The sequence below is a fragment of the Calonectris borealis genome, chromosome 3 (assembly GCF_964195595.1).
Source record: "Calonectris borealis chromosome 3, bCalBor7.hap1.2, whole genome shotgun sequence".
Taxonomy (NCBI): domain Eukaryota; kingdom Metazoa; phylum Chordata; class Aves; order Procellariiformes; family Procellariidae; genus Calonectris; species Calonectris borealis.
The window spans coordinates 106,752,856-106,996,287 of NC_134314.1; the positions used below are offsets into that span (position 1 = coordinate 106,752,856).

Here is a 243,432-nt window from a genome sequence, read left to right on the forward strand (position 1 = left end):
AGAAGAATCTCCTAGAAGCAATTTTCCCAGTTTCCAGATAAGGTTTCAATATTCATCACACTCCCATTAACAATTCATTACTTTTTCTTTACCCCTTTTTTTCTTTGCACCATAGAATGCCATGCTTAACGTTCAAAATTTATTCCCTATTGCTCAAGTCAAAACTGTACATTTCTTTACCTTAAATGGGGACAACAAAAATTGTGACAATTTTTCTTCAGAACAATAGCAGACTAGATTATGCACCACATCTCTCAACTTATACTGGCATGATATGAATAAAGATGCTATACATCACCTGACTAAAGCACACCCAAAGCCTGCTTCTGCTAAGACTGCGTTACAAGCCCTTTCTGTGTTACATGGGCAATATTAAACAGTGCAGAATAACATCGCTCAGCTGCTATGTGGATGAAGCTGCAGAACCGAAGCAATAGAAGACAGGGAGTCACGTACAGCTTCCCACGCAAACGCCAAGAAGGCTGAACCTTTAACTTGATGTTAGTCACAACTGCACCCAATTGTCCTATAAAAACATACAAAATATCCCAGTTTCCTGCACTGTACTCCATCTAGTCATATTTCTAGGAAAGCTATGTTCACACTTCAATTGGCAATTAACTTTTTCCCCCCATTAAAATATCATCATGTGTCTCTTGGAATGCATGTGCCTCGTGTTGAGCAGTATGCAGAGTAACGTCATGCTACAGACACAAGCATTAGCAGTGAACTGGACATCTATGTTACCTTGCCACTTAAAAGACCAGTGTGATCATACCTGGCAAATCAATATGATCACCATGTAGCAAACCATTCCTTTTCTTGATATATATTTTAACATTTGAAGAGTGTAGTTTAACAGAAAACAGCAGAAACCGGTCTTATGAACACATATGACATGCAACCTAACTTTTCCCAGCCCTTCTATGCTTACAACCCATTGGAACTCACTGGAAAATGCTTTATGTTGAAGGCAACCCAATTTCAATATGGAATAAAACTTCAACCATTTGAGATTTTTCTAAAGAATAGAAATTTCCAGTATCTCTTGTTTACAAAAAAAAAATATTATTTTGTCTATGAGAAGTAAAGTGATTAGCCTTTTTTCTCCTTTCTCATCCCATTTCCTCGGAGAACTCCAGAGGAGAGCTACCCCAAACCTAAAGCACTGCCAGAAGCCAAGGTCAGCCTAGTATGGTCTTAGAAGAAATTCTGTTTGCTCCTTTGGAGGGTGAAACCAGAAATACCAAGTGAGAGTTCCCAGCTAAACTGCTGGAAGTCTGGAAGACCCGAACTGTTCTCAAAGCTTTCTGACAAACCCATGCTGGGGAGCACTGTGATGTACCTTAACACCAGTGAAGATCCTGAGGTATCACCCCAGCAATGTAGTCATCTGCTCTGTTTAGGTCCATATCATCCCTATCACTACACACCAAACTCAGCAGTACTCAAAATAAAAAGCCATGTGAAATCTTAAAGTGTTTTACTGTACCTACACCTCATGACTCTAACTACAGATGAAAATCACTGAAAAAAAGTCATAATCGCATACAGAGGTATTTAGAAGTGTAACTTCCAAACCATTCTCCTCCTTCAAAACAATTTTCATCCTCTCAGATGCTTCCAGCTGAGAAAATAAGCTAACTTGGCAACATCAAACTAAATAAATAGCAGATAGTTCATTAAAATCTATTAGGACAGAAATTTGGTTTTGAATTTCCATGCTGAATCTTTGAAGCAGTTGCATTCACAGCTGTCCTTCAAACCTCCACATGTAAAATGTGGAGGTATCGGGAAGTCAGCTAAGATGGTGATGTTATCTCCCCAAAATAACTGAAGTACATGGCATCTTATGCAACTTATGTAGCACAAAACTTTCCAGAAGTTGAAAGAGAAAAGAGACATAAAACTGCTTCCAAGAAACATACTTGCAGTCACCTCAAGCAAACAGATTCTACAACAAAAACGCAACCCACTCTCTAATACAAGTCTACTCATACCAATCATATCCAACCAAATGCATAAAGAGAGCTCACATGATCCAGGGTCTACTTTACAAGTAATATTCAGTATTGTTAACACTTATAATAGTATTTAGACTGTGCCAAAACCAGTAAAAAAAACCAACATGTAATCACTTTAGCACCATAAACATCAAAATGCCCATCACCTTACAGAGTTATGTGTCTGCAGCTGAAGTGTTTCTTAAGTGACCTGGGAATGCTCTCTGCTTCTCTCTTCTGTCAAAGCATAAGTGCAGAATAATGGTCTCCGTGGGCAATAGGCGGAGAGTTACTATATTGTGGTTGTGGGTAGACTTGCAGACTTGAGAGAAAAATATCTATATTCTTACACAAAGACTAAAAATAAGCCCTGGGACTAAGAAGAAATTACCACCTTTGCTCAATCATCAACTGCACTACCACCTTCTGAGCAGCACCTGCTAACTATACAGAAGCTCATTAACACCTTTTTCAATAAAAAGGTTCCTAAGTAGAACCATAGAATGGTTTGGGTTGGAAGGGACCCTTAAGGTCACCTAGTCCAAGCCCCCTGCAATGAGCAGGGACAACTTCCAACTAGATCCGGTTGCTCAGAGCCCCGTCCAACCTGACCTTGAATGTTTCCAGGGATGGGGCATCTACCACCTCTCTGGACAATGTGGTCCAGTGTTTCACCACCCTCATCATAAAAAATTTCTTCCTTATATCTAGTCTGAATCTACCCTCTTTTAGTTTAAAACCATTCCCCCTTGTCCTCTCACTACAGACCCTACTAAAAAGTCTGTCCCCAAGTAAACTAATACAATCACACCCTTAATCAATAGCCTGCTAAGACACTTGCAACCAGTGAAAGTCATCTTCTACATTATGCCTGGCCCCAAAACACAAAGGGGGCGGGGGAGGGACTGTTACACACTTTTGATAATGTCATGTAACACCATGGCATGAATTCCACCTGTTCTCCAGCTCAAGAACTACCACATTCCAAAATATCCTCCTGCCCCTGTGCATTTACAACCCATGCCCGCTCTCCACACTGCTGATCCCCCAGTAAACACTTCCAGCCATCCTATCCAAATTACTTACAGCTTCCACAAGTGTAATTCAACCTATGCTAGTTTTCCAATTCTGTATTCTGCTCTCCAACATTCTCACCCCAGCTGAGAAGAAAAGCAGGCACCCAGTTTTACACTGAGATAGCAAAACAGCAGAATGCTTAATGACCCAAGTAGTTCAATTCACTGATGATTAAATCCTAGCAAGGTTTCCAAGATGAATTGCACGCAGTTTCCCATCACACAAGCTAAATGTGAGGCAGTGAGCTCTATTTTAGAATTAGTGAAAAACTTGCAAGTGTTTGATTTCCTTCAAGGGAAATAGATGTTTTCAACAGACTCTAAGAATGCTTTGTTAAAAATCCTATTAGTCATGCCTTACTCAGCTAAAACTTAGCCCAAATTGAGTCTGTTTCCTGGAGTTCTTTCAGCTACCTACATGGCTCCTCTTCCAGCCTGCTGTTTTCAAATCTGGTTCTTCCAATACCCCATTCATCTGAGTGCTGTGAACCCTTCAAAAACTGGATTGTCACCTGTGCTCAGAAATACATTACAGCTTTTCATCCTCAACCTTGCAAATGAACACTCTTATTCAATGAGAATATTTGCCAAGAGTTCTAAAAGAAAATAATGTGGAACTAAACTGATTGTTGTACTTAAAGCCAGTGCTTCAAAATCCCCACATCAGGTCCACGTTATGACAACCTTGGCAGCATTTGATGTTTATATTGTTGACATGATTTTAGAAGGCAGGGCACAGAGTTTTGTAATTGCCAATGACAAGGTTGCATTGCACTCCTAGTTCACTGCAAGGGTATAACCTATAATTAAAAAAAAAAAAAACAAACAAACCAAAACAACAACCCAATAAAAACTCTAAACAGCAAGGAAACCCTTTGGGTGATGTATTTTGGGGTGGTCTATGGATTCTTTGGGTTGCTGGAGTCAACTGCCTGCCTAAGACTACATCTGAGGCATGTAACAGCACTCCCCTGAAACCCATTGGTCTGTCAGGTCTGATCGCTTAGATGATCTACATAATTGCATAAATTGCTTTCACTTCCTGTACACTATAGACAACTCAAATGTTCAAAGAACAGAGATTGGGCATCATTAGCCTATATACCCTATTCCTTAGTGCAAACATGTCATTATATTAATTAACATATTAATGTTGATTACTTAGGGTTGCATAGTACAGTAGGACAACTAATACTACAGAGGTTTGCAAAAATAGATTGTATAGAAGTCAAATTTTGCAAGTCTTAAGATAAGCAGGCAATGCATTGTAAACTTCACAGATATTCCCTTTACCTGTCCAAGACAGGGCATTAGGCTTTAGTTTCCCTGAATCTGAGTCCCAAATACAGAACTAATTTCTGCAAATGATGCTCACTTCTAAGAAAAATAACAGAGCTACGCACAGACAGCTTCAACAGATGGGTTCAATTCTGCAAGAGTCTGACCCTGTTCCTTCTAGTGAAAATGAAAGTGTTCCTACTGAATTTGCACATTTATTAATAGAACAACCGCATACAGCCAAATACAGACAAAACAATAAGGTCTTCACACACAGCAAAGGAGCCTCTACAAAACCAACAACCTGCTCCACCTGCAAGCCATGTTCTACTTGGAAGAATCACCAAGATGCCCCTGATCAGAGACAGAGAGAAGAGGTCAGCTGTAATCCTGCCCAGCTGTAAGATTCACTGCTGCCTGAACACACATTTTGCTCTCCATGACATGGAGTCTCCTTTTATAGGATTTCTATGAGCAGCTGAATTCCGCACAATCTTTGGAAAAATGGTTCCCATGAAGTACAGTCAAAACAGTCATGAAAAGCCCTTTGCTTCCACTGTGCCTTGGGAAAATCCACAGACTAGGAGAGAAGAAATCCCAACTTTTTGTTAAAAAGCATCTTCTCTACAAAGAGAAGTGAGTGGGGAACTCCACCAGCACCACTCACTGGAACTGCACTCATGAGCCTTACCAGTGTGTTGAAGTCAAAGCTTGATGGAATATTTTAGTATTTCTTTGCAAAACAAGTAGTTTTCCACAGACACTTTTATCTAATGCAAGAATGGTGTGAATAAGTGATCCAAACATTTATTCTATGATGAATACCCAGAAAGAGCTAATGCCCTACATTTCAGTGGCTTCATACTCTTGTCAAGCAAACCATGAACAAGACACACTCCTTTAGTTCAGGCATGATTTAAATCCAAACTAAAATGCCACAAGATAATAGCTTAGTATGTGACATCAAGGAAAGTTACAACTGTTGTCAAAGCTTCAAACATTTCTATTCTGAAGCATTTAATACACAATGCCTAACAGTGGAATTCTCTGTTGTCTGACAAGGACAGAACCAGTTTCACTGCAACTTAAAACCATGTTACTCCCCTCCCTCTTTGAAATTGTTTTATGATTCCAGGCAACACGAGACTCCATAGTGACACCAAGTCATCACTCAGCCTCAGGCTGGTGTCAAGGCATTACCTTTCTTTCCCCTCTTCACCTCTTTTTTCTTCTTTCTTCCTGCCCCCAACACAAGCTAATCTTCATCTAGAGCTTATGTTTTGGGAATATAAAAGTAAAAGCATTGCTATGTTAGCCTCCAAATCAGAGAGACTCAGTCTCACAAGGTAAAGAGGAGACCCTCCAATGACAGAGCACAAGAACATATCTGGAGAATAAAAATATTTGTAGGTTATACATGGAAGCTGCAATATAGATCTAAGGATGGATGCCCTCTACCGAAGCTTCATGGAGCAGCAGCATGGACACGCACAATTCACGAGCAGCACAGCTTATCAGCACAGACCTTCTGTGTAGCCACGCAAAAGGGAATGAAATTGCCACTGTCTGCCTGACTGGTGCATGAACACCTCCTTTTGGGGCCCTGCCTCTTCTTCTCACATTTCAAGAGAAGTCTGAAAACAAACACATTTGAAAATAAAAACATTTGAAACTCTTACCTTGAAAAGAGCTGTTAGTGATGCGGCTGCATGGCTTGGAGAAGAACAGCTCCAGGAGGTCTGCCCTTGGCCAGGCACCCAGCTGGGTTGAAGCAGGATCTTACACTGGGTCAGAACAGGGTGGGTTTTCGTGGCTTGCCTGCTGGAGCAGGCTCTGGTGTTTCCTGGGAGCACCCCAGCGAGTGGGAGGCACAGAGCAGCTGTGGGATGGAGGACCTGGGGAGGGAAACACTGGAGTTAGACACCGGAGAGGATGAAAGGAGATACAGCACAAACCCATACGGAACCAGATTTCAGTAGCATAACTCCTGTCTTTGGCCACCCCTTCTACCAGCAAGCTGAGCAAGGGGCTGGCGACAGGAGCTATGCTCTAATGGTGGCACGGGGTCACCTGGAGGTTTACGCAAAAGTTGTCAGATTTATACTTACACAAGGGAGCACTTCTTGCAACACAGGATTACACTGTTGATCCCACAGGAAAGCGTGGAGTGATACACCACCAGGTCACACAGAGAGGAGCTCGCTGCAGAGGCTGCCATGGGCTATTTTGCAAAGATTTGTCACAGTAGCAGCAACAAGAAAATGTTAATTACAAATTATTTCTTCAAGGCAGCTGAAGACAACTGACACCTCAGACCTCCATCAAACACTGTCTAGGTATCTCCCACATTTCCACACACAAGCAAAACACACAGTGGCTTCAGTACACACCTCTGTGTTAGAGGGGCCAGCAAGCTTGGTCTTTTATGCTTCGCTCTTAACAAGATGTGCTAACTATGAGTAATGATAGTAATGAAAGGCACATGGTATCTCCGGCCCAGAAGCAGGTGGTGCCTGCAATGCTTTTTAGACCACTAAGCCTGACTTTGTTTCTTGGTTGTAAATTGTTTGAATCTCTTGAAAAATCTCTTGAAAAAGATTGAAAAATTAAAAAGTCGTTTCAATAAAATATTTATGCCTTCTCCTTGAAGAAGAAATCACAACAGATTTTTTTTTCCTGAGCATTCAGAAGGTACTTCATAAATATTCAAATCTTTTTCTCTCCCAAGAAAATGATACTTATGGTAATACATAAAACAATCTCATTATTTCAATGAAAAAAAAAAACCTAAATAAAAGTGCTTTAAAGAGTTTTGCAAAAGTCACTTGAATGAGCATTTTGGTGATGTTTACCACTTCTCATGCAATCATTTTAAAATATTTTTTCAATGGTAAAGTTTAAGAAAATGTTGCCGTCTCTCTTTTTTTGTTTCTTTTCTTTTTTTTTCCCAATATCGGGCAATTTTTTCATTCATTCCTTCATTAGGCTTCCTGCATTGCCAAGCAGCAACACCGGTTAATTTTTCAAGTGCCCACTAGAGGACTCGTTTCCATAGGGCTGCAGCTGCACAGAAGGCAAATCTCTTTATAAGCATCCAAATCCCTGTCAGTCAAACCATGCCATTACGAACACCCATACGCCTTTGTGCTGTTGTGGAGTATGAATGATTCAGCAACAGCTCAGTTACCCGATGCATATTTATTGCCTGATTTATGAGAGTGAATTATTCGACTCAGTTCTTCAAACTATTTTACATTTGCAATTAAAATTAACCTCAGAATAAAAGATTGATACAACCCAGCAATGAAGCACAGTTAAATGAGAAAATAAAAAAAGAATAAAAGGTGGGATATAAATATATATGTCTAATGAAATAAATGGAAAGCTTTTCTGACAAAATGAGATTTAGTTAAGATCGAGGGAGGAGTGAAAATTCACTAAACAGGCAGTAGTTCTTCATCTTGTAAAGTTCCCAGTCTTCTTCAAGAATGTAAAACACAAACATTAGTCTCACTGCCTGAGCGTCCATCCCACAAGGGCATAGAGCTGCTGCTTTCTGGAAGTTAAACCGCCCTTAAGGATCTTGTCCGCCTCACCGCCACGCTAATTTGCAACAAATCACACCTGAATCTCACAAGCTCTCAAACTGGCTGCCGCTCGCGTTGACAGGAGACCCCCACGAAAGCCCGGAGCAGGACCGGGTGCCGGCGTTGCAGCAGGCGGCACCGCGCCCTCGGCGCACGCGCCCATCACCCGCCCCACGCAGCTCTGCCGAGGGAGCTGGGCTGGCTTGTGGGCTTGAACAAACTGTAGTGCCGCCGGCAGGCATAAAATCATGGCAAGTCTCATGTCACTGGATGGGATTATTAAGCCACCCACCTGATGAAATCATGGGTGACTTCAGCTTTCATTTGGGAGAAAGGAAGTTTCTAGTGCTCTCGCGGGGGGACAAAAGCAACTGAAAAAGCTGAAGCAAGCATATCCTGGAGGCTAGAGATCCTTTCCGCCTCCCCTGTGACTATGTACCCTTGCCGGTGCCAGGAGGCAATGGTCCTTCTACACAAGTGTTATACATCCCGTGCATCCCTTCGCTGCCTGCAGCCCACCCTGAGAGGTCCCAGGTAGCGGAGGGAGCTGAGAGCCCCTGCTGCCAGCAGCGCAGTTCGTGCAGCTGGGGTCTTCAGCAAAGCACGAGCTCGCTGGGCACCAGTTTCCTCATTCATCCATGGGGTAGAAGCCCTGCCTTTCCCCTCCCCTCCATCTGTTCTCTTTCTAAAGTAAAGTAATGGCCTTTATCCCCTAAGAACCACACTCACAACATGTCCGAACCTGCAACACTCCAAAAAAGCATGAATCATCTCAAAACAAAAAAAAAACTTTAAAAAATGAGATCAATGAAAAAGATACAAAAAAAAAAAAAAACCAAGGCAGATAAAAACTCATGGGTTTTCTCTGAGAGGTGTGAAACACCAGACACTCAAAAAAAAATCTGTAAGCGACTTTGCTATTGTTACTGATTTTTCAGGAACCGTGCTCAGAAGCTTTGGTGGAAAGCAGCTGTAAAATGAGACGAATAGACCAGTTGTGAGGACTGAGACTGACCCTTGAGCAAACGAATTCTTGTTTGTCCGTACAGTGAGAGGTTGATCATATTCAGGGAACTGGGGAATGACACAAACGGGAGGCAGGAGTGGGCTGAGTGGATGCTGCCAGTGCCCCAGAGGTGACCCCTGTCCTAGGAAGATGAAAAGAGCCTGTGGATGCAGATAGCCCAGAGGCTGGTGCCTTCGCTTAAGATGAGCACTGAATGGGCCTTGTTTGCAAAAGCAACGTGTGCACCAAGGACGTACAAGCATTTATAGCATCCAGAGATTAAGAGAGTTCAGAGTAGAAAATTCATCTTTACATACAAAGAACAAATTCTTAAAAGGTTGTTAGCCACCTCGTATGTGAACTCAAACCATAAGGTGAACCCAACAGCTACTAGGAAAGGCTGATAGCAGAGGAGCAAACTCATAGTCACCAGACTGCTCTGATAACTTGCACAAATGGGCTCCAGGATCTGCGTCATCTGAATCTGAAAACTGCTGTGTAGGCAGAGGTTTTGTCATGGTGTCTTGCTATTTGGTAGAAAGCGTCTCATTCTTCCTCTGTTTTATTGCTGTTTTTCAGCAAACAGTAACATTTTTTTTTAAGGAAGACTCTGCAACATCGACTTCTAGCTGCAAATCCCTACACCATATCTCCTGCCTACGGTAAAGTAATTCTCCATCCTTTCTCGGCCTTTATCTATTCAAGTAAGGAATGCTTTCTGCATTGAAACTGGCCCTGATGCCACACTAGAGATATTTCATGTAGGGAAGTGTCCTGCAGTGGCAGGAAGAGGAGCTAAATGATTGACCTCCCAGCCTCCAGGGAAGACTCAGCAGCGTTGGCTCGTCCTGCGATCAGAAGTCGCACATAACTTGTGTCCAGGACATCCCACTCCTTGCAGGGAAAAGAGGCCATATCTTACGTCTGGCCAGCAGTACTGCAACCATCTCCAAAGAAAAACAGGTATGCCCATTGTAGAGGAGAAAGTGCAACGGAAAATTGTTGCCTATTACAGTTGTGAAAGTTATCGGGTTCAAACTGTGTGGATTACCCTAGGTGATCTTTAGTTGCCATATCTCTCACTTTTATTTAAAATGCCTCAAACGTCAAAAATGCGTATGGGTGCCTGCGTCACAGGCATTGCTACCTTTGTGCCAACTGTTGGTAACACGCAACGATGATAACAACTAATCTACTATTTTCTAGTTTACAGAACAGAGAAGAAATAAGGACTGTCATGCACAGTGGGGAAGAAATGGTTAAAAGTTAATTTCAACAGACTGTAAGAAAAGATTTTTGAAGCACCTTTAATTAAAGGGACTGGGTTTGGGGTGGTGGATTGGTCTGGTTTATTTTTTAACTCATAATTGTGTTGGGCCTTCTGAAAAAGCCAAGTTTTCTCCCGGCTCAGAGGTGGACAGTCCAAAAGATGATGATTTCTGTAAAAGTAAAGGTTGTTTCCTGGCTGCTTGTGTTTGCCTTTCATGTAGGACTTCACAAAATATTTCTTGAAAAGCATTAATTGAATTATATTGACAACCCAAAATCTACAGAAGGGTATCATCCCTTCACTGCCACAGGCCTGGGACCAGGGACCAAATAACTTCCCTTTTGAATCCCCAGGTGAAGCACAAAGCTTGACATCGACACCAGCCTGAGCTGGAAGCCAGCCTGAGCACTCCATGAAGAATGGACTCATTAACTTCTTAGTCTCTTTACTAAGCCTAAGCTATTTATAGAACTACTGAAATCAATGAGTTCCCTGATTAAAATATATCTACATGCATAAATCCTGATGTACTAACTCATAACTGGACTCAACATTACTACGTCTGAAGTAAAGACAAAACAACCAAGAAGCAAAAGTTACACATGTAACTACAGCTAGACTGGCTACTCGCACCAAACCCCACTAAAAGCAAAACTCACATCAAAAAAATCCCCAAACTAGCAGGAAGTTTGAGAACTTGGTCTACATCTTAAACTCTTCAGGCTCAGAAGTGCCACTCATTTTATGTTTTTAATACGTCTGGCAAAACAGGGCTCTGACCTTCACCTGTTCTCAGGTGCTCGCCTAATAAAGGAACAATTAGTAATATTAAAAGCAACAAGCTTTAGGACATTTCTATACAGATTAACATTTTTAAACATTTACTCCTTAGTAAATAGTCAAACAAGACTTCAGAGGGTTTCTTTGCAATGCTCAGCTGGGCAAACAAAATTCAGCCTTATTAATACAGTCTTATCATTTAAAGCCTGGAGGGGGAGAGGGGGAGCAGATTAAAAAAAAAAACCTCTGAGAGTTCAGAGGCATTGGTTCAGCCAAGCAAAACAAGCAGCAGTGGTGAGTGTCACAGTGGAGGTTCATGAGGTTCAGTCCCACAGCTCTTGCAATACCCATGGTCTCAGTGAAGGTAGAACCACCAGGCTTTCAAATCAGCAGAACTTCATTTTTAATTAATCAGATTAAAAGGTTAAGTGCCTGGAATCTTTGCTCAAGATCTGTTAGACTTCTTTCCTTAAAAAGCGTAACAGCAGTCAAATTAGTCAGCATTGTTTAATCATTTATACAAGAAAAATTGCTATCTCGAGAGAAATGCCTTGTAATCACTTTTGTAAATACAGTTGTATTAATCTGGTATAGGATAACAGGTTCAAAGTTGTAAACCCTGGAAATCTTTTACCATATGAAATGTTACTATAAGCATTAACTCATAATGTCTGCTTGTTATCATGACAGCAGCAGTTCCCTAGGGGTTAGGAGGTTTATGCTAAAGCACATAGAGCTGAGTAAAGAGCACATATACATCTCTATTGTAACTGAACCCAAAACACTCTCTTTCCTTCCCCGCCCCAAGCAATAAATTGAGAACAAGAGACACACATCCTTATTGTTTTTGTATTCACCCCAAGCTCTCTAAAATGCTTTTGATGTCTTGAGAAAAAACACACATCAGAAGGATGCTCTGGGTTTTTCCGAGTGCTGCTATTAGGAGGCAGCGAACCAAGGTGGCAAAGGCAGAAAGGAACGGGCTGAGCGCCCGGCAGCCTCATGGCAGCCTCGTCCAGCTGCAGCCTAGCCAGCCTGGTCTCAAATAAGACGAAAACCAGGTTTGAAAAAGGGGTGGTTTGTCAGTGCTGCGGATAGGCAGGATCTCAAGGATGGTCTCGAGGATATCTGTGGTCTTTGCCAAAGGGAGAGCACTCAGCGGCTGGAGGGAGCTTTGTCTCAGGAGTCTGAGACCCTGAAGGAGGCTGCGGAAAATGGTCTAGCCAAATTCTTCCCATACCCCTGATTTTACATGGTTTCCCACAAAAGCTTTGAGGGTTGACAAATATTTCCTTAAGTAGCAATATTGCAGGCTATTTTTGTATTTATCCCCTCTCTAAATTGCTTGAAACTAGTCACCACAGCCTTTCCTTTTCATGTTGTTGTTAGTAGTACTAGTATTAAAAAACAATTCTGCTTAGCCACGGTAACTGAGCTGAGTTTTCACCGCTTCAAACTTTCTAACCTCTAACACACGATTTGATAATTTTCAATAAAAGAGAGAAAATTGGCCAGCAGTGTATTTTCAACCTCCAGATCTAGATATAAAATTGAGCAGCAGTTCTGTGAAAAGCAAGTTAGTTTTCAAGCTGGATGCTCTTTCAAGCCCTAGACCTGACTCTGAACACCTCCCTTTTTGATTTTTTCCAGGACTAAGCTAAAGAGGAGTCCAAGAAGGCAGCAAGCGCAAGGTGGCCAGCAGCATGCCGGCGAGGGAGAGATTGGCAGCCCTGGACAGATGGGCAAGGAAGAAAGGAGATTAGGGAGGCGCTGGGTGACAAGGGAGAAAGCATCTGAGAAGAGCAAGTGGAAGGAAAATAATCAAAGGGATCGGAGGGGCCAGAGTTTGGAGCCCCCAGATAGAGTCAGGGTGGAGCAGGACCTGACACGCTTGAGGAGGGGCGATAAGAGCTGGTCAGATTATGGCCGTTGTTGCCACCCAAAAAACACACTGCAGTAGCAACTACCCACTAAACGAAGCAGCAGGAGGACTTTCCCCAGCGCACTGCCTGTATTTGGCCATCCATGCCCTCTTCTTTTCTCCCTGTGCATGTCTAGCTAACTTTTAAAGACCACTTTTGTGCTCCTCTCTGCCCAGATCAACCACAGCAGGGAAAATGAGCCTGAACCTCACAACAAGGAAAGTCGACTTATGCCTCTGCCCTTTACACAACTTCAGTACCTAGCAGAAAGCTGCCTCACACAGCTGGGATCTACACAGCAGTGCTCATTAATGGTGCAGAAAATATATCAAATACACACGAAACCCTGCCGCTAGACGCTGGCAGTTTCTGCCAGGCAGACACACAACTATTTAAAGGGCAACTATGCAATCCTGACATACTGAATTGGTCCAATTTCAAAGTGATAAGCAGGAAGGATATACAAGATAGAAGATATCGGTGATATACAGCAAGCGGTATTTGTATGGCACTGTGACTAAAGCAAAAACTCTCATTTGCTGAATAGTAATAAATATGGCAACATATAATCAGTATCACACACTCATCTATATGTCAGTATGTGTGTGTGTGTGTGTGTACACATGTGTGTGCATGCAAAAATAAATACATGCATTGCATATATATGTGTGTGTGCGTGTGTGTGTTCAGTATAAGACATTTCTCCATTTCATCAGACCCTCTCTGCTGACGGCCTTTCAGGCAGCAGAGCTGCTGCTGGCACTTGCTCTGGAAACAACCTCCATTCTATGAGAGAGACGCGCTCCATCCCTCTCTTCCCTACGGCTCCTTGTCCTGAGGCCACATTTGCCCAGACTCTTTTTTTGCTTTGCGTGTGTGTGCGTCCCCCATACAAATAAGGTCACCCTTACTCACACAGCGGCGGGCATGGGGCTGTACAAGAGATGCTGGATTCAAAGAAGGCACAGGCAAGCTGCCGAACCCTTTGGCCAAGTGAACAGCTACTTTGAAAGAACTCTGTGAGCCAGGCTCTTTTTTGTTCCCCTCGGTCTCTCGTTGCTGCTGCCTCACATGATTACTCTTTGGCCAGGACAGAGAGTGCTTAAGAGAGAAGGAAACGTGTTAGGTGGGGGTTGCAAATATAACATCATTAGCAGAAGCCTTTGACTTCTACCAGAAATAATATATACATATGTAAGGAACAAGCGCCACTGTCAGCAGGAGGGGGGTCATTGCCTTATTGCTCCATGGTCCCTGGAGATCCCCAGTGTAGCCAGAAAAATAAATTTTCATCCCCTTAAGGTGACCGCTGAGTCGCTGTGTTACCCCTCCTTGCTGTGCCGGCAGCCCAGTTCCCTGCCGCGTGGAGAAGAGCAGAGCACAGGGCCAAACTTTCAGCTGGTGAAAATAGCCAGGACTTCCTTCTAGCCAACACACTTGTGCTCACTTCCACCAGCAGATAATCCCGTGTTCCTGCATCAGGAGCTGAATCCCTTCCTTCTTGGGCTGGCAAAGCTGAAAGAACCACAAGGACAGTGATGCTCAGTCTGCTGAAGGCAGGCTTTGGGGATAGCCTTCACGTCAGCCCAACCGCTAACCCAAAACGATCAGTCTGCTTCTTGGAGGAGCAGTACCCTGCCTTACAACCAGGAGGAAGCATAATCCATTTTGTCGTTCATAGAACATTATAGCCCTTAGGAGAACTATACCTTGGGATCTCCACCTTTGCTTTTTGCTTTCTTTTCAGTGCAGATATACAGCGCCAGCATATTAGCATAAAAGACGAGCCAGTGTTACTTGCAGGGGTAGATGGACTTACCGTGACTGTGAATGTCAGGAGCTGGTCGGTTAAGATCAGATTTCGTATTTCAGATACTAAAGCGCAGATGAAAATTAGAGTTACTCCAGACAAGTGAAAAAGCTCACATATGGAGATAATGGGAATTAAGGGAAATTGTAAAAAAGCCTCCACACATTTCCCCTTCACATAAAAAGCATTCAGGAGTAGGAAGCAGAAAGAAGACGAATACACCACTGCCCACCTCTGGATGGCCTCAGCAACTGTGCTTGAAAGCACAGCTGGTACTCAGAGAATGGGGTTCGGGGGCCACCAAGGGAGCTGCACAGGGTTCCACTCTCCCCTCTCCGAAAGCCTCAGCAAATCCTTCCCTGGCAGCCACTGAAGTTGTTTGTCCCGGGGGGTGCACGACGTCCCTTTGCCGCAGCACAGGCACAGGTCTGCTCCACCACAGGTCTTCTCCCCCAGGGCTGGCGTGGCTCTGGAGGAGAAGCAGGACCCTCCTCCTCCTCAGCAAGGGCTGGGGAGCCGCTCCTCTTGGCACCGTGCAAAGGCTCACAATTGTTTTGAGGGCCCTGATTATCTCCCTCTGCTGTGACTTACCAAGCTACACCCAGACGTTTTAAGCCTGACCGAACATCCACTTATACTCTTAGAAATTACACAATGCCAGTTCACAAGTAGAAAGGTGCTCCCCAGATGGCAATGTCCCCAAAATCACTTGAGTGCCAATGTTTGAAGCGTGCACCAGCCAGCACGAGAGCTGCAGGTAGTGCTGGTGGGTGTTTTGTCGCAGGGTAGACCCTGCACACCGCTGGGCTCTTAAGCCCAGCCGTAAGAAAACACTTTCTGTGAACAATTTGGGCAAAGGAAACTGGGGCATGCAGAAAGCTACCATCCCTACTTCATATGGCAATTTTAGAGAGAAATAGCTAACTAAAGCAAGTGCTGTTCTGCAAGATGTCATGGCACTCGTGCTGATTTCCCACTGCCTGTTGTACTTCTGTTTTAAAACTTGAGGGATCGGCTCATCCACATCAGATGCTTTTTACAAGATTGATTTTCAAGGTGTATATTGAAAAAAGGGTTGTTTTCTATCTCTTGCATTATGCAATCCCTTACTTACCAAGCTTTCTGTACGCTAGGCTGTGGACCTACTGTGCCATTTCAATGACTTGTATAATGACTTTATGGGTTCATTTTCCTGTACGTACCCCGAAGCCTCTTGATGTAGTTCTGTTTCCATCTCCTCACAACAGGGTGGTCAGCGAGTGTGACGGACGCACTTGACCCCCTAACCAAACTGGCGGTAGTTTGGTACAGGCTCCAAAAGAGGTAAAGGCCTGAGCCGTAGCCGGGCCGTGAACTCCTCCAGTTCCAATCTGGTCTCTCAAAACCCACAAAGGAATAGAGTGACACGGTGAGCATCGATGCGTATGAGCTTGGATCGCCAATCATGCCATTAACACATGAATAGCGGGTGGCTTTTCCAAGACTCATTTATCAAGGAACAAAGAAAGTTGTGGGTACAAGGAGTCTCATGCATACCTTTTCCATCACATGTAATTTAACGACAAGCCAACCGCTTTGTCCCACAAATATGAAAGCCTAAGAGAGCCTTCTTTGGGTTCTCCCTGCTAGGCAGCCTGGCTGCGTGGCGGTGATCTCCCCTTGAGCTGGGACACCTCTCAAGGTTGCTCCTCGAGGCAGAGAGACCTGTTACCAGTGGCAGATCTTTGGTAAGCAACCGATATTGCGCATAACCTTGTAGTTTGGTAACTTTGATTTTGTCTTGGTAACTTTGATTGCCTGCTGAATTAATGCTAATGAAACATTATGTGAATTTTGTATCTATAATCCCTTAGACATAAAACGTTGACCAAGTCTGAGGCTAGGTTTGGACCTAGCTGCACCTAGACTTCTCTCTGAGGGGGAGTTTGGGAAGCAAGGGGGTCCACTCTGAACCTCGTAACTCAACGGGAGGGTCCTCCTTGCCTTTTTGCATCCCCGGTCTCTCTGTGAATCCTTCCAACTCGAGTGCAACTCAATTTTCCTTTGCATGTTTCTCCCATGCAGTAATTAATAGAGTGAACCTTGCCATCAAACGTTGTTAAGTCGCACTTTTACATCGTCTTAAAACCACTTTTGCTAATACCTTTGACGGTGATTCTTTAAGCGATCTAAATCACTCATCTGTGACAGCAATATGTGGTTAAACAGACACAGAGCTTTATTAAACATGGGTGAACACTGAAAAAAAAAAAAAAAATGTACTAGGACTGGAAGGAGGTAAAGCAAAACGCCATATCGAACGTGCCGCTTGTCTTGCGCCTTTTGTTTCCAGAGCCATGCAAGCAGCCGTGATGATAGCGTTATCTGCTGACCGCACTGCTGATCCAGGCAGCCTTTCCCCTCCCAGCTTGCCCGGCACATAGATACAGAACAGCATAGGTGTGGAAAGAGAGGAACCTTTTCGATCCCAGATTCCAAGAAACGACCACCAGCTTCGTCTCCTTTTCTATCTGCAGGGGCTGTGACCTTGCAAAACAGTGCAGAGGCTCAGAGACCCAGGGCCTCATCAATATTAGCAAATTAAACAGTGCCTGGGGATGAATCATGATCACCTTTATTAGTAAGCTGTTCAAGTATTTCATGGCCTGCGGCAATTACTGGTCCCCAAGCCATTCCCGGGCACAGTCCAAAGTCAAGGACCTAATCTCAATTAGCCATCAGCAGGGAGCCACCCTCTTTTGAAGGGGACAGTATTTTACCAGCATAGATGCAAGCTCTTCTATGCCAGTTGGTCGCTGTGCCCTGAAATATCCCCAGATATATTTAATTTACTAATATAGAAGTAGTCAATAATGCTTCACGGTTATTCAAGAGCCTGCTATCTCTATTGACCAAGACATGTACTTCTTGCATCAGACAACACGCATTTCAGCAAGAAAGAAGAAAATAAACCCATCACAGCAAGGGACCACCCTTTAAAGGCGTTAAACTTTGGCCACGCTTTAGCAGAGATAAGTTCAGCCACAAACCTGCAGGGCTGCTCTAGTGACTTCTCTGGAGAGTTGATGGTAAGCATTGCAGTTATAACCTAACTGTTACTGGTTGTACACGAAAACCATCACAGCAATGCTGCCCAAGTGATCCTGGGATTTATTTTCAAAGAGACAAGGTCATGCTTGGATTAATAAATGTTGAAAAATACCACTATAGGACAAGAAGAAAAACATTTGGAGTGTGCAGTTTTAATCCTGACATTAACAAGCTCACAGGTTAAGAGCAAACTTTACTCATACAAAGGTCTTAAAATTATCCAAACTCACACAAGCTCCCCATTGCTAATATATATCAAGCTCAGAACAAGGGGTTTATTTAAAAATACACTTTATTTACAAGACATTCAAACTTCATTTTGAAAAAAATTTAACTGTACATAAAACTTTAAGTAATTTTTCACTAATAGTTAATAAAACCACAGTGAGATTTTCCATTCATTGATTCAGCAATCATGTAAATTACATTTTGGCACATTATTTAAATCACAAAATGAACAGAAAAAATGGAGGAAACTTTTAAGCAACACAACTCCATAAATGTAACAACTTTATACAGTGACATCCTCATATCAAGGTATCACTGTTCAAATAAAAGTATTTAACATAGAAAGTGCTTCCACTGTACAGCAGAGTAAGTAGTAGAACCTATAGAAATCTTCATAGTGTTTGGATTATCTTTTCAGAAATGTCCCTTTTATCTGCTTTCCAATTAGCAATCCAAGCTTTCTCCTAAGGTATTAATTAATGACTAGTGAACCCTAGTGATTTCATTATACCTTCTCAGGCTTAGAGAAGATATATTTTTTATTCTTTAATAAGTTGGTTCAGGTGGAGGGTTTATAAAGAATTTAAATATACGTAAAAATATATATATATATCTCAGGATGACTGCTTAGACAACACTTTGACACAGCTCACATGACATAAAATAGTCCTTGGAGTAGCCATCCATAGACCTTGGGTGGTGAACTGCACTGCGGGGAAAACCTGGATGCCAGCATATCCCCTTCAAAGTTCAGAATAAAAGGGAGCATTCAGGACAGTAAGTGTTATAATTGGGTAGAGGCGGGGGGAAAGAATAGGAAGAACTAAACAAGATCAAAAAGTGGTTTGCAATGGTAAAGTGTATCATATAGCAAATCCAGAAAGCGAGTGAATTTGAATTAAATGGAATGCAAAAAAAGAGGTATTTCTAAACTGTATTACAGGTCCATCACCATGACCAGAAGGCTAGCAAAACCATACTGCTTTTATTGAAGAGACAAAAGAATAAGAAAAACATTAAGAGGAAAAAAACACAGTTGCACTACAAGTCAAAATAAGTATCGCGAAGAACACAAGGAGAAGGAAGTCGACTGAAAATTTGGCGAAACAAAGGCAATACTCCTAAAAATAGCATCAGTTATTTTTCTTTACATAGAAAAGGCAAGACCTGCATTTAGAGAGTTACAGAAGAAGAAAAAATTAACTATCAAATTGATAAGTTTGGTTAAAGGATAACATATGAAAAGGTGACAAAAAAATTGAATGGACTTTAAGAAAAAGGCCCACGACTGATGAAGGCCAGTAAACTGCTTTTGCATTCAATGCTACGTTAATTTATTCCAGATTTCACTCTTGCTCCAAAATTATCTGCCAAGGCTAGCAAATGTTTCATTGTCATACAACTAGGTCACAGGTATGACTGGTTACGGATCAGAGGGCCACACAAGCTGGACATCCGGTTGAAAATCACCTGTGTTTTAAGCAGATTTCCTTTGCTACAGACAGTGATGGGCAGCCAGGGGCAACCACTGCAAGAGAAACGGAATGCCGTAATGGTGCAATCAGAAGGGAGCGACTGAAGAGGACAGGGTAGCACAATCAACCTGCAATCGTCAGAAATTTTACATTACTGAATTGGAGGGGGGGGAAAGCAAGTAAGCTAAAGAGGCCAGAAAAGAGATTTTTCAACAGTGCAATACGCTACAAAACTGAATTTAGAACAAGTGCACATAGATAAGGGCAAATACTGAAATATACTGTATTTCAAAATGAGGTAAGCTTACTTCAAGAGAATTAGAAGATATATGCCAAGAACTGAAGGGAGATAAGCCAATACAAAATACACACTGATTGGAATGAAGTCGTCTGCAGAAGTAGAGAGGGGCCACCCAGTAGAGCCTAGCTGTGACACGCTTAACACAGAGAAGAAAAATATTTTCTTCCGGGACTCAAAGGAAAACAAGGATACTGGGTCAGAAACCTTAGCTGGATACCCTGAAAGTCCCTACACAGAAAAAACAAGGTTCACCTCATAAATGAAATAGCTCTGTTGGTTTTGCTTGCTTAAGTAATAAAGCAAATTTTAAATCTGCTTGTTTTCTAGACCTGAAGATTTCTACAATCCCTGGTATTTTCCTATTTATTCACAGGCAACAATTACAGTACATTCAACCAGACAAGAAAACGTTTAAGAATGTTACTTCATTGTATTTTCAGGTTACAACACTTTCAAAAACTTAAAAAATAGATAATCACAGTTTTAACAAATACTGGAAGGATAAAGAAAAAGATGGACTATTTTGTCAAACGCCTCAACGTTACACATACTAGTTTTCTCTAATTCCAGAGTAAACAATACTGCCATTCCATCTTTCAACCATTTAATAAAATGTATGTATAAAAAGATTACCTGATTCAAGACACAAATGCATAATTATGAAAGGGTGCATGTTTTAGAGGATATCTGGGAAGCAAGTTCTCCCATAGACTTTGTTATTATTTTGGGAGCTTTCTACTCCAGTTCTCAAAAAACCTATAAATACATTTGTTATTTACATCTAAACCCTGACATTTAAACATCATCATAGATTAAAATAAGGACAAAAAGAACAGAAGAAAGGGCTGTCTTACTTTATGCCACATGCTTTTAAAAGACACAGCAATTCTTAAAATGTTTCCTGATTTACATTAATTCGTGCAATAGCTGCCAAGCAAGATCCTGCTGCTTTCACCTCTGCTGCTGCCAACAGAATCAGACAGACTGGAGGATCAAGCTTTTAATTACACTAACACATAGCTTAATTTATATAATACAAACCTACAATGGAAGGCTATAAAATATATTAATTCACCCAAGAATCTCTTCAAAAGGGGAGACTACAAATCTAGAAATGTGCTATTTAGACTGCAATCACTGCTTCAGTAAATAGCATTTTCCAAGCAGCAAAATAGCCTGCTGTGTGTTTTAATATTCCTTGACTTAATGTAATTGTCCTTATTAATAAGGAGTTGGCTGCTTTCTAGCCAGCCTTACAAGGAGGTCCTGATATTTTCCTAGCCCAGGCAGGAAATCAATTTTCCCTTTCTGTTAAGGTGTCACTGAGGTAAAGACACCACAATTTTATAGAGGCGTCCCCATAAATAAATGAATAAAATAGCCTGCCCAGGCCACACAGACCATTGAAAGGCTGCTTTTGACAGCAAAATGCATTTGAAAGCTTCTGGATCTGGTCTGTATAGCCAGTGAGGCTAAGCACTACACTCAGTGTAGATTAGGTAGTGGGTCTTCTCTCCAAGACACCTGGAGAACAGACCTGACCTAAATCCAGCACTGGTGACAGGGCACGTCATCTTGTTTTCCTTAGAGCACGCTTGCATGCCTTAAAAAAAGGCAAGCAGCAAAAAGATAAAGGAACTGCTTCACTAAATACACTTTGAAATACACCTTTGGGCAGGGGGAGGAAGGGCAGGGCAGAGGGGAGAGATTAGACCTTTAAAATAGATCAGCAAGAAATAATCAAGACTAAACAAGGAGAAATTCCCTGTAAGTGTTTTTAAAGCTTCCTCTAAGCGGTAACACTGCATATAAAACTTTAAAGGGACTTTCTTAATTAATACAATATTAAATTGTGTCTTAAAAATAGAACTGCGGAATTTTAACTATTCATAATAAACACATTAGCTTATTTATTCAGCATGAATAATGACAGACACTCAGTGTTAAAGATACTGCAATCATCCTGCAAAATGATGAATTAAGACCATGGCTATTATAATTTCTGTTGTCAGAAGGGGAAAAAAAAAAAAAAAGACTGAGTTGTACAATCACAAAAATGAACAAAATAAAAGTTAACTGGGTAACTGCCTGCATTTCCATTTACTAGAACCAGTACAGACAACATTAGTAAGTATTTCTTTGCTTTCATGACAAGAAGTCTTTAGCATAATTATCTGTGATCAGGCTAAGACTCCAGTATTACCAGTGGAGAAGCAAGACCAGCTTCTGCTCTGTCCCTAAACACAGGAGTCAATCAAGAAAACAATGCAAATCAAAATTCCTGAGTGCTTCCCCTCCGCCTTAGACACGCTTAATTTCATTCACAAACCCCACTGGCGCGAAGCACAAGCGTTACTGTTAAACATGAACTGTCTATGCACAAACGGGTTTTAAGGATCAGTAAAGCATCTCTACTGAAGTCCTTTATAAATATACAGTACTTCAGCCCAGTACAATCATGAACTGGCCACCAGGCTTTCAGGAAACAGCTCACTTCAGCAGGAAAGGCCAGAGTTTCATTCCCAGTGCCACTGGCCATTAACTGCAAGCATCAGTGCAGACAGCAATACACCCCGTCCACCCTAACAAGAGAAATTCACACGTAGTTTGGTAAGGAACCGGGTTAGGCTGTATCAGAAAAATCTTAGATGAATGCATCACCCTTCGTGGAAATATTAATCCTTATTTCAGATACAAGGGGCTTTTAGGTGTGTTTTGGTTTACAGCTAAAGCACAGAAATCTTTTTGCCACGCCAACTTCAGCTACAACCGCCAATGACCTCCTCGCCAGCCAGGATACGTTTGTTCTACGAAAACATTACGCAGAGTAGAGGGAATTGCCTAAAGTCGTGTACTGCTCAACTGCGATTTGCCATCAGAGACGCCGCAGTTTTTCACATTTTTAATGCTATCCTCTGCCAGTGGGTACTCGATAGAGATTTCAATATCATTTTTACTTGAACCATTGTCTTTAGGCAGTGCAGAAAGGCAACTATCGTTTTTCTCAGTATAGCCATTAGTTTTAGCCAGGGGGGGCTCCCGCTGACTGCAGCACAGGTGAGAGTCACAGGCTTTTGAGATGCAGGGTGAGCTGCAGAGTAGCTGGGAGGTCTTGCAGTCAATGTACTCGGGCTGGATGGTCACAGAATGGATCCCCGCTTCGTGGAAAACCTTCCGTATTTTATAAGCAGCATCTTGGTAATCAGTAGGGGTTTGGCACTTGATATGAAGAGTAGCAATATTCTTCCCACCTGCAAGCTCCCAAACATGCACCTCATGAAGGCTGCTAACCCCTGGTACACGAGCTAGTCTGTCAGCTGGAAGACATAAGAGAAAGATATTAGAGGCTTTGGCATACTGGCTAATTACTAACTTTCCCATTAAGAGCCCTATCCAAAAGCAGCAGTCTCCAAACTATCTTTTTAAAAGAGCTGTACTTCGTAAAATACGTCTACTCCCAGCTGCCTTCGGTTCAGCCTCCAGATGACCACACGAGCAGGCCACCCTTCCTTTTGGGCTCACCCTGTCCCTCAGGCTCCCTAATGGCAATTTACCAGCCATTCATAAAAGCAACGTTAGAGCACCCCTTCCTTGGCCAAGGCCCCACATCTTCTGGTTTCTTTAGCCCTGAGCATGGTGGAATTCCAGAAATAACCCGTGCTATCCCACAATCAGCCAGCGTGAACAACGCCAGAGAGCTACAAAATTAACCAACATTAATGGAAATTTCTAAGCTCTTTTGGAAGCCTTTTGGAAGAAGCCGCTGCAAGGCTGGGAAATACTGTAATTCGGTGTTGTTTCTTTCACAAACACTCCACACAAAGCATTAACAGCTCAAGACCTGGTATTTTTGATGTATTGTTGGAGTACCACATTCTCAAAATGCATGCTTTAACTAATCCAGAGAGATTTGAGTCATGTTGCTAGGACACAGGCATGTGACTGTTTCTCACGGTTCTTGAGAATTTAGAGCTATTATGAGTAAATAATCCAAACATGTCATTCCAGAAATAACATATGCATTGAAATATATCATTAAAATTAATAGCACTTCAACAACAAATTTGACTTACTCAGTAGTTGCATATTAACACCTTTGGGAACCATCTGCAACAAAATAATTGAGGTCTCCTTGATAAGCGGGAATGCAGAAGACAAGATGATGAACACCATAATTATTGTCAGGCTTGGATCGACGTAGCACTGCCAATTACATGGAGCATTCCCCAGAGGAAGTACATGGAAGATTGTAGCAGCAACTACCACGACCACAGATCCAAGTGCATCTCCCATAACATGCAAGAGAACACCTGAAACAAATGGCACAATTTCCTTTAGTGGGGGTTTTTTTTGGAGGGGGGGAGAAGAGTAAAGCTGCACTTTTCAAGTCTGTCCTATTCGACATGGAAAACGCAGTATTCCAAGCACTAACATCATAACCAAAGTTTTCAATAACAGCTTTCAGAACAAAACAGCAAGGGAAATACTGACTCTGAACCACAGCTGCTTAAGTGGGATGCATTATTAAACATGTAGGGTATGCTAGCAACTGCGGTCCAACTGCAATGCCATGGCAACGTCAAATGTGTTTGCTTAAATGCCTGCAGATTATTAAGAGGTCCTGGCACATTAAATCTCAATTCTCAACTAAAAATTGATGACTAAATCTATCTGTTCTACCCTGGAAGCTAAGAGAGCCACAGACTACTCCCAGTAACAGTTATTCTCCTCCATCAGCTCCTATGACACTGTTGAAATCTGAAAAATTACCTAAGTGAAACCTAAGCCCATTCCTATGGCTCCAAATGGCCTCAAACTCCAGTTTTTGGACCAAGCTTGATTACTAGTCATATTAAACCTTGTCCCACCAACAATACTAGCCCTCAGACCCCCCCAAAAAATCAGAATCTGCTTTGAGAATTAGTCACAGGAACACCACGGTTTACTATGTGCCTGGATTACTCTAAATTGAGAGGAACGCTGGGTACCACTTTTTACTTCTATAAATATGTTTTTGCACAAACGGTAAAGACACAAAACAGGCTCTTGTAATAACACATCTTTAGCTGCCCTTTCAACTACAATGACTGAAGTAGTCTTCTTGCTATAAAGTTACAATAATCTAAGAACTCCTTTTTTCATCCTTTTTTTTCACTACTTTACATAATCTTCCTTCTTCCTATCATCGCTCAAATGCACGCCAGTTTTGTCAGTCTTTACTGTTCAGACTCAGATTTCATTCCAACCCATGCCTAGTTCATAACATCTCTAAATATATTAAGTTAATTTCTTTGCCAAATGGACCATCTCCTTTTAATATCCCTATGACAAGCACTTTCAAGAGCTTCACTCCAATTTAATCACTTCCTCTGTCCTGGAGAAGCTGTAAAAAGCTCCCTCTGAAACTCATTAGCAACACAGCGAAGAGTTTTGACTCTTTGGTGATGCTGGACACCAGATTAGACCTAGAGCCGTGCCTGTGCTGCTATTTCTTGCCAGCTCTTTGCATGAACGTTGATCTTCTCTGTGAGAAATGAAGGCAATAACCACTGGAGTTCTTCTAAATCACTTGGGTCAGATAAGAAAGGACAAACTTCCAGCGAGCGCAGCTCTTTCTGCTGGAGTCAGGCGTGTTCTGCCCCATTTGGCAGACTCCCACAGGGCTTCACTCCTCCTAACAGTGTTGCAGTGTTTTCTTTTCATTCACAAATAATCTCGATTCAGCACGGGCTATCGGCTATTGCATGAACAAGAGGGACAGGCAGGATGCAATTGCCAAGGCAACTAACTAGAGAGTACGGCTTAAAAAGAACAGGAAAATGTTTCAGAAAGTCTTCTTTTGAATTAAGAGAAAAAAGTAAGTATGCCAGAATTATGACAAATTATGAATTGAGAATATGGAATTTGGAAAATGTTTATTTTACATTATTAACATTGTTAATATGTACATCTTGGTTACGCACCACATAATGAGGGCCTAGACAGAAATGAACCCATTTCCTCATAGACCCCCAAAAGCTATGGTTATAAAATAGAATCAGAAATGAATTTTTAGTAAATAAAGTCAGTATGGTAAGACCATAGGTAATGAATAGTTTCCAAGTGCTTGTGTTGGAAAGTCTGAACTACTCTGCATATGCTCAAGAAGTAAAAGGAATAATTTTACACTACAATAATTAACCCAGTCAGGCAGAATGTCTGGATTCCTGTTCCACTTTTAAAAATCAAGGAACCAACTCCCCTGCCAATCCATTTTGTCCAGCCATGTTTTTCAGGCAGGCTCTGATTCCATAATGTACAGAATTTTTTGCCAAGTGATTATGAAGTAAGTATAGCTATGTAACTAACTTACAGCAGCAAAGAAAAAACATAGATTTTGCATCAGAATTTTAAAGACACATATCTGTAACACTGGCTAAAGAAGCAAGGAATATTTGTAAGGACAATAAAAATAGATTTTGCAAAAATGACATACTAAAGTTAAAGTAGCACTTAGAGAAAGAGTCTCTTTTTAAAAATCAGAGATGACAGGTATCTTAAAATAAGCGATATAAAACTCCTTATCCTTCAGACATTTTTGAAAGTTTCCAGCATCATTATCCCTAAGCACTGTCGTTCAGGCCAGTAAGGCCCTCTCTAAAATATACTCATCGGTTTCTTATCCTTCTCTCCTCCATGCCTGAAAGTGACGGTTTGCTTTTCCTGCTCCAATAATCTTACCACTATAATTCCATAATATCCAGTAACACCAATTTTTAGACATTCAGGAAAGTGGTGTGGCTCTAGCACATGGTTTGATTTCCAAAGTGTCTTCCCTTGCAGACACATTTCTGTAACTCTGAAAACACTTTTGAAAGACAGGTGGTAGCCAGACACACACCAAAAAGAACCCCAGGTGCCCGACTACTATGTCGACCTCTTTAAGCTGAATTCATGTGACACCAACTTACAAGACTTTGGAAGAATATCTGATGCTAATAGGTGACCGTAAGAAGCCTGAAACTACCATCCTGTTTCAGCCTTCTGACAGCCCTTTACCCTAAGGTAATGAAAACCTTAACATAAATATGTTAAGGGACAAACTCAATGTTCAATATACTCAGATACTTGCTTTTGGCTCTGCTCAGAATAGGTATGTAAACGTGTATGCATATAAACACCTATACAGAGAGGGAGAAAGACATTTGGTTAATTTATTCCTAGAAGTAGCTATACAGTTCCACTCCGCAGATACCCAGAGGCCTGCCGAATCACAACGTAAGAAGGGTTGATACTCTCACAGACTCTCTCAGGGACAGGTTCACAGTTCAAGGACCTGGAAAAACACTGTGCTGAAGGACCAGTTTCAGCACCTTTTTCCTCGTGCTGACTACAAAACACTGTTAACCTCAGGATTTAAAGAAATTCTGTTTCCTGCCCAAAAGCATTTTAAAGTTGAAAACTGCTCAACTACTACAGCAGTGACACTCAAAGAAGCACCTCATAGATACCTGCTTTACCTTCCTATAAGGCCTCTAGTGACTTGAGCTTCGTGCAAGAGGCTTTGTCTCCTTTCCAAAAAGTTCAGCTGCACTATTCTAAAGAATTAAGATCAAAATGTAAACACACTTGGAGCCAAATCAGCATACACTATTTTGTTATTATCTATGCTACTTCATACAACCAAAATCTTTCTGCTAAAGATAACTGAGTCCATATACATAGAAGAGTCCTGGGCTTTTGCTCCATTTCTTACTGACATTTGGGAAAAAAAAAAATCTAGAATGGAAACTAGAAAGTGTTTAAAGTTAATATCGTATTAGCAGTATACTCCCGTGCTGTACCTCTGATGTTCAAGGCTTCAGACTTTCTCTCTTTTTTCTTCTCAAGCCCCTCTTCAGGGCTTTTTTGGTCATTTGGTGAATCACCTGCATTCAAAGAAGAAACGCTGTGTTGTGTATAAGTTCTACAAACAGAAAAAACATCATCCTTCTCAAAACCAACTTATTTCAAAGATGACAAAAAGAAAAAAAAAAAACCCAAGCCAAAACATTTTCCACACAGCGAGGCCTCCCTCCCCCATCCTGAGGGGCCGCCCAGCAGCCCGGTGTAAAGTACAAGGTGAAAGAGGCGGTGGGTGTCTGAGTGAGCTCAGTGAAATTCCCCAGGGCCCACGAGTGGGTTTGGGGCTTCTAAAGGGCCCAGAGGATAGGTCTGGCAGCTCGGTGGGTCCCGAGGACAAACAGGAGGGAGAGAGGGGACGAGGAGGGATGGGGAAGGGTGCGAGGGGTGGGGAGGGGTGGGGGACACGAGGGGAAGGCTGTACAGCGAGGCGAGGCGGCGAGGATGCAGCCGAAAGGCACCTGCTTCATCCGCCTCCCCCGTCGGGGCGCTGCCGGGCACAGCCCGCAGCGTGGTGGCAGCAGGTGGCAGGGCGGGCGGGCGGCGGCGACGGCAGCAAGCGCCCCAATCCTGGAAGACGAGGAGCCCCACGAGGTTGACGGCAAGGCCGAGGGTGCCGACGATGAGCACCAGCTGGGCGTCGTCAATGGGCTCGGGCCGGGCGAGGCGGAGGATGGCCTCCACGAAGATGGTGAAGCACAGGGCGGTGAGGAAGACGGCGTTGCTGAGGGCCCCCACCGCCTCGGCGCGGCTGTAGCCATAGGTGGCGCGGGGGCCCCGGCGGCTGCGTCGGGCGATGCGCCCCGTGGAGAGGCCCACGCAGAGGGAGATGAGGTCCGAGAGCATGTTGAAGGAGTCGGACACCAGCGCGATGGAATTGCCCAGGTAGCCCGACACCAGCTCGGCCACGAAGAAGCCGACGGTGAGCACCAGCATGAAGATGAGGCGGCACGTCTTCCCCGAGTACCGCCCCATGGCGGCGGCGATGATGATGATGATGATGATGATGATAATGATGATGGTGGTGGTGGTGGTGGTGGTGGCGGCGGCGGCGGCGGCGGTGGCCGGTCCCACCGGCGCCCCCCTCTCCGCGCTAGCGCCGGGGCACGCCCAGCCGCCCAGCCGGCAGCCCGCAACAAGTGCGGCCTCCCCGGCCCTTAACGCCGCCGCCCGCCGCGCCAGGCCCCGCCCGCCGCCCTGCCCCGCGGGGAGGGCGCCGCCCGCCCGCACCGCCCCGCCGCCGCCGCCGCCAGCGCCCCGCGCCGCCCCGCGCCGCCCCGCCACCGCCGCCGCCGCCGCCGCCGCCGCCGCCGGCCCGCGCCGCCCCGCACCGCCCTGCCGCCGCCGCCGCCGCCGCCGGCAGCGGCGCCGCGCCCCCTGCCCGCGTCCCCGGGTGGAGGGCTGCGGGGGAGCCCCGCTGCCCGCCCGCCCCTCCGCTGCGCAGCCCCCGGGGCTCACGGGTCGTTAGAAACGGCCGTGGGTTATACGAAATAAATAAAATACGAAATAAACACGAAATAAAACGGCCGTGGGGAGGCGCAAAGCTGGCACGGCGGCTGGAAAAGGTCCCGCTTGGAGGGCAGAGCCATCCGGACAAAACCAAAGGGCTGCCCTGCGCGCTCTCCAGGACACCAGGTACCACCACACTATCCAAATACGGTGAAGTTTCTGTGACGGATCCAATAATTGTACTCCTTTGGTGCTTTATTGTTGGCCTAAGTGCCAAATCAAAGGATAGAGTGCCATTTACTGAACCAGGTAATTTTCTGGCACTAGCCTTCAAAAAGGTACGTCAAAGCGGTACCAAAGTGTGCATGAGCCTATCATCAGCCTGTGAGAAAAATAGTTTCATGCATTTTTTTTACCCTACAGAACAATCTATAAGAACCATAATAAGTAAGTAAACCTCTATCTTGTATTCGAAGATTTTTTTTTTTTTGTTATGACTTGGGAAAGTGGCAAATGGAAAAAGGACAGAGCCGGACTACTAATACATTTCGAGATGATGGGAGCCACTGGATAATCAACGGAGGTGCCGGGAAATTAAGCCATTCTCAAAAACAACTGCTATTGCCACCAGATTTTCAGTGACCCCAGACTGGACTTGGGATCACCATACAATTCTTTTCCATGTTTGACTTCAGAAGTAGGTAAAAGAGAAAATCAGAACTGGGCCCAAGAATATTAAACTTATAAAAGACATAAGACCTAAAGAAAATAATGTCCTTAAAATTGTATCCTGTGAGAGTCTGGAGTATTTCAGTTATGCGAGAGGCATAATTGAGTACCACCAGGGCTGCAGGTACTGCTTCAGCAACTACATTTAACACTGAAGTGTCACATGAAACAGTTCACCACACTTGACAGAGCATACATCGCTATCAGATAATAAACCAGCATGGCCAGGGAACACGGCATCATGTCCCTCCTACCAAAGGTGGTGTTCTCTACAATCAGAAATTCATCAAAGGCCTTGGGAATTTCCTCTTTATTCTGCAGCAATTGCATTGTTACTGCTGTTAATTGAGTTTGATCCCTTGCTTGAATACATCTTTTAAATGAGGCCTCTCAATTCCACCTAAATTATGTGTATGCAACCAAAGCCTTTCTTGCATTTAACTCAAGATGTATCTTAACCTCTGGAGTGGACTTAAATAGCCATTCAGGGGATAACCTCCTGTGTATCTGCAAGATAATTAGAGATTAACTGGAGATTCTTGTGCATGTCCTTCGCACATGCAGTGCCCAAGCAATGAAAGTACCCTGCAATATTCAAATTAAGACATGCATAAAAATAAATGTATTGAAAAGAACCTTACCGTAAAGACAAACACAATAGTGGGAGCAGATAGCATAATTACATCAACGCACATTTCAGCTTTAAAATTTTCTCTCATCTACCAACATATGATGAGAGATTTTAAATAGTAGTGCCAAATAAAAAGCAGTGTGACATAGGTAGAACAAAAAGAAGAAAAGTATGTAAGAGTTATAGGAAGTTTAACTAGTCTATTAGATAAAAACTTTAAAATGACAGACTGTATCTTCCTTACTATAATTAATGATAGAAAATTCTGCCTCTGCCACTTCACTTGCAATCAAAAAAATTCACTGAAGCCCAGCTCATTGCACCTGCACAGAACTGAGAAGAATTTCCAGTGGTTCTTATTATAGGAAGATGTATGATACAGTAGCTGGAACATCATTAATCCTCCTGTGCAAAATATACATTCATTCTCTTTGAAAAAAAAAAACGTGTCATAGCCCTGAACTCACTTCAAAAACATAAAAATATCACAGTTATTTTGAAGAAAAAGTGCTAAAAATATTGTTTTCAGCAAATAAGGCTGTGACTAAGTCCTCGTACACGGAGCACAATTACAGATGACTCACTGAAGAAGTCAGAAGCAGTACGTGTCAGAGCCTCAGCTCTGAAGCTGTGTCTGCTGAGCCACTGATCCTTCCTTCTTCTGCATGTCAAGCTCACCCATCTCGATCTGCTTCTCACGATGCAGCGTCAGTCGGAAAGCCACACGCTGACATAGGAACAGAGCAATGTCTCTGCTGGGTTAGACCAGAGGTCCATCTCTGAATTATTTCCAGTTCCCATCTACATCTTTTGGAGATGAGGGAACCAAACCTGCACAGTCTTCAAAAGACAGGTCAGCCACAGATTCATCCAGAGGCACAGCAAAGGTCCCGACTATCTCCTTTACTCCTTTCCCAGTACCGCCTCATGTTTGATTTACTTTCTGTCTTCTGAGCGTTTAGCAAACGTTTTTATGGACCTGATCATTCTCTCCTGCTTTCTGTTTCTCATTTTCTGATCAGTTATTTATCCACGCAAGGGCCTTTCCCTTCACCTTATGGCTGCTTACAAAGCCTCTCGGAAATCCAAGCTTTTGCTCACCCCACTATGCATACAAGCCTCCTCATCCAGGCACCACTATCACTTCGAGACAAAGGACTCCTAAAACTGTCATCTGGACAAAGCTACACTAATCATTCTTGTTCAGTAAGTTGTCGCTTTCAATAACAAGAATAATTAATTTAGCTCAATCTTCAGAATAAAGTGTGTGTTATCCCCGTAGCTCTTTTGCACCTTGATCTTCTTCCACAGAGTCCAAAAGAAAGTCTTGATCCTGCACACCGGAGGCACCCACCCCGTTACCAGGTTTTTCACTCGGGCTCTTCCCCCTTTGTGGGCACTATGGTTCTGCTTGCACCGATCCACTTGCAGTATCAGAAAGTTTGATCTCAAATCTTTTTAGAAAGGAACTGTGTTTCTGACTGTTGTGCAGTGTGCGTAGCATCCTTGTGTGTTTTACACTGACTGCAGACATTCAACAATATAATGTTACAGTGCCACTTATTCATCCAGTACTGAGATTGCCTGAGTAAGTTATGTACTATTAAACAAAACAATCGACCTAAATATCCCAGTCTCTCTGTTTCTGACTATGCTGAGTTGGACAAATCGCTCTTAGGAGGTTCAGAAAAGGTTGTCCAACACCTTAGTTTTCTGAATTATTTGCCAGCTTTAGTTTCAGCTAAAATACTGCTAGAAAAGCTGTTACTGCAGTTTCCTCATCCTAATCAGGAGCAGGAATTGGTAACATTCTTATGAATTGATAAAATTCTTACGAATGAGACAACTTTCCTTCTGAACCCCGAAGATGCAAAGTACTCCTGTAAGCTTCAAGATTTCTGTGCGCTTTTTAAGGTTGTTAAGTTTTTAAGGTTCTCTACATACCATTTTTTAACACTTTGCCATTAGCAGTCAGACCCTCTAGCCAACAGGCTATCCCCACCTGTGCCATAAGGGGATGCAGGGTAAGTACATACGATACTTTCCCAGAATACTCTTCCATCCTTCAAGTATTTTCAGCTCAAGCGAGTTTCTGAGCTAGGTATCTCTGTATTTAGTAGCTGTCAGTGGATTTCTCTTTCATATACTTGTCCAGCCTTTCACTCACTGATGTAGACTTCAACAGTGCTTGGCAACAAGCTCCACACATCTTCTACCTATGGTGTGAAGAATCACCTCTTTCTCTTTTTTGAACCTGGATCCAGTTAGTTTCCTTTGATACATCCTAGTTCTTGTATTAGAGGACAGAACAAACAGTCAATGACTACTGACCTTCCCTATGCCGCTATTGGTTTTGCAGACTTCCGTCACACCCTCCTTAAGTTATCCATTTTCAAGGTCACAGGTTAAAATCTACTTAGTTGTTCCTTGCAGAGAAGCCATTATCAGCCTTTGAAAATAGGATATCTCTGTATTATGGTGAAATATTAGACAACAGTAACAGCAGTAACAACAGTAATGTTCTTCCAGTGCTGAAGAGTAGGAAGGCCCTGCAGAGGGACCTGGACAGGCTGGATCGATGGGCTGAGGCCAACTGTATGAGGTTCAACAAGGCCAAGTGCCGGGTCCTGCAATTGGGCCTCAACAACCCCATGCAACGCTACAGGCTGGGGGAAGAGTGGCTGGAAAGCTGCCCAGAGGAAAAGGACCTGGGGGTGCTGGTTGACAGCCGGCTGAACACGAGCCGGCAGTGTGCCCAGGTGGCCAAGAAGGCCAACGGCATCCTGGCCTGTATCAGAAATAGTGTGGCCAGCAGGAGCAGGGAGGTGATCGTGCCCCTGTACTCGGCACTGGTGAGGCTGCACCTCGAATCCTGTGTTCAGTTTTGGGCCCCTCACTACAAGAAGGACATGGAGGTGCTGGAGCGTGTCCAGAGAAGGGCAATGAAGCTGGTGAAGGGCCTGGAGCACAAGTCTTATGAGGAGCGGCTGAGGGAACTGGGACTGTTTAGTCTGGAGAAGAGGAGGCTGAGGGGAGACTTCATCGCGCTCTACAACTACCTGAAAGGACGTTGTAGCAAGGTGGGTGTTGGTCTCTTCTCCCAAGTAACTAGCGATAGGACAAGAGGAAATGGCCTCAAGTTGCACCAAGGGAGGTTTAGGCTGGACATTAGGAGAAGTTTCTTTACTGAAAGAGTGGTCAGGCCTTGGAACAGGCTGCCCAGGGAAGTGGTGGAGTCACCATCCCTGGAAGTATTTAAAAGACGTGTAGATGAGGCGCTTAGGGACATGGTTTAGTGGGCATGGGGGTGTTGGGTTGACGGTTGGACTCGATGATCTTAGAGGTCTTTTCCAACCTTAATGATTCTATGATTCTATGATTCTATTCTATGATTCTATGAATGAAGAATGAAAATAAGATCACTCCTAGCCTTGTGGTGCTATAGAATTTGCATAGTAAAAAAATTCTTGAAAATAAAGAACTAATTCTGAACACTATAATTAAGAGAGATCACTCATCATCCTGCTTATCAAGGTCCTGGCAAAGATTACTTTTTAACCCATCATAAAAATTATTTACAAAAGATATTTCAGGAATGATCTAGAGGATGAAAGAAACAAATGCCCACACACGACTGTACGTGATAAAGGAGTCATGCCTCTTTAAGACTGTGGGGTGGAAAATACTACATTTGCACTAAAAAGCTGAGGCTGACCCTAGGCACATTACATTTAAAGGCAGCATCCCTAGCTGTAAGAGCCTGAAATCCAATGGGTGGTGAGAATGGACCTTCAAGCTTGCGTTTCTCTTCTTGTACCGAGCCTAAAACATCTTCATTCCAGCAAGCCCTGGTGACAGCCCTGAAGGCTCTCGTGAGGCTTGTTTCTTTAAATTAGGAAAGCTGGGCCAAATTCATAGCAAACCTAAATTGAAACAATGTGGTTGGCTTCTGCCACAGATAAATTTGACCACAAAACGAGTAAGAAAATAAACGCCAACCAACCGACCTTATTGTGGAAGACGGTTAGTACAAGAGTATACTGTTTGCAGTTGGTTTGTTCCTAGCTGTTTGCTCATTTTATTTATATTTCCTTCTCATTCTGCTCAGAACCATACCTGCAAGAGGAAGATGGGATCTCTTGGCATACGCTGAAAGGCGGGAGGGCTGGGAAATCAGTTCATTAGGTCTGCTTCCATCCAGGGAGCAGAAGCCTAAAAATTAGCTCTTCAGCAAGAGTTCAGCAGTCCGGGTGAAAGTTTTATCAGTGTCCTCGGCAGAGTACAGAGGTGTGTGTCCCTGGCTTTTTTACTCGCAGCTGTGACTCTTCAGGACAGTCCTGGAACTGTCCCAGCGAGAGACCGCGGGCTGGCTGGACAGAGAGAATGGATATTTCATGCCCTTTCAAAGAAGCTTGAATACACTGCTAGGTCAATCTGAAATGATGGACCTGTGGGATTAGTTATTTCCTAGCCTGGAATGTCGTCTTTTTATTCGACGTTTTTTCTATTTTAAGATGGTTATTCAGTTTGTTAGTTACAAACCACCATTCCCTGCTCTTAGTATCTAGCATAAAGAAACCTTTTGCATACTTTAAGACATATCCAGCCAGTATCTGCTCTACTACCTGGATAGTGCGCCCCTGAATATTTCAACTACTTGATAATTCACTTTTAGAAAAGTGTAGTTCTGTTAAGTTTCCGAGAGAGAGAGAGAGAGAGAGAGAGAGCTATATAACTTTTTCCTACCGGGAGGTAGTGCTGCATATTGCAAAGAACACGAAGAGGAGAAAGCCAGTCACTGCTTTCATCATCGTAGATTACATTGAGTCCTCCTGCAAAAGCTTCATTTTCTATCCCAGCAGCATTTCTAGACTGAAGCTGATACCAAACCTGTGCCAGTAGCAAACTCTCTGCAGAACAGCCATCCAAATAAAACAATTGCAGTTAACATATATAACATGTCAGCCTTAAAATCCCCCATTGTATTGAAACTGTTTCTGACTTTGAACTCAGTTATCTTACAGGCCTTTTACTTCCTTACAGCTCACCACAGATACTGCGACATAACTGGGACAGTCTGTCTATGCCTTTACTATGAAATTGGTTCAAGGTTGAGAGCAAACGCAGTTACCCAAAGTTCAGTGGTACTAGGACTGTTGGAATCTAGGTTCAGAAGTTTTGATCTTACCTTTATGCTGTTGCATAAACCACTCAGGGATGCTTTGCTTGCTTTACTTACAGACTTAAAATTTTCATTCCACACTTTTCATTTTGGCCAAAAGGTGGCCCCAAAACCTTTGCTTTTACTTATTTTGATGCAAAATTTTTGCCTTGAAGACAATCAGGGAAAGTAAAATGTCTCCCCCTTACATTAGCTTCTGAGGTTTCTTTTAAGAGAACAAAGCATTAAAAAAAATCTTAAGAAAAATTAGTGAAGCACGTTGCTAAATAGACTTTCACAGTCTCTTCCCATCTGTCTTGTCTTTCTTGAAGACTCTGGATGAGAGCTTCAGCTGATATAAGTTAACACAGATCTGGTTACCTTTGGGGTAGCTGCTCAGAAAAGCTTTGGAAGAATTTGGTGAGGATTATTTGGCAGACTATTACACTAAAGAAGACCTTCAGAAAAGTTACGTGTTCAGTCTTAGGTATCTGATAAACACTTAAAATTACTTTGAGAGTTTCCCTTGGCCTTTTTATTCTGTTTGAGAGGACTACCTCCAGTAATGCTCTAGAAATCAAAGCCAGAAAATCAAAATATTTGGTTAGAGTGGGCTTTGGTTACCTGCATGCCAACACACTAACACCTCTGGGATTTATGGAAATAAATGCATAAGGCATACATCCATTTATACATCCTATGTTGGCAAGCATTTAGGAGTTGGATGCCACACTGCATGACCCAGGCAGCATAAATCCATGAGGATGCACTGTGTGAATGAAGCAACTGTCTGTTGGTAAACTCCTGCGCTGCACGTTCAGCAATCATCTGTCTATCAATGCAGTCAGGGGATGAATTGGCATCAAGTGTTTACTGAAGGGTTGGTGCTTTCAGGGAAAAAATGGTATCAACCTGGTGAAGATATACTCAAAAGAGAGGTAGTAATGCTGATCTTGAGGAAAAGCCTTCAGGCTTTTCAAGTGTGAAAAGCACAGTAAGCCAGAGGTTTGTTGTTACAGGTGTTTCAGCCAGGGTTCCTTCCCATTCCTCAGAAGGGTCCCAAACCCATCAGACTGGCATAGTCTGGCACCCTTTCGGCAGTACATTTGAGAGAGAAACCTGTTCAGACCAGGGAACTTACTTTTCTCTTCTTAAATGCAGGTGAATTAAGTGATCATGAGGTTCTTCACACTGACAGCCTAAGAAACTGCAATCCTCTGTTTGGATCTCTAATCCCCAGAGCACCTTTGTCTCCCGCAGTATAGATTGCTGGCTCTGTTGAAGCCGAGAGCGCCGCTAAAAATACAACTGCTTTTCAATACCTGCACACTTCTGCTCACCAGGTCTCCACCGGGAAGGTCTATGGCATTAAGATACAGGTCAAGCAGCCACTTATCGACTTAGTTTAGCCTATAAATGTTCTCACTTCCCCTGGGATCAGTATGTTTGCAACAATGGAGGTGAAAATTGAGTTCAGAATATTAGAGCAACAAAGCCTTCCCAAGTCACCCAGCCAGTTAAAGCTAGTACCTCTCCTCATCTCACTTCATTCACACACATATACCCCCAACTCTCTCCTCCTTACAAAAGCCTGGAAAAAGAGATATGCCTCCCAGCAAGCCTCATAATAAACAAACTCACTCTGCATAAGGTCCGGGAGGAGAAAGAAGGTATGTTTTCCACTTACATGACTGCTAGCTTACATGCCACCTCTATCCGGGAGGCGGGCTGCTGGTGCAACAGTGAGATAGGAGAATCAAGACCCAACAGTGTTATCACGTAAAAAACTCACACACAGGCCTGTTAAATTGTACCTACCAGAATATAAAAGCAAGCCACTTGGCTGCTAACATAGAACGTGTTTTATTTAATGAGTTGTGAACTGTGTGAAGACCATGAGGTCTCTCATGAGAAGATTAGGGCTGTTTCTCATAGCCCCAGCCATTTTATGGGTGGCTCAGTATCACCCGGGTTGGGCTAGGTGACATCTTCTTCATTTCCTGCTTCCTCCTCGCCTCCCCGTACAGATCACAAGACGACAGGGCAAATGTTTTATCCACGTTAAATCTTTATTCCTTTTCTCAAGACAGACAACAGAGAAGTACTATAATCAGACTAATGTGGTGCTTTTCAAACTGTGGTCCCCCTAACAATTTAAAACTGTATATAAATGAGTAGAAGAGATAACTACACTGAACTACAACAAACAAGAGTAAGCTGCTCTCTGTGCAGTAAGCGGGCTTCTGTATTTTTATGACCGACTATAAAGGGTATGGCCAATATTAAAGTTGTCTGGTATTTATTACAAGAGCCTGGTTTTTTTTTTCTTCAGCTGCTTATTACTTTGCCATATTCTTCATTTTTGTGCCAAAGCTTTCTGTGTAAGATATAAGACCTCAGAATTGTCAGAAAACTCTGGCTAAAGCTGCTCTGTCATTTCCAACAGCAACAGCAAGAAAAGCGTTTTGTGAATGTTAACTTCTGGCAAAAGTTTCTTAGGGAAGCTTTAACATTTCTATCTTTTAACAAAGATATTTCCTGGATTTTAAGTCAAAGCAGTAACTAGTCTGTGCTGCCCTCCACGCTGCTGTGGATAGCCCAGCTGGCCCAAGTGCCTCTACACAGCAGTTCCTTTAGAGAGTGTAGAAATATTTTATACCTGTAATAGCTGCTCTGGGCCAGCATCAAAAGAATGAACACGGGCACGTCTTCCCCATACTCTTGCTGACCTCTCCTCTTAGTGCTAACGTAGCGTGGGGAACTAGACTGCCTGAATCAAGTGCAAAGATGGACCTAGAGGGGCAGAGAGACCTTAATTTAACCTGGTGGGAAGAGATGGGCGCTTACAGCTGGCAGAGGGGACACACGGGAATTTGAACGACGAGGTAGAGAGGGAGGCAAAGGGGGAAGGCAGTAGGTGAAGACTTAGGGAGTCGGACACAGAGCAAAAGGGTAGCAAGAACCAGAAAAAAAGAGAAGGGGGAGGGACAGAAGAGTAAGGGGTGAGAGGCAAAACAAACCCAGCCGATGGGTGGAGGAGGCAAATTGGGTCTGCCTGGGTAAGCAGAGATGGCAACTCGGAAAAACACATTTATACTTGCTCAATAAGAATATTTGTACTAAGATGAGAACCCGAGGCGTGGAGGTTGCAATGAGCTAAATGAGGAGTACAGGAGTAGAACAAGGGAAAAGGATGGAGAGCGGGGTTGGCACCTGTGAACACCAGCCTCTGTGTCCACTGGATCTCAGAGCTGGCTAGCAACACTCGTTGTAGGCATGGCTGCTCTGCCCCTGCTGCCGGCAACGCCCAGGAAACCCACCAGCTCATTTTTCCATCCCTGACAGTAGACCACGCAACAGATGAACGAGATGAACCGTTGGCTCTTGCAATTAATCGTGGCACTGATACACGCAGAAGAATTTGCTTCAGTGGATTTAGATGTTCCCACTGCCCTCAGCACCCACAATACAGCACTAGACGACTGAACCACTCTATTTTTGGCTTTGTTTTTTTCAAAGCGATGCGAACAATCTCATACAAGAGAGAAGAGGACTGCTTAAATTCATTCCCTACTTGGGGAACAGAGATTTGAAGGCAGCTCTCCCACTTCCCAGGAAAGCCTAAGAGGTAGAGGGCTTCTACCTCTACAAACCTTCACCCTCCAGTGAACCGTCACCGGTGTCAGGAGATTGCTCCATGTCACCAAGGGTATTAGCTGGATTGTACCAGCAGGATTCAGAGACCATGTTCATCCACTTGAATTTCTGCTAGTGGCACTAGAAAATTTGCCTTACTTCCATCTCCAGGAAAGAGTATGTTTTCCTCATGCACAGGATCAGAAGAAAGAGAGGTGGAATCCCTCTTTTTCCAGGTTTTTTAATATATACACAAAATATATAGAAAGCATATAAGTATACTTTTCAGAGTACAGCTATTTGGGGAACATTTCTTTTAAAGGAAATGTAATAAAAATCCCACTCAGGTTGAATATAGAGAGAATTAGAGGAAATAAATGTGAAATTTTACCTAAGTGGGGATTATAAAATCAAGTCCAGAAGAAAGGAGCACTCCCTCTACAGTATGAAATGGCATTGTCTCGCCTGTAGGCATTACCGCAAGCAGAGAAGATTCACCGTACCAGAAATAGAGAGGCAAAACCACTGACAAATCCACCACTGTGTTTATGGGATGGTACAAAATTCATCCCTGGCTTATGCAACTGAAATTCAGTTGAAAGCAAAGTGGAGTCGCCAGGTATTTGGGCGTGAGTTTATTGGAGGGAGAGGGATGGCTGAGAGTTGTTAGGAGCAGGATCCTGGAAATTCAGTGAAAATGGCATTTATCTACCCAGCTGCCATTAATTTAAGTTAATTCCCTAATTGCCTGGCACTCTCCACTTTTGGGTTTTAAGTGCTGATGTGTTCCTCCTCCCTGACTGCACCCAGAGGCACAATTTTCTGCTAGGATGAAACGAAGAAGCCGTCACAAACATAGACTAAGACTTTGTCAGGAATTGCTGACAGTTCCTAACATAACAGCCTATTAAATCCCCCTGCTAATTACATATCACCACAACTTTTGTTTAAGAGCAGCTCAAATTTTAAACAGTTGGGTATCTAAACAGGCAGCAAAATAAGTTGTGCATCTGGTTTTAGTGTTATGCTTATAGTGAAGTTAAAGCGTCAATATTGTCTGGAGCTACCTTTAATAATGAACAGAAACATTTTCCACCTTAAGCCCTACAGAAAACCCATTAAACACTGAAATGTAAACTAACAAACTTTTCATTTCTAGCTCCAAAGCCCTGTCCAGCCTGAAAGTCAAATATAAAACTTACCTTACCTCACCTAGAACAGTACCTAACAGCAGCTGCTTTAGTAGACGGGTTCTCTCAGCTTCCCCCCCCAGGGTGGCCAGTTAATGCTTTGCAAATATCTGTTTCCTATCCCAACTGAAGTATTTCTATTTTGAAGAAATATCTTTGTATGTGTGTGTCTATATATATGTACAGAGAGAGAGAGAGAGAGAGAACACGCATGTACCTTATGTCAAATAAAGTGAGATATTTTCTGCAGGAATAAAAATCCAGCCCATATCCCTCCTCCCAAATGTAGAAATTTGAAAATCCTATGCTAAGAAAAATAAACTGAAAGGCTAAACCTCTGTGCACTCAGCAGAACCTCCTGCAAACGATTTATGTAGAGAGTATCACTGTTTCTCCCCTGCCCCTCTCTAAAGCACAGGTTAACAAACATCAGCAAAGAATACTTCAGCTCTCTATTCACAGGATTTTCGATCAGCATTCAAATATTCTCAAAACAGCATTCAAATATTCTCAAACCAAACCAAGGCTGAGACTGTCCTTTTGCCCTTACCTATTCTTTTGTCTCGTACAAACTGCGAATACCTTTCAAAAGATAACCATGTCCTAGCCAAAAATTACAGCAGAGTTACTAAAGCATGGAGAGTTGCTGATTGTGGATGATCGGTATGTCAGGATTGGGTATTTCCTAATAAGTATCTCCTTAGGGTGGTAGTACACCTCGTCCCGTGTTTGGCCAGCCAGTGGATTCGGGAGAAAATTTCTCTCGTAGATCACTGTACTCTCTTTAGAAAGTCAATACATACACTACTTAAACATTATTTACTTAGAAACACCTGTGGTGATAGCTGCCTTGCAGAATAAGCAGGAAACAGGTATGGGTTCAGACATAAAATCCATTACCCCTGCTAACAAAAGGACGAAGAAAACGACAACGTTTTACTCGCCCATCTCAGAGAAGCAGTAAACAGTCTAGAAAGGTCACCAAGCAGAAGCGTAGAGGGCTGGGAACATTGAGCAACTGCGTTAGGTTATTTACCTGTTTCGGCGTCTCCTCGGGGTGCACAGTAACAGCAGTCCATGAAGATAACGTAGTTGAACACATTGAAGAACAGACCTGCAATCCCGACAATGAGGACGAGCAGTGCTTTCTCAGTCTTCTGAGGATTGATAAACCTCTTGATTCCCTCAACGAAGATGCTAAACATCAGAGCAGTGGCAAAAACAGAGTTGCCAAAAGCTCCTAGCACATCTGCCCGGCTGAAGCCGTAAGTGTTAGCCTTGTGCCATCTGATGCGACTGAACCTAACACCGAACAAACCGATGATCATGGAGATCAAGTGCGAGAGAACAGCAAAGGCATCTGAAGCTAAGGAAAGAGAATTGCCAACGTAGGCTACTGAGATCTCAACAGCAAAAAGCACAAGGCTCACTATGCACATGAGGATGAGCCTGCTGCTCCTGCCTGAGTAGCGGCCCATTTCTCTTGCTCTCTTCCCCTTACTCGGAGGTTCTGCGAGACAGAGGTGCGCGAGGAGCAACTCGCTGCCTGTGATTCTGCCCTTCGCCTGTCAGTGCTGCTCACATGTGGGAGCCACTTTTATAGGAAGCAGTAAAGCAATAAATCAGTTTAAAGGGCAGTTTAGCAAGATTCGTCATGCGAGGGCAGCCTGAAGGCTCCAGTCCTGTAGCGGTTCCACCCTCAGGAGGCTTTTTTTTCTACAAAAATAAACCAAGGGAGACTACCAGGAGCACCAGCACTTGCTACTCTACCCAAAAACTGTCCTAAAAAACTGACTAAGGCCCAGACAGGAAAGCATAAGAAGGTGGCTCAGAATTTTAAGCAGTTAGAGAAGGCATTTCTTTTGCATAAAACTTTCCTCCGGTCTGTTTCGGTTATTTCTGTTGCCAGGAACTTTAGTACTGAGAAAATACTACATGCCTGTGGAAGAAGACATTTGAAATCCACATTGGGTTGACATTATTTTTAAGAACACGGTAAACATGAACTGCCTGTGAGGGTAGTTGAACGTGTTGTCCACATGTGCTGGTTTTGGCTGGGATAGAGTTAATTTTCTCCATAGTAGCTACTATGGGGCTGTGTTTTGGATTTGTGCTGGAAACAGTGTTGATAACACAGGGATGTTTTCATTACTGCTGAGCAGTGCTTGCACAGAGTCAAGGCCTTTTCTGCTTCTCACCCCATCCCACCAGCGAGCAGGCTGGGGGTGCACAAGAAGTTGGGAGGGGACACAGCTGGGACAGCTGACCCCAGCTGACCAAAGGGATATTCCATACCATATGACGTCATGCTCAGTGTATACAGCTGGGGGAAGAAGAAGGAAGGGGAGGACATTCGGAGTGATGGCGTTTGTCTTCCCAAGTAACCGTTACATGTGATGGAGCCCTGCTTTCCTGGAGATGGCTGAACACCTGCCTGCCGATGGGAAAGAGTGAATGAATTCCTTGGTTTGCTTTCCCTATTAAACTGTCTTTATCTCAACCCACGAGTTTTCTCACTTTTACTCTTCTGATTCCTCCCCCATCCCACCGGGGGGGGGAGCAAGCAAGCAGCTGCGTGGGTCGTAGTTGCCAGCTGGGGTTAAACCACAACAGTCATTTTTGGCACCCAACACGGGGCTCAAAGGGTTCAAGATAATGACAGGTTTCATTGGAATGTGCTAGATCAAATTTATAGCTGTTAGTGCTGTTTAGCCATTAATTGCCAGGCTCCTGTGCTCGCCATGGGGCTTGCTTGCCTTACTGTATATTAGAGTCTAATGCTCATTAGTGGCTGCTTTTTGCTTACGCTGCTTGCTGTACTGCTTATCATCTTGCTGTGCTGTGCCTGGGAACATTTCGATAACAGCAATGGCGATGCTTCTGGGCTGGCAGAAGGCCAGGGCATCGCTGCTGTTTCTGTGCTGCTGTACCGGATGGGCTGGAACCCCAGTGTGAACTCCAGGTCGAAGGGACTGTGACCTGTGGATGAGTCCACACTGGAGCAGGACACCCCGAAGCGTCTGTGGCTGTGGATGAGTCCACACCAAAGCAGGTACATCTCGAAGCATCTGTGGCCGTGGTTCTGTCTGTGCCACAGCAGGTATACCTCAGCCTGAAGGGATTGTGGCCCAAGGGTAAGTCCACACTGGAGATGGTACACCTCGAAGCATCTGTGGCTGTGGATAAGTCCATGCTGCAGCAGGTACACCTTGAAGCTGCAGTGGCTGTGATGAGGTCATGCTGGAGCACCTCAAAGCATGTGGCCATGGATAAGCCCATGACAGAGCAGGTACACCCCTGGAGGGACTGCAGCCATGGGTAAGGCTATGTTGGAGCAGGTTTACCTGTGAAGGGACTGTGGCTGGGGCTAAGGCCACGCTGGAGCAGGTCCATCTCTGAAGGCATTGTGGCCTATGGAGCAAGTTTCAAAGACAACTGAATTGATCTTCCATTTTAGCTGCTTGTACTTTTGGCATGTTTTAACGTTGCCCATGGATATGGAGCAAAGTTGGAGGCCATTTTCTAAATATGCGACCAGAAGAGAGGGAAGCCGAGCTTCAACAATAAACCCAAAGCACATCGTTTATTTCCCATTTAGAAAACCCTGCCTATCTCCAAATCCCAAAGTAATCCCCATACGCTTGCAAGGAAGGGTCAGATTTGGGGAAAGGACAACGAGAAGTTAAGGAGGAAATAAGAGCTGCAGAAGTCCTAGCTTGTACTTGGTGCCATTTCTGGAACAGAGTAAGAACCTGAAACGGTAACTTTTTTTTGTCCCTCATTGTAGTATCTGTTGAGGTCTTGAGTGTATGCATAGGAGTTTATGCACACTCACAAACCCCGCAGAAATCTAGCTGCTAATAGCACACTAGGCAATATGGATGATAAGACCAGGTGCCTTCCTTGAAAAGTTTATGATCCAGTTTTTGTTTGAAATGCCCATCTGTGTACCTATATACACACAGTTAGTTACAAGATAAAACGGAAGGAAATTACATGCAGTACAGCTGTAGAGAGATAAGATAATAATACTGATAACCTGAGCTGACCAACTGTCCTTGCTAGCCGTAGACTTCCCAAGGTGAATTAACTTTAGGTCAAAAACGCAAACACCCATCCTCAATTTTCATTTATTTTTTTGCTCACAGGGTTTCGACAGCCAAAATCCTTATATTTAAAATCCAGTCTGTTAGAAGATTGGCCTGCCAGCATGTGTAATTTTTAACATTTGGTCATTTGTCTTACTCAAGAGCTGCAGCTCTTGAGTTCCCCCCCACCACCACCTTTTAAGAACACCACTAACCCTGGTAGAGTGAATTAGCAGAACTAATTACAACATTGAAACTGGTGCTTGCTCTTCCTCTTCATCCTCTCCCACCTGTGTTACTACTTCTATTCCAGCTATTTCCATGGTGTTTTCTTCCTTCTTGTATTAAAGTAATGTTCAACTACTTATTTTATTATGAACTACAGAGCATGAAAAGTGAGAATTTTTTTCAAGAGTTGTTCTCCTTTCAATGGAAACAGACCAGGGTCAAACTTCAGAGCTCTCAGAAGTTCTGCCGTACACAAGGTTTTGATTACCAAAACATGAGCTCGAGCTCCATGAAGCATTCCCTTTGCAGCAGACCTAAAATGCTCATGTACTCTATTTTGTCAATAAGGAGCAGCACCACGTTAAGGCAGTTCCACTACATCCCACCTTACTATGCTATTTAACCCAAATTTATCAATATACAACTATAAGAACTAAGGAACACTAAGAGATCTGCAGTTCTAGTATAAACACAAAGCAGTATCATTTAATCAACTATAGTGTGTTACTCTAATTCATATACTTATTTTCCAAAAGACACAATTTATTAAGATTCTGAAAGTTTTTTATACCAGTGTAATTAAGAGTATGGCTGTTTCTCTAATGCTTTACAGATAGCTCAGATTGTGCATCTGGTGGAAGGGTACTTGAGATGGATGTGTCTCTCCCAGGCAGGCATCAGCTTCTCCTCTGTGGAAGACCACCACAGAGAGATCTGCAGGTGAGTCATCCACGTTCCATAAACTTCATGCTATGATCAGGAAGAAACATGCTGGGAAAAAGAATTAAAAAGCCAAACAAACAAACAAACAAAAAAAAAGGCTGGGCTTCCATGAAACCTCTGGCTTCAAACAAACTCATTCGTAGGTTGAGAGCAACTCATTTCTAAGAACAGTGTTGTCAACATGTTTACTCATGAATTTGATCCAGTCAACTGGTTAAGGTTGGCTGTTTGTTCAAACTGATAAGGTTGCAGCAGTATTAGAGACTGCATTTAGTTTTGCCTTTCCTTTGTTCTGTGCTATTAACAGCTTCCGCATCTCCTTTTTAAAATACTGATGTTGCAGAGTGTTTTGATGGGAGCTGAAAGTGCTCATATATTCTTAATAATCTGGTTTGCTCTGTCAAAATATCTTGGTCCTCTCCTGTCTCTCATGCCTGAGGACATTGAAGCTGCTGGTTACTGCCTCTCCCTTTCCCCCAGCATAAGAGTGCTGCAGTAGGCAAGACCTCTGAAAACTGCTCTTAGTTACCCATCATTTGAGGCTGGGAAAACATCATTCTGGTATTACTACTTACGCTCTTTCTCAAAGTATAATTCCAGTCAGTGTTAGAGACAGCATACCAGAAAGACCTTAGGGCCACTCTTCTGATATGTCAACTGAAAACAAAAGATGAATGCATGCGTTGACATATCATTCCCCAAATCCTTTGCTCATTACTACCCTCAAGACTTTGTCTATATGGTGAGAAAATACCTAGACAGATGAATGCAAGATAGATGATTTCAAGATGCAACCGAAGCAAACCCTTCAGGACTAATCATCATCCAAGGAATATTACAGAGAATTTCCAAGTGCTCAAGCATTCTGAGCAAGCTGATCTGAAGTATTTAATAATTTTTGCGCTTTTCTCTGAAAAACTGGGGTACTATCACAAGATGCATGATCCTAAACTGGACAGACCACTGGTTCAATTTAATATTCAAAATTTTGACTAGGAAGGCTGACCACAGGAATCTGGGCAAAAGCAAACATTTTGCATGCTTTTGAAAAGCAGAGAAATGTGAAGATCTGAGAATAGCACTGCAAGTCTCCTATATGCATAAGACTTTTAGACTACCGATGCTACATCAAAATATGGTTTTGGAAACAGGCAGCCATGTAGTATTGTCCCAAGAAGAGTTTGGGGAGGATCTTACTGGTCCAACTTTTTAATTGCTAAGTTTTCACTCAACTCTTTTCAGGGAAGGGGTTTACATAGACAGCCTTCAAACATACAGGAGAAACAAGGAACAAATTAAGCATGTGTCATCCAAAAGTTATTCTAAGCCAGAACTATCTCATATTATTTTAAGTCAATCCTATGTTCAGAGTGGAAGGTAATTTTTTTTTTTTTTTTAAATAATTTCGTAACTCTGCAACATCCAGCCTTCTCTGCTAAAGCAACACATAGTAAGTGCAGGAAAAGCAGAAGTGTTTTATGGAACATGTTATAGGTATAATCACAGCCTAAAATCTTTAGCACTGAAAACACCTCTCTTCAGATTGCCTTTCCATTACTCATTGCGGTATCATTACGAGACAGCTATAAAGTGCCAGTTTATAAGATAAGAGAAACAGGGCTTCGCAAGAAATGGCATTCACCTGCATCTTGCTAACAATGTGGCATCTAAAATAGCCTTTCAAACTTATTTTATGACAGGGTGAAAATATTCCTTGAAACACTTGGCTCCAGAGGGAGTTTTCAAAAGGTAGCATTCACCATGCCTAAAAGTCAGCAGCAAGTCTGTACTGAAAATTGAAAAATTTGAAGGCAAAATTAAAAGCAGATGTTTTATCTATAAATTTTATGTCAGCACGCTAAACTGTACTGTAGAGCATTTATTACATTCTCTCCAATCTTTCAGGCATTTTCTCAGTGTACAAGAAAATATATGCACCAAAACGGAAAAAAAAGACATGAGCAAAGAATACCTATCCTCCCCATTAAGCAAGACAGAAAAAACAACGAAAGCATATTACAGCTCACAATACATGTTTATTATTAGAGATGTTTACAGAAAAGTCTGTGAATTACTGCTAGCCTAAGACTGACAAGGGGCAGGGGGTTTATGGTTTATGGCTTTGTTTTTTGAATCATTTAAAAAGTCGCAAAACTGATTAAGTTTGGGGGCTATTTCAGTCTTATTAAAAAAATTCAATTCACAGATAAAGGAGAAGGTGCTTTCACTAGTAATTTAGTAACTACGACCAAATAGGGTGTAAAACTTGGCAGGGTTTTTACCGCAGACACATCTTGCCCCACACTGTAGTTCACAGAGAGGCTGAAAAGGTATGCAGAGGCTTTTTGCTCCCATGGAGGGGGCGCCAGGCTCAAGATCTTGATCCCTGAAATAAATGCATATTCAGAAATAAATACTTTTCTTTAAAAATCAAGGTGCAATAATGTGTGTCATACACAAAATCTCAAAAGCACACAAATTAGTCTGAAAGCTTCAGAACTAAGGGAGTAAATATATTGAATTATGCAGGACAGCAAGAGTCAAGGGTAAGGATTGTACGTCAGTGTTATACCCAGAGGCATCTTACATTCCTGTTTCATACTCAAAACATTATGATTTTGATCTTGGTAGATACTCTCCAGCTCAGTTATATTTTACCTGGCAGTGGTCTTCTTGATCCAATCCTCGCACTCAATTTCCCCACAAAAAGGGATTTGTACAATCTGAAGCAGGGGAGGAAGGGGAGAGAGAAAAAAACCCAAACAGTTATACATCTAAAAAAGTCATCCTTGTCTCTGGAAGATTCCTAAACTTTAAGATCTCATATACACTCAAAGTTGGAAAAGTTCCAATTGCTACAATTAAATTTCAATAGCTCTTTCTCATCAGAGAAATAGATAAGCACAGTCATCTCTCCATAGCACAGCATGGAAAAACCTACACAAACCCAAAGCAGCATTTAAATCAAGTTAGGGTGCTGATTTTAATTTTTTTTTTTTTAACCCAATATAACTTCCTTCTGTGGAAAGTATAAATACTGTTTTCTCCTGAAATACTCTGTTTTTCAGGAAAAGTTTAAATCTTTCAAACTGCAGATCAAATGCTACTGCAAGATAGTGCTTTCCTAATTAAGTTTCCATTTTAATTCCATTACTATGAATTTTCATATTTTCTGAATAAGACAAGGACCTACATATTTTAAGAAAACAGAATTGCAAACAGCACATTTTTCTTGGGGGCAAGGGGAAGTGGTGCCTATTTTCCTGCTGTTTCCTTCAGTTAGCTTAACTGAAGAAAATTGAGAAAGTAAAGTTGAAATGATAATTTCATACACTCTTCTCAGTGCTACTCTTAGCTATTGCAGCAAATCTCTATTCCCAAGTTTTATATTTCATTTTACTGGGGTTTTTTTTCATTTTTAATGGACTTTTACAGTGAAAACTCTGTTTACTACTAAAAAGTAGGATTACTGTTAATTAAAACACATCCCCTACACACATTTGAACACTCATGTAATGCTAATAGCTGAGGGCAAAAACAGCTACTAAATTCAGCCTTCACAGTCATTTTAATTCTATCCAAACTGTGAATAAGGTTTGCTGATCTGTGGCTTTCTTTCACCAATTTTACATTCTTAGTGCAAAATTCCCAATTTGCCTTGAACTGGAACACACCTTTATTAGATTTCACTTTATAGCTTCACTTTCTTGCAACTGAAGAAAGGAACTATTACCACTCTACTATACTGCTCTTGCATTAATCTTTTGTTAGTTAAATGAAACTTTGTTTAAATACCTGTGCAATTTCTTAGAGTTTCAACTAAACTTTGCATGCAACTTAGAAGAACACAGAAGCAGTCTGCATTTTTAAAGAGCTAATAGTCTCCGCTGCAATTACAGGGGAAAACAGCAACAGGAGTTAAGCAGAAATACTTCAGCTTACAAATTTCTTCTTGAACAGTCATCAGTGCTAACACAGTGTAATTTCAAGAAACTACAGAATACATATGCTATAAAATTTTGTCCACACAACATATATAGCTAGAGACTGAAACAGTCATAAAATGATGTACTTAATTTTTTTCAATTCAGATGTGCCGATTATAATAAACTTATATAACCTAAGTACCAAAATGGTGCAAGTATCCAAATTGGAATGCAAAAATATTCGTTCACATTTCCAAGTTTAACTACATTAAGAAGTAAATTATATTAGAGTTCTAAACATAATACAAATAGTTCAATTCTCTTGGTCCTCTCTAGAATCTAGCTGTACACAACAGTGAGTGTTGGATATTGAAGACAAGGCATTTTACCTTCTCCATAGGCAGAGGGTATTATTTGGAACCTCTCCGGCAGGAGGAGAAGAAAGGGTAATAAGTTATGTGCATGTACAAATACAGAATTAGCTTCACATTCCATTCCTGCTCATGGAATGAGCTTGACTCTCCAGTTCAGTTTATTTTTACATACAAGTTTACTTTATCTCAACATTTTTTTTAACAGCTTATGTCTTCGACTGTTTCTTTGTCTTGAAGACAGTCAAGCATAGTTTCAGAGTGTTTGTTTAATTCAGAAGTGAAAGATACATGATGGCACATCTTGAAATCACAATACATGAGAGCAGTAGTACTAGTTGAACACCTATGCAGAGCACAATTATTTGTTAAGCAAAGACTAAAGATTTTTGGTTTTTAAATCTGCCGCCAGAATCATCAGCTGCTTTAGATACACTTGCACCAAAGAAATGATACTTTGCAGTCGGTAGGAAGAGCCCAAAGCTGTTTGGAAACAGAATATTTCACACTTGTATTTAGTTTTGTAGAAGAAAATAAGGCAGTACTACTATTCTAGCACCTATGCACAGCATGTCTAAAAACTCTGTATCCTCAACTTCATAAGCATGCTAAATCAGTCCCTCCTCTAAGTTCATAATTATTCCTTCAAATCTTGTTATAAATTGAATTTAAGTGCAATAGAAATGCAAGAAAAGAGTGTGATGGAAGGAACCAAGAATAACTTAAAACTATCTTTGAAGTTAACAAGAGTACTATGAATTTTTGGCACTTGTGCATTTTCCATTAGAAATTTTGAAATTTTCAGAGTAGATCTAACTGGTACACAAAAAAATCCTGATCTCTCTTTACAAAATACACAGCCTTAATGATTAATCCTGGGGATCCTACTACTTGAACACATTAATCTAAGTATATGAACAATTTCACAAGCTGAGGTTTGAGATAGAATTTCAGGGTTAAGACCTTCTGTCAGTAGATCTCTGAAAAAGAAGCAGCAGCTCAATTCTCTACTGAAGACTTAATCTCTCATCTAAACTTCAAATACTTTGCCAGAATTTTAAATTTTTCACAGATCTCTAGATCAGTAGAGCTCAATCATCCACATTATGGGTTATTCTAACTATCAACCAAGGAAGTTTCTGACTTGCAGTAACTCTCAATGAACCCAATGATTTCTACTCAGGTCATAAAGGCAAAACTTCTTTGACGTAAATAGGGTGTACTTTAAATTTCTACTTGGACCCTATTATGACATTTGACAAGTGTTTTTCACTGTTCACACTAGAATAATGACAGTAAATTTATATTAATCTGAATAAAATATTTACATTAATCTCTCTGAAAAGCACTTTCTGATAAAAATGTAACACTTTAAATGCAAATTACCAAACTGCAGCATTGTAAGTCACTTCAAGATACCCTGTCACCTCTAGCATAGGACTAAATTTTGAATGGTGGTAGCCTGAAACACCGTGTTTAGTAAATATGGTATTTTAGCAAAAGAAGAAAGCAACGTATATCACAAATTTTAGGAAGACTAATTCATTTTTGTGCAGCTATACAGGAGAGGTTTCATCTGCTTGTGAGGGGAGAGTGCCATAAAACCCACAACAGTATTTATATATAAACTTTGAAATTTCTAGCTCCTGATTATTTATAAGGGACAGATAGTGTGTGAAGGTACTTACCAGGATAGCATGAAGTAAATTTCCTTACCTTTCCTGAATCAAGCTCGTTTTGAAAGTCCTCCATAGTATTAGCCACCACCATATGACTTTTTAGGTCCTCAGAAGCTCTACGAAAAAGAAAAAAAAATTCAGTCAGGGCAGATTTATGCACATAACCTCACTGGCCAAATGAACTATATTTTCAGAGTCAGTCAAAACAGAAAGTTTCATGAAGAGAAGCTATATATTCTTTCCAATCTTCCTCATCAGGTTACGTCTTTCTACCACTTCTGCCCTCAAAGAGATAAAACTTTGATTAATTGCCAATGGGCTGTTCTCTAGGTTGCTGCACATTTCACCATGTTAATTCACACTGTCATGCATGTTAGTTCAAGACTGACCAGCTGTAGATAGAAACAGATAGTACTATAGATGTAGATTTTTCTTTTTTAATTATGTTCTAAATCTAAATAGCAAAATGCTTTTTAACTAGGTAAAAATATTCTGCTTGTAAGCATCTTTGATCACCACAGAAGAAAGCAGGAAAACTCATCTGCCATGGTGCTGGATCAGCACCATGTTCTTTCTCGGTGTCCTTACAAACGACAATTTGCAGTGACAGACGTGCAAGGGATTTGGCATATGCAGTAAGTGCAAACACCAGTTCCTAAAGCATTTGATTGCTTATAAGAAAACAATACTATGAAAGTCAGTAGGACACAGGGTCTTAAAATACACTTCTAAACACAGAACTTGTACTGAAGTTTCTTGGACAACTTTGTATCTTTCAAAATTCCCTACCAAAAGCATCTTTCAGGAACAAATCCTGTGCATTATTATCCCACGAACTATTTATGGTGTATTTGTTTATTAATACTTTACATGAATTCACAGAAATATTTTTTAAAATAAGTTCAGAACCTTTAACATTCTGGAACATTATGTTCCATGAGCACAACAGGAAACTTCTGTCACTGTATGTGAACAAGTTTCAGAGGCAGAAAAACGAAATGTCATGAACAGAAAGATGGGCCTAACCTGTCTTTCTGCACAGATGAACCAATAATGTGAGAAATTCTTCTGACAGGTAAAGTGCATCTGTGATTAGCACAGCCGTTTACTGTACCTTTCCATTTACCTGTTGTAAAGGTTAGCATGGATCTCCTCCAAAATCTGCTTCAGTCTATCTTCTGCCTCATGTTCAGAAAAGCTCAGCTTCTGTCCTGTGTCTCTTCTAACAGCTACAAACTGTTGGCTCTTCATGTCTCGTGGTCCCACTTCAACCCTGACTGGAACACCCTTCATTAAAAACAGTTAAGAGTTATAATGAATAAATCATTCTCAGAAGAGTTCATTTTCTCTCTCTCTCTTTTTTTTCCCCGGTTGTTCTAAAGCCCAGTCTTAATATGGAATCACTTTACACATAATTTTCTTTGAAAGAAATCAACATATATTCCACTGCTTTTATGCATTTCTGTCTTTCTCATGCACACTCTCTTCGCTTGTGCAAGATACCTTGCTCCAACCTTGCCTCACGAGCTTGGAGACTGCATCTGTGCCAACATGCAAGCAATACTAAGACAGTTAAAGCACAACTGAAACTACACTAAGACAGTTATCCCAGCTAGTGCAAATCAGATTTTTAAACTCTGAATGATTAAGACTTCTATAGTCATTTTAATGTTCTACTTCATCCAATAATACCTTTTAATTCTGTTTTCACAGAACATTTTCAACTGTATGAACAGCAAATAGCAAAAGTTCTGTTAAATATAGCCCTAATATCGACATTAATTGCATAGAATATTTGACTACAAACAGTTGCTTTATTTATGTAAAGCTTTTATGCTTCATAAACTTTGGTGATAAGAGCCATGTAATTTCTCATCTCCCATATGCCATCAGACAGAAACATTTTCCATTTTACTAGTCAGTTAAGAGTCTTCGGGGTCTAACTTATTTTCTCTACGTCCTGCTAACATGTGTCCTAAGCTGTACATGTTCCTTCACGGGAAATGAAGAGAGTAAGTGCAAATGCATTTTGATGTTGGTTTGGGTTTTTTCTTCCCCCAAGGCAAATCTAAGGGGTAGGCTAAAAAGCTAAAATATTCTACAGTGTTCAACAGGTGAACAGGAGAATCAAAGACATTTACCCAAGCTTTCTACACATTTTGTGCTCTGGAACCTCTTCAAATTCACAGCTTCCAAACTATTCCCTATACCTCCCCCCTGTTATTTATGCTATAAAGATGAACAATATAGTAAAATCTGTCTGAAGGGTGGAATATCTACTCCTACTGCAAAGCTATTCAAAACTGTTATTAACAAACAATTTAAACTGAACAAATATTCTAGTTTATGGCATACAAAAAAAGCTGTCTCCATAATTAAAACTTATCTGAAAGTATCTAATATTTCTAATCGTAATACTACTTTCCAGTGAAAGAAGGATGCCTAATGGTCACATAGGAAGACTTCCTAGAAAGAGCAATAGAACTAATACTACTAGACATTATAAAACAAGTACCAATGACTTGGCTCTTTTTGGAGGTAACATCAGAAATCTGCTAAGCTGAAAAGTACATAAGGCAAAATACTTTCCAGTTCTTTCTTGTACTTCTTACTCCAGTACCCTTGTATTTTTTACCCTATGACATTCCTTATCAGTACTCAATAAAATGAGTCCACTTTGCCTACAATTAGCCTGAAGATGCAGTTTATGTATTATGCTGGACACATTAGTAGATTTTATAAAAACATTTTATAAAAAACATCAAGTTTGCCCCATGCTGTGCCTCCTTGATAAACCTAATTTTATTTAAAAAGTCTCCCAACATGGATTCATGGCATTAGAGCTCCATTTAAAAAAAATACAAGATTACACAAAGGGGAGAGAACTTAGACACAATGGGAACTTTCAACAACTCGGGGAGCTTCTATCATAGAATCATTTAGGTTGGAAAGGACCTTTAAGATCATTGAGTTCAACTGTTAACCTAAGACTGCCAAGTCCACCACTAAGCCACGTCCCTAAGCACCACATCTACACGTCTTTTAAACACCTCCAGAGATGGTGACTCCACCACTTCCCCAGGCAGCCTGTTCCAATGCTTGACAACCCTTTCAGTCTTACATTGAAGATTAACATACTGAAACTAATTTCAAATTCAGAACAAAGATACAATCCCATAACATCACTCAATACATTATTCAATTTCTAATTACCATTGTTTCATTCTGTTCACTATTTTTGTTTTACAAAAGCCTCTTACATTTGATGAGGCAGAACTGTTCCTCTCAACTACTAAATGAAGGGAACATGGTAATTTTGAAACAAAAAAATTGCTCCTTTCTTTGTTGATGCTGTACAGTTTTATCTTCTCTGTTCCACTGTGTGCAAGGAAGGCACTGTTGTGACCCTGGAGACACTTAAGTATTAGTAAAAATTTTTAAACATGCAAGAATTTGTACTATTAATTTCATTTTCTAGGTAAAAAATCGCTAGTGACATGCAAATCCTAGCAAACAGAGCAAGTCTCAGAAAACATCTTTTCTTCATTTATTAATGAAAGTGATCACCGATTATCAGGGAGCAATTCTTCATTTAGAGAAAATATTTGCCTTCAGAATACAAGGCACGCATAATATGCCTCATACATACCCGACATACAAGGTTCAAAACACCTCCTGGAAAGAAATGTACCTTAAGTTCCCAGTGGTTGAACTTCCAACCAGGTGAATAGTTGTCTCTCAGATCAGCCCGTACACGGATATTAACACTAAGCAGCCTATTACGATATTCATTACATTTCTTCAATAAAGCCTCTTTGTCCTCTTCAGAAAGGGAATTTGTGATACCACAGGGTATAATTACAACCTGAAATATAACATGACGTACTTTATGTTATAAGAAAATTAGCTCCTAGTTATTATAAAAACTTAAAAACAATATTGTGGCCCTATATCCCAGTAATTTCTTTCAAGTTCTCAGAAGTAATTTTAATCCAAATGATACAGACAAAATTATTTTAAACAGATGGACTGTTAAAGAAAGCTTGTCCACCACAAGTACCCTAATGATTTGTATTAACTTTATACAGCATGCTTTGTAATCAGACAGCTCCTATCCTATGTTAAGTCTTCCAGGTGCCCGATATGAAATGCTCATGAATTCCAAGACAGAAAAGGAAATAAAATGGTAGTTTAAGGCATTTTTACACACCTGAACACAGGCTACTCGAGGTGGGAGCACCAATCCCATGTTATCTCCATGAATCATTGTCATTACACCAATAGTTCGAGTTGTAATGCCCCAGGAATTCTGATAAGCAAACTGTTTTTCTCCTGGTTTCTTGGGATCTTCAAATACAATTTCAAACATCTTTGAGAAATTCTGCCCTAGATGATGTGACGTTGCTCCCTGAAATAGTTGCACACAGAAAATTCTACTCAATGGAAAGTTAAGTCTATCAAGCATCAGTTTAAGGCTTTCACCTTACTGTATTTACTGAAAAAAATATGCTAATAGATAAGTACCTGGATAGCTCTTCCACTGGCAGATATAAATGCCTCTACAGTGGTTGTATAATCACCCCCAGCGAATTTCTCCTTCTCTGTCTTCCTTCCTTTCACAACAGGTATTGCTAGGAGATCTTCGTACACTTGAGCATACAGATCAAGTATCTGCATCACCTATGATGAACATACTGTCTTAAGAATTACTCAGTATTTTGCATTTACTAAATCATGAAATATTTTTATATGCCACAGCCTAAAAATCTTAAAAATGTAATACTTTATCAAGATTGTGTTTAAAAAACAAGATTTCTTCAATTGCTTTAAACTTTGGCTGTTATTTTCTATGAATCAAATAGGAACAACTATAAACCATGAACAAGTGTCACTGCAGAAATGCCAGTCCAACGGCTATACTGACTTCCAGTTTCCACCTAAAAGTTTGAACATCTGCTAAGTAAATAAAGATATGCCATGACACTCAATGAAACATCTGTCTTTTGGGCAAAGGAAGTGTTAAAATTTCTAGCAGTTAATATGTGAATGCATTATTTAGATTTTTAAGGAAAATAGATTTTTAAGGATTTTTAAGGAAAATAATTTTTAAGGAAAGCATTCTTTATATATCACACTCTTCAAACTCCCCATACTGTTTGAAGAGACTAAAGTCTCAGACATGGATTACCTCTGAGAAAAAAATGGGTTCTAGTACACTTGGCATTTTTCACGAGGGCTCCCAAAGAAAAGGAGACAGATTTTTACCAGGTCCTAGTAAAAAGATTTATTTGTGTTGCTATGGAGTAAGGTAATTTTCTGAAAGCAAAAGCACCAGCGCATTTGCTTTTTACCTCCTCTGCTGCTTCTTCATATGTTGCAAATGCTGTGTGACCCTCTTGCCAAAGGAACTCACGAGTGCGAAGGAAAGGCTGGGGATGTTTGAACTCCCAACGCTGGAGGGAGGGAAATAAAAAAAATGAACACCATGATTAACACCGAAGTGTCAAATTATTGTTAAAAACAATGTTTATAAATAAGTATTAGAAAATTCTGAATAAAAGATAAAAAGTCAACTATTCACAGATTTCTACTTAAACAATATAATCAACAATATACATTGATAAAGTATGTTTTATTAAAAACAGTGAGAAAAACAAATCACAAAACACATTTATACTTGTGCCATGAAATATGTGCTGTGATCAGTATCATCACACCACACCCACATAGAATAACTGTCCTACACTGCACTTATGATAAAACAGTTACTCAGAAATCATGTACAGACATACCACAACATTGCACCACTGATTAAGCTTGATAGGAAGATCCCTGTGTGACTGCACCCATTTTGCATAGGCAGGATACATGACTGTAAAAAGAAAGCAGCTTTGGGTCTCTCCACAATACAGACAGTTTACGTCAAACCTTTCTTTTTGCTACATATAAGCTAAACATTCTCTGCTGTGCGAACTATGTTTTTATGTTTAATTCTCTTTAAAACATCTTTTGTCTTAACACAATATTTTCACTGAATTGAGTACTTCACTTCATCCTGTGTCTCTGCAAAATAGCTTGCTTGCTGCTGGTCAAAGTACAATCCAAAGCTTAATATCTAATGACACTATGTTTGAGTCACTGGCTTAGAGTCTGTAAATACATCTAGGTTCACAAATAAAAATTCACTGACCTCGAGATTTCAGGATGCTATACTATACCTGATTCAATTAAAAACTCATCCAGCCTTAGGTCTTAAAATGTTTGTTTAAATTACTGAGAGGAAATTTTAGTAAAAGCTAGTTTCACAGCTGTAGTCAAAGTACGTGCAAAACTGAAGCAAATTATAAGATAAAGAAATTTTCTTATAAACAATATAAAACAAACAACCAAACGTATTTTTCAGTCAAAGCAAGTCAGTCTTCAGGATATTAATGGAAAAATTCCTAGACTGTACATTTCCTAGAAAAGTCCATTTAAGGGAATGTATAGTGTTGTGACACTTGCTATAAGCAGCAGCAAATTTAGGAAATTTTGATAAGGAGTTATAGAAAGCATTCTAAAAAATGGGTTTCCACTTTTCAAAAGGGATGCTTGTCTATCAGCCACACTATACCTGTAACTCTTTCCTTTACAGCCAAACTGCATGAAAAAAGGTCTACCTGTTTCACTTGTGGGACGCACAGCAATCGGTTCAGCCAGATCTGTTTTCCCGGATCTTGTGACCCAAGCAACCTAAAGGAAGGGGGGGAAAAAAAAGGGGGGGGAATTAAAACAATAAGAAAAAAAAAAAATCACACAGAACAAGTTTGAAAAAAACCTTACTTTCATACTCAGCTGCAGACTAAGTGGTTGGGTTTTCCTGTACTCAGATTAAAATAATGTTTTGAAGTGTACCTCAGGAGCAAAGTCAGCAATATGAGTCTTCTCTTTCTCCAGGGCAGCCTGGGACACAAACATGGGGAAGTAACAGTTTTCCACTCCAAGTTTCTTGATCTCCGCATCGAAGAAATTCTTGATAGCTTCCCAAATAGCATAAGCCCAAGGACGAAGAACATAACAGCCACTCACATCATAGTATTCAATCATCTCTGATTTTGTGATCACCTTTCAAAAGATCATTTAAATACTGAAGTTTCAATTTCATACACAAAGAACATTCAGTAATTCAAGCATGTGGCATGCAATTCAAGAAAAGTCTCCTATTTAAAAGTCTTTGTGCTCAAAAACTTAGCAAAGATATGCTTTGAGATCACTTTTGTTACCTATAATTAGAGAAAGTTAAGCAGGAACATTAAAAGTTTAATAACAGATCTGAATAATGTAAACACTTAACTAAAACTGAATTTCATGAATGCAAGGAAGAGACAGCAGCTAATTTCCTGGAACCAACAAACTGCACTTTTGTAAGAAATGTCTCTAGCTCATGTCAGGAAAGATTTTTACTCCTTAAGGTATATGCAAAAATTATACTAGTGAGAGGCAATGTACACCACTGATACCTATTTACAATCCTTCATAAATAGTCTAATCTAAACTAATCATCTCTACTCTGGTTGTTTTGAATCTCATGAGCCAGCAAACTCATTCCGTATCAAGAGGTACTAACTTTTGTTATACGTCATCTTGAGGTGAAATAAAACTCCCAAGCCTGTGAAATTCCTATCACTTCACTGAAGTTTTGCACTCTTAATGAAAGAGGAATTCATATATGAATTAAGTAAATCATATATATATATATAAAGGGAGCGGGGGCGAGGGTGAAATCATTGATGGTCATCCTTTTTACAGCTTCCTGAATTTATTCAGCTCTTCAGTCCAGGCACTTTTAAGACCATGATAGCAATGTAAGAAATAGAAAGAGCAAGTACTTTGGTGTGTATTTAAAAAAAAAAAGCCCACAAAAAAACAGAAATACAAGACAAGAGATAAATCCCAAACAGATTTTGATTTATAATCAAAATGAATGAAATAATTCTTTGATTCAAACTGATATGCACTTACCTGAGAGAACCAGTCTGCAAGATTTTCTTCTTTTTTAGCTTCTAGACCCAGCCTATGGTATCAGAAAAGAACAAGATTTGTGCTGTACAGCATTTAGCAGTGAAATATATCCTAACCTTTTTTCTTTTTTTCTTGGGGGGCAGATGAGGGGGACAGCAGAAAAAGGGAGGCATGGAACAGAATATTTTAATTTTACTTCATAAAGCTAACTTTTCCCAAATTGTTTTCTGACAGTTCAGTATGTATTGGCTAGTAGGAATTGATAGCATTTCCTTACCTTGGCTAACAACAGTGTTTCATAAAAACAGCTCCATTTCTTTTCTATTGTTTGAACCCTTCTAATTCTCACCATGGTGAGAGAACCTCATAATGATGCATTAAAAAACCCAAACACCTCCAATAAGAACCTAAGACTAACCAGACCTATGTGTAAGCTGTCTTACTCTTCGTTTTTAAAATTTCTTACCTAGCCGGTGGCTACAATTTCAGGAAACATATGCAACTTGAATTCACCATTCATGTGAATGTCAGTCACACGGTTCAAGGCAGAAAACTGACCCTACCACCAAAATAAAGATAACTAGTAAAACGACAAGATTCTAAAGAAGGCTAAATTCACCAGCCTCAAATGCCAGTAGGCAAAAGTAAAGCTTTTATATCTCTACAAATAGAGAAGTTTTAAGGGTGAAAAATGCATTTTTCTGGCATAATTTCTATACAAAATAACCACATCTCTGTCTCTAACGTGATTTATGTATCTGAAACAGGAAATAAATAGTGCTGCATAATACATGCTGTGGAAAGACTTCTAAACTTTCAGGGTGGGAGCAGGAGAGGGGATGCACAGCAATCATCACTGGAGAGTTCCACCATCAACAACAGCAGTGCCTTGCTCTGGGTTGGGCTACATACTTCTCATGGTACTCGCAGTAAATATTTTGGAAACCCTGGTACAATGAAATAAGCATAAGGGTTTTTTTTTCTCCAGGGTTTACACTGAACAACATACAGCAGCACATTTGCAGAAGCAAATAATGAAGCATAGCAAGTTCTCAATGACAGTAACAGTACCCACAGTAACAGAATGCGCACACTGCTTTATGCCTTCTACAAGCTAGGCAGAATTTTCCTCAGTAGGATACTGAGGTACAACTGACACTAAATAAACTTTGGTAACTTGCTTTTGGCTTGATCCTAACTATGCAAATGAATACAGTTATTTTGCAAATGTCCACACTTTCGAGTGAAATGAGAAACCTGTAAAACTCTAACTCTGAATAGAAGTAAACAGTTGAGGTTTCCAGCAAATAGATTAAAGATCACATCGTTACCTGGTTTGTTTCTTAGGGCCTTGACCCTCTCCTGATCCATTTGAGGAGAGTTCATTACCACTCTGTCCTTGCAAAGGTTCTTTTTTTGGGCCATCATTTTGCTTCTGTTGCTTACTCTGCTTTTCAGACTTGTTCTCTTTCTCTTTCTTCTTCTTGTCTTTGTCATCTGTGCCACTAGCAGAAACTGGTTTATAGTCAACTCCTGCAACAGACTTGTACTGGGCCTTCAGCTGAAGAAGTTCCTTAACAGCTGCATCTATCTTTTCCTTGAAGAACAAAAAATAAAGATAAATTCATACAGAAATCACAGGAATAAAATGGCTCTATCAAAAAAATAAAATGGATCTATGTATGGCATTGTGGACATCCACACAGTGCTGGGGAAAAAATCTGCAAAAGCCAATACTTAACTTAAATGCGTTAACATTTTAAGGACCATATCTGACAGGAATAATTTTAAAATTACATTTCAGATCTCAGAATTCAAATGCTGCCTATTCTAAATTACATTTCTAATTTCCATAATCACACTGAATTTAAAATAGATTTTTAGATTTAAATACAGATATTACATTTTTATATTACAGTATGTTTTTACCTTTTCTGCTTTTTCTGATTTCAATTTTCTAACTTCATCTCCTTGAAGAGCTACTTTGCTAAAGAGGGCTTTAGCTTCGGGTGTGTCTGGACCACTCAGTACTGTGTTTGATGCTTGGGGCAAAGCACCCTGAGCTACTGGTGGATGTCCTGGCTTGTAGTCCTGCCCAGTCTTTTCCTTGTAGTCAGCTTTTAGAGAAAGAAGGAGTTTTACTGCTTCATCTATTTCATCCTATATGGAGGATAAATAGCAGGATGTACTGGTGAGAATTAAAGAGAGAACTGACAAGAAACATTGATTTTCAGGCTAAGAAAATGAAATTTCCATCTAGCAATAAGCAGTGCTTCATAATTAGAGGAGGATTCAAGTAACAGCTCTTCCCCAAGCAACAGGAGTATGTTTGAGAGCTGTCACATTATACCAGAATGTTCCCCTAGCCCACCTGGCCAGCTACAACCTGTTAATAATTGCAGCAGAACCTACACTGAAAGATACAATAAACCGTTTTAGAAAAGGGCTTTTCAAAAAAAAAAAAAAACAACCCAAAACAACCCAACACCAAAACCAATTCTGCAAGGTAGAAATAAAGGTGGAAAAAAACAGCAGCTCCTGAAAACATATAGGTTTGTCTCGTGTTCTTTTCCACAGCTATCACTGAATTTCTCAAGTTTTGAAAAGTCTTGCTATTGGTGCAGTACACTAGATACTTTTACCTTCACTTGTCCCAAATACAGCAAGAAAAAGTAAAATACATTAAAAACTTCTGCAGAGTTGACATCTGCCATCTTGTGCCTATTCATCTAGATGTGAGAGGTTAAGTTTGACTTTCTACACCAGTCGAATTTAGAATTTATATCTCAGAGTCAAGAAAGTATCCAGCATCAGAGTAGCCTTGTGTACTTAAATCAGAGTAGCCTTTCGTTATCAGACCATGCAAGCTATAACCCAGACATAAGGGAGTTTAGTACACTGTTTGATCATTACTTGGTGAAAGATTTCCCCCCAGTGGCAAAATGTGGCAAGAAATACAATTGCTTACTCTCTATTTACTATTATACCTTGGAAGCTTTCTCTGCTTTGAGTCTGCGTACCACTTCCCCTTGTTCAGCTACGTTATCATAAAGTGCTTTGCCATCCACTAAGCTATAGGGTGCCAAGTTACTGCAGCATACAGAAGATGGAAGTGTAGTAGAAGGTATACAAGGAGGAGCTGAAGGTGGATTTCCAGGCTTGTAGTCTTGACCTGTCTTTTGTTTATATTCTGTTTTTAGATTTAAAAGAATTTTCACAGCCTCATCTATTTGTTCCTGAAGCAAGAAAGGAAAAACGGCAGTTGCAGATAAAGATAGAAACAACAGAGATGCAGCACAATAGCTAAGATAACATAACCTTTACTAGAATAGCACTAACATAGCTATACAGTAATACAACTTCTAGAGCTAACTTGTTAGCATAAGTTGTCATCATTGAGTTCTGTAGTAAAACTTTTCAGCCACAATACCTACAAGCTGCACATCAAAGGACCTAATCAGGCAGTATATGTAAGGACTGATTTCTCTCCCATGAAAGCTCCCCATTTAGGTGGCTTACTTCCCTGCAGTTACAGCAGTCCATGACTTTGTATACTGGAGAATGGGAGCAAATACTCAGGCTCAGAATAAAGAATGGTTCCCTGGCCACTATCAAATTACTACCAAATTTACTATTGCTATTCTAGCTTTCAAGTTCCAGCCCTTTTTCAAGTTTTTTGCTTCACTTATCTTGTATCACTAAAAAAATTACTTGTTTATTTATTTTCCAGGTTCTCCATGCACTATGGCAGAACTCATGAAATCAGCCATATCAGCTTAAGAGAATTTGGGAAAGCACTTCATGGACTTTGAAAATACTTGCTTATATTTTGTTCCTCAAGTTTCACAAAACCTGTAATTAGGTTTTAGTCTAAACTAAAAATATTGTTCCACTCAGAAGTATTCACTGCTATTAAACCTTTGAAGCTTCCTCCGATTTAAGTTTGCGGACCAATTCGCCTTGTTCAGCTACTTTGTTGTATAGAGATTTGCTGTCTACTGGGCATGGGGATGGAAGAGTAGAAACAGAAGATGGAGGAGGGACAAAGACCACAGGTGGGCTTCCAGGTTTGTACTCCTGGCCTGTCTGTTGTTTATATTCTGCCTTTAAGGATAAAAGGACTTCCACAGCAGCACCTATCTCATCCTGAAAGAGAAAGAAAGGGGCAGAAAGAGGGAAGAACAAAGATAAAGAGATATAAGACTCTGAAGTGCACTTTAAATACTTTTATGAAAAGACCTGCAGTTTATGCACACCTATTCCATTTTCTTAACTATTTAGTAGAGTTGTTCAGAGAAGTTTTCTCTACTACTTTCCTATTTTAACAAAGTAACTCCTGTTAAGGGATATACAACCCTAATAGTCCTAAATTAAATTGTAACAATAAATTAGTTTAGATCTTGCCATTTATTTAGATTTCATGGTGCCACCAAGACACTATTATGAACAGTATTTAACCACCAGGCAAAGTGTGTTATTTCCCATCTTTTCTTGCTCTGCATTAGAAAGAATAGAAAGAAAACAGCTACTAGTAGCTATGTTTTCTATGCTCAGCTCCAGACAGGAAGGGGTTTCAAAAATATCTGTAATATTTGGATCTTTACTTTCTTTTTTCCCTTCTGCGTTTTGCTTCTGTTTTGTTTTGTTTTTAAGATCTAAAGAGCAACAAGACAATCCTATGAAGTCACATAATTTGACCAAATTTAGTTAAATAAATAAATAAATACATACTGCAGGACATTTCAACCCCAAGGACCAGACTTGGATACTTAATCAACTCATGCTGTGGGGTGAATCCTGTCCACATTCCAGAACAGCAGTCTAAGAAATATAGGAATTTACTTGCATCTTTATGAATATTAACACAAACTTTGTCATACATGTCTAGCTAAAAGATAAGTATTGGAAAACACAAGTCTTGACAGAACAGAGCCCAGTCCAAATGATGATCACTATGAAAACACGGAACCATAAGTACCCATTCACCTCCGCAGACAGAGGACAATGGGCTATGCAAACCCAAACAAAAAAGTATTAGTTTAATCAGCCACCTTAGGTGCTTTCTCAGCTTTCAGTTTTCGGACCACTTCTCCTTGCTCTGCTACTTTATCATACAGAGCTTTGCTGTCCAGGGTATGAGAGGTCCCAAGCTTTGAAGACACACTCTGTTCAGTTACAGATACTGGAGGATTTCCAGGCTTATACTCCTGGCCCGTCTTTTCTTTATATTCTGCTTTCAAGGCCAGCAACTGTTTCACAGCTTTATCAATATCTTCCTTCGCTGCCTTCTTAGTTTTCAAGTCACGAACTATGTCACCCTGTGCAGACACCCTGTTGTAAATGACCAGGTGACCTTCAGATACAGTACAGGTTGGAGTAGAGGTATCAGCAACAAGTGGAGCAGATTTTCCTTTTACAGCTGAACTAGCCTTAAAAAACAACAAAAAAAAAGCCAAGTATTCAGCGTTATAATCTTGTACAGTAATACATGTACAGCAATACATTTTATGGCATTTTTCTAAAACACAAGTTTACCTCTTTCTTTGCAGTTTCAGCTTTGGTCTTCTCTTTTGACCCAGATGTTGGCATTTCCTTAGTGTGTCCATCAGGGATGTAAATCAAAATGCACGGGGCATCTTTACAGCTGTAAGGACTGTAAAAGGATATAAAAACCACAATAATAATGGAAACACAAGATACATATGAAACATTTATTAAAACAAATATTCTACTCTTTCTACAAGATGCACAACTGGCACAACTGCAAGTTTATCTTTGTACACAACTGTAGTTACCCAAATTTACATAATTGGGGATCTGCATTGATTCGTGTTAAGTACAAGTTTTCTTTATGTTATAATATTATGCTAAAATGCAGTGTAATTTAGATGTTTGGTAGCTTGCTAAAGAACTGTTACAATTAAATAGTATGTGCACACTCTAACTGGGCAAAGGCCTGTTTTATTCCGTAACATTGTTCCTTCATTTATATACTTAGAATCACAAGGAAACCATGATCTCTTTATTAAGTCCAAGTTAGTTGGGGTGCACCAAAAGTGCCACGTGCTTGGCTTAGACAGTTTGAAAAGGTAGGAAGATACAAGCTAAAAGCCATGCCAGTCCACAGAAATTTTCCACAGAAAGGTCATGGTAAAGGGGAAAATATTTGCAAGCAACATTACTCTTGCCAATGCATGTGTGAAAACATTAAAACGCATCAAGCTAAAGCAAATTCTGTGAAGTCTGCTTCGGCCATTCTTAGGTAGCTTACCTCACTGGCTCATAGGGCTGATCACAAATAAAGAATCCTCTCCTCTGAAGTTGTATGATGTCCCCTTTTTTTAACTCCCTAAGGCAAGGATCACCTAACATCAGTTCTTCTTGCTGTAAGCGTTAAAAGAAAATCAGTCCAAATCTAATAGAGCACAAGAAATAGTAAGAAATACAGTAGAGCTGTTGAAGGATAGTGATGATTTTCTGATTTTTGAAGTCTTGAAATGTTAGTTAATTCCAGGGGCAGCAGAACAAGCACTCGCAATAAGATGCCATATCATAACAATGTATCAAGACAAAAACCTCAAACTATTGGTCACAGATGTGTAAAAGCCAGGTAACGCCTGAAAGAAAACGTGAGTCAAATTTTAATTTTGTAATTATGAGAGGTTAAATGGAAAACATGGAAACTAGATACACCAGCACATGATTTACTTGTTTGACAGATGACATTTTAAGATTAAAAAAAAAGTAACTAGAAATAGTGATGGCAAAAACAAAAAAACCCAAACATTAAGCTTTGTGGAATAAAGGGGACAAAAAGATAACTTACCTTGCTATTTCGGTTGATATATTGCTTGAAATCTTCATCTTTACCTAGAACTGGCTTAGTGATCAGATGCTCGTAATTAACACAGACAGTTGGGATGAGTGGTGCACGTAGAGTTTCTGCTAACCAAGTGATCTTAGTCGTTTTTTTGAAGTCCTTATTCTCTAAGTTCAACTTGGCGTCAATAGACGTAATTTTTCCACTTGAATTTCTACAGGAAAACGGAAATTATCAGGAAAACAGAAATTATAAGAGTAAAGCCTAAGTGATTTGTTCTCATTTTATACTATAGCCCATCAATAGATTCAACTGAAAAACAAGTATTCAGAGTTCATTTTTGAAGTGTGGGAGACACGCAGGAAATGCAAGGGTGTATTCACTTCTGTTGAAGTCCTCCTTTAATTTTGATTTCTTAAATATAAAGAGACAGTAAAGAACATGGCAAAAAAATCTCTACTTACTTGTTTTATGTTCTCCATCCCAGCTCACCCCATTCTGCCACTGTCTCAACACAACCATTTCAAAGATACTATGATGACATTAATCGTCTCCTTCCCCCACCTTAACAGTTCGTCAACTTAAATTGTGATAGGTGTAGTTTTTTAGTATGCAAAAGCAGGTGTTTGTTACAGGGTGAAAGTTGTTAAAATTCCAAGTGGGTTTTTTTTTGTCTGAAAAAGCTGTTTCACAGTGGAAATATTACCACAGATACATGGAGAACACTGGATGAGAGGGACACGCAGTATCAGGACTGACTGGTGATTTCAGACCTGAGTCTACAATAAAATATGCTCTATGCTAAAATGTTGTTTTCTGACATATTTCATAGTAGTTATTTATATACAGAATCATAGAATGGACATATATGGACAACCATTAATATTTTACTGTTTCAAGCTACCTATTACAAAAATCAACAAAAAGCTGAAAAGCAAATAATCATTTCATCTCCCAGTATTTGTTACCTGTTTAATTTAGTGATGATAATATTGCCCCAATTTATGAATGTAACCACCTCTCCCTCTGTCAGGGTCTCTGCATCTGCACCCTCGATCAGGACTTTGGAGCCATACCACACAGGTTTCAACCCAACATCGGCATTCTGTGAATAATGATTTTTATTTTAAAGGAGAGACTGTTATTTATATAAGCTGACTAAATTTAATGCAGTGCCAAAACACTGTTTTATTTATGATAGAAGACAGATGAAGATAGAAGACGAACAAGAACAGTAACACAAAGCTATAGTATTCTTCCACAACACTCTCAGGTTTCTGGTTCGCAAGTATTGCATGCATTCCTTTGACAGTACACTGGAAAAAAATCCTATCTCCTATCAAATACTAGCTCCAACACAACCGATAGCATACACCGTTTCCTTAAGGTCCACACGTCTTTAAGTTTTTACAGGTAAAAACTAAGTAAGTTTTTCTCAAGTTTCCATTTTGCTATGCAAATTCCCTTCAAAAATAATTTCATAACTCTCATTTTTGCTTTTTAATATAGTTAATATAGAAACAAATATGGAGCTTCTTTCAGCTGCACAGATTTTTAAAAACAGGAATTGGAAATACGTCACTTATAACACTAAAAGTACTCAGCTTTAAAGCATCTCAACAATGGAGATAAACTTTAAAAAAAAAAAAGCAGACAGCTAGGAGTTCAGACTTTTTCAAATGATCAGAAGTTTGAAATTTGTTTCTTCTGGTCAGTAGTTACTTCATTATATACCGGAGACAGCATTTTTAATATCAATATTTTAATATGCTGGCTTGCAACTGACCAAACTTCAGACTTTTTGACTCTTAAAGAGTCACAATTCTCATTTGCATCTGCTCAAAACCTGTTTCCTTGTTTATCTGCCATAGGGAAAAGGGCAAACTAGATGTCCACCTCTCAGTTACAAGAAATGGCTACAGGAACACTCAGAGGAACAAAATAAAAACAAATAAATGAAGCAAAACCTCAACAATATTCACTTGTTTCTCAGTATAAGTGTGATATCTAAGGGATGCTTTCAGTGAAACTTAGTACAATTTGAGATGCGACGCTCAAATGAAAGCATCTTTCCTAATTGTAGTGCCAAAAAAGAATTGTATCAGTAACACATTCCCCTTCTTAAGGGATATTATTCCATTTACTGGATACTAAGAGTATCAAATTAGCAAGTTCTTAGCTTTTGATAATAACTATTTGCTATCCGAATTTAAAAGTCATATTAAAAAATCCAGATTGGTAGAATTAACAGGTTAACATATCACTTCTCCAGAAGTCTAATTTTATAAACGATCTTAAAAAAAATCTCCTGCATTCTGCACTTGTATGGATAAGCAGTATCTATTGTATTATACCCATAAAGCTTGGAAAAAATTTTATATTCAAAATTCTCTGTGAAAGTTAGTATCAAACAATAATAAAAACTGTCTGAGCATCACTCCATACTTGTAACACCTAGCCTCTCCTGAAAACTCCCAGAGAGGCCTTTCAATGCACTGTCTATACGCACTCTATATACTTAGAAAAGCAGTTTCCCACATCCTCTTAACAGAATAAACACATTCAGTAGTTGCCCACTTCTTGACAATTCTGTGAAAAAAGTACACCTTGGTTTTATATCATGCTGTCTGAGCAAGTTAAAACCAGGACTCTCCTTGCTGACTGCTCCAAGTCAAGGTACTTCTAACCTTACTGATCTGCAATATAAGAATATTAAGAGAGTAAAGCGAGAACCTTTGGATGTTTAGCCACTTCTTTCATCTCCTCTTGAGCTTCAGGAATATTTACTGGGACCACTGCATCTTTCAGTAAAGCAGTGTACCGAGGTGCTACTGGGTCTATAACCTACAGAAAACAAATGAGGGGGATCATGACTATATGACATTGACAGAGAAATAAGATGTTGTATAAAACAACAACCACCAAAAAGGAATATTAACTGGTACTCTCTATGTTACTGCATTTTTTTTTATGATTGCTTTAATGTTACTTTAATCCAAAGCTATAGAAAAGTGAGAAAACAGTGATAATACTTCACAATTTCCCATCTTTACTGAAATATTTTGAGTAAAAACTATGGATTGGGTACTACTGACACCAGAAGTAACCAAAATTATGAGCTAATGCCTCATAGGGAAGACAGCAAAATGTACTTTGATATAGTTTTACTATGCTCATAGGCTATTACATCTGGACCACTTTCCCTCTAGCTAGCTGAATTTAAAGCAATAATTTATCAGTGCAGTTTGTTCTTGTTGCAGCAGCATAAGACCTGATCCCATACTCATTTTCCAGGTCAGTACTCCAGCAGAATCAGGGACAGACCTGGCTATAGAGAAAGCACCAATTAAGTCTGCAATTTTAATACAGACGCATTAGATACTATAATAAGGCAACACCATAACATTGACTTCATCAGGATTTCTACAACATGAGTTTGGCAAGAAAAAGATACCACTAAAATGTCTTCCTATTTTTATTGTCTATTTTCAAACTCAACTGATGTAGTTTTTCACAGCATTTTTCATACCTGAAACACTGGTTTGACAAACTGTTCAGAGGCACTTAAAAACAATTCAAGTAAAACAGTTGTCTAGGTCCAAAAAGAGTATCAGAGATCTACCAGTTTAACTGGAAACTAATGCAAAGGAAAACACCTGCTTTCATTAATATAAAGTAACTTTTATTCTCCTTAGTTTATTCCTCCTCAAGTGAAAAACTACATGGCAAATTTAGAAAAAAGTATTCAGCATCTAATTACTTGACATCAGCAAGTAAGGTGATACGATGATATACTTTTAAGAAGTCACACATTTCTAAGTTCATAATCACTGAAGTCATACTCCTAAATGTTAGACACACAGTTTAAAAAAGGACTTGTGTGTTTATCTCAAAATATAGGTGTGTGATGTAATATCATAGTTTTGATAACTAAATGACTGAATTTTACAATATTATTACCAGGTTCTTTATTTTACTCATTAAAACTCACAATCCTTCCTCAGACGACAGGTGTTAAAAAGTCAGTAGCATAATTACAGGATAACATATAAAATGAGAGCTCTCACGCTGATGAAGTCTTTGAGCTCAGAACTACCTGCATGCAACCAATTGTTTCTGATCATATTGCAGATTGCAAACTATCTGCACAGATACATGTAAATAAAATTGGCTAATAAATATGGTGCTGTCCAAGGAATTGAGTCAGACGTCTAAGAAATTCAGTTTAAAAGCCAATTCAAAAAATGAGCCCTGACAGTCCATTGTGGATTCTTCCCCAAAATCCAATTCTTAGTCATAAATATAGTTATGCAGCAACAGAAAGAACCAATTCATAAACCCTTGTGTATGTAGCAGACCAAATGCAAAATACATGAAGAAAAACAAGACACATGCCAGACAAGCAAAAACTACTTAAATGAACAGATCTGGGTACTATCTAAGCAAAACCAAGCAGGAATCCCAATGCAAAATAACAGGTGTTTCCACAATCACACAAAATATGCAATCAGCATTATAACAATTCGCCTTATTATAGTGTCCAAGCATCCGCTGCCAGAAAGCAACTAACTATGTCAAGATGCAATATTCCTTATTTGACATTCAGTCAGAAACATCAGCAGTGCTGGCTTTATCTACATTGGCAGTATACCCAGCGCGTTAGTCCTTTTGCCACAGAAAGGAAAAGCGGCCAACGTGAAATTGAGTAAGATTTGTGTTTATGTTAACAAATAAGCCAAACCAGAAATGGGCAGCCTTTTAAAACTAGGAATAATGCATTTTCAGTGGGTTTGTAGAGCTCCTGTTATATAAGCAAATGTGACTGCACTATGAAGCTGCAAAATGATAGCTTATGCTATGTATGCTTACAGCACTGTAAGCTATATGCTAAGGTAAAAAGCATTAAGTAATACCTTCTTACAGATAGCTCGCAGCTTGAAAGCAGAAAAATGAAATGCAGTTTTCATATCAGATTTTACAGCAAATATCATTATCTTTCCCCGTACTACTAAGTAAAGCAAGTAAGTATTGGTATAGGAGAATCAATAGGATTAGTGCTAGATCAGGTTAGAAAGGGGGGACATTCCATTTTCCTGAAAGTGTGCCAAATGACGCAAGATACTGCAACTGCTACTTGTTGTGATAAGCACTCCAATGAATGCTGGATTCTCTACATATCCCAGAAAGAGGATATCAGGAGTAGCCTCAAATTCAAGTAAGCACATACCTTTTTGTTAAAGGACCAAATTTTATCCCACTCCATATTCACGACAGATCGAGAGGAACCCTGGAAAAAAACCCACATTAATATAAGTATTCTAGCTATTACACTCATTTAAAACAAAGTCCTTTAAAGACTACAAACCCTCTACTGTTTGCATTCATCAAAACAGTTTAGAAAGGCATCTTGAGCTTGCAAAATGTACACTTTTTAAAATAAGAAACTTGCTACCCCATTTTGCCAGGACCTGCTCATAGGTGTTAACATTGTTGAAGTAGTACACATTAAAGCAGCAAACCTTCAAAAGAAGAAACCTCCCAGTGACAAGTACTTTAACTGAAACTTCAGAAAAATTTGTCCTTACCAAGTGAGAGTCAAAGAATCGGAAGAGAAGAAAACACCCACCTGAGCAGCAATAAACTGCTTTAGCCCTTCAACTGTCATGCCTCTTCTTAGGACACCACGCACAGTGGGAAATCTTGGGTCATCCCTAGTAGAAAAAGATGTTTCATCAGTATCACACACTAAGTTCTACCTATTAGTCAGACTGACCAAAAACTTTACTAATACTGCCACACGTGAAAGACCCAGCTTCAGTGCATTTCGCTTGTGTGAATTAAGAGCTAGATGAGAAGACCTAACTGAAAAGACTGAGCTCTTATCCATACAAAATGTGTGGTGCAGATTTTCTTCTACTTCACCCCAGCGAGGGAAGCCATCTCTTGGTGAAGTGGCTCTTCTCCTATATCTATTCAATCTCACGTCCCTCAAAAACTGGCAAGGCAAAAGTATGTCCCTATCACATTACTTCCTTTTCAATGGCACCTGAATAATGGAACCTGTAACAACAGGGCTTGATTCTTTCTTGCTCAAGAGAAACCAGAAAGAGATGAGTGACAATGACAATGTTACCTCTCAATGAGTAAGTGATAGAATTCTATGATTTTATTCTCTTATGCAAGAAATAAAAAGGCCTAATCTGAAATGTAAAATACGTGTTGGTGGGAACACGAATCAAACCTTGCTGAGGACCTAACAGGGAGGCTTAGGGAGGGAGAGGTCATCATAAGACCAGCTACACCTCTGGCGGGGAGGGCGGAGGGAAGATAATTTTGGCTCTAGAAGAGTGGCTCCATGCATAACATAGGGATCTAGGCTTCTAACAAAACTGAAAAATAAAACCAACAAAAAATAAAAGCACACTTGGCACACACCTAGGCAAGACAACCAGGCAGCCTAAGAACTTGTGTTAAATGACGCTCCCATAGACTGAGCACAGAATCACCTAAAACCAGCCCAGGAAAAACTCTACAAGCAGTTGTCTGACTTAGCATTATCCATGGATTTCTTCAGACTCCTGTACTATGAGGAGAGGACTTCAGATGGTGTGCTCCCACAGGTAGCCCATTGTGGGAATGAACAAAGAAGGAGCCTCTCTAGATTCCGAACTACTTGCAGAAGTGTAAACCCACGGCTCACCCTTTCTAGGAAAATACTTAAGCTACTAGGCCACCAAGCACTATCTGCAGAAATCCAGTTAATATGAAAAAAAAGAACAGAAAGAAGGAGGAGAGGGCAGGCGGGAGGGAAGTAGGACGGATTTGACTAGATGGATACGACCAGAAGTTCTTCGGTTCAGGCCCCCTTCTGGCATTGCTCAGGAATGTATCCAATGACTCAGAGTGGAAAATGTGTAAGTAGCACCCGCAGCAAGAGCCAGAGCCCAAAAATAAGCTCCTCATGTTTATTACAGGATATAAATATGTATGTACACAGTTACTGTATAGTAGTAAACAGACACATTGTACATGCAGAAGCCACTGTAATTAAACTATGTTCTTAAATATTGTTTAAATATTCATTCATACTGCTTTGATGTCTAAGCACTGTCCAAAACAGAGAATGCATGCATCAGTCACGAGTATCTTAAGGAACAATGCTGAACTACAACCATGTAACATACCATCCATCCACAAGCCCTTCGTTGACAAACCACGTAAGCTTTCTCTTAGAGAGCACAGTGTTGTTGAGGTTTAGCCGGCTATACTCCCATATATATGGTTTCCTTATGCCCAGTGCCTCAATGATCCAGTAGAATTGTTCATCTCTGTCATGGTATTCAGTTGTTCTCAATGCGTGTGTGACACCTTCAATACTGTCAACAATGGGGCAGGCAAAGTCATATGTGGGATAAACCCTGAGAATAAAGATCTTCAATTAGCAGGGCAGAAGAACAAAACACTTTCCTCACATGTAAACATTTAAACCAAGCATAATTTATATTTATATATTATAAATATTCATAATCTCTGATCCTGAAAACTTTCAGATCAAAACTAAAATAGCACATACACAACAAATTGTCCATAAAAAGATCCAGAGGGCAATACATTTTTAAAACAAAGAAAGTCTTCAAGAAATTAATTGATCATAGCCTTAATATTCAAGACAAAAAAAAAAATCCTACACTGCTACTGTTCTTTTCAAACACATAAAATGCTGACTTATAGGATTTTTTTTCCTTAAATATCAAAAAGCATCATCAGTTGACTGAATAATGTGCAAAGCTTTCATGTTTAAAAACAAACCTCTACCCACAGACATAGCTTTACTATTATACACACATTAAATCAATGTTTCCAAAAAGGGAGCTGTATAGCTGGAAACAGAGGTTTCAAATAAGCACTGAACCATAGCCTTGAACAATTGGGTAGGCTTACTTCAATACACAATGTAGTAATTCTTCATTCTGCACAAAGACAGCAGTTGCTGTGAAAATGGAAGCAGCTACTCAGGTAAGTAGATCAAGGATGTTTTGCAGCAATATAAAAATGTAGCAATGTAAAATTGCCACAGTTCAGTTTCAGCTCCAAGAGCTAAAGCAAACAGCTTTGTTGTCCAAGATACAGCCATTAAGTCTTAATTCATGTTTTGACTCAAAGCTCTTCATGGACATACAATGTATTTATGAAACAAAACTGAAATAATGTTCACTGCTGACCATGATGGCCAGCTTGCAGGTTTTAACAGTTATTTGCAGAAGTTTCAAAAAGTCAAGAGACTCATTACATATTCTGACTGAAAAATTCTAGCAGGTTCCAAGTATTAAAAGAAGTTTACTAAGGAACAGTAAATGCCCTAAAAAGAGCAAAAATCCCAGGCCACACAAGGAGGAAGTGGACATACTTGTAGGTACTTCCAGTACGTGGGTGAGGCTGGTTTTTACAACGATAAAGAGTTGGATCCCTCATACATCCATTGTTACTACTCATATCTATTTTTGCTCGTAGACAACAAGTTTGTCCATATTCTGTTCCCTTTTTCATTTCTTCCCACATTTGTAGATTCTTATTAACACCTAAGAACAATAAAAATAAATCATTTTCTAAGGTATTATGAAGTTGATACAGAACCACGTTTTACCACTGCAGTAACAAAAGCAACAGCACCCCCCCTCTTTAGACACTGGAATTCATTTTCACACATTTTACATTTTTAATTTTTTAAAAGTAGTAATGAATGGTGATGAATTCATACATACACAAGTTTACCGCACCTGTCTAAATGTACGCTTATTCCAGCCTTACAGAACAAAGCACTAAACACTTCCAAGTTCCTACAAGGACCTTAGAGATATGCAATTAGTCATCTCATCCATCTTTGTTAATAAAAATCAAGTCCTGATGCCAAATTAAAAAGATAAGAAAGCAAGACAGAAGCTTAAAATATCTTACAGTTATTTCTGTGTTTAGATTCCATTCTTTGTTCACGCTCTGCTTTCATTTGTTCTGCAGGAGTATCATCCACATATGCCTTCCCTTCTTGAATAAGCTTCTCAGCATATTTCATTATTGTTTCAAAGTGATCTGAGGTATATGTAAATTGATCTGGTTTGATGTGCAGCATTGCAACGTCTTCAAGAATAACCTGCAAAGTGTGAAATTGTATACTGTAATATTCAGGAAAGCTAGTTTTCTTAAGCCTTTATCTTCTTCATGCCAGATGTGGTGTTTTTAATGCTCCATTGTCCGGGAAGGATAAGCCATAAGAATAATATGACATGCATGAAAGAAAAGAGAGGCATGCACTTATCATTAATTCACAGCCTATAATTATAGGAGATCAGCCTTAGACAACTTCAAGAAAGAGGTAGGACAAGAAAAGGAGATGAAAGCTGAAACAAATTACTTGTTATGGACTAAGTAGTATTTATACAATGAGAACAAGAGTGTATTGCAAGAGTTGCGTATCTACATACTGTAAACATTGGAGAAAGGGAAGAAATAAGCTACTGGTAAAAGGGCTTTAAGCTTTTTAAGGTAAAGATGATGGAAATTTCTTCCAAGCATAAGACTTAAGTGTAATACTGATACCGTAAAAAAAAAGCGTGCAAGAACAAATCGGCATGTCATTTACCTTTGAAGTAGCTATACAGTGAATGGACTTCCCTGCTCTCTTATCATACCTTTTCAAAGTCTTCTTTCTCTTTTTCTGGATTTGTGTCATCAAATCTCATAATAAGTTTTCCTTTAAAGTTAACTTGGTAGTGCTGATTTAGCAGGGCAGCTTTGGCATGACCGATATGCAGATATCTAAAAAGGAAGTAAAAAATGAATATATACATCAGCACTACTTCAGCTAGACTTTTCTTTTTTTTTGTGAGGGAAGGAGAAAGAATGGAAAGCAATATCCAAGTTCAACAACCAAAAAAAAACCCATGATATTTGCTGAAATACTGTACATTTATGAAAGCAGATTATGTTTTTTCCTACCATAAACTTTGTAGTTAACTGTTAAAAATACCTAAATCTGTAAATTAAAGTTTCACTATGAATATAAAGACAGGACTGCAACTATCTCCAGTTTTACAGACTAACTTAAACTGACTGTTGATGATACTCAGTAGTACCAACCACATAATCTGAACCTACCACATTCAGAAGAGTGGAATTTTCTGAAATGGTGGTTGATGTGTATTTTTAAGATAAGCTAGAAAGCTACTGTCAATTTAAACTAAATATAAAAAACCCAAATCCACAAAATCAAAATCACTTCCAAAAAAAATTAAAAATACATGTGTCCCTAAAGAACAAGTGTTTTAAGTAAAACACCAGAATTAAGACACTAATAGCTACAAAAGTAATGTGAGAACAATATATGTTATACACATACGTGCACATACATGCACACTCATGATATCTGAGCAACAGTTTATACTGGACTAATAGAGTAAGAAACACTACTACAGAAGTCACATGATACTGAACAGCCAGTTTAATGAAGAAATGCAATCATGGAAATTTTACAACTCATCAGGTAATTCTGAAAAGAAACAGAAAATTAAAAGCTGGCTGAAAATTGTATTTATTAAATTCGCTCATCACATCCCCACTGTGTGATCTTTAAGGAGTTTGTGTGTTGGGACTAGATATAGTCTGGACCCCTAAACCAAAGGCCTCCATTACACATCTGGTGTCATGCTTCCCGAAGGGAGGCGATCCCTTCTTTCCCTTCTCAAATCTAAGCTTCCTTGAGAAGCACTGAGTCTTTTCACCCAACTCATAAAGACTTTATTTACACATCACAGCTCCTGTCAGTGCACACGCCTCCATTATCCATGCAAATGCCATCCTTCTGCTTCTCATCCCACTGCTGAGCAGCACCATGTCACCTGCTGGCAACTAATCTCCCTATTCAGGCAACACTGCAATGAGGCATAGAGGAGAAGTAAACGTACAGCTCTAACATAGCTTACACTCTTTTGCTTTAACACTCTTTTGGTTAAAAGTCTTGCCTGATAAGCTGATTAATACCCTCACCGAAGCACACTTTTTTCTTTTTTTTTTTTTAAAGAAAAAACACAAATAGAACCTTCTTAAAGAATCTGTGTTTCTTACCCACTTGCTTCAGGAGGAAACCTCACAATGACCTTTCCCATCTCTGCACCAGGAAGTTCAACAAACTTCCCAACATCCGCTTTCTTTTCTGTTGCCTTAAAAATTAACAGAGATATAATTACAGATCGCATTAGCTGTATAATCAGATATAAAACTCTAGATAATAGCTTCTTGCTCCAAGGTCTCCTTTCAAACCAGACAACAAAAAGCTGCTATATTGGACCCCAAATTCACCTCTTCACAACTTTCACATTACTCGTAGTACATAAAACTCCAGAATTTATCTTGTTTTGAAGTTATTCTGTCTTCAAATTTGATCCAGGGCTGAAAAGTCCCATCAAGTTGTTTAATTTATTCCATAGAACAAAAGAGTTGCTAGCCAAGTTTTTATATCTTAGTGTTCTTAACCTGAATGTGATTAACAAGTTCAATCAACCAAAGACTGCAACCTTTGCAGGTCTACCAGGATCTCAGAATCCTCTTCAGAAAAAGCAAACAATATATCTAAAGAGCAGTGGTGATTAAGAGGTGTCATTTTTACATGATTCCATTTAAGCACTGGACTACACCACTCATGCCTTTCTAAATATGAAAATGACAGCTTTATTTTTAAACAAGAGTTTACAAAAATTTAATTCACTGTACAACTGATTCTTTTTAACTTTTAATTCTCTAACTTAAAAAAAAAAAAAGTCTTATAGTGTATTCACACAAATAAAGCCACTCTCTCCAGAGGATCTGAGTAAATCTTACCATTTTAACCTTTGGTGTACCAGAAGCCCACTTGGCTCCTACTGACTGAAAAGCACGCTGTACCTCAAGAAAGCTGTACCATCGCTTTGCATGGACAGGAGCTTTGTTTTGCTGTAATTGCTCTTGCCATATGTTATTATCTGTTAGAAAACAAATCATTTTTCCAGCTATTAAATTACGAAAATGCAATGATTACCAACAGCAATTTTTAAGACTAAAAAAATATTATGTTTTTAAAAAAGCTACTTATGCTCTCTTCTGAAAAGACATTTAGCCATGGGGATACAAGTCATTCTAAAGCAAATTAAATAAACTCCCTCCAAATCCGAAACATACTGAATTATTTCTTGGCTTCATCAAAGCAGAAGGTGGAGGGGGACTGGGGAACATACATTTTTCTTTGTATCATCCACCTCAAAATTAATAACAACTTTTTTTTCAAGACAGAAATATAGGATATCCCTCTAGTGTGTCTACATTTGACATTTTCTAAGCTTTACCAGAAACGAAACATGTATCAATACTACCCTTTATTTTTGAGGGGCTGTATTCCCACAATCTACTTTTCAAGGAACACAACTTCACTAGAAAGATTCTGATGGGGAAAGGAGAAAAAAAAAAAGTAAGTAGTACACTCCTTTCAGACTTCTCTCAAGAGCAGCAACTTTCAAAAAATACTGAAAGATGTTAGCCTTTAATCTTGAATATGTATTTCACTTGCAAGACGAATTTGGTCATACTGAATGGTAGATTGACACCTATCAACTTTAGACATACGTCTAAGAGACTATAAAAACCAAACCCATAAAACAGTTCTAACCTCTAAGGGTATTTCATAGGGTAACATATACCTCTTTTAATAATTCAAACTAAACACCAAAGATATTTCCTCTACTAAGATAATGCCATTGAAAAGTCTGTGTATATAATTTTACTCTGTATTACAAAATAATTTAAATATTTAATCCAAAATGTTGGGCCACAGCAAATTTTCATATTTAGGAAACAGGTAATAAAAAGACACTCTTACAGTTAACACAAAAGAAGTTAAAAAAATTCCCATCTATAATTACATCCTATAAATTTCCACATATAACAACAATTAAAAAAAATTCTAGGGTTTCCTAAGCTATGCTATTCCCACCACTAGTGATGCACAGGCCAAAGCAGTATGCACAATAGTATACAGTCTGCCATACAGCTAAGAGTTGTTACTAGCATCCACAAAAAGGAAATTTGAGGACTCCTGGTGTACACTGATTGCAAGCCAATGAAAGCAAGAGCATATACTGATACCTTTTAGTACAGCCCAGACACACAAGTCTGCGAGACTCAGAGAGTTTCCCACCAAGTACGTTCTCAGAGACAGACAGTGGTTGAGCTCTTGGACTGCTGAAAGAAACTGGCTGGCAGTAGATAACTTCGTAGTGCTAAACTCCAGCCAATGGTCAATCTAGTTTTAAGGGACAAAAGATAGTCAAAGTTACTAAAAGAATGAGAAAGAAGCTTGTTAAAAATCTGAGGTAATATACAATCCATTTAATAGCAGAACAGAAAAGATTAACTGGAACATTAGCATGAAACATATTGGACAATAAATCACAATTTATGCTCAAAGAACATTTAAAATAAAACATACCGAAACATTCACCCAGAACTATACTAAATTATTAAATTTAATTTCTTCCTTCAGGATGTATTCAAACTGCTGAAAATACCAACTTTACTGAAGCTATTCCCATCGGTAAAAATAATCAGCAGTTCTTAGGTACTTCTTTATCACACACATATAATAATAGTCATTATCCTTCAACTATTTAGACACCACATTTGTGACCTCTTTGATCTTTCTGGTACTGCTACTGGACAAGTATACCATTTTCCCCTCTCTTCTCTGCCTCATCTCCTTTTAGATTTGAAGAAATCAAATCCTTCTCCCACCTCATTTCCCTCCCCCCTCTCCTGCAAAACAGTCTCCTCCTATAAAAGGAAACATATCTTGGTACATAAATTTAAAAAAATTAAGAATCAGGCCATTGGTTAATAACATAGGTCTGTCTATAAATTGAATCCCTCAATTCTGTAAGAGGCTGTCTCCTCTAGTCCTCTGTCCCTATTTCATGTGCAAGTGTTCTGTAAACTGCATCAGGAATCCTTCCAATATTCGAGCCAACGTGGCAGGCACAGATGTAATTACACTACCACAGTATTCAGTTCAGTCATTTGCAGTTATGCTCCAAAATATTTGTACCACAAATGCAGCTGTCACTGTACTTCTCGAAGTACAACTTCATTTTTGAAAGATGCAGAAGTGAAAAGAAGTATTTTATCAGAAATACCAATCTTGAAAGCGTGTTTGCAGAGGTCTCAGGGCTAAATTTAAAAACAAGGGTTTTAAGAAAACTTTAAGAAAGTTTAAATAGCCACAAGATAACCTACAGCTTTTTAAATGCCTTACAAGTAATACACTAAGACAACACTTCCCTTAAGACCAGCTATAAGGGCTGAAGAATGATTACTACTAGCTTCAAGTACGTGTAGAAAAGAGTTGAATCAAGTCCTTTGGTTCCCTCCCCAAATTTCAGGGGAAATAAATTTCAATTTATCTGTTAGTTTCAGCCACCAACTTAAAATTCAGCATATGATTATTCTGAACTAGACTCAGGAAGAATTCCCTCTCATTTCGTATCATATCCACAGTTCCTAAAACTTTTTGTAATCTGTGTAAGCAAAGAAGACCAAGAAAGTTCCCTCTTTGGCACAAAAATTCTGGTGCCCCCATGGCACCACTAGGGAAGCATTACGGAATATAGGACTTTGCACGAGGGAACAGTCCATCTATGCGGCGACGTTTCACCACATTTCACTGAATGAAATTGGGGTCCGGGTTTTGTCCATCATATACAGCAAAAACTAATTCAGTATTTCAATATTATACAGTGTTCCTTGGTGTTATACTGAAGTGTTACAAGGTAGCAACTGATGGCAACAGAGCTGACAAGAGCGAAGAGGGAAAACTGCAGATATCACCTTCCAACGTGAATTATCTTGTATTAGTGAACCGTGAGGTTAGGAGTTGCTGTTGCAGGGGTGGGAAAGGGCAACCCTTTCAATGCTTAGATTTATGACTCTTCTTTATAAGAAAGAGCAAGCTTAAGAAAATAAAACCCTCTCAGAATCCCACATAGTTTGCACCTCATTCTAACAATAAAATGCAGAACAATAGACACAAGTTCCTAAAACAAAACAAAACAAACAAAGAAACCCAACTTTGATCGCAGGCCAAAAGAGAGGAGAAAAAGAAAAAGGAAAAAAAAGAGAGAGGCATGATTCCTTCTCACCTCAGTGTGTTCCAACAGATTCGAACCATACAACCCAGCAGAACCAGCAACTCTAGCCAGATAACGAGCTATTGAATTCACATCGGTAAATGAAACATGCCTAAAAAAAGAAAGAGGCAAAATAAAGGTATATTAAATTACTACCTCCAGTTCAATTTTATTTGTACACACATAGCTGAAACATGTGTAAAGCAAACGCAAAATAATTTCTGGGTGAACCAACAGGTACCAGGTCACCAGAATAAAAAAAAATTATCTAGCGAAAGAATCTATCAGTCCTTGCTTTTCTATCACCAGATGGAACAATAAGCTTCTAAACATGAAACAATTTTGTTTTGATAGACAGAAATGAAGAAAATAAAACTCTGATTATTCTTTGAAAGAATTAAGTTCTCTCTCCACATCTGACAGAATGTGGAAGTATAACTTGACCTGCTTATTTTCCAGAATATAAGGAGCTAAATCAAGATTCGTTTTCTTTTCTTTTCATACAAGAAGGATGACTTTGAAGAGGATTCCTAGAGAATCTACAGAGGAATCAAGAGGTCTCCACTTGGTTTTAAGGGCTAGCATCAGAGGAAAAAAACCTGTTCATTTGTTACTCACTTTACTCAGTTCACACTTGATAGACACTATCCCCTGTTGAACAAACTTGGCTACCTGTACTTTTGTTTTTTACGCAGTCTTCTCCAGGTAAAAGACTAATTTGAATTTGCTTTTCCCATTCTGCTTTTGAAAATTCTCAATAGATCTGGAGGCAAAAGGCTCTCCAAAGAGCATACTTCTGTGTTTTAACCTCCCTTTTCCACCTTACATACAGTATTACAAAAAGTTGCATACTGTCAGACATCTAGCTTCAAATTAATCTAAGATAAATGCGAACATTTTCATTAATATTTACTAAAGAGCTTTGGAAGAAAGATGCACCACAACCATCAACTGTCCAGATAATACTCATCTCCACAGTCCCACATAGGTGTAGATTACAAAATTAGAGCTCCAATTGCTTCTAAACAAGCATTGACATCAACAAAAAGAGTTCCTGTAAGTGTTCTGTTCCACTCAATTTAATGGAATGAATGCTACACTTCAATTTGTCCAAACAAGGTTTCATTTCTATTCTGCCACTGTTCTGTACTTCCCGTTACACTTACTGTGTCTCTTATAAAATTAAAAGAATTTGTGATAGCCCTCAAAAAGCCTTGCAAAAATCAATGAAAGTTCTGAAAAAGATACAGAAGACTTCTTGATATATTAACAATTATAATGAGCCCCATTTTTAGTACAAGTGGATCAGCCAGTCTCATTAGGTTAACTGCACTAAAACCTAAGGAACATAGTTCATTTGTAGTTTTGTTGCTTCTAGCTTTTCAAGTTTCTAGGATCCAGTATACAGAAGATCCATAAAATATAACTAAAACCAAAAACCACAGTGGGGGGATTAACATACACAAAGTATGTCCTATTATAATTTCACATTGTTATCAGATTTTATTGAAGCTTTTTCAAACTAAGAAAACCAAAACATTTCTAATACATTTGCATCTACAGAAAGTCCGTGAAATGTGGTTTTATTGTTTTCACTAGTTCATACTAAAACAAATACTCTTCATTACTCGAGCAAAACTGAATAAATATATGAAATGTGACAATTTTACTCTGAGTAAAGCCTTACTTGTGCTTAAAAAGTTGTTTATTTTCTTTGGGAAAAAAAGATCTACTTCCACCCAAACATAGTGTTAATTGGCCTCCTTTCTTTGAGAAAGTTACAAAACATTAAGGCTGCTCTTTGCAGCTAGCGCCTGCTAACTCCAGGGGTAAGTAAGGAAGAATAACCAGGGACAATGTAATGTTACAGGCAAAGAGTAAGTGTCTCTGGAAAGTGACATGAAATGCCACATAATTAAATATCTGGGCAAATGGGGGAAGGAAAAAGAAAAAACAAACAAAACACAGAGAATCTCCAATTGTAATAAGTCATTATTTGAATTAATTTATGAAAAGCATTGCAGAATGGTTCTGTGCAAAGGTTAGATACATCTGCTTAAGAGTAATACTACTCTGAAGCATGCATGTGCTCACAACACAAAACAGAAAAGCTGTACTGCAGGTAAGATGCAGGTATACTCCATAATGCCATCAGCATTTAGCAGTGTGGTTTGTTTAGGAGCTACTACCACATGAAGTTTTGAAGCTAAGGCTTGAAAAATAACCTTTGAAATAAAATTCATAATCTCAAATTAGTGATAAACTTTTCAGCTAACAAGCTGACAGCTACGTTTCAGCTAGTTAGCTGAAAAGTTTGTCATCAGATTTTAACTGCACTTCAAAATATAACCTAGAAAAATAGCAAAAAAATGTCCTCTCTTGTTCAAGTCAAGTCATTAGAACTAATGGTTTCCTGAAAAAAAAAAAAAAAAAACAAAAAAAACAAAGTCTGAAATATCCCAAGTGAATTTCAAGTCATGCCAAAATAAGATAGCTTCAGCAGAATTGATGCCATGAAATCCATTTACCAAAAGCATTAGTTGAGATATGAATTCAGCTGATGCTTCTCAAGTCACAGATACACTTTTAACAGACTTTAAAATAGAGAATAAATTTTTAAAATGATTGTACAACCAAGCAAGAGAAAATTAATGCAATATTGAGGTTTGGAATAACTTCTTAAACATAATCCAATGCCAGGGACGAGATGACACTAATACGTAAAAAATTCCATCTGATGGAACCATGATTCTAGATATTATCCACATGTGGCCGAAGTGCAGAAAAAGAGCTTTGGCTTTACATTTCTGACAATTTCTGTTACAGTTAATGCAATGCAGTGGGAAGAAGCCATGGGAATATAAAATTATTTAATAAAATGAAATATTATTTCAAAGCTGAGTATATAAATTTATATTATTCCAAAATCATCCCCACGTGTCACAGGAGTGTATATGTGCATGTATGTCTTTTGGTATATACATACACACACACTGCCTAAACTGAGAAAGGAAAATGAAACCAAAATCTGACTAAGACTACTTAAGGGGAAAACTCTCTCATGAGACGAAAAAACATCCAATTAACTCTCTGTTATGTATGCTGTATCCCACATGTGCATAACACATACTGAAAATTATTAAGACTGTACCAATTAAGTCCCAATACAACCTGCCACATTTCTCTTGCTTCAATTCAAAATCACAAATTCAATGCCATCACTAGGCACAGCAAAAGACAACATGTAAAATCAGAGATTACAATAAGGAAAGAACTCACATCCGAGTTCAACTCTAACATTTTAAACAGAAAGCAGTATTTGCAACCAGTAGAGCAATCATTATGATTGAAGACTCTGAATTATCCTGTGCTTTGATTTTTTGCAGAAATATATACATAGTGACAAGCCCTTTCCCTAAGGTTAGACGACAGTGGAAAAGCTCAGTCAGTGTTAATTTATGAGGATCAAGTCAGGATCTCCACAACACAACATAAAAATACTATGTTGTTTTTATAACCATTCTACATACATGCAGGAATATGAATTTATGATGCATTGGTGGCTCTAACAGCATCTTCTACTGAAACAGCTCACAAAATGCAAGTTTGTCAGCGTGTCTGTGAATTCCCTGTTCTTTCAAAAAACAAGCAGTATTCAAAAACTACACTAATTCCAAACTCATCATGACGTTAATATACTTTAAGTTAGGGCTGCAATGTTTATGGGTCAAATATGCTCTTATTGTAGATATTAGACATCAGAGATTGCCACTGATATGTCAGTGGTACTTAAGATATCAGGATATCTCCTCTTGATATATCCAGGTATCTTACCTGATATGGAATCTAAGATGACAATGCAGCTTCCCAAAACTAACAGCATTAGTCCTGCATTTCTGATATGCATATGATCCTACTCAGATCATAAAAACCACCTTTATGCCCCAAACTTGAAAATATTTATTCCAATGGCAGAGTATTTTTAGAAGGATAGACAACAGATTTCCACAAAAATTTCCAAGATTCTTTCTTCAGGATGCATACACTGGATAGGATGGCATAATTAATTAGCACTTTTTTGAGGTAACATCATGCCTTCACTTATATGCAGCAGTAAGCCCAAAATAATGCCATGTAAACCTTTAAAATTCATTCCACCTCATATGTACAAGTCCAAGGAATCTTGTATACTAACCTTGCCTAATACAAAATGGCCTTGCTTTTGATAATCCATGACACCTCAAAAAGGCAAATACCTAAACAATAAAGTGACTGGTACAGCATAAACAATTAGACATAAGTGCATGCAAATAAGAATACCAGAGCTCTTTCCATAAAGATTTAGTTTAGAATATAATGTAAATGTTTTGTCTGTGCTACAAAGAGACATCAGTAACGCAGTGATGAATAAAACTCTATTCTTCTCTTCCACCTACCTGAAAAGGTTACTGTCAATGTTACAACCATGTGATTTTTAAAACTGCTGACCCAAAGCTAGAAGGAGAGATGCAAAGTCACTTACTCGGACACATGGAGGATGGTTTCTTTGCCTTCTTCCACTGAAATCTCAACATCATTCTTCACATGCTCCACCGTCAGCAAAGCTCCTTTAAAAACAAAAACCAAGAGAAAAAGATACTGAACTTTCTTCCAGGAAAGACATCTTTCATAGCAGCAACAAAAGAGTTACATTTATTATCTAATAGGACCAGGTGACTGAACTGGCTCTTTCAAGTAAGATTGCCCAGGGAAGAAATCAATGTTCAGTCTCATAGCAAGAGGCTTCTTATTCTTGGCAATCCTTACAGCTTCAAATTGATAATGGCCAGCATACAGTAACCTGCAGTGAGCTCAGCAAGTGTCGGCAGCAATACATTTTGCTTCCTAAGGGTATTGTAAAAATTAGTCCTGTCCCCCAATATACGTAGAGAAGTAATCAAATTGCTTTTATTGAACAGTATAGTAACGTACTCCATCCCAGCCTTGACATATGCATCAAAGGAGATCAATTACTGAATATACCAGTACTTTCTGAAAAAGGATGAGACTATTTTAAACCTGTTAAATATGTTTATGAAAAGATTAGCCATTCAAAACCAAGAAATCTACCCATGTAAAAGTGCACGAAGCTTATACAGGGTTTTCAAAGTAGTTCACCAGTGACAGTAAAGGACGGTCTCTAGAAATAAAAGAATTATTGAAGTTTTTAGGCTACATTAGGAAGACAGCTCTGCCCATATTCAAAGTGGTTTGATGCAAACCTGCTCTGATCTCGATGCTCTATAGCATGACACAGTAGCCCAAACACAGCACCGAGCTAACTTGGCTGTATTTCTGGATTGGCTCTGGTCCAGATTCAGCCTGCTAAGCATAAGTAGAGGAGCTTGTGTTCTTTTGCTTTGGTCAGAAGCATGTACAAAGACAGCAAGCTTCTGCATAGGCAAATATTACTTAAATGAAACTAGCCAAAGGACTATACTCTAGGTCTTGAAAGGCATCTAACTTGTTACAGTTTTCATAGTGTGCCATGTGCTTTATCTTCCCTAGAACAATGCACAGACTACCCAAAGGCAGATGATGTTGTAAGCTATTAATACATTGGCCTAAATATAAAGCACTGGAGCTAGGAATTCCCTAGCTCTCAGCTCTGCTCAGCTGCAAACCCTTCTTGTGGCATTAAGCTTTTAGCAACAGTAAGCCAAGGTTCTTCTCATCCCTCAGTTACCCATCTGCGAAAGTCAGGATGACATCCCTTATGCAATATGTTTGTAAGACATGTAAGTATTTTAATAACGTGCACGGAAATGCTTTGAAAATGACAAGTATTATGCACACCAAGCTATGAAGCTATGTAATTAATACTAATGACATTAAAAGCTACTACACTTTTCCCAGTGTACAGCCATGATGAATAGTACAAAGTAGGAATGAGTAGGATGAGTATGCTTGTGTTCTTGATACAAATGTTTACCAAAGTGTTTCATCTGTAATATGTAATATTTCTGACATAATTATGCTATCTTCTGAATTAAATCTCTAGTGCGACTCACCAGCTATTAAAAGGAAAGAATCCTCCAAAGCCCCTAAACCCATGTTAATTGTACCTCATATTGCATCATATCTTTTCTAGCAAATCAGTATAAACTTGTATCAGGAGAAATGTTATTTAAAACTTATATATTATTATACCTTAAATCCTTAGTCATGCAAGTTGTATTCAATTCGCAAATGCATTTGGCAATAACAGCATGAAAAAGAAATTAATAAACTAAGATGAAGAATAGGAAGAAAATGTATTTTGAATAGTTGTAACAAAATGGAGAAATGGTATGGAATACATATAAAAGGCTGTTTCCATGTGGCAGAAAATGTAATGAAGGAGGTTCTCACATTTTTAAAGGCAAAATAACATCGAAGGACACCGAGCAACAGAAAAAGTAAGATTTTGCAGTGCAACTTTGAAACAGCTCCCCAGACGAGCCGAATTTTAGCAGCAGATTAGAACTGACAAGGAAAGATAGCAGCAATTAGGCAGAACTCACAAACAAGCAATGTGAATTACGGCTGCCTTGAAAATTTAGCCTCAACGTGCTAAGTCACTCGCAGGGTGTACCCATGACTCAGTTTCTTTAGCGTAAGTTATGTCAAGTGCCGGCAGCTGTCACCACTGCCCAAACAGCTACCTGAAAAGCAACCCGAGGGCGGCAGGACCGGACCGACCCTGCCCGATCCCCACGTTCTGGGGGCCGGGCAGGCGCGGCGGAGCAGTCGCTGCGGAGCCCGACACGCGGCCGGGCTCCCAGGCCGGCGCCTCCTCAGCACCTCAAGTGCCAGCGGGACCCCGCGGGGGCCAGTCCCCGGCGGTGACGTGCTCCCTCAGCGCCGGCCCCTCAGCGAGGGGGGCTCGCCCCGCGCCCCGGGGACCCGCCGTGCCAAGGCCTACAGCAGGGCCGGGCCGCAGAGGGCAGGACGGACGCGGGCCGCCCCTCACGCCTCGCCCGTCCCCGCACGCGAGGACAACCGGCGTGCGGCGCCGCATGATGCAACGCGGCGGCCACGCGCCCCGCGCACGGCCCAGCGGGCGGGCGGTGAGGGGACAGCACCCCGCTAGGCCCCCCGAGGGAGCGGGGAGGAAGCAAGGGCCGGCCCGCACTTACCGAGCGGGGGGCTCCCCGCGCTGACGGTGAGGCTCAGCGCCGCCATCCCCGCCGCCATTCCCGCCGGCGCCGCGCCGGAACCAAAGGGGAGAGTGGGGCGGGGCGCGCGGCAGCGCCAGCTCGGCAAGGGCCAGCTCAGCAGGCCCCGCCCCCGCCCGCCGCCGCCGCGGGGCGGGGCCGCGCTCTGTCACTTCCGGCGGGAGGAGCTGTGGTGGTGGTGGGTGAGGCGGTCCTGTTACCGCCGGTCGGTCTCTGCGGGGGCGACCGGGCCGGGGCCCGCAGTCCACCAGGAGGAGGCGGTGAGGTTGGAGTCGGACGGCAGATGATTCGTGGGCGGTGCGCAGGGCTCTCCTGGCCGGCGGGGCGCCCGCCCGCGCCAGGTGAAGCAGCGGGGAAGCCGCCCTGGACGGGTGCTCGGTAGAGGCGGGCGGCTGCGTGGATGCTGCCCTGCCTCTGAGCGTCCCTGTGGCCTCACTGGGGCCGGGTGCTCACCGGCGGGTGCAGCCCGACGGCGGGAGCGGTGTTTGGGGCCGGCGCTTCTCCTCTCACAGCTGCTCCGGCGCTTGGGCAGAGCCTTCCCGAGAGCTCTGCAGGAGTTAACCGTAAAAACTCTTGAGTTAGGTGTCTGGCAGCAGCTGCGGGGGTAGTTTCAGTCCCTTTTCTATATATAATGAAACAAACAAATGGAACAGTGCAACATAAACCGACACAAATATTTGAGTACAGTGGTTTTACCCATCTGTTTTCGTAGAATGTTACTTGTTACATTCCTCACAAAGACGCAGATTTTGCAGTGGGTCAAACTAGCCTTGGGATGAATTACAAAAATACTGTGTCAGCAGTTTCTCACAGGAGACACTCAAGTTCACATTGTTACAAGGACAATGCAGTGTCACTGCTGCTTTCTCTCCCCCCCCCCCCTCCCTCCCCCCCCCGTCTATTTTATAGATGGTACTAGAGCACCTAATGTGCTAGCAGAGAAATTCTCAAATGCTTGATTGGTGGACCGGTGCTGTTTTGTGCAGTGGGCATAGTGGTATAGCCAGAGCATGACTGCACTTTATGTGCTGGCTTTTATCCTTGATTCCTGCTGCTGGATTTTATCTCAACTTTCCTTAATATTTTCCTGTGTTAGCAGTGTTACAGTTTCTGTAAGCATGGAAAGTGGTTCCGTACATAAGTGTCTTTACACATCAGGTAGAAGCTGGTGTATGCCATGTGTCTTCTACTCCCATTGAGGTAACTGTAAATGAGCAGAGACATAAATCACAGCAGAATTTTTCAAACATATAGCAAGTTTCAGATGAAAATAAAGATAGAGAGACATAAATGAAGATTACTAACAGTGGGTTCTGTACTTTGTATTTTAATGATTACATGGAAGGACTTACTACAGCAAGCTTTGAGTTGTCTAAGTCGTCCTACATTTTATCTTAATGCGTTTTGCAAATTCACGTGCAGATTTTGATGTGAATACTAAAGCATGCATATCCAAGAATTCTGCAGAAGATAAAGGTGATAATTATGTATAGTGGAGGCAGTGAAATTAGATTAATCTTGTACTTGCTACGTGGTTCAAACTTAAGTCACAATCAATATGTGGAACGATTAAACTTATAATGGGTCAAAATATGAAGAAGGCTCTAATTAAAGTGGGCTGAATCTGTCTTGCGTGCTCTTACTAGTCATGTGCTTGAGGAAGAAGAAGAAGGGTAGGCTATAGATGAAAGGATTAGAAGTATGCATTGTTCCTATATATGCAGCTTTAATCCATGATTATGATGGATGATAGCATTATGGACTGGCTGATGATGATAGAATGAGGGAAGTGATAATCTTGCTAATTTATCTGTGAATGTTATGGTAAGACAACCTCACTAAGGAAAGAGCTTCCTTAGATCCTTTTCCGTGTGTACACATGGAGAGACTGGGAACACTTCAGCAAGGCTTGCCTTGTTCATATCTTTTGGTGTAAAGATGTTCCTGCTTGCTGGAAATAGAGCCAGCTTTAAGCTAATGAAGTCATATTGGTGTTACCCTACTGTGAGGAGGGGATTTAATCTAAGGACTCTTAAGTAAATCAGAGATGTTAAATATGTTGTGTGATGAAAGGAGAAAGAAATAACTTGAACACACTGTTGAAAACTGAATTTTGAAATTTTCTTCTGTATGGAAAACATAGCTTTTTGTATCTTGAAGTTCAGTGCTAGCTTAAAGATGGTTTGAGTGGACCAAGAGCGTAGTTATTCGGAGGACTTAAACTTGTGGGCAGGGAGGAAGTGAGAATGAGTGCAGTGCAACCTGCAGGCTACTTTGCTATTCATAGTGTCAGCAGAGGTTAAGGCCAAAAAAAAAATCATGCTAGGAGAGCTTAGGCATTCAGTCTTTACCTAAGCAAGCAGCCAAGTTCAGTCACCCTCCCTGACACCATAAGCCTGAGAACCCAACATATGCCACTCTTCTATCCACACAGAGAACATGAAGAAAAGCAGAACTGTGCGTTGTCCATTGAAACTGGCATCTCTTCATGGCATGCCTCAGTATGTGTCATGCTGTTAGGGAAAGGGAGTCCCTAAGACTCCTTAATTTGAAGGTGAGGGACTTGGCTCACAAAATCTGGAGAAAACAAAGTACAGAGGGGCCCCACTGGTTCAAGATACTCCAGAATCCTAAATTCAGCTTGAAGAGAAGACTTCATCTGTTTTGGCTAACGTTGCCAATTTTAGCTAGTCATGTAATTTACTTCTTGTTCTCATTTGTGTTCAAGTGGACTGAACAATTGAATCCTGCTTTCCTAACCCCCACACCTATGGCAAAGCTGACTAAAACAGGCTCTCCGGTTTTTAAGTTCATTTTAGGTGATCTTGTCCCCTGCTCTCTCCCCTCCCCTAACATGCCTATATTCCACGGGAGGGGTAAGTGATAGTGTCAGGTTCTTCAACTCTTGGGGCTGTTGGAAAGGCACCTAGACTTCGTTTCTCTCAAAATTTGGACATGAAAAATTTCAAGTTCCGGCATTTCTGTTGTCCCCCTGTATGACAAAGTGACCTAGGATGCCCAACGCTCTCCAAGACTGAGGTGGCACAGACCCTGACAGAGGCATTTCAGATCATCAGAGAGGGAACTCGTCCCCCTGTTGCAGTTTCCTTGGGTTCTCCTCAGCTGAGGTGTCCCGAACCCTGCTGTATTAACGCTTCACTGATCCTCAATGGATCCAATGATCGAGGAACCCCTATTTGAGACGTCAGAGGCCCAGCTGGACTGTCCCCTTGCTCCTGCAAAACTCGGACAACCCAGTTCACCACAAATAGCAATCTCGGCCATCCCAAAACTGAGTGCAGACCAAAAAATTCAAAGACTCACTTCTAGGAATCAAAACTGTCAACTTTATAATAAATGGGCATGCAGGCAAATTCTTAGTCCATTTGTATTTAACACAATAAACCCTTGTTGACTACATACAACAAAAAACATTGAGCAAGATCAGGTAAATGACTTAACATGATTTTGTTCCCTGAATATTAAGATGATTTTTGGACTGTAGTGTTATGATTAGCAGTATATTAAGCACAGTCATACCACATGAAGAATGAATACTCCCAAAGAATCTGGAAAACTACTATTGAAAAAATGTGACTTTTTTGATGTTGTCTGCTAAACACAGCAAAACAATCTGATTGAACATATACCTACAGATTCTGTATGTGATTTTGAAATTATTGAACACCTTAATGGAAGAATTCGGTTCAGATTCTATAAAACAACATTTCAAGCTCAGTTATCTTCTTTCTTTCTTGTTCTCCAAGCTCACTTTCTCAGCCTTCCAGGCCAAATGAAGATGCTTTACTGCTTTAAGGCACAAGAGATTGTTTAACGGTGTTAGGAATACGACTGGCATAATAGTCATAATTTCTCAAAGTGGCAAGGACCCCAGCTGAATTCATGTGTTTCACTTCCTTGTTATACTGAAATGAATTTCCATGGATATCAGTTATCTTGCCTGCAAAGAAAAAAAAAATTATTCCAGCAAACAGGAGTTGGAGAGGGATAATCCAACTTGTACTTTATTAGTACAAGTGATATAACTAAAAAAACAGACAGCCTTTGGGGTACACACGCCTGTCTTCAGATGGGAAATATCTTTGCTCCCAGTTCAAGTGCAACATTTTTTTATTGACTGAAATCAAATAACTAATGGTTTTCTTTTCTTTCAGCAATACTTAAATTCCTTGTGTTTCAGGAAAAGGAAAACAACATCTCTCTCTTACGAATTAATTAAAATGCTTCCTGAGTAGTTTATACATTGGCTGTTGACAAGAAGGAAAGAAAAACCTTCCATTCAAGTAAAAGCCAAGGTTAAGTCTATACAACAAACTCTAACATAATATAGAAACACTCCAGCTGGTTTTAAATGAGTTTCTAGAAATCACTTAGCAAGAGCAACACAGATCTTTATGCCAGCTAATTTAACTACGAGATACCTGCATAACAAGGAGGCTAAATACAGCACTGTGCTGCCCCAGATTGGTTACTTTTTTGTGCCTGAGCTAACCTGTTTAAAGCTATCCCAGTTATCAACACTGGAGACTGCAGAGGAGTTAAATGATGTCATTATGAAGCCTGTTATCCTTGCTTGACAGAATTTAGGAGATCAAACCCCACAATTTTAGCACATGGTGGTAAAAGGTCTATCAACATGAACAGCAGAGAAAGTATAATAATACTTATATACAAATTCATGTCAGTGAGACTTTTCATAACTTCTCTAACCCCTTACCCCCGAGGAAGGTGAAGTGGCTTTTGTTGGCTGGAGACCACTAATTTTACTGAATTACATGGATGACTCAATTTTGGAGTTTGTACATCCAAGGAATAACTGCATGATTTGGCCTATTTGTGTTGTTTTGAAGAATTCAATGTCCACATATTACATAATATGTTACTAATAATAAACTACTATATCCAGTTAGTAGGACAGCGTGATTTTACTGTGAAATAGTAGCCAACAGGAAAAAAGCCATTTGTTTTGAAAATATTAAAATTAATATACCCAAAATTTTGGAATTTGGCTTTTTTCATTATTTGACAGTTATTGACCATATTAGTCCAGGGCAAAACAGGTCATATCATGCTTTCCAGAGTGTAATTTGCTGTCCCTTTGGAGTTACTGTTGATTTCAAAGGGCTTAAAGCTCCTAGCGAATCATGACTATTTAAAAATACAGATGTACTGTCATTTTTCTTTCCAAAGACATGTTTGGAAATTCTTTTTTTCCATGAAAAGTACAAATAACTTTAAATTGATGCAGTTTAACTTATCTTGGAATTTTGAATGCTGTTAACTTACCTCCCACAGCATGTAGAATAGCTTCAGGTGCACATGTATCCCATTTTTTGCACCCAGGACTGGCAAATACATAAGCAGATGCCTTGCCTTCTATAAGTTGAATGATCTGTTATGAATAGAGAGTGGCAATCATTGCAAAGGATCTAGGCATTTAGAAATGGGTAAAAATAACACCGGGGATTACATCAGTTTATTCTATGTTCTTACGGTCAGAAAAGGAACTCCAGCCATTTCCTTTCCGATATTACAAGAAATTATATTAAGATTTAGAAAGCTATACTGTATTACCATTCTGAATGATCTATTTTTGATTGTTATAAATACAGTCTGTAGGATGAAAATCTGCTTTTAGATTCAGAAACAAGAATTCCCATCTTGTGCAAGTACTAAAAAAATAAAGTGGAAACTACTCCATGTTTTCTTGGTGTCATTTTGGGCCTTGCACATGTTGGAGAAAAGAGATTGGAGGGTCTGTTTTTGACATAGCCATGACAAAACTAAGCTTTACAAACTGTAGCAAATGAGCATTCCCTGTACACAGAGAAGTTTTCCAAAGGAAATATCTCTCTGTGCTTCTATTTTTATCCTTTCATATGTGCTGCTAAATAGTTGGAACAAAAACTGTATTAACATGAACAGGAGGAAATGTCTAATAATTGTGATTAAATTGAATTCGCATTTAGTCATTCTGGTCTTGTAACTTTTTATTTTCTCCCCTAGAAACAGAATACCGGGGAAGATGGACCTCAGCCATGACCAGCACGGCCACTGTTACAAATATACCCGTACCAAATTCTCTCAACCTCACAGCAGACTGGATGCTAGGAAGAGAAGTTGTGCTGGGGAAGGAGGAGGAAGTCTCCTGTACATTTATGCAAGTAAGCAAATGATTTCTTTAAAAATTCTTTTTCTTTTTCCAAAGGTACCACCTCCCAGTAAAAACAAAAGATTTTGAGTTTTCATACCTTGTTTCCTGCTCCTCCGACTCTGATGACACTGTCGGGGTTCAAGGCACTGATGCAGTCATTTACCAGGGTACTGCTGTGGGAACGGGTGGTAATGATGATGTGTTTCCCAGCAGGTACTTCTGTGAGCTGAAATCCAAAGGCACCTATGCCCACGACTCCCCAAATGGTCCGGCCCAAGACAACATCAGCTCCTGCCTACGAAAAAGGTACCCAGGTTCAGGTGACAGTTAATCATAGTGATCAGCATTTAAAGCACAAATGGAAAGGAGTACCTAGAGACATCTTTACGTATCAGGGAGTGGAACATTAATACTGGGTTGTACATTTAAACAATGGCACTTAAAAAGGACTACTCCAGAGCCCAGAGTGAGAAATTGGCTCTCTTTCCCTCTAAGGCAATGATATCATTTACCCTTTTCTTATCTTTGACATTGTGGTGGTGCATTACATCCTGCCTCCAATGACTGACAAATTAATATTTGTATATTTCTGTACTTCAGGCACAATCTGTAACTGAAAATATCTTGTCATCTTAAATGCTTCGTCATACATATCACATAGAATGTATAGAATCAGCTGATTATATGCATTACATCAGCTCAAGAGCTTTTTCTTTAAATTCTAGTAAGTTTAATTAATTAGGCTGCATCACGAGCCTTTTCTCCCCCTCACAAATAATACTGAAATAATCTCCAAACGTGTAAATGCCTGTAGGTTGGCCATCCTGGACTTACACCTGAAACCAGGTCTGATACATTCTAACCCAGCTGTCAGTGACAGGTACACGTGGTTTATTTAGGGCTGCAGATTTACGGCAGTTACTGCACATCACAAATGCACCTATTGCATGGATTTACTAAAGAATTTCTAGCAAAGATTGCAAAAATACCAATCTGTACTTGTTTTACAATATGTACTTTATATGTACTGTAGTAATATGTACAGTACATATGTAATATACACTGTATTAGTGTATTATACAAGCCTCAGGATTCAGTATGGCTGTTAGTAGGTCCCTGAGATTCAGTTCCTGGAAACCAACATCCAAAATTGTATATATTTAATGAAAACAACACCACCTTATATTACAACATTAACTCCGCTACACACTGCTTTTCAGTTGAAAGTGTGCTAACTAGAAATGGCTTAGAAGTGACAGTTAGAAATCACCTAATGCTTTTAAACAAATGAATGCATTTAATACCTCATAGTTGTAATACGGCTGGTTAATAACTCCTGCTATTGCTTTGCCTCCATAAGCAATTCCAATAAGAACCGTTACATGGTCAAGGAGACCTGTACAGAAATAATATTAATGTAGTTGTACTTGAAAAAGAGAAAGTGTATATATATATATATATATATATATAAAAAAACCCCTTCAATAAAAGTCCACAAATTGATATGCAGGATGGTATCTTAGAAATGCAAATACTAATCAGGATTTTCAGGTGTAATAGGTTGGTTGATGTAATTTTTTCAGTCATTTAGCCTTGAGGTCCGCAAAAAAAAATGCCCCAAACAGAATTCTCTTAATAGAACTATGTTATAATTAACACATAATGAGAAAGAAGTTTAAAGATACAACTAAATAGCAGTATATGATGACATTCTTCTACAATTGTGGTGTGAATTCTTTAATGGTATTCAAAACTAGGAACTTGTTGACAGCTGTACATCTCTTTCCCTGAAAAGGGGAAAAAAAATCTGCCTAAAAGATTTTACATTAATCAACTAAAAGATACAGCAGGAGGCTAAAGTGAGGTTTTGGCATATTGTTTTTGGAGGTTTTTCTTTTTTTTCCCCCTTCATTTTAGGGTCTATTTCTATGGACAAAAATTAGGCTTTGCTGAAAAGAGTTTCTGCCCATAACTGAAGAATTATGATTTAGGGGAAGATGATGTTTTATTTTGAAAGGGCTACAAATACAGCTGTGGTATTTGGGTTGTTTGAAGAGGAGGATGTAAATATAATTGAGCATACTGCTGTGCGAATGAGAGATTTAGTCCCTCAATTCAAGGTATATGTGAAATTGTAAGTTTGACTAAAAACTTAAGACAACCTGCCAGCAATCAAAGGCAACCCTTTGCTCCTTGAAATGATAAAAACTGGTGGGCGCTGGATGGTTAGAACTGAATGGAACAATTAAAAAATTCCGGAGAACTCGAAGTACAGAAACAACATCAGCCTTATGAAACAATATCACGTGTAACTTCTATCATAAAACTTCCTACATGACATGCTACTTTATTACATTGCTATAATTTTTTTTGAATCAGCAGAATTAAAAGAGAAGCCAACCTTCAGTGTACTCCTTGGTTCCATCCAAGGGATCAACCCATATTACAAGCTTTAAAAATGAAAAAATAAGGAAAATTAACAAATACAAATCATGTAAATTACCATGCAAAGTATATATTTTACTTTAGTGCTTTTATTTCCTTACAGTAGTAAGGAAATAAAGAGATTCAAATTTTTAACATTATGATATCACTGAAGCCTACAACAGTATTTTACACAAAAAAGCTTAAAAACTGACTGGAACTTCTCAGCAAATATCTTAATAGAGGTATGAAGGCTTAAACTGAACATGGAAATTACATTACTTTCTTATGTCCAAAGTAGATTCCTTCCAAATAAATTTGAATCACAGGTTGTAAGAAGCAAATTTCCATTTCCCATTATTGCACACAGGGATATGCAGCGTTTCCAGCTCTGGAGGTAGGATTCTCATGACTACATTTCAGTTTTCAAACCAAAAGAAAAATTAGCAACACTGAAATAACCTTTTTTCTTAATACATTCTTAGCTAAAATCAGTAAGTAACATAGAGTGTAAAATATGAAGACATATGTATAGCATTACCACATTACCTCTTCCTCTTTAATTCCTGTGTACTGAGCAGGACAAGTTTTCTTCAGTATTTCTTCACAGTGACCATCTTCAATTAATTCCTCAGTTACCTCATCAGCGGGCAGTTCCTAACAAAAGGATTCTCAAAATTATTAGAAAAAGGTGTTGATTTGCCTTAGAACTGTGGGTTTGCTTGCAGCTCCCTTGACAAAGCTAATGCAATGGAAACATGAAACGGGATGGAAATAATTTTTTTGGTTTTTAAAAACAGATGATTTCTTAAAACCTGCCAAAGCAAATTCCACTGCAAGTTACAGCAAGTTAAATTGTTAGTATGAAATAAATTAGGTACTTACTTCCTCTCCTATGATTGTCACCTTGGGAAATTTCCGTGCCAGGGAAGCACAAATGCTCATTTGTACCAGTCGGTCAGCTTTGGTCTGCAAGTCATTGGCTCCGGTCTGTCAAAGGATGGATAGGAATTTGTGTATTTCAAAACAATAACAACAAAAAAACCCAGTACAATGGCCCATATGTCACTCTGAATATCTACTTTGTAATGAAGAAGTCTAATTTGATAAATCATCAACCTAGTAAGTGATCTTGAGAGAGGCAGGCTAAAAACTGAAAGAAGCAGGGTTTCCCTGTGCACCCCGGAGCTAAGGTAGACCGGTATGATATTAGAACAATATTTACATGCTGTGTTCTTCTCATGCACTGGTGCAATTGTACTGAATATGTATTTGTGCAAATACTACACTAGGTACAGATTAAATTAATACAAGTATGAACCCAGATATAATACAAGAAAAGAGAAAAGCAAAAATTAAGATGTCAACAGGAAAAAAAAAATATTTTAAGGCTCACTGGAGAGACATGGCAAATTAGGAAAGAGGAGAAATACAGGGAAGGTGTTAGTAGAAGGTCATTTAAAGGTCCAATTAATCTACCTTGTTAAAAAAAAAATGGAAACAATGATGATGTATAAACTTCTAAATAGTGAACAGTTCCTTAGTCTAGCAGAGAAAGACCAAGGAGAGCCAGGAGCTAACCAGTGAAATTGAACTGGGCAGTAACACCCAGTTATTTTTCCCATACATTTTTTCCAGCAAAAATACCAGAGAGGAAACAGTGGATTTGGTGTCTCAAGATGACATGAAACAATGACTGAAAGCCTTCCCAAAAGATGCAGTGCAGCCAAACATGTTGCCAGATGGTTTACAGTAACTTCTTCCTAAACATTAATAACCTGCTCTGTAGTGGAAGTGGGTAATTTATTAATACTTTCTCACCTTAATCTTCATGTATCTATGAATGGAGGAGCCCTTTAGGTACAGAGACAGAATCCCAGTATGAAATACTTCTGTTAGCACAGGAATTAAGAAAGCCAGTTCATCCAAGGATTTGCATCTTAGTTGAATCAAACAAAAGTTTTATTTTATCTGCTTGTATCTTATTTGGTGGCAACATGAAAATTGTTTTATCCAGCTACAGAAATTAGCCATAGGAATGAACTATTCCATTTAGAATCATGTTATGGGTTAATTTTTGCATGCTCAAAACCTAGTCTGTCCCTTATCCAATTGCCTATTTTTATGAAACTTGATATTCTACTTTGAAATTTCCCTCTCATTCCCAAATAAATTTGGTTATATTTGGCACTGAGTTTAGACTCGGAAAGATCAAGTTATTGCACAGAATGTCCTTTGTTCCAGGACACCAACCTAATAAAACAGTATAAAGTAGTTCTTCAAAACAGTCATCAATAATGTAAGAATGCTGGATAAAATGTCTACCTAGCAATTGGGGGGGGTGGGCGGGAAGTGAAAATGCTACAAGGAGAAGCGATATAAATGGAGAGCTTAGAGTTGACTGGGGGAAAGAAAACTCTGGACATCAGGAGAGGAGCTAGCTAAAAATTCAACTGTCCTTGAACTATTTTTCCTTATCTAGATAGATGGATGGGAGGTCAATGTGTTGAGGGAAAAGGTGGAACCTTGTCTTCCTAGCTTTTCTAAAGCTTTCAATAAGACCAGTTGGAATTGGTCGTGATGTTTGCTGACTGCAGAAAGAGGATGAATGATGAGGAAGCAGCACTTTCTGTTCTTGTGCATCTCTTCCCTCCAGACTGTAAAGCAGAGGCACATACAGGTTCTCTCTCTTGCGTTCTTCCTCTTTCTTCACCAGCCATCTTTGACAAGAAGCTTGCAGGAATTCTGAGATCGCTAGTCCCTCAAACAGGAACCTCATCTGTTGGTCATTGTTTTCAATCTGATTTTGTCTGTTTGTAGTATTCATTTAAAAAAAAAGTATGTATAACCAGTCTTATTTAGAACCACCTGTTACTTTTCATCATTTTTGTTACATCGTGTTTACAATTATTTACTTAATTGGTTATAGAGCTTAAAATGTGTTCATTTGCTGGTTTTATTATATTAGAAAATGACTGGCCAATGCATTTCTGATTTACTGGGAAATAATATTAACACACGTGCATTTTTTTAAAGTGAAACTGAATTAAACAGGTAAAAGCCAGCATTTAGTTTTAGTTAAAATTACCTTAACCTTGCTGGACTCTTAAAAAATAAGCTTAATGAAACTTGTTTATGCATTTAAAATTAACTGGTTAATCAAACAAAGTACAGACAGTGCTTCCTTTGTACCTCCGGATGCAAGTATTTTAAGGCTTTCTTGTAGTGAAGCTGCATTAGTTTTTCCAAGAACCTAAAAGCGGGTTATGTGGGAGAGTATATTCTACTTACATGTGTCTGAGAATCCTGCTATGCATCTAAGTATTTTTGAAAACACAGATCGTTACTTTCCAGGTTTTTTTTAATTCTCTCCCCCATACACCTGATTTTAATTGCTTAGGAAGAAAGGAAGTAAGAAAAACTGGCAAATGTTTTCATAGTGGTGAATATAACTGACCAAATGGGGAAAAAATCTTTTTGCATCTACTGTCTGAACTGACAATAAGTCATAAAGGATGAGGCTCTTCTTCACAACTGGCTGAAAGTGCTTAATATCAGAAAAATGTAAATACCAGCAATTACTTCAATGTAAAGACCAAAAATAACATAGATACTTAACGCAGTCCATAATATTGTGACATACCTGTAAAGTTAGAATTAACTTCAAAAAGTTAATTCTACCTATTCTAGTGCTGGCTCATCAGTGCAGCTTACTAACTTACAGCAAATAAAGAACTTCATGCAGATCATTGTAAATTTAATTTCTGTTTTCTATTTAGAATTAAATTTGAAGCTCCAAATTTATTTTGAAAACTGTGATTTACAATAAAATGTAAGGTTCTTTTTTGTTTTAAGAAACTAAACACTGATTTATCCTAATCCAAAATTCATCAAGGGCACAGTACTTTTAAGCTGTACTACACGTTAGAACATAGGTATGGAAATGTGCTGGGTTTGGCTGGGATAGAGTTAATTTTCTCCATAGTAGCTACTATGGGGCTGTGTTTTGGAAACAGTGTTGATAACACAGGGATGTTTTCATTATTGCTGAGCAGTGCTTGCACAGAGCCAAGGCTTTTTCTGCTTCTCACCCCACCCCACCAGCGAGCAGGCTGGGGGGGCACAAGAAGTTGGGAGAGGACACAGCTGGGACAGCTGACCCCAGCTGACCAAAGGGATATTCCATACCATATGACTCATGCTCAGCATATAAAGCGGGGGGAAGAAGAAGGAAGGGGGGGATGTTCGAAGTGATGCGTTTATCTTCCCAAGTAACTGTTACATGTGATGGAGCCCTGCTTTCCTGGAGATGGCTGAACCCCTGCCTGCCGATGGGAAGCAGTGAATGAATTCCTTGTTTTGCTTTGCTTGCGTGCGCGGCTTTTGCTTTACCTGTTAAACTGTCTTTATCTCAACCCACGAGTTTCCTCACTTTTACTTTTCTATTCTCTCCCCCATCCCACCGCGGGGGAGTAAGCAAGCAGCTGTGTGGTGCTCAGTTGCTGGCTGGGGTTAAACTACAACAGGAAATTAATGGGAAAGATACATTATTATGAATTCTGACATGCTATCCAAAGCTTGTGTTTTGTGAGGGGAATCAGGACAAAATTATGGTGTGTTTCTTTTAAGTGTCTAAACATTCTTTAGAAATACTGGTCAAAAGCCACTTCTCCAGTGCTCTTTTAATCCTTTAATAAGGAATATTTCTTGTATCAGAGAGGTGAGGACTGTATTTCCTTCCCCAGTTGCTGATCTTCAAAAATACCACTTTGACCTGTATCTAACTCAGCATTAATAAGAGAAATTAAATTGGAACAAAGTAATAGTAATACCTTCTCCACTATCCCCAGATCTCCTGCAGCCATTACATTTCTAACAATTGTTGCAGCTTTTTCCGCGACAGAATATGCAGAAGCGACCACACGCATGAGTAGAGCTGGAGAAGCCATACTGAATGCTGAAAAGAAACAAAAAGCAAACCTGTACATTTCTCTCTTCAAGAGAAGACAAGAAGGAAAATATTTTACATAATATTCTGAACAGATACAGTTTAAGCTGAATAGGAAGGGGAAAGTGGGTTACTGCCAGTGACTAGTAATGAAGACTTTTTTAAAAATACAATTAACAAACACAGGGATATAAAGCTATTTTAGACAAGATTTTTCGAATATCCATGCTCTGTCTGACAGTAAACCTAGTTCTCCTCACTAAAATAAAATCTGGCATTAATCAAGAACAACAGCAGCAGTAGAAACTCTATCATAAATGTTAAGGAAAAGTGTAGTCTACACACAGTACTCATTTTTTGTACATTTTGAACATAAGTTTATTTTTTCAGAACTAAACCTACAGAGTTGGTTTATGCCCAGACTCAGGTACAAGGCTACTAGACAGGATGACAACAGCAACTTTATTTACTATTTTTATTTGTTTAAATACAAAATAGGCTTTTGTAGATGGCCTAATTCTGGACACAAAATAGGCTAATGATGTGCAGATACTGCAAACACTGCACTTGTATGCGAAAGTCTGTTCATCTAAGTTTTACCATCCTTTCTGTATTTCTTTAACTTCTCTTGATTGCTTTAAGGAAATCTATTAGATCTTCATTCCTCCCCTCAACACTGCATGTCCTGTCATTCTTCCTATTGTATTGTCTTTCACACCTGTTCCTCAGCACACATCAGTGCAATTCACTATGTCTTCAGTTCCCAAATAGAAGAATAACTATAAGCCTTGCAAAAGTTCAGCAATCATCCATTCCTCCCAGCTTTTCTCTACCTCAGGAAAAGAAGTATTGATAACCACGCTGTATTCTTTAAAATGCAGAGCTAACTGCTTTTTACGTTTTCGTGTCAGTTTTTTCTATCTGTGTAGATTACATGCTTTTTGGGTTGGGCTCACATGTATGATACACTTCCAAGTAAACACTTGAGCACAGAGCTAGAAAAAAATAGAGGAACTCATTAATGACCACATAGAAAACAATATATTAGGCTCCCCTCACAATCAACATTGGCAGCAATTGCAGCAAGTATTGCGTAAGTGGCAATAGGTCGTTATACAATACCTTTCCTATCTTGCTTGAGAAATCTACTCGGTAAAGTATAATATAATGAGGTGATAAGGCTAGCTACTGTAGATGATATTGATGTGACCTCAAGTTCACGTCTGTTTACAGCAAAGGCAAACAGCAATGTTAGAGGCATCAAAATCCCAAATTTAGCTGGTTTAAGAACTTTTTCAGCATTTTAGAAACACTGGGTATCTCTAAAGTCAGAAGATCTCTGAAGCTAAAAGAGTACAATGATTGTGTAAGTACATTCAAAAAGCACAGCTGCTACTGTTTATTATTATGTACTACTCATGGATGGGAGAAAAGTGCTCTGGAGTCCTGTGAAATAGCCAAGGTCCATACCCAAAGCGCACATGCAGGCTATCTTGGACTGGTAACAATGGTTACAGAGGAAATTTTGGAAACGCTACCTGTGGCAAAAAGCAGCTCTCAAACAACTGAAAGCTGTAGAGCAAATATGTGTCATAACACATGGGAAGACAGATACTATTTTAAGTATATACCAACATGTGAAACAAGTTAACAGGAAGGAAAATTGAATGTAGTTCACTCCATACTGAAAGTATCTGGAATATGAGTACTTCTGAGAGAGAGTAAAAAAATAAGCATATTAGATGGGAGGTTTGGGTTAAAGAATTGAGCTCAGAAGAAGATAATTAAGATTTTATGCTCAACTTTTCATTCTTCATTTGATCTTTTATTGCACATTTGATCCTGCTTCGTAAAATGACATTAAAACTTACTTAATTGTTTTAAAGGCTTGATTTGATGTTTGCATAAAGATTCAAAAGACTCAAAAAACAATACAGAAATACTATCTTACATTCTTGAAGCTTGAGGTGTTTCTTGGGCACATTTTTTCTGGACATTCTTAAGGCAAACAAGTATACTTTCTTTCTGTAGTGAACCTATACCTGAAATCTCTTAAGCAAACCTTAAAATTAAAATATTCTTATGAAAAACAAGATTTATTATGAGAAACGGAAATGGGAGTTTCAACACCCCCTCCTCCCCAATATAGAGTAACTAACTAATGAAGTGCGTTATTACTGCAAAAGGTACCTTAAATTTTTACAGGGCTGCATCTCCTGTGTGGCATGTTTTCTGGTGTGTTGGACCTTTTTGGTTTCTCATCTCTGTAACTTTTTGATCTCATAGAATCATAGAATCATACAGGTTGGAAAAGACCTCTAAGATCATCGAGTCCAACCGTCAACCCAACACACCATGCCCACTAAACCATGTCCCTAAGGGCCACATCTACACATCTTTTAAATACTTCCAGGGATGGTGACTCCACCACTTCCCTGGGCAGCCTGTTCCAAGGCCTGACCACTCTTTCAGTAGAGAAATTTTTCCTAATGTCCAATCTAAACCTCCCTTGGCACAACTTGAGGCCATTTCCTCTTGTCCTATCACTTTGTTACTTGGCAGAAGAGACCAACCCCCACCTCGCTACAACCTCCTTTCACGTAGTTGTAGAGCGCGATGAGGTCTCCCCTCAGCCTCCTCTTCTCCAGACTAAACAACCCCAGTTCCCTCAGCCGCTCCTCATAAGACTTGTGCTCCAGGCCCTTCACCAGCTTCGTTGCCCTTCTCTGGACACGCTCCAGCACCTCCATGTCCTTCTTGTAGTGAGGGGCCCAAAACTGAACACAGTAGTCGAGGTGCGGCCTCACCAGTGCCGAGTACAGCGGCACAATCACCTCCCTGCTCCTGCTAGCCACACTATTTCTGATACAGGCCAGGATGCCGTTGGCCTTCTTGGCCACCTGGGCACACTGCCGGCTCGTGTTCAGCCGGCTGTCAACCAGCACCCCCAGGTCCTTTTCCGACAGGCAGCTTTCCAAATTAACTAGTTTATTTACAAGTTTATGGTACATTCTTTCTGATGAGGGCAATGTCTAATGTGTACTTCCACAATAATTCAAGAATGTATTGCTTGCTTTGGACAAAAAAGTTTGACTCTTACAAAACTGTACAGTTTACAAAGATTGCACAGCAACTATCCCTCAATATAGATTTGCTATTGTTTTCAAATCATACCTTGTCCTCCAAAGACCGTCCATCCTTTCTCCTAGCCTAGCAACCAAATTGTTGAATGGTCTCAACTTGACAAATCAGCCTGCTTTGATACCTACTAAAGTAAATGAGTTCTCCAGTTCTTGTTACACAGTTTAGCTTTGCAATATTTAAGTATTACAGGACCGCTACAATTAATTTACCAAAACAAGTATAAAGGATTTGTTGACGTGGCTATCTCAGTGTCTTTTCTGCAAACATCCGTTTTCCAAATTTATAATTTCACCAGATGAAAGGAGAAAATGGACATCACACACAGCATGCCTTTAAATGCAAGTGCTAAACTACGACTTCCTCCTCTGAACTCTTCACAGCCCGAGCGACTAGAGCTCCCTATTTCTTTGCAATAAACTTTGGCTCAGATTTAGTAAAAGATAAACTTTTCATTCTGCAGAATGTAAGGAAATGGTATTTACCCAGGAGAAGCAGGCGAGGACTGGGAACGCCTGGGTCCCACTGCGGCTCACCTACAGACTTCCAGTGGGAAAGGGCTGCGCTACCTCATTTCACCAAAGTGCTTTGAGGTCTTTTGAGTTTGTATTTAAAGGAAAAAAAAAAAAAAAAAAAGCCTGTTCCCGATTCTCTTGCAGTCAGGGCTCCCGCTGGTAACTGCCCGCGGCGCGCTCCAGACCAGCCGGCGTTACTGAGCACCTCTTAACGCACCCGGCTGAGGGCTGGGTAATGGAAAAGGTGCTGGCAGGGGAGGGCGCAGCTCCCCCCGCCGGTGCAGAGCTGACTCACCCTCTCCAGCCCCGGCTTCTCCCTTGAGCCCGCCGGCGTCCCTCGCGCTCCGCCGCCGACCGCCCTTCTCCCCCTCCGCCCCTCACCGATCACCAGCAGCCTGCGGGGCGCCGGGAGCTCGCCAGAAGCCCTTCCTGCCCGTCCCCTTGCCAAACGATGCAGTAACCGAGGCCCAAGTCCCCGCCCGGCCGGTCAGCTCCGGGAGCTCCCGGCCCGCCCCGCACCGCGGCCCTGCTGCCCGCCCGCCAGGCCGCTCCTGCAGGCGGCGACCGCCCCCGCGGTCTCTGCGCCGGCTTCTTCAGGAAGAACTCGCCCCGGTCGCGTCAGGGGGCCGCCATCGCCTTCGCAAAATAACCTCGAAACGCCCCAAATCCCGCCGCTTGCGAGGAGGGCTGAAGCGCGACCCCGGTCCCCCGCCCTCCGCGACGAGCAGAAAAACGCGTTGCTGAGTGACCTGTCCCTTCCCGCGGCCCGTCGCCGCCGTGCCGCTTGCCGTAGCGCAGGCGGAAGTGTTTCCCCAGCGCGCGTCGCAGGGAGCCCGTGAAGATGTTTCGGGCCTGGCGGGCGCCGCTGCTGGCTCGGGCCGGGGCGCGGGTCGGGCTGCGGGCCCGGGCGGGGGTCGCCTGGGGCTGGGCGCGCTCGGCCGCCTCGGAGGCCAACAGCCGGCAGCCCGAGGCGGAGAGCCGGCAGGACTCCCACTACCGGGACACGGTGCTGCTGCCGCGCAGCCGCTTCCCCGCGCAGCTCCCAGGGCGGCTGCAGCCCGAGACCGAGCTGGAGACGCAGCAGGTAGCGGCCGGAGCCGGCTCGCCCGGGGGTTGCGTGCCCCGAGAGGGGCGCGACGCTCCCCTGGGGGCGCGGCGCGGCTGGGCCCGGCGGCGGGGCCCGGGCCCCGGCCCCGGGAGGGAGGGAGGGAGGGAGGGCGGGGGTGGCGGGCGGAGGCTTGTTTACGGGCCCGCCTTTGCTGCGGTTAACTTAGTGTGGGTCTGGGCTTTGGCGGGTGCCTGGCCAGGCCGTCTGAGGTTAGCTGTCGGAGAAAGGTGGAGAGCCCGGGATCTTTAGTTGTTTGTTGGTTTGTTTATAGTCTGGAAACTCTCGAGTCTGATGTGGCTTCGTTTGGAGAAAGAGTAACGACCCTCCTGGTAGCAGAGAGCCAGAGTAATCATGTTAGGCTTAGTATTATGCCCGTCTCGGGCTTTTTAATCGTTTTAAACTACTGACGTCTTCTGTTACAGAGTTAGAAAAGTTAACTCTCCGTGTTTGTTTGTTTGTTTGTTTTCAATATATATTTTACAATGAAGGCAAAATTCAGACTTTTTGGAAGTGCAAAGACCTGTGATGATTTAGGTGTTTTCTTGTTGTCTCTACAGAAATGTGGTTTTTCAGAACTGTATTCATGGCAAAGGCAAAGGAAAACAAAGCAGGAATTTTGTCTTCATGACGGACCACCTTATGCCAATGGAGACCCTCATGTTGGCCATGCATTAAATAAAGTAAATATTTACTCGTTCATACTGTACTGTTTTGAAGTGGTAAATGCTTCTCATAATGTGCTGTGTGTTTTCCATTCCCATTTAAATCAACAACACTTTAAAGTTTCGGTATTTTGGTGAACAGGGCTTTTAAAAGGCAAATGACACGGTTACGTAGATACCATATGATGCGACAGTGACATAGATATGAGATAAATACCACATACCAGTGTGTGGTACCTATATGCTGAGTGCTCATTTATGAGGCTGAATGTCTCAGTAAAAAGAGAACATTTTTTTAAGAGAAAGTCCAGCCTTCATTCCTAAGCAGTATTAAATGCACAGTTTATTTGTGTATTGAACGTATCACACATACACACGTGGGTGAGTGTATATTGCCATATGTAATAATGTTACTATAATGCATGGTTGAGCTGTGCTTTGCTATTCTTTTTTCCTTTGGGTATTTTGTAAGTTTGTTATATTGCATTTATTTTATTTTATCTGGGTATCTTCAATGGAACCACAATGACTCAACATTGATGGTTTTTAAAATGAAAATTTCAGCTTCTGTATAGTACTTCTAAATATGTTTGGATACGTTTAGATTCAGTTCTGAGAATTACAGCATTACATATGCTACTAAGTGGGAAAGACTAAAATGTGACCTACAGCTTCTTAAGGTACTCGTGCTAAAGCTTAGACTTCTGAAAATGACAAGTTTTGGTACGTGATCACTTATATCAAAAAGCAATAATGTGCACTAGGCCAACACTGTAGATCCAGCTCAATGTTTTAAAAATGAGAGCAAGTAGGATTTGTTTGCTTCGAGTCTTGCAAGTTTATAAACTGCATCTTTCAGTTATACTGAATGTGAATTCCTTTGGTCGGAGATCCTTTCAGGTTCTGCCAAAATACAAAATGATGGGCAAGAAAAAATCATAAATGGAGGGTCTTAAATGTAAATGTGTCATGCAGCCTTTTTTTTTTTTTTTTTTTGATAAGAGGATCTTAATTGATAATGTAGCTATTCCACATGGGGGAGCTAACGTGATAACTGACCCTTGTGTCTCTTCAGATTTTGAAAGACATCACTAATCGTTTCTACGTGATGAGAGGTTATAAAGTACATTATGTGCCAGGATGGGATTGTCATGGATTGCCAATTGAGTTGAAGGCATTGTCAGAAGTCAAAGGAGCTGAAAATCTTTCACCAATGGAAATTAGACAGAGAGGTAAACTACTGTTTGCAATATCTTTATAGCAAAAGTTGGCTTAAGTATTTGTACATCCTACTCAGCATACTTTGAATTTTGTGCTTTATAAATAGCTTTTATACTTTATTGGGTGCTTTTCTATTAACTGTTGGTAACATTTTCTAGAATCACTGTATGTATTTGCCAAGCAGATTGAGTACAATGTAGTCTTATGAAGTGGGATGATTGAACACAGGCTTAATTTGTTGCTGTAATGAACATGCATAGCATTGACCATGGGTTTAAAAAAACAAAAGGACCGAGGATTTGGATTTCTGCTTTGCGTAACTGTGTAGCAGCATGAAACCATTATTTGTCAGATCAGCATGCTTTTGGGTTTTGAAGACTGAATTTGCTGATTAGCTAAAAAAAAAAACTCCTCCTAAACGGGCAGTCCCTGCTTGAGCAGGGGGTCGGACCAGATGACCTCTAGAGGTCCCCTCTGACCTCAATCGTTCTGTGATTCTGCAATAAAAATTGGGCTTCATCAGGACAGCTTGGCTCAATATCATAGTTAGGGATGTATTTATTGATTCTGTTTTTAACAGTACTACAAAACTATAGGGGTGATCTTTTCAGAGAAAGTTAGTCTGCATTATATGGAAACTGTTTTGAAAAAATAATTTCACATACCGTGTGTATTGAAAGACAACAACATTCAGCTGCAAAACTAATGAGCAATTTAAACTGCTTTAGCTTGAAATTGCAGCAATGAAATGGGCTAACTTATTTTCAGATGCATGTTGCTTTGAAAAGTTTGGATCAGCATCAACAGAGGTGGTTAATTTTCCCTCTTATGTATTTTACGTTATTTAAGAATGCATTTTGAGAAATTGTTTTTCATAACTAAATATACTTCTTTTTTTTCCCTCTTCCTTAGAAACAAAGTTTATGTTCTAGAGACACTTGTGCTTTACGTCCCCATATTAGTCAAAAAGTGCCACTCCTGGTTCTTTTTACTCTTTGCAGTCATTTTATGTAACTACTTCTCTGAAATATATATTTTTGAGCCATAATAATCTATTTAATACATGTAAGTGATTAGCACACAGTTTCAGTATGTTCAGCTCAGGCTTTTCTAAAAAATGTCAATAGCATATTTTAAATGGTGTTATACTGATCTTAGTGGCCTAAACCATGTGCTTAATGGAACTATTCCCTTCAGCCAGAGAATTTGCAGAAAGAGCAATTGAGAAACAGAAATCCGCCTTCATTCGTTGGGGTGTGATGGCAGATTGGGCTAACTGCTACCGTACATTTGATCCAAAGTATGAAGCAAACCAGCTGAGAGTCTTCTACAAAATGTATGATAAGGTATGTTGAACTTTTGTTAAAGTGTGTTTTGTTTTGTCATGAGTTTCGATTCTCCTAACCTTCTTTTTTCCCCTTCCCTTTTCCTTTTTAGGGTTTCGTTTATCAGGACTATAAACCTGTGTTCTGGTCTCCTTCAGCAAAGTAAGAATCAACTTACTATTTTGTCTTCAAAATTTTAGCAAGGATGCCAATAGCTTTTCATGTTCAAGTGTGTTAACTTCTGTTTAATATCTGCCCAGAACAGCCTTGGCTGAAGCAGAGCTTGAATACAATGAGCAGCATGTCAGTCGTTCTGTGTACATGAAATTTCCCCTGTTAAAGTCACCACCTAAGCTGACTTCTGTGATAGGTATGACTTCTGTATAGATTTTAAGACTGATAGCTTTTCTTTTCATTGTAATTGTAAGTAAAGTACTTCTAATTTACATCTGTAGATGGATCATCCCCTGCTAGTGTGCTAGTCTGGACCACACAACCTTGGACTGTGCCAGCCAATCAAGCAGTTTGTTACATGCCAGATTCAGCGTATGTGTCTTTAATTTGGTTCGGTGATCTGCGTCAGTCCTTAGAAATATTTATCAGCAAAGTTAAAACGTTCTCGACTACCATTAGATTTTATTTAAGGCATCTTTTTTGTGTTGTGTTTTTTTTTTTAAGTGACACAATTGTAAGCTTTGTTCTATCTCTCTTAATATATTAATTTCTGCTTTCATTTTTATTTTTTTAAAGTTATTTCTTCTTCCTGATGTTACGTTATCTTGAAATTCTTTTGAGATTTAAGAGTGAATTGGACATGTACATCTTAAAACATACTTTGCTGTCTTTTAGAAATGGAGCGTTTAAACAATTTGTAGCTTTCTGGTGTTTGTAATTATTTAGTATCACAAATATATATTTGCATTGTAGATATTCAATTGTGAAATGTACAACTACTGGTGAACACTTCATTCTAGCTGCAGATAGAGTTGAATCTACAGCTGCTGTTTTGGACACACAGTTTGAGGTTATGTCAACGTGTAAAGGTAGGTTTTAATATTGTTAATCTTAAGTTGCTTAGAAATCTGCTTGTAGGTGTCTGAAAACTGCTTCAGTTTTGATGTATTATTAAGTTTGTTTATATTTTGAGAAGATGCTTCACTAAAATAGTACAAAGAGGGATAGTAGTCTGTCAGATTTCGTATTGGTGTATTGCAACCCAAACTTTCATCCACAGATTTCGAAGTACTTTTTAAAATCTGGGTTCACACTTGGAAAACTTAAACACGGAGTGGAAGTCTGTTCAGTGTCAAAATCTTAATTACACTGAATGCCGTTTGTCTGTCTGTCTCATCCATTGCTGATGAGAACAAGGGGCTAATTACAAGTATGCTTGCTGACTGCCTGATTGCTAAATTCTACGAAAACTATTGAAATTACCTAGTGAGGCAAAATCAGTAGCGCTATGAGCTGCTGTTGTCATGTAATGTTACTTTTCAAGTTTTCCATTGTTAAGAGGTGTCTTAAGCCTTCACCATAACCATGAAGAATATTGAGATATTGTAGGTGACTGTTGTCTGTACGGACAAACTAAAGCAGTTAAGTTTGCATCCTAACAAAGTGCATGGTGATATTCCTTAGTAGACAGACTTCTGATTCTGTCATGACTTCTGATTCTGTCTGATGGTGTCATGAGTTGGGATTTAATGTGTCATTTGTGAACTTTATTCATTTGCCTTTATCAGTGATTCAGTGCTGGAAATATGCATATCTAAAGGAGGCGAGAATGGTGGTTTCTATGACATTTTCTTTTCAGGTTGTTTTGGTGTCTTTCCATGCCTTCTTTTTCAGAGGGGAAAAAAATTATCTGTTTCTCTGCTTAATAATCTTGTTTTTACCTAATGATAAAATTATCTGGAGGTGGTGTTCTCGTAGGTTCCACCTTCTTGAATCACATGATTTGCAGATAACATACAACAGTAGAGTTGGACCTTCTTGAAATGAAATTTAATATTAGAACCTGTTCTTTTTATCTTCCCATATATTCAGTAACTAGTTATATTTGTTACCTTTCTGTATTTGTATACCTAACTGTCTGACAGCAGTTTCTAAACATGTTCCTTGTAGGAAGAAAGCATTCAGTGAAGGCCATTTTGTCATATGAAGCGTTCCTCAAGCTCTGTGATTCTTGACTTTCAGCAAGGCTTTACTACTAAGATTTCTTCAGTGTTTTTTTTAACCTTAAATTGTCACGAGCTTCATTTGTGCTGTACTCTATTTGTATGTAATTTAGAGATTTTAAATGAGTTGTTCATGATGATATTAGTACTTAGTGGCAGAACTAGGAATAGATCCCAAATTCAAGGTTTTTAGCTTACTAAATCATTATTGAGATCTGTTTCCAGAACACTGAGAGAGTGGTCCCCTATAGTGGTCCCAAGGAACGGGAATGTGTGGAGTGTCTCTGGGTGGAATGTCACTACTAACAGAATACCATTGTCTAAGGTAGAAAAAAAGCTTTTTCTTCAAAGGAGAAAAAAAACTCTGTGAATGATTAACAATGCAGAGAATTTGAAAGCATTTGGACGGGGACCCACAAACAAGATAAAGAAGTAGTGCATCTGAATAGTATCCCGTGGATACACTTGCTGATCAATTGCTCCATTTCTGCTCTCTGATAAAAGAAGCTGAATGCATGAATTGTTTCTCTATTTTCTCTTCTGTTTTTTTTTCACCCCCAGGCGTAGATTTGGCAGATGGTTCTTGTGCTCATCCCACAATTCCTGGCAGAGTCTCTCCTCTGTTACCTGCAAATCATGTGACAATGGCAAAAGGAACAGGATTAGTTCATACAGCCCCAGCTCATGGTATGGAAGACTACGGCGTAGCTTCCCACCATCAGCTACCCACGGTACTTTATTTTTTCAGCTGTTGCTCTTGATTTCCTGCAACTGTTTGATCATGTGCCACTAAAGTGATTGTTGTAATTTGTTTATAAAACTTGAAAATGTTTTGAAGCATTCAGGTAAGCGAGTATCACTATGGTCTGCAGGAATGTAGGACACCTGAAAAAAGTGTGTGTCAAAATAGAAGGATGAAGTTTTTCATCCATCTGCTAGTTAAAGCTTACAGGGAGGTGGTAGAATTCTAGTGGTAGAATCCGATTTCTCTTCTCTCTCTTTGTTTTTGTTTTTTAAAGGATAACACAGACAACGGTTCTCAGATACTGGCTCTCAGTACTCAGAATTGGCTTTTAAAGCTGTGTCTTGCAGACCAATAAATCACCAGTTATGTAGGTCATTACTACTGTTCTTTTTCAGCAAGATGTGTTTTAAACACATACATAAATACAGTTCAATTATGCATGACCAGTTTGTGTTTGGTGGAAATGAAGATGCAGGATATTCTTTTTTTACCTTTTTAAAGAGGTGACTCTTGAGATGTTCCAAAGCCTGATTATGCTCATATTTCTGGTTGGTTATTTTTGAGTGTAGGGTTTTTCTTGGGGGTTTGTTTGTTTGATTTTGGTTTTCACTGTTAATTTGGAAAATCATTGAAATACTAACCAGTGAGTTGATGTAAGACGATTGTGGTATATCTGCAAACGTAATGGTGCTCATTTCTTCTGATACGTAAAATTCACTTGCTTGGTAGATTACTAAATTGCAGTTCACTAATCTGAAGAGTACTTAAATATAACATACTTTGCTATTCATCAGAAAAGTAGTTACTCAGCAAAGTACTTAATTCACTTTTGAATACCAAAAAGGTAATTAATTGCCACATGGTATTTTATTGACATGATTAACATCTTTATTTTAAGGATTGCCTTGTGGATGAAGGTGGGTTTTTTACCGAAGCTGCAGGTCCTGAACTTCAAAACAAGAATGTCCTTGAAGAGGGGAATGAAGCTGGTGAGTATTTGATGTTTAGCCATTGGTTACTTATCAGTTACATTCCTGCAGGTATATTTTGAGGGTTCATATAAACTGAACACATTTTGAATATGGATGAGGTACAGGCTCTTCTTATTATCTGTTGATCATGGAAAGGAATGAATTGAGGTTGAAAGTAGAAGTATGTTCGAATCAGATTTTAGTCTTGCCTCGTTTTTTCTCTCAGTCATTCAGATGCTTCAAACAGCCGGGAGTTTGTTAAAAGAGGAGAAGTATGTGCACAGTTACCCATATGACTGGAGGACTAAAAAACCAATGATTATTCGTGCCAGCAAACAGTGGTTTGTAAACACAGCAAGTGTGAAGGCTACAGCACAGGTATATAATGTTGCTTTTGGGGGCATTTAAAGACAGCTGATGCCATTTGGAATCAGCAAAACTATCTTGCTATAGCTCACTCAAGAATACGTTCTTCTCTAGGGTTTACAAACACTGGTTGAAAAGTGTTAGTTATTTGTAGAAGTGATGAATATTGTTGGTTTTTTGACAATATTGATATAATCCAGGATCAATACATTGACTGACATATTTGTTCATTGTATTTACAGGAGATGTGTAAGTTTCTTAGAGCTACTGAATTTTTTTCCCCAAAATATTTTTAAAAATACAATGTTTCAAGGAATTAAATCAGAAGAGACAATTTTATCACTATTAAAATTACCTTTGTTGTTATGGTAGCCTTGCATGGCCAGACATCATTGTTTGCTCCCCTATTAATTTTGCCACAGTCCTATTTTTAAATAACTTTTAAACATATCTTTTTTTTAAATGCAGTGCTCTTTGAAATTATGTACATCCACACAGAACACTCAGCACCTTAGGCTGTCTTGGGTAACAGTGATTTCATTCTAATTAGGGCATGAGGTGTTTATTCCATGTTCATCTTTATCTAGAATGAAGGAAAATATGATGGTTATTCAGCAGGGTTGGGAGTGAGTGGTAGCCCACACTCTCTAATACAGGCAGTATGTATCAAGATGTGGTTTCAAAGTACACAACAGCACAAGGCACAATGAGCTATTAAACTTCAGGTAGAGATACTGATGCCATTTCTAACTCACTTAGGGCAAAAAAACATTGGTTGCTCTGTGGGGACATATACAGCGTTCTAAATATGTTCTATATACAGTATATGCAGCGTTCTAAGTATGTTATTGAAGAGCAACATGCGGTGAAGTAAATGAAGTAAATGTAACAATTGCCCAAGAACATGTTATTAAATACTGGGAGTGGGAGTGTAGACTTGTACCTTTTTTTACTGGTAGCATAAACAGTGTTTGTCTGAATGCTGAAGCGTGTTCAACAGTTCACTGTCGTCTTTATAGGAAGTGCTGAAAAAAGTGAAAGTTATTCCTACGTCTGCAGTGAATAGAATGCTCGAAATGCTGGACAGAAGGACGTTTTGGTGTATATCACGGCAAAGATGTTGGGGTGTTCCAATTCCTGTTTTTTATCAGAAGGACACAGGAGAATGCTTGATAAACAGGTATTTGTCTAGCTTTTTATACTGAAAAATGAAAGAATAAGCACTGTCTGTTTTGCTGCAGTTACACACTTTTATAAAACTTCTATTTAAGTATAAATACATGCTTTTACTTGTAGTTGTTTATACACAGAACTAATTCAGCTATAAATTAAAACAATCAAAAACTCATTGCTGAAGGTGACTCGTATGTAAGTAATAGGAATCAATTTACTTAGATACTTAAATTACCTGAAAAGTCCCCTTGATAGTAATTACTGCTTTCATCCCTCATCTTCAAGTTAAGTGAGCTGGCAGTAATCCCTGGCCTTTACATTTAAGCAAGAGGTAAAATGCAAGTCGTAGTTAGAATAGATTACAACTGTAATTGTAGCACTGTAAATTGAACAACACAGGTATTTTGTCAAAACAGCTTTTTGCAATTCAGTAAGTGACAATGAGATATTTGAAGTGGAATAACCAAATCCGTTGCAGAATAAATAACTGCACTTTGTTTCAAAATAAAATTAGAGTGTTTTTGAAGAGCCAGCCTTAATAAATGTAAGTAGGTGACCTTTAGCTATATGATTTGGTATGTCTAAAGCCTCGGATCCTAGCCTTATTCTGCCATCTTTTAGTTAAGTTAATAGTTCCAGATTGCAAATACTGCATTTCAGGAATTCCAGACAATGTAATGCGGAGGAAATCCAAGCTATGCTTTAAAACAAGAAACCTCAACCCAGTATGATCCTTTTCTGTCTTTTAAGAAGTAAGAGACTTCTGCTTTTACCCCTTTGGGGAAGAGAGGTTTTCAATTGTGAATATTCTCTAAGAGATGATTTCATAAAAGTAGTAGTGTGGAGTTCCACATTCGTTGTTTATTTCCATAATTGTTTTCTGTCTTGGGATATGCTAGTGTAAATCCATTTTATACATCTTAACCTCACAACCGTTTGTGCGAATTCATTATGGATAATAAGATTGCATAGCTGGAGGTGAACTTAAGTAGTGTTGCAGAACATTTTTCCTTCTGATGTTGAATAAATATACTGCAGAGAGACCAGCATGTTTTCCAGAGGCTGGACTGAGCACATAAATATAGTAGTAGGTGAGGCTTGGGGTGTGGAGAGCAGGGAATGGACTTTAAGCAGTTAGTCCTTAGCTTCGCCTAGTGTCACTGGGTGTGTAGGTGCACAGATATGTACTTTGACTCTCTCACAGTGGGCAATAACTGTCAGAAAAGACCGCAATAACCGTAGTCGTTTATAGTATCTGAAAAATGCTGATGCACATCAGGAAGTAAAGGGATGGGAGGCTCTGTGGGGTGTAAAATCATTTTACCTGCAAAAGCTGTTACCATATTGAAAAGTTAGTATACATTAACATTTAAAAAACTTCAAGTGCTGAGGAATACTTATTATCGTCTGTCTGCAGAGTAGGCTTGAGTGTGTTACTTGTGCTTGCTTAGAATTGTTAAATATGTAGTTTAACAACAAAATAAGAGTGTAATGAAAAACAGTTTAGCAGTTGGCAGTCAAACGTGAAGGGCACCATGAAACAATAGCTCCTTCAGAACATAGAGGAGCTGACCCAGCTGGTACAGAAAGCGTTTGAAAGGAGGGATGCATGGGCATTCCTTTAGATTGTAGTAAAATTACCTTGAAAGCCAGTGACCTGTATTAAAAAGCATGTCTTTTGTAAGTGCTTGAGCTGTGTGAGATTATTGCTGGAGTTGTACGATATGTGGCAATCGGGGCATTTTGATGTGATAAACTCTGCAATAGTTTAACAGTTCGACTTTTGCATGTAGGTATTGGCCTAGCAGTCACGCATGTAGGTGAAAGAACAAAGGGACAGTATGGCATGTTTGGTTAGAATTGATCTAGGGAGAAAACAGAGACATTTAGGGAAAAAAGAGACGTATCCAATATGCTTGAAAAGTAGATTTATTTCATTTGACTGGCAGCTTCTGATGCTCATTTATAAGCAGTACTCCTTACTTCTAACAGTAGAGGTGAAATTTTCAAAGAAAACTGTAAAACACACATTAAATATTTAAAGGTAGCCATAGCAGACTTCTGTAACTGGAGTAGGAAAAGTGCACAGAATATTGGCCTATAGAAATGACAGGCAAATTTAGAAAGCAGTCTGTCAATTCATAGGTCATTTTCCTGGACACCAGTTCTTATTGAAATAAACAAGTAAGCCTAAATATTTTGTTGCATTTGCATTATCATTTTGAAATCATACCACACAATAGGCTGCTGACATATTTCTAACACTTGAGAAGTTTCATATTCAGATTGTCTGAATAATTAATATCATTAAAACAACAGTAAATAACTTGCATTTCAAAACAAAAGCTGTTTTCTTATCTTGAATGCTGGGTAAACATGCTTCCAGTAGCAGCTGCTTTGGAGTTTTTGAGTGGCTATCAAAAGTAACAGCATCTCCACTGGAAGTCAGTGTAGTCCACATGGAGTTGCTGTTACATATGAGAGCACCGATGGTTGATCTTGAGTGATCCTGTTTATGTATGGCCTGTAAAAAGACTTTAAAAAAAAAAAAAATTTCCCTAAAATAAACCTCTGTGTTTCCCTCTGTAAGTCAGAGTTTTCCCTGAATTTGTCATGTGAAAGTCTCATACAGCTTCTCTTTCAAGATGCAACTGCTCGTCTCTAACAGAATATTTTTCTCACACCAACAATCCTGTCTTTCTAACTTGAAAGCCAAGATTGTAATCTTGTATGCAACAAGTTTGATGCAAGATGTCCATGAGTCTTCTTGTTTGCTGCTGTGACCCCCATAGCCCTAAAAGACATTTGATCGTATGACACTGTTGTCTAAGGTTATAAATTTAATACGCTACTGAAGATTAGATCCTTTATGTAGAATATACCACATCATATTGCAGTCAGGAATTTAAAAATTAGTATAAAATAACAAAACCCTATGTGAGAGAGAGAAAAGAGAGAACATTTTTTTCATTATTGCAATTTTCAGTAAGAATTATGAGAATACAGAGGTAAGATTCTGTGTGGTTTTTCTGCACAAGTGGAGAAAAAAATAGAATTAAATAGAATATATGCACAAATAAATGCTTATAATTTTGTCAACTTTGGTTGACAAATTTGGTAGATTTCTTGAGAAAACATTGTGATTCTAGGAAATTCTGTAACTCGTGGAAGAGAAGAGAAAAAGATCCAAAAGTAAAACGAGAGATTTTTTGTACTTCCAGTAGTAGCTCAGTCTAGGTAATAAATGTGAGATACATACTTTAATCTGACCTCATGCAATAACTTTTTAACTTTACAAATTCTCTGTTCAAATATTGGTAATAAGTAGTCCTATTGCAAAGATTATTCTACTGCCTGAGAATTTTTGTCCCCTTCTCTGTGACTTTGATTAACAAACAGCTTAAATTTCTCAAAAAAAAAAAAAGAACCTGTTTTTGAAGTAGATCTACCCTGCGCTCTAATTTGCTTTTAAAATATTAAGACATTTCAGTGAATTGTAAGCAATAGCAACTTACCGTAACTTAAATACTTACTGCTGAAGTATCAATGTCCACGTAAAAAAGAAGATAACTTGCCCTTTTTACTGTTGTTTGAAAAGAGGTCGAGAGAACATCAGGCACTGTATTCTTCTCCTCCTGACTATATCTTAATGCTGCCTAATTTCTGTTAACACATTAAATAAGTGTTCAGCATAATCAATATCAGACTTCAGAGTGATTGGCTGGTGTCGTGGTAGCGTGAATTGCCATAGGGGTTTCAGTGTTAAAACGTAGTGAGTGACACGTAACGCAAGTTCTTCTAGATAGTGTATGAATACAGGGCAAAGTTTTACAATGGTGTTTATTGCTAACTCGGTGAATTATCGTGCTCATGTTGAAGCCCACAGATTATAAAGTGATGAGTAGTTATTTGAGAAAGGTGGTTTTCACTTGCACCTTAAATAAAAGTACTTAGCAAAAATCTTCCTCCTTGCAATACAGATACCTTAAATATAGTCATTTCTCTCTCTTTAGTAATAGTTAATCGTAAGGATCCTGGGAAAAGATTAGAGGATCGGGGCAGGAGGCGTTTGGTTGTTTGTCTTGAGTTTTTCAGATTGTAGGAGGAAAAAGTATTTGGTGAAATGGTATCCTGGAAATCTTTGGTCTTAACTATCTCCTCTTATAAAATACTTGACTGTTAATGTGCACTTACATTCTGTAGGGAAACAGAATATAGTGAAATATTGTGAAAATATATTGTGATATAGTGAAAAACAGAATATAATGAAAAAATGTTTTTTACTTGATTTGAAACTCTGAATATTGGTCAATAATAAGTTGACTTCACAGTCATTGACTCTTCATTTCTTGTAAGTGATTCATAACACAAATCTGACCTTTTTTTCGTTGTCTGAAAACATTGGTCTGTAGCATAATCATATCTGTTAGTTCATGTGTCACAAAAATGTGTCTTTAAAATAATTCTGCCCTTCATAAATTAACAATATAAGCCTTTACGTTGCATAGCAATACACTTGGTAAAAGGTTAGTCCATAGTATGTTTTGTAGTAATGGTGTATCTACAATGGTAGACAACCGCTGCATGGCATTGGCAATACTTACTGTAAATGAAGGCGGTCATTTTATGATGGTTTCCCAAGGGAGATTGATAGCAAGGTTTTATTTCCGTCTTGTTCCTCCCCCTGCCTCCGATGGAAGGGAGAACAGTTCGTCCTCACTACAGGTGATACAGTTTGCAGTAACACAGTGTTTCAGGTCCCCCCCTTGTTAATTTATCCAAATAGTTGTGTGATAGGCCTGACCTTAATCATTCTCTCCTCCATTGAGGAGAGATGCCATTGCAATTAACAGTTCCAATGTCAGAAAACTGGTGGCACTTCAGGCTGTATCTCCTTTACTTAAAGCTTAGAACATCTGACAAACTGAGATTTCTGCTGTGATCAAACTGAATCCAGACAGTTGCTGGAAAACATTGTTTGTTAAGAGTATATTCCCACATGTTGTCCAAGGTAGCTGTTAGTTTTGGTCTGTAGCTGGATTTGTCACCTTTTAAAAATACCTACAAACATTGATATCATCAAATACCTGTTAAATGCTTTAAAAATGTATAGGTTGAAAATGAATTAATCACTAGAGTTTACGTCCCTCCACTGAAGTGTATTTGCAATATGGAAAAGTTATGTGGAAGACAAGCTTAGTTCCTGTTTAAATTTTCTACTTGCTTTATAGGGCATGCTGGTAGCGTTTCTATACTAGTTATGGGTATGATTCTCAATTAGAAAAATTTTCTGGCTCTAATTTGATGCCAGAGCCATTAGCTGAACGCTGAATTACTTCTTCCATGAATCACTCATAACATTTTATGCGGTAATAAGTATGTTTTAGGGTAAATCATCCTCTTTAATTTAGCTACTCTGTCTTCTGCTGGTGACTTCCATGGGTAAGACTTGGCCAGTAACAGGAAGGCATTGAGACTGTGGAGAGAGCTCTTGAAATCTTCACTTGAAGACAACTAGTTATCCATAATTGTCTTAAAAATACACTGATAGTGTATTTGAGAAGACTCAAAGGTGGAGCCTTCTGTTGGCAAGGAGTGAAAAATAATGCTGTGTATTGCTTTTTCTAAAATGTTCCCAGGTGCTACGGTCTGTGTCATCATTGAAGGTCTGGGTGTAAAGCCAGCCTCTTCAGTGGAGGTACTGACCTCGCAAGAGAGAGACAAATTCAGTGGAATAGTTTAGTCTGGGCTGAGACAAACGAACTTCTCCTTGGCTTATTTGATTTTTTTTCCTGAGAGCTTTCTGAATTTGAAGATTTAGCCTGAAGAAGGCAAGTCATAAGGCATACTTATCAGCCAGGAATCTACCAGGACTGGAGTTGTTGTTTGCTTTTGTCTTGGAGAAGTAACACTTCAGAACTGGAAATATAGGCAAATAGGCCTCTGTGCAAATATTTCTGAAAGGAAAAGATACCATTCAGAACCAGAGCTCCTAAATGTTTTTTTACTAAGGTAAATGTTAGCAGATATATTACAAAGCCGTAAATTAAGTCCTATCATCATTAAACTGGAAGGTGAATGATATCCATTCTAGCCTGAAAGAGTAAGAATGGCAATGGTATGCTAGCTGGCTGTTGCTTTGTGAGTGTTACTGGTTAGTGAGTTTTCTCTCCAGAAAACCTACTGGGATGTTCTACAGGAATTTACTTTGAAAAGTAAATTGGTTAATTGATGATTGATTGATTAATACAAAACTGTTGGTCTATCATTGCAATTTCATTCCCTTATCAAGAGCAAAATTGCATTTTCTTCTTACTGTTGCACCTCAGGTCATGTAATTAAGTAATAATTTGTTCTACCTCTTCTTGGAGAACATGGGTTTTCATGCTTAAACTCCATGTGTAAGAGTCCACTAAATGTTGTAGTGATGTAGCTCGACTTATTAGCAGTGCAGAAAAAATACTGTGCTGAAGTCCAAATACAAAACCGAGTGATGACACTAAAGAAGTTAGATATCTACTTTTTGTGTTTTCAAGATAATAATGCCAGATCATTATTTCACTTTTTCCCCTTACTCAGTACTGTGTCAATAAGTTAGTTATTTGATTAAATCTTCATTTCTCGAGTTAAAAACTAATCTCTGGTGGATTGGGTAACACAGCTGTTTTAGTTTGAAGTTAGCAGGTCATGATGATCTTCTTAAATACAGCAGATGTTTTAAAAATCACCTCTTTAGTAAGTGGTGCTGTGAGTCAGCAAGACAAAGTGTATGGGGTTTGGTTTGGTTTTTAAGCTATCTTAATTTATGTCTAGACTTGACATTAAATGACATTAAAAATCAATTCCCCATAGCCTTCCCTACTGGGGACAACAACTGAATGTGTCATAAATAACGAACAAAACTGCACGCCTTGTGGTTGCGTTATCTGTTCACATCAGAAAAAATGCATAGTTAATTTTTTAATTTTTCTTATTTCTGAAGTATCTATGTATTTCAGGACCTTTGTCCTGGCTGGTGCTATACCATATGAACTCATATATTGCCTTCAGAGTGTATGTTAAATGGTTGTTTATATCACTCCTCTACTGGGTACAGAAGTTTCCGTTTCCCACATTATTGGGATTAATATGTTTTTTTATATATATATATATATATATATGTTTCTTACCATTTAAAAAATATATTGCTAAAAAGGAGGAATCCAGGTAACCAGAGGTCTAATATATACGTACGTTATTCAAAATGCTGCTATTTCCTAACTCTCCATTTCCACATGAGTTCTCAAGGTCTCTTTATCCAGTGGAGAAAAGAAGCCTGTTGTCAAAAAGAGCAAATATTTTTGGGGGAAATAGTTGTTTAGTTTCTGTAAATCCAAGGTCAAGAAATAGCAAGTGAAATGGATTTTAGACGTTTTCAAGCTGCTGGCATCTTTTTTGAGTGCCCAGTTACCGAGTATTTGCAGAAAAAGCTGTTTGGAATACATGCAGGTTTCTGTATTTCCAGGTTTTACACAACCCTACCCATCTTGGAAGACAAAAGTAGGAAGTCTTTTTAATACAGGCAGAAAGTTCTGCGGAGTCTTGTCTGGAGTAGAAGCTGGAAAACCACAGGTTTAAATAGCTTGGTCTCTTTATCAGTATATCTCACTGCTTTGGATCTGCGATACTTGCAGAAAGGTACAATTAACTCATCAATTCATGAACCCCTTTTTCCTTCCAACCCAGTGAAACTATCACAGATATCATCAAAATAGTGGAGCAGCAAGGAACAGATGCATGGTGGGCCCTTCCTATTGAACAACTACTATCAAAAGAGGCTGTAGCGAAGGTAATTTTTTTTTTTTTTTTTTACTTCGTATACAGAAGGTGCTTGAGACAGTTCAGTGATGGGAAATAACATAAAACCTTCATATATTCCCATGATCCCTTTTAATCTTGTACCTTCACGAGAAGGTATCCTGTGAAAGGAATATTCAGAAAGTGAGATCTGAGTATGGCAAAATACACACAGTCACAATTGTGCCATTAATTCAGGACAGAGGTCTCCATCCTCCTCGTTTTCGTTCAGGAGGAAAGTGACATCCTGATTAACCAAATTATGAGCCCAAATATATATTAGGTCTTTGTCATTAAAATAGATGCAAATTTTTATTTAGTTCTTCCTAACTTTTTATTGTTCCTTCAACAATTGTGTTCTTAAGCTAGCACATAAACTGTAGTGTTACTCTGCCATCTCAGGTGTTTTGGTAATTTTTCCTTGTTCTCTTTTGGGTTTACATCAGTAATTATCTGACAACTATTGTGAAAAATTATCTAAATTATTTTGTGTTTACTCACAAAATTGGTAGCAGAGCCTGTACAAAACTGGTCCAGAAACCAAATCTGCTTTATTTCTAGCTTTGAAAAGCATTGATGATACAGAGTATCTATTTGCATTATTTAATAATTGTTGTTCCAACAGGCTGGTGGTCATGATGTTTTGGATTATGTCAAGGGACAGGATGTCCTAGACATCTGGTTTGACAGTGGAACTTCCTGGGCTCATGTTTTGGAAGGTACAGAATTAATATGTTGATCTTCCTTTTAAAATACTTGGAGAACAAAATATAACTGTTTTGCGTGATGATGTTGGTAGCAGCAAAACTGAGTTAGATTTTGCCAGCAGCAAACTGGTTGTGACTTCTTGTAAAGCTGCTTTTGCTTGTAAGGATAAGGGTTTAATGTTGGCAAACTCATTTACAGCATAGTTGAAGTTGAGATTTTTCTAATATTCTATTCTGACTGATTCTGCCATGTGGCATACCATATATCTTCTAATCAGAATGTATTTGTTTTGAGTATACAAGTTTCATGACACAAACGGCCAAGGTACTTCACTGCTAGTTGGTAGCTCCTAAATTATTTCCAGTTAACAAATTTGAGTTTGTGCTTGTGCATGCTATTTGAAGTAGAACAAAATTGAGATCAGCTGCTGAATCTAAGTAAGTTTTATCATTTTAACAGTGTAAGCGTACTTTTTCACTTCTGATTACTTTCAGTAACTGAAGCAGTATATTGTGGCTTAAAATATTTCTACTTGCTGTATGCTATTTATAGCTCCTGCTGCCAGTAGTTGCTACTCAGCAGGTAGCAGATATATATTTGTATAAAAATACATAAAATATACACTGACTGCCTGGAGGATAGTCCAAAGTCAGGAGTCCTTTCTAAAGGAGGAGTCTGGTACCGTACATCAAGTCTGTTGGACTTTAAACCCTCAGTACACAATTGAGTGATAACAATCTTGTTGAATTATAAAACATGTTAGTCCGAGAGGTTTTATTTCTTAGCAACGTGGTCAGGCAACAGTACCATCAGCAAACATTTGTTTTCTAGAAGACCTTTATGTATATTAAAGTTCATACTCTTTAAAAATGTTTCTGGTTTGGTTTTGAAAGGTATAACAAAGTAGTGGTATTTTATGTCCACAGTTACATACTTGCATTTTTTAAGGGCTTAACATGTCAGTATGCAAAACTACCTCTAATCCTGTGCAGAGGAACGACATTGTGTTTAATAAGGAATAGCAGAATCAAGACCCTTGATTCACTGTTAATTTGTGTAAGGCTCCCATATGGATTCTGTAATGTCTAATGAATGTTGGGTCTTTCACAGTAGAGACTTCTTCTTTCGTGGAACCATTGGAAGTTCCTCTTCTCTATCTAGTCATCTATTTTCATTAAATTTGCTGGAACTTGGTGTGTGTAAGGCATCTTCTTTTGCTGTCTGACGTGACTGGAGTGGCCCCACTGGTTCAAAAGTTGGGAGAAGGACTAACAAACAGTGTGATCTTGTAAGCCTCTTCAGAAATGACACAAAAGTTGTGTTACCTTTTTTCCTATGTAATTGAGGCTCCCAGCCACTGCCAGAAGTGGAAGTACAGTCTCAGTGATTCATATGAAATTACTGTTTTAACTTGCCCTTTATGAAAAAATGCACTTTGCAAGAGAAAGTTGTTGAATTAATAGTTTTGTCTTGTATTTCCCAATATGCTCCAGCTCTTAAAACTTTTTGCAGGACTTCTTCCTTTGTCAATAAAAATAATTGGCAAGGCTTACAAACAGGCTAACTGATGGGATTCTTTTCCAAAGTACTCTTGGGGAAAAATGGATGAAATCCATAGAGAAATCCAAAATTGCTTAGAGAATGTCACAACTTCTTGTGGCTTAAACTCATGAAAGCACAGAGGCATGTGGAAGCTGGCGTGCTATCTGTAAAGGGCTACCTGTTAATTTTGTAGTAGGAGATCAGTGATAACAGCAGTTACTGCTTGCCTTCTGATGACAGTGTCATGCATGGCAGTGGTTCTTTCGCAGCACGTGAGTTAATTTCAGGGCAACTGGAGCATGTAATAGATGGCTAAAACTGTGAGACTAATGTTTATAATTGTTTCACTCTACCACGAACTTAAGTTACTGAAAATTATAAATCAATGATCTGTCTGTTAGTAACCAGCAGGAATAAACAGCATTACAGATTTCCCTGCCAGTTCCAGTCTCGCAAAAATAAGTCGTTCTCTTCAACGTCTCTGCAACTTGAGGATCTTAGCCCTGAGTTTTCACTGGACTTGAACTGTGTCCGAGCTTATTAAATGAGATGCAGCAGTTATAAAATTCATCCCTTTAGCTGATGGCCACACAGATTGCTTTCAAAAAACATGGCAGGTTGGGAAGGGGCGGGGGAGGAGGAAGAGGAGAGAGAGATTCTACAATATGAGGTTTTTGAACAGGTTAAAGGAATTGCTCAGTGACAGCAAGCTCAATGGCCTAGATCAAAGGTTGCATGGATACAGTCGTATTTCTGACGCTTGCCCTGCTGCGTTTCCTACCAGAGACAGGGCACAGTTCTGATGGAAATGACTGAAAGTTGTTCTTTTTTGCATCAAATTACGGTTGGCTTCCTTTTTCCAGCCTAGGTGTGTCAAAGGTACCACTTCTAGCTAAATGACAAATTAACCAAACTGTTCTACATCAGCAGTGTGGCAGGTAGGAAGGTGCGACTTACACACTAAAATCAAAGATTGAGCTACCGTAGTCATGAAACCAAAAATGTATAGTTATAACTAGATTGTGTGTAAAATAAATACTACCCTGCTTGCACTATTGAGAGCAAATCCACAACTGCAATGTGCTCAAAAAAAAACCCCACTGCTAGTAAAGTTTTCTGGGGATACCATTTGCTTCGTTAATGCTCTGTTTGCCTAACACGGTTTTCACTGAACAGTTTATTGTTGTGCTGTCTAATCCCATTTCTTTCTTACTACACACGCCTCAAATATTTTTTGAAAGAACCGTTTCCACATTCTTTTATGCAATGTTAAAATTTAAGTCTGAATGCTATGTCCATGAATAAATTATTTTTCACAGTACTGCTGTGAGGTAGAAGAGTGTTAATATACTGCTGCCAAAAAGAAGCTGTGGCAAAGGCAAAATCTGGTTCAAAAGCACTTGCTAATTTTGAATACCCAATTCTGTGGTGCCTAGGACTTTTTTTTCCTCTTTTTCTTTGAAGCTCAGCTTGTGTTCAGCCTTTTGATAGTGCTTATTTCAGTAGCTGTCTTTGGAGTATCCCTTTTAGAGAATTCTTTTCTGTCTTAAAATTCTGATACAGGTTTTTTTATTTTCCTCATGGACAGAGTGCCATCAGCACTACAAACTTGAGATTATTTTTTTTGAAAATATTTCATGTAAAAACGCACACTGGACTGTATTGCAATGTGATAGGCCATCGGTAAAAGCCTTTTACCCATAGTTTTGTATCACAATGATGGTAGTTTCCAGCATCATAACTTATTGGCTAATATTTAACTGAATGAATGTGATTATTTTACAACTTACCTATCTAAGTGTTCAAACTTTTGTGCTGACTGAGAGACTTGTATTTATCTTAGCTGATTCATTCCTGGCATTAAAATACAATACGTTTAATCTAAAAGTCAAAGTCTGTAAGATCAAAGATATGGAATCTTGAAATCCAGACCAGAAGGATCATAAATTGTGATTCTCTTTAATGACCTATGTACTACACCTCAGTGTAAAATAAACTACTCAAAAGTCTCTTCTGGGTTGTCGGACGTACTCTTCCATTCACAAAGAAATGTGCGCACGGTTCTAATTAATTTATATATAACCATCTCAACGTTAATGAAACGGAGGTAGGGGAGCTACCCATGCACTTAAAAGGCAGGCTTTGTATATGCAAAACCCTTGTTTGTATTTTACAGAGATAAAATGTTCAGGCCTCCATTAACTTTGTAAGCTACATTAGCCAGCCTGCCAGATGTACTAGTTCCTGTCAGAAAAGACCAATACAGTGTGCTGTTCGTAATCAATTTGTTTAAATTCTTCTTTCCTCTAAGTTGTAACTACTGGCATTTCCATGAAAAGTTCATTTCTCTAAAACCATGGCTAATAAACTAGTTGTAAATAACAAATGTGTTGTTACAGATTTTCCACTGTTACTTTCTTCCTTACCACAAATAGTCATTTTTTTTATCTTGTCCTCACAAGTATTTTTGTGGTCTGTTAATACAAAGGCTGATCCCTACTTATTCTACTTTTAAAAAACAAACTCTTTGTAGATTTTCTTGAAGGAATAAACAAATGTGTTAAAAACCATAACACCCACCCACACGTTTTTCCTGTGCTAGGAACTGCATGGCCTTGACCTTTGTAATGTTGAACTTCCTTTTATTGCAGGATGGATCTAAGTATCGAAACTTCCATTAAGCTAAACAAATAAATCAAGTGTGTCAGCAGCAGAAAGAAGCATTGTCTCAGGGGTCCTAGGAGGAGGATGAAAGGAGCTAGTGGATGAAAACTGAGTAGAGAAACTCTTGTCTGAATATCTGGAAAATTACACGACCAACTTTTAGAATCAAAACTCATCTCCTGCCAAATATGCATATAATGTTGCACATTTGTAGGCTTTGACTTGCATGTTCTGCTGTGCTCCACATTATTCTGTTCTCACTCTGATGGTGACCTGTCTGGGATTGTTTAGGACAAGGAGGGACTTCTTGAGTCAACAAATCTGGTACCCTTTTGTACAGTGACTGAATTCCACCAGTAAAGCCATTAAACTGGCTTTGACATCCTCTTTCAGCCCTATGGGGAAGCTGGTGTGGTTGTTCTGCTTTTAATGTGCATCAGCTACTACCCAGTCTATGTGCCTCGTAGCCCATTTTTTCTCTGATGCCAACAGTACTCATTAGCTCCAGTTGTTCTTCTCCAGCATGCCTCTTTTTTGTGTATTTATGGGGAATAATATTTCCACTTAGCCTTCACCTGGGTAAGCTAAAGAAGCCAGGCTCCTCCAGACCCCTCTCTCCCACAACAGGCTTTCTGTTTCCCATGTTGTCTTAACTCTGTCCTGAAATATTTAATTTTCCTGGAACACCAGTGACCAGAAATGTAAATTCTGTCGCAGGTGAGCTGCAGTCACTGCCAAATCTTCCCGCTCTCCTTTGGAAATACCTGATGCCTTACACAGGCTGGTCAGGCACGTTACATCTGCGACTTCTATCCTGAGTAATTCCCAACTGGTGAAGTTTCAGGTTGCAGCATAGATTTTTGTCAATTCCAAAGTATGCGATCTTTTCTTGGGTCCTTCAGTTTGTTTAAGAGTGCTTGGAAGGTATTTTGAGAACTTCTTACGAATGTTCTCAAAGTGTGGTAGCTTCTGTTTTCATAATTCATATTTTTGTTTGGGGGAAAGCAAGCTTATTTGTTAAATTTTGGAGTTCAGCGAGTCTTGGATTTTAAAAAAATTGTGATGCGAATGAATCACTTGTATCATGTTCAAGTAACCATACACCATTTGTAAAAGGAAGTTATCTACTGGGTTTAAAGAGCAGAATAAGTTTTACTAATCATTTTCAGAGATTTTTCTGTTAAGTGTATTGTTTGAGGATACAGGCTGATATTTTAAAAAAAAATCCGCTGTTTTTAAAGGTGCAGAGCAAAGAGCAGATACATACCTTGAAGGAAAAGACCAACTGGGAGGTTGGTTTCAATCCTCTCTATTAACTAGCGTGGCAGCAAGGAAAAAAGCACCATACAAGTAAGTGCGTGGATTGCAAACACATTGCTAGTTCATTTATAAAATACTGGACTTTTGATAGTATGGCAGTAGTGTATAAACAAGAGAAATCAAGCTATTATTAAGTATATGATTTATGTTCTTACATTTTCAGTATAAAGGTTTTTTCAGGTTAGAGTGTGTAAATTTTTTTCATCATAATTTTAATAGGTGTTTTCTTTCCCAGCCATTCAGGTCTATCCTGTTACAGTATAAAGTACAGATACAGGTCTGTTCTTTTGCCTCTCTCACTCCCATAACCAAAGGGATTATTATGGGAAATGCAGTATGAAAATCTCTTAAGATCATGGACATGTGAATTGAACGTTAGGCTGTAAAGAATTCAGAATCACTGTGTGCATGTCTTGTACTGGAGCTGTGACATACTGTTTGTCCCCTTGAAGATGAGAACCATAGGGAAGGGTAATGCGGGTCAGCTGCAAGGAGGTTGTGCAATTTGGGGAAATGTATTGGCTTAAGGAGTAAATGATACTTTAGTCTTTAATTCATCTGAAATACGTGTGCCCTGGATATCAGCAAACAATCTATTGCTCACATGGCAAAATTAAATGAGGAAAATAAAGTTGTATGCACTACTCGGATAGTAGTGCAGCATGTTTGTGGTTGGTTGAACTCGACAGATGAAGCCTCAGGCTTACCAAAATAGAGGATTTCCATACGTTTTTTCACTTACGAATATCGTCATTAGAAATGTATTCTTAACATAGATTTCCCACCCCCCCACCCACACTCCCCTCAGGATTTTGTTTTCACTAAAATTTTTTCTTCAGGACTCTGGTAGTTCATGGATTTACTCTTGGGGAGAAAGGGGAGAAGATGTCTAAATCTATTGGCAACGTGGTTGACCCTGATGTAGTAATCAATGGAGGTGAAGTAAGTCAAGCTCTTGAGTTTCTTAGAATCTATAGTTACAATTTTTCACTACCAGAATTCTGCAACTGTCTTGTGGTATGTTTTTCTCTAAACAGCTGTCTTGTAGCAGAACTCTGTAAAGCTTTTCTAAAGACTTTGGCTACACTGCACTGCCATTTGGCTGGAGTAAAAACCTTGAGTTGTTTTGCTTCAGCTGTAGTGCTTTAAAAAAAAAAAAAACCAACAACTTTGTTTTGTGCTAAAAGAAAAGAAAATACACTATATAGAAGGTGTAGAATGGTTCCTTTTTACTTGGGAACACTGTGGATGGAATGGCAGGGAGGGATTTAAAAAAAAAAATTAAAATAATTAACCTTTGTTTTCAAACTGACTGAAACCTATAAGCTGGGCCTAGCAGTACAGCAGTCAGAGCAGCGGTTGCACCCCAACAGTCTGACTGTTCTCAGCCTGGGCTGTTTATTGACTTTGGAAACTTGCTTCATTCCATGGTCAAGGAGGTTGCACTGCAGGTGATGCTCTAAATTTTTTTCCCTCCCCCGTCCTGCTGTTGCTCTTTCTGAGGCTGCTAAGCAGATTTTGCAACTCTCTAGACAAAAGAATCAATCCTTACAAAGATTTCTTTATCATCTGATTCAATAAAATACACAATAGTTTCTATTCTTTCAAAAAGGAGAGCAGCCGTTTTCAGAGTTGAAAATGGAGTGGAAGACAGTTTGAAGCAAAAAAAAAAAAAAAAAGTAGTATGTAGTCTCAGATATTAACATTGCTATTTTAATATTAAGCGTTCAAAGGATTCAAGGCTGTAAGGTGAGTTTATTTCAACTTAACCTGAGTTCTAGCATTGCCCGTACGCAGACTGCTGTGAGTACATACTGTAGCCCTGGCTTAACAGTAAATCTTGCTAAAAGAGCGTGAAGGCCTCCGACTGCCGTGGCCTTCTGGGCACACTTACAGATCTGTTCACAGCACTGACAACACGGAATTGCACTGCGCACCGTGCTGCAGGACCCCCAGCAGTTTTACTCGTGTGCCTTTCTGTCTCTACTTAGGATCACACCAAGGATCCTCCATATGGTGCCGATATTCTCCGCTGGTGGGTGGCAGAATCAAATGTTTTTACTGAGGTGCTGATCGGGCCTGTTGTACTTAATGCTGCAAGAGATGATATCAACAAGGTAAGAGCAAAATCTGCTAACGCTCTTCATTCTAATGACAAGTCCTCTTTATATTTGGTTTTGTGTTGGCTGAGTAGAATTCACTGCAAAGCTTTTCAGTCTTTAGACTAAAGAAAGCTTTTCCGAACTCATTTAGGTAGGTACTACTGCTTTTTACATCTGTGGATCAAATAGTGAAGTGTACTAAGGAAAAGACTAATTTTTGCAGCATGCTTCAGTAGTAGCTTGTCTTGTCTTTACTTTTCGATAGGTCCTTTTGGCGTATGTTCTTCATGGTACTTTTGTAACTATTCAATCATTTTGAAAAACAACCAACTTTAGTTAATTCATTATAGAATATTATCATTTTGTGTTTCATCTAAAGTGCAAACCATTGATGTTTAATTTTTCTGGTTCGTTCCTAGCTTCGGAATACACTACGCTTCATGCTGGGAAACATGGCTGGCTTCAATCCAGAAACCGATTCCATCCCCGCTTCAGAGATGTACATAGTAGATCAATACATGCTGCATCTATTGCAAGATTATGGAAGCAAGGTAGGTATAAATTGTTTTTAGATTAATATATGTGTAAGTTTTTTCATTGGTTATACCCTCTAGGGAAAATTCTTTTAAGTGTACGAGTAAAGAGTATGTGTCAAGTAGGCAAATTATGACCACAAAGGTTTCTCTGATGCAATGTGCGCTCCCTTAAGCCCGTTTCAACTTTTGAGAGGAAGGCTTTGGTTTTAACATTCTTAACTTGGTTTTGACATTGACAGTTTTTCCCACTCCCCCCCTGCCCAGGGCCTCAAATTAGAAGTCTGTCTTTAGAAACAGTTAGAATAGAATATAAAAAAAAAAAAACAAACCACCAAACAAAAAAAAAAAAACAAAAAACAAAAAACTTCTAGAGCTTTGGAAATCTGCTGTAGTCCAAAATTTAGTCATTTCTGTCACTCAGAACCGTTCTGCTGAATGAGAAGGTATGGGCATAATTTCTGGGGTTCCCCCTGTCCTCTCCCCTCAAATTTGAATTGAAATTATTTCTTTGTCCTAATTGTTAACTGAATTAACTTTTTTTTCCCCTCCAACAACCTTTTAAACAAAAGATGCTCTGAGACTTTGTGTCACTCATTACAGTTTCTGCAAGTTCAGGTTCATCAGGGGTTGTCTCTGTATGCCATGTGAGGAAAATTGATACACTGTTCTCTCTCTGCTCCCTCTCCCAGGTTACGGAAGCATACAAAGAATATGATTATAGCAAAGTTGTTCGATTATTACAAGCATTCTGTTCCAGAAACCTGTCTAACTTTTATTTCAGCATAATCAAAGACAGGTAAGTTCATTACTGCTGCCTTTAAAAGGGAAAAAACGAGTTAATCAGTTTGAGATGGAGGCAGTGACATTCCAGGCATGTTGAGTGAATACAGCTATCTCGGAGAACAGTTCACAGTTATGTATGTGTTGTGCTCTAGTGCGCTAAAGCTCACAGGCGAAAGCTGAGCTGCTTTCAGCGGAGTATTTTTGTCATCAGTGTGCTTCTATATTCTGTCCACTAGGGGTACTGAGTCATTTTGAAAGGTCATCAAGTGTACGCATTTAAAACGAAATAAAGTTTTAAAGATAGATTCTTGGATCTGTATTTCTGCCTAGAAGTGTGTGCATCTGAATTTGGCAAGGTAGGGGGAAGGGCTTTTAGCGCTCATCTGGGCAACCTAATGTCTTTTATTGATCTGAAGAACAGGTAGAGAATCCTAAGGATGTGACTGATACCTTTGTAAATTTTGAAAGGGCTGTTTCATGGGGGAAGGAGGTAGGGGGTTATACCGATCTTTAGTTTCCAGAATGCACGTAAAGAGAGGGGAGGAAAAAAAAAAAAAAAAAAAAAACAAAAAAAAACAAACCAGAAAAAAGCCGTAACGCTAAATTTTATAGGTGAACCAGAACAAAGGGCTTACAGAGCTGCAGGCTCACCTCACTGAAGAAAGATTCTCTTCTATACAAATGAAGCAAATTAACATGCCACGTACGAAATCTCTTTTCGTGTGACAAAATGTGGCTGCATATGCAAATGGTCCTGTACCTGTACCACTGTGCTTGCCTAGGAAGGGCAATTAAGAAAAGCTTTCCTTAGAAAGGCAAGCTAGGTCAGACTTCTATACTTTCAATGGCAGTCCTGAAAGTATGGCTCTTGAGCAAGAAAGTAACGTGAACGTACAAATACTTTTCAGCTTTCATCTCTGTCTTGCAGGCTCTATTGTGAAGAAGAAAAAGATCCTAAGCGTCGTTCGTGTCAAACTGTGCTAGCAGAGGCTTTAGACGTAGTAGTCCGATCCTTTGCACCAATTCTTCCTCACTTGGCAGAGGAGGTTTTCCAGCACCTCCCTTATAAGAAAGGTAAAGCACGTATAATTTCTAAGGAATTCTTTCAGTGCACTGTTTAATTGCACAGTTAAAAGGAATGCAAACACAGAGATAGGCCATTCTTTTTTATTCATTTAATAAACACTTTAATAGAAAGACACGAAACTAAAAATTCCTTTGTTTGCTTTGCTTTCAAGACTCGGAGGGTGTGTTTCGTACTGGCTGGATTAATGCAAGTTCAGCGTGGAAGAAGCCTGGCATTGAGGAAGCAATAGAAGGTGCATGTGCAATGAGAGACTCTTTCCTTGGGTCCATTTCTGGCAAGAATGCTTTGGAATATGAAGTCGTCATTGTAATTGAGCCTGGATTGCTGTTTGAATTAATGGAGGTAAAAGCTGCAACTAAGAATAATGTTGTCTGTGCAAAACCCACTAATTTCTGTAAACTTTCTTCTGTGTTGTACTTGCCAGAAAATCACAGAATAGTTGAGATTGGAAGGGACTGCTGGAGATTGCATAGCCCAAGCCCCTTGCTCAGGCAGGTAGCCCAGGATTGTGTCCAGTTGGGTTTTGAATACTTCTGAGGATGGAGACTCCACAACCTCTCCGGGCTACCTGTGCCGGGGTTTGACCACCCTCACAGTAAAAAAGTGGTTTTGTGGGGTTTTTTTAATTTCCTCTTTCAATTTCTGCCTGTTGCCTCTCGTCCTGTCACTGGGCACCACTGAAAGCGCCTGGCTCCATCTTCTTTGCACCCTCCGATCAGGTATTTATATACCTTAGTAAGATCTCCCTGAGCCTTCTCTTCTCTGGGCTGAGCAGTCCCAGCTGTCAGCCTCTCTTCACACAAGAGATGCTCCAGTCCTTCATCTTTACAGCCCTTTGCTGGACTCACGCTGTAAATTCACATCTCTCTTACTGGGGAGCTCAGAACTGGACCCAGCACTGCAGATGTCTCTCACCAGGAAGGATCACCTCCTTCAACCTGCAGTGCCGCACCCTACTGCAGGATGCTGCTGGCCTTCTCCGTTGTCAGAGCGTATTGCTGGCTCGTGGTCCGCTGCTTGTCCACCAGGGCCCCTTCTCTGCTACGCTGCTTTCCAGCCAGTTGGCCCTCAGTGCACTGGTGCCTGCGGTTATTCCTCCCCAGGGGCAGGGCTGGGCATTTCCCTTTGTTGAACTTCATGAGGTTGCTGCTAGCCCGTTTCTCCATCCCGTTGAAGTCCCTCCGAACGACAGCGCAGCCATCTGGAGTATCAGCTACTCCTCCGAGCGCTGTATCCTCAGCAAACTTGCTAAGGGTACGCTCTGCCCCATCATCCAGGTTATTAATTAATATGTTAAACAGTGCTGGACCCCAGACTGACCCCAGAGCTACACTACTAGTGACTGGCCTCTAGCTCTGGACTCCTTGAAAACGCCTGTTCTAGTGCCACTGGCAGTGCTCTTCTGAAGTCATCTGCTTTTGTGGTGTGAGGGTCAAAGTAACTTCAAAATTTCTGCAGAGGGAACCGTGGACACTGCAGTTCAAGTCTGTACTCTTACTCCTGGCAGGAGTAAGTAAATTAGACTCTCGGTTCAAATCATCCACTCTGATTAGGAACCACTGTCTTGGTATTTGTTTTAAAGAATGGAGCATCTTAGAGCTTGCAGTGGTAGACCTCAGTTTTGATGCTGGATTTAAACTTAATTATATATATGCACGTATTTAAACACACAGAGGCACGTGTGTGTGTGTAAACAAACTTGTGCTCTCTTCATGACAAGGCTATGACAGCTATTGCAATCACATACACGATTGTCTACTTTTGCTTTAACATTTTCTAGGAGGAGGATGCTGAGGAACAAAAACAGGTTGCAACTCTGAAAATTAACTCTCTTCCCTAGGCACTGCAGGCTGAAGAAACTTCTAGTGTTTCACAGCTGAACGAAATAATGATGGCTTCCCAGACAACCCTGCTGACTGAGCTACCTAAAGAAACACCTGCAGATGCAAACATCATCAAAGGGACCTTTCTGATTAACTTGGAAGGTAAGAGAAGTATTCCAGACATGCTACTGTGCTGAGCAGCTGGTTCTTTCCTGCACTACAGCATATTTTGTGGTTCAGATGTAGAGTTGAGTATGCGAACTACACCTACACTTTCTTTAACAGGTGGTGATATCCGTGAAGAATCTTCATACAAAGTTATAGCCCTACCAATTACCAAAGCAAAATGCCCTCGCTGCAGGAGATACACTTCCCATTCCTCAAGCACTCCCTGCCCACGGTGCCTGAAAGTCATTGCTGGAAAAGGGAGCACGTGAAGGTGAAATGCCTATGCACAAGCTGCTCCACAGTCATGAATATTGAAGTGTACAAAAGTGGTGGCTAACCAGAAGGTCTGTGTACTGAAGCCTGTCGAACCAGGTACTTAAGCCCCAGCCTGAGCAGAATTATCATGTGTTTTGGGGAGAACCTTATGTATATATACCTTATTGTGTATATCACTTTTCAGCTTAATAAAAAGGGTGGTTTAAAATAACTGGCCAATTGACTTGTTTTTAGCAACCTGTGTTCTTTTGAAGTTGACTTCCATTTAAGTGAAACTCCACAGTAAAATAGCTATTGTTTAATTTTTATACTGTCAGCAGGTAGTTCTGCAGAACCCCGAGAACCAGTCCTCTCTACACTGGGGTGTCTACTCCTCATGTAAAACAGAACAGAAGAAGGAAAGGTGGCGACCACCATTCCCTAAAAAGAAGGAAAAGACAGAATGAAACCTCAAATTTTATTTAATCAATTTACACAAATCCACAGCAAATTAGACACAAAATAGCACTATATACAGAGTATTACTTACAATACATTACAGATTTGATTGGTGTAGTGTGTCAGCTCTGACATGATACTCGGTTACAGTAAAATCCTTTACACAGCTGTACCAGGATACAGGAATGTAATGCAACTAAGAAACATACTTGGTTTTCCTCAGGTTCCATGATGACCAAATCTCTAGCATACTTACTGCTGCAGAAGTTTGAAGTGCTGTCAGGCAAGGTGGTGAAGTCACCTGTACAATCTTGCTTTCTTCTGTTTTCCCCCTACAGCTGTGTTAGCCCAGTTATGGAAGTCAGTATAGAAGTACCTAAACCATAGACCAGGGCTGGCCACTTATTCTTACTAGAATTTTACTATTCTTTACTCTATCTGATCTCATACCACTGTAGGAAGTCAAACATGTAGTATCAAAGCTTTTCAAGAAGCCTGCATCACCTCCATTAAAGTGCAGTGATTAGGAACCGGTGATGCTGAACAGGGGAAGGAGGCTGTGTAGAACAAGCCACCTACAGAACCTTTTTTTCAGGGGGAGTCTAACCCTTGGGTGACAGCAGCACATACTTCAGAAAGGTAAGACCAAATCTGTCTCCAGGAAGGCAGAATACTTTAAATGTTTCTTACATGTAATGCAAGAGGAACAGGTTACAAGGTGGAGTTAGTAATTTCAGCTGACTTCAAGACAAGAAGAGTTCACACCAATTTCATTTTTCTCTCCTGGCTTCCTTCAGGTAGAAGGTAAACAGTACTAACTGATGCAAGATGATAATGTTTAATACCACTCCAATAGTGAAGATACTCACTATGTGATTCCCTGTAGGTACCATAAATAAAAGTGTCTTTTTTTAAGGCTACTCAGTACTATAGATCTTCAGTGAAGTTGGGTCAACTAAAAGCAGTTTTTGACTACAAGTTAACATGTGCGGAGATTTATAGCATACTACATCTTCTACAGTGATAAGATGGGGGAACAATCTTAGAGTACAACATTCCTTGATGTACTTAAACTCAGTGGAGCTTAATAATAAAGGAGAAGGATGTAAATCCAGTTTTAGCTGAAGCCCAGCACCCTAGAGACAATACTGGGTGATCTGGACTAAAAGATGAGTCTGTATTTGTGTCTGGAGAATTGGATTCTCCTTCCCAAGCTCTTTCTAATGTGGGCTGTCCTCCCCTTGCGTAAGGCCCCAGCACGTTTCATCCTATGTCTAGTGCAGTCGTCATTGTCACGTATAAGTTACAATGCAGTTACGAGGCATGAGCCCAACACCAGCTCTAGCTTCTGAAAAAGCAGTATCGGCTTTACATGGTAACTTCAGAGTTTTTCTCGGGTGTAATTCTACAGCTTGTTTTGAAAAACAAATCATACATGGAACATTGAAACTGCAGCAGTTACTGCCAGCATGAAATACAGAATTTCACACGATGTGATTTTGTAAATAGACTAAAACTGCTGTCAAATATATCCAATTTAGACTACCGCAAAAAACGCTCAAGTCAGAAATAAATAACAAAGCATTTCAGATACTGACAAGTGTACTAGAAACTAAACATCTTTGTACTAGTGCAGAATTTAAAATATACTCCAATTTAAAATTGCCTTCTGAAGTTCTGGGGTGGGGAGCATTGTTCTTTTCATCATTTAACAAGAGCCACACAGAAGTTTCTTTCTGTAAAGTTCAGCCTCATTGCGTAAGATCATGCATTATACCACTGTATAGCAGAACTGTGCTAACCAAGACTGTCATAAGATGGCTTCTACAGCCTCTATCAGGTTCAAGGCAAGGCTATACTGCCCATGATTCTCCGGTAAGTGCTCTATGACCTTGTTCACTAGTTTAGCTGTTGTTGCAATTGGCACTTCTACGTTTTGAAGTTCCTGGGGGTCCTATATAAAAGAATAAACACAGCATTAGAGTAGTTTTACAGATGATCATCTGCATATAAGCGCTCCTGAACTTGTATAAAACAGATTACTGAGGTTTATTAACTCAATTAAGCTGATGCTTTGACCCATAAAACTGCTTTACCCTTCATGAAACAGAACTAGCACCAGGAAAAATGAGAACAAATTCCTGTTTCCGTTAGTAAGAAAGGACCATTCAGATGTAATCTCTGTCTTGGTGAACAGAAGTTTCTGAAAATCAACCTGTTTTCCTAAAATCGAGCTTAACTTACCATAGCTTTGAGCCAAGTACATAGCGTTGGAGGAAGCCTAGCGAGGAGTTCCATACCCTCCTTTGTCTGCATATGAAGTAAAGCGAAGGCCAGTCTCTGTCCAGCCAGTATGAGCAGCTGTGATGCAAGCACTTCTTTGTCAGTCACCTGAAGAAAGGCCTGAAAAATAGAACGATATAAGGAACTAGAAACCATTTCAGCATGACACAGCTCCCTTATCTGGAGGCTTGGAAAGCCCTATCAAAAGAAGCTTCTCGATACTAAAGGACCAATAGTTTTGAGACTGTTTCTTATGTTACCTGTTACTGTAACAAAGCATGTTATTAAAAGCTTCAGAACAGCAGAAGAGTGAAGAAGAGCAGAGAATTACTCTACTCTACACAGTGATTAGCATGAGCACGAGATCCGTTTTACAGTTCAGCAACATATTCCTAACTTCCACAGAATCTCATTTGCTTTTCCCCTCAAGAAAGGGAAGGATTTTCTTGTCCAAGGACTGGTAAACTTCTCTAAAAGAATGAGATTACAGGCAAAAAAGCAGATTCCTGAAACTATCAAATATAGTAAAATAAAAAAGGCTGTACTGGTTTAGACCAGTAGTATAACTCCCTATCACATTTCCACACAGATTCTTGTTGGGAAGAAGGAAAAATGAGGATAATTATCAGTATTGAAAAACTACTTTTCCAGCCTCTGACTTTTTCAGCCTGGGGATTTTTTGAGCCTGATAATACTTGCCTAACCCTTCCAGGCATCTTGAGTAAGTGAAAAAGTAATTTTAGCAGAATATCTGACATAATGCTGTGTTGATTTAAAATTGTTAAAAGCTGTTATTACCTCTTCACCAAGATGATCCATCCCATAACTATACAGTTCACAGACATAATGCCTTTTGACCACATCCTCAGAGATTTGAAGATACTGAGCCAGGTCCACAGCCAAAGTTGGCCAATTCTTCCCCTTTTCAAAAGGAAACAATTCCTCTTCTGAGACTTCTTTGGCCTTTTGTGATGAACATAGTGTTTGAACCGCTGCACTCACAACTTTGACCAAGAACTTGGAAGCAAAAATTGCAGGTTACTTCAGTATTTGAAATTTTAGAAGTTTAAGAACTTTCAGTACAAAACTTATACCTACCTGTTGTCGTATGGATAACACATTTGGATCCATATCCCCACTAGGTAGCAGCTGAATTGAAGTAAGGTCTTTGAAAAATGCATTTTTGCCCTAAAATTGAGAACCAAAGACAGGCCTCAGAGATACAGGGGAAGACAAGTAATCCATTTTGATCCAATACTAAGAAGCCTACTTTTTTTTCCCATTTAATTTGTACTGCATCTTCTATTTCTCTTTGAGAACAAAAATCAGTATTGTACAGAACAAAACAAACTTTTGTTCGTGCAATCATAATATGTCAAGGATTTGCTTTCAAACTTAAAACTACCTGCCTACTAAATCAGGTACCTGATATACCACCAGCTGGAGCTGCAGTTTGGATATATTTCCTGGTCCCTGGCTCTAGACCAATATACCAAGCATAATATGTAGGAAGAAATGCAAACTAGCTGATACAAAAATACATTTTATCTATTACCTATTGATATAGTTGACACCGCTTAATTTTAAGGTCTCTTGAACTACAGATTAATCAAATTCCAGGTAAACCCCTGACGGATGGCTCATGATAGCCCTTCTTTCAGCCCACCATGCTCCAGCAGTGACATACTCAATGTCAAACATCTCTGGCAGTCCTGCCCTGTACTAATGCATGGAGTAGGGAAACTGGTACAAAAAAATGCCTATGTTAAAAGACAGTGATGAATGTGTAGGTCTAGATAGTGACTTGCCTTGTCAGAAATAAGGTAATAAATGGTCTTTGAAACTTTTAACCACTTTTTCAGTCATCAGCCAAGATTCTCTAAAGACCTGTTAGAAATTCTCTCATAAAGCTCACAGCACAAATGGAAGTCTTGAATGAGTGAAGGCGAAAAGGCAGCAGCTGAGAATAATAGTTATATATAAAAGAAAGGAGGCACAGGAACAGGATCTAATTTTACTCTTGAGACATAATATGTGTTCTTAAATGTCAAAAGGTAGTATAATGCTTTCTGCTAACAGATAAGCAAAAAAAAAAAAAGGCATAAAACCAATGGAATTTGATCTATGATAAAATGCTAAAACCAGACCCAACTGCTTCATCAGAGCTTGCATACAGACAAGAACCTATGGCAAAAGGAGAGTAATATTCTGCATTTATAAAATTCCAGTAAATAATTAAGAAGAAATCTGCGCAGTATTACGGGACTAAATAATTTTCTCCCAGCAGGAATTAAAAGACAGTCTACACCAGTACTTTGTGTTTAAATTTTTTTAGAATTGTAGTGTGGTAAAGCTAGGAGGAGGAAAGCTCAATTTGTGGTACCTGCATTACATCAGTGTCAAGCTCTAATTGCAGATATACTGCGTTTTAAATGCAGTGACTGCTTTTTTTTTTTAAAGTGGTTTATATGCATTAAATAGCAAGCTGTTTATTCTCTTTGAGATGCTCGGAATTCTGGAATAATCATCAGCAATAATGGATACAACAGTGACACTAACATAACATTTCTGACCTTAAATATTTATGTTTTCTCTGATCTGGCACTTCTCAAAGCAACTAGAAAAACCTGTCATCCAGTATTCTTACCATGCAGTATTTTCAGGCCAGCTAATTATTAAGGAGCTGATTTTCATGCATCCGAGGTCGCTATAAATCTTTTATTCATAAGGAAAAGCACCAAGTTTGGGTCTCGGCCTGAATTCTGGTAACAACTTCATTAATGCACCACAATGGACTAAATGTCTTTCATAAAATTATGCATGAACTGTTTAAAGAGTGAAAGCTAGCATATATTATAGATACCAAGAGGAAGGATAGCAATATTAAGATGTATGCTTTCGAAAGACATACCTTGCTATCAAACAGCAAAAGAGGCTTCACACTCTTCAGAGAAAACCTCATGATGGCGTACAAGATACAACATAACACAAACTGGTGTTCAACAAGGGGGTAGTGAATGCGTTTCTGCTCAAGGGCTAGTTCTACTATCGATACTGGTCCTTCTACCGACACCCAAGCATCTTCAGTATCTAAGACGGGAGCCTGCATTTCGTCGCTACTAACGTCAGCCTGCCAGAGCAACACAGAAAAGTAGTCACGCACCAAATGTCATCTATATGGCCTTCTATGCAAAAACCACAGCTTTAATCACAAGTTCTCTGCAGTGAAATTAAAAAGAAAATTTCATATTGTCTAGGAGTTCGTTAATATTTGTCTGAACTGAACAGTACAGAAATTAGTATAACCATATTCTTTGAAATTAAATTTTATCAATTCGTTCCTTACTTTCTACAGGAAAAATAAAAATTTACCTCTAGTAATGTTTGCAGAAGATCTGAACAGCAGCCAAGAAAAGCTGTCATTGCTGTGTCACCCATACCTACGTCCTGTTAACAAACAGTATGATTTAAATTGTTTCAGTTGGAATTGAAACAGGCCTTTATTAGCTCTGTCTCAGAAGACAGCTGTTGACATTGTTAAGCTCAGTTTATTAACCTATTATATTTAAAGGTAAACAAATATTCACTGAAGTAGAACAAAGAATTAGAAATAACAGAGGGAAAAATAGAAATAAAGCTAAATGTAGCCATTTACAATACTGTATCTCTAAAGAAGACTGAATTCCTCAAGTAATCACATGTAGTAAATTTCATTTTCTGAGCACATCAGTTGTCTTCCAAAAAAGTCTTAACTAATGAAATTACGCATGAAAAATAATAGTAATTTGTCATGTTATAATCTCAAGTCTACCTTCTATAATATTCGAAGTTATACTATTCTAATTTGCTTTGTCAGATAAAGATTAATTTACATTTCTTAAAATTCATAACATTTTCTCTAGGGCTGCATTTTGAATTTTTCTGAAACTTTCAATAATACATCACAAACTAGTATTAAAATGAAGGAATTTTTATTTATTTCTTCCCATTTAGACAGAAGTAGTATTACTTGCCCGTCTGCATAATCTGTCCTTTGGAGCTTTTCCAACCTGTTTTAAAAAAAAGTATTTCAACACAATTAAATAATTTTCATCCCAAGGTATCCGTTACCCCATGTTTTTACCTTTTACTACTCTTTTCCTAAAATAAAATGAGAAAATAGTTCATTACAGCTACATAATGCAAAACATTGCATAGCTTGCTTTCAAAAAAAGATTTGATACAGATCATACAACTCAGAAATGAACATCACTGATGCCCATATTTAGTTCATCCTTCTTAAAGTTTAGCATTAGAAATAAGGCCCCAAGGTCCTGTTTAGGAATGTTACTATGAGGTCCAATTTCTACAAGTTGAATCCCATGCTGCACACGATGAAGCACATACACATAAGTGGAAGTTCTCTCTTCCATGGCACAAAAAAATAAAAATAATGATTACAACATCATGGCAGAGTCTAAACAACAGTGAGTTGTGAAGTTGTGAAGTGAGATTCCAGGGTCCTGAATTACAGGACTCGAATTCAAGTGATCCATCATGCTGTTTCAAAGTCTGAATTCAAGACAACTTTCAGCTGTCAATTTTGGGACTGATTAAGTGCCAACAGATTTGGAAACTGTATTTTTCTGGAAATTGGCAAGAGATCAGCTGTGCTACTGCTTCTATAACACAAACCCTAAGGACTAATTCCCAGCTTTCAAACATACATAAATAACTATTAAAAGTTAGCAACATTTGTTATTACATGGTATTTTTTTGATGTGTGCAAAAACAGTTAGTTAATAAAAACCTGTATCTCTTCTCCTGTGGGTATTAATCTAGACAGAAGTAATGGTGGTGGATTTACATAAAGGCATGCAGAAAAACTGGAAAAGAGTTTTTGCAGAAGAAACACCTACTACAACTGTATACAACTGAGCCTATTTGCTGAAAGGAACGAGGAAGCTGATATTCTCCAATTCTTACAGAGCTAAACAAAAAGCAAAAGCAGAAAATGAGAGGAGCAAAGGGGAAGGAAAAAGAAGACGATACAGCAAATTCTTGTGGGTTTTGTGTTGGGTTTTTTTGTTTGTTTGTTTGTTTGAAATCACCATCAACACTTCTCTCTTTACATCTGGACTTTTACACTGAAAAACACTTAGCTGCTGCTCTGCATCCGGCAAACCAAAGGCAGATTCCCATTACACAATTTAAACAGATCTATCACTTACTGGCAGTACTCTTCCTAAACTGTCTTCCAGTCCTAAACAAAATTGTCTTCCAGTAAACAGATCCACTGCATATTTATAAGCATGAAAAAATTGAAGTTTAGCAGGGACAAAAGGCTGCTAAAAACTCACAGCAGACAAGCTGCGTACTAGAACAGAAACTGATTTACAATGGTAGTGATAGTTAAAAATGCTCAACAACATCCACAAAATGCTCTGCATTTTGCAGAATAAGAGCTCATACATGCAAAAACTGGACCACAACATTAGGAAAAGCTGCTGCTTGTGGGAACCTGAAAGTTTCATGGTGATAACTTACCAGGAAATGGGCACACAAAAAGCACTTAATTATTTATTGTTTTCTAACTTAAAATTTTATATATGCACACATACATAGTTTCAAACTGTTTCACAAATTCTTTTTATTTAGCAATTACAAGCTAACACTGTGCATAAGTCTTCAGTACGCATCAGCCAGTGCTGATAAGCTATTACTTAAAGCTGCCTATAGTTGATCATTCCACGGATTTGATATTTTAAAATATGCATTCCTTCATCAATTCCAAAAGTTAGCTACATAATAAACCAAATAAGCAGGGTTTTTTTGATGCTTAAATCAAAGATATTCCAAACTCATTTAAAAAAAAACCAAACCAATGGTTTAAAAATATTAGTTTCACTTTCCAGTTAATAATAAAACTTCAGCCTCAGAAATACTGTCATAATACTGCACTCACCTTGTCCATTAGATACGTAGCAGAAGAAAGCCTTTTTACTATGAATGTATTCCACATCATCAGAGCGATACCTAGAACAATCACAAACTTGTAAACTCCAAGTGAATAGAAAAGAGATCTCACAAGTATGGAGTGAAAAGCCATGGGCCAAAGTTCCTTTAATGGGGGGAGGTAGGGGGCATTAAAAAAAGATGGTGAATGAAACAGGAAGGAATTGTGGGTTATCCTCACTGCTTTACGCTCGGACTTTAGATTTCAGATTTCTCAGGAGGAGACTACCTTGGTGACCAAATACAGTCAGAAGTGCAATGAATCATTCATTAAAATTATTACATTATGCAGGCTGGGTTAAACATTGTAGGGACACAGAAACTTTGGTGGTAAGCGTGAAGGTTTAAGACTAGTGCTTTAGGCATAGAATGTACCTTATTTGCATACATAAATAGTCTACAAAAAAGACAAATGTCATCACATTCACTAAAACAGAGTATCAAGAAATGCATGAAATGCATGAAAAGTAATTGACTGCAAGAAGCATGTGCCACTATTTAAATACGAATGAAAAAAAAAGTTTCAGAGCAATTTTATTTTAAAATGTTTTTAGTTAAACACATTAACTTTATCTAACCAACTTATTTTCATGGTTCTGATGGAAACTCAGTTTTAACATGAAAAACAAAAGCTTGAATGTTAGCAGAAAGTTTGGGGGGGGGGGGTTGGTATTTTTTCCCCTCCCCTGACAAAATGGCCATAACATACATTTATACTGGTCAACAGAGAGTCATTTATCCTGTTGTTTTACAATTTCAACAAAGATCATTTTTAATAATAGTTCATACTTACCATGCTGAACGTGAGCATTAATGATGCATCTTAGATGATCTATAGACCTAATGAGAAAACATGCTTCCTTATGTAAACAAAAAAGTAAAAGAACAAGTTATTACATTATTCAAAACTTGTTTTAAATGTAAACTATTGATTCTTAAAGGGCCCAAGTAGATTATTTTAAAGCTACTATTTTTTGACAGTTATAAAACTCATAGGTTATTCTGATATTGCAATCTTCTCTGCTACTATCTGACAAACATACACGCAGGTGGCAAAGTATGTTTCAGTAATCATGAAACACATTGTGATTTCAGCACTATTTTCAGGGCTTTGTTTTAGCATATGTACTGCTAACATACTCTTTGCTGAAAGGTACCTCCACTGACTACAGTCATTTTTCAAATACAAAATCCATTTGTGCTAGAAAGATTAATTTTCACTCTATTTCATTATGATGGAGTAAGTTTTTAATAATCTCAAAGGAACCTTCTGTTCTATAGCAAGGTGTTACATTGCACAGATCTAAGGAGTGCTAATTTAAATTTTAATATCATCTGAACTTAGGACAACATTTTCCAATATTAGAGAAGCTATAGGAGAGCAGTGGAAAAAAGGGATATTTTTTTTTTTTTTCCATTCTCCTATGACAATTCCTAGCAGTGGCCAGGGAATCTACGAATATTCAAGAAATCTCTCCTCTTTAAATGGAATGGATTCTAGTCTAACAAATTTAGTATTCTGTGATCTGTTTTAGCATATCTAGAACAGAGGAAAGGTTCATCGCTATTTTGCAACTGTTCTGTACTTGCACAAGATATAGTCAAAACCCTTCTTCATGCTGCTTATCTGAATCCAGTTTCCACACTTCCAGTTTTAAGAATCTGATAGCTTAGAAACATACAGTCCTGTCTTTGTGAGGTGCCATTCAGCTTCAGGACCTGCATTCATTTTCTCAATTCAATTTGTTCTTGCCACTTATCACAGAAAAATTGTAACTAGTATGCTTTCAAAGTCAATCTTCTTAACAGAAGTTTTTGTGAAACTGCTTCTATTGAGTTGGTCTTAACCATTATTCCCCGCAAATGAAATTCTTTTACCTCTGGGTCCTTATTCCACTGCACTACATATTCCCAACAGCAATGTGCATGGAGTACATCCACTTCAAGACTACATGGAAATTGCTGATATGCTAGTTGCAGCAGCTCTAGAAAAAGAAAATCTGAAGTTACAAGACAGACCTCTTCCCACTATGATTTCTGCTACTTCACAACAATACCAACTAAAACATCTCTGCAGACATTTAGAATTCAAAAAATTCATGTTATTTTCTTACCTAGGATTGTTTCCAAGCCTGCATCTGCTTCTGGTTCCTCAAGAAAGATATTAGTATGCATTTCTACAGATTCTTCAGCACTATCTGTATTGTTTTTGTGTTGGGCCAAATTCAGCACAAGAGGACTGAAGTCTTGCTTAAAAACCCACTTTGCTACAGTATCAGCAATACCTCCTAGGATATTAAAAAAAAAAAAAAATTTATGAGGTATAGTCAATGTATCCCAGAAGATTTATGGTTCAGAATCAAAGAACAAGAGGTGAGATAGGAGTTTTAACTAATACTGTTAATTACATAAGGATAACTTTGCCAATTAGAAAACTTTCTAATCAACTGGTTAGAGATTTACAATGCAGTCTTTACAGTAATACTTCTACAATTTTAAAATGCTATTCTATGTGGTTTGCACTGGTTTTTAAATTAAGAAAAAGTAACCAGCAGAACAATTTCCAGTGCAGTGTATATCATAAATTAAGGTAAGGATGACTCAGAAGTCTATTAGAAAGACAATCAACCATCTTTTCAAGAGAAAAAAAAATGTACCTTTTCCAGCTTCAAGCAATTTCTTTACAGAAAGCCTGGCCAAAGGCTCAGTCTGGAGCGATGAAACTCTTTTTGTCCTTTTGCTCACTTTGCTGTGCAGTAGTGTTTGAAGTATCAGACAATCCTCTAGCTGTTTCAGCAAAAGTTTCCAATATTCAGTATCAAGAGAAAGTGCTTCCCAGGATTCCGTGTCCGAACCTACAATTATTTGGGAAAACTAACAGAACATATGAACTGTTTTAGGTCTGTTCACGTAAAGTAGCACAGTTTTGTTTAAAAATGCATAGTATTAAAATGGGAAGCTATGTCCTAAGAGCTACTGCATTTTAAAGAATAATTTAGTTCAAGATATGTACATTAACTATTATGCAAACATCAGTTAATATCCCACACTGCTCACAAGATGCACAGATTCTTAAACAAAAAGATAAGGAAATAAAAGGACCTGAAAGGTCATCATATAGCCCCATTTTAAAGGTCATATTTCGTTGAAAAGTGGGTTAGAATCCCTTCAAAAATATTTAATTCCAAGTCCTCCACTATATACACATCCCCTACATATATGATTAATCCACCTACATTTCAATTTCCTACCATCTTAAAAAGTACGTATCATGCACGCAGAAACACTGGATCACACCACATCACAGTTCTGTGCATTATTTTGATAATTCTCATGTTTATCAGTAAACGCTCTGCCAGGAAGCCCAAAAATCTTTCCAATAGGGCGCAGATCTGATTTTTAGCTTTGTGCACCAAGACAGCAATCTCTAGAGTTCTCAGAAGCCTGGCCATTAACAGTTTTAGGCTTTAAGCCAAAGGACAGTAGGGAAAAAAAAAGGGGGGGGGGGGGGGGGGAGATAAATGGCTTTATGGAAGGGAAGTTTTGAGGGAAATAAAGCTGTTGCTTGATTCTTTTAAGAGCAGAAGAGAAGGTGACAAAGGAGAGAGCGTATGGGTAAAGCATACTATGTTGCAACATACCAACACTCCTATTTGGGCAACGCTAACAATTTTAATGTACAGAATTGCAATAGTTAAGGTGAATGTGCAAAAATACTAAAACACTTCCCAGTAATCTAGTTATAATTTTTAAGGGAGTCTATTTACAAGATTGAACATCACCTAAACCCCATCTAATCTGTTAAGGCAAGTAATAAAATACAAATATGCCTAGTGCTATTCAGGAATGTAATAACTTTTTCCATTTTGAATGGCAATGCTGCGTGGAGTTTCACAGTGTTAATCACAACTTTGTGCAAAGATACTTATTGCCAAAAAAACCAACCACCCATCACCTTAAAAAGTAAAGCATAGTAATATAAGGGCTGAGAAAATTCACCAGTATATTAAAAAAAGAAAAAATCAAAACTGCATTAAAACAGGATTACCATCCAAAGCTCAGTGAACTTCTCAAATTTATGTGACAACTGTGTAGGCTTTAAGTTTGTCAACATCATTTGCTATTAAGAGAAAAACTCACTGTACAATTCCCATCACATATTTAAGTATGTTCAGCAAACAATTCTGATTCATTCACCTCAGCATGATATTCTTCAAATTCGAATATAAATTTTCAGGCTTGCAGGATGGCATGCTTATGCCCATGTTAGAATGACGACGAATTAATGCTGAGGATGTTATTCCATTACAAAGACAGCAATTTGCATGGAACTGATACAGCAAATAAAATAAAAGGGGGAGGTCCAAGATGACTTACCTTTTTCTCTGTCACACTGTCAATTATCTGTGCAGTTACAGAATGTCCAACATGCGCAGATAACAAGGCAGCTGCGTTATTTTCAGACTGGACACAAGCCGTACGCATTTGCTGCCACCAGGGGGAAACGGACTGAGTGTCCCACGACTCGTCTATAGCAACTGTAGGGAAAGGGAGAGCAGGAAGCTCAAGCTTGGGGCATTGGGTGTCAACACTACTAAAGCAGCAACCAACCCCGAAAGCATCACTTATTAATTCAGCTTATATTCGGAGCAATTTCCAACCACTCTACATTATCTTTTTCTAGATATGTAGCATATAATTTCTAGATTATAACTCCAATTTAAAATAAAGAGCGGAACGTGAATTACTTGTTTTCCAAGTTTCATTTGTAGGAAACAGACAATCGATCTGAATCGCTAGGTAGTAAAACCTGCTGCACGCTTACTAGATCTAAGGAACATTACAGAATGACACTTCACAATGCTGACAGCTTCTTTTGTGATTTCAAGACGCCACACGTATTCAATGCACTCAAGCTGGCTCTCTTCAGGCTACCTCGTGTTCAGCAGAATTAATTTATTCAGACAGCAGCAGTAGCTTATTCATGCTTCCAGTTTCAAGCTGTAATGGTGCCCTATGGTGAACTAGACACAAGGGAACCTGGCACAGACATATCCATAGCAGCTCTGTGTGAGGTAGGAGAATCAGTATTTATTCATTACACAACCCACCCCAAATAATGGCAAGTACCCCTCAAGTTACAGAGATGTTCAATATACAAATGCTGCTAGAATAACAGTGTCTCAATGAGTTAAAGCAACTCGAAGGACTTCTGAGAGCCAGTCAGCGCAAAGGAGAGGGGCAGGACTATACACCCAAAACAAGGAGGAAGGGGAGCTGGACCTCTGGTGCCAAATAGGAGTTGTGTCAACTTAGCGGAGAGTGAAACTGCAGGGCATGAAGAAGGCCTTTAATTATGATACTCTTCAGATTTTGATGGAATTTTACTTAGTTCATCAACGTGCAGCATTTAGATCCGTTACATAATTTGGGGGAGGGAACCCTAAGTGATAATATAGGCTAGTCAGAGTAGCAAGTTTCTAATAATAATTAGTATCAGTTGTGTTTAAGTGTTCCAAATGCACATTTCACCTTTCATTTTGCTCAGAAGTGACAGCATAGTGTGAAGGCAACTGACAGAATCTGGTTTGTCTAGAATATCTTTTTCCTTGGAAAGCCATAAATTGAGAAGGAGTGACTGTAAAAAAAAAGAATATGGAATCAAAGCAATAGAATGAAACTCTAACATTGCAATATACCTAATGCAAACATTTTCTCCAACACATTTTGGGTCATGGAGCAGAAATGTTATATCCATGAACCCTTACTATATTAACATAACAAGTTAAAAATATATTGTATAAGGCACTCTATGACAGACGTTGAAATGAAACAATACAATCTGTATCTTTCATTTAGAAAGATATCTTAGAAAACACCCTCTTTTGAAGGCACAGCCAGCTAATACCAGCATGTTAGCAATCTCAACTTGGCAAACATTAGTAGTCATTAATATTACAGCTGAAAATCTTAACACGGGCAAGTAACACTGAAATAGGTATTTCCATCATTATGTAGCGCATGGAAGAAAAGTAGAAAAAGACTAAAATTACATGCAGATGAAAGGTAAAGATGATTGTCTGAACACTACTAGCGATTCTCAAAAATTTACTTTTAATTCTTTTTAAACTGCCTTGCTTGCTTGCAAAAATGTATCAGTAAAAAAAAAAATGTATCAGTACCTGAAATTAACTACACTCATAATTTTTGCTTCTTTGTAGAAGAAATCTTCAGCAAATCTTCTTGTAGTCCTACATGCATACTCTAGACATTCCACTAGAATACTCACATTTTCTACTAGAAGATTTTCTTTTTTTTTTTTCTTTTGACATCTCTTAAGTGGGAAATACAAATATGAGCACCTAAAGAACTGAATGTGGAGGTATTGGAACACAGCCTGAATACAGCATTAATCCAAAGGTCAACATTCAGAATTTTTCCTTTCAATGTTTTGTTTTCAAAATACTAAATCAAAGTTTTAAAGTATGTAATAAATATCTTACCAACAAGATTTGGGGGCTAAAACCTGCTGATTCCAATGCATGACACATTTCCTCTGTCGAACTCTCCCCACACAAACACTTCCAGAAGAAAAAGCTGCCTGAAGCAAAAATTAGTTGACATCATGAAAGTCATCAAAAGCCACAGCCTCTCCCCTTCCATGAAAGATCATCTATTGATCAGGTCCTACTGAGTGCAATACAAAGGACTCGGTTACATCCAGGGTACCCTGATGGTTTACCCTTAGTGGAGAAAAAGGTTAATTACAAAGGACTTAAGTGTTCCTACCACTACAGGAGTCATATGGAAAATGGATTTATAACAAAACAAAGGTTATTGTACTGCTTGGATTACACATTTTGTTCAATTCAAAGAATGGCTTGAAGTGTTGGAAAAGTTTATCCATGGAGTAACCCGTAACTGTGTGGCAGCATGTTGTATCTTATATAGCAAACTAGTGGTACTTCAGCCAATTAAAAAACCCCAAACAATTACATAATTCATACCTTACCAGCACTACAAAAAGTGTGAGTGTCCCTTTGAGGCAGAGGAAAATCGGAAAAACAAGATCTTCAAGAAACCATCTAAACTGCTCAGCATGACATTCACATTTCAATTATATTTGTTTACAGCTGAACACCCTAATAAGTTACTGGTGATCCTTGTCCAAGGGGATGGGGAGAAGAGTACTTCTACCCCAGTTCTTAAAACCAAGTATAGTGTTATGGTAGAGAAAATACAAATTCTAAGATTACTCAGAAACAGCCTTTGATCTTCATACAGATGAAAGCCAAGCTCTTCTGCCTAATTTTTCAATCCCAGTTCCTCTCAAAGTCTGACAATTAAAGCCAAAACAAGCAGGCAGCTACAAAGTGAACACCATACAACACCTGTGTACAGAATTCTGTGTTTGCACCAAAATTTCCCCAGAAAAGGAATCATCTGGAAAGACAGTGCCTTTGAGACAGATTTAACCCAAGCTGCTTCCACTAGTTGTTTCCCAAAAGCCCCTTTAAGGACAGTCTGGAACAGATTTGCAAAACTAAAGCAGACTACAGTAACCCCATCCCACACCCCACCAGACACCCCGGATGCTCTTCCCATCCATACTATTTCAGATCAACATTGTCAAAAATCTCCTCGACTCCACAAATGAGGGGTCCTTATTCCCTCACCTAATGTTCCTGTGCTGCCTCTGGTCAGCTCCCCCACCTCTGAGGCTAAAGTCAGTCCTGTCATTAACTGAACTCTTGAGGTGCTGTGACCACAAAAGAAACTGCAGGATACAGCTACTCTGTAAAGTACCTAGTTATCACTGTCCAACTTAGTGGCATTAATAAACGAATGAACCGTGATAACATGGTTTTAGGGTAATTATATCCAGCAGATGTAGTTAACTTGTGTAAATATCCGTCTAGGTAGAAAGACTTGTCCTATGGCTAAAGGTAAGAGTCTGGAACTAGCACTGTCACATACTGCTTCCCCCAAATTAAGGCTAAAATATTTATACCATCTTAGATTCTAATCAATCTTTAAGAAATTTGACAAACAGTTCAGTAGCTCTTACCTAAAGCCACATATTCTCTATCTTCCATATCTTTCACATTAATCATGTCTTTTTCATATTCCAAATACTCTAAGAACATTTTCACAGACAATACGTCATCCTTCTCATCAGCAAACTGAACAGTAGTTTGGGTGTTTTCTTTCTTGTAGTTCTCCAGTAAAGTCTGGAGCCTATGAAAATCTTTTTCTTCCAGCTGAAGCAGTTTAGCCAAGTCCTTAAAAGCAAAAGCCAAAAAAAATCGCACATCACAAGACTAATGCAAATGGATGTCTTTCAAAACACTGTGAAAACTAAAAACAAAAGTCAGAAGAGTTAAAATATTTTGGTTTGAACATTAAAAATGTCTTTAAAAAGGGCCAAAATGATTGAATAATCTCAAAATCAGTTATTCATATAGCTCAAATGAAGACCTTGTCTAGCTTAATTTTTAAGGACTTCAGCAAATACATTTCCCGTATTTAGATCCTGTTCATAGTATAACAATCACCCATCAAGCAAACAAGCCCATGTAACACCACTCCGTATGGCTTTTATAAACGTATAAGCATTTTTATAAATGATACCAAAAGCAAGCCAAATTATGATGCTACACAAGCAAATATTAGAAATTATAATTTCTATTGGTCCCAAAATACCCCTCCAAAACTAAACAAAGTTAAGACTATGCTATGTACTTTGGATAAAGGACTGAAATCAGGAGATCCTGGTTCTATTTTCACTTCTGTCTCAACTTTATGTGGCTGCTAAAGAATATTAGGTAGATGAATTACTAGGCATTTGTATGGTGTAGGGGAAGGCATTATAAAAAAATCACTTCATTAAAAGTTCCAGGCCACAAAAACCGGTAACTTGCTTACCTACTTATTTTTTCCGAGGCCTTGAAAACAAATTTTTATGCTTAAATCATCACTCGATTCTATTAGACAACTGAATTTTTAATTTACTCACATTATCTGAGGGTGAAGTGTCTTTCTGTATGCTTTGGGAATTTAGTTTGCTCACTAGTTCATAAAGATGTAACAGCTTCAACTTGTTTGCGCAAAACTGCAGTAGTCCTTCATCCACACACTCAAGCTCTGAGGAGAAAAAAAACTGCATTTGAACTTGAATATATAGCCTGGAATAGTGAAACAGTGAAACATACTTCACAGCTGCATTAAACTCCTCCTTTATTAGAACTGGAGGACTTAAGTCTCTCAGTGTAATTTTCTGATGCACTGCTGCTTGCAATGATTATATTTAATTCATGGCAGTATAAAACAAGAATTATTTTTACAAGAAGTATTAGAGAAAGACATCAGGCTCATTTTTAAACTGAAGGAGGCTGACAATGTGGAACTGAACAAAGACAAATCTATTTTTCCTGATTTAAAGCCAAACCACACTGTCAAAAATTGAAATACACTGTCTCAAACATATTTTCTTTTAACAAGAATTAAATACCAAACGATAAAATTTTATTCATTATGCCAATATTTAAAGCATATTCCTTGCACCAGAAGAGAGCTTGATATCTACTGATACGAATTCAATTTCATCTCTGCAAGACACTGCCTTTTTTATTTCTACAATCTTAGTCTCAGAAATGTCATGTATCTACTGACACTCAAATTTCAGTAACAATTAAAGCAATCAGCATACAGGAAGCTAACAACCAACACAATGCTGAAAAAAAACCTCTATTCCAACTTATTTGTTTTAAAATAAAGCATTTTACAGAGATCCTAAAAGGACCTTTCTATAGAAAAGATACCTCTGCATATATCATCTTCACCTGAAACAGCTTCTAAACACGATTTTCTCCCAAAGAACCCTTAAACACTTTTGACACATTGCTATTAAAAATCCTACAAACAAAAGAGAAACGCACAGAGCTTGCCACACAGTCACTTGTCCTTTTCTTCACAACCACAGCATTCACAAAGCCCAGCATCTACTTCACGTTATCTTTTACCTACTAAGCACAAGTGGAAGGATATGCCAATACTCTTCTGAAATTAGAAGGCTGGAACATCAGCCAAGTTTGTTCTTTATTGTGACTATGAGGAAATAATGTTATGTATGACATTAAGAGATTAACGATGAAAAATACACACTTAAACAAACAGACCTTAGTAAGTATATAGTTCTGTCAATCTCTCTTCAATGTAAAAGGGCACGTTCCCATTTTTCTTCAGTTTTTTAGGAGTTCTAACAGAAATGGGTAACACTAGTGATTTAGAATGCCAGACCAAAATTAGGTAGAGAACTGCATGTGTGAAGCTCTCAATCTCCTCTATCTGCTTCAAGAAAATAGTAAAACACCAAAAACCACGGATACAAGTGAAAGAAAGATTTCCTCTCAAGGCTCTGTAACTTTGAAAATGTGTTGTCATGTTCTCACTGAGGTACGACAAGGGACACGGCCTTTCTAATTGACAAATGGTTTATTCAGGACTTCCACACAACAGTGGTAAGGATTTCTTGACTCCTATTGCTAAAGCCTCATTTTCTAACAAGCGGAAAGGAATCCAGAGACAACAAAAAGAAAAAAAGACAGACTTCTATTGCTGAGAAGTCCCAACACATGCAAAGGAAGTGGCAGGCACATGCTTCTCCACTCTATTCCTCAATACCCAGCTGGCTCTCCAAAATTGGGTCACCTCAAGCACAAAGAAGGTTCTCCCAATTTAGAAAGATCTAAGTGTATCATTTCAAAGAAACAATCTTGCAGACTTTCAGCAACAAGATTTTTAATGACTAATGACAATTCCTGACATTGGCTCTGAAATCTCTAGCAACACATATGAAAAATAATTTCAGCGAAGTTTACCAAGAAAAGATACTAGGCATCTGGCCAGAGCTCAGATCCTCAGTGATAAGGATTTTGTGCTTCCAGTACATTAAAATTCACAGATCCAAAGTACCACATCCTTACTGCCTTCTTTGGAGAGAGAAAACAAACAAAAACTTCTACAGGCAAAAGTCTGTGAAAGCTTCTTTCTAAGGAAGCTTTTACTGGATGCAAGTACCCAGCCCAGTTGTTGGCTTTTTTTTTCCTTCTTGAATATAATCACAAGTTACTAGGCACATAGCAAGCATAGCAAAGCATATTTGCAGTCTGCATTGAAAAAATAAAGTATGTAGAAACAACATCCTGTGATACCTAGCAGCAAAACTAAGCAGACCAAGTCTGGTCTCCCTGTGGAACAGAATAGTTCTACAATAGTCTTACAGCACTGCAGACAAAGTGCAAATGCCTCTCTATATTTGCAAAATAAATATCCACCTACCCTGTTTTTTTAAATTATCCATTAATGTCTGAGTGATGTTTGTGAGAGATGAAAGTGGCACACGTTCACTTGTCAATATACTTTCCAGAGCCTGTTAAGCAGAGGTTCAACAGAATTAAATATTTACTTAATTTTAGTGTAAAAACATATAAGGTAAGCCAACAAAGCACAACTTTGACAATGATTTTTCGTCTGTATTTTGTCTTCACATATACCTGTGGCATAATTTGATCCTACAGAAAGGTCTGCTCTCTTTTTATTATTTTGACCTTTATCATGGAAGATGCCTTGTGGAAGTCACAAGTCAAAATTAATTCCCGTCATTATGTTGTAAAAAACAAACAAACAAAAAACCCAAACAAACAAAAAACCAAACCACACACCCAAAAAAACCCCAAACAAACAAACAAAAAAAAAAAACACAATCACCAAAAGAGCTCAATTATTTGCTTCAATTAACTCTAGGAATAAATAACATATTTTGAAAGATTTAAAAAGATTTAGCACTCTGAAAATGCAATTTTTTTCCTAATATTAAAGTATACTGGCTTCTAAATATTCACCTGTTTCTTTGTAGCAGGGTATTTGATATCAAGTATTAATTCCTTTGCTTCAGCTTCAATCAAATCTGCAAACAAAGACAATCACGACTTCAATTCACATTTCTCAAATCCATTCTGAAAAGCAAGTCAACGCACACCACAGTTAAGATGCACATGGGTTCATGCTATAGAGGTGAAGACGCTATTACAAAAGTTGCCAAAATAAGCTTGGGGAAAATCAAACATCGTAACAGCTCAGTGGCATCTCTTACTCCAAATCTTTCTGTAAAAAATGTATATTACTCACAGAAAGAAGGATACCTAGAGTCAAATGCTGAACTCCACTACATAGCATAATGGGTTGCAAATAGACCATGTTTTATGCAAGCACTCAAAGTAGAGTTTAGTTAAGATTTACATGGCAGACAGGCTTATACTGGATCCTTGTACAAGAGAAATTTAATCTGGTAGCTTATAAAAGAATACAAGCTACTTAAAGATCATAATTCATAGCACATACAGCTGTCAGAATGCACTGCAAACACATCATATCTGTGTTTGTACACTTACCGGACAGATAACACAAGAACCATCTGATAACATACAATCTTAAGAAATTACACAAGAGAACCTACCTGGATCTGAGGTTTTAGCTTTGAGTAAAGCATTTAACTTCTTCACTAGATGCATATCCTTTGCTCGCTCACTCTTTTTATCACTGAAGGGAAATAATTTTAGTTGTATGAATGAAGAGAACTAAAGTGAATGATTCAGAAAATACATATATATATATATTTTTAATTATTTATGCTACTTTAAGTAACATCACATTAATAAGAATCAAGTTAATGCATACAAACCAATGAGATTATTACCAGAGTACTATTCAGCTTGAGAAGGAACACCAGAATTGCTCTCTCTAAATAAAACATTGTTTCCAAAAACAACAATGAAATTCATTTGGTTACACAGAGGACAGAAAGTTCTTACCTCAGTGCTAAATGGAAAGGTACATGGACAGTTTTTACACTTCCAGAGACTGGATCAACAAGGCATATCTGGTAAGTCTGGGGCTGCCATCCCTGACTGGTCACATTGTTTAGACCCATTATTTTATAACCAGGATACAACAATCTGAAACCAACAAAAACCACAGCCTTTACAATGAAGAACAAAATTAGCAACCTTCCCTTTCCACACACTGAATAAAAAGACGACAAATTTTATAAAGCTAAGGTTTAACAACTGCTAAACATGTTTATCAGGAAAGGCTGTAGAGTGATGAAACATGACAAAATCCCCTTCTATAAAACAACAAGAAGCTGCATTCAGTAGAAAAATTGTGGGCAATACAAAAAGCGCCTGCCAGCACTTTCCACTTTTACCACTGGCATATCCACGTATCGCTTTGTTGCAGGAGCACAGCCAATATGCCTACCTACTAACTGTTTCTTACCTACAATATTTCCCCACATTGAAGGCTCCAACCCGAGGCCCTTGCTGCGTGCTCCATACTTCCAGAATGCCTCTCCTCGGAGCATAAATCACAAGGAACTGAGCCACTCTGCTTGGACCTTGTGCATTTCCAAAAGGAGAAAAATCCATCTTCTCAGTTTCCCTCTCATGAAGGTCCTCTACAGTCTGTATCCAACCAACTTCTGCATCACGGTATCCTTTGTCAGAGAAGACAGAAGTTCATTAGTGTACAGAAATTAATACACGATTAGCACACATCACCACCCACTCAAGGACTATTCCAGCAGCAAGCTGTCTTAAACTTTGTTCCAAACTGTGCAACTCTGGCCAGTAGCCAGAATCCTGTCAAGAACCGTGATCCATCATCTCAGAGCAGAGCCCACCAGAGGACTCCTCAGAGCCAAATGCAGCCTCCTGCAAAGCTTTGGGGAGGAACAAGTTGTTCTGGGAGAAGCCACAAAAAACCCCAAAACTCATCAGGTCTGTACTCTGGACATTACACCAATGCAAAAGCTTCTCGGATAAGAAAGATCTGTAGCAAGCGTCCAGATTTCTCATGTTTCAAAACAACAAGAAGATTTAAGGAAGAAATGCGCATAACCTATTAAACAGGGTATGTAAGTTTTTATTCATATGTTTTCATTCACATGTTTTCATGATTAAAATGCAATTTTTAGTAACCCTCTCTTTCTCTCTGGGTAACGCAAATACTTTCCCTCATAAAACCTTCCTAAACAAAAAAGGCAGAGATGCTCTAATGACATCACTAAACTATGTAGTGATTTAGCAAGTACAAATGAAGACTCCAAACCACAAGTGAAATACTAATGTATAAAACAAATTTATAAAAAGATATATTATACCAAGAAGGTTGAAAAATATTCACAACTCAATTAATGAGAAAGATCCAAAAGATTTAATTCAGTAGACAGCTTTCAAAAACAAAAACAAAAAACCCCCAACGTTATTTCACATCTCAAAAGCCTCACTGGCAAATTGTAAATATGTGTCTGACTATCAAATAAAGCTTAGGACTCTAACAGTACTTCCTAGATAATATGAAGCTCTCAGTACTGAAGAAAAAAAAAAGTCTAAGAATATCATATTATACCTAATAAGCTTCAGAATGTGAGAGAAGGAGAACGCACAGGGGAAACATGATTACTTTAGCTATTACACTGTTAGTGTGTCGCTGAAGTAGCTGCTATATTCATGACCACTAATCTTCTGAATTGGTAGTGTGGGAGAGAGAAAGCTAGAGATTTTCTACCTGTTCTTAAAACTTATCTTCCATCTCCCAAAAAGCTGCAAAATTTTAATTCTATAGAAAAAATAAGTTGTTGTAACATTAGGTATAATTACAATTTGAGAGCTTAACATCTGCATTTTTTTTTTAAAAAGCCATCAGTTTAGAAGAGACTGAACACTCCCTTCTTACACAGTCACCATGACGAAATGAGAATCTAACAAGTTGTATATCTTCTTACTGATTTTTCAAACTTCTGTTTATTTTCTCAGCAGAATTAAAGAAGATACTAGAGCTTATCAAGAGAAAAAATCTTGGAGAATAGAGCTAAAGCTCTTCCAAAAAAATTATTAGTCAAAAGTTTTCTGTTGGGATACAATCTGTGGGGAAAAAAAAAAGAAAACAAAAAATCTATACAATACAAACTAACCCGACCGAATTTTTACTATAGGCCATATCAGTATTTCAGGGGTCGGTACAACAATACCCTTATGGACTTTATATTACATCTGCCTTTAATATTTGGTTTGTAATAACACAATGTACTAAAGTCTTTCTTAATAATGGAAAAACACTTGGAATTCTAAGTCTAAACATAAGAAGCCATAGTATTTTGAAGAATATTATTTGCTATACTAATATACACTATCATACCTTTCCACATGCGAACTGCAAGTCCTCTTGTAACATCCAGTAAAATAACCCTTCCAAAATCATCTGTTACTGCTGCCAAAGTGTTACATGGAGAAAGACATATCCTTTCACCATGGCGACGAGAATCTGGAAGTCCAAACCTTAAAAAAAAAAAAAAAAAAATCAAGCAAAACCACTAGATACTCTGGTTACTATTTCTGAAGAAAAACAGGTATCTTACAAGAACTAAGGTTTCTTTTTTTAGGGTAACATAAAGGTATGGGTAAAATTAAGAGCAAAGTATGAAAAAAGTTTTTGTGCTGTCTACTGGGAGATCTCGTAGGTCAGTTAAAGTCCTACTGAAAACCAAAGTTCAGAAACTAGGATAAGCGATTGTCTTGTCATGCATTGTCAGGCAAGGACCTCAGAGCAGTGGGTTACTTTGTAAGTCCTCCCTTATTGCCTACTGGTCTTGAGAATACTTTTAAAAAAAAAAGTATCAGGAAAAACAATCAGGAATTAATTTAGTCTCTTATCAGCTTTCTTGAAAACAATCCGTTGTTCCCATTCTCCTCTCTCCACAATCAAACAGGATACCTCCTAATTTTTGTGAGGGGCTTTAAACTATCTTAAGCAGCAAGCACTTCATGTGGCTTCTTTGAAGCTCTTCAGGAATGATATTTGTGTACTTATACTGTCATTAAACAGTGCACACTGTTCTTTTACAGTAACAACGAACCCACACACTGGAAGTGAGAGATGAGTAATTTGTCCAGAATGATAAATTAAAATGAAACAAAGCTTAAAACAAATGACCTGCAAACTATCATCACTGCTTCAAGTCCAGAAAAATAAACATGTTCATCAATGATGCACCTCTCAAAATAATTCAAACAATTAAAAACATAAGAGATTTAAAGCAATTGAGACAGTATGTAAAACTTACCTCACTGCCAATGGGGTTGCAGGTTCAACTTTTGGTTTCTGTTTTTGAGCAGGTTCTTCTTCATGTTTACTCTTCCAACCAAGCCAGCCACTTGCAATAGAAAAACACATTAGGAGAATCATACTAACGGTCCTAAAATCCTCAAACTATTATGTAGCCAAAAATAATTAAATGTAATTTTTTATGTCATTACCTGGCAGCATTAAATAATGCTGAAGTCAGTTTACTTGCAACTGCTAAGGCAACGTGAGACAACAGTGGCTGTGAGCTACCCTGAAAGAAAGGAATAAAGTGTTTAGAAAGTCAAGAAATAGTCAGCTGTGAGCCACCCTGAAATGAAGGAACAAAGTGTTTAGAAAGCCAAGAAATAGTTCTTACACTGAACTCAACTGCAGAATAGTTTTTCAGGCCTCCTATGGACTTTCAGCTCAGAAAGCATAGCTTTAAGACTCTGCAAAATTTTAATTCATTGCCCCCAGAAAAGCCATTCTGACATCTCTTTACCATTTCAAAATCCTCCTGCAAGTCACTGGCAGCTCAGTATGTTTGTCTGCAACAGAAGTTAAAAAAACCCTGTGTATGATTTATCATGGAGAGTTAGCTGGTGTATGGCTTTGGCATCCTTGCAAATATCAACATAAGCAGTTTTTTCATAAACATATTGGAAAAGCAAGTACAAAATCAAAATTCCAATTCTAGCATTTTCAATCAACTTTCAATCCAGATAAGGACAGCACACATGTAGGGTCTGAACGTACAAGCTACACAGCTATCTTGCCATCCTTCTCCTCCCATACAACAGAAGACAACGTAAGTGTGCTACAGGTGTCATTAAGCATAAGTTGCAGTTTTCTTCTACAAATAGTAGTTCCACTATATGAAATCACCACAGTATATTCAGGCCATATGTGTACGTGATCAAAGGCCAAAGGCCTCCAAAAATCCCTAAGATGCATGTTTACATAATCTCAACCTCATTTTTTAAAAAAACTTTACATTACTTAATTGGCAATAAATTAACAACGGAAAAAAATAAAAAACTACTTGACTATCACATTCATTTTAAGACAAAAACTAAAATTTCTCATTAGCAGGAACCTGTGGTAGACATTACTATCACATCTACTCCAAATCATTCCAGTTTCAGAAGATCAAGAAGAGGGGAAAATGTCAGCACAAAATGAACATAGTAATACTTCCAAAATACCCATACAGAAAGGAGAAAGATTAATTATTCAAAGTTTCAGCAAATCAGCTTTGTAGTACATACCTCCAGGGCAAAAAAGAAACCAGTGAAAGGATTGGATCCAACAGTAACATACTGAGACATAGCAGGTGGGCTGTTTTTTATAGCTGCATTATATCCACCTATATTGGATGCAGTCTTCATTTGATCAAAAGGAGACAGTGTCATGATGCCTAACAAAAACATTAAAGTGAATGTCTTATACTTTCAGAACAAAGGTATGCAATTGCTCTAAAAGTCTAAATATATTCCTGCCTTCTTGACTGACCAGCCAACATTCAGAGGGAAGGGAGGAGGAGCAGCTTTAACCACAGAAACTCCAAAGAACACAACAGAAATAACCTAATGTACTTAGGTTAATTATAAAGCATAGTTGATTGGTTTAGAAGAAAAAAAATTCAGCAGAGTTCAGCAGGAAAAACACATCTACCAAACTCGCTTCAGCTGCCTCGTTAGCCACCTTCTGACCTCTTACCTGCTTTTGTGAAAAGGGTGGAAGAGAAATGAAGCTTACTGTCCCTCAGATCTGCCTGTCTGACAAGAACCTGGGCTTCTGCAAATTCCTAAGGAGTAAAAGTCTTTGAGAGCCTAGAATCAGTTTGTCTTTTGTGGAAAGGAACAATCTCAAATTTTAGTTTCTTTATGTGCTAGACTCAGGAAAGACCCATACCAGTCTTAGCCTGCCTGCCAGACAGTTCTTTAACCTGGCAGAAATGGGAATAGCGGCATCTGATCTAGTCTCTCTTGGCTGTTTCTTACCAAACAAGAGAGGACAAGACAGCTACAGCTGAAACATCCTTTCTCCCCTCACATGGAGAGGGGAGGCTCAATCAGACTAGAAGAGAAAGTAAAATATATTTTTGATGACGGTTAATGAGGTCATTCACTACGACAGCCTTCTCCCACTATTTATTTCTATCCAGCCAGTACCACTAAGTGCTCTCACCCCAAATTTAACAGCACGAAAACATTCAGTTTCATTTAAGCCAAATATTTGAAATTAAACAGAAATGCTTACCAATACTAGCATGGTCAAGAATTGTGTCCACATCTTGCAAACCCCATTTCTTATAAGCTAATGGTGGAGGCTGAACATTCTCATTGCCAGATGCTGCAGCTGACAAAAGTTGATAAAACACAAAAAAAATCCTACTGAGTAAAAGACAAAGTAATAACATAACAGAGGAGAAAAAAAATTGATGCAATCTGAAGCCATAAAATAACCTAGTTTTAAATTAACATACATTTAAATACCGTTTGAGCGAAACTGGCCTTTTGAAATACATGAATTCATGAAATTAAAACATTTTAAAACTGAATAAAATTGCACATGATACTCCATTACAACTATATTTTGTGCTTGCAGAGAGCTTTGTTTTACTAGTCATTTATAGTTTAATATTCTGTAAAATTTTAAAACGCTACTACAATTTATTTCTGTGGTCTGGGCATGTTTAAGTGGTAAATCCCCTGCCAAAGTACTTGCAAAGTCAGCACATTCACTAGATATGTAACAGTGTGAGGTAAGAACAGTGGTAAAATTAAAGCAATGATTGAAACTCTTCAAAATACCTATTACAACAAACATAAATGATCAAGAATGAAAGAAGATCTAGCAGTCTGGCTGCAGATACTACACTAGCTGTAAGTACTTCTCTGCAAATGGTGATCATCTCTCATTGAAAGAGTAGAGCGTGTTATGGTTGTGAAAATAGATGAATATTTCTCATTATAGTGTTTATCTCTCTTATTTGTTGCATGATTCACATAATATCAGTTTTTAAAGTTCTGATTTACAAGTTTTGCTTTCTCTTACATTCCATGGAAATGCTGCCTTTTCATTAAGAGGATAAGAATAGGCATTATTAGATAGATCCAGGGAACCATTTAGCACAGCAGATCAGGATCTGAACACAGCTAAAACCAGATGTCTAGGGAAGAGTATTAAAACAAGGACACATATCTGATGCTTCCTCTAAACCAGCTTCTAAAGAGACCTTCTCAGCCCAAGGTAAGCTCTAAGCACTCAGTAAACCTCCACAGCTTTCTTCTCCACTTATTTGTCAGTTTCCGTCTGAGCCCAAGCAAGCTTTTAGCATCCACATCAACCTCAGGCAAAGAATTCTACAATTTAACCTCACACTGCATAAACACCCATCTACTTTTTCTTTTGAATTTACTATCACCTAGCTTCATTTCATGCCACTTCATCCTGAACTGGAAGAAAGAGTGAGCAATCCGTTCCCATGAGCCATCCCCATATGATTCAGAGAAGAGCTGTCTCATCACAGTAGCATTTCTCAGTTCTTTACCACTCATCCCTCCTATGTGAGATTCAAGCCTTAGTTTAACGGTGCTGCTCTCCCAACAATTCCTAATGCTGTCATGCTGGCAGATCTATTGTGCTTCCCACCTACACCCAGCCTCATGATTGTCTGCTGAGGTGGCCTGCTGTAGAGGAAACAAGAATCTGACTAATCTGAAGTTCAATGAGAATAACCATCAGGAAATTCAGGAGAACAGCAGCACCTGTTTAACATTTTATCTTGCAAAACTGCAACAGCCCCATGCTTGTGCAATCCACCACACAACACTGTTAGGTGCTTCTCCTCTCCCCCCAGGAAATTGACCCTGTTTCTAAATTAAAGTATAAACAGGCACTATACTAAAGGAACAGGATCAAAGGCTGCACAATCAAACAAGGTGTCAAAAGCCCTCACGCATTAACACGAAGAAGAGTGACCATTACCAATGTCATCATCACAGCATTATCCCTTCCCACAAAGTCCTTACTGGGAAGAAAAGCATTTCACTGACAGACAGTGAAATCAGCATCCTGACATGCTAAGAAGCACCTTAGCAGCATGCTGTGGGTTAACCCCCGCCGGCACCTTAGCACCACACAGCCACTTGCTCACTCCCTCCGATTGAGATGGGGAAGAGAATCACAAAGGTAAAAGTGAGAAAACTTGTGGGCTGAGATAAAGACAGTTTAACAGGTAAAGCAAAAGCTCTGTGTGCAATCAAAGCAAAATAATGAATTCATTCACTACTTCCCATCAGCAGGCAGGTGTTTAGCTGTTTCTAGGAAAGCAGGGCTTCGTCATGCATAACAGTTACTTGGGAAAACAAATGCCATAACTCTGAACATCACCCCTCTTCTTCTCTCCCCCAGCTTTTATCACTGGGCATGACATCATATGGTATGGAATATCCCTTTGGTCAGTTGGGGTCAGCTGTCCCAGCTGTGTCTGCTCCCAATTTCTTCTGCACCCCCAGCCTGCTTGCTGGTGGGGCAGTGTGAGAAACAAAAAAGGCCTTGACGCTGTGTAAGCACTGTTCAGCAATAGCTAAAATATCTGTGTGTTATCAACACTGTTTTCATCACAAATCCAAAACACATCACCATACCAGCTACTACGAAGAAAATTAACTCTATCCCAGCCAAAACCAGTATACAGTATTGTGGTGAGAATGTACGAGACAGTCAATGCTACTCGGTCAACTTGTGCTCCGAGAACATCTTCTGTAGAGGAAGACATTTCCTTGTATACAGTAGATGCCTATATATTAATGGACAAGCAAGGATCAAATTCCACCTTGATTTGATATTTAACAAACTTAAGTAAATTTCATGTAATGTAAGTACTATTAACAGAGTCAGAAATAAACATTTCCTCTCAAACGTACCTCTTGCTACCTGATTGCGACATGCACGAAGGGACTGAAAGAGGCTGAAACCATCGATTGTCACAATTGCTGCTGGGTACAAGATACTTAGTTCTTCATTCTGTGAAAGAAAATGAAAGCAAGGAGACACAAAAAAAAAAAAAAACCAAAAAACAAAAAAAATCACTATTACTGTTGTAACAGCTTCTTTTCTAGCTTTTATACCATTAACTACATGAAGATGAGTATTAGATCCAGAGAGTTAATATCTAACAAGCCCCAGGCAACAGAATAAGGCAAAACTACAGAAATTCAGTATTAAACCGACCAATATATGAGTAAGTTATTTAGGCACATAATTTTATATTTTTATCTTCTTTCAATGACTTTTACGTTTGCTTACTATATTTTATGTCTTAGGGAGAAAACACAAAAGTTACAGCAGCTTGTGAAGGCCACAGAAGAACAGGTTTTTCTAGAATGCAAGCATCAAGGTTTTATGAGCCAAATTCTGAAATTGGATCAGCGCCTGAATTACCACTTGGGCACAATAAATGCTAATTTGGTGCTATAAATTCAAGACTCAAATTCCTTAATGCTTCTGTATTTCAAAACTGATCTCAAAATGTCATGCTAAATTACATGAGCATTTGTATAAAGCAAACTTGGAAATTTCTGTAACTTCATTAGTTTTCTGCATAAAGCATGCCAACTCAGCCAAGAAAGCTGGCTTTTCTACTAAATAGCTTGAGCTCTACAAGAGCCTTCTCTGCAGAAATTACTCATAACGACATGCAGGTTCCTAGCAGTATCTCCTATACAGATTGTTTTCATTTTCAGCTATCTTCTCTGTGAAATAATTAAGATAAGTTCTTATGAATGAGTACATATAGCTCTTGGCACCTGTCAAGTTGCATTTTCTCCTTTCATCCATACATTATTGTATTTTGTGCACATTAATGAATAAACAGGAAAGGAATGAAGCCTTCCGTCACAAGGTTATCACAGAGAAACATAGAACAAATCTACAGAGCTAACTAAATACTCCAAAAAATAAAAAGAAATTCTGAATCCTCAAACTATACAGGCATGAACACTTCTAGAACAAGAAATCCAGAGTTTCTTGTTCTAAGGAATTGTCCACCCATCAAAAACTGGTAAAGGACATAGAGGATTCACAGAGAGGACTCCCTTCCATACCCCATAACACTGCCACTTCGCTTTTGAAATAATCAGACAAAACCTGTTCTGTGACACCAGGATGCCTGGGAATTTCATAGGTTCTGCACTTAAGCTGTAGGACAGGATCTTCATTTAAAAGCTGTGCAAGAAGCAGTACTCCACTCTAGAAGAGAAAAAATAATAAGCATGAACATTTCTGTCCCTTTTCTTACAGAAGGCAAAAAACACTACCTGCAGAAACAGAAGTTTTATAGAAACAAATGTTTGTTACAATAGTTTGCTTGTGGGCCTGCCATGCTGAGAAACATACCTCGGTGTAAAAACGAACATAGCCAGAGGTGAAGCCAACAACAATGCAGGTCCAGTCAGGACGGCCTGTGGAACTCCTGTTTCACAAAGATATACTAGAAGTTAAAAACAAATTCTGCTCTAAGCTGTAGTATAATGTAAGGGTACTGATGATGCATATACGTAAGAATATCAATCCTTACCTCTTCTGACTTGCCAATGGGATACACAATACACTACTCACACATTCACTAGAAACAGAAAAATAAAACTAATAAGCGTATTTTTTCTCCAGTTGTGAAATTTTGCTCTACACAAGAGATCTTGCTTAGTCAGCATTTTAATATTTTAACAATATATTAATGCAGCACACAATTTATCAAATTCATACTAAAAAGGCAAAAAAACACCCTTTCATTTTAAAGACATTTTCAATTACAAATTCAAGAGTGCCCAAATAGATTGCATGAGTGCTTATTACACCTTGTTAATGTTGTCTTTCATCATTCACAGACTAATTATTCTGCCAGTACTCTTCAGCAAAGATTTAAGCTAAATCTCATGTACCTAAAAGTAAATAATTTTTTCTGATCTATAATGATATACCAAGAACAACCACTTTTTTTTAAAAAACAACTGAACTATACTTATCAAAATAAATTTTTGAAATACATTATGCAATTAGGTAGACTTTATATCCATTGCATTTCACCACTTTGTAATTTGAGAGCATTTGAAGAGCTAACACAGTCTTCCCAGTTAATGCAATAACTGAGCATCCTCAATGCATGGCAGACAAAGCATGCAAAAGGCAAGCAGATGAGTAGGCCTCAATATCTCAAATCAAAGGTTATTTAATTGTTACCACGATAGAAAGTTTTACACTGTCTGGGGAAACAGACGCAGTACAAAGGTTTTATGCAAGAGCACATGAATTCAAGACGACATCCCAAACAGCACTTAAAGCATAAATGCCTGCAGAACTGTTGATTATTTGCATTTCAGGTCACCTCCATTCCCCAAGGAGTGATTAAATAATCAGGCTAGACAATTACAGAAAAAAAGCTTTCTAAATGCAAGTCTGACATGAGTTGCAATTCAATTACAACTTCAAAGCAATGTTAAATATTCTAGTGAAATCTCATCTTCCAATAGCAAAGCTTAGCCACCACAGAACGTTATCAGTTGAAGGCAAGTTGAAGTCTTTCAACAATCTGACAGTAATTGCCATATTTACACTTCCACAGAAATAGAATCCTCACCTACAGGAAACACTTGCAAGCCTTAAATCAAGATGTAGTGAATATAACTGTGTCTATCTAAAGAAAGCCACCTGTTCCGTATGATAGTGTCTCTTGGAGCTGTAACAGTAGTAAGAAACCAATCCCCAAACAGAATTTCTTTTCCTTTTTTTTTAATAAAAGATGACAGGATAATTTCAGTGGTAGCGTGGGGAGAGAAAACTTAGAGATGTACATAAAACAGTTCAAATGTGTGGCAGCAGCAGGTTTATAAAAAAAGGATTACGATTTTTACAGATTGGAGAGAGGCTGATTAAGTCAACACCTCCTGCAGCATAACTGAAGGTTGAGGCCAATAGGGAGCATGTTCAAAGGCAGACAGCAACCCAAGGCTGCAAACTTAATAACGAAATGCAAAATACTCTTCCATATGGGAGATTCGAGAAAGCATCTGTCTGGTTATTTGAAGACAGATCGAGCAGAAATACTGTATAAATACCAAATGTATGACCAAAGCAAATTTTCCAAATCCACTAAATGCCTTGGAGCCCAAAACCATTTCTAAAAGTGACTGAAACATGTAAGAGGATATTTACAATGGAGGTAAAAAATGAAAAGCATAGATGAAATTCACTGCATCTCAAAAGATGAACACTTTTTCTATCACATAAATGTTGCTCACTGGTGGAGTGACTTCTTGATCCGAGGGATGACTTTATATCTGCTTGAGGTTTTGAAAAAACTAAAAGTATTTCTAAAACAACTTCATACATTTCCAGTTGCAACATCCCCTAATAAGACTTCATCTCTACTATAAAAGTAGATTTTCAAAAAGGGTACATATACTTTTTTCTTCCTTCTAGAACAGGAACATAGAAAAAGCATGATAACCCAGATCTATTAAAATGTCTACATTATATGCAAATACACTGATTTGCACACACAGTACCTCTGTTAATTTGTATGAACTTGTCCTGAGATATCACACTATGCAAGAAGAGTGACCTTTGCAGACATTGTTTCTGATCACCCAGGTTACTCCATTTCCGTTTTCAACATTAAAATGCATAAGACCATGAATGCACTTGGATGAAAGCAAAAAAAAAAAAGGACAAGTAAAAAGCATATGCTACTAATTATTAAACATGAAAATGACATTTTAATCACAGTTGCATTCCAACACCTACCCTTCTTCAACATTCAGAGAGCCACTCCAGCCAACAGCATATTGCATCTCCTCTTTTCCCTTGTCACTGTGCTTCCATTTAGCTGCCATTAAGAACAAAGACACCATCTATAAAACTGTAATGTTTTGCATCTCACAGATGTAGTTCTATTCCTAATCCTTCTCTTCTGTATGATACATCCTACCACACTTAGATTAAGTACAATTACAAACCTTGAAGGCCATAAAAATAACACTGCGTTGTTTAGTGACTTCTCTAAAGAACTCCCATGTTTTCTTACAAATTTACATGGAACAACATACTACTGAAATTCTGAAATGCCTAGTTTCGTTTTAAAAGATTTAAAAAGTAGTATCTACTTCATCAAGTTTTAAAAGGTTCAATTAATGAAACAGGGATCCTTAGGAGAAAAGTACTAAGTAAGGGCAAACTTCTGGGATGATTACTGAAGATGAGCTTAAATAAATAGAAAATTTTAATTTTTAACCCCCGAGAAAGACATGGGAATCCTACATTAAATCTGACAATTTTTAATCATCCCATCATAATCAAGGTTAGAAAACACTTCACTTTGTTATTCATGGGGTGCTATTACAGATGACATTTAATTGTTGAATCATCTCCCAGGTGCCAATGGACAACTAAAAAAAAAAAAGTTAGTGTTGTGTGCCGTTTGTCTGGCACATAAAACCTGAAACACAGGAACACTTCTGCCATTGTGTGGTAAATTGCCACTGTGCAGTTCAGCAGAAGCAGTTCTCCAGCAGGTGAGCTAAATCATCTCCTCATTCTTGATCCAATAGGAACTTTCTGAGGAATATTGCTATCTTTTCGCCTTCTGTGAAAATTTAGTGACTAACCTACATCAGTTTTGGAATGCACTACTTTGCAGAGAATGACACATGCAGCATAACAACTCAATGCAATCTGTCTAATTATGCAACTCTGAGCTTCAAGAGCCTGTTTTTGTTTTAAAATGGTATAATATTCCCCATTGTCAGGAGGTTTCCCTTCATCACGTGCCACCAACTGCAGCTGTTAATAGCACCACCACCCTAGGCCACAGCACTATATAAAGAGCAGCTGGCTGATCAGTGTTCATATATTACGTAGGGTACCTTTAAAAGCGTTCCGAGACCCCTGCTTTAGAGTAAAATATAAAGCCACCCATTCTTCAAGATGGAAAAGAATTTTCTATCAAAGGTGGAAATCTTAAAAAACAATCCACCTCAATACTTCCTCCTCCAAGTGACACTGGCTCAGTTAGCTCATTTTTTTCAGGGAACAGAAAAATAAGGTCAAATATTTCTTAATGGCTAAAATTAATACAAAAGCTTTGTTTTGCTTATTGAGCACAATTAATGTCAATATTTCTGAGCATCTCAAACAACTGGGTAGTTATAGTACATTTTTAATTATTCATGATAAAATAGTTTTCTCAGATCAAAATATAGCTGAGAAGTAAAGACAAAACAACTTACTTGCCAAGCAATACCTAGAAAATGCATGATGTGTACTATAAAACACTCCAAAATTCTTGAAGGTACGACTTGGGGGTAAGCAGGTGGGGCGGGGTAGGGGGGGATGATGATGACACAATCTTGTCCTGATTACTATTAAACGTACTAGTATATATACTTAGTCGAATGTATACTTACGCACTAAAAAGACTGCTTTCTGTTCATTAGCTATTACCATCAAGTCATTTGTTGGTGACAACGACAACACACAGTCCTGAAGCCAGTAATTTCTCTGGTTCTTGGATGTAGACTCCTCTTCTTCCTACAGGTAAAGCTTTAATCAATGTATGCAACAATTTTTAAACACAGCAGCACTTGCAAGATTCCTAACAACGTTTTGGCTTGCCTTCAATACCAGCACCAAATGGACTATTATCTAAGTCACTAGAGCTCCAACTTGCATGAAAAGCCATGAGAAATGCATCAGCCTTGCACTAATTCTACCTGCGTCTTCACAAAACAGAAAACAAAGTAGTACTCATCACTAACTCTACTCCTCAAAATCTTCTCCTTTCACCAAAGAGATATTAAAAGAATGAGACTTGAAGTTTTATTATTATTGATTAGAGACTGGAAATAATTTCTTTAGTTATTCTCATTATAATCCATACTCAAAATAAACAATTTATCCAAGCTTATACACTGACCAGCATTGAGTAAATATATGCACCTATGAAGAAAGTAACTAAGCTGGCATTCACAGCCTTATGGTAACGTGCAACAGGATATCATCATGTGCCTTCCCACAACAAGGAACTTCACAAAGAAACAAATTCAAACTACGAAGTGCCAAATTTTAAGGGTTTAACAACGGGTAAGTTAGATACCATCATTACGTATAAAAGCAAAACAATTGCATCTTTTTTCCTGCTGAGCAACAAGCCAAATATTTGACTGAAGAAAAAACACAGGTAGCTCCTGCTAATCACAGTTCAAAGGCAGAAAGTAGGTAATAGGTTTTGAGCAGAATGCTACAAGGTCTCTCAGAGATGCTACTCCTGCTTTCTTAGCTCCATCCTCTTACCTTGATCACAGCAATAAAATCACTTTCCCCTGTCCACAGTCTCCATTTCCACAGCCACATATCCAATCCTACCTCCTCCTAGCCCGCCAAAATACTACTGCATCCTCTAGTATCTCAAAGCAGCTATACACAAAAAGCCCAACAACTGCAGTGTGATCATTTTCTGATCTGTGCAATTTATTCTGCTGTAATAAAGCTGCATGTACACATCTACTCCAGGCAGAAAAAAAACTGCAGGAAGAATTTACATATTATACTCATAATCGGCTATTCATTATATTTATTTCCTTTCGTATGGTTGTACTGTAAAAACAGTCACTTTGTGCACAAAAGAATACCCTGTACGTCCATCATAAAGTCTACATTAGCACAGTACAAACATTCAGCTACCTATCTTTGCCCACACTATGACTTGCTTTCTGCAAGACGACATCCTATTTTCGTTTTTGTCTGTCGATGGATACCAAGTTCTATAGCAACACATTTTCCCTAATTACTGACATTTTTCAAAACTTTATAAAGAGGTGATGAAGTTGACTGGGATACTCGTAACAACTTTAACTCCTCATGACAGAGATCAACGTATCGTGTAAAAACACATAACCAAAACCCAAAGAAAATCCTTTCAGTAATTTTTAATGTAATAATTTTCAAACTGAGGAAAAAGAAACAGAAATGAAAGGCTTCTCTAAGGATTAAAAGGAATTAAAATTATATCTCAGAGAATTTAAATTAAGTTATCCGCTTGCATAAACAAAGAACTTGAAATCTAAAGACATAAAATATGGCCACCTCATGTCAGTGAAAAAAATAAGCTAAGAGTTAAAACAGGAAGAGCACTGAACTTGTCAAAAGAAACTACTTTAAAAGGTGAAAGACAGAATAATTAAAATCAGCATTTAAGACAGGATTTCAACATCACCATCCCTACAATACCTAATCAGTTTCATAAAAAGATACTTCACAGAAGAAAAGAAAACTTTTTTTAAATTTTAAATCTTTTTTTTTTCTTTTTTAATTTTTAATGCCTTCTCAAAAGTTGCTGTGTTCCGTGAAATAGATACTTGTCCAGGTGACTTGAGTAATTCCAAGAAAAGATGCATTTTACACCAACTATAATGCAAATCAACCAACAGTTAAAAGTCTTAAAAAGGGAATTCATTGTTATATTATACTAATAATTCTCAACTCTGTGCTAGACTGATGCACTCATTTTGGTGTGTGTTCAGACATAGAGACTCACATATTTATATGCTTCTACACAGAACAACCTGTTTACGGTGGATGACAGTTCGTCCTTTCTGAAGAGTTTCACCTGGAACCACTAGCAACTTTAGAGGAAAACAAGCAAGCAGAGAAGGAGGTCTTTAGCAAGAAGGGTGTGAACTACCTGGCAGAAGAGTTTGACATTTTAAAGAGTGAAAAAGAAGACAATTTCAATTTAGCAACATCTGCTGGTTCTATCAAATTACAACATAAGTAGTAAACGAAGCATTTGTTCTCCTCATTAAGGAAGTTATAAACTTTACAGCACATATTACAAACAAGTGGCCTGAGAAATACCCTCATTTCATGGCAATTATAGGGGAGCTGAATACCCATCCTATTTTAAAGTTTTTATACTCTTGTTATTCCCCGACATAAGCGTCAGTGATTCATCCCTGGGAGACACCATGCTCATTTCAATTTCTTTCTCACCTCAGCCGAAAAATCTGTTTCCCTGCTGAAGTAAGTAGTTACAAGGATACCGCCCAACACCTTGGGCGTACTTCCTGCATACTGAGACAAAGACAGCAGATAAGAGAGTTTTGTTAGTGAGGTCTGGATTCCCCTGGTCTACCCCCTTAGCTCTCCAACAGGGAATTAATCAAGCAATTCTGTTCAGATGATTCATTCAGGTGCAGATTATTTCTGCACAGACAGCTTCCCTAGCATTTTACGCAAGTCAGCTGGCAGCTAAGCTCATCCTTACCAACAATTATAGACTAGCCATGTTATTCTTAGTTGAACTAGTTGGACAGAGGGAGAGCAACTTTAAAGAGCAACTGTGCTGCCGCGTCCTACATACATAATTTGATTCCTCCTGTAACAACATCCACACATCACAACATACGTGATCATTAGAAAGATGCTTGTGTCAGTGGTTCACGATTTAGGAGTCTTTGATTTATATTAATTCATGGTAGATTATTGTAACTCCACTGCCACGTCCTACTGTCTCTGGCTAGCTATAGGACAAAAAAAGATAGCCCCAGCTGCAGCAGCACAGAAAGATGTGTGTATACTCTAGTGAGAAAAAACCTACAGAATACAAGAATGTGAGTATCACAATAGGGAACATCCAAGCTATATTTAGAAACAATTATAGGAGCAAGGGACAAACAAGCAGTCACATTTAAAACACTGGTCAAAATCCTTCTTGCCCAGATGCTAACTACATAGGAGGAAAAAAAAAATATACCACACACACAAACAAGTGGAAAAGTCTTTTAGAATAGGCAAGTTAGCAATGAAAACTCACATATATGAACTTACAGATTCTTGTAATTCTGCTTCATCCCAGGCTCCCCAGCCACCATCTTCCCAGTTTGTTGATTTGCCTGCTTTAAGCAAAAAAAGATTTGTCACATGAATACAGCACAGACAACGAAAAACACAATCAAAAAGAATTGCTGGTGGTTCTTTTCCTTTCCCCGCCAATGTATTATAACTTCGTTTATGGCAGATACTAAACGAGTTCTACAGAAAGAACCATGAAGTGGTAGAAATGGCAGTTGTATTTCTCTGTATTTACTTCCATTTTTGACACACTGGAAAAGTAGTAACAGAAGATGTAACCTAAGTACAAATTGGAAACAGGTGTAACAACACCTGTGTCAAATTAATTCTGACAGACTGCATCTAGAACTGAGGGCAAGTAACATCTTACAGTGCCTGGTACAACACATCATTGATCCTTCAACAGGGCCTCTCTGCACTTTACTAGAACAAATTATTCAATTAAATTTGTCTTTTCTCAGTTTCTCCACAGCCATTTCAAGAGAGCCAAGACATGTTTCTAGTTTTATACAGCAAACTGAGGCAGTAAGGGCATAAGATGCGGAAACCTCACGTGTCCACTTGACAAAAACTTTACACGGCGGGTACAGAGACCTAAGACCTCACTGCAAAATTTAAGCTTTAGCTTGATTTATCTAATTGTTACTACTCCAAAGACAACAAAAGCCCCATCTTGTACATATCAGGCAGCTACAGAGGGAAAGTAAGGGGACAGCAGGCTCTCTCCAACTCTCCAGGACTTTATGTACCTGTCCCAGATACCTCACTAACTGACATAAGACGACTTGTAACACACCACAAGAACCACATATGCACAATTTTATAAGAAGTAGTATTTCTATACATAAGTAAAATATCTTCCTCTCCATAATGATGGATTTTGGATTGGTTTAAGTCAATTGCAGGATCAGCTAGTAGCAATGTAAGTTCATTTTAACAGGACATGGAAATTCATCTATGACAACAAAACACCTGAGCCCAGGACAATGCAGATCCCACCACCGCTCCCAAAGCAGGCAAACCAAAAGCTGAAGCTGTGGCTTCTGAGGGGAAAATGAGCACAAGGACCTTTGCTATTCATCTCTTTGCAAGACAACATAGAGGAAAATTAACGAGACACTGATCAGTTTCAATTATGTCATTCAGAAACCTCAGAGAAACCACAACCTTACAAATTACCTCAAACGCCTGAGAACACAGAGATTCAGAGACAGGCCTACTTTTCAGTTGTCTTATAAGAGTTAATATATTAGTCATATAAAAAACATCTGAAATTCCTTCATCTAAAAATACAGAACTTGATGTGAATGTAAAAGCCTATGCAAAAGGTAATTATGCACAGGCATTTAGTAGTAAAAGATGTACAAATCTCAAACACCACCATCATTGGGACCCTCAATAAGTCAATAAGCATCCCTGTAGTTCAGTAGAAAAGCCAAGCACTAACATGAAATCTGAAGCAGTAACATCACTAAGACTTCAAGACTTTTCCAAGGATTTCTTTCAAGTTTTTCATTAACTGATGTCACGGCTACATTTACTTTAGAAGACGTTTAAATGCCATGTCTCAAATGAGTTTAAATTTAATTTTAAGCAAGCAAGATTTTGCCATTTTTGATGGTCAAACAGTATGGATAAAAAGGTTTGTATCACAAACACTCCAATTTTATTTGGTCTAAAACTCTGGTTCCTTTACCACCAAACAAAGCAAGGCAGAATCCAGGACAAGAAAACAGAAACCTGTATTCTGTCTGTTCAGGCAGATTTTTTAACTTTTGTATGGCTAATGAAGACAAAAAAACTTCAAAAAAATATTTTTGCTTAAGAAAAAAACTTTCCACCAATGCTGTTGAGAAGGTATTTCACAAGACTGTAGAAGACAAAACACCCACTCCATGAATAATCTTTGTTAAAATTGAAAGGTCTGTACCATCTACAAAATGGGTGAGTCAGCCAGTTTTACTGCATCATCATCAATACAGATCTGACTGCACTGTTACTTCAGGCATAACTATATCAGCAACAAGCTTCCAAGGGTCATGGTCTCATCTTGTATTTGAGATTGAGAATTTTGCAGCGTACAAATATATAAAGGAGAATCATGGCAAATACTTTTGCATATAAACTGCAAGAAGAAAGCAGTAACTAACTTCAAGGTTTAGTTTAAGATAGCTAACAAAATTGTACTTCTGTTTGCATTTTATTATCTCAAAAGGCAATAAAATCTCCTTCCTATAAAATTCACAGATGAAAGAAATCTGTCAGTGTGCCACAGTCTGGAGAGAAACATAACCATTTCCAAGAAACACAGCTGGGGCCAATGCCTTCCCCTACAGCATAGAGCAGACCAACCTTTCCAAGAAACCTCAGCCACTTCAGTTCTGAGACTGAACACCCAACATAAGACTTTAACTGTGAGGATTCTTGCTGCCTCTTTGTGAAGAGCAACATTTCCATGGTTTTTGTCATCTTCTTCAGATAAAGCCAGATCAGTCAAAAAAGGATGGAAAAATGAGATAATGGTAAGGCACCATCCCACTGATGAAGCTGCAGAGATCTTTCACAACTGTGACCTGCCCTGCAAAGCCAGCATCTCCTCCAGCTTACAAGGGTTTACAAGCTTGCTCCTTCCACGTTGTGTAGACTGCCCCTGCATGCGCTACTCGTGTATTTCTCAACCCCCTGCATGCATTCTTTCCTTCTTTCCATACATTCATTCTTAAAAAAAGAAAAATTAAATTAAAAATAAAATTGTCTCCTTATCCATTTCATTCTGACACTTCACCTGTGCAATGGCCGGTGAAGCAGGGTATTAAAAAATAGACAACTAATCTCTGAAACAATGGACAGAGAAGCAACAGAGGGATACACCTGCAATACTTTAACTCAAACCACACTGTTATTCACCTGTGCCAATGAATTACAAAATATCGCTTGGAAGCTGTCAGCTTGCAGAGACTTTTCTATCCACCAGCACCTGACAGTGTTGGTCAAGTGAGAGATGACACAGGATCTAAATTCTGTCTACAAGGAAGATTCTGAAGAAATATCCCACCGTTTTCTTTAGTAACATTACAGATTAGAACTAGCGACTGTGGAATGAAAGACATTATCTAGTAACCAATACTTAAACAAGCACTAAACAGTTCTCGACTTGCAACATATTCATTTTTTCCAGTCCACAGTTAGGAAAAATCAAGCTTTCCTGTGCAAATCTACATTTCTATTCATCTCCATCTCTGCCTAGTAGTAGATTTCTGGTAAACAGTTCTCCCTATTCTGATAAAGCAGCAGCGATATTCAGATTTTGCTTTACTGCAGAGATTGCAAAAATAAAAGTTCATCTACTGGGTCTACAAGAACCACTTCACTCTTTAATTTGAAGCACATAGCATTAAAGCTCCATCATCGGCACATCTGAAACTTTAGAGCTGCTTTAAATGCTGCACATTTGCAGGATTGGTGATAATGTATGAGAAAATTCATTTCAAGCATACTTATCACAAACTTAAGACCCAAAAGAATGATTTGTACTAGTAAGCACGTTTTGTTTAAAAAACAAGAAAAGAGGAAAGAGAAACCTTAGCAACAGATCTAGACCAATGAGGTCTAATTCGCATTTAACAGGTCAAATTCAATATGAAAGATGTTACTCAAAGACTTTCTCCCCAAATCGCAGAGTATCTCTCTGAGCGCAGAAAACTGCCAGTGTCCTCCCTTCCAGAGCATCATGATGACTTGGGGCAGGTAGCAGAAGCCTTTCCCTCCTACCCTCACCTCTAGGTTCCAGCTCTCTGCAGCAGGTACCAAAGGACATGGTAGGCATCGGCTTGCCCAGAAGACTGTATTTGCCCAAGTGGGAGAGCATGTGTTGAAAACTGGACCCCCAAAGCCACAAAGGTCAAACTATCCCTACCTACATAGATGCAAAGCTTTAAAACAAGCATGCTTATGTTCATAGATTATTTTTCAAAATAGGTAAGAAAAATTTCAACTCATACACAAGCCAATAATCTGTCCTCAACAGCTTTTAGATTACTGGCCATAAAGTATCGAGATGCATCAGCCAAAAAACTATTTTGTACACTCTTTGTACATACAAAAATGATAAAACCAAGTCATACATCAATTTGTTTCATATCTTAATGTACTGGGTTTGGCTGGGATAGAGTTAATTTTCTTCATAGCAGCTGTTATGGTGCTGTGTTTTGGATTCGTGATGACACAAACACACTGATGCTTAGCTATTGCTAAAAAGTGCTGACGCAGCGTCAAGGCCTTTTCTGTTTCTCACACCGCCCTGCAGCAAGTGGACCAGTGATGTGCAAGAAGTTGGGAGCGGACAAAGGAGAGCTGACCCCAACTGACCAAAGGGCTATCCCATACCATGCGATGTCGTACCCAGAGATAAAAGCTGGCGGAGAGAAGGAAGGGGGTGACATTCAGAGTTATGGCGTTTGTTTTCCCAAGTAGCTGTTACACATGACGGAGCTCTGCTTTCCTGGAGATGGCTGAACACCTGCCTGCTAATGGGAAGTAGGGAATGAATTCATTATTTTGCTTTGATTGCACACAGAGTTTTTGCTTTACCTATTAAACTACCTTTATCTCAACCCACAAGTTTTTTTCACTTTTACCCTTCCAGTTCTCTTCCCTATCCCACTGTAGGGGGAAGTGAGCAAGCGGCTGTGTGGTATTAGCTGCCTACCAAGGTTAAACCATGACACTTAATTGCATGCGTGTAGTTTGTTTGGTTTATGACCTTCCAGCTTGTTTCCCATCCACGCTTTAAGAATTTGTAAGATTAAGTAACACTGCAAGAAATGTTTGCTTATTAAGTGCAAGAGTTTCAGATTTTTTTCCATGTATATTTACTGCAATTCTGATACCATTGGATTGCATAATTAGTGAAGAAATAGAAGCAGTTTCTTTTTTCTTCAGGCCAAGGAATTTTAGAAATAGCTTAGAATCTTCTTCTTATTCAGTAATCATAAGCCATTTATTTCCAAAGCTCCTCCAACATGGAGACTGACAAATATATTAGGTTGTTTTGCCAGCATTACTAGGAAGCCCCTTTTGAGACTATCACATTTGTTTTCTCTTATCACTTCAGACGACGGTAAGTGGAAAAAAAAAGATGACACTCAAACTAAGTTAGTTCGCTATTTTTTCTCTTCCTTTAGATGGTCACAATTGCTTTTAACAGAATAAAAGATTACTAAGTTAAAAATAATCCAGGTAGTACATAGATTCTTTAAAGTAATGCTGCAATTTTCCATGGGTTACAGTTATAACTTAACTCCAAAAACAAGGTCTGAGGTACCACGTGCGGGGAGGGGGAAGCTCTGTGATGCTATATAGCACAGGAAACAAATGAAACAGATTATATACAAAACATAGTATTTCAGATTTCTTTCAGGTGCAAGTGACAGCTTAAGTTATAGTAAGAAAGAAGGAAGTCTATCCAGTAAAGGAGGTGCTAAAGCAGCAAAAAACTCAGGTGCGAAGACAATTTGGATAAAGTACTCTGACACCATTCTATCATGTGTGTTGAGAGCATCTAATTTAGTCTTCCCCGTATCTCAGAATCAATTAACAATTACAGATGTAACACAATGCAGGTACAGTGCGTATTTTTATGATATTTTATGTGAAAACTGAAAGAAATTAATCTTAAATGTATATAATGCAATTTGGAGAGAGAGGATCTGATTAAAGAGGCAATAAAAAAGAGCTTATCAGCAGACTCTTCAATAGGAATATACCAAATTCAATAAGAGGGATACAGAAACAGTTAAGAAGAACCCTACTGTTAAATGCAATCTAGAATTTGATTTTGTAATGTTTTTTTTAATTTGTAAACTTGTTTGCAACTCTGAAATAAAAAGCCTGGCCTTCTGTATTTCTGAATTAAATTAGTTGATCCAGACAAAGCAAAGCGTGCAAGCACAACTCCAAAGATGTTGTTTAGAGGAACTGGGCTGAAGAGCACTTTTCAGGATGCTGTCAATGTAACAGGGCTGGATTTTGGAGAAGAGTTCCTTTGCCAGGCTTAAGCCATCATTCTCACTGTAAAAAGAAGCAGTAAAGTGACCCCTCATAGCTCTGAGCGACCCCCTAAATCAGGGGGTTGATTTTTTCTTCCCCCTGAATAAGCAGCAGCATCTCAAAGCTGTGCTGTGCCACACACCACTCTGAAGTGACCAGCTCACTATCACAGATGCAGGTATCACTGCTTGGGAACTCCCATGGACAAGTATGGTTTTGGGTTTTTTTCTTATTAATTTCATTTAGGTAATGGGAGATAAACACATTTGGGAACTAAAAATATCTGCACACCAGGAAAGTACTGATTTTTTTCTTTCATATTAATGCCCCCAAAGTTTAGCTAGCAGCAGTCCTACCTGGCTATGTCACTGAATTGCTGTCATCAAGCCTATCAAATATTTTAAAACACACAGTTCAAGCTCATAGTCTACTAGAAGAACAGACATACATCACTTTAAATTAATAGTAGTTAAATTCCTCTAATTATAAAGATTATAGAACATGTTATGTCTTTATTGCTCAACTTTCTGTTCTTTTCAGTTAAATATCCATTAATTTCTTAATGCTAAAATTCTGTTATGCCTGTGAAGCTTTACCACATTTTGCAAATAAGATGGATTTTTTCATTCATGTGTATGTCTTACTATAGACAGTTGTATAATGGAGTTAACTGTTACAGCTGTTTTCTGATCTAGCCAACATGCATCCCAAAACATCTTCAACACAGCAAGCTGCCAAATTAAATGTAATGCAAATACTTCTATTCCCAGTATTTGCACATTTGAAACAGCAGTTTTCAAAGCCACTTAGATATCACTAGGCTCAGGCTGCACAGAGGATTTGTGCCTCATTATTAGCATTAACTTCTCCCAAGAATCTTAAATTCTCATCCTTTATTAGTCCTGTTCATTAAAGTATGGAAAGGCATTCAATCCCTTTTTTTCCTAGAGAATAAAGGAATGGGAATTCCATATGAAGCATATTTAACCACTTTACTCCATAATACCGTTTTTATTTATTTAAGCTACATGAGGCAAGATCCACCCCAACACCTTTTATTCTAATATGTACAATTAAAAAGCAGCTATATATTTGTATCACTACAGATCAATGGTCACCTCAACAGTCTATGAACGTTTCTTAAGTTATTTCAGCTTAACATATGATTGCATAACGGAAGCAAGGAGAACGACATGAACCCTTCCTTCCAACATTTCCCGACCTGGGAGGAAACAGACACCTGCAGAACTGACTTTACAGAAGGTTCAAAGGAGAAGGACGCCTTTTTTTTTCCTCCCCAGTTTACCAGGCAAGTATATCCTTTGCACAAACTAGACAAACTGTTGGGCTACAGAAAAAGATTCAGTGAAGTTGTAGTCAATAGGATACTTTTCATCATCTTTTTCTAGTGTTGAATGTGTTTAAATGTTTACCTGTACAAAGGAAGGAAAAAATAATCAAGTTCCCTTAGAATAAAAATGCAATTTTTTTTTTAAAGTCAGTTACCTACATATGTATTTTTAATATACGTAGCACTTTGATAAGCCTTTCAAATTAAATTTGAAATTGACAATCTAGATTAACTTATTATAATTAAATGGAATATGTCGCTATGACATATGACTAGGTGAGAAGGTACAGCTTTTTTATTCATACTAAAGGCATCTAACCTCTAACTTTTATTAAAGTCACAGTATCACATAGTGATATAGAAATGTATACTGCTTGCATTTTCAGAAGTAAGCAAATTCTTTTCGTTTATACTGTATCTACAAAAATGCTTTTACATTAACCACCCTAAATTGTAGTGAGGCCAACAGACTCACAGAAAATATTTTCGTTAGAATGAAAAAATGACCAAAGTTAAAACAGCAGAAAAAACTTCTCTGATCTATAACTAAGAAATCAAAAGAGAGAAGACCTATAGCTTCTAACAAAAACCCCCAAACGCACACACTGAAGATCCTGGAGGCACCTTTTCAAAAACATTTTTTAACCCAAATCTGACAGGAGCTTTTGAAAGATTCTACTAAGCACCTAAAACATTAAGTTACAACTCAAAAAAAAAAAAAAGTAATCAATTTGTTAATTGAAGTACTCTTTGTTTAATAAAAATATTTAATATGAACATGCATTTTCCTAAGGTAGCCAACATTTTTTATTTAACTATCAAGTTCAAGTACTAGTGAAAGAGTTTCCATACAAATGCAGCATAACTTTTAAAAAAAACAAACACACAAGAAAAAATGGTAAACAAAAGGCGCCAGTTCTCCAGGTTAAAATAAAAAATACTCATGATTTTGACATGTGTTTATTAAGCTATGTTTGTTCACATATAAGCAATTACATAAATATTAAGTTTAGTACAAAACCTGTATTTGATAGCAAATGAAATATTTTCTTTGTTGAACTTATCAATAAAAACAAACTACCCATTAGGTTTTTATCCCTAAAGAGTAAAAATATAAAAGCAGGTTAAAATTCAAGTTTTTAAATGTACAACTTCAATAAACTACTCTTTTAAAATAGTACACTCTGCCAATGGAACAGTTTTTACTAAAGCATTCCTTGATAAAAAAAAAAAACATTTCTTTATATCCTGCGTAGTTAAAAATATTTTTCTTGGCTCTTTGTGCCATAAAATGCAATACGCAGCTTAACTATTCAGTTTGCTAGGCCACAAAGTAGCAGCAAAGCAGATTTGGAGAAACAAGTGCAACAGGAAGAGAATCTCCTGCTCCACACAGCCAAATCCATTTTTTTCTAACTTCAGATACCTCCACAATTTACTTATTTCTAACTTAAGATACCTCTGTAATTTGTAACAGTGTTCCCCCCTGTCAAGGATGAATGCACTAAGGATTTCTGCTTCAAAATTATTAGTTTATAATCACTTACAAGTTAAAAGTCACTTTGGGAACTCTTATTTGCTTACATTCATGCTCATTTATCCCAAACCATGAAAACAGCTGTGGTATCAAAAAATTACAGGCACAAATCCAAAAGATTTCAAAAAGTCTAAATGAGCAGTATTTTGAAAAATACTCGATTCTGACACTCTGCCTTGATGACTGAATGAGCAAATATAAAAATAGTCCAGAATACAGCCAACTCATTAAAATGGAAGAACAGCACATTTTAGAACATGTATCTTCTTTGCTTCCATCATTTTTGTGGTTTTACAGCATATTAAATGTTTTCTCTCTTTACAGCTGCCATTTGATAAATCTACTCCAACAAAGTATCCAAAAGTTATTTTACACAAAATTCTCTCACATGTACCATCAAATACAAGAGAAATATTTTAATTTCTTTCAGCACATACTTTTAGAAACACAAACACATTACAATCTTGCTTTTATCTTCAGTATTCAAGAGGCACTAACAGGACCCTAATGGTTCCAGAAACCCTCCTTTAGATACAGATGATATCAAAAGAAAAGCCATGTGGAATCTGTATGCATTTTTCAGAGCATTACTGGAGTCAAACAACAAGAACAAGTAGCAGCACATTATTGTTTTCTACCAAAAGCTTTGGACAATGAAGACTGGCTGTATAAAATTCTTCCAGAATTACTTTCTTCCACGTGCGTTTCAATAATAAAGTAAATTAAATTCAATCCTGAACACAAAAAGAAAGCAATAATAAAATTTAACAACATGCATATAGAAGTTTTAGTGGTAAAGTTAATTAGGTGAACATATAGTGTACTTTAAAAAACTTTTTCACAATTGTTGCATCATATTTTTACCAGGACCTGTAGCAACGGAACAAGGGCAAACAGTTTTAAACTGAAAGAGAGTAGATTTAGATTGGATATAAGGAAGAAGTTTTTTATGACGAAGGTGGTAAGACACTGGAAAAAGTTGCCCAGAGAAGTTATGGATGTCCCATCATTGCAAGTGTTCAAGGTCACATTAGATATGGTTTTGAGCAACCTGGTCTAGTGAAAGATGTCCCTGCCCATGCAGGGGGATTAGACTGATAGACTTTAAAGGTCCCTTCCAACTCAAACCATCCTATGATCTCCCCCTTTTTTATTTCCCCACAGACCTTTTAAGTTTTTAAAATAAGTGCCTTGCTGCTTTGTCTCACAGCTCTGTTTACAGTTGAGAGGACTTTACAAGCATCCTCATTAACCTCTTCAAACACTTTCCTTCCATGCTATTACCAGAAAGCCAAAACATCAGCCAAATATCGTTAACAACATACAGGCCAGTTGCATTTCCCTGTACTGTCTAACCTGGGCACGATCTGTTGGTCCTTCTTCTCTGTTGAGAACACAACTTCCGTGCCAGACAGCTCAGCTTTCGCTGTGCACTGCCTCACACAACAGAAATGGGGTCCTCAACTTCGGACTGCAGTTGCTTTAAGATTTATTGCCTTTTAATTTAAGCTGCCAAACTAGCTCTTTAGTATATTTTAAGTGCATTTTGCATTATTAGACAACCCTGCATGCACAGCGTTTGCTAACTTTACTAGAACATCTTCAGACAACTGCGCTCTCTTAGCGAGAAAATTACAAACTTCATCTCGAAGTCTGGGGCACACAGGGTTTGTGGCCAAAGAGCTTCACCTACGTCCTACCGGCTAAGGACCCACACCTGAGAACACCTCAAACTTCCGGACGCCAGGAAAACCTGAACTGGCAGGTGAAGATGTGGCACCTGCAGCAGGACAGCCACCCTTTACAGCCTTTTATCACAGTAACGATGCCGAGCACTCAGCTACCCGCGGTGACCCCCTGCACGCCCCTGGCACACCCTTGAGCGGACAGGGACGGTTAGGCAAGCGGGGACGAACGAGCCCAGAACCCGGCAGGCAGCCCCGGCTGTGGCCACCAGGCAGGGGCGCACGGCCCCGTTGGGACAGGCCCCCGTCGCCGGGCGGCTCTGTGCGGGAGGGTCGAGAGTCCCGCCGCACGGAGCCCCGAGGGGGCGGCGGGGAACAGCCCCGCCACCGTCGCCCCCACACACGCCCGGCTGGCCGGGCCGGGCCGACCTGGGCCGGAGCCCGAGCTCCCCCGCTCCGCGGGGCGGACTCACCGCTCTCCTTGCCGGCCGCGGCGCTGCCCTGCCGGCGGTGCGGGCACAGGAAGTCGCGAGCCGCCTCCAGGTCCTGGAAGCGGCCGAAGGGAACCAGGGCGCACGACATGGTGCCGGTGCTGCCGCCGCCGCCCAACCCGGAAACGATCGCAGACTTCCCTCACGCCCGCCGCCGCGCCGCCCTGCGCAAGGCGCATGCGCGGCGCGGAGAGGCGCGCCTCGCTTCCGCGTGCCGCGGGGACTGTCACGTGACCCCGGCCGCCGCTGGGGGTGCCCGGAGGGCGGCGGGGGCGGTGCAGCCTCTGAGGCGCCCGCGGGTCTCGGGGGGCGTAGCGGGGGTGGGGCGGAGCCGGCTGCAGCGTCCGGGCGGCAGAGCCGGTGTCGCGCTCCTGCTCCTGCTCCTGCTCCTGCTCCTGCTCCTGCTCCTGCTCCTGCTCCTGCTCCTCCTCCTCCTCCTCCTCCTCTTCCTCCTCCTCCTCCTCCGGGCAGCGACGTGGCGGTTGCAAAACAGTGGCCCAGCGGAGAGGCGGCGGGATGGGCGGTGGCGGGCGCTGCTTCCCGCCGCGGTTCCTGAGGGGAATGGCGGCCTACGGGTCCGTTTTTTCCCTGGCCCCTGATGCTGCAGCTGGAGGGGCCGCTGGGGTACAAGCTGCCGCATGCCTGCGGCCGTCGGGGCTAGCGGGGCTCACGGCCCGGGCACCAGCGGCAAGGAGCAGGTGTGAACGCCCGGGCTTGGCTAACCCGGGAGGGAGAACAGCCGCCAAGTCCTGTCTTGGCTTTTCGAGGCCAACTCATTATGCAGTCGGTGGCAGTAATTGGCGTGTGAGAGTTGCATTGATGGCAATGACTGTGTACTTGGCAGGGAAGAGGAGACAGCTTCCCAGCTGGCCGGGGTCTAAAGGAGGGTGCTCTGAGATGCTGATACGATTTCATCATCGAGGCCTAATGGTGAACCAAAACGCCTATGTTACTTTGATGAATAGGGAACACCTTTAATGAGTAGTGAGGACAGGGTTTCTTTCAATCTTAATTGCTCTTGCAGATAGAAGGTTTTGTTTGGGTTTAATGTCAACCAATTTCGATTCCTTCTCTGGACACTGAGGCATCTCGGTGGCAGCAGTGATTACAAGTGAGATTTGCTGTGGAGTGACATCAATATAGTGTTGACAACTGATCCTCAGCCTCAAAACTCTCCCCCTAGGGCAAGAAGGAAAAAAGCACATGTGAGAAGAACACCAGGGGATGTTTTCTGGGCCTTAAAGAAATAGAAATTGCCCTGTCCACAGGCCTTTACAGGTTTTTTTTAATGGATCCTAGTTCACCAGGCTTTTTTTTAATATAAAATCCTGTTGCTTGTTTTCACACAGATGTCTTTTATTTGGTAGATGACAATGCGTGTGTGTCCTTAGTAGTTAAAAGCAGCAAGTAGTCCAAGTCATTCTGAAAGTTTGGTTTGTGGTCTAGGTTTTTTGGGTGGTCTTTGAACACCATCTAGGAGTGAACACATTTTTACTAAGAGAAGTTTCATTCCAAACTGGATTCCATTTGGACTTTCCTGAAGGCAGATACTGGAACAGGCTATAAACTCTAGAAATCTGTCAGATTTTCAAAGAAACTGGCTTTAACTTATCCTGAAAACTTTTTGTCTTCAACTGTTCTACTTTGTTGCAGTAACCAGGACCCAATAGCAGTTTTGCCCTTAGCAACAGCAGGGACATTTTGTTTTTACATCTAAAATCTGTGGCTCCTCCAGCAATACACAGGTTAGACTTAAATTTAAGCAGATGAATAATCCCGTGTCTGTTCAATACAGAGCTGTTGAACCCTGTTTTTCTGAACGGGCATAAAATTACATGCACCGAGGGAAGGAGGTGCTTCGAAAATAAGGTCGCAGTGTGGGAAAGGTTGAAAGCAACTGGTATTGAGGAATGGCTAATGACTTTGAAGACGCTCTAATCAAACATGTAAAGCCAGTGGGGAAAAAAATGTTTAATGACATTTTAGATGTGTAACATGCACAGTCACTAGTAATGTCAAGTGAATAAATAAAGAGTATGCAAGACATTAACAACCTCGTTTGTCATTCTTTAGTGACGCTTTCATCACATTACGACCTTATTTAGAGACTAGTGAACAGTGTAAGACACTGTTATATCCCTGCCTGGTTTGCTGTACACAAAGAAGTGCAGTTACAAAACTGCCAAGATACTAATTAATGCATAAAATAAGGCAATGAATAATTCAGCAAATTAATTAATGATTTCAAGACAGGGTTGGGCCCTGATGAACTCATGTTATCGCTTTGGCTACTCAATTACCTTTTGTGTGTTTGTTACACCTTCTTCAATAGTTACTAATTTATAAATAGTCATTATAATTATATGGGAGGCTATTAAAAAAAAAGCTTTGAAAAACCTCTGTCATAAATATTAATCAAAGTTCTTGAAGCCATTCAGAGAAATGCTTAATATCCAAAATTAACAATACATTTACAGTAACAACAATACTTTGCATTTACATAGGTCCTGTCATTTGGAGACCTTAATGCAGTTTACAAAAATGCATAATTATGGATATTAGGGATTTTCATTTGGGGAAATGACAGTAATGGAAGATTAAGTGATTTGCTCAGGGTCAATCCACAGATCTGTGGAGTACTGCCAGTAAAACTCTTCTTTCTTCATCATCAGTGATGATCTCCACCTGTCATTCATTCATGCTAGTTAGCATAAATGAATGTGATTATACTATCATATGCAGAGTCCTGCATTTGGTCTTTGATAATAAGTGAAAATGAAACCAGCAATTTAGCAATAGTTATAGCAGATACATCTATACCATAATTCCAGCTTGATAAAAACAATCACCTTATCAAATACATGCGTATGTGGCTTCCAAGTAATGCAGTTAGCACTCATGGGGAGGGAGCAAGAATTAATCAGCGTTCAATAAAATGCAGAGAACAGCAGAGACAATACAGAGAATCTCAGTCAAACGTTCGTGCTTATACCAAAGCTTTCACTGCTGTCTAGTCACAGCTAAGCATAGAACGGCACCCTTAGATGCCTGAGTAAGTGATGTCTGTCTCACATATGCCAAATATCCACGATTCCCAAAGCTTCAATATAACTTATGATGGTTTGTCACCTTTGAACATCAATTTGCATATTTATATCTGTATATAAATTTCTAAATTCAGATTTATATGAAGATATATAAAATACAAATATATTAAAATATAAAGATATAAAAAAAGCTGCATGTCACAAAATAATCTGTCTTGGGACACCTGTAACAGACCTTTCTGTCTATCCAGCGGACAAGGCATTGAATTCTTTGTTCCGAGCTCCCACACGGGCATGAGGCAGAACTGGGGCAGGGCTAGAAGCATGAAGATTCATTACTGCTGTTAACAGACAGTTTATGAGATTTAATAAAGGTTGTGTTTGAAGAACAGAGGATGGAAAGATGCACTTGATATTTCTCTTTTCCTATAAATTACATTTCTTGCATACAGAAGAAGTATATGCTAAGCCTGAGTTTGTGGAGGGAAAACAACATACTGAAGAAATTACTTCCATTTTGTCCCTAGACTAGATGTTCTGACTCCCAGCAAAGGCAGGATAGCAGTGAAGATAGGGAGGGCCAGACAGTATGTCTCTTGCAATCATTCTGCGTTGGGTTAAGTCTGGATTTAAGCAACATTTTTTTCTCTATATATACTTAGGTGGGTCACTGCAGGCAGCTCCAGCTGAAATTTATCTACAACAGCCTGTAAGGCTTAAAAAAATTGTGGCTGTGTCTTGCTCCAAATTCATCCTTTGCAACTTGAGGTCACGTGGAAGGCATGACGACTTGTGTCTCGACTTGACTACTCTTGAGATTTTAGTCACAAATCTTTCTGGAGAGATTGTTGACTATCCTGGCCTTCAATTAAAAGAATATTTTCACCAAACTCTAGATAATCTGAATCCTAAATTCATATTCCAGATTTTTATTTTTGAAATAATAAGATTTTTAAGATAATCTGGATCTTTTTTCATCATTGAATGTTTGTGATAATGCTGCCCACTCAGAGTCTTATCTTTTGCATCTTGATTTTCATCTAAAGATGTGGTTTAATCACTGTTTTAACAGACAGCCAAGGTATATTCCCGCATACAAATACATGGAGGATGGTGAAAACCCCCAAAGTTTTCTTCCCACAGTTTCCTCTGCATTTTTGGAAGATGGTCTTGGGACAGAAGGGATCTGTACCTACGTATCCATCTTGGAAATGCCAGGCCTCCTCGTTGGAGATTGCAACACTTAGTCCCCTAATTTCCGTGTAATAAAGTTACCCACATTCCTGCTTGGTACACTTCGGGCTTATGTGAAATAACTGAGATTTGATTAATTGTAATCCATGCCTAATGCTTAATAATAGAATATTTTAGATCTGTATATATGCATCCAAAACATATTGTCGTGCCGAGCCAATATTTTTTATTTGAAAAACCAGTTCTGGAAATGAAAGCAAACCCTGCCCCTCCGACATATCTGCCAGCGCGTAGCAGTACGATGCGCAGCATCGAAGCCTAGAGGGAGACTATCTGTCTTGCTCCTTTTTTTCTCACCTTCCTGGTCCAGACTCAGACTGGCATCCCTGCCTGCCTGGTATCCCTGCCTGCGGAGGGTCGCTGTTGCTAAGCAACTGTGGACCAGGCACCACAGCCTGGTTTTAAAATGGAGAATTAACTAAATTAGTTTTGATGAAGATAAGATACAGCTGAAGAGCGGGCAGGAGCGAGAGAAAAAAAAAAAGCAGCTGTGATTTGCACTAGAGAATAAAAGGTGTTCAAGCAGAAAGGGGAGTTTTGAAAGCAAAGAGGGAATGATGTATGTGGCCCAAGTGGAGGAAATAAATAGAGAACTAGGTGTTCTTCAGGGCAAGCGCTGTCTCTATAGTTGTACATCACCTAGCACAGCAAAATACCAAATCTAGGCGTCTTCAAGGACACTATCATAACATAAACAAGTGAACAAAAAGTGCTGCCACAGAACCTTCCACCTCCGCCTCTTGCTGGTCCCGATTTAAACACTGCCTCGCAGCCACTTCTAATAGGAGACAAAGAATATGGAAGGAAAAGTGAGGGAATTTAATAGTTCGGTTTTCTGTCCCGGGGAATTGTTACCTCTATTGACTCCTTGAGCCACCCTGGCTTGCATGACATCAAGCCTGCAGCGGCCTTGGGTGACTGCGCGTGACTGGGGACTCACCATATATTTTTTGTAACCCTAACAATGTCACTACTGCATTCATGCATAGCCCATAAAGAATTTTTCCATTCTGTGCTAACTAAGCATGGCCAAATCTCATTCTTTTGTATTGCCTGAGTTCCCAGACCTCAGAACCCAGATCGTAGCGTTCCATGAAAAAGCACATTGGCTATTGGGCTCGATATCTTACATTATTGTTCTAGAGATATAAAGGCCAAGGAAAAAATATGCAAGTTTTTCTGAGCATATTAATGTTTTGTCATTAATTCACTGCAATAGTACTTATTCCCATCTATGTTCACTTTTAATGAATATTTCAGCAAATAATTTCACAGGCTGAAATAGTCTTAGAAAAAAAGTATGCAAATATTGAAGGACATTGCTAAAAAAACCCTGTACTACAACTGTGATTCTACCAGTCACACCCCCCCAGCCATGGGGCATATGTGTACCCCACTGAATTTTTGGTCTAGTTACGACAAATCAATATGAATGAGAATTCAAATATTGAATATTTAGACTGGAAAAGTTACAGGCCAAGAATTCTTTGTTACAATTAATTTGTGAGTGAATCTGAACAAGCTTAACAGTTTTCTGGTGTTCTGAACGTTGAAAACAAAAGCAGAGAGAAATAGGTAAGGTGATTGCTTTTCAGCAATGCAGCTTTGCTTGTAGTGGGTATCAGTCAGTCATTTGTTCTATTTCTCTCCTGCTCTTAAATGTCAGCAATTGATTTTAAGAGATCTTAGTTTACAAATATATCTTCAGACAACTTTCAGATACTACTTCGAGTTTTACATAAAGCAAGATAGTTAAATCTCATAGGCTTACTCAGTGACAGGGTCCAATCAGATGGATTTCTTACATAATTCATTTCTCTGAAGTACATTTTTTTAAATAAGTGGTTGTCTCAGTAGAATATTATATATCTGGGTTTTCAGCATGTAAGCTAGAACTCTCTAGAGAGGTGTTTAAAAGTTAGGGACCTCTCTTTTGGTTTCGGTATTGTTAAGAAGGCAGCTGACATATCCATAGATGCTGTATCATTCCTACTTTGCTAGCATGCTATTAATCAAGCAAAAAAACCCTCATTTCCTGTATTTGAAGTTCATCTTTTCAATGTCTTTATTCATTACAGTGAGACTTGGATGTCAGAGATCTGAGAGAAATATCAGGGAGAGATATAAACATAGAGAAGAAGGGATGCCTAGTCTTCGTGATCCTTAATGAGAGAAAACCTGAGCGTCAGCAAAGCAAATTTACCGTCTCAGAGGATGAGCTCAGACTGCCATCTGGGGGATTTAGGGCTGATAAATCTGGCTGACGGACTGAGAAATTTAGCCTGCATGGTGGATCTAACTGGATACCTTCCAGTAGTCAAAGTATTCACTGCAAATATCTTACCCAGTGAACTTTTTACTGAGTTGTTCGGTTTGCAAACTCTTTGCAAACCTGGCCTGATTTCTGAGTACTTGCGGAATTGTTTGGATGAATAATTTTTGACCTCTACAGCCTGTTCTCAAACTTCCCTTCAGTATGTTTCTGATCTGTGACTGGTTACTTGATTTACCTGGGATTTTTGTTCAGTTTTGGTTGGGGGTTTTTTGCCCTTTGTTTCCTTTTAAAGAGGGAAGTAAAATACACTGAATAGTAAAGAGTGCTTAATAAACAAAAAAACATGCTATCATAGGTCACCTGTCTGTGATCATCACCAGAAGACAAAAGGACCATCAGTCTTTATCCAGGCATTCATAAGAAGCTGGGGAAATTCTTCCCTGAAGTTTGTGTCTACAATATTGGGTTTCTGTAAAAGTTTTATGAATAACGTAACCCAAACGCCATCTGACGTAACAGCTGGCTAGAGTGCTAATTGCCACCCAGAAATGCTTGTAATGAAATCATCACTGGAGTGTAAGCAGAAGGCAGGCCTGAGCTGTCAAACCACAGTGGTGTGGCAGGAGTTGGGGGTGCAAGACAGCTTGACATGGCTCAGCAGAAGCTCGTGTTACAGAATAGATCAAGCTACATTCATCCACATCATGCTGGTTCCAGGTATCACCATAATTCCCTGGAGCAAGAGAAAATTTCTTATTTCAAGTAGTGGATTCTTTTAGTCTTGTTTGGGTATTTTAGCTTATTGCCACATATTTCTCTAGAGAACCCTCTAGGGCAGGGGAAGGCACCCCTGGATCATTTCCTAGGGATGTTGGGATACTGCAAAAGTGGGGCAGTGGCATCTGCACTGTCTACACGTTTCCGACATCCCTAATTTCACATACTGTTTGTCTTCTCTTTATTCTTTATATAGGTGTCCAGACAAGACTTCTGAGCGACAGGGCAGGTTTTGTTTCTAATGGCAATTGATTTATCACAACTTAGGCAAGACACTTCATTTCTTTGCATCTGCTTTCGTCTTTTCTGAAGGGCAATAACAGTAATAAGAAATTATCCTAGGTCTCTGCATGCAAATAATTCTTCTTTTATCACCTGAGGCAGTTTTCTGTGGTCTTGATAAAAATGGGATTCCCTGTCTATCAACCATCAGCTTAAAAAGTGATTCTAGTTAAAGATCTGTAAAAGCTGAATCTAGTTATTTTCTGCAGTAGCTTAGATGATGACATGAACTAACAGTAAATGAAAATACGGGTGATTGCAGATTCCTCTCTACATAGATGTAAGCAGGCTGAGACTGAGTAAAAAGCAGATCCTGAACAAATACATTTATATAGTATGTTTCTGAGATTTTTCTGAAATAAATATATCTGGTCAGCAATCACTAGACATGTTTTCCTACACATAAAGAGAAATCTCAGCCTCATCTGTGCCAGAGAAAGCTTTATAGCCAGGCATTACATTTGTTTTTCATCCACAGTTTAAGAACAGAAGATTTCAGCACTGAGTCTCAGCTGTGCTCTTTAGTGATTTTTTGAGAACCACAAAATTTGTTGTTTGTAAGCCACACAGCCCTTTCCAGCTGAGATGGGGATAGAGGTAGTATCTGAAGAGTTTCTGCAAAACTGGAGCCTGCGAACTACCATTCTTTCCTTAGCACATTCATTTTATTATTTTACACATTCAGAAGCATGAAAGAAAAAGTAAGAGAGGGGATTGTAAGTAAACTAAACTAAGGGAAGATGCACACAGATAGATATACAATGTTGTTTGTAATTTCTCCTTCATGTTTCTGCATGGATCTCTAAATTATTTCCTTTTTTTCTATGGAGGAAGCACCCCTCAGCAGGAAACAAATAACTGAATTTATCTTATCAATCACCCTCAGAATAATCTTTCTTCCTAAAAATTATTCGTGTAGCATGGGGCTATCCACACAGGCACAGAAGGTTACAAAGCTACAGTCAGCAGCCAAAGAGACTCTCACAGATATTTTAGAAAGGAAAAAGTTTTCCTAGTCCTCTTGGCTCTTTAATTCGTGGCAGTGGTTATTCATGACCAGAGCAGAAACAGGATTGGCACTACCTATTATTTTAAATAGTGTGGATGTGGTTGGTGTGACTGGACTTGCAAATTGGATTAAGGCTGTAGACATAACATTTCTGTTGAAGTGCTTTCTCTATCATCTTCCTACCTAACCAAGGTAATGAATCACGTCAAAATCAGACTGCCATTTATTAAGGTCTTAAAGATCTATGAACGTGTTTGCTCAAATGCTAAGCGAATAGTAATTTGTCTTTTAAATCCCCAATTAAGAGCATCAGTAGATAACCAATCTGTTTATATAATCATGGAGAATTAATGTCGGTTAAGATTTGACCAATTTGCATCCTGTTGTCATCTGTTCAATTTAGCGGGATTTTACTAACTTTCCTTATTTCTATATGTAACTCCAGAGAGGTAGAGACACCAAAGTCAGTCTCTCGTTGTTACAAGGCATAAGGAAAGAGAACATCCATAAATGCCTCTGAGATGATGTACTGCATGCACAAAGCAAGCAGCTGTGTATTGCTGAGTTGGATGACACGGTTAGGAGTCCAGGTCTCGGCTATAACTATGAAAATTGCATGATTTGTCCCTCCTAGAGAAATAAACAACCTCTAGATAGAGAAGGGAGACAGACCAGCTGCTAGCTTTAAGCTCTATGTAATTTATTTAACTTCATAGTGCCATGGGCTCGTTAGATTGGCCAGTGTCACAAGCACCGAGTGTGCCAGTGGGCTAACAGTTAATCCCATTAGCATTAGCTGCTTAGTTTCTAAAACTGGAACCGAAATACTGGATGACAGTCTTATTCAGCTTCATTATTTTAGCTAGACCTCTTCTTCAGATTTGAAGACCTAGACAGCATGAAAAATAAGTTCTCAAAAGAAATTAGGTGAGCAGGGAAAGAGTTGCTCTTCGGCCTTGCAAACTGTCTGCACCGAACAGGGTGTGTTTATCGTGCAGAAAGAGAGTGCAATTACAGTACTTACATAAATGGCTTTCTGAATTGGCATTTTAAACAAACCTTTTGAGATTATCCTGTCTGGATATACCTATTATACTAATTTCAAATCATAAAAAAACGCTAACCCCCTTTTTATGCAACTGTACTTGTATAGGTTTCAGGAAGAAAATTTTATTTCCTGTGGTTTTGTTTATGCTGTTATCCTTTCAAGAGTCTATCTGAGTATTACATTCATGAAGTGGAAGCAAGCTGAGTAGCTAAGACGGATACCTCTTCACAAGCTCATCTCAGAAATGGCAGTAATTCTTTTTATACATCAGCCATGTGGTTCTAGGGAGAAGATATCCTGAGTTCTGTAGCATGGACATCAATACCTGAGCCTTTACATTTTTTTCACAAGTTCAGGAAGATAACATGCCGTTGAAATTTAGTTTAGGAGGGTTCTTTTGGTAAATGCAACTGCAGCTGTGATTCACTTGGTAGCAATCAGACTTTGCATGTGTGCAGGAGGCAGAGCTACTGAGGGAGGGAATAAAAAAAATCAACGCAAAAGACCCTTTCTTCCCTAGAAGGATTGTTTTGGTTTGGTTTTAAAGTGTGATAGTGTTGGAGGAAGACTCCAAGCTACGCATATCCTGATAGTCCCTTTACATTTCTGACGGCTGATTGAAGTCAAAGGAGTGATGGCTGATAGGCAAAAGCAGCAGGCACTTTGTCTTCTAAAGCTATAGCGAAACAGAAGCAGCAGACACTTCTCTGGAGTTACAGGAGACAGGAGGGTGTGCAGCTCAGAGCAGGATCTGGTCCTGTGTCTTCTCGTAAAAAACAATATGTGATTCCTACGTATTGCTGTTAGAGGGCAGCAGATAGCCTAAATAAGGTCTCTGGACACTATGACCTAGTTCTGCCAGGGCTTTGTGGCACCTGCAATGGCAGAGAAATGTTGCTCAGCACTCATTTCAACCTCTGGGTCTAGTCAACTATGAATTTTCTAAGTTTTAATTTTTCAGGTTAATATTTTCCATGCTCTCTCTTTCTTAGTTCAGGCTTTCTTGAGATTTTGAACTGTTTTACAACCATCTTCAGGATGGCAATTAATCTAAAATCTATCATTCTGCTAATGCCAAAAATATTCCTACCAAGCATTTCTTCAAATCACCTAGGGTTTCTAACATCCGGGAGTGGAATTTTTAGAAAAGTGTAATGCTGGACTCTAGAGCTTTTCTAATTTTTATAAACATACCGAATTCTATTACAAAATTCTGATACAACCACTTAAACCTGATGAATATCTGCTTTTTAAGCTTGCAGATATTTCATCAATACTGTGCTTTTACTCTCTTTGTCAGGATACCTGCATGTCCTTCTCCTCCTTCAGCCCTCGTCACACATCTGTGATCTCAGGGGTGGGGGAAAAGCAAACAAACAAACAAAAAACTGGCCTAGGATTCTGGAAGTTTTTTAAGTTTCAACTCTTTCAATGATGGTAATTTAACAATTAGTTAAAGTGTTAAGCAAACCTGCATATCCTGACCTAGGAGACCATCCTGTGGTCCTGCAGATTCAATTCCCCAGTATAGGAACTATAAATCTTAAATTTAATTTTTGTCCATTTAACTACATTGCTTTTCCAAAGGAAATTGTCTGTATGCCTAGCTCTGATACCTAGAAATACCAGTCTAAAAAAGGCATTTAATTGGCTCCTCTGGATTTTTTTCTTTAAGCAGCAGAAAGTTCAGACCTGAGCCTTCAAAATATTTTCTTTCTGGAAAACTGTAGGATCTCTCTCTAAAGGTGGCGTGCAAAAAAAAAGGTAACAGCTTATTACTTTACTGACTGCTTGAACTCAACAGCCCAAGAAATCTAATAAATGAATCCAGGAGTCACTGTTGTCATTACACATCAATGTCATAGAGTTAAATGTATGAAAGCTCAGTTTGCTTTCAAAAATGGTACAGGCAACAGCATCAAGATCAAGCTGGTTTTGTTTGTTATTACTTTACGTGAATAATCAAACACCAGATATCTGGAAATGCCACAATTAAGATCATAGCCGAGACTTGCAAGCACACTTCTGCCCATATCTCATGACTCATCCTCTGCCAAACAACTTTCACGTGTGAGGTAAGAAGGATCCTACAGAAACCAACTAATCCCAAACACGTTCCTACCATATTCTCTGTCTGTCCTGTACATCTGAGAGAACAAGGGTCTCCTGGAGAAAGCAGCATTATATAGGCTGTATTGCAACACACACACATAAAGGAGAGGAATTGGAGCTGTGCATACAACCTTAATTCTGGAATTTCTGACTCCAGGTGCTTGACTTTTAAAGTGCTTGAGTTACGTCTTCTATTAAAAAAAGGACATCGCTTTGCCTTGTTGACCCAGGGTTGAGAGAAGGAGAGAGCCTGGAGAGCTGCAGCTGCAGTGGGGCTAGAAAGGGGCACTCAAAGGGAAGTGCGGGCTGTGGAGACCTGGCTTGTAAGAACCTTTTTCCTGGGCAATGGCTGGTTGCCCGTCTGGAAGGATAATCCTCAGATTATGGTTATTTTTAGGGTTAGGATTCAGGTTTGGTTGACAAAGCCTAGAGCTGCAGTTGGAGTGGGACGGCAAAGGGGCTGCCAAAGGAAAGCGTGGGCTGTGAAGAGAACAGGCTGTGAGAAGTTTTTCTAGTGGTAAAGGTGATACAGAGTGGACATCAGCCAGTCCAGTGAAAATTGTCTGCTCTCCTGTTGAATGAAGATAATGCTCAGGTTCAGCAAAATATGATCTAGTGTTGTCTTCCTTCCCTTTCTGACATCCATTTCTGCAGATGGTTAATAAGAACAGCCTATTTAAACAGAACATCATATTGTTAAATATGCCAACATCCAGAAGACCCAGGTTCCTGTACCAGTTTTATTCTAACTGGTTAAATGAATTATTCTTTACTTCATTAAATGTCTTACTTTTCTCTCAAGCATTTCTGCCTGACCTGTGGTAATTTAAGAACTCATTCCTTTTTCCCAATCTCATATTTTTCAAGTCCTCTTCTTTCCTAATCTACTTCTTTTTTTTTCTAGTGCAACAGGTATTACACCAAGGTCAGTGACAGCAACAACTGAACTGTATTTTTGATATGCATTTAGTTTTATTAAAGAAATTAGTTCATGATGCGGAAACAGCTATTAGTAGCAGGAGTAATTTGTTTCAGCTGAAAGCAGAAGAGAAAATGTCAATGATGTGCTAACTTTTTTTTTTTTTTTAACTGAAAGAACAGGGTAGCTCTAGAAAAGAAAAGGTTTCTTTGTACCAGTTTCTCGGTGTACAGTCTGAGGCTGTCCAGGAGTAATTCTCTATCTGGTTCACTGAGACCAGCCCGCAGGTGGGGAATTAACAATGATGCATTCTCAAACAAAAGCTTCAACCTGCAATCCGGATACAAATGCCCTTAGATTTTCATAGTGTATAGAGCTGCACCCAGTTGTGAATATCACTGCTGGTACTTACCTCCTGTATAAATATAGAAAAGCCTTAAATCTGAATAGGGTAGCTAGATAGCAACAACTTTAATGCTTTTTAGCCAGTGGACATCTCAACAGAAAGCTTTGGAGATGTGGGCAGGTGCCTGTGGGCATTTGTAGAATGCAACAGACCTTAAGGAAACAATATCATACAGAGTAAGAACAGCACGGGTTATTCATTTTCAGAACGATATGAACAGAATAAGAATATTAAATAAAGAAAAATAAATATTTAATATGTTAAGATATTAATGTATTCTTAATATTAAGAATATTAAAGAAAAAAGAAAGAAATGTCCATTACCTTGTGACAGATCCAGGAACTTTCTCTGGTGGATACCTTTCTGCATGCAATCCTAACTGCCACACGCCTGCTGCTGCAAGCTTTGAGGGGCTGCGGCAGGCACAGAGAGGATTCTTCCCCTGGCAAAGCTTTCTGTGAGGTGTTTTGGCTTGGTTGTGCGTCAGAGAAAGCGGAGAGTGAACGCCTGGAACATGCAGCTGCTCTCAGGGTATGCGGGAGCACGTTGGTGCAGGAGCAGGAGCAGGTCCTGGCCTGAGGCTGCTCTCTGGCCTGGCTGCTCTCTTCTGAGGTGTCCACCTACACCTCTAGCTACAAAATTTGCTCAAGTAATTTCTGAAAAATGGCTGCAGTGAGGATAAAAGAGCAGTCCAGCATGACTTTTAGAAGATTTATTTATTGTTTGGATACTCTAACCTAGCTGAATGTAGAAATATAATTTGAGCAGACAGCCAAAATACCCACTAATTAACTTTAACTTCCTCCAATGTCACCCTAGGAGCAGGCTGTAGCTGGAAATAATTAGTTATAGGAGACCTCTAAAACTTTACTGTTTCATTTTTTAACTATGTTGTCCTAGTTGACCACAGTTCGCAGCTAGGGGAATGAACCGGTTTGCACTTTGTTGCTAACACTGGCCTGTCACGGAGAGCTTTCTACGGCTGCGTTTCTGCAGATGGGAGGAATGTGACTTAAATGTCAAGTCATTATACCAGACTGAAATGAGAGACGCCCCGTTTTGCAGACCACCAGCAGAATAAAAGCCTACAGCATACAAACGTAAACCAGTAGATGAAGCACGTTCCCTCAACCCAGGGAGCATAGGCTGAACTTCTGCAAGCAAAAGCTGAAAAACGCTTTTTGTCTGGAATTAGAAAAGGAACGGAGCCAGCAATGCTCTTTTGCCTCTGTACAAGGCTGTTCCAGGTATTACCCCATAATCCCCCAGAAATCAAGGACAATTTTACTTATGATCCTTATAGGTGGCAGGCTGGGCTTTTATTTTTGCTAGGGGAAGATTAAAAGATTCAAGACAGGTGTACTAAGATCACGCAACTGCACTTATTCCCCTTCCCAGGGAGACAGGAGTTTCTCCCCCCCCCCCCCCCCTCAGCTCCTACGGAGGAGATTTCCTTTCTGTATGTCTTTTGATGGCTGAACAAAAGGGGGGAGAAGAAACCCAGTGCAAATAGACTAACTCAGGGAAACCAGAGATATCCTGGCCAAGCAGGGAAGGAAACCTCCAATAGAGTTCAGTGTCTTCCTTTGGAGTCCAGTATATCTGTCTTTTGAACTGACTGCAATGGTCTTACCATTTTTTTTAAATTGATCTAAATGGTGTAGCAATATCCTGCGTGTTCTCCACACACTCACGTAGCCAATATTCCAGCTACCTGCAAAGACTGCAAAACTATCCATTTTCTAGAGCCCCCAATGCCTCTCATGCCTTTTAACAGCCAACCTGTTGCCAACACGCACTCCAACCCCAACGGGAACCTGGAATACAACTGTGCAACCCCCTTAGCTTTGGACGTCTGTTTTACTGTTTCTCTTTCTGCCACGTAGAAGAAAATCCCTGCTCAAACAGCTCCCAAATGCACTAGCATAACTGTTTTTTTTTTTTTTAAACTGGCATATAGATACATTTCTCATCATGAGGCGAACTCCTCAGCACAGTTACACTAACTCTTTTACACTGTCCCGGTTCCAGATCAGGTCACTGTGCAGAGGGAGCCTGGGCAGCTGGCTCGGCATAGACCTGGACTTGGAAACATGTCTCTACTTTATGCTAAAAATTAATTTTCAGTCCACCTGCACTTGTTTTGAACTACAAAACCCACCCCTCCCGAAGAGGATACAGCCCTTGTCCTCCCTCCCTCTTTCCACCTCCACAACTGCACTGCCCTCCTTTCCCAAATAGGAGGCAAGCCTTGACTGTTGCTCTTTTTTTACCAAAACCACATCCCCATCACTCCCGAAAGCACAGCCCACCTCTTCCAAAGACGACACCCCTCTTGACTGTAACATTCTCCACTCCCAGTTTCGGGTCCCCACCTTTCTCTCAGGTGGGTGTAATTTAGGTTTAATACCAAAACCCATCAGCCTTATTTGATTTCTTCTTGGTTTAGGTGAGATTTTCTTTGAACTTTGAGTCTCTATTATACAAATTAAATTACTAGGCAAGGCATTACAATAAAATACTCTCCCACATCACGAAAGGCAGGTTTTATTTCATTTTCACTACAAAGCTGACAGTTGTGTTGCCTTTCCTCTTCTTTAATTAAGTTCAGAGTCTTTCTGAATTTTATTTAATTATATTATAATAGCACTGTAAGAAATGATCTTATTTGGTAATTTACAGGGCCTCTCTTGAAATGAACTTCAATATCCCTTGAAATTCTCCCTTGAAATCCAAGTCTACTCCATGCAGAGGAAAGTTCATTGCCTGTTCAGTAGATGATATAGCTTAGGAACAGATTTTTCCGCAAACCTTATGTTTTCTCTCGGATTTTTGGAAGTTCAGAACTTCCAGTGGTGCAGCAAGTTGCTGGGGAAACACTTCAGCTCCACCCGCCTTCCTTAGCCCAGGCAGAAGGGGCTGAAGCTGCCAGCTATATCTCAACTCTCTTCACTTTTGAAAAAGCACCCGCGTTAGCTCTCCGCACCAGTCCTGTTGCACTGCACAGGCAACCTTAGCTTTGCCCTCCACGCCGCACCTTTCAGTCCCTTACAAGAGTCCTGTTTCCGTGAACTTCAGCCACAACAACCCCATGCAACGCTACAGGCTTGGGGAAGAGTGGCTGGAAAGCTGCCCGGAGGAAAAGGACCTGGGGGTGCTGGTTGACAGCCGGCTGAACACGAGCCGGCAGTGTGCCCAGGTGGCCAAGAAGGCCAATGGCATCGTGGCCTGTATCAGAAATAGGGTGGCCAGCAGGAGTAGGGAGGTGATCGTGCCCCTGTACTCGGCACTGGTGAGGCCGCACCTCAAATACTGTGTTCAGTATTCAGAAGGACATTGAGGTGCTGGAGTGTCCAGAGAAGGGCAAGGAAAGCTGGTGAAGGGCCTGGAGCACAAGTCTTATGAGGAGCGGCTGAGGGAACTGGGACTGTTTAGTCTGGAGAAGAGGAGGCTGAGGGGAGACCTCATCGCGCTCTACAACTACCTGAAAGGAGGTTGTAGCGAGGTGGGTGTTGGTCTCTTCTGCCAAGTAACCAGTGATAGGATGAGAGGAAATGGCCTCAAGTTGCACCAAGGGAGGTTTAGGCTGGACATTAGGAAAAATTTCTCTACTGAAAGAGTGGTCAGGCCTTGGAACAGGCTGCCCAGGGAAGTGGTTGAGTCACCATCCCTGGAAGTATTTAAAAGACGTGTAGATGTGGCACTTAGGGACGTGGTTTAGTGGGCATGGTGGTGTTGGGTTGATGGTTGGACTCGATGATCTTAGAGGTCTTTTCCAACCTTAATGATTCTATGAACTTGCACTAAACCACTGTTGTCCTTTCCGTATTGCACCTCAAAATAAATCCAGCAGTCCTTCTACAATAACACTGCACCATCAACAAATTCCCGCCTGAAACTCCCACAAAAACACTCCACCATCAACAAACTCCTACAACAAAAATGCCACAACAGCATTACCCCATCAACAAATTTCCACTTGAAAATTTCCACAGGAATACTTCACTATCAGCAAGGTCCTACATGAAAACATCTATGTTAGCACTAAGATTCCACTAGATGTTATCAAGAAACTATGACACACCTCACCCCAATGGTGGGGAGGTGGTCATACTGGGAGGATACCAGTATGAACCATTGGACTGCCTCCAGCTGCCCCTTGGCACAGGGCTGGAAGGGTCATTCCTGGCTGAAGCGGGGGCACCGAGCTTGTGGGGAGCTGCCTGTGGGGACAGAGGGCTGCAGAGCGCCGGGTGACGCGCACCCTGGCTGCAGGGCTGTCACCCTGGCCTGGCTCCCAGCCTCAGCCCTCCCTCAGCCCAGGGCAGGAGTCAGTGCTGATCTCCTGCCAAGCCCAGGTGGCCGCCTGGCTCACCCGCCAGCAAGAGGGGACCGTGTGCCCGGGACACATGGAGGCTCGGAGCACTTAATGAGCCAAGGGGCTTCCGAGGTTGCCGGGAGGCCAATGCTGTGGCATCCCAAGTATGGGGGTGCCACGCTGCTCAGACTTCCAGGAGGTGGTGAAGGGTCCTCTCCTGCTCACAGGGGACAGGGGGTACGGGAGGCTCAAGTCTCCTCGGTGGTGAGGAGAAAGCAACTCTCACCCTCATTACAACACCTCAGGGAGCCACCTGGCCGGTCAGGGGTGTGGAAATCGGAAGAAAAGCATTGTAAAGCAGATTTTTTTTCCAGTCAAAGGAAATGAAACTGGCAGCAGCCTCCCACGGCCAACCCTCTCAGCCAGGCTGATGCTGCACCGGGTGAAGGCAGGAGCTGCCCCATCCCTCGGGGGGATGTCCTGCAGAAGCGTGGACATGCCACACACCACCGTTACTGATGTTGAAAATTATTCAAGGCAGAGAGGGCAGTGACAGAATAATGTCTCGAGCGCACTGCCAGTGCTCATACTGATGTTATGCTCGCCCAGTGGATTAATGGGGGGGGTTGGATTCAATCTCAGCTCTTAATCCTTCCAATGTCACAGGAATCAAACATATCAATTTTCTATTAAGGTTGGTTGTAAGGTTACGTGGGCCTGCTCCTTGACAAATTATACATAATTCCCTCTTTCTAAAGTATCCTGGGACAAGCGTTGCTCCCGGGAAGAGCTGAGAGACATCGCTGCCCCGCAGAAATGGTGTATTTCTATTCTCAAATAAAACATCCTCTTCCCTTAGCGCACAATTGCGGGCTGGGGTAGATAACGGATATGAAGCTGCATTACAGAAATTTGTTGTCAAAGCCAATTCTATGTCTTTATTTTAATTTAAAAAGGCAAATATAGCTGCTGAATAACACTTTATAAAAAAAAAAATTATTTTCAGTAGTCCTGTGTTAAAACCTAACAGCCTTCATTCGTCAAGTTTCCAGATAGGCAACGGTGAGAGAAAGTCTCTCTTTAAAAACATACTCAAAGCATTCAAAGGCATTTCTTTCAATGATTGGCTACTGAATATTGTATGTTTTTCTAACATTTTTACAAATAAAACAATTATTTTTTCTTCACATAGGCGATATATTATTATTATTATTATTATATATTAACTTGTAGCTTTAGCATTTTTTTCTGAATATGAATCCATTTAGTTATCCTGTATAAGTTAGTAAGGCCACAGTCTGCTCTCTTAGCCCAAAGCAGATAATTTCTTTTGTCTATGCTGATTTTTGATAATTGTTCCTTATTTTTTCATGCACATCAAGGTACTCCATTGCTGTAGTTCACATTACTTTATTCCTGACAGATTGAAATTCCATTTGACAAAAACCAAAACTAAATAACCCACCCAACAACTTATACATCAAGTCAATTTATTGATGTGCATCCAGTTTGACATATTACCAATGATTCACTAAGCTGCAGTTAGAAGGACAAATCTGCTATTTATTCTGTAATCCCCTCAGCTAGAGATCAGACATCTGTCTGTAAAGCCATTTTTTATAAAAGCATGGGGAAGTCTTCCTGTACCCATCTGGTTAATATATATTCCCAACTACATTTCAATTTTTCTGGTAAAGTAATCTTATCCACTTGCTTTGCAACTTAAAATATCTTGCAGTGGCCACTGTCTACAAATCATGTGTCCGCATGTGTCTTATTTCAGAGCTCTCTTTCACCTGATTTATTGTGAAATGCAAAGAAGGAGTTACAGTGGCTACGGACTGAAGTTTTACAACAAAGTGCAGCCTTGTCTCACTTAAATAGCTGAGAGCTAGTAAACTCAGTAAACTGAGAGCTAAACTAAATAAGTACATCTGAGATTCAATACCTATTAACTTTGCTTTGTCCAAAAAATATCTGTGTACATTTACCTTTAGTCAACAATTAGTTTTATCCCACTCTTTTTTTTTTTTTAAAGAAGTAGCTGCACCAGACCGCAGGTGCTGACACTGCCGAGGAGCACCTTGAGACCCTGTGCTCACTCCCTGCTTGAAAGGGCCATTACAAAACAAAACATTACCCTAGATTTAAATTATCAACCCTTCAGGGGTCTTTTTAGGCATCTCTCCAGTACCTACCAGTGCCGTGACTGGAGCATGAGCAAGTCACAATGGGTTCATAATCAGGTTCCCCGACTTCTATGTCTCCAGGCTCTGGTGCAGCCTCCTCCCTGGCTCTGAATGCAGTCTCAGGGGGGAGAAAGGTATTATCTGAAGTGCTGACTATTTTAATTCCCTTTGAAATCCCATTCCTGATTTCTGGGGAAGAGCACACCAAAGAGTGCAACTGGCTGCAAGGCTACAACCAGCTACAAGGACCCTCCCTGCTGTCAGAGGTTAACGTGAGCAGGTATTTGTTATAAGGAGGACATCATCCCCATCATGTTAATTCAGGGCATGATCATGACTTTCTGATTAACTAATAATTACAGAATTGAATAATGTACTACATCTTTTCCCTTTTTTTTTTTGGCCACTTAAGGGCTCAAAGTGATTTGGATGAGCTTCAAAATTTAAAGCGAAGGCTTTAAAAAATACGTGGATACTTATACACATGTGCATTATGCATTAGCAACATCTGCAGCATAGCTATGAACACTACTAAGAAATGTAGCCAGATCCTCAGGAGATACTATGTCTGTGAAGCTATACCAGTTTACATTAGCTGCGGGTGGAGGCCAAAGAATCCAATGACCTCTGAAATGAATCTGGTAACAATAATACTACTTCTGCTGCAACAAACCGTATTAAAAATAAACAAACAACCTCTCTGCCAGGTGCTGTTTAAAGTTGGAACGTTTTATCAATCTCAGCAGAGGCCAAAGACTGAGTGAAGGAAAATCTTACTAATAAATACAGGCTTTTAAAGTCCAGGCCGAGAAAAACTGGGATAGAAGAGACAGAGAAACTTCAGCTTTCAAGCAATGATAGAGTGAGCTTCCAGAGTTTCCTCTGAATTGGATAAAAATGTGTTTTAGTCTTCACATCTGTGAATCAAGCACCTCACACTGGAAATTAATTCACACACAGATGTGGAGAAAGCAAGGCAATTCAGCCGGGTGGTTTTGTTGTTTGAACAAAGTAAGACGAAGAAGCATTAGTCCAGGATATTGAAAACTTCCCATAAATGACTCTTTCCATTCTTTGGCCCAGTTTAACTCTGGGCTGAAGCTGTGAAGCTGTATGGGAGTATTTTATAAACTTAGCTGAGAGCATGATGTGGTTTTATATACACATTTATGCAGAACATCTTGCATAGCACTCTACAAACAATGACTTAGATACTGGTAATGCATCAGCTATGTAAGCAAATGTGGCAGCAGCTCTATTTCAGTAATAGCTGGCACAAAGTCGATCCCATCTTACGGGGAAAGGAATGTTGGCCAGGCCATCCAGAAGGAGAAGTATTCCCCAGCCTATTCCTAAAGGAGTGATGGATTCCCAGCCTCCTCCTGGATGCTGGCAGCACAAGGGAAGGCAGGACCCGGATCGCAGCCTTGTCAGGAAGCCTGCAACGCAGGCGCTGCAAAATTTCACACTGGATATAGGCATTCTCGCCTTTTGCCCCGTCGTGCTTTGGGTATATGTGATGTCACCTCATCTAGTTCCTGCCTAACAGCATTTTATAAACACTCCTTAACTTCAGCTTTTAAGTACTTTTCAAGTAATAATGGCAAGTGTTGAAATGTTTATGTTCCCATCTGAACTTGAGGAGCACAACTTATCTTTAACAATACTGCTAGTCCTAAGCTCTTTCTTTTTGTCAGCAGATTTGTAGCCATACTCTTGCGTTATAACGAGAAATCTCTGATCAGCTCTCTTTAGGGGAGAAAAACACAAGAGTTATGTAGTTTCCACAGTAGAAAGACCAACTGGTTGAATTAATGATAATGCCACAAGATGGTGCTGGACATTTCATTGACACAGGTCCTTGAAACTTTTCAGTTTGTTGCTTAAGAATTGTTAGCTTTGTATTTTCTCTGGCTAAACCTCTCCCCAGTTGAAGTTTACTCTGAATCTGTGCTGGCTCACTGCATGGGGATACCCAAACGGGCTGGCATTTCACCCAGACTGGATAACAGGGTTTCTGTTTTATATTTTTCTTAAAACATCGTTGGTGTTGCTTTACAGTTGTGCATCCCAAGATGATTTCATGGCAGGTCAGCAAAGCTTTGATCCTACTATGGAAAAGCCCTCCAGATTAATATTGTTTTCCAAGACCTCCTGTTGGTCACAGCAACCCAGGATGGTGACCTGACAGCGCAATTCGATTTTCATGGCAATTATGATGCTTTTTTGTTTTGAAAGAGAAAAAATCATACAAGCAGGAGCTACATAATTTCATTCAATTCAATAAAAACTCTAGAAAAAAGACATCTCGGAAAAGAGATTACCTGCCTGTTATGCGTTATAATGCACTCTTGAACAGAAAGATCTCGTCATTAAGTTTTTTCCACTAATGTCTCTCTAAAATGAAATTTTCAGGATTGTGAGGTTTAATGAACCATTTCTGACATTTCCAGTCCATGACTGATAATGCTGTTAACATTTCCTAAACAAATGTTTAGAAAAAACATAGAGAGAACACTAAAACTTTTAGGTCAGATTCTCAATGAGATCAATGGACCTCAAAGATTTATAGCCACTGCATATTAGGCCTTGAAGTTCATGCTTTTATGAACTTCATGGAATTTGGATTTGGATCCTGAAAAAAATGCCCTGTATTTTATAATGGGAAGCATCCGAATCTGGAATCCGAATATCCTGAAGTCTAGAAGTGTTATGTTCCCATCTGAGCTTGAGGAGCACATCCTATCTTTAATTTGTGGTGCCTCTGTGCTCCACAGGATTTGCAGTCTCCTTTCCCACAGACAATACCTCCTACAGTCTCTTTTTCCAGCTGCTCTGCTCATTTTATAATCAGTCAACCCAGAACAACACAGCAGACAGAGGCTTTTAATATACAGCGTCTCTCCACTTGTTTATTTTCCTTACTGATAGAGATGAATGGTTTCAGTGGCAACAAGGGTGATGTGTCCAGCTCCCCTTTTTCCTCCAGTTTGGAATATGGTACTCATCTCTTGTCCTACTTCAGTTTTACACCTCTTCCCTGTAATAGAGCCTTTTCCCCAAACTGCGTGCCATCCACTAAGGCATACGATGAAAGCAGAAAGGGTGTGACTTGTTTATAGTCAGCATCGCTCCCAGGCCTGTGCTAGCGATGTTGTTAAAGAGGAAAGGTTAAAATCCACTCGTCAGTATTCACTGAAAATATTGACCGTATTTTCTATATGTAAAATTAGAATGGTTTGTATTTGTGAATAAAATTGTATATGGTGATCTCACAGTGTTTTATTAAGATAAGAATACATTATTTTCTCAGATTGAAAGACAGAGAAATTAGGACACAGAAAGTTCAAGAGAATTATAGAAAAATGAACTGAGTCCAATGTCGCATCTAAATTCCTGGATTTCTAATTGTCTGTCCATTCCTTTCACAAGATACATACACTACATTATATCACATGAGAATTACTTAGCATTTAATACTCCATTTTAAACATTGCAATCAACTGAAAAATCAGCAGCTCACAAAGTAGTAATTCCAGGTCTATTTTTAAATACAACCATCCAAATATTTTGCCATAGCTTCTCATTATTGATTTATTACTCGTTGGTCATGTTGCAGTAATTAATGTGACATTTTGGTTTTAAAAAAACCTATTATGTAAATGCAGTATCAATTAGACTTACTGTAACAACAGATACTGGTAAGAATACAATTGTTCTTAAAATGGCTTTATGGTAAGAATACAGTTGTTCTTAAAATGGCATTATGGAAAATAGTATATTTTCCTAGGCATTCTTCCATGCATGTGTTGCAGGGCGTGAGGTTGGCTTTCTTCCCTTTACTCTTCAGTGTGGCTGGCAGAACGCATTATTTGTTTTTCTTTTGTTATTCTAAATGATGAAGTAAACGTGGTAGATGATTGCTACATAAGTAAAACTAAAATTTTTAATCTAAAGAATTCTGTGTTTTCCTAAGCACATTCAAGTTTGGAACATTACTTGGATTGCAACAGATTCTTAATGGGAGCGAGAAGCTTGGTATTTGCATAATGTCTTCTGTACCAACTGTCTGGTTTCTGGAAAATGTGGTGGAATATTCATACTCCACACCCTACGTGAGTGATACAGTTATTGTAGCCTTCTGACAAGTGTAAATTACAGAATAAAATCTGCATTCAAAGTCAGTCATAGTCCTCTCACACTGTCTGTCACTGCTGGTTTAGGATTCCCTTGCTCTACAGGAGTCTGAGAAGGCCTTAATGAAAATGAAACTCATGGCCTAATGCTTTGATCATCTCACTAGTCTCTCCATTACGTCACCCTTTCAACTACCTAGCCAAAGTCAATGGGAGGGAAAAAATCTAGGATTTTGCATTGCAGAGTGCTACCTCACTTATCATGACACTCGTTGCGATGTTATTATGACGATACTTCCTAAATAGACCTGGCTATAAGTAATGAAATAATGAAGAGCTAACACTTTGAAACTTCCTGCCTCGTCCTTGGGATGTTTAGAAATACGGAGAAGCCACGTTGTCTTGTGATTTCCATGGGAACGACCGAGCCATTCTGCCTGCCCTGGCCCATGGCACCAGGCAAGGGAGGGCCAAAAGATGCAAAAGAGACTCTGCATTTAGGGCTTGATTTTCTCTTGCCCTCAAACATGTGGGTTGCTTACACCTAAGCAAAAAAGGTAAAACCCCTGCACATTTTGTGCTTCCCTGACACATACAGGCGGGATATAGAGTCACTTTCTGCCACCATACTTGGTGCCTAGCTTGATCCTTTCTTGGCTGGTTGTCCTAGTGCAATTGTTTATGTACCTCTCTTGGGCAAAGCAATCTATGAGTTTGCTCATTATGTACCATTATGTACCATTATGTACCATTCTGAGGAAGCACACTCTGTGAAAAAGCATATTGAATACAAAGTTTGGGTCTGTAAGGCAACTTTCACAGAACTCTGGAGAGTTTTGGTTAGAAACTGTCCCTAATTATCTGGAACCACCATTGTGGTTGTATAAATTCTGACGTGTGCATTAAAGGAATTAGGGTGATACATCATACTGCTGGGGGTATTATCGTTATTCCAGATAATGCGCACCATCACAATACTGACTTGAAACTTGACTTAGCAGAGCGTAATACATGACTTGGAGCAGTCATTGAAAACTCTTTGTGAATAGTGTGGCAAAGGGTAATGTAAATAAAGGAAGATCAAAGTAAACTTTGAAGTAGGAATGGAGCCTGACATAGCCTAGCAAGACATACTGTACTTAGGCATAACCCAACAAACTGGAAATATTTCATTTTCAATTTCCTGTCCAAGATACCAGCCTTAAGACTTACTTTTTTATTAGTAATATTATTATACATTTTGGTTCTCACTGCCATTAAGTACAAGCTGTGCTGGCAACTCATTTTACAAGCTTTCCATAAAGATATGGACTATATTTTCTTTTTGTAAACACTGTTGATATAGCACTTTATCATACAGCAAAACAGTGCAGTTTACCAGCTCCACTAGCACACGACGAATGCTGTCAGTGCCCCCACAAAACGACCACGCAGCAAACAGAGAGCTCAATAAAGGCCCAAGAGAAGGTGTCGGGATGTAAGTGCATCAGTACACTTAGCAGTCTCCTTTCATCCACCTCCATTTTCACCCTCGTGTAGAACCTCTCATACAAGCTACAGCACTGGAAGCAGCTGTGCCGAGTCCCATTTTACAGACCTCAAATATACTTAGAAAAGGCTTATCTCATGGTTCCAGCCGTATATGTCTATGCAGGCTCTTGAGGGAAGCAACACCTTTCACTCATAACCACACAGGTCTTCACAATTCTCGGTCTCCGATGCTGAAGGCTCCATGGGGCAATCCTTCTGCCACTATGGCTCCCCAATGCCTATGGATGGGGCCTTTTTCCTGCCTTTCGTTCCATGGGAGAAGGTGAATAAGCATCAGCTGCAGAAAAATCTGCATCTACTGCAAATGCATACCGCCCCTTACACACAGTCTCACACCTGAAGACCTACTCCAGTCAAAGTGTCTCCTGACTAACATGTGCAATGCAGCTAGTCGACCACTGGGCTATAGCAATGAGCTAGAGAGAAGGTAGAATCATCCTCTGGAGACAAGCTTGAGCAAGAATCTCTAAATCCTAACATGGATTTCTCCAGAGCCCTTGTGTAGTCACATCCTACAGGGTAATGGGCATCTTTTATTGCTGCATGATAGACAAAATATAAGTGACTTTGATTTATTACTTGGCAAGCCGTTAATAATGACTTCTGATAATTTTCTCCTCTGCACAGAGAGTACTGGCTCCACTTTCCTCCTCCTTTGGTGGTGTGAAAGTGGCAGAGATGTCCTGCTGTGTTCATTCCTGGAACCCTGGAAGGACATGGTGCTGGGGGAGCGGCATGGCTGCTCTGGACTGTCTGTCAGCCACTTGCCTCCAGCCCTCCTGGCTGCCGTCCCAACTGAGAGCAGAAGCCACAAGGTGACAGAAAACTCCTTTACATTCCCACATCAATCAGCTGTAGCCAGCAAAACACCTGGAAATCGGGACCCCATTTTGAATAGTTCTTCAGTGTGTGACATGAGGACAATCACCATGAGAAAAACTCTAGGTCTAAGTGATCCCCAGTAGATCAGCTATAGCATAAACACTGACATTTCCAAACAGACCTAGCTCCTCGTGGAGATTAAAGTAAATCCCAGAGTATTTTATTCTAGCTATAATCCTAAATAACAACAAATCTGGATCTGCTGTATAATATTAAATAACTTCTCCCTTACTTTTTGTCTTCCCTGTGTCAAAGAACATCATCAACTTTGAGAGTCAGGTACTCAGAAATAAGGAAATACTCGAACACCAGCTGTGTTCTTCATACGGAGGAGCGGCCGCCCCCTAACATGCAGTGTATCACTAGCTGGATTAATTGTATTACATGCTCTCTTCTAGAAAAAGAAACTATACCCAACTGAGCAATCTCAGGGCCTGCACTCAAAACGCTGATTGCTAGGTCAGTGCTTTCATTATGACGGGTTCTTGGTGGAGACATAAACCACGAGAGCAGAGAGCCCTCGCGGTTTGTACAGCTCAGCAGAACGTACAGACTATTCAGTTTGGATGTATTTTATTAGCATTGAGCGTTCACTTCACGCACAGATAGCTTTTGACATTGTTGGCACTTAGGTAACAATTAGAGCCCCTGTTATCCAGTGTATTTGGAAAAAAAAAGGTCTTTTTCTTTTTCAAAGGCATCTGCCTTTGCAACGTGAGGTGTTTCTGTATCATCTCTCTGCCTTAAGGGATGTGGTATGATTGGTATATCACTGCTCAGAGGAAACCAAGCTCTGGGGATGCAGCTGTGTTGCCAGAAAGTCTGAACGCTATAGACATATCTTTTGTGCGTTGCCAGTAAGTTGTGGCTGTGACTATATCCCTAAGGGTTCCCGAAAGGTTTTGGACTGTAGGTGTATCTCTGTGCTGCCAGAAAGCCTGTGGTTGTGGATGTCTTTGTCTATAGGGCTGAAAAGTTGTGGGCTGCTGATGTATCAGTATGTGCTATAATAAAGCCTGTGCGCGGTAGGTGTCTCCGTCTGTTCTGCTAGAGGCCTTTGGGCAATTCCAGAGCTATTTGTCTCCACAGCATTTGGGACACATGCTGCTCTATTTGCCCTAGCATATCTACATGGTAATAAAGTTGTAGGTGTGATAACACATTTGTGCCAAATTACTCACTCTATTAGCATATGCGCCATCACTCTGAGGATCTCAAGACGATTTAAAATTGCTAATTAGGCTTCCTACACCGGAGACAAGTAAGGATTATTATGCCCATTTTACAGATGCGTGTTGCCATGTTCCCTGGAAGGCCGGCATGCTGCCTGCTGGTGGTGTATGTAAAAACCCCTGTGCCCATTCTGGGTCCTTAGCTAGCTCCTAACCAGATATAACGCTGCTCTGGATAGCAGCTGAAACTAGCACTCTGCAGCAAGAAATAAATCTTGAAGCTGAGGGCAAAGGGAGCTTAGCTGGCACGTATACAGAATACATAGAAAATACCACATGCATTTCATTTTCCTGCTTTCAGGAACTGCAACTTCTGATTCAAGGATAAGCCCCAACTGCACGCTCTTGCTGCAGAGCCTGGGCAGTCTCAACAGACCTAAATACTAACTTCAGTATGACTCTGTAGCACAATATCACAGTATGTACTATGTGCATTCCCAAAGGAATCAATTATCCTGCAGGACACAGTGTGCAAATACATACCAATGGTCCCATCCCAGTCTTTGTATTTGTGCCTGCTGTGTATTTCCTCCCAACAGTTAATCGGCTCTAAGTCTAAACAACGCTTTCTCCTTCTTTCTCAAGCTAAAAATAAGGAAGTGTGAAAAGATGCTGAATCCAGACAGACATGTAACAGACTAAAATTTTCAGAAGATTATGGGGATTCCACTTTTTATGTTCACTTATTACAGTTGCACCTTATTTTGTCCTCTGCATGGAAAGAAATACTGATCGTCTCATGCAGTAATGACATAATGCTGACTACATTTTTCTCTGAATACTCAAAAAATACAGATACTCATATGTGTTTAGCCAGGAAATGCATCTGATCATGTGCCCAGATGAAAAATCAGGCTCCAAATACCCATCTGGATTTAGAAATAAACTCAGCGCTTCAGGCTCATCACTAATGGAAAGAATGACATGCACAAGCATGACTTCATGGTCATAAGGCCTTGAAAATGTACATCCAAAATGTTTGTTACAATATACATTTTATCAGTTTTTGGAAGCTGCTAAAAATAAAGAGCCAAATGATGAAGCAGCGTAGAGTATCTGCAGGGAAAAGGTGCTTTGTGCCAGTAAGTCGGGGATATTACCTTTGGCTCACAAGTCTGCATTATTTTTTTGCCATGCACTTGAACTTGAATCATACAGATCCTGCAAAAATGTAAGTGGAGAAGAAGATGTCGCTTACTTCCTTAGGCCCAAACCCCACATTTTAAAAACTATATTGAACATTACATACAACATATGTTTTTCTACCTGTTTTTCTTCCCTTGTAATAAATATAGAAAAGCAGCCCTAGAATTGGGTGAATATTGCAAGAAGTTTTTGCATAAATATTTCCCGGTTTGAATGTTTAACTGAATGTGCTTCAGGCGTAGCTGTTAAGTATGCAACTGCACTAAACCTGACAAGCTGGAGAAGCCCAGGAGGTGGGCTGTGAAGAAAAAGTGAGCAATGGTTTTTGTACTACTTGTGGCTGAGTGCAGGCTCTGCTTCATTTCCACCACCAAAGGTCCAGGTGAACTTTGCTCTCCCGCTGGTTTGCTTTGCTTTGAATGGCTTTCTACCCATTTTGTATTTCCACTTTGTAAGGACTCCAGTAAATGAATTTACTGGCGATGGTATGTGATAACAATGGCATTGGAAGGAAATATCACAAAAGGATTTGTCAAAGGTTTGGTTTTTGAACCTGCCACCCTGAGAATTTACACTGCAAAGGTATTTCCAAGAGCTACCTCCCTCCCGACAGAGAGCAGATACCTTGTGAGCTGTGCCTCAAGGCAGCTCAAGATGGGAGCTGCAAACGTCCCAGTGAGCCGTGGATACTCTTTATCTTGCACGGACAGTTGTTCGGCCCAGTGCGGGGGGACCCTCAGCTCCACCTTCACTTTCTTCAACAAACAAGGCTACTTCTACCTCCCGGACCCTACTGAGGAAAGCTGGCACCAGTCCCAAACTAATTCCTGCTCTCTCCCGAGGCTGCTATGGACGACCTGCCAGTTGGGCTGACGGCCAGGATAAGTGGTAAGTGCCAGATTGCAACGCGCTCTCCTCAGGCAACAACCAGTGAACCCAGAGTAAAAAGCGTGAGAAGCTTGGGGCTGGACTGGGGTTGGTTTGGGGTTTTTTGACCCACAGAATAGGCAAGATTCTCTAAAAAGGGATAAGACCTAGTATCAGGCAGGAGAGCCTGCAGCCTGCCTGGTATACCAGGAGAACCCTATTCCAGGTCACCTATGGGATGTGGTAGGGAATAATGTGGGGAGGGGTTGGGGGAGGAAATAGCTTGGAGGATCCTGCGTGTCTTTCAGGCAGGGAACACCACCAGGTGATAGCTGGAGAAGCTTGGACTCGCTCTTCTTTCCCAGACCTGCTGCTCCATCTGCTCCGGCAGTTTCCAAGCACTGCCAGTGCCGTATCAGCTCTCGCAGCTGCGTTGGTGGTGCGTGAATCCCTCTCTTCAGAATATTTGTGATCAGCTACGATTTTGATGTGCTGCCAATATTTTTTTCTTTCAGCAGTAGCTCCAGGAGTGAGGAAATAGTAAGTTTTCAATCATTTCTATTGTGGCAATACCTGAAGAGAAATTCAGAGAAGAAAAACGAGGTACTTTTCTGTGCTGATCGCTTTCTTCCTGCCAGATTTCAAAGCGTGAGACAAATAATAAAGGTGTCGGAGCTTCTCAGAAGAGGTGGCAGGAACCTTTCAGCGCCTGAAGTGTTAGCCCAGCAACAGGGATCACGGTGCATTGCCTATCCCTATAAAGCCGACAGCTGAATTTGGCCCATGTGGATTAAACAGACTAATAGAAGGTGATAAAGGAAATTCAACCCTAGGTAAATAAAATAACGACTCAAAGCCCTCAAAGTCAAAACCCCTTTTGTGAGGAAAGTAAACTCTCACAATGGTGATCTTAGTCTTCCCCTCCTCCTGTCCCGGGAAGTGTCTGTGGCCAGACCTGGGAGGCTGCTCTATTTCTGTGACACCCTCCTGCCTGCAGATAAAGGGTGCTCACGGGAGCTGACAGCGCATCAGAATTTTATTAGCAATTTTCCATTGCATCATACCAGCCAATAACCGACGTGAAAACTAATGTTAGTTGAGCTGGTGTGACATGGGTTTTGTTCTAACCCAAAAGTATGTCTAAACCTATTCCATCAACACTTTTTGTCGTGTATGAGACATGTAATGATTAATGTAGAGAGACTTCACCAAGAAGGGCCGTTCCACACCCTCATCCACATACTATCAATTCCCACCTATAGAAAACGTGTCCGGGCAAGACTCGACTACATTTGCTCAGTGAGATGTTTCCTCAGGAAAATAATGAGATTATTCATCCAGAGATTAGGGAGCTTGATTTAACCTCTCCTTTGAAGGACAGACTCTTCAATGACGAAGCACTCTGCTGGCGGTACCACACAGCTGTATTTTCCATGTTGGACTCAGACCTGAACCTCCTGACTCAGGCGTATGGGTTGTACTAACTGCCTTCCTCTAAGAAAGCAGAGCTGGAGGATGCATAACTACTTCTGAGGACTGTGTAGGTTGGAGTCCTGGGCTTTTTTAAAATAAATTTAATTCGTTATTATGATTTTTTTTTAAACTGAATAATTAAGCATAATCACTGCCGCAGATGCATGAAAATACTTCTTACCAGGGAATAAGCTATATGTTGTGGGAATGCTTCAGTATTACAGTTATTTTTCATTAGTTTGTTGGTTCTACTCTTTCAATTATACTGATGTAGTTAAAGCATTTTCATCTGGACAAAGGTTTTAGGTTTTGATGGCTAGTTCACTGAAGCTGCTATTGCATGTTTGTAAATTCTGGTTTAGACGTTTATAAACATTTGTTTCCTGGATGCCAGCTTCAACTCAGCCCAAACTCTGTCATGGAGATATTTTTACAGTGAGAAGGTAGCTATTTTCACTTTATGTGGTGTTTATTTTGGCAATTCTCCTTGTGCCCTTCCCCAGCTCTTCACTCGGGGGCACCTTCACAAACGTTTGCTGCGCAGGTGGTTGAAGTCCAAACACAAAAAGCAGGGCAGTAAGCTTTCATTTTAAATCCTGTCTCAGGACAGCTGGAATTTTATAGAAGCAAGCACATATTTGTTAACTTTTCCCTCCCTTAATTGTCTATAATTTGTCATTTTGTTTGTTTGTTTCTTGAGGATTGTTACTAGAGAACGGCAAACGAATAAAATGCAGTGTGGTTTGAAGCAGATTGACTGCCAAAGAGATAAAAAAAAAAAGTCTGTAATAAATCAGTGAGTCATCTGACATTCACAGGAAAAATGTGGGATGTACAGTAGGAAGGGAAAGTATAGCATGGAAAGGGTTGCTGCGGCATGCCCCGTTCTCCTGCCGTGCCTGTGTTACTGACGGCTGGAGATTGGATCTTAACCAGCACCGCTCTTCCCGTGTAGGAAATAAGCTGCTTCACGAGTATTTCACAGTAGGAAAGGGAAGAGGAAAGTTCATAGCCTGCATCGAGGGTATCGCCAGAAAAAAAGGTCGAGAAAGAAAAAATAATAGAAATTATCTCTGGGTAATTTTATGTGTGGCATAGGTTGACGAGATCAGAAAACCTTTCAGGAAACCAAGCTGAAGTCATTAGTGACTGTGACGATGAGGAGACAGTAGGGCATGAAGAAAAATGTATTCTCTCTTAATTACACTGTAGACTTTTTCCCTTGGGTTCTCTCTCAGTTGGAGTATTAATGCTTCGTAGTTAATTAGCTCTTCCCTCCTTCAAAGCAATTTTATGATATTAATTAATATAGCATTGTTAACCTATTAAGCCTGCCAATTGACTTCAGGTATTGCACAAATGGTTAAAAACAAACAGCAACTGAAACAGAGCCATTATTTAGCAAAGTTTTTTTAACTTGAAATAGGCTGCTCAGCCCTATAAATGCAGAGACTCCAGGATCCCTGTCTGCAGGACATTTTACGCATGTATGCTAAAGGCCATATAGAAATGCAGGTCCCAGTCCTGAGATACTGTCTCAGGTAAAGCCCTAAGCCCTGATCCAACAAGCCTTTTCAAGTTATACTTAACTCTCAAGATGTGAACCATCTCATGGAAATTGAAAGAATAAAAAAATTTCCAAAAACTTAAGTGGTGCATTGAAATGCCAGTGATGCTGACCCCCACTGTCAAGATTCACTTCAGGGGGGGTTTCACATGGGTGTGGAGCTACAGCATCAAGGCCACTTAGGCTGGCAGATGCCAAGATGCTCTCACATCTTTGAAGCCAACCTGCAGAGTTCATTATAAATGGCTTCAGGGAAGATGTGGGAGATGGTAAAGCAGGAGGAAGAGTCGGTTTTGAGACAAGCAGTAATTTAACGTTCTGCAGAGGGTCATCGGTAAAGTATAGAGAGTGGTTGAGTCTAGACAGCGCTTGTTCTGAGCTATACTCGTGGTACAACACATTGGCACCTCTCATAAGCTGCTATTTTATTCTCCAGAATCTCGTATTTCTTTAAAAGAAATACAGAAAGGTTGTAAAAATGTGTATATAAATAAAAAGGTATAGATCCTGGATGGAGAGCAGAGCAGAGCCTGCACAGAACTTGGGACTCTGCCACGGAGAGGTCAGAGGAGTTAAGTCAGCAACGATAGATGAAATATCAACATTTTAACTGCTATATTTGCGTGTGTAATGGCTGGATGCATGGACCAGGCACACCCTGCAATCACACCCACAGCTGATGGTGAACAAAAAATCTCGGCCGAGTGCACACAGTGGCAGAGCCCTCCTTTTAAAATAAAATCCAGGAGAGAGGGGTAGCTGTGGCCCATCAGCACATTTTTGTCACGCAGGATCACAGATCTATCCCACTGACTGCAACATGCCATCTTGTAGAACTGTGGGGTGGTTTTTTTTTCCTCCAGTAAAGAAGGGACCAATCCTTCAACATCTACCGAAGTTCCTAGATATATATGATATATGAGGCAAAACCAGAATTCTCCCTTCTTAAGCCTTCCTTCCTCCCAGGTGAGGAGGAACCATGGAAAACCGTGGGAGTTACTTGGACGGGACAGTTCCAGGTGGAATTTTATTTGGAAGGAAAGCATGATTCTGACCGAATACCAGCAGCATTATTTCTTATATTATTAGACAATAAACTGTAATGCATTGCAGCCCAGCTTTAACAGAGAAGCTTCACAGTCATATTATAAACAGGAACATTAGCAGTTTTATCATCTTGTTCCAGGTAATCATCTTGTTCCATATAATTATTAGCTTTTGCTTCTTGGATGAAGTAATCTTTGAAAATCTGTTCCTATTTAATTAGCCACATTCCCTACTGACTGCCACAGGCATCTCCTGTGCAGGTGTAGTCTTGAAGCTGTAAATTCATTTTCAGAAGTGGTTCCAAGAAGGAGCTGCTCAGGCTGGAATCTGCAGCAGAAACCCTCTTCTGCATCAGTCTTACCATGTAAGACAAGAAGACGATCTGCTCTGAGGCTGTGTAACAAGCTCACTGCTGAGCAGGGAACCAACCAAGCAAAGAGACCTGGTCAGGGGTGAGTTTTCTTGTTACTCTTTTGTGCTCAGTGCTTGGAAAACTTGGTCTTAGCTCCCATTGAAGTTACTTGGAGTTTAGGTGTACTTAGCATCATCCAAAAGTAGGTCCTAATTAACTGATCAAAAGGCAGGACTCCAAATGAATAATGGCCTGGGGATGGGCTTTGTATTCCCATTGACTGAGGGATAAGTCCTGCGAATGCACACGCATGTTCATACCCCGCCCTCGGTCCGTGATGATCAGCTCCACGTGATCTCCAGCTTTAGTGCCAATGAAAAGGATGTGCATTAAAACCGGCAGCGGCGTATGGCCACTCCCAGGATTTCAGTCTGTTTCCTGACTGGATGGGGTTTTTTTTTTAAGGCAGAGAGATGGCAGTTGTGATTGTCATGGAAAGAAGAGATCGGAAAAGTGAATAAAGGATATGGGAAAAAAACTGGGGCTTTAGCATCTTCCACAGTAAACCAGAAACCAGTCTCTGAGCACCTCTGCCACATTATAAGGTAGGGCACAATCAAAACAGAGTGACTCTGCTGTAGCCTTTTGACTAACGACAGCAAAGAAAGAAAGTTTCCGGCCTTCTTTCATTTACAAACCACAACTATGTCAACCTGCCTAGGACGCAAAGATTACACAAGCTTACAACATCTCCATTAGAAAGCAAAAAAAGGCATATACTGAGTTCTACCAGCCACAGTGATCCAGCAGTCTCCGGAGTTCAGTGAAACAAGGGGGGGAAAAAAGGAACAGAAGTGCTGTGAGGAGGCCGCACCCCTTGAGGAGGTCCTACTGGCAAGGGTGGTCTCCCAGCATCGGACACCTTCTCCAGGAGTTTCCCATTTGTCCCCTCAGTACAATTCTGCCCACTCTGAAGCACCCAAACCTTGATTTTAGGAAGAGGAAAGTTCGGTGTTTAACTGCCCCGCCTGAGCTTTAGATGATGTCTGACTTAGAGAGAGAAATAGCCATCTGCTAAGAAGTCATTTTAAAAAATGAAGGCTGGGACTTTCAAAAGAGCTGATGAGGTGTTTGCCTCAGACCACAGACTCCAGAGAATTCAAAAATCCCCATTTTAACAGTTTATCTGTTAAGTTTTTAAACATAGATCTCTGTAGTCTTTTCTTGGAGTTTCACATGTAGCTTTGGAAATCAGTTCCTGGCTTCTCTCTCCTGGTGCTGCTTTTATAGGAGCACGTATTTCCCCTGACGCTGGCCCAGCCTTTTTCCTCCACAGCGTTACACAATGTGCTTTGGGTAGTGGCAAATTCAGCCCTAATCTTTTCATCTCCAGAAGCAGCTGATTTTCTTTAGGTGCTGTAAGAAGAGACTTTGGGGATCCTCTGGAGGGGAGAGACTGGTAGGTCAAATTCTGCTCTGTGTTCACAGCTAGAACAAATAGCCTAAGGTAAAGGGAATCCTCCTCTGCTCCAGAAGGTTTATTCCTCTGACCCCAGGCCATAGCAATAGAGAATTCCTTTGAAATTATTCCACAGTCCATGATAACCTTTGTAAATCCCACATCAGGAAGGGATTCAGCAGAGTTATAGCTGCTGGCGGTGGCATTATTCTTTCTTTGACCCTCGTCCAAAGCATGTTTGTGTTGCAGAAGACGGAGTGAGTTTTCCCTGAATGCCTGTGCACAGTGTGGATGAGGAAAAGCTGTGAAGGGTCTCTGTCTCCTTTCTCCTTTCTCTCCTTCTTGCTGCTGCGCTGGGCTCTGGTAAGGGTAAAAGCCAATCTTCATGCGATAGTATCATAATTATTATTAGTCTTGGATGATATCCCAAAATGACATCAAGCTCACTAGAACATATAATAAGTCATTAAGAGGATTAAACTGAAGTTAAGCTCTTTCTCGCTGTCAATATCTATTGCCTACGTACTGCCATCTGAAATGGAGGAGAGGAGTCTCTGTCAGTCAGAGCCTGTTTTTCATTTCCACCGAAGGAATTCCACAGAGGCAGATCCATCAGTTTCAGGAGAGATGCTCTTGGTTTGAACGAGTATAAAAAGGATGAGAATCAGGCCCCTAATATTAATATATTAACCCTCTGCTTGGCTGCCCACCATCCTTCCTTATCCCTGCCATAAAGACATTGATACTGGTGTGATTTCTGGGTGTAGTTAAACAGGGGCCTGCTCAAGGCATTTTGTTGGGGGGAAATTGGTGGCGTACTGCTCTGTGCCTGCAGTTGGCGTAACTGAAGGCTCATCAGAGCCCTATTCTACTTTTTCTGTATATTGTCTTTGATGCACACCCGATAGTGTCCAAGCACTTCAAAAGCATGCAGGGGTTCAACCTCAGGCTGGCCTTGTGCGATGGGACGGCATCCCATTTTACAGGGGATTACATATTCACACTGCCAACCTTTAAGCTTCTGGCTTGGCACATAGGAGCCTTAGGCTCCTTATAGAGTCAGTTAAGTCCCCAGCCACCTAAATTAGGTATTCTGAATTATCGCAAAGAGATTAAAAACTTGACTTTCAAGCATGGCTCCTAATCTGGGGAGATGGCATTTCTGGTTGTTCTGGGAGCATCTTGACCTTGATTTGCATATGGTAAAAACTGCAGGTCTGAAGTCAGATGGAGTTGGAGGCATTAAAGGCCAGGCCTCCAACTGGGCAAACAAAACCAAACACAACAAAAATCAGAAGCCAGTTTTGAAAACAAGCCCTACAGCTCTCTGCCAAAGGAGGCCTGGGATAATTTGTAGGGGATTGCTCCCCTACATTTTGAGCCCAAATGCCATACCTTAACCACAATACTATCCTTTCCTCTTAATGAGAGAAGTTACAGAAAAGTCGAGAAGTTACAGAAAAGTCTAGAAGTTACGGGTCAAGCCGAAGTGTTTCATATGGGTTTTTAAGCAATAATGCAAACCTCAGGAAAAGAATGTATGGTAGATATGGATGAGTACTTCTCTGCTGGGACGTTACTGGCTATTTAAAGAGGGACAAAATAATTTATTGGGAGGAGGGGAATATGTTTGGCTTCTTCCTATAAACATATCACTTGTATGTAATGACAAAGTTATGAATAAGCATGTTATTTCTTGATCTGTAATTATTGAATTTTTTCCTTGAATGTTCTTGTGGTTGCCCTGCCTGTCTCTGAGAAGTGCAGGGTTTTATTGATCATTATGGAGTTGTTAACTACGTAGCATTGATTTGGTCTTTTACCTTTTCTCTCTTCTTTGTTTCTTGTTAGTATTTTCTCTTGCTTTCCCAGCAATTCTGCCTGTCTGCTTAACATTGTGTTCTGCCTTTCCTGCAGTGAAATATATTTCTCAAATACTATCAGCTATAACACGTGCTGAGCCATGCAAGTAATGTACATCACATATATTCACTGCATACATATGGTGCACCGAGCATCAAGCACTGCTGGAAACTTGCACAAGGATTTTCTTGTAATGGAAGAATAGGCAAAAAGTTAAATTTTAAGGCCATGATCTGCCTTGTGTACTCAGAATGCAAGGAAAACAGAATTCAGAGAATAAAATACGACATAACTGCTGGATCCATGTGTAGAACCGAGCCCTAACTGGCAATGCAGGTGAAACACCATAAAAAGTGAGAAAGTAAAAGCTATGCAATGTGCTGGGATAAAATAAAGTTGAGAAAACTGATCTTTTTTTGTTCCACTTTCCTCCAGTTACTTTACTCTCAGACATTGCTACAAAGAATGGAAGGATAAAAATAGACAAAATCATGGCATTTTCTTAATTGAATTATTAATGGAAAAGCAAAATACTAACATTGATATTAAGCTGTATGAAGCACCTCTTGACAAAGACAAAACAAAAAAACAACAGTGGGGAATTCTGAAGTTGCCGGCCTGAACTACTTGATAGTGTAGAAACAAAAGCCCTTTGAAAAGACCTCTACAAATCCTCAGTAAGTCCTTATATCTTAGGCAATCCTGAGTCCACTAACTGAATGATAAAAATGTAAACTTTCATATTTGGGGTCAAAGATAAAAAAAGTCTCCAAATGAGCCTCAAGTTTTCTTGTGAATCTGGTCCAATTTCCTTAATCACTGCTTCCTGACCAAGCAGAAAACTACATGGGTTACGAGTCTAGGGGCAGAAGAAGATTTCACAAGCCTCAAATCAGTAGGTTTCTTCTCTCTATTTTTAAGGTTATCTGCCTTGGAAGAAATAATTTTAAACTGAGTTGTCCTTTCTCTCTCCCTTTCCCTCTTTATGTTGAAAGGCAGCCCGAGAAGATTTAACCTCTAAATCATATCGCCTTGCTTTCCTTTCGCCTTATATCATCTGGATTGTCAATTCTGGGTCTTCACTAGTTTTGCAAGAACATCCATTAGCATCCTGTAAGGATGTGTGTCAATACTTCTCACGCGTTAGTTAAAATGGCCGGGAGGAGGTGACGTGAGGGGAAAGATACGCTCAGTGCTGGATAGCTTAGTAACAGAGGCTTCCTTCCTCCAACATGTTGATTAATTTAAAATCCAAAGAGTAAAGTGTTTTTTAGGAGAGTATATGGACGGAAACACAGAGTCATCATCACTCCTTGTAAGCTAGCACCACCGAATGAATGCTGATGTCAGGCAGTCAAATGACGCAAGAGTAAGTATGGTTGCCTTGTTTATTCTGGGGCTACATCTAGGCCTGGATTAGGGCAGCAAGTTAGAGAGCACATTTCAGGTGTTCGCAAATCACAAAGAACTAAAAAAAAAATCTGTCTTTCAACATTTGTTTTTTATTTCTACATGGCAGGTTATTTTCAGCTGGTATTCTGTGAGTGGCACTGTAACTTATCCTGCGTGCTCACCTTGAGATGTATTTGGACATTCTGAAGAGGGCTGTGCTGCTCATGTCTGTCATCACTTTTTGGCGTAACTTTTTAATTAAAAACTGACAAGACCAAGAAGACTGACTATGCAGTTGTCAGTGATTGATTTACAAGAAGTTTCTTGAAAGATCTCTTTATGAATGGAGGTTCTTTGTTATTCAACCAAAAGGAGAGCACACAAGCCACGAACATGTTCTCCGAATCTGAGAAGGCGTTAGTCATACTGAGTGAGAGTATTCATTTGAAGTGCTCAGGAAATTTGGCACGATAGGTCCCATTTTAAAATCAATCCATTTGCTCAGCCTTGGGGGCACGAAGTGAGACGCAGAGGAGAAATTTGACATCATCCAGTTGTCTGACAAATCAAATGACTAGTAGAGTTGTTGTTTGAACAAAACATTGGGATGGGCGAATGATTCATAACACTATCCAGGGAATGATCTATGTGGAGTCTCTGGAATGTGAAGTCAGTCAGTGGTATTCTTAAGAGACTGATATGTTGCTTACCTCTAGCAGTAACTGTTTATATTTGTCTTAATATCTCCTGTTACAATTGCCTACACGATGCTGTTGGAAGAGATCAACCACACTTGAAAATGATGTTTCTACGATATATATTTCTGTCATGATTTGTTCAACTTCCTAATTAACCCTCTTCCACTGTATTAATCATCTGGAAAAAGAGAACTGCCGCAATATTTTTTGTTCCTATAACTCTGTATGTTCATCAAATTACTTCATCAAATGATAATCAGAGTTCATTTTTGCAGAAGAGATCGAAATGTCCGTTTTATGGGCGCTAAAATGAAATTAGGCGTTCCTATATACGGGTATACTATGGCTTCCAGCTTGAGAATGCAAAATAGGCCACTGTTGCAGACAAGGTTGGCTGACATGGTGGTAGAAACCTCATTACCAGCCCACACCAATCTCCCTATAACTTACGCATGAGTGATTTTAAGGGAAAGTGTAGCGTATACACGTCACTTGTGATTTTAACAAAACAGCAAAGTTCTACCTTTCGGATTGGAATAGGAGATGCTAGCATTCACGTAGCTTTAAGTCTCCAGACAACACTCAGTATGTGAATAGCTGTATAGAAGATTACAGAACCTGTATTTTCTCACAGAGAGGCAGGGAGCAGGCTGTTACAAACATACAAATATTCAGCCTGAAGAAATCGGAACTAGCTGCTCTTTTAACAGAAGTGCGGACTACAAAATTGCAGTGTATGGCTAGTGACCGTCACAAGCAGCGATACAAAATGATAGATTGCAGTCCTGCGAGGGTGCTAAGGAGTGAAGTTGAATTGTCTCGTGATGCCTTAAAGTGTGAAATCAATTTTCAGAGGTAAAAAGAAAACTAGCAGAGCAGCAAGCAGATGCATCATGCAAGGTTTATAAGAAAGTTACCGTCAGGAACAACTTAGCAAAAGAAAGCAAATCTTAATGGTCTTGCAGAATTTCTATACTTAGAACCACATCCACCATACCTCTACTTCCTACAACTGTTGCTGCAGCTCGTGGGCTCAAATATAGGCCACGGCCACTGCCACCTCACACCACGCACCTCCGTGGTATGTAAGTGTTGGCAAGCTGTGGTTAGGGCTGGGACTTGCCAAGTTTCCCAGGCTGGGCTTAGATTAGGAGCTAGAGGATTTGGGAACAGCACTTCATATGGGGCTAGTTTGGGGGTCTATAAAGACCCCAGGTTGGAATATTATGTGTGAATTTGCTGCTATTTGATACTTTAAAGAAGAGTAACTACCAGCCCTGTAGCAACTATGCCGTAGTGTGCCTTTTCTGAGAGATAAGGTTTTACTGGCACTCATACACACCTTTGTGGTCTCTCTCAGAAGACCCACCAGAGTGCAGACACCTTTAGAGAACACTTTCAAGACAAATAGGGAATAATGAATGCACTGCGCTGGCTGCTCTGCCAAGGCAAAGCTAGAGAGCTCCAGGCAAATTACCCAGGGACAAGCTGGACCACCTTTTTGCAAGTATTGCAGGCAGAGGCTCTGAAGGCTACGTGGTGGTTATCTATTCACAAAGCACCCAAGGCTGCAGCGCAGGCACTGGAGACAGCCAAACAAACAGCATAAAACCCACTGCAAGCTCCTTTGATCTTGTGTATGCATTGGGATTCAATCAGGAGATTTATGAGAGCAGCCAACGCTGCACAAACCAGCAGGGCTGAAAATTGCACAAGACCCCAGCACAGAGAGGAATACCGAAGCCACTGGGCCACCGTCATGACAAAGTCCTTTCTCTTGCACAAGACCCTTGCAAGGCTCTTTCTGATTCCTGAGGCTGTAATATCCTCCTGTACAAAGAGAACCGGGGGTACAACGGAATTGCTAACCTGCTGACCGATGTCCTCTAGCCCCCCCCAGCTAATTGCCCCCTCTTGCCATATTCCAGAGCATCTCATCTTTGCTACGTGAAGACCTACAGCAAGTGAAAGCAATGTGGATTACACTTTACTGCCTTGCCTGGACTCCAGAGTGTGAACTGAAGATAGGGTAGTGTTAAGGGAGCAGTTTTGTTGCATTTAGCATGAGGACTGACATTAAGAAAGTATAATTTTAAACCCCTTCCTCTTTTCTTAAAATCTGCTTTAGGCTTTTTGATGCCACAGCTCCCCCGAAGCAGTAAGCAGTGCACACAGACGGATTGGCCAACATGTAGTCCAAAAAGAAAAAGGAGCGAGAGAAGGATCTGTGCCAGCAACTACTGGACCTAACCCAACAGAAGGCCCTAAAGCATTTCCCAGAGAATCCTCAGAGGACTGAAATGGAGCTCATTGCCCTGGAAAGAGCCCTGACACAGGCATTGCAGGGGAGGAATGTCATGGATTAACTTCTTTTGTGATTGGCGCTAATGACTGCATCCCGGAGTACTGCACTCTGGAGAAGATACACCATTCAGGGGTAACTGGAGGGCCCTCCCACAGCGTGCAATGTGCAATCCCACCCCCCAGAAGATGGACGAGAACAAATGCATTACCTACATTGGTCATTCTTAACCTGTGGTCTGTGTTTGCAGCCCTCTAGCACTTTTCCAGTGGAGGTCCTGGTTAGTATTCAATTAACTTACACCATCTGCTTGCTTTATTACTTACCCACCTAATTACCAAAGGGTCAGTTCACCAGGGGCTTGTTGAAATAAGAAACAACGTGCTACCTATATTTTTACATTTATTTTCTGTTATTATTTATCGCAAAATAAACTTACTCTGATACCACTCAGTTGCAAATTTTCATTGCAGTACCACCCATAAATAGCATAATATCCTTCCATGCTGTTAACTCCAAGTATGAGTAAATGCGAACACATATTCTTGGTTACACGACATTCCTTCCCTCCAACTATTTTCTGGTCTTTAAATGGGAGCATAATGCCTCCCTGATCCTGTTTTCCTGACCACACGAGGCAGCTTGCCAACATACCCTCCTTGGCTGACGTATGTCCAGAGGATCTCTTGACCTCCTGTTCCCCACAGTCCTTCAGCATCTTTCTCTTACACTCACAAATGTGCAAAACCCATCAGGCACTTAGCGTGATAGGCTTCTGATGCTGAGAAACATCAGCTTTTACATAGGCATTGCTACCAATTTCAGCTGTTTCAGAGCATATTTATAGCAGTCTGCAAACACATAGTTCAGAATTAGACCACTGTTTTCCTCTGTCCAATCAACAGGTAAAAAGTTTTAGAAAGCAGAGAAGCATAAGGCAAGGTGTCTTTTCTATAATGATATGGGGCACTGAACTGACATATGTCAAAATCCACTAAGAAATAACCGTTCTCACTGATGATGTCTTTGCATGTGTGAAAGGAATCTAGGTTTGCATAAATAACCTGTTCACCAAAGAAGGAACCTGTGACTTGGAGTCTGTTATTTAATTTTGTGTGGTCATCTTATTTTTATGTTATTATTATTAATGAAGGATTAATGTGTCACCGCTAAAGGTATTTGAAAAAGCCCATTTGTCTGCCAGTAAGGACTTTTTCTAAACTGAAATGCAGTGCCACTAGTAAACTTCTATGCATTGTGATGTCTTATTAAGTGATACAGCAGCAACCTTCTCACAAAATCACAAATGCTCCTGTAACAACAACCTCCACAGTTGATCAGTCATTGCAAAACTGGCTTGTTACAGCCATTAGCAGTCCGGAGTGGCAACCGGAGAAGAGCTCTGTGTGTGTGCCTGTTGCTATGCAGGCACGAGTGGAACTTTTAGCTCTCCTGTGGAATAGTCGCCCTCGTTGGTGATCCCAGGATGGCATCCGTACCCTGCTGCACCCACCACTGCACCCGAAGTGGTGCTGCACTGAGTAGAGCTGTTGCAGATAAATGCTCTGCTGAAGTGTTTGCTCAGGTTCATCATAACCAATACCTAGAGAAGAAGCAGGGACATTAATCTGCAAGACCCCAGCCCCTATACATTGTGGTGGCCATCCCATGGTGTACTGCCAGAGAAACCACCGGGTACAGAACCAAGGGGCATATCATCACACCGGGGGCTGTCTTCCCAGAACACCATGCTGTTCAGTCAAACGAGGTCATAGCTATGCCAACACAGTGGTCAACAAAGGAGGATGTTATAAACCAGCATTGTGGCTTGCATATATTTAAAAACCACATAATTTAATGAGGTTTAAGCAAACAAAGTAACGCAACACATCATCTATATGTAAACTCATAGAAAATAATGCAATGTTAGTTCTACAGAGGGGACCTCTGCCTTACGCACTTCCAGAGCGGACTATAAGCCAGTCCAGCAGCTATCCTGCAAACCATCCTCCCATTAAAAAGAATTGTATGAATGCGCAGGCAATATACATTCGGATGTAGCCCATGGAAAATGTTTCAGGAGCATTTTGGCTGAGATCCAGCCTCGGGACAGCTGAGCGTCTGTGGGAGCGCTGGGCTCCTCACTGCAAGCATTGTCTTTGGGCTGACAGCATCACAGCTGTGAAAAAGCACACCGAGGAGCCTTGGCAGAACACTCCACGTTACTCAGTTGGTGCAAAATATTGGTGTAACATATGATGTTTTGGAGTAACTATCTGAGTTATCACTAAAACTCTATAAATGTGATGATATTCTTCCACTGCCTGAGGCTCACAGAACCATCTGTTTATCAGATATGGATGCGAGGGACTGGATCACGCTCCAGAATCTTTTCATGTTGTCCTAGTACAGGCTGCCTTAAGAAAAAGAGAAATTGAAAAGGAAATTCCTGAATAAAGGCAAAAAGTTCATACCATATATGGCCAGGAATATCTGAGGAAGACGTGCTGATAAAAAAGAAAAAAAAGATTATAGCTACACAGAAGATTATTGCCAATTTGTTCTGACGAACACTTTTGGCACGTCGCATCTGATGGTGTCCAGTACTCCTCAAGCACTAAAAAGAACTGATGTAGAGACAATTAAAATAAATGGAATCTGCCTTGTGACTCCATTGGGATTTGGAATTTAAGTGCCAGAATGCTATCAGCATTTTATCACAAGCTTATGCACTTCCTAGTGGTCTTTCTGTCTCTTGGATTTGAAGATCACACCCCTTGAACAGATCACAGGAACTCCAGAAAGAGGCAAGCAGGGAAACCTTTATAAATATATAGTACGGGAAACAGATAGATCCGGTAGACTAAAAGCATGATGGGCACGAATAAAGGTGATATAATTACTGTATGGTCAAAATCATAGTTCTTTTTTTTTTTTTGTAGTTGACCTCTAAACTGCAAGGGGTGACATTCTTGCCCCACTGAAACCAGTGGGATTTGTGCCATTGACTTCAAGACAGCTGGGATTTTACCCCATGTAATTAGCTATGAAACCAAGCCAAAATCCCAAGTCTTCCTTGAACTCTGACTGACTGGAAATCCAGCTTCAAACTTCAGAGCCCATGTTCAGCTCTGTATGTAACAGACACAAAGCAGAGGCTGTCATCTGGAGAAATACATCCGTAGGGGAGCTAGTCCCACAGACAACTTTGGGGAAAAAGAAAACCACAAGCAAAAAATCTGTTTTTCATGTTGGTCTTGCTACTGCAGCTAACTGTGTTTGAGTCAGCGTGCCTCTCCTGTTCCCTCCAATCCAAATGTCTTTTCCCCCTTTTTCTTCAAGGAAAGCATTTGAAGCACCAAAAGCTATTGCCAAAAAATTGTCTGTTAATGTCCCAAACTAATCAGGGGGATTTTTACTAACAAAAAGGAAAAGATGATTTATGACCATATTTAGAAGATAACCAGATTCATGATCATTTTTATGGTACATGGGAGTTCCCCATGGAGAATTTTCCCATATCCAAGTCCCCATTTAATAGAAGAAAGAGATTCCTCTGTTGATAATTCTGTAACACAGAAAAGCTTGGGGTTTAAAGATCGCATTTATAATGTGATATGCGTGACTTTATTTGCAAGTGTAATAGCTAGCTGTACATAAAGAAAGGGCTGTATCGCCTCATTGGCAGTATACAATAAATTATTGACACGAAGAGTATGTGCCCAGTGGCTGCAAATTCCTTTCTAGAGGGAATCTGGAAGGACCTTAGTTTCTGGAGGAAATCCCCACGTGCAATAATTAGTAGGCTGTTTTCACTGTCCTCTCTCTGTTCCATCATTAGTCTGTCCTCTCATGTCCACGTTCGTTGTATATTGATCTCAGTGGACTTTAAACTCAAATGAAGAGCTGAGAGTAGTGGAATGAGACACTGCTATGGGGAACTGAGAAAAATATGCTGCAATCAGAAATTAATAATGGATTTGGGGGCTTGTCACAGACAGATGCCTTCCCCTATTTCCTTCCCCTACATCTCCTAAAGTTTTACATCTCCCTTGAGCAGCATGGAGAATCTCTGCCTCAGAGTAAGCCAACGTGTGGAAAAATAAGTCAGAGCTGGCCCGGGGTGCGGCTGACGTGACGCAAGAGGGCTGCCCACTGCACAGACTTGTCCATCTTTCTAAGTGACTAACTGCAGAACCGCCAGTACAAGGAGCCATCTGAAAGTTGGGATGCATCCTGGATGTGTTCCTGACTGAGAATATTGAGAAATACAAACAGCCAGGGAGAAGAAGACTTGCAGAAGGCTCTTCGTCTGCTTTGCTGACCGAAGTTAGGAAACCTTGTCGTAGTCAAGCCCTGACAGCAACATCATGAAAACATTTAGCAATAATATGTTTCCATTACATTCACAAGATGTTTTAGGACAGCTATCCACGTACTCTTGCCCACCAGTAGCATGAGATTATCAATATCCTTTCCCACACACACAAGACTAAAGACAGCAACTTTCACCTAAATGTCAGCCCTTCAGCTTTTCAGCAGTCGTATGTTTCTGTTTAGTCTTTCTCTGGGTTTTATTAAAATTGCAGTGGTACCAGTGCTCCGCGAAATTTTTGTTCTGTACTATACAGCTTGATAAAGCATTTTGCAAGCAGGGAAATACAAGTGAGATTTTAACGGAAGCACAAAGCTGTATCCTGGATACAGTATGGTCCATTTACCTGTATCAAAAAGAAATGTCACACTGTAATGCGTGTGTGTGTGTTACCATGAGATAACACATGCCTTCTGGGAATTAGGAAACACTTTGCCTTGCTTGTGCCTTCAGCAGACCGGCAGGAATTATCTCATGGTAATAAGTAACCCAAAATGTCTAATTCCTGCAACAAAATGGCAAGGAGAAAATAAACAATTACTTAACTGTAATGAAAGATCCTGTTCCTTCCCACTGACAAAAATATTAGTAATTGAAGATGCCTTGGGAATATATCTGAACTATGTATATGCCTGTACTTACTATATCTATGGGTGTGCAGTTTGTTATGCACACGGGTATAAATATATAGTGATAGGTACCATTTTCAGATATGCGTAGACATTTGAAAAAAAAAATTATGCCTACGTCTAATAAATTATGCACATATATTTAACTTTATAACTGTTTAACACGATGTTACCCTTTAATTGGAATTTGGAATTGCTTTGAACATGTGGCACTACTGCATCTTTTAAAATGCTCTAAATGTTAATGCTATGAGATGAAAATGGAGCTTTTACTACAAGGATTTATGTACAGGTTCATAACTCAGTTTTGGAAACATTTAGCAATATTTAATTTTGAAAATAATTAAGTAAGCATATTTTAAGGATTATATCAATGGATGTGTTTCTATAAATGGCAATTATTATTTTTTTAGAGACTTTTAGAAAAAAGCAGCTTTATTCCAGAGAAGAATACCTTTTGTCCCAAAAATTTCTTGTTTTATAGGTACCGGATATTGAACCTTCTCTCGATTAGAGCATCCTGCAGGATTCCGACATATCATAAAGCACTTCCCTACATATTCAGCTTTTGAGTTTACTGCAGACTTATATGCTTGAAATCTGGCACAGACAGGCAGGCACATGGCTGTCTCATTATTTTTGTCATCTCTGGGCAATATTCTACCACTCCCGGCCTTGGGTTCTTTAGGAATTTGCCAGAAGCCAAAAAAAAAAAAAAAGAAGAAAAGAAAAAAGTAAGGGAGGATGTTAATATTTGACTTTAGGATTAGGAAGGTTTTATGTTAATTATTGCTTTGTGCCCTTTAATGTATATGACATGTCCCTTGAGACTGACGAGATAGCTATAGAATACTAACGACCTTTCCCTAGACTAACGTTAAGCAAAATATTAACAACAAAAATTGCATTCCTTGAGTCTTATTATTGGTAAGCGATCAAAGAACAAATTTGTAGCTCCATAAACATGGGCCTCGAGACACATTCTTCATACCAAGGTGCAGGAATCGGCCCCATTCATCCATTTACAGGATCTAGCCTTCGGTGCTCATTATTATTTGATAAATGACTAACACAAATATATTGCAGCCAATGGCTTGCTCATGAACTATGCATTAGGACGATTGCTTAGAATACCAGCTGCCTATAGTTTGGCCTGATTTGTCAGATGGCACCGTTTCTAATCCCTGTCTGCACGACTCTCCAACTCATAGGAAGGTTTCAAGACAGTCAAATCATGCAGTTTATGAACTGGATGAACATTTGCACAAATATTTGCAAAACTTTCTCACTACCTAGATATGCTTGCAAGTGAAATTCTGTTGATCAACATTGTCAGAGGAAGCAAAAACACATTCTTACTGAACTCAAGACTCAAAAATATGAGAAAAAGGAAAGAGAAGCCTGGACGAACATGTAGAAAATACAGCTCCACAAAAAGAAAGTCTCGGTAGCTAGGGAAACAGCCTGCATGTGAAAAGATTCATTTTTCGGGTCTCCCTGTACTGTAGACTTTCTGGATAGCCTCACTTATTCTTTCCATGCTTCAGTTCCCATTAGTATGAAGGGCATAAGATTTCCCAAGAATCCCAAAATAGATGTGTAAAAGTGAATTTTGTAGTTGCACTGAGCAGGTCTGAAGGGAAGAGGACTGGTAAGATCAGTGAAACGCAGATGGGGGTAGGAAGAGTAAGAGGTTACTTTCTTTCCCTCTCCAAAAAGCAACAGCTCTTTCCTTTCCCCTGAGAAGCAGCAGTCCCAACCTTCTCTCCTGTATGTCCCATGCTGCTGGGAATAGAGGGAAAGAAGGCTGAGATTGTGGTAGTCCTGCTGCAGGGAAACCAAGAGCAAAGGTGAAGAGAAGGATGGGATGGGATGGGATGTGGGATGGGATGGCATGGCATGGCATGGCATGAGACAGGGTGGAATGGGATGAGACAGGGTGGGATGGGCTGGGGGAGGCTTGAAGAGCTGCTACTAGGTGATGGTACCAGCAGCTGTGCTAGTAGGAGGGAGGGATTAGGCTAGGACAACCCATCCCGGCTGTGCCGTCCCTGGCAGCCTGCCCCCTTCCCAGGGACGCCTGCTGCTGTGGCCCTGCTTTAGAGCTTCCCAATTGCGTGGGATATGAGGACTATGATGAGAAAGATGCTCAGGTGCCATGGTAAAAGAGGCTGTATAAGTACCAGAGACAGGATTATATCCCTTTTCATCGTGTCAGGGAATTCCCATATTCATTGATGGCATTGTTTTGAATCTCTATTAAGGGGCCCAATCAGTACATTTCTCTAGCCATTCATTAGTGTTTTTCTTCTTGCTGGTCACAATAAATGACTCTACAGTGAGTATGAGATTGTTAAATATTAGTCAATTTTGTTGGACCGTCTTCCCTAAACTGAACAATCATTTTCTTGGCTTTGTCCCATGGTATTCCATTCTCCCCCTGCTATTTACTATGCCCATTTATTGCATCATTTGGATTTTAGACTTCCATTTGTCCTCCACATCTTGGCATGTAGTGTACTGGTAATAATAATAACCAAGATCCATATTCTGAGCCTGTTAACAGAAGAATAAATTTGAAGCTTCTGGGTTGCCTTCAGCAGAGGATAGAGCTTTCAAGGACCATGATCTTGACACTGAAGTTGCATATACACATGGCTTTTAGCGCAGATCATGTTGTAACATCGAGGCTTTTGTTTGTATGAAGCCTTAAATACACTAGGCTCCCGATCTCTCAGAGTATTAAAACAAATGAGCGTTATAAAGAATAAGTGGCACTTGTAATTAGTAACACAATTACAATGAGAGCGGAACCTATCACCATGCACTATTTTGATATTATTACTATGTATTAATGTTTGCTTTGGCCCATAAGATGAGTCACACAGAGGACTGCCTGCATTAACGATGATGGGGACCAGATTGTCTGCTGGTGTATACTGGGATAGCCCCAGCAGGGTCAACAGAGAGGAGCTGTCTTACCGCCCTGGGGATTATGGCCTTGGGAGCTCCACCATGAGCCTCACTGGGAGCCGGATCCAGTCTCTAGCATGCTTTCTCTAGGAGGTAAATAAAATGAATAGCTAACTAGGAATGAAAATTAGGGAAAGAAAAAATACTCGCACAAATGTGTGGTTCACTTTCAGTGATTCAAGTTTACTGTACATGCTACATCAAAACAAATCTTTGCAATTACATTTTTCTTCAGGGGAGGGAGGTGTTTTTTTTTTTTTTCTGAACTCCTACACCCTGGTTAAAAGCTTAAAACAGGCTGAGTTGTGCAAGGCTGTGTTGAGACTGATCAGGCAGGAAAGCACGCTGTGACACTCCCATCCGTGTGAAAGAAGACTGGACCAGCTCCTGAAGTCCGTCCTCGCCGGAGCTTGATCTTCCTCCCACTTGTTCATGTCAGCAGTCCTGATGCAGGAGCAGGAGCCGCATCCAGGCCTTACTCAGCAACAACTGCTATGGAAATCAGAGGGAAGGGTGCGCGCTCAGCTGCTTTTTACCCATCAGGATTTGAACTACTCCAAGTTCTGTTTCTAGTAAGAGCTCAATAAAAACCGACCAGAAGGCCTTAAGATTTGATCCGGTGGATTTTCAGTATACTTCTGCAGGGCAAATACTGGCAATGCGGGAACAGTGCCAAAAGTTAGGCTTGAGTCATAAATCTTACCTGAAAAATTTGTATACCTTTTTTGCAACTGAAATAAACTTTGGTATTTGCAAAGCTGGACTTGCAAACCTTACTGGAAAATGTTTTGGTACTCCGGTGAGATCTTCTGTCCCATACTTCATTGCAACCATATCGATCTCTGTAAAAAAAGGAACTATTATCTTAGGTAAACCATTAGCTTGCTAAACTTATTCTCAGATATTTTAGTTAGCTTTTTAGTGCTCCTAAAAGGTGCTGGACTTTACAGGATTTTAGCTATATGTCCTTAATTCATTTTACATCACTATCACCAACACTGCTTGGCTGAGTTTTGAATAGGTTATCCCAGAATAAAGACTGGCATTTTCTTCCACCCCTGTAAGCGTTGGCATCATCACAGAGCATTTTCACTGGGTCTAAACTAAGTTGATGAGTTACAGAGGGGAACAACTTTTCCTCTAGCAGCAGAAGCATACCAGGTGTCAGATAGGAGCGACTGGCCATGGTTAACTCCTGACAGATTTGAACAGTGACCTAGATATCAGAAGCAGCATATCACCTAACAACATGAAATACAAACATAATCCATAACCTTTATTAAATATAGTGTTGCATTTCATCCCACTGCAGATACGTCATTATTGTGCTGTGGGCAAAGATGAAAATAGCATGCCCGAGATTATGCATTTATATAATTCGTAATAATGCTTAACATACATATAGCACTGTTTATGCTCAAAACACTTAAAATCATTTAAACCTCAAAAAAACCTGTGAGGTAGATCAGTATGTTGCTTCTATTTTTTTTTTTAATTATTTTTCCACTAAAACTTATATGTAGGTGCATCACATCAAGGAACAATAGATCTGTGGCCAAATTCTGATCAAATTACTTTGGTGAAACTACTAATTATCTTTGAAGCCAATGGAAAACTTCCAGCAATATAACCAAAATCAGGATCTGGATCCTATTCCTACGTGCTGTAAAGCTGAGCTGTTATTGGATAGCTTGGTACATCTAAAAATAAACCCTTTGGTTTATTTTTAGCTCATTCTGGAAATAGGGTTGACATTGTTTCTTACTTCTCTGGCTAACTTAAAAAGTAAAATCCAACAATGAGCTTCCTTTCTTGTTTGCCGGGTTCCCCTATCTGTTTCCAGGCTCCCTCCCTTCACAGGATGGGAAAGCAAGATGATGTGGCTTTGCAGGACGATGGTACTGGTGGCAGACTACGGCCCCGTACGGTCAGTTATCGCATCTCGGGGCCACCAGGTGACTCAGAGAAGGCCCTCTTTCCTCTCCCTGCGCCCCACTTCGGGGCGTTGGTTTTGTGCAGTCACTGAGTCAATGCAAAGTGAACCCTGCTGCCTATCATTCTCATCTGGTCGTTTTACACCCTCTTAGGACCCTTTAAAGGAGACCTCTAGAATCCGCCCTCTCCTAAAGCCGTCGCTGAAGCTATTGCAGCTCCGGCTCAGCAGCTGTTACAGGAGCCCAGATGGCCTTTCTTCGCTCCTGATAACCTCGGAGAAGGTGGGACAGATTCAGCTTAGCCTTCAGTCTGCTGTAAGACGTGGTCAGTACGACTCACGGCAGTAAGCGGTTGTTTGCCATTTTGTTCCGCATACAAATTCTGGGAGGGATAAAATTTACTTTCTCTTGTGGAAGTAACGCGTTCATTTGAATAGGCCATTGTGGTCTAACTGCTGAAAAGTCCAGGAATGCCTGTGTCAGATCTTCCCTTCCAACATTTTATTCTATCCCGTCATTTTGTCAATTATCTTTAAGGCTATTCTGCCAGTTCAGTGCAGTCAGCAGAAAACAAAACAGGGAGACTGCTTTTTTTTTTTTTTTTTTCCGGGGGGGGGGAGGAGATGAAAAGAAAAGTACCCAACATCCCATGCCATTTTAAGCCTCTAAAGTGGTAGAATGACTCAGTGAAAAATGAAACCCAGTCCACTCAACAAGGTATCTTAACCAAATAAGATATTATAAAAATATGAAATAAAAGCCGTCCTAAATAAGTAAAAAGATGTTCACTCACCCAGACACACACACATGCTTAAATCTTGCCATCAGGAGTTTAGCTCAAATCTTTCTTTCCTTGGTCACCTTAAAATGGGGGAGAGGGAAGACTACTGGAACTGACCCCGCACTCACTGGGGATTACGTAGGGTCTTTGCAACAGTTAGAGACTTCCCTGTTACAGAATCATTTACTGGATTAACTAATATCAAAACCTGAAATTATTCCTGGATCAAAAGCTGTTCTAGTTTGGATCGGAATCTGCAATGCTGCTGCAGGATAGCTTTGCACCTTTCTGCATCAACAGGCTCTTGTTGCACTACTGTAGAATACATCTTTGGAAAAATTAGATCCTGCCAGGGATAGCAGCTCCATTTAGTGCAGAGTTTCTGTTTCCACAGAAACCACACCACTGAAGTCTGCAGAGGGCAGATGTAGAGTGAGAACATCTGTGACCACTTAGGTTAATTGCCTTTCCCAACTCTTCCCCCACTTCTGCTCTCTGATGGCCCTCTGAAGATCAATGGCAGATCACCAGGCATCTTGTTGCAGGCTTTCTGCCATCCTGCCCCATCTCCTGGGGTTATCTAAAGCCGGTTTTAAATCTGTACCCAGAGGGTCCCAAAGGATTACTTATAGGGAGTCTGCTGTCCCTTTTGTCCCTGGCTTCCTCTCTGCTCCTCAGATCTACAGCTGTAGCAACAGCTAGGCAGCTTCCCAGCTTCACAGGTCTAATGCAGTGGTACGTTGTGTCTTGTGTGATAGGCTCACATACAGCTGTGATAAGAATCATGTAAGTACCTGCTTTAAATAGTTATTTTAATCTTTACCTTGCTTTGATAACAAATAAATATTTTTAGATAAAAGGGATACCAAGATATTGCATTATGTTACAGATATTTCAAACATGCTACGCTATCTAAATATACATTTTCATTGTTATTACTCTCTGATATATAGTCTTATATAGTTAATAGGGCCAAAAAAATGAGTATCAAAAAATATATTAACAGTGCTGATGTGTGAAAATGATTCAAGCCTTACCTCCTCTGCCAATATACTTAATCTAAACTCAAGCTACAAAAAGGAAAGAAAGAAAATGAGATTTTTAAAAAGCAAGTTTGAAACCACTATTGAAAGCCACAATAGTCAAAAAAAGACTGCAGCAAATGAAAACAAGGGCTGAAATTCATGCAGTTGCCATCGCCCCAGGTTTCGTTGTGGTTCTACCTCAGTGCTACAGCGGCTTGCTAGTTTCCTTTTTGAAACTCCTCAGATGTGGGAAGAAGTTGGCTGTGGCTGTAGAGACTGGGGGCATCAAAAGAAAGATGAGATATCAAAGCTGAAGGAAACAATCAAACCCAGTTATTTTTGGCGATGATTATTAAGAGCTAGTACAGGGATCTTTAGCAATGTAGGACCAATTTATAACACCCTTCTGTTTTTTCAGGCCATCAGAGGCATGCCCAGGGACAGAGCGAATGCCCTTACTAGCTTCTTCAGACCCACGTATTTCAGAGATGCGGCCAGAGCTCCCTCCTGAAAGGTGCAGCTCTTCTTCAGGTCGTCTTTCTTCTGTGAAATAGATTTGCTGATACCATTTTAGAGGCCTTGGGGATGTGCAAGAAAGCTCTGTAACTACAAAGTTATACTATGATTTTATTATACTCCTGCCAGAGATCCAGGCTGATCAGCGACAAATGCTGCTTTCATTTACTGTTTTCATATGAGGTTCTTACATGGACATTCTTATGGCAGTTCCTCATAATGGCATCAAAACGATAAAAATCTTCAGTTATCCAGAAAATGTGAAGACACAAACTTGACTACATTTAGGGAGAAATTTCAGTACAATTGACCTTGAGACAAATTCTGGCCTGTTAAATGTGTGTAAACCTTTGTTTGCATACACATGGTAAGAGTATTCACAAGAGGTATGCGTTATTATTAAACTGAAAAATTGCATTTGTTTGGAAGCTTGAACTATTTGGGGCAAATTATACTTTAACTTTTCACCAAGACTGTACTCCCCAACGGTTCTTATGGCAAAATCAGAATCTTGACTGTAATTAATAATATATTTACAAAGTCTACATATACTCAGAGTACACATAATTTTGTCCTGTGTCTCGCATGAAAGTAAATAATCCATGGAGCCCTGTATCTGTAGTTTGTAAAGACCTCAGAAGTCCTTAATGCTATTGCAGTCTTATTACATACAGCTGGAGGTGTATTATTCCTTACATATTTGCCAGGTCTTTCATTTTGTTTTTCACAATATAGTAGATATCCTGGTGATGGCAATAAAGACCAAGATTTTGCTCTATTTTGCTCACACCTCAGTGGTCATCTGTTCCTGCATTGTTTCTGAACCTCTCACCCTTTTGCTGTTGAGAACTAAACTCGAAAATTGTGGGGAAAAAATTTCATTCAGGTTAGTGTCTGAAATTGCTACTACAGTTGTGGATGGCATTCAGTTACTGTTAAAGTGGTGGAACATCCACCTTTCCAGTGCTAAAGTTCAAGTCAGTCACTAAATGAACTGCAGATCATCCGAGGTGGGTCCGGAGGGAGCGCCTGAGCCGGCACGTTGGCCTTGTGCCAAGGGGGGGGGACGGGGGTTTCTGTGCTCGCCTGGCCACACTGCTCCCATCCAGCACATCCCTGCAAACAAAAAGAAAAGTGGGCCTGAGCACCAGCCAGCTGGCTTCATGGAGGGGGAGGCACATGGGCTTGGCTTCTACAAGGCACAAAGCAAGGGGTCCGTTCTGCCTGTGTGCTGGGAAGCTGCAGCTGACTCACTGCTGGAGCTCCCCTCGGGAGGGACATGTGCCTACAAAGCTGACTGACACCTTAGTTTCCTCACTAAACAAAGTTTCTAGTCATAAATAAACATGTCATTTCTGGCAAAAATTCAGAGAATGAGTGCATTCCAGAATGATAATGGTGTAAGAGCTTAAGTCTTGCGCTCTGCATCCTCTCTCTTTGCCTGAACAACCAGCCAGGAACAAAACAACCAGGCACTTGCCCAGGCTCGAGCAGGGGCCTGTACAGCTTTCTCAGAGCTCAGGGTAAAAGACCCCAACCACTACCCAGATCTTTCTATGGACACGAGTCTGTCCTTTTCACTTCTGATGTAAGGAGCCAAGGCTTTCTCTAGCCTCTCAAAACATGGATCCCAAGCAAAACACTCCTGCTGGCTCCTGCCTTCCCAAAATGACAGCCTTCCCCTCGCTGCCTGCTGTTTGCAACCCTCTGCAGCTGCAGAGGCTGCACTGCTGCCACCATGTGAGCCCTGCCCATGCTCTGTGACTTACGCTGGACACCAAGCGGGACTTAATGCCGCTCAAAGCAGCAATAACTTTCTGCATATTTTAGTGCAGGTCTCGGACAGTTTGGAGCATCCTTCTTCCAGGCTATTTTTGTGCTCAGCCCATTGCCCATCTTCTGTTTTGTCTCTGGAGAGTGGCTGGGGGATGACAGGACGATCTCTGTGGTCACCTTCTCCTCCACGCAGCTCCTCGGTCACTGTCTCTGAGCAGAGAGGCCTGTAATAATAACCAACAAAAAATAGACCGAGCTATTAAACGAATGGGTGACCTTATTAGTGTGAAAGAAGATGATAACAGCAACAACCATGGCCAAAACAACTGCAAAGCAGATCTTCAGATAACAAGAATTATTACATTATTATACTTTTAATTTCTGATGAACCAACATGTTCCTATGAATTACTGACCAAAACATACTCAAATTCTAAGGCAGGAAGTCTTTCTAAGCTTTCCCCTAATCAGTGGTGCCATTGAATACATTTGGAAGACATTTGAGTTCACACTCCTTTCTTCTCTGACCACAAGTGCATACACAAATCCGTACCATGACGGGCTTGCATCAGTGGGACTTTTGACCAAGGAAGGGTTGCAGAGTCAGGCCCCACGCAGGGCCCTAGACACAGCCTTGTTCTTATTTGGGATAAAAGTGAATGCATTTTGATGAGCTAAGCAACCAAACTGGGTTAATATCCAGTTTGTCAACAAACTTGTTTTGGCATGCTGGCTAGACCATAGCTGTTTACCCCGAGTAAACCCAATCTTGGATTATTTTGTTCCTGGAAAAATGAAGGACCCTGAAATTTCCCTTGCAGTTGGTAGGGCCAGCTATGTGAGGAGAGAGCTGGGAGCTCAGAGAGGCCCTCGCAAGGACTGGGGAGGCTTTGGGCTGAGGACTACCTGGGAACCTCTATCATTCCATTCAGACAAATCATGCATGCTCAGACCAACATGATGCTGAATGTGCAAGGAGCGAGCCCAGTCACACTGCTCGTACAGCATGGGGATGTTCTCTGCCTGCGCCTGCATCAGCTACAGAGGAAGAGCTGTTTTCCCAAACATCTGGAAAACCCCACTGCCGGCTGACCAGTACTGAAGAGCTGGGGGCACCTCTTGAATCACACCAGAACTAACACAGCCAGAACTAAATACACTCTATTTAGTGTGTTTACCTACAAATACAGTCGTATATATTACCTATAAACATAGGTAATAAATTACAATCCATGCCCTTTCACAAGCACATAAGGGCTTCCTGCACATAGACATAAAATCCATCAAGAGCCTTCCGAAGTATTTTTCATAAGGAAGGTCTTTCAGAATGAGGTTTGTGTTTACAGCATTTATGAACATGTTT

General features: G+C 39.7%; 5 protein-coding genes and 1 long non-coding RNA gene across 29 annotated transcripts in view; 1 reads left to right on the forward strand and 5 right to left on the reverse strand.

Annotated features, from left to right (window-relative positions):
* The window catches only part of LOC142080897 (uncharacterized), an 8,176-nt gene extending 1,627 nt beyond the window's left edge, over window positions 1–6,549 (reverse strand). Inside the window, exons 1-2 of the long non-coding RNA XR_012673156.1 lie at window positions 6,466–6,549; window positions 6,037–6,252 (exon numbers count right to left, since the gene is read on the reverse strand). This is a non-coding gene — a long non-coding RNA (uncharacterized LOC142080897). The remainder of the gene's footprint in view (window positions 1–6,036; window positions 6,253–6,465) is intronic.
* A 12,822-nt stretch (window positions 6,550–19,371) lies between these two features.
* Window positions 19,372–28,874, reverse strand: SLC30A10 (solute carrier family 30 member 10). The gene is made up of 4 exons (XM_075147102.1): window positions 28,169–28,874; window positions 27,650–27,733; window positions 23,900–24,136; window positions 19,372–23,143 (listed from the first exon to the last, which is right to left on the reverse strand). The coding sequence occupies exons 1-4, from the start codon at window positions 28,680–28,682 to the stop codon at window positions 22,668–22,670; spliced, it is 1,311 nt and encodes a 436-aa protein (XP_075003203.1). The 5' UTR covers window positions 28,683–28,874; the 3' UTR covers window positions 19,372–22,667.
* An 18,684-nt stretch (window positions 28,875–47,558) lies between these two features.
* EPRS1 (glutamyl-prolyl-tRNA synthetase 1) lies at window positions 47,559–88,869 on the reverse strand. 2 transcript variants are annotated; one of them, XM_075147100.1, is made up of 34 exons: window positions 88,697–88,869; window positions 86,062–86,146; window positions 81,552–81,651; window positions 79,507–79,663; window positions 78,211–78,350; window positions 77,458–77,552; window positions 76,026–76,152; window positions 75,295–75,487; window positions 74,747–74,918; window positions 73,524–73,757; window positions 71,966–72,050; window positions 71,567–71,626; window positions 69,073–69,183; window positions 67,308–67,444; window positions 66,346–66,553; window positions 65,791–65,903; window positions 65,055–65,172; window positions 64,571–64,948; window positions 63,438–63,665; window positions 62,507–62,755; window positions 61,449–61,679; window positions 60,851–61,116; window positions 59,520–59,571; window positions 58,413–58,622; window positions 58,178–58,250; window positions 57,311–57,390; window positions 56,870–56,971; window positions 56,043–56,198; window positions 55,729–55,926; window positions 55,210–55,383; window positions 52,645–52,805; window positions 51,556–51,634; window positions 48,201–48,265; window positions 47,559–47,928 (listed from the first exon to the last, which is right to left on the reverse strand). In XM_075147100.1, the coding sequence occupies exons 1-34, from the start codon at window positions 88,752–88,754 to the stop codon at window positions 47,778–47,780; spliced, it is 5,046 nt and encodes a 1,681-aa protein (XP_075003201.1). In that variant the 5' UTR covers window positions 88,755–88,869; the 3' UTR covers window positions 47,559–47,777. The 2 variants fall into 2 exon arrangements, with proteins under 2 accessions (XP_075003201.1, XP_075003202.1); XM_075147101.1 differs by lacking the exons at window positions 62,507–62,755; window positions 63,438–63,665.
* Window positions 88,870–89,646: 777 nt separating this feature from the next.
* On the reverse strand, window positions 89,647–106,514 carry BPNT1 (3'(2'), 5'-bisphosphate nucleotidase 1). 8 transcript variants are annotated; one of them, XM_075147131.1, is made up of 10 exons: window positions 106,234–106,514; window positions 105,909–106,018; window positions 102,167–102,291; window positions 98,220–98,324; window positions 97,884–97,991; window positions 97,312–97,360; window positions 96,215–96,306; window positions 95,008–95,205; window positions 94,043–94,148; window positions 90,883–92,696 (listed from the first exon to the last, which is right to left on the reverse strand). In XM_075147131.1, the coding sequence occupies exons 3-10, from the start codon at window positions 102,281–102,283 to the stop codon at window positions 92,548–92,550; spliced, it is 924 nt and encodes a 307-aa protein (XP_075003232.1). In that variant the 5' UTR covers window positions 102,284–102,291; window positions 105,909–106,018; window positions 106,234–106,514; the 3' UTR covers window positions 90,883–92,547. The 8 variants fall into 8 exon arrangements, with proteins under 8 accessions (XP_075003234.1, XP_075003233.1, XP_075003232.1 ...); XM_075147125.1 differs by having other exon boundaries at window positions 102,167–103,277; window positions 105,457–106,018; window positions 106,234–106,456; XM_075147127.1 differs by lacking the exon at window positions 106,234–106,514 and adding an exon at window positions 105,457–105,547 and having other exon boundaries at window positions 102,167–103,277; window positions 105,636–106,066.
* A 22-nt stretch (window positions 106,515–106,536) lies between these two features.
* On the forward strand, window positions 106,537–136,742 carry IARS2 (isoleucyl-tRNA synthetase 2, mitochondrial). Of its 5 annotated transcripts, none has more exons than XM_075147120.1 (24): window positions 106,537–107,022; window positions 107,604–107,726; window positions 108,784–108,940; window positions 110,127–110,275; window positions 110,367–110,416; window positions 110,515–110,624; window positions 110,710–110,800; window positions 111,182–111,297; window positions 112,993–113,162; window positions 114,075–114,165; window positions 114,374–114,525; window positions 115,101–115,169; window positions 115,533–115,693; window positions 123,412–123,514; window positions 124,148–124,241; window positions 129,678–129,786; window positions 130,596–130,698; window positions 131,748–131,873; window positions 132,278–132,409; window positions 133,084–133,190; window positions 134,106–134,251; window positions 134,416–134,606; window positions 136,105–136,249; window positions 136,373–136,742. In XM_075147120.1, the coding sequence occupies exons 1-24, from the start codon at window positions 106,780–106,782 to the stop codon at window positions 136,522–136,524; spliced, it is 3,090 nt and encodes a 1,029-aa protein (XP_075003221.1). In that variant the 5' UTR covers window positions 106,537–106,779; the 3' UTR covers window positions 136,525–136,742. The 5 variants fall into 5 exon arrangements, with proteins under 5 accessions (XP_075003221.1, XP_075003222.1, XP_075003224.1 ...); XM_075147123.1 differs by lacking the exon at window positions 106,537–107,022 and adding an exon at window positions 107,183–107,255; XM_075147122.1 differs by lacking the exon at window positions 106,537–107,022 and adding an exon at window positions 107,299–107,391.
* A 232-nt stretch (window positions 136,743–136,974) lies between these two features.
* On the reverse strand, window positions 136,975–186,638 carry RAB3GAP2 (RAB3 GTPase activating non-catalytic protein subunit 2). 12 transcript variants are annotated; one of them, XM_075147107.1, is made up of 36 exons: window positions 186,440–186,616; window positions 175,322–175,386; window positions 174,485–174,565; window positions 171,901–172,024; window positions 170,243–170,324; window positions 168,018–168,065; window positions 167,837–167,912; window positions 167,588–167,689; window positions 166,366–166,465; window positions 163,694–163,792; window positions 162,700–162,848; window positions 161,623–161,702; window positions 161,430–161,519; window positions 160,505–160,644; window positions 158,585–158,801; window positions 158,119–158,262; window positions 157,764–157,846; window positions 157,150–157,214; window positions 156,587–156,677; window positions 154,263–154,390; window positions 153,315–153,528; window positions 151,750–151,847; window positions 150,779–150,884; window positions 149,624–149,784; window positions 147,904–148,120; window positions 147,361–147,534; window positions 147,125–147,231; window positions 146,040–146,106; window positions 145,197–145,267; window positions 143,266–143,301; window positions 142,625–142,699; window positions 142,164–142,382; window positions 140,351–140,440; window positions 140,051–140,269; window positions 139,214–139,372; window positions 136,975–138,923 (listed from the first exon to the last, which is right to left on the reverse strand). In XM_075147107.1, exons 1-36 carry the CDS (start codon window positions 186,546–186,548, stop codon window positions 138,780–138,782), a joined length of 4,230 nt encoding a protein of 1,409 aa, XP_075003208.1. In that variant the 5' UTR covers window positions 186,549–186,616; the 3' UTR covers window positions 136,975–138,779. The 12 variants fall into 12 exon arrangements, with proteins under 12 accessions (XP_075003208.1, XP_075003210.1, XP_075003207.1 ...); XM_075147109.1 differs by having other exon boundaries at window positions 163,694–163,786; window positions 175,322–175,389; window positions 186,440–186,611; XM_075147106.1 differs by having other exon boundaries at window positions 175,322–175,389; window positions 186,440–186,611.
* Between the last annotated feature and the right edge of the window lie 56,794 nt (window positions 186,639–243,432).

Bases quoted from the DNA above. Each gene is read 5' to 3' on its own strand.
- SLC30A10 (XM_075147102.1), bottom strand. From the start codon at position 28,682: ATGGGGCGGTACTCGGGGAAGACGTGCCGCCTCATCTTCATGCTGGTG. The intron at 27,734-28,168 runs GTGCCTTTCGGC...CTTTGAATGCAG, and splicing joins GGGGGAGGCGGATGAAGCAG to GTGATTCACCAAATGACCAA. The intron at 24,137-27,649 runs GTACAGCACGGG...CATTTGTTTCAG, and splicing joins TGAAGCCTTGAACATCAGAG to GTGTTCTCTTGCATGTTATG.
- EPRS1 (XM_075147100.1), bottom strand. From the start codon at position 88,754: ATGGCGGCGGGGATGGCGGCGCTGAGCCTCACCGTCAGCGCGGGGAGC. The intron at 58,251-58,412 runs GTACACTTCAAA...CCCTTCCTTTAG, and splicing joins TTGCTGACTTTGCTCCTGAG to GTTGCTTGGGTCACAAGATC. The intron at 52,806-55,209 runs GTACATTTCTTT...TTTTTAATGAAG, and splicing joins TCAACCACTGGGAACTTAAG to GGTGTTCCAGTCAGGGTTGA.
- BPNT1 (XM_075147125.1), bottom strand. From the start codon at position 102,322: ATGTACAGGTTTGCTTTTTGTTTCTTTTCAGCATTCAGTATGGCTTCT. The intron at 97,361-97,883 runs GTAATGTGGTAA...TCATTTTTAAAG, and splicing joins CAGGAATTAAAGAGGAAGAG to CTTGTAATATGGGTTGATCC. The intron at 96,307-97,311 runs GTTGGCTTCTCT...ATTTCTGTACAG, and splicing joins AACCAAGGAGTACACTGAAG to GTCTCCTTGACCATGTAACG.
- IARS2 (XM_075147120.1), top strand. From the start codon at position 106,780: ATGTTTCGGGCCTGGCGGGCGCCGCTGCTGGCTCGGGCCGGGGCGCGG. The intron at 108,941-110,126 runs GTAAACTACTGT...TATTCCCTTCAG, and splicing joins AATGGAAATTAGACAGAGAG to CCAGAGAATTTGCAGAAAGA. The intron at 134,607-136,104 runs GTAAAAGCTGCA...TCTCTTCCCTAG, and splicing joins TGCTGTTTGAATTAATGGAG to GCACTGCAGGCTGAAGAAAC.
- RAB3GAP2 (XM_075147106.1), bottom strand. From the start codon at position 186,548: ATGTCGTGCGCCCTGGTTCCCTTCGGCCGCTTCCAGGACCTGGAGGCG. The intron at 168,066-170,242 runs GTAGGTGTTGGA...TTCTGTTTCTAG, and splicing joins TCTCTGAATGTTGAAGAAGG to TGAATGTGTGAGTAGTGTAT. The intron at 149,785-150,778 runs GTGAAATGTGCA...CTTTCCCTACAG, and splicing joins ACTTCTGAGCAAAATGAAAG to TTGCTATAGACGAGTCGTGG.